This window comes from Schistocerca americana, chromosome 2 (genome assembly GCF_021461395.2).
Source record: "Schistocerca americana isolate TAMUIC-IGC-003095 chromosome 2, iqSchAmer2.1, whole genome shotgun sequence".
In the NCBI taxonomy this organism is placed as follows: Eukaryota; Metazoa; Arthropoda; class Insecta; order Orthoptera; family Acrididae; genus Schistocerca; species Schistocerca americana.
This window is the reverse complement of record NC_060120.1, coordinates 215,698,472-215,986,829: the sequence shown is the minus strand read 5'-3', so window position 1 is coordinate 215,986,829 and position 288,358 is coordinate 215,698,472. Positions and strand designations below refer to the sequence as shown.

The window sequence follows — 288,358 nt, the reverse complement described above, 5'->3', positions numbered from 1 at the left end:
ATCTTTAAATATCAGGGACTATGTGTCTAGCGCGACTGAAAGTAAAACGACAACATAAATCTAATGAAGGAAACGACCGACAGTCACTGGTCCCGCGTATTAGCTGCGAACGAAAGCGGAAACGTCAGGCTTTGTAGTGTGAGTATATGTCAATAATATGTAAAACGGTGAAACATGTTCGAAATTCTGAGACAAAAACGAGTAAGCTATAGGGAAACACGGGTAATGACTATACGTACAAGAACAAGAAGGAATAGTACCAGTGGAAGACCAAGAACAAAGTGCTTGGATTAAACCGCATAGAAGACAAGTATGTAATCTTCCGCGTCTAGCGTTTAATCTATACATGGAAGAAATAATGGCACAAATAAAAGAAAGGGTCAAGAATGGGGTTAAATACAGGGCGAATCATAGAAACATTGCTGTCCTCAGTGAAAGTGAAGATGAATGGAATCAACAGTCTAGTGAGTACAGCATATGGATTGAGAGTAAAGCGAAGGAAGACGAACGTAATGAGGAGGAGCAGAAATGAGATAATCAGTGATAACAAAGCAAAGGAAATTAAGGAATCTGCTTCCTGGAAAGCCAATTAACACATGACGGAAGAACAATGGAGAAATAAACAGCAGATTAGCACAGAGGAAGACAACATTCCTGGCCAAGGTACGGCTGCAGGTATTAAACTTCGGTTCTGATTTGAGGTAGAAGTTTCTGGGAATATACGTGTGGTAATGAGTCATGAAGGAATATCGAAGCGATTAGGGTGCAGTGCTATAGAAGGGTGTTGACAACTAGGTTGACTGGTAACAGAAGGCGAGGAAATTAACGAATGCAAAACATTGACAAGAAGAAGGGAAAGATCAAGGAGAGCAGGGTACAGGTGCTACTCTGTTACGAAGAGGTTGTCACATGAAAGGAATTCGTGGCAGTATCCGACCAGTCAGAATGCTGATCACTCAGAAAAAAAAAGAAAAAGAGAGAGAGAGAACTGTAGGTAAGTGAAATATGGTGAAAAGATTTGTTAGAGAATCCTCAGGGAATATAATTCACGCAGGAAATAAATAGTATACAAGCTCCCGCTAAACCGATTCTCGAGTCCCGGTGGTCATTGTAAGACTATTACCAGCTATGATCATTACAAGACGCGTAGAAAATACAAAGAAGAGCAGCACACTTCGTCATAAGTTCGTTTAGAAAGCGCGAGACACTTGTCCGCGTTCAGCGGTGGATGGTACGATAGAGGCAGTCTGCATCCACATTCTCACCCTGTGGTTTAAACAGTTCACACTTCCGTACATTCACACCCTGTGGTTGACACAGTATACACTCCCGTACACAAAGAAAATCAATCCAGCACAATCTCTGTTCGTCCATCGTGGACGGGGGACATCGGCTGGTTAAGTAATTGTCAATGTCAATGAAATTCACCAACAGCCGTGCGACTTAAGATGTTATTTTGTTTTATTTTGAAGGCTACCAGTTTCAACATTTCACTAAGCCATCTTCAGGGCTCATATGCATCTCCCAAAATATATGAAAGTGTCATTGTTGTTGTTGTTGTCTTCAGTCCAGAGACTGGTTTGATGCAGCTCTCCATGCTACTCTATCCTGGGCAAGCTTCATAATCTCCCAGTACCTACTGCAACCTACATCCTTCTGAATCTGCTTAGTGTATTCATCTCTTGGTCTCCCTCTACGATTTTTACCCTCCACGCTGCCCTCCAATGCTAAATTTGTGATCCCTTGATGCCTCAAAACATGTCCTACCAACCGATCCCTTCTTCTAGTCAAGTTGTGCCACAAACTTCTCTTCTCCCCAATCCTATTCAATACCTCCTCATTAGTTACGTGATCTACCCACCTTATCTTCAGCATTCTTCTGTAGCACCATATTTCGAAAGCTTCTATTCTCTTCTTGTCCAAACTAGTTATCGTCCATGTTTCACTTCCATACATGGCTGCACTCCATACAAATACTTTCAGAAACGACTTCCTTACACTTGCATCTATACTCGATGTTAACAAATTTCTCTTCTTCAGAAACGATTTCCTTGCCATTGCCAGTCTACATTTTATATCCTCTCTACTTCGACCGTCATCAGTTATTTTACTCCCTAAATAGCAAAACTCCTTTACTACTTTAAGTGTCTCATTTCCTAATCTAATTCCCTCAGCATCACCCGATTTAATTAGACTACATTCCATTATCCTCGTTTTGCTTTTGTTGATGTTCATCTTATATCCTCCATTCAAGACACTGTCCATTCCGTTCAACTGCTCTTCCAAGTCCTTTACTGTCTCTGACAGAATTACAATGTCATCGGCGAGCCTCAAAGTTTTTACTTCTTTTCCATGAATTTTAATACCTACTCCGAATTTTTCTTTTGTTTCCCTTACTGCTCGCTGAATATACAGATAGAATAACATCGGGGAGAGGCTACAACCCTGTCTCACTCCTTTCCCAACCACTGCTTCCGTTTCATGCCCCTCGACTCTTATAACTGCCATCTGGTTTCTGTACAAATTGTAAATAGCCTTTCGCTCCCTGTATTTTGCCCCTGCCACTTTCAGAATTTGAAAGAGAGTATTCCAGTTAACATTGTCAAAAGCTTTCTCTAAGTCTACAAATGCTAGAAACGTAGGTTTGCCATTTCTTAATCTAGCTTCTAAGATAAATCGTAAGGTTAGTATTGCCTCACGTGTTCCGACATTTCTACGGAATCCAAACTGATCTCCCCCGAGGTCCGTTTCTACCAGTTTTTCCATTCGTCTGTAAAGAATTCGCGTTAGTATTTTGCAGCTGTGACTTTTTAAACTGATAGTTCGGTAATTTTCACATCTGTCAACACCTGCTTTCTTTGGGATTGGAATTATTATATTCTTCTTGAAGTCTGAGGGTATTTCGCCTGTCTCATACATCTTGCTCACCAGATGGTAGAGTTTTGTGATGACTGGCTCTCCCAAGGCCATCAGTAGTTCTAACGGAATGTTGTCTACTCCCGGGGCCTTGTTTCGACTCAGGTGTCATATAGAGCTGTAAATTTCTGGATCTCGTAAATTGAATCGTTAGACTAGTGTTTCACTCGAAGACTTTATAGTTGGTATCAAGTCCTTCAATGAACCACTAGTGTAGCGATTCACGACATCCAGAGTTTTATGGCTCTATATGACATTTTCGTTTATTTGGAGAGATGGAAGATGGCATAGAGAAATGCTGAAACTGGTAGCCTTCAAAATAAAATAAAATAACATCTTAAGCCACAAGGCTGTTGGTGAATCTCATTGAGATTGGCAATCCAACACACGTCGCACACTCACTTCCGTCTCACGCGCACAAACACGTAAAAATAAACGATAACTAAAATAATAAGTAAATAAAACAATCTCCATGATGGCCATCCTAGATCTCTAGAAGCATCTGCCCCGTAGGAAAGATGGCCAAACGTTGTTACGGCGACAGCGCTACATATAAGCGTCTTAGATCCGAGAAACCGGAACTCCCTAGTGAACTTCATAAACTCGTTACACGCATCATATCTTACGTAGTCGTCAATCAAGCCGAACGCCTGCAAAAACATTATGCTCCTCGTCACATCATCGCCAAGGCTACCTCGAACGAATAAGTATTCTTTCCGTCAGAAACATCGCCAACAAAATACAAGTAAAACTCTATATAACATTTTCGTCAATAGAAAACGAAACTTACATACACTACAGGCCATTAAAATTGGTACAACAAGAAGAAATCCAGATGATAAAAGAGTCTTCTTGGACAAGTATATTATACTAGAACTGACATGTGATTAGATTTTCACGCAATTTGGGTACATAGATCCTGAGAAATCAGTACCCCGAACAACCACCTCTGGCTTGGGCATTGAGTGAAACAGATCTCGGATGGCGTGTACAAGTACAGCAGCCCATGCAGCTTCAACACGATACCACAGTTCATCAAGAGTAGTGACTGGCATATTGTGACAAGCCAGTTGCTCGGCCACCATTGACCAGAAGCTTTCAATTGGTGAGAGATCTGGAGAATGTGCTGGCCAGGCAGCAGTCGAACGTTTTCTGTATCCAGAAAGGCCCGCACAGGACCTGCAACATGCGGTCGTGCATTATCCTTCTGAAATGTAGGGTTTCGCACGGATCGAATGAAGGGTAGAGCCACGGGTCGTAACACACCTGAAATGTAACGTCTACTGTTCAAAGTCCCGTCAATGCGAACAAGAGGTGACCGAAACGTGTAACCAATGCCACCCCATACCATCACGCCGGGTGATACGCCAGTATGACGATAACGAATACACGCTTCCAATGTGCGTTAACCGCGATGCCGCCAAACGCGGATGCGACCATCATGATACTGTAAACAGAACCTAGATTCATCCGAAAAAATGACGTTTTACCATTCGTGGACCCAGGTTTGTCGTTTAGTACACTATCGCTGGTGCTCCTGTGTGTGATGTAGCGTCAAGGGTAACCGCAGCCATGGTCTCTGAGCTGATAGTCCATGCTGCTGCAAACGTCGTCGAACTGTTCGTGCAGATGGTTGTTGTCTTGAAAACGTCCCCATCTGTTGACTCAGGAATCGAGACGTGGCTGCACGATCCGTTACAGCCATGCTGATAAGATGCCTGTCATCTCGGCTTACGAGGCCGTTGGGATCCAGCACGGCGTTCCGTATTACCCTCCTGAAACCACCGATTCCATATTCTGCTAACAGTCATTGGATCTCGACCAACGCGAGCAGCAATGTCGCGATACGATAAACCGCAATCGCGATAGGATACAATCCGATCTTTATTAAAGTCGGAAACGTGATGGTACGCATTTCTCCTCCTTACACGAGGCATCACAACAACGTTTCACCAGGCAACGCCGGTCAACTGCTGTCTGTGTATTAGAAATCGGTTGGAAACTTTCCTCATGTCAGCACGTTGTAGGTGTCGCCACCGGCGCCAGCCTTATATGAATGCTCTGAGAAGCTAATCATTTGTGTATCACAGCATCTTCTTCCTGTCGGTTAAATTTCGCGTCTGTAGCACGTCATCTTAGTTGTGTAGAAATTTTAAAGGCCAGTAGTGTACTATAAAAATGGAGCTTCTCTGAAAGTACTAATACAGAAGGTACTAACAGAAAGTACTTGACGTTTGGGGTACTTTATTTTCGAAGGTTTAGTGCGCAGGCAACAATTTGTTTTCAGAAGGTGCTGAAAGCTGATACGTTGCGCGAGGTTTGTATCAGCTTGCAGTGGGCCTGTGATTCCGTAGTCGGTCCCGCGTCATGTCGTGCTGCCTCACAATTTGGAACCCGCGATAAATGCCGACAAGGCGGCGGAGGGAGTCGTGTTGATAGGGACAGGTACTAAGCAGGCAGGACCTGGCCGGGCAGGACAGGCGTCCTATCAGCGGCGCGCGATGTTCAACTTGTCCGCGTCCATCAGCTGGCCGGCCACACGCGGAGATGCACCGTCAGCACCATGCGTCACTTGCAAAGCCGCGCCAAGCCGCCCACGCCCTGAATCCCTGTTCAGCGTTGAGCTTGTAGTTGGCTGCTTGAGCTACCCTGTGAGACTAGGTGACAGATACATGAGAGGATACAGTGACGGGCCACATTGAACCAGTCAAGAGGTTTACGGTCAAAAGAATACCGTTTAGGACTTCGATGGGAGATGCTTCTAGTACTTTCCACACCGAAACCTTGTTTATAAATGTGGCAGAAATTTCGAAGAATAGTAGTTCGTATGTAAAATGTAACAGCGGAAATCAATACCTTCACTGCGTGATAGCAACGGTAATGTTACCAGCAACAATGCACTACAGCGAAGTACTGAATAGGTTTCCAGGATTGCTTCGCAAAATAAAATGCAGTAAATATTCCAAAATTCCAGTGAAAATCAGCTGCCAATGGGAATAATGTGAATAAATTTGAAGTAGAGAGGCGACTTAAGTCAATAAAGGAAAGCATTCCGGTACAGATTGTATACCAATTATTTTCAGATTACTGTAACGAGACAGCCCAATTTTTAGCTGTCATATACAGCCGCTCGCTCCCTTAAAATTCCTTAACTAAAGACTGGAAAGTTGCACAGGTTATAACAGTAAACAAGAAAGGAAACAGAACTAATCCGGTGACAGTCTGGCACCGCGCGACCATTACGGTCGCAGGTTCGAATCCTGCCTCGAGCATGGATGTGTGTGATGTCAAATGGCTCTGAGCACTATGGGACTTAACATCTGAGGTCATCAGTCCCCTAGAACTTAGAACTGCTTAAACCTAACTAACCTAAGGACATTACACACATCCATGCCCGAGGGAGGATTCGGACCTGCGACCGCAGCGGTGGCGCGGTTCCAGACTGAAGCGCCTAGAACCGCTCGGCCACAGTGGCAGGCTGTTTGATGTCCTTAGGTTAGTTAGGTTTAAGTAGTTCTAAGTTCTAGGGGACTGATGATCTAAGAAGTTAAGTCCCATAGTGCTCAGAGACATTTGAACTAATCCGGTGAATTATAAATCCATATCACTGACATCGATGTGTACCCGAATTTTGCAACATATACCAGAGGCCTTTTGACACTATTCCTTATGAGAGGCGTCTAATTAAATTGGGTACATGTGGATTACCAACTAAGTTGTGCGACTGGACATGTTCGTTGTAATTGATGGGAAGTCGTCAAGCGAAACCGAAGTGGTATCCGAGGTTACCGAAGCACGTATTATACGCCCTGACAGTTCTGAATTTATATAAGGGATAACCTTAGCAGACCTTAAAGATTGTTCGCAGATAATGCTGTTCATTACCGTCTATTAAAGTACATGTGATAAGGTGTGAAAAGTTGCATTTGACCCTAAACAATAAGAACAATTAGGTCCGATACATGAGCACTAAAAAAACTCCATTCGATTACGCGATAAATTACACACATTTAAAGGTTTTACATCAAACTAAATTCTTAGGGATTACAGTTAGAAACAACACATGTTGCAACCATCATATAGAAAATGTTGTGGTGAAGGCGAAACAAAGATTGCGTTTTATTGTCATCAACTGTGGCCCCGTATTTATTGCAGTAAAGAACTCGATGATATTTAGTGAGGTTACCACGGATTCCGTATGTGAATTAATGTGGGTGATGTTAAGGAAAATTTGTGGTAAGGTCTTATGGGACCAAACTGCTGAGGACATCGGTCCCTAAGCTTACACACTACTTAAACTAACTTATGCTAAGAACAACACACACACCCATGCCCGAGAGAGAGAGAGAGAGGAGTCGAAGCCCCGGTGCGGCGACGGGAGGGTGGGGGGGCGAGGAGGGGGCGGGGGGCAATCCGTGATAAGACACCTCAAACCTCGGGGCCACTCCGCGCGGCCGCGTTTTTTGCCCGAACACGTAGAAGATAGAACAAATCAACTAAAGAGACTGTCAGATAAATATGCGACGTTTCATATCACTCTTCTGTGTACCTTTCTTCGTTCATCATGTCCCACACACTTGAGCCGCACAGTTTTTGTATGCAGTCTCTTTTGTAGACAAATTGTAGCTTCCCAGTCTCCCTCCTGATATTTGCTTTATAACTGAGCCTATGAGGTCGTTCCACTTCAAATCCGTACACGTCGTTACTTACAAATATTTGTAATGTACGAATGAATCTAGTTATGGCCCTTCGTTTAATTCTTTATTTGGCTTTCGTCACGTAACAGTCATTAAGCCAGCTAAAGATAAGTAATTGACATACAATGCCAAACATAAATAGATGAGATAATATGAGAATACACAAAAAAGTTAAATAAATGGCTTTTTGACGCTGCTGTTAGTTAACACGAGTGTAAAAATAGAACAGTAGGTTTGGTTAACTGAAACGAGAAGACAGATAACATTAAAATATTATTAACAACATGGTTTTTCTGGCATCAGAAAAGTTAAGAAATAAAGTGAAAACGGACGTAAGATTAGCAACATGAAAGTTCGGTTCTTAAGGGGCTCCGGAACGCCCTACACTTGCAATGTTAAAATAACGCTTATAAATTACATCTTTCCTCACAAAGTATTCGAGGTAGGAAGTTGAACTTTTTACAGATTATTTATTGGAATATGGGCTACAACTTACCACAGGGATTTTACAAAATTTTAGTTCACTTATTAAAGATGATTTTTTTTCAATTGTAATGAAAATTCGCAACATTTTTTTGCAATTTTTTATTTATATATTCAAATATATACAGTTTTTTGGAAAAAGGCTGTGTTAAATTATGCAGAAGGTACTGTGTAACATTTACTGAAAGTTTGAAACAAATATGTTTGGAAGATCCTTAGAAAACATGTAATTAGTATGAAAAATAAAAGTTTTGGGAATCGAGCGACAAAGATTGGATTAACTTTTTAGTGCATTCCAGGTCCATAGGATGGATTATCTTCATCCTCTGCAAACTCCTCCTCCAGCTTCCTCTTGTTCCTCCTCCTGTTTACTCTTGCTTGTATTTCTAGACTCTTTACAGCCCTGTCTGCAGCCCGAAGGCGTTCCTTGTCTAAAGCAAGCATCGCTCGTTGTTGTGATCGTAGATTTTGCTACCATTTTCTTCAGTTGCAGTTACTCCAACACTGTTCCAAAAGATGGTCATGTATGAACACTTATCACATTTCAGTTGTATTTCACTAGCAAGTCCTACGTGCTTTATTATGGAGAGTTCCAGACCAACTTCACTACAATGAATACATCTTACACAGTTTGAAAAAAAATCCTTTGAGAACCGACATATCAAATATTTCATTCACATCCGATTCGCCCATAAAACATTCATAGTTTTCACTCATTGAACCAAGCTTCTTCTGTCAAGTATTTTCTTTCCCACTTTGACTGCTATGGGCAGGTGTACTTGAGAGGTTAGGTTCACTCACTTGGTTATTGTCTTTATTGTTTACAGTAATAACACATACCTTTGGCTTTCCAACATTTCTCCTTTTCTTAAAAGCCTTCAGAGGATTTCTAATAACTTTACTTTTACTCATTATTATACTTCAACAAGACAGAGACTCAAGAAACAGAATTAATTACGAATATTTTCGAGATAACGACAGAGTAAATAAACATGAAACAATCGACAATCACACCAGCGATATATATTGAACCATCACAGGTTAGCCACAACACATACTTTATCTCACATCACTAAAATGTACCTGATGAACACGGACGTTAATAATACCATTTGACTGCAGTTTAACAGCGCCACAGTGGGTCACACCCATGTAAAACACATTTCAAAAAAAATTTAAAAATAGTTGTAGTCTTCAGAATTGAATAAATTATATATCTATTAAAAGCTAATAGTCTGCAGATTCAGAAAACGGAAAACAGTAAAAATTGAACTTTTCATGATTTTGAGCCTTTCCGGAGCCCCTTAAGTTGAAATAACTGTACTTAATATAAAACACGTTTCAACATAAAACGACTGTTAACATGGCTCCCCCCAATGCTTACCACCATTTACGACGTATGCTGTTACGTGAAACACTTCCCGTGCAGCGTATTCGCGCGACGGTGTTATTTTGTCTGCCTTATCCGTCGATTTTGTCTTGACGGGTCGTGCGACCTTTGGCGCGAGCCAACCAATAAGAAACCAAGGCAGCAGAACTTGTTCACACGAGGCCTCCTCGCCGACACAAAAAGACGCTTTCGACTTTCAGCTGTCGTCATGACGACGTGCCAGTCTGATTGGTAGTAAAGTCGCTTTGCCTTGTGATAATGAAATGAAATGAAATACTCGTATGACACTGAAGGCTCGAAGACCTCACCTGAGGAAGTTCGGCCGCCGAGTGGCAAGTTTTAAGTTGCCGCCACATTGGCCAACTTGTCTGTCGATGATAATGATGACAACACCCAGTCACCGGGCGGAGAAAATCTCCAACCCGGCCGGGCATCGAAACCTGGCCCATTGCATGGCAGTGAGACGCGCTGAACACTCATCTAAGGGGGCTTGAAGATCAATACAACATTTTTATTCAGTCATCTAAGGTTACAAATGTCTTACATGACTGATTTTCCACTCATAATATAATGTTTCAGGCAGTAATATTAATACATGGTAATTTTCTTTTGTCTACTGTATCTGGTGCTAAAGTGCGCACACATAGTCCTCTGAATATATCATACTACACTGATAATATCTGTGATTTTTATGAGTTCATTATCGCTTTCCCTGGACTTTATTCAAGTTAACCTTTCATGTGTTCCGTAACTTCACATCACTTTACTCCAGAACCATGTTATCGAAACCAACCACGTTCACTTTAATTGCATTTCAAGCTGTAACGAAACAGCTTGCCTTGCGCAGAACTGCAGTTTTGCTGAACAACTTTTTCAGCTACGCAGTTTGTGCTGCTGTTGAACTTCTACATCTATACTCTGAAAACCACTGTGAAGTGCCTGGCAGAGGGTACGTCGCATTGTAGCAATTATTAGGTTTTTTTCCCGTTCCAATCACGTATGAAACGAGGGAAGAATGGTTGTTTATATCCTTCCGCGCGTCCTGTAATTAATCATATCTTGCTCTCGCGATGCCTACGGGAGCGATACATAGGAAGTTGTAGTATTTTCCGATAGTCATCATTTAAATTCAGTTCTTGAAATTTTATGAGTAGGCTTCCCCGAGACAGGTTACGTCTATCTTCAAGAGTGGGCTAGTTCAGTTTCTTCAGCATCTCTGTAACACTCGCTACGGCTCAAACAACCTGTGACTTTTCACGTCGTCCTTCTCTGTATGCGTTCTATTTGGTACCGATTCCATACACTTGAGCAACAGTCTATGTTGGGCCGCGTGAGTAATTTGTAATTAATCTCCTTTGTAGACTGATTGCATTTCCACAGTATTCTACCAATAAATCGAAGTCTCCTATCTGCTTCACCCACGACTCAGGCTATGTGAGCATTCCATTTTACATCCCTACAAAGTTTGCACCGAAGAATTTATATCAGTTAATAGATTGCAGTAGTGACTCATTGATATAATTAAAGAATACTATGCATAACCCGTGGTCTAGGGGTAGCGTCTTTGATTCATAATCAAAACGTGTAAGGTCTCGGGTTCGATCCCCACCACTGCCTAAATTTTGATAAATAATCGGCATTGGCGGCCGAAGGCTTCCGGCATAAGAAGTCAGCCTCATTCTGCCAACGGCCTTGTCAAAGATGGCGGAGGAGCGGACAGAGATTCTGGGCACTCTATTGCCCTAGGGGTGGGAAATTGCCCCTAAAGGTGGAAGAACCAGCAATGATCAACGACATGAGGATGCAGAAGGCAATGGAAACCACTGCATTAAAGACACGTAACGTGTTTCCACAGGACATGTGGCCTGTATTTGAAGAATCATTATGATCTCTCCATTGGCAAAAGATTCCGGAATAGTCCCCCATTCGGATCTCCGGGAGGGGACTGCCAAGGGGGAGGTTACCATGAGAAAAAGATTGAATAATCTACGAAAGGATAACGTTCTACGAGTCGGGGCGTGGAATGTCAGAAGCTTGAACGTGGTAGGGAAACTAGAAAATCTGAAAAGGGAAATGCAAAGGCTCAATCTAGATATAGTAGGGGTCAGTGAAGTGAAGTGGAAGGAACACAAGGATTTCTGGTCAGATGAGTATCGGACAATATCAACAGCAGCAGAAAACGGTGTAACAGGTGTAGGATTCGTTATGAATAGGAAGGTAGGGCAGAGGGTGTGTTACTGTGAACAGTTCAGTGACTGGGTTGTTCTAATAAGAATCGACAGCAGACCAACACCGGCAACGATAGTTCAGGTATACATGCCGACGCCGCAAGCTGAAGATGAACAGATAAAGTGTATGAGGATATTGAAAGGGTAATGCAGTATGTAAAGGGGGACGAAAATCTAATAGTCATGGCCGACTGGAATGCAGTTGTAGGGGAAGGAGTAGAAGAAAAGGTTACAGGAGAATATGGGCTTGGGACAAGGAATGAAAGAGGAGAAAGACTAACTGAGTTCTGTAACAAGTTTCAGCTAGTAATAGCGAATACCCTGTTCAAGAATCACAAGAGGAGAAGGTATACTTGGGAAAGGCCGGGAGATACGGGAAGATTTCAATTAGATTACATCATGGTCAGACAGAGATTCCGAAATCAGATACTGGATTGTAAGGCGTACCCAGGAGCAGATATAGACTCAGATCACAATATAGTAGTGATGAAGAGTAGGCTGAAGTTCAAGACATTAGTCAGGAAGAATCAATACGCAAAGAAGTGGGATACGGAAGTACTAAGGAATGACGAGATACGTTTGAAGTTCTCTAACGCTATAGATACAGCAATAAGGAATAGCGCAGTAGGCAGTACAGTTGAAGAGGAATGGACATCTCTAAAAAGGGCCATCACAGAAGTTGGGAAGGAAAACATAGGTACAAAGAAGGTAGCTGCGTAGAAACCATGGGTAACAGAAGAAATACTTCAGTTGATTGATGAAAGGATGAAGTACAAACATATTCCGGGAAAATCAGGAATACAGAAATACAAGTCGCTGAGGAATGAAATAAATAGGAAGTGCAGGGAAGCTAAGACGAAATGGCTGCAGGAAAAATGTGAAGACATCGAAAAAGATATGATTGTCGGAAGGACAGATTCAGCATACAGGAAAGTCAAAACAACCTTTGGTGACATTAAAAGCAACGGTGGTAACATTAAGAGTGCAACGGGAATTCCACTGTTAAATGCAGAGGAGAGAGCATATAGGTGGAAAGAATACATTGAAAGCCTCTATGAGGGTGAAGATTTGTCTGATGTGATAGAAGAAGAAACAGGAGTCGATTTAGAAGAGATAGGGGATCCAGTATTAGAATCAGAATTTAAAAGAGCTTTGGGAGGACTTACGGTCAAATAAGGCAGAAGGGATAGATAACATTCCATCAGAATTTATAAAATCATTGAGGGAAGTGGCAACAGAACGACTATTCACGTTGGTGTGTAGAATACATGAGTCTGGCGATATACCATCTGACTTTCGGAAAAGCATCATCCTCACAATTCCGAAGACGGCAAGAGGTGACAAGTGCGAGAATTATCGCACAATCAGCTTAACAGCTCATGCATCGAAGCTGCTTACAAGAATAATATACAGAATGGAAAAGAATGGGAGAATGGGAAAGAAAATTGAGAATGCGCTAGGTGACGATCAGTTTGGCTTTAGGAAAAGTAAAGGGACGAGAGAGGCAATTCTGACGTTACGGCTAATAATGGAAGCAAGGCTAAAGAAAAATCTAGACACTTTCATAGGATCTGTCGACCTGGAAAAACCGTTCGACAATATAAAATGGTGCAAGCTATTCGAGATTCTCAAAAAAGTAGGGGTAAGCTATAGGGAGAGACGGGTCATATACAATATGTACAACAACCAAGAGGGAATAATAAGAGTGGACGATCAAGAACGAAGTGCTCGTATTAAGAAGGGTGTAAGACAAGGCTGTAGCCTTTCGCTCCTACTCTTCAATCTGTACATCGAGGAAGCAATGATGGAAATAAAAGAAAGGTTCATGGGTGGAATTAAAATACAAGGTGAAAGGATATCAATGATACGATTCGCTGATGACATTGCTGTCCTGAGTGGAAGTGAAGAAGAATTAAATGATCTGCTGAACGGAATGAACAGTCTAATGAGTACACAGTATGGTTTGAGAGTAAATCGGAGAAAGACGAAGGTAATGAGAAGTAGTAGAAATGAGAACAGCGAGAAACTTAACATCAGGATTGATGGTCACGAAGTCAATGAAGTTAAGGAATTCTGCTACCTAGGCAGTGAAATAACCAATGACGGACGGAGCAAGGAGGACATCAAAAGCAGACCCACTATGGCAAAAACGGCATTTCTGGCCAAGAGAAGTCTACTAATATCAAATACCGGTCATAATTTGAGGAAGAAATTTCTGTGGATGTACGTCTGGAGTACAGCATTGTATGGTAGTGAAACATGGACTATGGGAAAACCGGAACAGAAGAGAATCGAAACATCTGAGATGTGGTGCTATAGACGAATGTTGAAAATTAGGTGGACTGATAAGGTAAGGAATGAGGAGGTTCTACACAGAATCGGAGAGGAAAGGAATATGTGGAAAACACTGATAAGGAGAAGGGACAGGATGATAGGACATCTGCTAAGACATGAGGGAATGACTTCCATGGTACCAGAGGGAGCTGTAGAGGGCAAAAACTGTAGAGGAAGACAGAGATTGGAATACGTCAAGCAAATAATTGAGGACGTAGGTTGCAAGTGCTACTCTGAGATGAAGAGGTTAGCACAGGAAAGGAATTCGTGGCGGGCCGCATCAAACCAGTCAGTAGACTGATGACAAAAAAAAAAAAAAAAAAAAAAAAATGGTTTTTTCGTATGGTGAAGTGCACAATTTTTTTTTTACTGAACATTTAAAGCAAGTGCCAATCTTTACATCACTTTGAAATGTTATCAGTATCTGAAAGAATACTTGTGCAACTTGTTTCAGACAGTAACTCATTACAGATAACTGCATCACCTGTAAGATGTCTGAAGTTACTACGAGGGTTGAAACTTAAATAGTGGCAACTATTTATTCACAACCGATACGAAAGAGTTACATGATTGCACCTGCTTCAAAGTAGTCACCAACGTTGTGTAGAACCCATTGCCAGCGTTGTGGAAGGCGTAGTATACCGTTAGCAGAGTCGGTTCTGTTGGTGGTGTGAAAGGAGCGGTATAAAATTATGGTGATTCTCGTGTACCTCTGCGATGGTGTTTGCACATAAAACGATGTTACTGTTGTCACCTTCTCCGTTGATAGTGTAACCACAGTGGGAGTTGAATTAATCTTGTGGGGTGAAGGAGCATCGCAGAACGTCCGTGGTTAAATCTCATACGGCACTTGGCAGGCATCAGCCATGTGGTTAGGTGGACACTGTTAAAAGGGGTCTACATAGAATAATAGACTGAAAATAGCGATATCATCTCCCCTTGCATAACCGATATACATTCCATCCTCACACCATTTTTGAAAAGCTTTCCGTGTGGCCAGATGATATAAATCATAGGACGAAAGTTTAAGGACCATTAAAGTTCCAACATTTTTGTGACTTCTTTAACAACAATATCGATTCTTCATTATGAGTTTTTTAACACCAATGAATGATGGCTAAGATGAGGTTGGCTGTTTTGAAATACTACTTCTTACACCTTAGTGATTGTACTATACACTTTTTAGAGTAATGTCATCTAATTCGATTAATGCGATCCTGGCTTCATTTCAGAGTATCACTGAGATCCAGCATCCTCAGTTTTTCGTTGGATATACCTTTACTCCGATCTCTGTCTTCCTCTACTGCTCCGCCTAATATCATGGGAGTTATTGTCTAATTTCCTCATCCTGTACTCTTTTCTTGTCATTGTTTTCCATATTTTTCTGCCCTCTCCTATTCTGCGTAGAACCTTCTCATTTCTCATCGTACCAGTCTACCTACTTTTGAACATCTTTTTATAACACATCTTAAACGCTTCGACTCTCAATTTTCCCTACAGTCCAAGATTCACTTTCATCTAATTCTATGCTGTGCTCCAGACGTATATTATCAGAATTGTCTTCGGGAAATCAAGACTAATGTTTGATACTAGTAGATGTCATCTTGCCTGTACTAATCTGCTTTTTATGACCTATCTGCTTCGTCGGTCATACGTTATTTTGCTTCCAAGGTAGCAGATTTCCTTCACTTTATCTGCTTTGTGATTCCCAATTTTTGTATTAATTTTATCATTAATCTCATGTCTGCTTCTCCTCATCTCTATAGCCTTTCTCCTGTTTACTCACAGCCCATATTCCGTTCCCAGTAGACCGTTTATTTAGTTCAGTACGGTCCGTAATCCGTTTTCGATTTCACTGAGGATAGCAACGTCTTCTACGAATCTTATCGTTGATATTCTTTCCCCCTGAATTTTAATAACACTCCTGAAATTATATTTTCATTTCCGTCATTGCTTTTTCAATGCGCAGACTGAGCCGTAGGATGAAGGGCTGCGTTACATCCTTTTCAATGCGAGCACTTCGTTCTTGGACATCAATTTCTTCCTTCTTGGTTCTTATACATATTGTGTATTACCCAGCTTCCCCTGCAGCTCACATATATTTTTCAGTGAATTTCAAATATCTTACATCTACAAAAATGGTTCAAATGGCTCTGAGCACTATGGGACTTAACATCTGTGGTCATCAGTCCCCTAGAACTTAGAACTACTTAAACCCAACTAACCTAAGGACATCACACACATCCATGCCCGAGGCAGGATTCGAACGTGCGACCGTAGCAGTCGCGCGGTTCCGGACTGCGCGCCTAGAACCGCTAGACCACCGCGGCCGGCTCTTACATCTACATATTACATTGCTGGACACATTTTCTATGTCAGAAAATCGTTCGAAGATGCTCTCTCTTTTCTTTTTTTTCTTTTTGTTCCATTGCCGATGGTAACATTTTAACTGCTCTGTGGTGCTATCATACGTCCTAAAGACAAACTGGTCGTCGTCTTATAGATACTCAGTTTTCTTTTCCACGAGTTATAACTTATTAATGCAGTAGAAGAAGGCTACTACGCTTTTAAATTTCACCGATGTAATGACAAAGTGCATGTTCTGCCATGCATGATTCACCATGTTTACAGGCATTCATCTGCGTCTTGCTGTATGGTTACTTATGCGTCGTAGAGTGGGACGGAAACAAACGCTGATATGAGAGAGATTTATTTGTTTAGAAAAGGCAGCGGAAGGTAGGAGTTTAGGGGAAGACGGCATGTAAATGAGGGGGTAATGGATCTGGACGTGGAGATCGCAGGAAGTGTGGCTCTCCCATGCGGCAGGGCTGCGGGATTTACGGCCGGAGGAGGCGCAGTCACTCCTACTAAACATCCGGCGCTGCCGGCAGTCCGCCGACCAGCACACACACGCTCGCTGCTCTGCCCAGCCGTACGTTACGGAGGCGGAGTATTCCCACGTCTGTCTCTACAACGTCCGTGACTTCTGTGACGGTCGTTCCGAAACAAGAGCCTCCTAATTTGTTCCCGCTGACTTTGACTTTCCGGACCAGATTACAGTGAGGTGGTTGAAGTCATGCGACAGCGATATACTCATACGCAGATGGCGGTAGTATCATGAACACGAGGTATAAAAGGGCAGTGCATTGGCGGAGCTGTCATTTGGCAGAGTAAGATTCGCGTGAGAGATGTCGAAGCGAACGGAGCTACGTACTGCGAAGGGTGTGACAGATCGCCGTCCGGCGGAGCTTTCTACGTCGGCGGCCCCATCTGGCCCCCCACTTATGACGGACCACGCAACGAATGAGGACATGATGGATATCGCTATGGATGCGCTTACAGTTCCGCTTCCGGAGTCGGAAGAAGACGAGCCGTCTGCCGTACCACCACCTCGTCGGCAACCCGGCAAAAGCAGAAGAGAAGACGATACGGCCCCTACCGGCGGGCGCAGCTCCCCGGCTGAGAAGCGATCGAAACGAACGCCTGCTGACGATGCTGACGGATTCACTCGCCCGAAGCGACGCCATACAGCGCGACGACGGGTGCTGTCCACCCACGAGCCGGCATCCACTGCCAACACTTTTGCTGCCCTTGAGGATGCCCCAGAGGAACCACCGCGCCCTTCCACGGCGCCAAGGAGGGATGCGCCACTTCCGCCGATCGTTCTGAAATACGAAGGGACCTTCCGGCAGCTGCAACAGCTTCTCAATAGCTGGACGACGGCATTCTACAATGTGAAGGTCGCCGGAAGAGACATGTACAAGATTACGCTGCGCTCAGCAGACGACTACCGACGCGTGACGCAGGAGGCGTCTGAAAGGGCAATACCTTTCTTCACTCACGCCACCACACCGGACCGCGTCCTGAAGATTGTCATCCGGCATCTGCCCTTCAACATGGAGCCGGATCACATTCAAGAAGAACTCGAAGAGCTCGACTTCAGTGTCAGAACTGTGGTCAAGATGAAGCAGCCCAAATCACGTGACTACATGCCCCTGTTTCTCGTCATCGCAACCGATACAATCGAGAACAGGAAGCTCTACCAGCTCACCCGACTCGCCAACGTCTCGGTGACCACAGAAGACTTGCGCGCCAAGAGAGGCCCTGTTCAGTGCTACCGGTGCCAGGGCATCAACCATGTCGCCCGGCATTGCTCCATGCCTGAAAAATGTGTGAAGTGCGCCGGTGCACACCCAGCGAAGGACTGCCCCATCCCTCGGAAGCAGCAGCCAACGTGCGCTCTCTGTGGGGGCGCTCACGTTGCCAGCTACCGCGGCTGTGAAGCTTGGAGACGCGCCAGTGCTCGTCAGCGAGGCCAGCCAGTCGCCGCGAAACAGAAGAAGTCTGCCAAGGCTGAACCTACAATCTCCCACGCCACGGTTGTCGCCAGAGGACTGGCGCCCCGCCGACCCAACAGCGATGACGCCGACCATGCAGGCCCACAGGCACGTCGCCGCAATGAAGACTCCCACACCCGCGATGTTTTTGAAGACGCAGGGGCACGACATCCACTACTAAACTGCGCCACTCCACCTGTGCAGAATTCGTCGGACCCGGAATCGGGCCCCTCCTCTGCTGCCCTACCCGTGACGTCTGGTGCACGCCCCCAACGCCGCGGCGGCCGGCGCAAGACGGGGGGTCGCACAACCAACGCCCCAGAAGAAGCCACATACAATGGCGAAGAGGTGGCCACTTCCATCGGCGCCAGAGACGATACGGCTCCTGCCGCATCCGCCACGGACATCGCCAGTCTGATTACTCAACTCACCGCCCTTGTGGCGAGCACAACAAAACTGCTTGATGTCCTCACGCAGCATCTGACCGCTGCACAGAAGATTGCCACTCCGGCAGCCACCAGACGCTCCTCCACTACTCATCATGGGAAGTGTTAGAGGACTCACGGTCGTCGCGTGGAACACCCTCTGTCTACGCACACAAGCTGGCGAATTTCGTCAATTTCTTCGTGATGAAGCCGTGGACATCTGTCTACTCAGCGAAACCCGCCTTAAACCAGGCATTGCAGTCAAAGCGCCGAACTACTCCTGTTACCGTGCTGACAGGCCAACTGCCGGCGGAGGAATGGCCATCTACATACGGAATGGGATCCGTCACCACCAGATTCAACTGCCGCCGCTCGTGACTCTGGAGGCGATTGGAGTTGTCGCGCACACGTCAGCGGGAGCCATAACCTTCATTGCCATCTACAAACCACCGTCGCATCCGTGGGTAGATGCGGACTTAGAATCTCTTCTCTCCATCGGAGGCAAGCTGTTCATCGCTGGAGACTATAACTCCAAGCACGTCGCTTGGCGTTCACGACTCACCAACAGAGACGGACGCCGCGTTCTCCGAATCGTGGATCGCAATGACGCCGTGGTAGTGGGTCCCTATGATCCCACCATCTTCCCCGCTAATGGACAACCGGACATCGTCGACTTCGCGGTCGTGAAAGGCATTCCGCACCGCATCCTCGCCTCGACACGGAATGTTCCCTCCTCTGACCATGTGCCAGTTGTTTTTGACGTCGACCTCGACCCACTGCAGTTACCCAGGCGTGGGGTGTCACTCTCTGGAGTCAACTGGGATCTCTTTCGCCACACCCTGACCGAGTCCCTAGCTGTGATGCCACCTGTCGACGACGCGGAAGCTGAAGATTCCCTCCTCCACTTCACGGACGCCGCCCTCGCCGCAGTCAATGAAGCGGCTCCGCCCAGACGCGAGCGCCAGGACCACTCTCGACAGCTGCCCCCCGATCTCCTTGCACAAATTGCCGAGAAGAACAGAGTATACTGCGAATGGCAGCGTACACGGAACCCCGCCACCAAACGGCAACTCAACCGTATGCGGCGCGAAATCACGGTGGCTGTGGACAATCACCGCAACCGGGAGTGGGCCAGCCGTGTGACGACTCTTCAGCTTGACGACGGGTCTGCCTGGAGGACCGCGAAACACTTCCTACGGCGAACGCAGCGTATGCCGCCTCTCCGAACTGCAACCGGAACTGTCTGTGAACCAAACGCGAAGGCTGATGCCCTCGCCGATGTTTTTGAAGAGAACTTCAAGCCTGTAGAGGATCCACTGGACGCAGAACATGAAGAGATGGTCGCTGCCCGGCTCCCTCGCTATCTGGAAACGGAGGGCGATGATGACATCGAGGCCACTACTCCTGAAGAAGTCTCGGCGGCTCTGAAGGCCCTCAATCCAAAGAGAGCTGCAGACCCTGACGACGTCTCCACTGCCATGCTGAAACAACTGCCTGAGGACGCCTCTACTCACCTGGCTGCAATTTTCAACAAGATCTTTCGCACCGGTCACTTTCCCCTGCAGTGGAAGCGTGCTGAGATTGTGGCTATTCCTAAGATGGGAAAAGATCTCCGGCAGCCGAAGAGCTATCGCCCGATTAGTCTGCTGCCTGCCATCTCGAAAGTTTTCGAGCGCATCTACCTGAAGAGGCTACAGCAACACGTCACCGCCGAAGCTCTACTCCCAGATGCCCAGTTCGGCTTCCGTAAGGGCCACTCTACGGAGCACCAACTTCTCCGACTCGTGGAAGAAGCCTTCGATTCCCTGGAGAGGCGCGAATACTTCGGAGCAGTCTTCCTTGATGTCTCGCGCGCTTTTGACAGCGTCTGGCACGATGGGCTGCTCTTCAAACTTCTCGAAATGGGGGTCCCTGGATCCCACATCCGTCTGCTACGGTCCTTCCTCGATGGACGGACTTTTCACGTCCGTGCAGAAACTGGCCTGTCGACAGTGCGTCCCATCAGAGCAGGCGTGCCACAAGGGTCGGTCTTGGGGCCGATCCTGTACACGCTCTACACGGCTGATACGCCGACGGTCCCTCGTGTGCATCTAGCACTGTACGCCGACGACACTGCGCTCTACTCGCGAAGTATGCGCGCGGACACACTTCGCCAGAGGTTGCAGCACGCTGTCGACACCCTAGCCGATTGGGCCGTCAAGTGGAAACTGCAGTTCAATGGCGCCAAGACGCAATTTTTCATTGCAACCCGTCGTGTCATCCCAGCCGCTCTGCCCCCACTCGTCGTTGGAGGCAGTCCTGTCAACTGGCGACCGACAGCGCAGTATCTTGGGGTCACCATAGATCGCCGCCTCACTTGGGGCCCACACGTGAAGGGCGTCGTAAACAAAGCAAGGGGTCGACTTCTCCAGCTCTACCCCCTGCTCAACCCGACGTCGACTCTTCCTCCGCGACTGGGCGTCACGTTGTACAGGGCGCTAATCCGCCCTGTCTTCGATTACGCGGCTGTCGTCTGGGGGAATGCGGCAGACGACCACCTGAAGAAACTACAATCTCTGCAGAACAGGGCTCTCCGCCTCGCGCTGCACCTGCCGCGGGACTTCCCATCTGGACCACTGCACGACCTCGCTGAGGTCCGCAAAGTCAAGGACCACGTCCGTATGGTTGCCCGCCGCTTCTACGAACAGGCGCGGCAATCCGAGAACCGGTACATACGCTCTCTGGGGCAGAAGATACGGCGCAGTGCCAACACACGCTGGCCCCACCTCCTTACGGCATAGGCTGTAACTGAAGAAGAAGACAGAGTGGAAACAACCAGAAGCCAATCACTTCTAGAAGACGCACCACCAGAATAAATAGGAGGCAAAACATGTATATGTTGCGAACTCCGCTTTACTCGAAGACTGAAGTTTCTTCGCGAAGAAGCCACGCAGCTGGAGCTGTCATTTGTACTAAGGTGCTTCATATGGAAAGGTTTCCGACTTGATATTGGTCGCATGACGGGAGTTAGCAAACTTTGAACGCGGAATGGTACACTACTGGCCATTAAAATTGCTACACCACAAAGATGCCGTGCTACAGACGCGAAATTTAACCGACAGGAAGGAGATGCTGTGATATGCAAATGATTAGCTTTTCAGAGCATTCACACAAGGTTGGCGCCGGTGGCGACACCTACAACGTGCTGACATGAGGAAGGTTTCCAACCGATTTCTCATACATAAACAGCAGTTGACCGACGTTGCCTGGTGAAACGTTGTTGTGATGCCTCGTGTAAGGAGGATATATGCGTACCATCACGTTTCCGACTTTGATAAAGGTCGGATTGTAGCCTATCGCGATTACGGTTTATCGTATCGCGACATTGCCGCTCGCGTTGGCCGAGATACAGTGACTGTTAGCAGAATATGGAATAGGTGGGTTCAGGAGGGTAATACCAAACGCCGTGCTGGATCCCAACGGCCTCGTATCACAAGCAGTCGAGATTACAGGCATCTTATCCGCATGGCTGTAACGGATCGTGCAGCCACGTCTCGATCCCTGAGTAAACAGATGGGGACGTTTGCAGGACAACAACCATTTGCACGAACAGTTCGACAACGTGTGCAGCAGCATGGACTATCAGCTCGGAGACCATGGCTGTGGTTACCCTTGAAGCTGTACACAGACAGGAGCGCCTGCAGTGGTGTACTCAACGACGAACCTGGGTGCACGAATGCCAAAACGTCATTTTTCGGATGAATCCAGGTTCTGTTTACACCATCATGATGGTCGCATCCGTGTTTGCGACATCGCGGTGAACGCACATTGGAAGCGCGTATTGGTCATCGCCATAGTCATCGCCATACTGGCGTATCAAACGGCGTGATGGTATGGGGTGCCATTGCTCACACGTATCGGTCACCTCTTGTTCCCATTGACTGGACTTTGAACAGTGGACGTTACATTTCAGATGTGTTATGACCCGTGGCTCTACCCTTCATTCGATCCGTGCGAAACCCTACTTTTCAGCAGGATAATGCACGACCGCATGTTGCAGGTCCTTTGCGGGCTATTCTGGATACAGAATACGTTCGATTGCTGCCCTGGCCAACACATTCTCAAGATCTCTCACCAATTGAAAGCGTCTGGTCAATGGTGGCCGAGCAACTGGCTCGTCACCATACGCCAGTCACTACTCCTGATGAACTGTGGCATCGTATTGAAGCTGCATGGTCAGCTGTACCTGTACACGCCATCCGAGCTCTGTGTTACTCAATGCCCAGGCGTATCAAGGCCGTTATTACGGCCAGAGGTGGTTGTTCTGGGTTCTGATTTCTCAGAATCTATGCAACCAAGTTTCGTGAAAATGTAATCACATGTCAGTTCTAGTGTAATGTATGTGTCCAATGAATACCTGTTTATCAGCTGCATTTCTTCTTGGTGTAGCAATATTAATGGCCGGTGGTCTATTCGGAGTTAAGCGCATGGGGCATTCCATTTCGGAAGTCACAAGAAATCTCAGTATTGCGAGACCCACAGTGTCAAGAGTGTGACGAGAATACCACACTTCAGGCATTACCTCTCACCACGGACAACGCAGTGGCCGACGGCCTTCACTTAACGACCAAGACCAGCGGAGTTTGCGTAGAGATTCACTGCTAACTGACAAGCAACAATGCATGAAATAACGGCAGAAATCCCTGTGGGACGTGCAACGAACGTATCCAGTGGGACAGTGCAGATAAACTTGACCTTAATGGTATGTAGCAGCAGACAATCGACGTGAATGCCTTCGCTAACAGCACGACATCGCCTGTAGCTCCTCCCCTGGACTCATGACCATATCGATAGGATCCCAGACCACTGGGAAACCGTGGCCTGGTCAGATGAATCCCGATTTCAGTTGGAAAGAGCTGATGGTACGCTTCGAGTGTGGCGCAGACCACGCAAATCTATGAAGTTATCAACAACGCACTGAGCAAGCTGGTAGTGGTTCAAATGGCTCTGAGCACTATGGGACTTAACTTCTGAGGTCATCAGTCCCCTAGAACTTAGAATTACTTAAACCTAACTAACCTAAGGACATCATACATATCCATGCCCGAGGCAGGATTCGAACCTGCGACCGTTTCGGTCGCGCGGCTCCAGACTGTAGCGCCTATAACCGCTCGGCCACTCCAGTAATCTGGTAGTGATTCCATATTGGCATGGGCTGTATTTTCATGAAGTGGACTGGGTTATCTAGCACAGCTGAACCAAATGGGACTTCATGTTCCCAAAAAACGATGGAATTTTTATGGATGGCAATGCACCATGTCACTGGTCCACAATTGTTCGCGACTGGGCTGATAACGTTCTTCACAATTCGAGCGAATGATCTGGCCACCCAGGGCGCCCGGCATGAATCTCAACGAACGGTTTTGGGATATAACAGAGAGGTCAGTTCGTAGACAAAATCCTGCACTGGCAATGCTTTAGCAATTATGGACGGCTATAGAGACAGCATGGGTCAATATTTCTGCAGGGGACTTCCAACGACTTGTTGAGTCCTTGCCACGTCGAGTTGCCGAACTACGCCTGCCAAAAAGGACTTTTGTTACCTCAGTGCTTGTTGGTGAGGTACTGGCTTTTGAATCTTCGCTGTTGGTTTCGTTGTCTTACGACAGAGAGCAGGAGCATTGGGGCGTTCCAAAATAGCTTCCGACGTGGAGGTGAGTGTAAAACAAAGGTGTGTCACTCAAATCCTCACTGCTGAACAAATTGCTCCGAATGAAATCTATCAAGGCTTGCTAAAGATGTATGAGGCCAGAAGAACCCCTAAAGACCTAAACACAATGGGAAATGCTTCAAAGGAGTGTCCGCTTTTAACTACTTGGGAGCCCTAATAACTAATGACAACAATGTTGGAAAGGCTATAAGGGAAAGAATACAAGCAGGAAACAGAGCTTACTTTGCAAATGTGCAACTTTTCAGAAATAGCGTTGTTCCGAGAAAAACAACACTGCTAGTATATAAGTCCCTAGTCCACCCAGGTATCACATACGGGTCAGAGGTACAGACTTTTGTAAGTAGGCTGTTTAGGTTTTATATTGGTACCGCCATGTAGCGCTCTGTATGAAAATCACTGGATGTACTGTGTGCAGTCTGTGGCTGGTTGGCATTGTTGTAATATTCGCTATTGTAGTGTTGGGTAGCTGGCTGTTAACAGCGCGTAGCGTTGCGCAGTTGGAGGTGAGCCGCCAGCAGTGGTGGAAGTGGGGAGAAAGATGGCGGAGTTTTGAGAGCGGATGATCTGGACTTGTGTCCATCAGAGACAGTAAATTTGTAAGACTGGATGTCATGAACTGATATATATTATGACTTTTGAACACTGTTAAGGTAAATACATTGTTTGTTCTTTATCAAAATCTTTCATTTGCTAACTATGCCTCTCAGTAGTTAGTGCCTTCAGTAGTTTGAATCTTTTATTTAGCTGGCAGTAGTGGCGCTCGCTGTATTGCAGTAGTTCGAGTAACGAAGATTTTTGTGAGGTAAGTGGTTCATGAAAGGTATAGGGTATTGTTAGTCAGGGCCATTTTTTTGTATGGATTTTTGAAAGTCAGATTGCGTTGCGCTAAAAATATTGTGTGTCAGTTTAGTGTTGATCAGAATAAGTAAAGAGAGTAATGTCTGAGTACGTTCAGTTTTGCTCAGCTGTTTGAAAAGCAAATAATGTAAGAGGTTTATCAGCACAGTCATTCATTAATTTTTCTAAGGGGACGTTTCACGTTGACAGACCATTACAAAATGCACTAAGAACCTTTGAGCGAAAAATACTACACAAAATATATGAGCCAATAAGGAAGGAAGAAGGCTGGAGAATACTCTACAATGCCGAATTACAAGACTTAATATAAGGTAGAGACAGAGTAAAATTTTTGAAATCACACAACGAATACGATGGCTATGACACGTGGAGAGAATGGTAGAGGACAGAATTCTAAAGAAAATGATGCAAGGTTTGATCCGTTCATCTAGGAGAAAAGATGGACTGACACGTAATAGTGGAGTCCGAGGATGGAAAAGAGCAGCAATAACCAAGAAGGGTGGAGGAATATCGCTGAAGAAGCCAAGGCTCACCAAGGGCTGTAGCGCTACTGAAGAAGAGAAGTGTAAACGTGTATCTACTGCTGGCGGAACCTTTAAACAATCTAACTATTACTTACATAGCTTCTTCCGAGGTGATATTTAAAGCTTTATGACTACCATTCATAAAAATTAGAGATAAACTTCTGCAGGCGGTCATTCCGGTTAAACAGTAATGGTAGTATGAAGAAGTCGCATAAATGGGATGAACATGTAAAATCCGTGCTTGAGGAAGCGAGCCAAATAAATTCATCATTTTGAATGGTTTTGGGAAAATACAGTGCACCAGCAAAGGAAACCGTATAATTTGCAAGAGTTTTAAAGGGCTTTTCTAGAGTTATCAGCATTTATCAAGCGGCCATGACAGCAAATACCGAAACAATTGAGAAACGCACTGTTAGAACCGTAACGTGTCGATGGAGCACATTCAAAAGTGTGATAGCAATGCTGAGGGATATCCCGTGGGAATCTGTGGAAGAAAGGGAACGTCCATCCTGAGGAATGAGAGATAGATTTTCCTCTCTTCAAATACGACTAGAACAAAACGAAGTTGCTACTACTGGTACGAAGTATACTCAACCGTCTTCTCTATGGTGGTTTGCAACTGTTCAGTGAACAATGTAGAGATGGATAAGTTGAATAGGTTTAATACCGTCTTTTTCCGCTGTAATGAAAGTTTTATTACAACCACAGATAAAAATCTCCAGGAAATATTTTACTGGACATTATGTACATGTTACCTTCTTTGTTTCTCAGCCCCTTTTTTCGGCAGTTGTAAATAATTCATTACAATTTCAGGGACGGTATATAATCTATACAACTTGTTTATCTGCAATTGTGGAGGCCGAAAAACCCAAAGAAGAGAGATGGGCGTTCGGAAAGACTGGGACAAAAACAAAGCGATGCGTCAGGAAGACTTTGGTAGTGGAAGATGTAATTACAATTGCAATCAAAATGAAATGGATGTGGCAGGGAATTGTAGACAGCCTGGTGGACGGAAGATGAACTCGTAGACAAAAGAGAGACAGAAAAGACGATCTAATGGGATACGACAGTGCAGTGCCTGTGTTATTCGGAGTTACGATACAATGTTCCTTCGGATATGCATGCATGTCTGAAGGCGCAGGCACTGCGGCGACTACAGCCGCTATGAAGTACATGAAACCATCAGCTGCATGATGGAATGACGACAATGTAAATTTGTGCCGGACCGTGACTCGGACCCGGATTTCCCGCTTATTGCCGATGGGTCGCCTTACCATTATTTTTTCTTTGATGATCTCATTTTGTTCTATATAGTTCGTTGTATTTGTTCGGTGCGGACGTCTCATGACACCCGTTGAGGTTCTTCGTTGATCGGTTCACTCAGTTTTATTATTATTATTATTATTATTATTATTACAGAGGGTACCCAACCCTCTGACCGAACACGCTGAGCTACTGTGCCGGCACAACCATTAGGCTATCCGAGCACGCCTCAAGGCCAGACCCAAACTGCCTTATGCCGTGAGCCATATGGCTACAACCTGTACTCGTACATCATTACATGTATTCCTGTACAGTGGCAGGATGGAAGTCTGTTGTGTTTTCTGATGAAAACTGGTTGTGCTTCGGTGCCATCTGCGGACCTGTAATCAACCTGTCTGCGTGCTAGACACACAGAGCCTACATGTAGAGTTTTGGTCTGGGATTCGAGTTCGTACGACAGCAGTAGCACTTTCGTTGTAAACCCATCCACACTGACTGCAAATTGGTACGAAGTCTGGTAATTAGATCTGTTGTGCTGCCATTCATAATCAGCATCCCAGAGGGTGTTTTCCAACATGATAACGCTCGCCAACATACAGCTGTCGTAACCCAACATGCTCTACAGTGTCGAAATGTTGCCTCGGCCTGTTCGATCACCAGATCTGTCTCCAATAGAGCACATAATTAAGACACATCGTCGGACGACAAGTCTAGCGTCATCCACAAACAGCATTAACCGTCCCTGCAATGACCGACCATGTGCAACAAGATGGAACTCCATCTCACTAACATCCATAACCTGTACAAGACAATGCACGCACGTCTGCATGCTTGCACTCAACATTCTTCATTCTATGTTTATGCTCTTCACGGGTATGCTGCCGTATTTGATCGTCTTCACTACACGATACTTCGGCGATCCATCTGGCAGCCATATTTGGTGCGATCGCTGAGTACACAGTCATGCTTCAGTTCCAGCGTGATTGTATACTCAGATATCTCACCTGAAGATGACGGCCAGATGGATCGCCGAAATGTCGTGTAGTGAATACTATCATATCCGGCAGCATATCTGTGAAGAACGTAAACATATAAGACGCCTGGAAAATTTACGGAATCTCATTCTTTACTCTGCATTACTTTTTGGTGTTGCAGAGTAACTCTACTTTACTTTTTGGTGTTGCGGGGAGCAAGGAAGGTGCCTCCACGTGTGCATTTTACTTACATACTACATAGAAGAAAGTAAAATGCCGGCGCTCCCCGGAAACGTTACCCAGTCGGACAACGGCCAAACCTTCCACCACCGGAAACTAATGCAATCAACTGATGATCGTCAGCCTGAACGGCGAGGGATCACCAAGAATAAAGAGGATGTAATATCGCAACTATGCCAATCAGAAAGTGGGACGTACTGTGCCTGCAGGAAACGCACAGAGATGAAACAGCAAACAGACCCAATATCAAAGGAATGCGCTTGGCAGTGGAAGCACCTCACAGAAGGTATGGGAGCGCAATATTTACCAGACCCGCGACGCTGCTCTCTTCCACGAGTGTTAGCCATAGAGAGTGGATCATTTACAATATGCTCCGTATATAAACCCCCCGGCCAGAACTTACACATTTCAACGCCAGAAAGCTTCAACAAACAAAGGACACACTTCGTTGTGGGCGACTTCAACAGCCACAGCACCACCTGGGGCTACGACGAGACAGACGCCAATGGTCAGCTGCTAGAACAATGGGTTGAGGCAAATAACCTCTCACTTCTCCACGACCCCAAGCTCTCTGCTCCTTCAACAGCAAAATTTGGAAGCGGGGTTACAATCCCGATATTTGCTTCGTCAGCCGGAGCATCTACGACACCTGCTGCAAAAGAGTATATGATGCAATCCCACAGACACAACATCGACCTATTGGAATCCAAGTTTACTCAACAATCAAATCAACCAAAATACCTTTCCGTAGGAGATTCAACTTTAAAAAGGCTAGGTGATCAGAACATTCCCAAGCGCTGGATGAGGAATTAGCCAGTCTGACCCCAACATCAAATAATTATCTCATCTTTGTTGAGACTTTGCGAAAGGTATCTAGACGCTATATTCCTAGGGGCTGCAGACAACACTATATCCCAGGGCTCTCAAATGCCTCAAAGGACATCCTGGAGAAGTATCAAGTATTGTTCGCGGAAGACCCATTCAGCGACGAAGCTTTAATGTCAGCCCTCAGCGAGACAGAGACACGCGAGAAGAAGTGGAGCAATCCTAGAAAGAATAGATATATCCCACAGTAGCAAAATAGCCTGGAACCTGATTAAGAAACTGGATGGTGACCCAAGGCTAAGCAAGGCCCCGGCCAACGTAACTCCAAACCTGGTGGCCAACGAACTCCTTCTAAACGACAAGTTCAACACCAAACGTCAGAAAACCAAAATCACACGCCTACTGCCAACGGAAAACACCAACTTCCAGAAACCATTTACCATGAGAGAGTTGAACAATGGCATAAATACCACGAAGAATGGGAAAGCCGCTGGTTTTGATGATATTTGCGTGGAACAGATTAAAAACTTCGGCCTTGGCGCCAGGGACTGGATACCCGGACTTTTTAACGTGTTCCGTGAAACCTTTCAAATCCCGAAACTGTGGAGGAAGTCAAAAATGGTGGCTCTCCTTAAACCCGGGAAGGGCCCAGAGTCTCCGAAGAGCTATCGACCCATAACCCTTCTCTGCCACCTGTTTAAGCTCTATGAAAGATTGACCCCAACAGAATAGAGAAGATCGTTGACTCGAAGCTAATTCCGCTCCAAGCAGGTTTTAGACCTGGAAAGTCCTGTACCAGTCAAATTCTGGCATTGACAGAACATATCGAGGATGGGTTTGAGAATAAACTAATCACCGGGCTGGCACTAGTCGACCTAAGTTCCGCCTATGATACAGTGGATCACCGGACACTACTGCATAAAACCTACGAGACCCTGAAAGACTACCACCTAGTCAAGGTAATCGAATCCCTGCTCCAAAATAGACAGTTCTTCGTAATGCTTGAGGGGAAAAAGAGTCGATGGCGGAATCAGAAAAATGGGCTCGCCCAAGGGAGCGTGTTGGCGCCAGTCCTATTAAACATATATACAAATGACTAACCAACTCCAGACAAAACCAAAACTTTTTTATATGCAGACGACCTGGCAATGACAGTTCAAGGCAACAGGTTTGAAGCCATCGACGAGAAACTAGAAACCGCCATTTCTACAATGTCAACCTACTACAAAAAGAATTCTCTAAAACCCAATCCCTCCAAAACTCAAGTGAGTGCATTACATCTGAACTCGAGGCAGGCAGAGTGCAGGCTCAGTGTTACCTGGGATGGAACGTTACTAGAACACCTACCTTGGCGTCGTGCTGCACGGAACATTGACATACAAATATCATCGCGAAAAAACACGCAAAAAAGTAGAAGCACGAAATTCCCTAATAAGAAGGCTGTCCAATAGCAAATGGGGTGCCAAACCTGGCGTGGTCAGAACTTCAGCCCAAGCTTTGTGCTTCTCAGCTGCCGAATATGCCTGTCCGGTATGGTGCAGATCCGTCCACGCAAAAAAGGTAGATATTAGCTTGAATGAAACATGCAGGATAGTGACAGGCTGCATGAAACCTACCCCCATAGAAAATCTTCACAGGGCCGCAGCTTTCACAAACCCTGACTCACGTAGGAAAGCCCATGAACATACCGAGAAGCTAAAACAAACCTTTGATGCCCGTCACCCAATATTTGGCTCAGAGTGTGGCCCCAGCTGACTCAAATCCAGACGCCGTTTCCTAAGTTGCACCTTAGATGAGCCCCCATCTACACTAAGAGAGGACCCACCAAGCGGCGTTTCTGGTGATTGGAAAACCTGGAGAATGCTTAACCGCATCAGGACTGGGGTGGCTCCTGTGAAATATAATCTGATCAAATGGGGTTTGTTGGACAAAAATGACGACAAATGGGACTGCGGCGCTCGACAGGACAGTGACATCTCTTGCAATGCCCTGACTGCCCCCACAGATGCACCCTCGACGATCTATGGCTGGCTAAAGAAGAAGCATTGGACATTGCCCACTACTGGGCAAACAAATTGTAGTTTCCGGACACGAAAAAGTAAAGTAAGTTTGGTGTTGCGATTTTTTTCCGTCAGTGTATATGGCCTAAGTGGAGCAGAGACGAAAGGAGAATTATTCTAAAGACCTTACGGCACGCGAATGGGTAAATCCAATGGCGTAAGTGACTTCGACCAAGGACAGATTGCTATAGTCCAGAGCCTGCCAGGGCGCATTTTGGAATCTGTGAAGCTTGCCAGATCTTAGCTTGCTGTTGTGAGCATTCGCGGAAAGGGTTGTACGCTTTCAGAAAATGTGGAGGTTGGGGGCTTGCCCTCTCTGTAAAGCGGAATAGCCGGCGGCGATCCGTGAGAGTACAACGCTACAATGACGACGTGGGCGCTAGTGTTTTGGGGCACGCCATTGATGACATATTGTTGAAAATGGGACTCCGCAGAAGACGACCCGTGTTGCCAGATAATTGCAAAACTAAAATAGAAGTGCTGCAACACGACGCGGCATGGACTCAACTAATGATAAAAGTAGTGCTGGAGGGAACTGACACCATGCTTATTGCACGGCTGTCCATAAATCTGTAAGAGTACGAGAGGGTTGCAAGGCATCCCAAGTATACTCAACAACGTTTATGTCTGGGGAGTTTGGTGGGCAGCGGAAGTGTTTAAACTCAGAAGAGTGTTCCTGGAACCACTCTGTAGCAACTCTGGACGTGTGGGGTGTCGCATTGTCTTGTTGGAATTGCCCAAGTGTGTCGAAATGCACAATGGACATTAATGGATGCAGGTAATCAGACAGGATGCTTACGTCCGTGTCACCTGTCAGAGTCGTGTCTAGACTATCAGGGGTCCTACATCACTCCAACTGCACACGCTCCACACAATCACAGAACCTCCACCAGCTCGAACAGTCCCGTACTGATTCATGAGGTTGTCTCCATACCAGTACACGTTCATCCACTCGATACAATTTGAAACGAGATTTGTCCGACAAGGCAACATGTATCTAGTCATCAACAGTCCAATGTCGGTGTCGACGGGCCCAGGCTTGGCGTAAAGCTTTGTGTCGCGTCATCAAGGATACACGAGTGGGCCTTCGGCTCAGAAAGTCCATATCGACACCGTTTCGTTGACTGTTTAGCTCGCTGTCACTTGTTGATGACCCAGCATTGAAATCTGCAGCACTTTGCGGAAGGGTTGGACGATTCTCTTCAGTCGTCGTTAGTCCAGTTCTTGCAGGATCTTTCACCAGCCGTAGCAATGTCGGAGATTTGATGTTTTACCGGACTCCTGATATTCACGGAGCACTCTTGAAATGGTCGAACGAGATAATCTCCACTTCATCAGTACCTCGGAGATGCTGTTTCCCATCACTCGTGCGCCGACTGTAATACCATGTTCAAACTCACTTAAACCTTGATAACATGCCATTGTAGCAGCAGTAACCGATCTAATAACTGTGCCAGACATTTGTTGTCTTATATAGGCGTTCCCGACCGCAGCGTCGTATTCTGCGTGTTTACATATATATATTTGAATACGTATACCTATACCAGTTTCTTTGGTGCTTCAGTATAGTTGGAGATTATAACGCTTGCAAAAATCAAGGTGAGGCCGTTGCCCAGGAATGGATGTCAAAATGTGATGATGATGATGATGACACACTCTTCTTCAGTAAAAGTACCGAATACCTTCCAGTTCTCCCGCCTCCATGATCTAGTGACTAACGTTACTAGCCACTAGTTTCTCAGGTTCGACTACAAGTGGCCATCTCCTTGCCTGCAGAGCTCAACGATGCGATGTCAGATGGATAACTGTTTCAGTAAATAAGCGGCAGGATTTACAGTCAGGAGGCTATGACGCGTAAAATGGGTCGGTTCAGAACATTCTGGGAACCTTATTCCATCAGAAAAGAAGTGGAAACCTACTCGAAGGATTATTTCTGGAATTTATCCTCAGAGGTAGAAGGTGAATTTACCAGTGTCAGGCTCCTTCCGCTTTTATACCCCTTCATTCTCAATATCCGGACGCCCTTCATCGGTAGCTGCCTACCCCCACCCCCTCCCTCCCTCACCACCATACGCCCTCTTCTTGTCACACAGCACTCCATTGTCTCCTCGTTAACACCCTGCTACCCTCCCACTTTCTGAACGCACCTTTTTCTGTCACGCTTTACGTTCTTAACCACCCATCATCAGTCACGAACTTGTTATAGTTAAGTGGACATTTTTTACATTACTAGCTTTTCATTTTATATGAGACCGCAGCATCGTTACGTAGATACTGGACGGTGGAATTCTGACGTACGGGGAGGTGATTTGGAAGCTAAATTGAGGAGAATGGTCCATTTTATTTCAGATTTTCACCCTATTTTCTTTTTAACCTTACATGTAATTTTCAAACATTCGTTCCTAAGAAAAAACATTCCTGACTAGGGTTCATAGAATTTTCCCACAGAGTAATACACATGACAAATATCAATGCTGACTTAAGCTAGTGTGGTAGTGAATACCTGGAAAAATACTTTATTATTTTACAAATTTTTTTAGAAATATTTATTTTAGAAATATTCATAAAGTTTACTCAGCTCCAATCAAAAAAGTATGAACTCCTTGTAGGTTGCAAACTGTAGGACAGTAGGAGTGTTCCTCGCTGAACAATGTGATATGGAATTAATGGCATTAGGTTTCTCGTTGACTTTATTACAATTTTTTGTGAAGATCAGTAAACTGTATTTTTATTTGTCAGTCCGTACTAGGAATCTATTTACTGACTAAGAATCTCACTTACATGCTTGAAACTTTAAGTACACACATTTACAGTACACGGTTATCTAAAAAGTACACTACAATAATATTGTTTCCCACCGAAGTTTTTATTTTAGAAATATTTACTTCTGATAATCAAAATTAAGGTTACTTTTTTATAGTTAATCAGTATGTATTTTCGTTCCGATTGATAGAAGGTTTGTGTATGTAGTGTGCTTCCTTCAAAAGGGTACCCTGAACCATCACACAGAATATCAGACCTCTAACTGAAATCAATTTTTTGTACATAAAGAAAAGTGTCGGAAAATTTAAATCTTAATAAATTCATTTCACATTTGTATTCGATCTACGACTCACCTCCAGCGTTCCTAATACATTACACTTGATTTACATGTTCGTCGTCTTCTCTCTTCCATTTCTTGTTTCTCCTTGTTATTCTGGCGTCCTTAGTTGCCTCAAGGACCCACTTTTCATATTTGATCACTCGTACGGAATCAAGGGCCAACAGTGATTGTCTCATATTAAACACAGAATATTGTCCTAGCAACTGTAGAACTTCGCGCTTATAACTGCCCCATATTAAAACAAATCACAGGCATAATAACTTTCGAGAATGATGAAATAACAGCAGCTTAAAATACAGAACATTTTATAAGCAAAACAATGCTCGAAAGTCAAAGATATAGAAAGGAAACATAAGAGCATAGCAAAACTTTTCCTCTAAAAGGGCAGAGGGCTGTCAACCCGAAATACAGTTGTACAGTACATATTTCTCGAACAGCAGTCTAATGACAAAACTGACGTTTGAAAGCAGTGGGAACACGGGTGTGAACGCACACTTAGAAAGTTGATTTCAAAACAACTTCCTGATGTCCACTTCACTACTTTTAACCACGATTTTGTCCAAAAGAACTCTGAACATCGATTTGAGATGAAAAACAAAAAATCGGGTTTTTAAGCGGCTCCACAGTCATGTTAGTATTCAAGCTGAGGGGAAACATTACTTTTTACTGCGTTCATAAAGACTGCTAATGCCTTGGGGGATGATATTTGTTTGTGGGGGAATGGTAGTAAAACTTCTCCCAAGAGTCAACTTAGTAAAGTTTCCCGCTTGCGCTTGAAGCTTTTCCAGGATGTTACATTCCACTTACGAATTTATGCAAGTAGTGGCGACAGTGTCCCTCAACAACAAGTTTTTAGACAATATATTATGGACAACAGAGTCACTGTTTATATAAGTTCTAAAACTGAAGGAAACATTCAGAAAACTAGTTATGCCGTAATGTGTAGTACAGAAGGAGCGGTTAGAAACTTGAGTTCTTAATCATATCCACTTCCAGGAGGATGGAAAAACTTCTAAGATTTTTGTTTGCAACCTGAGACTACTAATATATGCCTTTACCGCGCTGGAAGGCAACTGAGAAGCATGTAGACTAGATTTAGATAAGATCGACTACATCTACGAGGGTTGCGGAAAAAGTAATGCACCGCATTGTTTTTCTCAGCTAAAACAAAGCTACGAACGCGAAACGTTACTTATGTATTATCTGAAGTCTGCTGAATGATTGCGCCAAGTTTGCGTCACTTCCGACAGATAGTGTAACTGCAAAACAGTTTCAAAATGGCGTCTGTAGGTGAGGTACGTTACAACCAACGTGACGACATTTAAATTCTTACTGCAGAGAAAGAAACTGTGGGGAAGATTCATAAACGCTTGTGCAAAGTCTGTGGAGCATCTGCTGACGACGGAAGTACAGTTAGTTGCTGGGCGCGAAGGGTGAAGTCAGCAAAAGGCGGCTCGGCGAAGCTCCACGATTTGCAGCGGTTGGGGAGACTATCCACGGCTGTCACACCTGACATGTTGCAGCGAGGTGATGTCATTCGCGAGGACAGACGAATTACGACTAGGCAGTTGGTGCTGCATCTGTCAATCAGCATAGGAAGTGTGGATGCAATTATCCGCACTCTTGGATATACAAAAGTGTGTGCAAGAGGGGTCCCGTAGTGTCTAACAGTGGATCCCAAATCGCACAGAAAAAACATTTGTCTTCATTTGTTGCAACGTTTTGGAGTTAAGGTGGAGGCCTTCTTGTCCCGGATTGTGATACGTGATAAAACATGGGTTCACCATTTTGAGCCCGAAACAAAACGACAGTCGATGGAACGGCGCCATTCCCACTCCCCACAGAAGAAAAAATTCAGAGCAACTGCTTCTGCCAGTAATGTCATGATCGCTGTGTTCTGGGACTGTGAAGGTGTGATTCTCATTGATGTGATGCCGAGAGGCGATGCAATTAATTCAGAAGCATATATCAAAACGTTAACGAAACTCAAGAGGCGCTTCCGGCGACTTCGGCGCCACAGCAAGCCAGGAGATGTTTTGCTGCAATACGATAACGCTCGGCCGCGCATAAGTCTGACGACTGCTGAACACATCGCAAAACAAAGTTGGACAGTGTTACCCCATCCACCCTACAGCTCTGACCCAGCTCCCTCCGACTTCCACTTGTTTGCGCCATTTGTGGAAGAAATTTTGAGGACGATTACGAGATGATTGACACAGTGAAACACTGGCTCCGTCACCAGGACAAGGATTGGTACCGACAGGGCATACACGCCCTTGTTTGGCGCTGGAGGAAGACCATAGACCGGGATGGAGATTACGTGGAAAAATAGGATCTGTAAATAAAGCTCCATTCTTTCGTGTGTGTAGTTCTGTTACGTTCAACAAAGAATTGTTGAAGGAAAAAAATGCGGTGCATTACTTTCTGGGCAACCCCCATACGTCAACATCTATATCATTATTCCGCAAGTCACCTTGCAGTGTGCGGCGGAGGATACTTTGTGCACCATTACCTCTCTCCCCCCCCCCCCCCCCTTTTCTGTTCCAAAAAAATGGCTCTGACCACTATGGGACTTAACTTCTGCGGTCATCAGTTTCCTAGAACTTAGAACTACTTAAACCTAAGGACATCACACACATCCATGCTCGAGGCACCGATCGAGGTGGCGCAGTGGTTAGACACTGGACTTGCATTCGGGAGGACGACGGTTCAATCCCGCGTCCGGCCATCCTGACTTAGGTTTTCTGTGATTTCCCTAAATCGCTCCAGGCAAATGCCGGGATGGTTCCTTTCAAAGGGCACGGCCGACTTCCTTCCCCGTCCTTCCCTAATCCGATGAGACCGATGACCTCGCTGTCTGGTCTCCTTCCCCAAACAACCCAACCCAACCCCATGCCCGAGGCAGGATTCGAACCTGCGACCGTAGCGGTCGCGCGGTTCCAGACTGTAGCGCCTAGAACCGCTCGGCCACCCCGGACGACTTCCTGTTCCAGTCACGCATGGTTCGCTGTGGGCTCGAATGTGTCTAATTTTAACTTCTTGTTCTTTTCTCGAGATGTAAGCAGGACGAAGCACTACACTGGCTGACTCTTCTAGGAACGCACGCTGTCGGAACTTTTTAACAGTAAACCATACCGTGATGCAGAACGGCTCCCTTGCAGTGTTTACCACTGTAGTTGACACGACCGCCGTTACTAACTAAACCTCTCACCAACCGCACTGCTCTTCTTAGGATCTGCATTCTTTCGTTTATCAATTCTGTCTTTTATCCATCCCACACTGTCTTGACTGTGATTAGTTTCCTGCGGCCATTCCACTTTAAATTGCTCCGTACACATATTGTGATATTTTAGGGAAGCAACTGCTTCCAGTCATTGTTTTGCAATTGTGTAATCACACTGTGGCGAAACAAGCGTTGTATCATTTGAGAGATACAGAGTTGAGCGACTGCGCCGGGGCTCACCCCAGTTCACTTCTAATAGCGTCACGTCATTATAACACCCCCGTGCGTAGCACGCAAGTATTGTGCTATAATTTAAGAATAAAATTAAAAATTAGAGAAGCTTTTCCAAGCTTTGTCAACATATGCTTCAGTAGACTAATGTTAAACTGTCAGATCTCAGAATGATCAGATGAATATCTTTATCTAAATACATCATTTTAAATTAAAAAAAAAACAAGTGGCCCTAAATAACAAAACTAGAAAACCAAAAATTTGTCAGAATGAGCAAATGTATGTCAAAATCAACTGTTTCATGTTTCATCTTGAACGGAGCAATATTTTGCTCAAAATAAGTGTTTTCACAAAAACATTAAAGGCGATAAAGTTTAGATTTAGAGGTATGAAAAGTTGTATGAAGATTTAGTTCGATAAAAAAACAGTAACTATGTGACTCCATTAAGCTACCTCTAGTAGTTTTCGAGTAATTTACTGAAAAATAAATTTGGAACAAAATGTTCTTATTTGTAGTAGATTAAATATCATTTATTTTAATGATAGAAAGTTTTGATTACAGTACCTGACGAAACCTATTAAATAATAGACCTATAACAAGTTTCAAAACTTTGATGTAAATAACAATCAATACAAGGTCTCTTAAAGTTGTAGTTCAGACGTCATGTTCTACTGTCAGTTTCGTTCTAAAAATTCTAGACGGCAAAGCTCATATCCCCCCACCCCCTCCCAACTCCTCCCGCACAGGCCATGAAGGCCCAAAGGTACTGACCGGACGCCGTGTCATCCTCAGCACACAGGCGTCACTGGATGTAGATATGGAGGGGCATGTGAGCGCACCGCTTTCCCGGCCGTATGTCAGTTTCCGAGACCGGAGCCGCTACTTCTCAGTCAAGTAGCTCCTCAGTTTGCCTCACAATGGCTGAGTGGACCCCGCTTGCCAACAGCGCTCGGCAGACCGGATGGTCACTCATCCAAGTGCTACCCCAGTCCGACAGCGCTTAACTTCGTTGATCTGACGGGAACCGGTGTTACCACTGCGGCAAGGCCGTTGGCAAAACTTATATGCAGGTGAGCTAAAACTTTTTCTGTAATTAAGTCAATTCATATAAAAATTACGAAGATTCTAAATTAACAGACAACAGTGTTGTAAAATGATATGTGTCTGAGAAAGCGGCCTTTTAGATGCTGCTACTTGGTCATAAGAGTGGATGATGGCAGGTGTTTCGTTCGGCCGTCCGCTGCGCCCATAACTTATATAAATACGACGTGAGGGGCAGTGACTTCACTGCACTTCCCATCCAGCTATCAATCGGTCCGCGTCAGTCATACGCAGGCTTAGGCACTGCCTCGGTGACGTCACAGCTACACACTAAATGCGTGTTCGGTAAGAGAAGAAAATGAAATCGCGAGGACTGTACACCGTCCTGGATCGCCTAGATTTCGCTGAAGTAACTGTTTGCGTGCCGCCCGTAATGATACCAAAACTGCATGGCAAATGGTGAGATTATTTTCAACTTTTGTGGCGAGCAATGTACTTAGACTACTGGTAGTCAGAGCGATAGACCATTTATTGAGAACTTACCGCACAGGTCGCCTGTGAACTTCTCATGGAGCATTATTATTATTATCAGGAATGTTACTGTGTTGTGCATGTGAAATATTATTAAATATGATTGAATCAGTTAGAACTCAAAACTATTTATAATTACAGTTCCGGATCCCGCTGAGCCGGTCGTTGTGGCCGAGCGGTTCTAGGCGCTTCAGTCCGAAACCGCGCTGCTGCTACGGTCGCAGGTTCGATTCCTGCCTCGGGCATGGATGTGTGTGATGTCCTTAGGTTAGGTAGGTTTAAGTAGTTCTAAGTCTAGGGGACTGATGACCTCAGATGTTAAGTGCCATAGTGCTCAGAGTCATTTTTTTTTATCCCGCTGAGTAAACAGAGAGTAGAAACATTTCTTTCGGTGAATAAAAAAAGAATGTGGACTCGCAGACTGGAAACTATGGTCAGTATGTTCTCCATCGTTTACTGGCTGACCACAAAAATAGTTTTCCGCGGTTCGTAGAAAACGATGAACACCATTTCTTATTACTAACCCGCCACCCCACAATGCAATAATGAGTCTCTCTGCATATGTATAAGCAGTTCATTACATTTGTTAACAGTGAAGTTTAACTGACATTCCCTGCACCAAACGTGGATCATCTGTAGGTTATCTTGTATTTCGCTACAATTTTCTAGCTTGGCAGCATTTCAGTGTGCAGCAGCATCATCCCCCAAAAGCCTCATGGAACTACCGACGTTGTCTACTAGGTTATTTACGTACATTCACTTGGGATACTCCCGAAATTACTTTCAATTCTGAAGGTTCCTCGTTGCTGAGAATGCCATGCTGTGTTCTGTTTGCTACAGACTCTTCATTCCAGTCACACAGCTGATCTGATATTCTGCACGACAACAGTACGAAACTGTATCGAACGCGTTCGAGAATCAAGGGAGACATCATCTACTTGGGCATCGGTATTACTGCTTGTGGGTCTCGTGGACGAACAGGGAGTTGGTTTTGAAACCATGCTGATCCCTACAGAGGGTTTACTTTGTTTCATAGAATCGTTGTGAAGAAGTCGTCGTGGATATTGAACATGCGACCCAAGTGTAATATAAAAAAAAATTCTACGGAAGAATGAACTGTGGGCATCGCCGCTGGTAGGTTGGCTTGCGTGATTCGGCGATATAGACAGCTGCACCGTGTCTGCAACCACAACGGAGGGACATCTGTTGAGAGGCCAGAGAAACTCGTGGTTCTTGAAGAAGTGCAGCTGCATTTTCAATAGTTGCAGGGGCTATAGTCTGGATCATTGACTGATCTGGCCTTGTAACACCAACGAAAACGGCCTTGCTGTGCTGGTAAATCGAAAGCTGAAAGCAAGGGGAAACTAAAGTCGTAACTTTTTCCCGACGGCATGCAGCTCTCTTGGCTTAAATATTCCGAAGCTAAAATAGCCACCCATTCGGATCTCCAGAGTGAGGACTACTCAGGTGGATGTCGTCACAGGGGAAACAAAACTGGCGTTCTACAGATCGGAGTGTGGAATGTCAGATCCATTAATAGCCAAGGTAGTTTAGAAAATTTGAAAAGGGAGATGCATAGATCAAAGTTCTATATAATGCAAATTAGCGAAGCCCGGTGCAGGAGGAACAGGATTTCTGGTCAGGTGAATACAAGGTTATAAATACAAAATGAAATAGGGGTAATGTAGGATTAGGTTTAATAATGAATAAGAAAATTCACAGTAGTTCATATGACAACTATCTCCGCAGATGATGGAGAGATTGAGGAAATGTATGATGAGTTAAAAGAAATTATTCAGATAATTAAGAAAGACGAAAATTTGCTTGTGATTCGACAGTAGGAAAAGGAAGAGAAGGAAAAATTGTAGCTTAATACGGACTGGAGAACGGATTGCAAGAGGATGCAGCCTGGTAGAATTTTGTAGAATTTTTCACAGAGCATAATTTAAGGTCCCTTTAAAAATCATGAACGAAGGAAGTGTATGTGAAAGAGACCTGCAGACACCGGAAGTTTTAAGACTGACTATATAATGGTAAGACAGACATTTAGAAACTAGATGTTTAGGGGCAGATGTGGATTCTGACCTCAATTTATAGGTTATGAATTGTGGATTAAAACTTAAGAAACTTAGGGAATTAAGGAGATGGGATCTGGATAAGGAGAAAGAGCCAGAGGTTGTTGAGAGTTCCAGAAAAAGCATGAGGCAACGACTGAAAAGAACAGGGGAAAGAAATACAGTAGAAGACGTATGGGTAGCTTTGAGAGACGAAATAGTGAAAGCAGCAGAAAATCGATAGGTTAAAAGACAAGGCCAAATAGAAATCCCTAGCAGAAAGATAGACAGTGCCAACGGGAAAATTAAATAGGCCGTTGAAGATAAGAGAAACAGCTCTATGAATATCAAGAGCTCAGACAGAAAACCATCCTAAGCAAAGAAGGGATAAGTGATAGGTGGAAGGAGTATATAGCAAGCCTATGCACGGGAGATGAGGACAACATTATAGAAGTGGAAGAAGACGTAGTTAAAGATTAGATGGGAGATGTGATACTGCAAGAAGAATTTGACAGAGCACTAAAAGACGTAGATCGAAACAAGGCCCCAGGTGTAGACGACATTCCATCAGAACTATTGATAGCCTTGGGAGAGCCAGCCATGACAAAACTCTTCCACTGGTGTGCAAGATGAATGAGGCAGGCGAAATATACGTCAGACTGCAAGAACAATCTAACAATAAAAATTCCAAAGAAGCAGTTTCTGACAGGTGTGAGTTTTACCGAACTAACAGTTTAGTAGGTCATGACTGCAAGATACTAACATGTAGTCTTTACGCAAGAATGGAAGGACTGGTAGTAGCCGACCTTGATGAAGATCAGTTTGGATTTCGGAGAAATGTAGGAACACGCGAGGTAACACTGATGAGTTCTGTTAGAAAGAAAACCTATGTTTGTAGCATTTGCAGACTTAGAGAAATCTTTTCACAGTTGTGACTGGGATACCCTCTATGAAATTCTGAGGATAGCTGGGGTAAAACACAGGGAGCGAAAGACTATTTAGCTGGTACATAAATCAGACGGTAGTTATAAGAGTCGAGGGGAATGAAAGGAAACCACTGCTGGAGATGCTGTTATAGCGTATAACGGATGTTATTTGATCTGTACGTTGAGCAAGCAGTAAAGGAAACCACAGAAAAATTTGGAGTAGGAACAGTTCAAGAAGAAGAAATAAATATTTTAATGTTTGCCGATGACGTAATTCTGTCAGAGACAGCAATGGACTTGGAAGACCAGTTGAACGGAATGGACGATGTTTTGAAAGGAGGATATATGTAAGATAAACATCAATACAAGCAAAAGAAGGATAATGGAATGTGTTCGAATGATATCAGATGGTGCTGAGGGAATTAGATTAGGAAACGAGACACTTTACCGATGACGTAATCTTGTCAGAGACAGCAATGGACTTGGAAGACCAGTTGAATGGAATGGACGATGTTTTGAAAGGAGAATATATGTACGATAAACATCAATACAAGTCAAACAAGGATAATGGAATGTAATCGAATGATATCAGGTGGTGCTGAGGGAATTAGTGTAGGAAACGAGAAACTTAAATTAGTAGATGAGATTTCTTATTTGGGCAGCGAAATAACTGATGATGACCGAAGTAGTGACGATATTAAATGTAAATTGGCAATGGCAAGAAAAGCGTTTCTGAAAAACAGAAATTTGTTAACATAGAATATAGATTTAAGTATTAGGAACTTTCGCTGAAAGTATTTCTTTGGAGTGTACCAATGTATGGAATTGGAATATGAACGACAAACGGTTTAGACGAGAAGAGAAGCTTTTGAAATGTGGTGCTACAGAAGAATGCTGGAGATTAGATGGGTAGATCATGTAACCAACGAGAAGGTACTGAAGGGACTGTAGAGAAGTAAATGTGTGGCATAATTTGACTAGAAGAAGGGATCGGTTGATGGGACACATTCGAAGACATCAAGGGATCACGAAGTTAGTATTGGAGAGAAATGTAGAAGCTGAAAATAGAAGAGGGAGACCAAGAAATGAATACATTAAGCAGATATCGAAGAATGTAGGTTGCAGTAATTATTCGGAGATGAAGAGGCTTACACAGAACAGAGTGGCGCGGAAAGCTGCATCAAACCAGTCTTCGGACTGAAGACCACTACAATAACAACAACGATAATCCATTTCGGCCCAATCGCACCGTCTTCAGATCTAAAATACGGGAGTTTGGTGGCTGTCACCTGCATCAGAGTCTTCATATTTTAGGACTGAAGTGGACGTGATTCGGTCCAAATTGGCCGTAGCAGTACAAGTAGTGACACCGACTGCACTTTGTTCAAACAATTAAAAAAAATTAGACAACTGTCTGTTACTGTTACTGCTGCCCCTCTGTATACCTGCTACGTAACTAGACCCAGTAAGTGCAGATGGTGTTTTCGTTCTGTCGTTGCAACTACGAGAAAATGCGTGCTTTTTTTCACCAGACGCGTTTCGTTTTATTGAGTATAACATCATCACTGGTCTGTAACTAAAGTTATTTGAATTTGATTTGTTTTTATGATCCGCAACCATTCGTAAAGCGTCTGGTGAACAAAGAAAACACGCATTTTCTTGTAGTTGCAACGACAGAACCAGATTAGTCTCAGGGTTTGTAAAGGAACTACGGCCACACAAATGACAGATTATAAGTTCTTATTAATAACACACGTTCTGATTAGAAACTCATAGATGGATGTAATGAGAAACCTCCCCTGGATTCGAGCTGAATCAAAACGTCTAGCAATGCCATATTTATTGCCTTTGTATTTTTTTTATTTTTTTATTATTTTTTTTTTTAGTCAGTCTATTTCAAAGGTCCGATCTTCCTGGCAGTTAAAACTGTGTGTTGCACAGGGACTCGAACCTGGAACCTTCGCCTTTCGCGAGCAAACGCTCTACCGTCTGGGCTATTTATGCGAGAATCACGATCCACCCCTCCCCCCCCCCCCTCACACACACATACACACACACACACACACACACACACACATTTGTACTTCCGCCAGTACATCTTCTTTCAAAACTCGTCAGACTCGCAATCCCTGCCGTCTAACCTACTTGCAAATTTAACACACGTAACCTGAGGATGTGACGGCTAGGCTACGAAATCCGTCGTTAAATAAATTATTTACAAAAGCAGCCAAGTGGCTATTATTCAAGATGTCTACTTTCAATTGTCACCGTGCCAGGAAGACGGAAACGATGGTTCGACACCGACAGACTACTGTTTCGAATGCGATTTCGTCAAAATGCACTTTTCGAAATCTTTTTCAAGGCGTTACATAGGCAAATATTGTGGTAATGTTACAAATAATAATAAGTTCAATGAAAAATATTGATTATGATGGTGTTTACATCATCGAAATCGTTTGGGTATGATCGTGATAGTGTTACAGAAGCTAAACGTTCTGTTGAAGCAATGAGCACTTCTGTTCTGTAGCCGACTACGGAAGTTAGCCAGACTCCGCACACAGAAGATTCGAGAGCAATCCGACAACTGAACAATACAAAGTGTACCGGAATCAGTGGAACAAAGCGAAACAAAACGTGCGGAACGCCAAAATCAGGTATGCCGGCTCTCTTGTATGCAGCGAGACGAATCCCGCGGCCCCGAAGAAGAAACTCAGTAGCTTCGGCTTGGTAGAAGCAAAAATCTGATGCGCTCTTTCAAGCCTCTGCAGACGAACAGGATCACTTTTTTTTAACAACAGTCAGTCCTCAATTTGTGATAAATAATCAGGTGTAAGATAACACTTCTCGAACGACACGGTTTTTTAAAACCTGTTTCTGCATGCACATTATATTAATCAATAATGAGTATCATTTTTGATGCAGTAGGTAATAATGGAGTGGAGCACATACTATAAAAATGTTTCTGATATTATAATTCGAGATCACACAGACATCTTCAAGCTCTTGCTATTGATACATTAGTGGAAACCAGTATGATACAGGCGTATAGTGTTACCAAAAATATTTACCAGTATTTAACAGGCCAGCTAATTAGGATTCGTAGGAGAAAGTAGGTTTCGGTTGCGACTGAGTGCATTTGGTGCACTAATACGCGATTTTTGTACAAGCCAGACATCGCAAAAAGAACTTCACAATTTAGAAACGCAAACAATTTAAAATTAACTCATAAAAACTAAAGACTCAAACGTTATTTTGAGGAGTTGATGGTTTTCAGATAGAAAAAAACTGTTGAAGAATCATGCTCGCAGACAGCTGTGTTAATTAATTTATTACACATCCTGTTTCAGTTATAAACAGATATTTTTCAGCCATGTTGTGACTTCGTAATCAGATGAATGACTAGCCGTTACTACTATGAAGCATCATGTCCATAACAAACATCTCAGTGTGACTATAAATCAGGAGCACATAAGGCATACAGCAGATACGTGGCGAGGGAAATGACAATACAGCTTTTCCATGTGTTTCGCTAAAGATTTGCTGTACACAGTATGTGCTCCTGATTTATACTTGCACGGAGATCTTTGTTATTAATGCTTGATAGTAGTTATATGTACTCACTCATCTCATTATGATGTCACAAGATTTGTTTATTACTGAAGCTGGTTTGCAATAATCTGGTTAATACATCATCTTGATTTTTTAATTATGCATAAAACTTGAAGTATCTTGGAATAGAAGGGCCTCATTAATGTCTAGCAAATCTCAAGATTAGCAACATTTGGGGTAGCAATAAAACTAAATGTCGCCAGAAGGGATTCTGAAAGAACACCACAAATCAAGATATAAAAAAGGTCAAAATCAGCTATAGCAGTACTATGCCAATGACAGCTAATATGTCACTCCCTAGAATCGCCGTATGTTACTCAGTAGAAAGAAGCTTAGTTCGTCCACTATTCAAGAATAATCACCCAAAATCGCCAGCATATCATCCGCAGTACCTATAGCCTTGGATCACACTGTTACGAACAACTTTCGGGTTAGTTTAAAACTTACGCCATCCATTATAAATATCAGTCATGCTTCCGAAAACACGACTGTACATCACCAGATTTAATCAAACTGCCGGACGTTCAGTGGTAGGATGCTCGCCCGCCACTGACAAGCGTGAGCCAATTGTTTTAACACCGCTTAATTTCAGCAATGTTGTGCCACCGTTTGTGTCGGTATACACTGCCGAAAAAAAATCGCAACACCAAAAAATAATTAGCGTAGGATAACGAAATTTCTGGAATACATTTCTCTAGGAAACATACGTAAGCGAGAACATTGCACGATTACAGGCTAATGTAAGCTCGAGATGAGGCATTGCAAATGTGAAATGCTGGTTGATTACCAGTGTAACAGCCAGAATGTCGAATGCATGAATTGTGTTGTACAGATGCCCGAAGTCAGTTTGTGGGATGGAGTTCTATGTCTGTTGCACTTGGTCTGTCAGTTGCTCGACTGGAAGAACTGGTGACCGCAGGCCAAGGCAACATGTCCACACTCTGTAGGGCATGTTGGGTTACAGCAGCGGTATGGGGGAAGAGTTGTCCTGTTGGAAAACACACGCTGGAATGTTGTTCATGAAGGGCAGCATAACTGGTCCAATCACCAGATTGGCGTACAGATTTGCAGTCGATGTGCTTGGGGTAACCAGGAGACTGCTCCTGCTGTCATACAAAATCGCACCTCAGACCATAGCTCCTGGTACTGAGGCAGAACTGACTAGAGAGCGTTTGGCTCCGAGCTGTCCTTGAAGTTAGCGATATGTAATAGTACGTTGTGTCTCTGTGATGCCAACTGATGCTCAAATTGTAGCTGCGGATGCAGTACCATGCGCCAGAGCCCCATGCCGAACACCATAGTCATCCCTTCCAGCAGCGCCAAGTGGTCGTCCGGAGCCCCCACTTCTAGCGACAGTGCATTCTAGTGACCGCTGCCAGCACTCATGTACAGTGGATTTTTTTTTTTGTCATCAGTCTACTGACTGGTTTGATGCGGCCCGCCACGAATTCCTTTCCTGTGCTAACCTCTTCATTTCAGAGTAGCACTTGCAACCTACGTCCTCAATTATTTGCTTGACGTATTCCAATCTCTGTCTTCCTCTACAGTTTTTGCCCTCTACAGCTTCCTCTAGTACCATGGAAGTCATTCCCTCATGTCTTAGCAGATGTCCTATCGCCCTGTCCCTTCTCCTTATCAGTGTTTTTCACATATTCCTTTCCTCTCCGATTCTGCGTAGAACCTCCTCATTCCTTACCTTGTCAGTCACCTAATTTTCAACATTCGTCTATAGCACCACATCTCAAATGCTTCGATTCTCTTCTGTTCCGGTTTTCCCACAGTCCATGTTTCACTACCACACGATGCTGTACTCCAGACGTACATCCTCAGAAATTTCTTCCTCAAATTAAGGCCGGTATTTGATATTAGTAGACTTCTCTTGGCCAGAAATGCCGTTTTTGCCATAGCGAGTCTGCTTTAGATGTCCTCCTTGCTCCGTCCGTCATTGGTTATTTTACTGCCTAGGTAGCAGAATTCCTTAACTTCATTGACTTCGTGACCATCAATCCTGATGTTAAGTTTCTCGCTGTTTTCATTTCTACTACTTCTCATTACCTTCGTCTTTCTCCTATTTACTCTCAAACCATACTGTGTACTGATTAGACTGTTCATTCCGTTCAGCAGATCATTTAATTCTTCTTCACTTTCACTCAGGATAGCAATGTCATCAGCGAATCGTATCATTGATATCCTTTCACCTTGTATTTTAATTCCACTCCTGAACCTTTCTTTTATTTCCATCATTGCTTCCTTGATGTGCAGATTGAAGAGTAGGGGCGAAAGGCTACAGCCTTGTCTTACACCCTTCTTAATACGAGCACTTCCTTCTTGATCGTCCACTCTTATTATTCCCTCTTGGTTGTTGTACATATTGTATGTGGTGTCACCGCCAGACACCACACTTGCTAGGTGGTAGCTTAAATCGGCCGCGGTCCATTTAGTACATGTCGGACCCGCGTGTCGCCACTGTGTGATCGCAGACCGAGCGCCACCATAAGGCAGGTCTCGAGATACGGAATAGCTCTCGCCCCAGTTGTACGACGACTTTGCTAGCGACTATACGGACGAAGCCTTCCTCTCATTTGCCGAGAGACAGTTAGAATAACCTTCAGCTAAGTCCATGGCTACTACCTAGCAAGGCGCCATTAACCTTACATAGTTTGATAATTATCGTATAAATGTCTCAAGAAGAACGTTGTAAACCAACAAAGAATTAAAGTTAAGTATTCGAGGAGCTGCATACTTTTCTTATTAGAATTCACTACTTATCCTGTTCCAGACTTGACGCCAGTCGGCGTGTGTGTACGCGTGCCTTTCGGCTCCCTTCTCAGTGTGGCGTAGCTAGCTTGTTACGCCACAACATTGTATATGACCCGTCTCTCCCTATAGCTTACCCCTACTTTTTTCAGAATCTCGAACAGCTTGCACCATTTTATATTGTCGAACGCTTTTTCCAGGTGGACAAATCCTATGAAAGTGTCTTGATTTTTCTTTAGCCTTGCTTCCATTATTAGCCGTAACGTCAGAATTGCCTCTCTCGTCCCTTTACTTTTCCTAAAGCCAAACTGATCTTCACCTAGCGCATTCTCAATTTTCTTTTCCATTCTTCTGTATATTATTCTTGTAAGCAGCTTCGATGCATGAGCTGTAAAGCCGATTGTGCGATAATTCTCGCACTTGTCAGCTCTTGCCGTCTTCGGAATTGTGTGGATGATGCTTTTCCGAAAGTCAGATGGTATATCGCCAGACTCATATATTCTACACACCAACGTGAATAGTCGTTTCGTTGCCACTTCCCCCAATGAGTTTTGAAATTCTGATGGAATGTTATCTATCCCTTCTGCCTTATTTGACCGTAAGTCCTCCAAAGCTCTTTTAAATTCCGATTCTAATACTGGATCTCCTATCTCTTCTAAATCGACTCCTGTTTCTTCTTCTATCTCATCAGACAAATCTTCACCCTCATAGGGGCTTTCAATGTATTCTTTCCACCTATCTGCTCTCTCCTCTGCATTTAACAGTGGCATTCCCGTTGCACTCTAGATGTTACCACCGTTGCTTTTAATGTCACCAAAGGTTGTTTTGACTTTCCTGTATGCTGAGTCTGTCCTTCCGACAATCATATCTTTTTCGATGTCTTCACATTTTCCCGGCAGCCATTTCGTCTTAGCTTCCCTGCACTTCCTATTTATTTCATTCCTCAGCGACTTGTATTTCAGTATTCCTGATTTTCCCGGAACTTGTTTGTACTTCCTCCTTTCATCAATCAACTGAAGTATTTCTTCTGTTACCCATGGTTTCTTCGCAACTACCTTCTTTGTACCTATGTTTTCCTTCCCAACTTCTGTGATGGCCCTTTTTAGAGATGTCCATTCCTCTTCAACTGTACTGCCTACTGCGCTATTCCTTATTGCTGTATCTATAGCGTTAGAGAACTTCAAACGTATCTCGTCTTTCCTTAGTACTTCCGTATCCCACTTCTTTGCGTATTGATTCTTCCTGACTGATGTCTTGAACTTCAGCCTGCTCTTCATCACTACTGTATTGTGATCTGAGTCTATATCTGCTCCTGGGTACGCCTTACAATCTAGTATCTGATTCCGGAATCTCTGTCTGACCATGATGTAATCTAATTGAAATCTTCTCGTATCTCCCGGCCTTTTCCAAGTATACCTTCTCCTCTTGTGATTCTTGAACAGGGTATTCGCTATTACTAGCTGAAACTTGTTACAGAACTCAATTAGTCTTTCTCCTCTTTCATTCCTTGTCCCAAGCCCATATTCTCCTGTAACCTTTTCTTCTACTCCTTCCACTTCAACTGCATTCCAGTCGGCCATGACTATTAGATTTTCGTCCCCCTTTACATACTGCATTACCCTTTCAATATCCTCATACACTTTCTCTATTGTTCATCTTCAGCTTGCGACGTCGGCATGTATACCTGAACTATCGTAGTCGGTGTTGGTCTGCTGTCGATTCTGATTAGAACAACCCGGTCACTGAACTGTTCACAGTAACACACCCTCTGCCCTACCTTCCTATTCATAACGAATCCTACACCTGTTATACCATTTTCTGCTGCTGTTGATATTACCCGATACTCATCTGACCAGAAATCCTTGTGTTCCTTCCACTTCACTTCACTGACCCCTACTATATCTAGATTGAGCCTTTGCATTTCCCTTTTCAGATTTTCTAGTTTCCCTACCACGTTCAAGCTTCTGACATTCCACGCCCCGACTTGTAGAACGTTATCCTTTCGTTGAGTATTCAATCTTTTTCTCATGGTAACCTCCCCCTTCGCAGTCCCCTCCCGGAGATCCGAATGGGGGACTATTCCGGAATCTTTTGCCAATGGAGAAATCATCATGACACTTCTTCAATTACGGGCCAAATGTCCTGTGGATACACGGTACGTGTCTTTAATGCAGTGGTTTCCATTTCCTTCTGCATCCTCATGTCGTTGATCATTGCTGATTCTTCCGCCTTTAGGGGCAATTTCCCACCCCTAGGACAAGAGAGTGCCCTGAACCTCTATCCGCTCCTCCGCCCTCTTTGACAAGGCCGTTGGCAGAATGAAGCTGACTTCTTATGCCGGAAGTCTTCGGCCACCAATGCTGATTATTTATCAAAATTTAGGCAGTGGCGGGGATCGAACCCGGGACCGAAGACGTTTAGATTACGAATCAAAGACGCAAACCCTAGACCACGGGCAAAGTCTTTCTGCGGTATAGAAGAAGGAACATCCAGCTTCTTGCTGCACTATTCAACGAGCTCGTTCAAATTCAGTGATGATAAAGACGTCTTTCTCGCCTTAAAAGTATTCTCGACTAACATCAGCTGACCACACGCAATCTCAATGGTAATGAACGCTCACGATCGATAGAGAGTGTATTTAAAACATATTTTATTTGGTTCCTCCTAGTGGTGCTACTAGCGCCATTCTTACGCGACTGGCGCGAATTACTTTCAGCCGTAGAAACACACTTCTAACTTTCATTTATGCCGTACAGCTCCTTCTCGGTGTTGCGCCTTTTTCTGCCGGTATTAATTAATTTGCTAAAAATCAGTGTTTCTGAAAAATAAATGTCCGTAGTAATTAACAAAATAATGCCGGTTATAACAAAGTACTGTTCCCTTCCGCTTTATGTAACTGAGTACAGTTCACTAACTGTGGTGACACAGAATTTGGGCTATATTCTTACACCACTGTGGATTTTCCCCCCCTCCACGATATATGGCAACGTATGTTCTGCACTGAAGAGCCAAAGAAACTGGTACACACTGCCTAATATAATGCAGGGCCTCCGTGAACACGCAGAAGTGCCTCAGCACGACGTGGCATGGACTACACCGATGTCTTTGTGCTGGAGGTAATTGACACCATGAATCCTGCAAGGCTGTCCATAAATCTCTTCTGAAAAACACGTTGCAGGGCATCCCAGATATGCTGAATAATGTTTATGTCTGGGAAGTTTGGTGGCCAGCGGAAGTGTTTAAACTCAGAAGAGTGTTCCTGGAGCCACTCTGTAGCAAATCTGGACGTGTCGGGTGTCGGATTGTCCCGCTGGAATTGCCAAAATCCATGGGAATGATAATCGACATGAATGCATGCAGGTGATCAGACAGGATGCTTCTGTATGCGTCACCTGTCACAGTCACATCTCGACATGTCAGGAGTCCCGTACCACTCCAACTGCACACGCCACACACCATTATACACCCTCTACCAGCTTGAACAATCCCCTGTTGACATGCTGGGTCCATGGAATCATGAGGTTGTCTCCATACCTGTACATCTACATCTACATGATTACCCTGCAATTCACATTTAAGTGCTTGACAGAGGTTTCATCGAACCACAATCATACTATCTCTCTACCATTCCACTCCCGAACAGCGCGCGGGAGAAACGAACTCCTAAACCTTTCTGTTCGAGCTCTGATTTCTCTTATTTTATTTTGATGATCATTCCTACCTATGTAGGCTGGGCTCAACAAAATATTTTCGCATTCGCAAGAGAAAGTTGGTGACTGAAATATCGTAAATAGATCTCGCCGCAACGAAAAACGTCTTTGCTTTAATGACTTCCATCCCAACTCGCGTATCATATCTGCCACACTCTCTCCCCTATTACGTGATAATACAAGACGAGCTGCCCTTTTTTGTACCCTTTCGATGGCCTCCGTCAATCCCACCTGGTAAGGATCCCACACCGCGCAGCAATATTCTAACAGAGGACGAACGAGGGTAGTGTAAGCTGTTTCTTTAGTGGACTTGTTGCATCTTCTAAGCGTCCTGTCAATGAAACATAACCATTGGCTCGCCTTCCCCACAATATTATCTATGTGGTCTTTCCAACTGAAGTTGTTCGTAATTTTAACACCCAGGTACTTAGTTGAATTGACAGCCTTGAGAATTGTACTATTTATCGAGTAATCGAATTCCAACGGATTTCTTTTGGAACTCATGTGGATCACCTAACACTTTTCGTTATTTAGCGTCAAATGCCACCTGCCACACCATATAGCAATCTTTTCTAAATCGCTTTGCAACTGATACTGGTCTTCGGATGACCTTACTAGACGGTAAATTACAGCATCATCTGGGAACAACCTAAGCGAACTGCTCAGATTATCACCCAGGTCCATCCACTCGATACAATTTGAAACGAGACTCGTGGGACCAGGCAACATGTTTCTAGTCATTAGCAGTCCAATGTTGGTTTTTACGGGCGCAGGTGAGGCGTAAGACTTTTTTGTCGTGCAGTCGTCAAGGGTACATGAGTAGGCCTTCGGCTCCTAAAGCCCAAATCGGTGATATTTCGTTGAATGGTTCGCACCTGAGATTTGTTGGTGGCCCAGCATTGAAATCTCCAGCAATTTGCGGAAGGGTTGCACTTCTGTCAAGCTGAACGATTTTCTTGAGTCGTCGTTGGTCCCGTTCTTGCAGGATCTTTTCCCGGCCGTAGCGATGTCGGAGATTTGATGTTTTACCAGATTGTTGATATTCACGGTACACTCATGAAATAGTCCTACGGAAAAATCCCCACTTCATCACATCTCGGAGATGCTGTGACTCATCGCTCCTGCGTCGAATAAAACACCACGTTTAAACTTATTTAAATATTGACAACCTGTCATTGTAGTGGCAGTAACCGTTATAACAACTGCGCCAGGCGCTTGCTGTCTTATACAAGCATTGCCGACCGGAGCGCCGTACTCTATCTGTTTGCATATCTCTGTATTTGAATACGCATGCCGTATCACTTCCTTGGCGCGTCAGTGTATTATAAGTTAGTATTAGTGTTAATGATTTTTGCAGCGCCCACTGTTTAAGATAAAAAACTGCAAAATGTTTTCTTTGTGTTTTCTTTATTGCGGGAGCGACATTGATTGCTTCTCTAGCGGCGTGGCAATTTCACGTCACCGGATGAAATCTTCACCGGTTCGACGACGATGTACTACAAGAAGAAACCCGTGGCCGTCCCACATCTCTTGTGATAATTATTAGTAATAATAAAACAACATGAAATAGAAAATACTGCAATGTTGACGTTAATCCTGTTACCCTTTTTCATTTGGCCTCTACACAGCACACATCTACAGTACTTGAAGTTTTAGATTCGTGGCGTGACCTGTACTCTGTGGTGAGAAATAAACCAGCTTGAAGTATTTGAGAAGATAAAATATTACTGAAGTTGCGAATATTTCTGAACGTACATAGCCGTGAGAATCATTATTTTCATTTGTGCCGTCATGATTATTTAACACGACGATTGCTGACTTTGAAAAAGAAGACGACTTGAACTGAGAATATTAATGAAAGTGCAAAATCACTAATATCATTAACCCACGAAGTAGATCGAAGGTCTTAGCTGAGTAATAATTGTTTGAACAAAAGCAACGCAGCAATGAACAGCTGCATTACGAGAAGTTTCAAACAAATTTCTGACAAGAAGCGTTAATACTTGTACGTTAGTGCCTCTAGTTTTTTTTCTGAAGAATAAAAACCTCCAAACTAATAAACATAAAAATATGTAGCTGTAAACGATGGACGGAAATTTTTAAAAAATATCAATTGGAACGAAGTATATTAACGTTGCGTGACATAAAACGTTGCAGAACTCAGAAAAACTGGTTTTCTTTAACATTTAATGGACCTTCCATTCCAGACAACCTCCGTAAAACTTTGCAGATAAAGAAGCAATATTTGATGTTAAAGAAGGAAACAAAAAGAATACACAGCCGAAGTGTCTGCCAGTAATGATCGTACGTAAGCAAAAAAAAACCACACCAAAAAAATAAATAAAGTAATACGTGGCGAGCAGAGATTATAAACTCGGTATCTACGTCGTGAACACAAGTGCATTCCTGAGTTTCTGTGGAACGGATGTAGGGATTGAGATATGTAGGTGCCAGTTTAACGAGCTCACTAACTGGTTGCAGTCATGAGAAAAACCACTGTGAGAATGCAAAAAGTGCGCGAGCTGCAAGTTCCTTAATCGCGTGTTCTGTCCAGTTTTGCGATCGGCGGTGGAATCTGAGCAAATCGCTGTATGACTCGTGAGTTTTCGCGGCGTCGCCGTAACTACTTTACAGGCGCCGCTTCTTCCAGCAGACTCCAGCGTCACCTGCCGGCCGGCCTGATTTATTTGCTCGCGCGCTAAGGCTCCTGTACGTGTTTCCACGCATGTTCGTACTGTGCACTGCCGGGGCTGTTTTTGCTCTCCCCGCACCTGCGCTGTTAACGCAACGCCGTGTAGTCAAGTCGTAAAGTTTTGTTACACGTCGCAGCTGAAAATAACCGAAGCCAATCTCAGAGAAGTCGCAGATTTCGCAAAGCGCTAAGTACACCAAAAAGGCATACCGGATGACAATGTTACGTAGTTTGACATTTTATACAACCCCTAACATTTTGCTTATTAAGTATCACTCAGTTTTTCTGGAAAACGCAATCTGCTGCACATATTCATAAATTGTAGTTGCTTCAGGCACCTCGTACTTATTTATAACATCTACTGTTACTAATTTCGCTCAAAAGATATCTTTGCTATATTTTAATTAATGATTTACTGACAACTCCGGGACAGTTCCGTCACCAGTGGCCATAATTAAAGTTCCAGTTTTAAAACGCTGTAGAAAAAGAGCCACAGCCGGCCGCTGTGGCCGAGCCGTCCTAGGCACTTCAGGCAGGAACCGCGCTGCTGCTACGCTCGCAGGTTCGAATCCTGTCTCGGACATGGATGTGTGTGATGTCCTTAGGTTAGTTAAGTTTAAGTAGTTGTAAGTCTAGGGGACTGATGACCTCAGATGGTAAGTCCCATAGTGCTTAGAGCCATTTGAACCATTTGAAAGATCCACAGTTCAGAATGACGTCAAATTTGAACGGCTCGTTATGGACGCAGAGCGAACACCAAGGGGAAAAAGCTAACGACAATTTTACCAATAGATGACGCTTAGGTGTCCTAAGGTGAATGAGGTCGGCTACAAATAACAGATGAATCGCAATCGACAGCTATGGTTTAAGTTTCATGATATACCATGCATACTGTTGAATTTGCATGGCTACAAAAGTTTGGAAGTCAACAACTGTGGCACTGTCAGTTAAGTAAGCCCATCCACAACGGCAAGGTCGTACAACATCGCATGGGAAAAATCGTTTCAATTGTATGGTGACCAAAAACTCGATAAAAAGCAAAATGACATCGGTTTTTAATTTCCTGGGGCCAATAGCAGCATAAAAAGCAAAATGACATGGGTTTCTTACTGTCGTGAGACTGGCGCATGTTCAGTATGCTGTCCACCGTTTTCTGTCACAAGCTGAAATGAGCTAACTACACGAGCCAACAAATTTACACTTTCTTTCCGCAATTGATTTGTAAATGAGTGGATATGCCTTTTGTTTCTTTGGTTGCTGAATTGACTGGTAAAATCAGTTTTTCCCTATCACGTCAAATTTTCTAGATACTCAGTAGAATCTAAAACAGTGTTTGCGAACGTTGACTGAACTAAAACCAACAAGAAATACATAATCAGAACTTTACAACTCAATACTATTTGACACGCATATATCGACGCGACGCCATTAGAAGGTCTAAATTAAATTACAACGTAAGTCCTCCTTTGGTATTCATAAAATGTGACAACAATGCTCTTCTTTTGTATGCCATTTCCTCGTTCTCTCCAACAAGACTCCAGAGCAGTAGTGGCCCATCATCGAAAGGTTTCAATGACCCTGATAACGCCGTTCCATCGGATGGATGTCTCGGTGAAAGAGTTCACCCTGCTCTTCGCTTATGGCTCTCAAATTTTCCTGAAAGAAATCAGGGTAGGAATGTAGAAGGTGAATATCAAGTGACATTCTTCACCTCATGTTCTTACAGATGATCTTGATACAATCGATAATAATGGAAACATAGTCTCTTCTATCGCCCAAATAGCCTTTCACAATTGCTTCGAAAGAGGGCCAGCTACTAATTCGATATTTATGAATTTGTTATCAAAAGGTTTGACCTTTCATCAATTTCTTATTTGTGGTCCAACAAATATCCTCTTCCACATCAGCTTCACTGAATTTAGGAAACTTTTCTTTCAAATGATTGACAGCCCGACAGTTACAAAAACTCCAAAATATTACGTGCAAGAACTTTTTGAAAGGTAGGTTAGGATTCTGTACACCAAAATACATACTAATTAAGATATATCACATCCCATACGTGAAATGGCCGTTGAGAAGAGTTATCGGGAGTGACTGGAGAACAGTGCGCTTGAGAAAGCATATGCATGAGTGAAAATTACCTAGCAATTTCTGTTGAGAAATTAGAACACTGAACCGGATTTATACAGTAACATGCAATGTCCACTTCTCGCATACGTAGTCATCACAAACATAGTACCGGTGTGTCTTCCTGAATACAATGATTTCGAAGGGAGCAAAAACACAGCAGAACACAGGTGTACCACAGTTCTTCGTCTTTACCTACTACACCACAGATGCAACATAACTCACTAGGTTCTTTACTACATGTAAGTACAGTTTTCAATCATCGTCATCATAACAAATGCGCAAGCATCCAATGGCTCAGACGCCTCTAGCATCTATCTAGTTTTCTTTTCTCGTTGCTCAGTGAAACATAAATGTACGGCCCTCTCATTTATGTTCATCAACCCAATCAGTTGTTTCTTTTTGTTCCTCACTTTCGCCTCCCTTTCAGCTTCTTCCACGTCCTTTTCACGGGTCTGCGCTCCTCTGAACTGTCAGTGCAACATTACCGGAAGTCTCCTCTTACATACTATCACGATCAGAGTTTATATGTTAAGCAATTATATTCAGAAAGCAAATCCATACAGTGATGCAATAAATTGCCGGTTTTAATAACATAATCAGATAAAAGTGAACTTAGTATTTTATCCATCTTCATTAACTGCAACTGAACATACCAAAATAATCAGCAACCAATTCTTCAGAAGGCTGTACAGGAACTTACACCACAAATAAGCTGAAACTAAATAAGAATATTAAAACTCAGGACGAAAAGTTAAAAAAAGAAATTTAAATTCAAAGATAAGAAATGGTACATACTTATATCTACCGCATTATTTGCCAGTGTCAACAATAAGATACATGCAGTATATTGCTGTCGTACTAAAGAGATACATGAGCAATAAGTAATACAATAATGAATCCATTAATACAAAAAGAGCTCGTAAATGCTAACATGTGATTCGCAGTGCCTGTACAGAAATGGTATAAAGAAGCCAAACAACAAGTGCAACATCATGTCAGAACTGAACTAATCAGCTAATGGCATGCGTACCTTGCAGTTGGTCTCAGGGTGGGGACGAAAGTACGATAAAATAATAAAACAAAACCGTACACTACTATAGTTGTCATAAGGAATAAACAAAAACGTAAGCGCACATAAGCAGCGTAATAAATAATATGAAAGCCTAATGATAAATAAAATAAGTTAATACTAACGACAAGTAGAGCTATTGATGGGAACTTTGGGAACTATTCTCCAAACAGCTGTATTACGTCAGTAGCACGGTAGTAGGGGCCCCCAACGAACACAAAGCACGAAACGCATTATGGAGCTGCAAGCTGTGACTGGAGTAAGTGGAGCGACAATTCTCAATCAGTAACTAGTACACCACTGGCCATTAAAATTGCTACACAACAAAGATGACGTGCTACAGACGCGAAATTTAACCTACACGAAGAAGATGCTGTGATATGCAAATGATCAGCTTTTCAGAGCATTCACACAAGGTTGGCGCCGGTGGCGACACCTACAACGTACTGACACGAGGAAAGTTTCCAACCGATTTCTCATATACAAACAGCAGTTGACCGTCGTTGCCTGGTTAAACGTTGTTGTGATGCCTCGTGTAAGGAGGAGAAATGCGTACCATCACGTTTCCGACTTTGATAAAGGTCGGATTGTAGCCTATCGCGATTGCGGTTTATCGTGTCGCGACATTGCTGCTTGCGTTTGTCGAGATACAATGACTGTTAGCAGAATATGGAATCGGTGGGTTCAGGAGGGTAATACCAAACGCCGTGCTGGATCCCAACGGCCTCGTATCACAAGCAGTCGAGATGACAGGCATCTTATCCGCATGGCTGTAACGGATCGTGCAGCCACGTCTAAATCCCTGAGGCAACAGATGGGGACGTTTGCAAGACAACAACCATCTGCACGAACAGTTCGACGACGTTTGCAGCAGCCTGGACTATCCGCTCGGAGACCATGGCTGCGATTACCCTTGACGCTGTATCACAGACAGGAGCGCATGCGATGGTGTACTCAACAACGAACCTGGGTGCACGAATGACAAAACGTCATTTTTTTTTCAGATGAATCCAGGTTCTGTTTACAGCATCATGATGGTCGCATTCATGTTTGGCGACATCGCGGTGAACGCACATTGGAAGCGTGTATTTGTCATCGCCATACTGGCGTATCACCCGGCGTGATGGTATTGGGTGCCATTGGTTCCACGTTTCGGTCACCTCTTGTTCCCATTGACGGCTCTTTGGACAGTGGACGTTATATTTCAGATGTGTTACGACCCGTGGATTTACCCTTCATTCGATCCCTGCGAAACCTTACATTTCAGCAGGATAGTGCACGACCGCATGTTGCAGGTCTTGTAAGGGCCTTTCTGGATACAGAAAATGTTCGACTGCTGCCCTGGCCAGCACAGTCTCCAGATCTCTCACCAATTGAAAACGTCTGGTCAATGGTGGCCGAGCAACTGGCTCGTCACAATACGCCAGTCACTACTCTTGATGAACTGTGGTATCGTGTTGAAGCTGCATGGGCAGCTGTACCTGTACACGGCATCCAAGCTCTGTTTGACTCAATGTCCAGGCGTAGCAAGACCGTTATTACGGCCAGAGGTGGTTGTTCTGGGTGCTGATTTCTCAGGATCTACGCACCGAAATTGCGTGAAAATGTAATCACATGTCAGTTCTAGTATAATATATTTGTCCATGAATACCTGTTTATCATCTGCATTTCTTCTTGGTGTATCAATTTTAATGGCCAGTAGTGTATCAAGTATCGATAAGTGACCACAGGGGAAAAGAAGCGTGGACACAATTATATTATAGTGAAACAACTAATACGCTTATGATAGGCTTCGCATTTTTTTTTTTTTTTTTTTTTTTTTTTTTTTTTTTTTGTTAATTTACTTTGTCATTGGGTTTTTATATTCGTGCGCTGTTCGTGAAACTGTTTTATGTGAACGGCAGTAATAATAGTGCTGCATTGAGATAGTATGGAAGACTGAAAGGTTAGAGAAGAGGCCCGACGTCAATTAATGGTTTAAAGAAGATGATAATAAAATTCGAAAACACGGATGAGCCTGGTGTGGCACCGGGAAGAGGAAGGGGCATCCTATCCCGGTGGAAGCTATTGACAAGGCTGCCGTTGCTGTAACTGACCACGCAGTACGTGCCCCAGGTAGCGCTAGGGCTCGCGTAGTGTCATGACAATTGTGCTTTCCACGTGAACAATAAAATGGCCCACCAGGAACTGAATGTGAACTTCTGTGAACAAAGAGTCAAACACAACTTCAACCCCAAATACCTTGGCATAACACTAGACCGCTCCCTGACTTACAGAAAAACATCTAGAAAACGTAAACCAAAAGCTAAAGAGTCGCAACAACATCCTGAGAAAATTGGCTGGCTCGACTTGGGGAGCTCAAGCATCCACCTTACGTACTGCCGCAATAGCCCCGGTATATCCTGTTGCCGAATATTGCTCTGCTGTCAGGCATTCGAGCACTCATACTAAGAAAATCGACGTCCAGTTGAACGAGTGTATGAGGATAATAACGGGTACTATTAAATCCACCCCAGTCCATTGGCCGCATACTCTAAGCAATATCCCACCTCCACAATCGAGAAGGCAAGAAGCAGCAGCAAGAGAGTGGTCAAAAATTCATGACTCAGATTACCCACAGAATCTACCAATCCATGATGTTTTGAACGAAATACCATCGACCCGCTTGAAGTCACGGAAGCCTATATGGGTTAATACACAAGAACATCAACCTGACATCAAGGAGCAATGGCGGCACTTTTGGAATGATTCTGGAATTAATAAACAAGGTATCCAAGATCCTGCTCTGGAATTACCGGACTTTGGCCTGAAGAGATGTCCCTGGACTAAATTAAACCGCATCAGAACGGGCCATGCAAGATGCAATGCATATAAGTACAAGTGGGGTCTGTGCGACTCACCAGCCTGTGACTGTGGAGCACCAGAACAGAACGTCCGCCATATTATTGAGGAATGCCCCTTAAGAAGATACGCCGGACCTGTCTCTGAGGTCATATATGTGAAACCCTCTGCTTTGGATTGCCTGTGCAATCTAGATATTGAGCTCTTAATATATGAATGAGTTTCTAGTCAGGCTTACCAAGCTTTTAACGTGTAGTTATTTTGTCTTGAGTGTATGTACTTTATCCTTTTGTCCTATTTCTTGTTTTTTTATACATGTACTGTTTACTCATTGTTTTGTTTTATACTTTTCGTTTACATATTGTTGTACTTACATAAAATATTGTCGCTGTATTGCCAGACGCAAAATAAAATAAAATAAACCATCCCATGATTAACAATACGGAAAGTTTTGTGGTCTATTTTACACTGGTAGTCGTACAAGATACAGACGGTACAGGATCTGAAAGCGTGCGATCCGCAGCACTTCTGTATTTGCCCTTCGGCTTCCCGTAGGGATCGAAGTTGTTAAAATGCGGCCGGGCAATATTCTATGGAGTGACGTGGCACAGTCTGCACTTCCGGGTGCGGCGAATACACAGAACTGGCGAATTTGAGGTACTGTCGAACAGCGTGTTGTTCGCGAAGAGCCATTGCGCTTGGCGTGTGCGACACCTTTATTCTCGGTCCGTTCTTCTTTGAAGAGAATACACCCAGAAGGCCTGTCAGGCGTACCATCACATCTACACGTTATCGAGATCTCCTTGCACAGCATGTGGTTCCATCTTTGGAAGAGCGCCACTGTGTGGAAACCAGTTTTCAAGCAAGATGGGGCAACATCTCATGTCGCTCTCCCAGTGAAAGATCTGCTTAACGTGATGCGTGGACTGCAACATCACCTGATCTGAATCCATGTGACATTTGGCTCTGGGTATATCTAAAAGAGCAGGTTTACCAAGGACACGTACGGTCTCTACCTGATCTCAAGGCCAGTATACAGGAACACGTTGCTCAGATTCCACAGACACTGCTGCGAGCAACTGTTGATCACGTTGATTTACGGATGCAGCATCTTGTCGACGTTTTGGTGCTCATATTGAACAAACTGTGTAAGCTGGAGTTAATAATGCAATCAAGATATGTCTTTCTAAGTTGATTGAACTTTTGTGCCCACGTCCCATCCCTAATCCATTACACGTGGAGGCATTTCTATACGTCTTTCTTGCATTCAATGTGCCAGATTTGCACTTGGTGGCTAAAATTGGAACTAATTTTTTTCCACTGTAAATCGGTTCCGCATTAACGCATTAGCATATGCATCAAGTTTCGCCGCCGTGCAGTAATAATTACAGTCCACACTGGATCTCCCTGAGTAGTGGCACTTTAATTATAACTACCCGGTAAATCGAGTAACATGCTGCCAGAAAGCATGAGATGATGGCTCAAATGGTTCAAATGTCTCTGAGCACTATGGAGCTTAACATCTATGGTCATCAGTCCCCTAGAACTTTACTTAAACCTAACTAACCTAAGGACATCACACAACACCCAGTCATCACGAGATGAGATGATGCACGAACTCTGTAATTATAAAATTGAAAACGAATGTCAACTAATGCAGAAATTAGGTACTACTTCTCCTTCTTTTCATTTACCTAGCACTTATCCTGTACAGTACCGAGTACACTTTTTCAGCATTTGGCAAATTTTATTTTATTATTTAGCTATGTGGCGGGGTACCCTTTATGACGTCACAGTCATCAAGGAAACCTAAGGGAGGAGTCGTGTGCATCATTTGTCCGTGTGTCGTGAAAAGTGTGTTCTGCGTGTCATAGGCCGAATTTGGGAACCAGTCCAGTAGTTTGCCCAAACGAGCGTGGTGAACTAAGGCTGGTGGGTGTACCATACAAACGGTCATTAATCCACCGCGTCGTGAGGAATCGATCCGTCTCTGGGTCACCTCCCTGTCTCGGAATTTAGTGCGCTATGCGCTACGCTATACTTGCAGTTCAAAACTTGGGCACTATAATTTAATTATAAAACCATACAAATTTCGCAGTCCTTTAAAAACAAAAAGGACAAGAATTCAAATGTATGAGGAATACCTTTATGACGTCTTTCAGCATTGACTCCTTGATGCAAACTGGTAAGATGCAGAGCCGTATTTAGGATCTATGCACCACTGGCTACAGGGAAAGACGAGTAATATACAATATGTACAAGAACCGAGAGGGAACAAACTGAGTAAAAGCCCGATGATAAAGTGCACGGATTAAAATGGGTGTAAGTCAGGGATGCAGTGTTTCACTCCCTCTGTTCAATCTATACATCGCAGAAGCAATGACAGAAACAAAAGAAAGGTTCATGCGGTGAGATTAAGATGCGCTGGTGACATTACTGTTCACACTGACAGTGAAGGAGAATTACAGGGTCTGTTGAATGGAGAGGTCTGAGTACAGAATATGAACTTAGAGTAAATCGAAGAACGACGAGAAAGACGAATGAAAGTAATGAGAAGTAGCAGAACTGAGAACAGCGAGAAATTTAACATCAGGATTGGTTATCACGAAGTCTATCAAGTTAATGAGTTCGGCTACCTGGGCAGTATTTAAAATAACCCAAGACAGACGGAACAAGGACGGCTTAAAACGCAGACCAACGCTGGCAAAAAGGGCACTTCTGTCCATGAGACGTTTATTGGTATCAAACATAGGCCTTAATTTGAGGAAGAATTTACTGAGAATGTACGTTTGGAGCACAGTATTGTAAGGCAAACTACAGCCAGGTACTCCATATCAGCGATCTCAGTAGTCATTAGATATCGTGTCAGAGCCGAATGGAACGCTCAGCGGAACTCACGGCCTTCGAACGTGGTCAGATAATGGGGTGTCACTTGTGCCTTACGTCCGTACGGGAGATTTCCACACTCCTAAACATCCCTAGGTACCCTGTTTCCGATGTGATAGTGAAGTGGAAACGTGAAGGGACACATACAGCACAAAAGCGTAAAGGCTGACCTCGACTATTGACTGACAGAGACCGCCGACAGTTGAAGATTGTCGTAATGTGTAATAGGCAGACATCTATCCAGACCATCAGGCAGGAATTCCAAATTGCATCAGGATCCACTGCAAGTACTAGGACAGTTAGGCATGAAGTGAGAAAACTTGGAGTCCATGGTCGAGTGGCTGCTCATAAGCCACACATCACGCCGGTAAATACCAAACGACGCCTCGCTTGGTGTAAGGAGCGTAAACATTTGGACGATTTAACAGTGGAAAAACGTTGCGTGGAGTGACGAATCACGGTACACAATGTGACGATCCGATGACAGGGTGTGGGTATGGCGAATGCCAGGTGACCGTTAACGGCCAGCACGTGCAGTGACAACAGTAAAATTCGGAGGCGATGGTGTTATGGTGTGGTCGTGTTTTTCATGGAGGGGGCTTGCAACCCTTGTTGTTTTGCGTGACACTCTCACAGCACAGGTCTACATTGATGTTTTAAGCACCTTCCTGCTTCCTACTGTTGAAGAGCAATCCGGGGATGACGACTGCATCTTTCAGCACGATTGAGCATGTGTTCATAATGCACGACCTGTGGCGGAGTGGTTATACGACAATAACATCCCTCTAATGGACTGACCTAAATCCTATAGAACACCTTTGGGGTGTTTTGGAACGCCGACTCCGTACCAGGCCTCACCGACCGACATCGATACCTCTCCTCAGTGAAGCACTTCGTGAAGAATGGACTGCCATTCCCCAAGATACCTTCCAGCACCAGATTGAAGCTATGCCTGCGAGAGTGGAAGCTGTCATCAAGGCTAAGGGTGGGCCAACACCATACTGAATTGAAACATTACCGATGGAGGGCGCCATGAATTTGTCCGGATACTTTTGATTACATAGTTTATGGAGAGCACTTACGAGAAGAATGGACAGGATGGTAGGACATCTGCTGAGACTTCACGGAATTACTTCCATGTTACGAGGGGGAACTGAAGAGGGTAAAAACTGTAGAGGAAGACACAGGCTGGAATACATCCAGCAAATAGTTGAGGAGTGCTATACTGAAATTAAGTGTTTGGCACAGAAGAGGAATTCGTGGTGAGCCCATCGAACCAGTCAGATGACTGATGACTAAAAAATACCGGTAGGTAACTGAATTAATACGACGAGCAGATAGTTAAAGCCCTTTATTATTAAGCTATGCAGTAAAGTATGAAGTCTTATGCCACAGAAAAAAGAATGGGAAACGCTGTCCGACCACGAAAACTTATCAGGAGCGTCACAGACATACACGCTCACATAATCTAAGCGCAGCTGAAATTATTTTGCATAGCTAGATGAGGATTTTTCCTCATGTCAATCGTTGACACTGAATTTGAAAGAATAATTAAATCTATACATTCTTGAACCATTATAATCAGAATACAAGTTCAAAACGTAATTTATATCTAATATTGTAATTAAAAAGCTCCTTGTCATCATTTATTCCAATACATATCTCATTTAAATTACAGGTGACTCTAATGAGTTCATAATAAAGCAATCGTCCCTAAAACCAGCCTGCGACATACCTTTTACCATCTGAAACCTAAATGGTTCAAATGGCTCTGAGCACTATGGGACTTAACATCTATGGTCATCAGTCCCCTAGAACTTAGAACTACTTAAACCTAACTAACCTAAGGACAGCACACAACACCCAGCCATCACGAGGCAGAGAAAATCCCCGACCCCGCCGGGAATCGAACCCGGGAACCCGGGCGTGGGAAGCGAGAACGCTACCGCACGACCACGAGATGCGGGCTCTGAAACCTAATTTCATGAAGAAAAATAATATTTATTAAATTAAAAGTTATTTTTAATTGTAAAAACTTTTAACACCTACATCGCATTTTTCGTTATACAATTAAAGCGGAATGACTAGTTTCGGTTGCTTTCTACATTCATCTTCAGAGCGCTAAAATAAAAAAGAGTTTAATGTGAATTGGAAAACATCATCATTAGCTATAGCCATGCAGTGACGTGCATTCGTATTACGGGCCAACAAGACTGCGACAGTATGTAGGTAAAAGATTCATCGTGGGCGAGCCAGGTTGGAAGCCACAGCCTTCAAAATGCAGGTAATAAAGAAGGAAAATGTCACCAACAAATTTCAAATATTCACACACACCTTTTCCCTTACACAAAATAAATACAGTTTCATTTACGGATATCTTACGTCTATTAAGTGTATAGAGGAAGAAGGGTGCGGGTGACATACCAAAATCTTTATTTGCATTTTCGGTAACATGATAAGTTTTGTAGGCGATGATGTCTCTGTCGACGAAGCTTTCAAGTCCTGAGACGTTTGGAACACCTGTCCCACCTCGTACAATGGCTACTGTAAACCATCCATTGCGTATCTGTACTGTCCTCAAATAATTAATTTGGTCTATAAAGCCCATATATATGCTCAAGAAGTAAATACAACTCCTAGGAATGAATATCGAAAGTTCATGATCGCAACACAGTACTTCCAGCAAGACAATAGCTCATTTTAGGATCAGGAACGGATGAAATGTTTGCATCTGCAACATGACAGATTTAAAAGATAATGTTCGCTCCCATAATCAGCTTCCATGTAATAAAAAGTCAGGAATCTATGGCAGGCCGATGTGGCCGAACAGTTCTAGGTGCTCCAGTCTGGAACCGCGCGACTGCTACGGTCGCAGGTTCGCATCCTGCCTCGGGCATGGATGTGTGTGATGTCCTTAGGTTAGTTACGTTTAAGTAGTTCTAAGTTCTAGGGGACTGATGACCTCAGATGTTAAGTCCCATAGTGCTCACAGCCATTCGAACCATTTTTTGAGGAATCTATGCGGTTCAATTTCGACACTCTGAGACATATGCTCGCAAGACTGGATATGGAACAACCTCAAGTTAACTGTGCAGTATTTTTCAACACCCTTCTGAAATAACCTATTCATTTATCTAGTAGCCACTATGGCAAGTAATTGGAAAGATTTCATCTGATTTCTTCACAGATTTAGAAACTGCAAACCAGCTTATTACAAGACCAGACAAAGCCTTCCTCCCACATCAAACAGAACAGAGCTCGAGGACAGCCAGCATCATAATGGCGAACACACATTAAAAACTAGAGCACCTCATGGTCCAAAAACCGCGAAGGCTTCTCATTAACTGGACACCAGAACCGACCTCCAAAGATGCGAAATTCCTCAGTGGACAAAGAAAATGATTGCTCATAAGCTTCTTTCGACTAATGGAGGCTGACAATAGCAGAAACACGCAAAGTTTTGCAATGACAACGTCGCGATTTAAGACAAGCAAAAATATAGGGAGCAAAAATGAAATATAGAAATGAAAAAGCAACTCTCATGACTATCCAAAAAGAGTATTTTGGAGCTGTAAACAATGCTCGTTGCCCTTCCTTTGCTGGCGTACACTGTCGCCAGAACATCGGTCGGCAAAGATGTAGTAAGGAGATCGATAGTAGGCGCAGGGTCAAGCGTGCCAATCAGGAAAGGGGCCAAAGACAGACTCACAAGCAACACGCCGACAACGCCCTCTCGACTGCATGTATTTAGATCGCCGCCGCTGACCGAAGGGCTCAGTCTCAGTTGCTAGCTCACCAGCCTCAGTCACTAGCGCAGTCTATTAGTCACTAGCTCAGTCTCATTCACTAGCACAGTCACTGAGACACTAGCTCAGTCACTGACGCACCAACTCGCCCTCCAGTTTGGTGTCTGTCATTTATCGCATAGCGGGATTTGTACTTCACCAGCAGTGCGGCTAGTGTGGACTATTATGGGAGAGCTAGTACCGCAACACATGGACTCTCTTAAAGATAAGTAGCTTCCTGTTCATGTAAATAAAGAAGCCTGTTAATCCATGTGTGCAGCTGTGTTGTAGAAAGAGGATGCCAGCCACCAAACAACATCCTCTCCCCTGCTTCCCATGGTACAAGACTCTACAGTGTCGACGAGGACACTACACTTCCAGCTACATAATTTTACTTAAGATTTTCTTTGTCTGTCATCAACCATCCTAGTCCATTCTAGTGAAATGTCCAAACAACGAGACTCGTTTTTTGCGTTTGGCGTGTTATGTTCTCTACGTGTTCATATCTCGTCTTCAAGTGTGGCTGTCAACTGCCCAGAGACTGGCGTTCAGCGTGCGATGGGCACACGCCTCATGGATCTTGTTCACCCGAAGACGGTCTCATAATCGTCAGAAATCGGTCGCCATTGAACCAATAACTCTATTTGTAACTGAAGCGGTTTACTGACTGATCCCACGATGCTCAATTCTGTTAACAAAATTCCGGTTTATTTTGCAGGCAATGCCTTGTGCCAATGCCAGGCAGTGCAAATAGAGGTACCTTTTCTGGTTTCGCACTTTGAAGCCTTCCGTGTCGGATTTTCTCCACTCTTTCCACTTTCTTCACGTCGCAGTTACGAAGCAAAAGTGATATTCCATCCCCCTGCCTGACTTCTGTCTTTATCTCAGTGTTTTTGGAGATTTCTCCACAGAAACTAAGCCAAAGAATTTTTTAATTTGAATTGGGTAAGTAGGATATAAACCTATTTTTTTATAATGTTTATGGTTCAATTTAATAAAATAAAACTACACAGCTCGTTATTTAACCAATTAATGACATTCAAAAATTAAAAAAAATTCGTTTGACTCTCCTGCTATTAAATTACTCTTTCATTCTATAGCGTTTAAAAACATACATTACAGTTATGGCTGTGCTCGTCAGCTGCATAGTTTCACGTGCCTACGATGGCGGGTATTGCCACCAAGCCAATTCCGTGTGTCACGCTACAACTATGGATACAACCGTCATAGAGCTGTGTTAAGGGGATTTGTTCGCAGTAGGAAAAAATGTAATTATTATGAACAATTTTTTTCATAATAGCACATTTTTGTTTGAAAAATAACGTATTTGTTAATTGACTTTTGAGTTTCCTTATAAAGCTACCGCAACAGCCACATGGATGTGTTATGAACCAGCACGTAGTTTACAGAACGTTAATTAGAAAATTTATAAACTAAAAATTAAAGAAATAATAACAAATTAAGAAAATTGTGGATTAGTACAAGCAACACATTAGAGAGAAAAGTTCTCAGGTACCACTAGGAATATTTGTAATGGATAGAAGCAGGGTGCGAATGAGACCTTCCAGCTTGGATTTCAATGCCTGAGGTTTGTCGCTCAGTTATTTTCACCTTTCATGGGAGGCTATTAAAATGAAACGTTCTGAATAGTACACTCATTCAGTACAGTGCTTTAGGAAGTGTTGCTAAAGTGTAGATCTTTTACCGTCCTGTGTTCACTGAATGAATGTTGCAGTTCCTTCACTATGAGTCAATATTATAAACAAGAAGTCCCATGATGGAGAATACGTATGTGTATCGACACCAGAGTTAGAATTCTGAAACACCTGAACAACAGCCTACAAGAAGTTTACGAACTGACACTGGATATCAGTCTGACCGTCTTGGTGTGTGCACGGAGTTGTTCTAAATTATAACACAGTGAAAGTAAGCAGAATAAACAAGCCTTTCAGCTTTAGTGTAAGCTACAGTAGATATCATTCTCATAGTGAAGACAACAGAATTCAGTTTCTGCAGAAACTCTTGAAAATTATACTACTACGGACAGTCCTGAGAATTTAAAATGGTTGTCTCCACTGATTTTTTCACCATCTTCGGAGGATAAAATTTCGATTGTGTAAGAGTTTCGTGTCAGAAACTGGATGCACTGAGTTTTATTACATGCTGGTTTTTACCAGTTGTCTGAAAGCCATGTGCTGATATTACCGACTACTGTACAAGCTACGTCATTTATGTTACTAATATTTTCATATAGCTGCAGGTCATATAGTTGTCTCGTAGCGAAATATTTCAAGAGTTTCGCAAGATGGGGTAATATCGGACGGAATTTTAATATTCTTTAAGATAGCTTCGCAAAGATATTAAATTCATGCGACAAAAAGCACAAGATCTTTTGGGATCGCAGTCAAGAATAATATGATTAAAGAACGTGAATCAAAAATATTGTTTAAGAAACCAGATCCTAACAAATAAAACTGTCCTATGTTACTCACATGATGGGGCAATTTCAGACGCTCATTGAATTTTCGTCCAAAGTAACAAAGATCCCTCTAATTGGGTAATTTCCAACACAAACTATCTTTTTAGAAACGCACATTCCTAGAAATTCTTTTTACATACTTAGAAAATATGTTAAACATGATTACAAGATATTTTACACTTGTTCAGAAAACATTTGAAACATTTCTCCTAACTCACTTAAGCACGTTACCATTTAATATTGTGAGACAGCCGAATGCTTAATAATTTAGACACTGTAAGAATGAACACGACCAGTCTGTTTCTGGCATGTTAGAAGAAAAGAGTTTTTCTCTTCGTTCAAATTTGTAGAGATACCCTTTTACTGCATATCATACATCATCAGAGGTAAAAGGAAAACCCCCAAGGAGCAGCCCTTAAAATAAAAATGGGTCAAATGGCTCTGAGCACTATGGGACTTAACATCTATGGTCATCAGTCCTCTAGAACTTAGAACTACTTAAACCTAACTAACCTAAGGACAGCACACAACACCCAGTCATCACGAGGCAGAGAAAATCCCTGACCCCGCAGGGAATCGAACCCGGGCGTGGGAAGCGAGGACACTACCGCACGACCACGAGCAGCGGACAGCCCTTAAAACACCATGGTAAAGTGAGTACTGTTCAGTGCTGCTTAAGATAGGGCTTCCAATCATCCCATGGCTTGCATTATTAACTTTATTATCTAATTATGTTCGTGGTACGTTAAATTTGCTTGATACCTTTCTGTTAGACAGTATTCGTGATCTTATAGCAGCAAGCGCCTTTTTAAGATTTTGACGGTCATAATTGCTCCTCAGAAGAACACCAAGCTCGTTTTGTAAGTCCGCGGCATTGTCCGATATTTCTTCAACTTACTGTATGTAGGTATCTGTAAACAGTTTACTAGATATAGTGGAATTGAGAAAAGCGGAAAAACTACATTCACATTTCGTTCTTGACATTTAAAGAAGTAAATTCTAAGGAAATTATGTTTACCACTTTTTTCTCTTGAAGCACGCTAAACCACTGACGAAAGCATTCGCATGAAAACAGTCTACAATATTTGTACACTTCACAGAAAATTGCTACGCTCCACGGACTTAACTTCCAAGTGCAACAAATGTATGTTCGAATAAGCTTGACAATATGTAATGTGTAAACATCAAAACGTGTCTGTGAAATAACAGCTTGCATTCAATGTTACCAACGTAAAAGAGAAATACACTCTTCCCGTTCGAATTTGCCCCTGTGTCTGATATTTCCCCATTTTACGGTTCAACATATTTACCTCCTGAAGCAATAAAAATCTGGTTTTAAATTTCCAAATGTTGTGAAGCAATAATTAAATATTTTACACACCTCTTGTGGATCACTAACAGTTTTATTCTCACACAAAATAAGTGTAATATCTTGAACACCCACATACCTGCCATGATATATCTTTAACAATTGATAACACAGTTTTAATTTTGTTCTGAGAGGCTACTGTTCTCTTGGATAGGTGCGTTGTTTTAGGCTTTCTGATGACAATCCTCAGACCTTTACAGAATTGTCTGTTGCACAATTCTGTTACCGAGGTCTGAGTGTCCGTTATATTATGACACAGCTCGCGTTTCCTCCCATAGGTACATTAGTTCTCCAGATTGATCACTTATTAGTACTTCATATATGCCTGCTCTTTATTAATGGCTATTAAGGTAAGTGATAAAGACTGGAAGAAATGAGTATTTGTCGTACGAATCGTCTTTAATGTAGACTTCCTTCTAAGTTAACAACTCACCGTAATAACGTTCCTTCCTACCTAACCTATTTGTTAAAGAATTGAACTCCAACATTTATAACCGCATATCTCTTGGACTACGTATCTATAGCCCTTTCAGATACTCTGGCTACTGTGCCTTAACTGCAACACAAGTATTTTTTCCCAATGGAAACCTGAGGTACACATCTGTAAATGTTGCGTGGGGGCTTAATTAAAATGCAATAATTTTAGTAGCTGTGTGTCCGGTTACGAAATCTCGTAACCCATTGGTCCTGAGTAGTATTAGTACGCAATCTGACTGCATAAAATGACAATAAAGAATGACAAAAAATTTCCATTCGCAAAATTGATTAAGTAAGTCCCCTGCAACTATAAAAGCTAGGAAACAACAAAGCACAAGTGTAACTGTTCTGTGTGTGGTAGTACGACAAGATATTTTAAACACCATTTACAATGAAGTAATTGAAAAACCATAAATACTATAACTGCACACAGAAACCAGAATTACAAGTCTAGCACATGAACATGAGCCAGATGCATTTTTGACTGAACCTGTGACCAAGAGGCATTGTCATTAAAGAAATGTGAAATTTTTGTTTTTTACCTTAATATATATTGACGAAAAATACACTGTGATCATTGCAACATCTTCCATCTATACATTACACCAACCAATCAGCATCTACCTTCTCGCCCAACAGAACAACAACTGCACTCGACATCCTCTGAACTAGTACTGCTCTCGACATTCTCTCAACAAGTACTGCCCACAGCAACCTCTGAACTACTACTGCATCAGTGGAGGCGGCAGAATAATAATCTTTGGCGCAATCTCTGGCGCTATGACTCAGTGTAGCCACCTTTCATATGCCCCTCCTCCACGGACTAGAATTTGATGGTATTTTTGCCAGCATTGGTGATGAAAATACCACCAAATTCGTTCAAAAAACACAGACAAAAATAAAAGATGATATTTGTAAGTAGGCTGTTTAGGTTTTCTTATTGGTAACGCCACGTAGCGCTCTGTGTGAGAATCACTGGCTGTGCTGTGTGCAGTCTGTGGCTAGTTTGCATTGTTGTCTGCCATTGTAGTGTTGGGCAGCTGGGCTGTTAACAGCGCGTAGCGTTGCGCAGTTGGAGGTGAGCCGCCAGCAGTGGTGGATGTGGAGAGAGAAATGGCGGAGTTTTGATACTTGTAAGAATGGATGTTATGAGCTCCTATATATATTATGACTTTTGATGATATTAAGGTAAATACATTGTTTGTTCTCTATTAATATCTTTCATTTGCTAACTATCCATATCAGTGGTTAGTCCCTTCCGTAGTTTGAATCTTTTATTTAGCTGGCAGTAGTGGTGCTCGCTGTATTGCAGTAGCTTGAGTAACGAAGATTTTTGTGAGGTAAGTGATTTGTGAAAGGTACAGGTTAATGTTAGTAAGGGCCATTCTTTTGTAGGGATTATTGAAAGTCAGATTGCGTTGCACAAAAAAAAAAAAATTGTGTGTCAGTTTAAGCACAGTCGTGTATAAATTGTTCAAAAGGGACGTTGCGTATTAATAAGTAAATATCACAGAACTAAATAAATTTTGGCATTGCACTGATCCTTCAATAACCTAATATATAAAATACAGTAAGGAATACAAATGTTTGCATAATGTGATTTTACGTAATAGTTTACACAAATATCATTTGTTAGAGTAGTTAAACAGTTCAATCAATGGCACCAGCAATGACGAATACGTGCAGGTAAGAACCTCATAACATTTCATAAAAAGTAAATACACAAAAATTCAGTTTATAGAAATATTCACATAAAATCTTTTCAATAGTTCAATAAACAAGTAGCAGTCCTCATAGTAGTTGACATTTCCAACTGTGGCACCCTGCAATGGTCAACAGGAGCAAATAGCAGTCCCATCAGTGGCACCCTGTATTGTTGACAGGTGCAGACAGCAACAAGTGACATCATTTCAGTAGAAGCAGTTCCATCAGTGGCACCCAGTAATGTCGAACAGGTGCAGACAGCAACAAGTGACATTATCTCAGTAGAAACAGTTCCATCAGTGGCATCCAGTAATGTTGAACAGGTGCAGACAGCAACAAGTGACATCATTTCAGTAGAAGCAGTTCCATCAGTGGCACCCAGTAATGTTGAACAGGTGCAGACAGCAACAAGTGACATTATCTCAGTAGAAACAGTTCCATCAGTGGCACCCAGTAATGTTGAACAGGTGCAGACAGCAACAAGTGACATCATTTCAGTAGAAGCAGTTCCATCAGTGGCACCCAGTAATGTTTGAACAGGTGCAGACAGCAACAAGTGACATTATCTCAATAGAAGCAGTTCCATCAGTGGCACCCAGTAATGTTGAACAGGTGCAGACAGCAAGTGACATTATTTCAGTAGAAGCAGTTCCATCAGTGGCACCCAGCAATGTTGAACAGGTGCAGGTAACAGTCCATAATATTCACCACCAATAATTACACAGTTCATCAGAGTTCCTCAGCAGAAATTAAACATTTCCAAGTGGCACCCACAAATGTTAATAAGTGTAAGCACGAACAACAGTTTGAATGCACACACAATTGCTTTTACAAAATTATTATCAATGCTCTTACACTAAACATACAAATTACAATAAACACACAAATGATATCAGATAATTGTCATATTAACTATTACAAATAAACAAATATCAGTAAGCCTATAATATTTACGGGTGTCAGTGCAAGCCACAACAAACAAGTAAAATAATATTTAGGAGGTAGGTCGGTACCAGTTATTTTGGGATTAGGAAAGGAAAACACACAAAACACACTCACTCATATTTCATCCACATATTAAGTACTACTGTGTAATTGAATAGTGTTAACTGTGCAAATGCAATTCTGTCAAAATTTGATGTTCAACATGTGTATCAAGTAGTAGTGTCAGCAGTGTATAACAGTCAATAATAGTTAGTCAACGCGATAGTCATGAGGTCAAGACCAATGTTTACCAAGCCAAATCAAAACGTACAGTTGCTGAACAACTGTCAGTATGCCAAGATATGCAAATACTTCCTTTCTCCAAAAAAAATTATATACTGCTTATTGATTTAACAAAGTGTGTGTGTAGACAATCTTCCTTCCACTGGAGTGTTCTGGTCTGCCATCTTCATCCTTCTTGTTCCATATAAACCAACAAGAAAAATTTGCTCCTCACTTACTTTACCTCTTATCCACCAAAACTCCAATAATCATAAGCATTACATAATCTCAATACTTCAATAATACCTCTTCAATACGTTGATACATATAAACCTTATCACCAATATCATTTACCTTACCTCTTATCCACCAAAACTCCAATAATCATCAAATCACACAATCTCAATACTTCAATATACCTCTTCAATACGTCGATACATATACCAATATCATTTCACTTCCATAACAACTCTTTCCTCTAGCCAGTCTCCTCGAACAAGTACAGATAAAATCCTAGTGCAAACTTCAGTTCATCATCCCATACAATCCTAAGACACAGTGCCCACACACAACCTCTGTGTAGTCCACCTGAGCCAAATCTTCTACTCAATATGAATTATAAAATACATTTTGGTTACCTTGTCCATCATAAAATAAAAGAAATGCATACATGACCTCGAACAGCTTTCAGTTTGAATAACTTTCAGTAAGTAGGTGCGAGTACGGAGTATGAATGATCACATAAGACTTAGAATGAATAAATCGTAATATTTCACAGTGTATACACCACTTCAAGAATCATGCCAAAACAGAAGCAAACATGTGGAGTGTTTCTTTGTGTCAAGTGTCACTTGCTATTTCAATTGCTCACGAAGAATGCAGTGTAATAACTGTCAATGGTCTAAAGCTAGTGTTGGTATTTCATGTCGTTAGCTTCCTTTCTATTAGCATGAATTTATACAGCTTCCATAAAACCTCCAGTTCATGTAACTTCAGTGAAGTTTCTTGCACCAATGTTTGTAGAATAATAGCAGTTCATTTTCTTATCTTAAAATATAAAGCACTGAGCGTAAGCAAAGCATGCAATAGCGAGTAAATATACCAGTACAGAACAGAATGTCAACAAGTGGATGTAACACAATCCTTACAACGAGGCTCTGCCAAACCAACAATCTACAATTAATACCATAGTGTAACCTAAACTCCATGTTCGTACACAGTATATAATCATTTCTATATACCAAATTAAAGAGTAGTTATGACAACAAAACAGAAATGTGTAAATGTCAATCCACATGCAAAGCAACAAATATATATCTTACATAATAAACAGGTTATTAGCATCATGTCAGCATAAGCAAATAAATGTTCATATGTAATCTCAATAAGTAAACATGAAGGCGCAAGCAGATAAATCACAAAGTATAACTTACATACATAACCATATCAGCACAACTAATCAGGTGACAATTATAATTTAAATAAATAGGCACAGCAGGCACATAATAAAAATTTGACATCAGTGAAAAAGCAGAGCAGCCAAGCGATGCATAATATATATAAGTAACAACCCTGTTCATTAATCAATCATTGTCAAAATCAGTTAACACAAAGTATGAATCACGTAATCGCGAGCAGCAAATCACGTATAAAGTACATACCTAAGTAGAAATATGTTACCTGAGAAATAAACTCAATTAATAGTTACCATTTTAGTTTATTACTTTCTTCTTCGAAATTACATTCTTCCTGAAATTTTCTCGACAGCAAGTCCTCTTAATGTCAGACACACAAAGAATTTACCTGAAGTTCGTAAATATTTTATACAACTATATCCTCAGTATATATTGACGAAAAATACACTGTGATCATTGCAACATCTTCCATCTATACATTACACCAACCGAACAGCATCTTCTCTCTCGCCCAACAGAACAACAACTGCACTCGACATCCTCTGAACTAGTAATGCTCTCGACACCCTCTCAGCAAGTACTGCCCACGGCAACCTCTGAACCACTACTGCACCAGTGGAGGCGGCGGAATAATAATCTTTGGCGCAATCTCTGGCGCTGTGACTCAGTGTAGCCACCTTTCAATGTTTAACCTTACCGTCATGCGCAAGTGCTGCCAACGGTTGGGCATTGCTATGAAAATATCAGCAAGTCAATGTAGCAGTGCACAGGAGTTCGTGACCATCAGAATACACGGATCTGGTTGGTCCGCTATATCCACTGTACCACTGAATAATGTTATTGCTGTAACTCTTCAGGCTTCCCCAGCGAGATCTTGACATGTGGAATAATCGGGTCTACTGCCGGATGTTTGTGTCGCTCTGGCACAATATTTCGGCCACGTAACTCGTTGCCTTCTTCAGGTGCTACCTGAGACTGCTATATTGGATTTTTTTTTACAAAGGATGGGGCCCCTCCACGCCCGCACCAACGTGGTGACCAACACAAAAGTTCTACTGTCACCTCCGTATGCATGTTAGTTTTGAATCAGGCGTCACAGGATGCAGGCTGTGATGTTATCCATGCGTCTGGGTAAGACTACTCATTAACATGGTCCATCAGGAGATAGAATTGGTCGAAAACGATCGAAGGGTAGCGGTTGTAAGAGCAGAGGAAAAAAAGTGCCAAGGCCAGCGCCAAGGGAAAAAAACCTCTGCGACAGTAGGACGGGTAGTAAGAGCAGTAGCGGGTTGCTAGCTGCGACAGAGCATGCAAGGTGAGGGGGGTTAGCGTGAGGTATCGTGCAACGTTACCTATGTACTGCGTGGTCGTTAGCTGGGTCAGTCCGGTGCCGCGGCTGGGCTCCCTCGTTGTCTCCTGGGCCGGCCGCAGTGGCTTACTCCCTGTAACATAAAAGTTCGGCGCGGCAGCGCGGCGACGCTTGCGTGATGAAGACTGCCCTGGCGGTTTTCTTCTTTGCACCTTTCACCTGCGGTGCTGCTGGGGCAACCGCTGGGACAGGCGCGCGAACGTCCTTCTGCGAGGATCTTGTCCAGTATTTATGCCCAGAGGGCGCTAGGCGCTCTCTTTGCCGTCCGCGCCCGCCTGGCGCTGCTTGTAAGGTGTTGTCTCTTCCCCGGCACTCCCTCGGACGTCCGCGCCCGACTTGGGCGCCATCTGTGACGGCTCTCTGAGGCCCGTCCTGTGTCGGGCGTTCCGTTCGCGGTCCGCGCCCGCCTGGCGCTGCTTCTGCGGTGTTACTACTTCTTGAGGAGTGACAGGATATATATATCAAGACGAAAACATTTTCAGATGAATCACCTGAGTACAAATGACAGCTCCGCCAATGTGCTGCCCTTTTATACCTTGCGTACACGATACCACCGACATCTGTGTATGTGCGTATCGCTGTTCTAGAACTTCTGTCACATCGGCATAAAGGGGCTTGCAACACACCATTAAGACACAGACATGTTTGAACCGTGTCTGATACTCGTCGGTTTCCCGACAATCATTTATACACTACTCTGCCAACTGTGTCGGTCCAGTTACATGATGAAGGCACTTCGGACGCTTTTCAAGCCAGTAAACGACCTATTCTGTAGCTGATCTACGGATCTCACCCACAAAAGAGCTCTGTAGACCAACTATAGATACGGTCGTATAGATACGTGAGCTGAGAAACGTCAGCAGTGCCTTCGTCGTGTATCTGGACCAACCCAGATGGCAGTGTGGAGAATTGAGGCGAATGTCACTTCCCAAGTTGGAAAATACAAAACTCACAAATCATTGGGAAAACGAAGCTATGGATAAATGATTCTCAGGAAAAAGATATTTTTATATTGTGGTGCAGGACTCTTTGTGTTTGCGGCCTGTAAAGTTCCAGTGCAGATGCAGCCCTGGTAAGCTGTCCTAAGCTGATCGTGATAATAAGACTTCTGTAACAGCTCTGCGAGAAACTTGCTTCTCATGTGAATAAACTCTGGAATCAGCGAATATTATGCCTTCGAGGGCCAGCTGAAATGACGAGTTAGATTTTTGTCAGTGGACTGGTACGTGGCCAGTGAGAGGCATTGTCGTTTTCTACGTCACAAGCAAGCCTTGAGAGAATCCATATTGTATTAGGTAGTTTGCAGTTAAAGACCCTATTTTATGGATTTTATATTACAACTAACATACTATAAAACGGGCTCCATCGAAGTACCAACTCATTAAGCATTTCTCCAGAACGCGTGGTTTTAGGTACGATTTGTTGTAACAAAATGGATAGGAACTTCCTTTTTGTGGTACAGAATTTTAGTATTTGCCTCTTTCCGTATTCTTACTTCCATAGTATGAAAGTATGCCCTTTCCAAATAACTATGCATTGAATATTTGATACCAAACGCGTTATTCTTTGTTATTATTAAAGGTCAGTTAATGACACGTAGCCGCTTAAAAGCCTGCTGGGTACCATGTCTCAATAGTTCGCTATGGTGTTATGGACATAACCGTGGATTAATGAAGCCAAATATAGCTTGCATGTCCTAGCCCTAAGTATTTTGAATGTTTTCTAAATGATACTGGGACTTTCTTATTAATTCAATAGAAATATGTTCTCGTTATTCGATATACACTAATAGAAAAAGTCGCAACACCAAAAAATAATTTCTATAGAGTAATGAAATTTCGGTAATACGTTTCTCTAGGTACCATATTTAAGTGATTAACACTGCAGGGTTACAGGTTAACGACAGCGCGAGATAAGCCGTTGCAAATGTGAAATACGGATACATTAACAACCGTCGGAATATTAAATGCAAGCATCCAAACGTGCATGCGTTGGTTGTACGGGCGCCGAATGTCTGTTTGTGGGATGGAGTTCCATGCCTGTTGCACGTGGCCGGTCAATTCGAGGACGGTTAATACTGTTTTTAGATGACGCTAGAGTTATCATCAAATTATGTCCCATATGTGATTGAGCGGGCCAAAACAACATCAACGACACTCAGCAGAGCACGCTGGGTTACAACAGTGGCAGTGGCCCAGCGTTATCCTGTTGGAAAACATCCCCTGCAATGCTGTTCATGAATGAGATCGCAACAGGTGGAATCATCAGACTGACGTATAAATTTGCGGTCAGGGTGCACGGAATAATGTCAGACGCAGTGGCATCCCAGACCATAACTCCAGGTGTAGGTTCAGTGTGTCTGGTACACAGACAGGTTGGTCGCAGCCCTCAGCTGGTCTCTGTCTAACGAACATACAATCATCACTGGCACCGAGACAGAAGCGGCTTTCATCATAAAAACAGTACAGACCTCCACCCTGTGCACCACTGTGCTCTCACTTCACACCACTGAAGTCGCAGATGGCGGTACTTCGGGATGAGTCGAATACGCTCAACAGGGCATCTCTCTCGGAGCTTTCCTTGAAGTAACCGATTTGTAACAGTTCTTGGTGCCATTGTGGTGCCAACTTCTGCTCAATACTGTTGCAGATGCAGTAATGTGCTTAATACAGATAAAGTAGCAATTTTACGCGTGAACTGTGTGATTTTCGAGCTAGATACAGCTGACAACTGCCGTTGGGAAGTGCTGCGTCCGCAAATTACGTTGAGGAGCACATTGAGTCTTACGTGTCAGTTCGTTTCTAAGCATGTACCTATGACACTGGAAAGCACGCCTGGTTTGCTTTACGACGGGACGCCAACTCTTGTGAGGATGGCATTAAGCTATCTACGATGTTCGTAAATAGTTTAAGGCCGTGATTGCTCCATGAGGAAGAGTTTCACAAACTGAGCAAGCCAATAATGTGTTGGTTTACATTTGGTCCTTAAGCAAGCAATTTTCCCGCTTTTCATTGATTGACAGAGTTGTTTGACGTCCTTTTGAGGGATACTGAGTCAAATTCTGTCCAACTGACGGGTTACATTGTCAAAATTTCGATGGCCCTGCTCATAATGCTCCAAACGTTCTCGGTTGGAGAAAGATCCAGCGACCTCTCTGGGCAAGGTATGGTCTGTCTAGCATGGAGACAAGCAGTAGACACACTCGTCGTGTGCGGGCGGGCAGTATCTTGTTGAGATGTAAGTCCAGGATGGCTTTCCACGAAGGGCAACAAAACGGCTCGGTAAATATCGTCGATGTACCGTTGTGCTATAATGGTGCCGTTGGTATCCCACCACTGACATGTCTGGAGACGCCCCATGCAGCACTCGGATATCAACCTGATGTCGCCTTCGTCAGTCATGAGTGGTTAGTGTCAGGTGCCGTTCCACTTCACATGAGGACCCCTTTGGTCATCCGCGGCTCCCTTACAATCACATTGCTCCGTGGACCTGTGGACGATATTCCTCACCCCGTTTTGTTACCCTTCACCGAAGGCCATCGTCGGCTTACATTTCATCAAGATAATGCCCACCCGCACACGGCAAGTGTTTCTACTACGTCTTCATGCATGCCAAAGCCTACTTTGGCCAGCAAGGGCGCCGGATCACTCCAGAATCGAGAACGTTTGCAGTATTACGGGCAGGGCCCTCCAAGGAACTCGGGAGTTTGTCGATCTAATGCTACAACCGGGCAGAATTTGGCACGATATCCTTCAGGAGGACATCCAACAGTTCTATTAATCAATGACAAGCGGAATAACTGCCAGAGGTGGACCAGTGAGTTACAGACTTGATTAGTTTGTGAAGCTCTTTCTCTTGAACAAATGGCAGTTGAGTGGTCAGCGTGACGGAATGTCATACCTAACGCCCCGGGTTCGATTCCCGGCTGGACCGGAGATTTTCTCCGCTCAGGGACTGGGTGTTGTGTTGTCCTTATCATCGTCATTTCATCCCCATCGACACGTAAGTCGCCGAAGTAGCGTCAACTTGAAAGACTTGCACCAGGCGAACGGTCTACCCGACGGGAGGCCCTAGCAATACGGCATCATCATCATCCTGAACAAATCAGTCAATTTTCCTGAAACTGTAATAATTTGTTTGTCTGTACACTTAGATCACATCTTCTGATTTACGTCCCATTCGGTTAATTCTTTCGTGTTGCGTCGTTTATTGTTTTAGAGTGTATAAGTAATATGCTAGAACTCTGACGAAAGCACGGAAGTTCAGAAAATATTTAGTCGCAGGCAAAGTGATGCTCGTGTCGTTCTTTGATTAATGTGACGCGTTACTACGTCGTTCCACTATGAAGGGACAATCAGTTACTTCCATTCGACACACTGTAATCTCTTGTACCAGTTTCCACTGCACCGTAAGAAACAAGCGAACCAAATGTTTAATGGAGTTGTCCAGCTGTCAGAGTACCAGTTTTATGAGGCAGATGCAAGCATTGATATATAATGGCTCCAGTTGCTGATAAGTTATCTTTTTTCTGTACCACGGGTTTCTGCTTTTATACTGACGTCATTTTGTAGAGGAATCTGAAAATGACGTTGTAAATGCAACGAATATTTCAATAATTTAATAATGTGAAAGTAGAAGTTTCGGCATCAAAATGTTTACGTTTGCACATATACAGTAAAAGTACAGAAGGAAAAAATGTAGCAGAGGATACCTAACGTCTTTGATAAGGATGTGCTTCCATCACGGAAAACAGTCAGTTCCACAGGATTAGTATTATTAGGGACTTATCAAATGAGCCGTGCTACTCAACGTGAGAAGGTGATTTGAATCACTAGGTACTAAGCAAATTGAAACACCAGTTCCCTCCCTACCTGTGAGTACCAACATAAAACTATTATAAGCCACACTTATACTGGTAATGTAGTACAATGCTAATCAAATACTACATTCACCAAATGCCAAGAATATAAATTAAAAATGAATGAGTACAAAACCTTGATTGTGCAGACAAGGTGTAAGGTGACCGGATGAGGAGGTGAGATCGCGATGCCAGCAATCGGCTTTGACCAGTGACATAGGGAAGATGTGACAAACGTCGTAAACGACAGGGTTACTATCAGTTAACGTTATTATCTTATGCTTACCTGTCTCTATTATTATCGAGAGCATATCACGTTATCGTTCCGTTGGCTACTGAGGATTATATTTTGTCGTTGAAATTCGTGGTGAAAACCTTGAGCTGTCTTTGCACAGTGTTACTAGAGGGAGCCCGTGAAAGTACAAAGCTTGGTCGGCTGATTTAGGGAAGGGGACAAACAGCGAGGTCATCGATCCCATCGGATTTGGGAGGGATGAGGAAGGAAGTCGCCCGCGCCCTTTCAAAGGAACCACCCCGGCATTTTCCTGTAGCGATCTGGGAAACCACGGAAAACCTTAATCAGGATGGCCGGAAGCGGATTTCAACGCTCGTCCTCCCGTATGCGAAACCAGTGTGCTAATCACTGCGCCACCTCGCTCGGTGAAAGTACAAAGGGAATGCAGTGAAATTGCAGAAACTAAGAGTTTAAATGGCCTTACTGTTTACTTGCAATGAAAAATACAGCCAAAAATACATTGATAGAAGATGTTAAAAGTGACCCCCTGAAACATCAACACACAGCGTATCCGGATATATCCGGCGTAAAGTTCGGATATCGATGGCGGCAGCTTCACGGCTGATGTCTTTCAGTTCCTGTATTGTGTGTGGATTTGTTTCTTGGACCTTGCTCTTAAAGTGTCCCCTCAGGAAAAAATCACATATTACCTGATCTGGCGAACGTGGTGGTCATAAATATTTGCTGACAGTTCGTTCCTCAAGGAAAAAATCATGGTCTCATTCCAGGGGTACCTTAGACCTGTTGCTCCATCTTGCTGGTAGAAGCAGTATTGTCTTCCCTATTCAGTGAGTTGAGCACAAAATGTATCTAAAATTTCAATACGCACCCGTGTTTAGGGTAGCGTCAAAGAGTATCTGTCCAAAAAACGGCGATTTTTTCACCATGGTGTTGATGCTGACACACAGTGATAGTGTTCTTCATTGCCCAGTACCTGGTCTGTGAATTCACATGAATGGAAAGATGAAATCGTGCTTCATCACTCATGATGTAATGGAAAGGGTCTAACAAACCACCGTCGATATTATTAACAAGCCACGTGCAGCAGTCATCCTCCCGTGATTGCTGCACAACCATCAAACGATACCGGCTTCGAATTAACACTTTTCAATATCCGCCGCCAACTCCTCCTACGCACAGGCAACTTTTGTCCCAGTTTACGCGTAGATTTCTTTGCTATCTGAATAATTCTTTGGCGAATGTCTGCAATAATTTCTGATACAAGAACCGAACGAATTCCTTGACGTTTTACGTTTTACACAGATTCGTAGGGGCAAAAATTTTATACAGACTCTGTATTTCTCTCTTTGCTGGTAGTACTCTATCAGGATAATTGACCCCAAAAATTTTGGGAGTTTCCTTAATACAACCTGTTTTCTTATATGCTTCCACAACTTCAATTCTTTTTTCTATGGAGAAGGTCATTTTGCAGACGGCAGAGGGACACGTCTAGCTTCACCAATGAAAAAAACTGAAACGGTGACAGAAGAATGCTGAAACCTGGTAGTCAAGGGAAGGCAGGATTGGGTTACGATTGTGGACGGGGCCGTAATCAGTTACTATTGGCTGCCTTTTACAGTTACACACAATTTTTTTAAAACCAGTAATTCCAGACTCAACAATAAATAAAAAATACCACACGTTATTAATGAAGGAATAAATAACTGTGTAAATAATAATGTTTTCGTCCGCAGCTCGTGGTCGTGCGTTAGCGTTCTCGCTTCCCACGCCCGGGTTCCCGGGTTCGATTCCCGGCGGGGTCAGGGATTTTCTCTGCCTCGTGATGACTGAGTGTTGTGTGATGTCCTTAGGTTAGTTAGGTTTAAGTAGTTCTAAGTTCTAGGGGACTGATGACCATAGATGTTGAGTCCCATAGTGCTCAGAGCCATTTGAACCATTTAATAGTGTTTTCAGTGGGTTACAATTTAGCAAATCACCATTAAATACAGATACAGCAGATAATGTTTTAAAATCAAGCCACTGTGATCGGGGCAGAAGGCCTTACACGCCAGGAACGGCAATAATATAAAAAAATTTGAAACCTGCTGTAAAACAGCAAATACAATAGCAATGGTTAATTTAAAAAAAACTGATCACCAAACGGGTGAAATAAGATGATGGTAAACTTTGTAACACAACCCTTAGCACCCACTGAACACTACACTGCTAGATTTATCCCAGAAGGCGACCAGAGCTATTAACTAGACATATACAACCTTTAATATAGGCATTACAAGGTATTGTAATGCATATTACAATAATAAAACACAAGGAACAGTACATGAGTTTCTTAAAGGGTACTGAGGCCGATTATATCCGTAGAAGGCGTGGAGGGGAAGGAGCGTTACACTGAACTATTGCCCATCAGACCTCCTTTTAGAACACACATGTCTTACAAGAACCAAGGGGCCACAGAAAAGTGCTCCAGGAATCGACCTCTGAGAAGGTCCGGCAAGAAACACTTTCGCGAGCGATGAGATAGGCAGCCAAGAGTTGCATTCACTTCACAAGATGGTAACTCAGACTAGTGGCAGTCTAACGAATAACTAATGAAAATCTTGCTGAAGCTACCTGACGTCCGATAAACCAAATGCAACTATGGAACATTACGCCAAAACCGGAACCGGCGGTCTGCACTACGTCCCCAGAATACTGTGTTTAGACCGCCCGGAACGAGAAAGGAATCACTACCACCAGAGTAGAAGAATCACCAACCGGCCTACAATTAAGAAAGCTGTCAAAACTACACACCTCACCGGACAGCAACGGCAAGGCGTTAGCGGCCACCAGGCACGAAAAATACCGCTGGTTGAACTTAAAAAATTGTAATAAGCTGAACGCAGTAAAAAGTAATAAGAAGTCGAGGAAAGTTAATCAGATCCGCTTTCCCTAAGCACTCCACTCGCTGCTCTTCGCCTCGGCCACACTACGAGCGGCAACACGAACCGAAGTTGTCACAATGGTGGAGGTTTCTCTACTTGAAATGCATTCATCTTGAAGCCTGCAGGATCTGGTTTACGACGGGATCGTGCACCCTCGTGAGCACGGCCCTTCCATCCAGCAGTCCACGCGCGCCGCAAGCGGTCCCGGCGCGTTCACCTACTGCGCGGACCTGGCTCCTCCTTAGTCCCCAACCAAACTGTCACACTCACACGACACAGAAAAACAACGACGTCGCCCCAAAGGTAGGGCAACAGTTACTACATATCGATAACCGCCGCTGCTGCCACTAGCAGACAGGCAACAATTGCGAAACGAGTGGCGCCAGTCAATACGAGAAGAAGACAAACAGCCGCAACCATGCCAACTACAGGATACGGTCTGGCCTCCAACAGAGGGTGGAAACCAACAAACAGCACCAACGCGAGCCGCAGCATGGCTCAAATGCTAACAATTGATTACAGCATAAAACTGTCCATAGTTTATTTGTTTACTGTATTTCAGAAGCAGAGATATTGCATTCACATTAAAAAGGGAGGCGGGCTGCTGTTAACTGCCCGGCCTATAGTTTTGGTCATAGACAATTTTCAAGCGTAGCAGGCATAAGTGACAGGAATGCCATGCCATGATGTAAGGGATTATATTACAAGTTGCTGTTGTGGGCCAATCATTGTCAATAAAATGGTCAGTAATATAATAATTGTACAGAGCAGTTTTCACCAGGAGGTTTGTTCCCATCCAAAGTTAAATACTGTGCACAAATTATATCGCTGACTATCTTGCTGACTATGGTTGGCCTGCAACAGTAACTTGTAGTCGTTTATTTCATTGTTTGACATTCGCCGGCCGGTGTGGCCGTGCGGTCTGGGCGCTTCAGTCTGGAACCGCGTGATCGCTACGGTCGCAGGTTCGAATCCTGCCTCGGGCGTGGGTGTGTGTGATGTCCTTAGGTTAGTTAGGTTTAAGTAGTTCTAAGTTCTAGGGGACTGATGACCACAGAAGTTAAGTCCCATAGTGTTCAGAGCCATTCTTTTGTTTGACATTCCTGTCATTTATGTCTGCTAAACTTGAAAATTGTCTAAGACCGAAACTAGTAGAACTGCGCAAAATGAAAGATAGCTGAATGTTTTCACCAAGAATTTCAACCATTACTAAGCAGGTGACTTTTTGCAACTATGTGCGGACATAAAATCATATTTTACACTACCCACCATCGCTCTCAGTAGCTCTTCCAAACATACGCTTCTTGGTACCTGCGTTTATGGGACTTAGCAGAATTTTACCAGTGCTTTCTGTTTGTACAAACATACATACATACTTACCATAGCAGTACAACTTGTAATGATGGAAGTGTGGCTGCCGAATCTCAAGGTGATACATTCAAATGATGCCACTCGCACTTGGTTACCAGACGTTTAAACATGGTGCACCCAAGTGCGTGTTGCATCATTTGAATGCATCGCCGTGAGATTCGGTACCCACACTTCCATCATTACAAGTTACTTTGCTATTGAAGTTTCTCATAATGAGAAACGAGAAGAAGCAACCTGTACCTACTTTACAGAAAATTTCTGTGTCCAAGATTACGTTCAGAACTGTTTCTTATTGACCAGCTTCGACAGGTGAGACTGTCATCTTCAGATCTTTAAATACTTTTTTGGTTGTACGTCATGTTCCATTGTGCGTTCGTGTGAACATGGCATGAGTAATGAAAGCACAATGGTACATGGCGTACAACCAAAAATTTTTTTAAAGATATGAATATGACAGACTTACCTGTCGAAACTGGCCAGTATAAACAGTTTGGGTACAAAAACACTCTTTGTAGTGCTATGGCAAGTACACATGTGTAGTAAGTACTAAAGGAAAACACGGGTAAAACTCTGATAAGACCCGTAAATCGCAGGTACTGGTAAGTATAAATTTTGGAAGAGCTGTCGCGATCGAGCCGGCCGGAGTGGCCGAGCGGTTCTAGGCGCTACAGTCTGGAACCGCGCAACCGCTACGGTCGCAGGTTCGAATCCTGCCTCGGGTATGGATGTGTGTGATGTCCTTAGGTTAGTTACGTTTAAGTAGTTCTAAGTTCTAGGGGACTGATGACCTCAGCAGTTAAGTCCCATGGTGCTCAGAGTCATTTGAACCATTTCTTGTCGCGATCGATGATGGGCACATCTCGATAGAAAGTGAAGGCCTGACAGAAGTGGCATAAAAAGTGAAAGTAGTGTACTGAAGCCAGTATACCTCTGAGCTTAGATTACTCATTTACAAGTTATTTTGTTGTTTAATCTGCTATCAATCTCAACAGTTCTTAAAAGTATTATCCGGTGTCCTCATACTCAAATTTATCCTGCATGTGGTAATCAGAACAGGTAGTAATGAAAACACAGGTAGATGACTATTCCAACTGTACATGTAGCGTTCTTCGGATTGGGGCTATGGGAGTCCCAACTGTAAATACGTGGAAGGGGATATTGCATTTCCGGCATATGCCTTGCAGCCAACGAAAACCTCCCGAAAACCTTGGCCAAAATAGGGGGCGTGGATCAGGAAGACAAATTCGTTGACATTCGTGAACGGTTTGAAACTGGAATGCGCTGACGTAAGACTACGACTGATCTCACTCTCTTATTAATTGGCCCTCTCGTAGCGGTATTGCAAACGAGTAGCTATCAATCACTTTATGAAAGCTTTCACGACCGGATGACATATCTTCTGGTAAACCTTCCGGGATGTAAGGTCGTGGTCCATGAAACTCTTCAGCTCCTAAAGTTTCGTCCAGAGCTGCGCTGGACATCTTCAAGACTCACCGGAGGAGAAACACCCCTCTGAAGATGTCCAGCGCAGCTCTGGACGAAATGTTAGGAGCTGAAGAGTTTCATGGACCACGACCTTACTTACATCCCGGAAGGTTTACCAGAAGATATGTCAATCACTTTGTTGTTTTGATCATAGAATAAAGGACAACGTTCGTGTAACCTTGTTCACTATCTCTCCTCAAAAGCAGTGACTTGGATTAGCACAGCAGCAGCCATCACATCAGCAGCAAGTCGCTGAAGCTGCTCCCGTTAGTACCTGCTGTCGTCGTCGTCGCAGTCAACCACTTGCCATTCACACCCCAAACGCCGTCCAGTGGCGGCCATAGCCCAGCCGCCATTCGTCGTAGTCGTTTCCTTCCTTCGCTCCCAGCGCCAACAGAATCGTCGTTGTGAAGTCTCCACCAACGCTTCCAGCTCCTCCAGTGTCGGTGAAGTACCCACTCCCGCTCCCAGTAAGCTACCGGCCACTACTTTCTTAATACGTAGCTCTTTTGCATCACCTATATTTGCGATGTTTTTGATTGTCATTATTCTTGCTTTAAATTAGTGGAACGTTTTTAACTCTCAAATGCGGCTGAACACAATTGGCATTTGACACTGATTGCAGAACGATTCTACTGCTACCAACACAGATACTGCGTAAGGATTACGACGATAAGAGAAATTCAGGCTCGTCTGGTGGCATATAGACAGTCGTTTTTGTCTAGATCTATTAGCGAGTTGAACAGGGAAGGTAATGACTAGTATAGTGTTACAGTGTACCCACCGCTACGCTTCATACGGTGGCTTTCGGAGTATGTATTGTTGTGGCCACATGTAGTAAGCGTTGCTTCACGCAGTGGAGAATGGCAAAACAGGGGCACGCTAGCGACCGAGGCGTTGCGAAGTAGGCAAGCACAGATAGCCTTGCTGACAGCAGCAGTCTACCAACAGTCTGACGCAAGGACACACACAGACCGAGCGCCGAGCGAAGCCTGGAGAGTGATGAGTAAGGGGAAGTGAGTCCAGCACGCTAAGTTACGCCGCAATATACTGCGGGAGTAATAACCAAAAGCTACCACCGAGGGTAAAAAACGTCCTCCTGCCGGATATAAATAGTGGAGCGCAGGCAGCAACAGACAGAAGCCATTAGGAAGCAGTTCGGATCTGAGGTCGGACGTGGTCTGTGTCTGAATGTTCAATCTTCGTAGGTGACGATTCCGGAAGTCTGTTGCAACTCACAGGAGTCATCCGTTCGCCACCAGATGTCAACTTCGGCTCTGGAGGTCGGCCTGAGCTCGGTCGGCGCCATGGCTGACTAACTACAGTGAGAAGTTCCAGCAGGACCGGGTGCAGGGCGGTCTTGGTCACAGGCGCCGCCGGGGACTGACGCCCGGACTTCACGTCAACCCGGCCCCACGGCGCGTGGTCCGTCCATGACGGGACCTCGCGGACATCGCGACTGACGGCTTCCCAGCCGCCAGTGCAGCAGGCGTCGGCAGCTGACCTCACGGCGACGCGGCTCCGTGGGCGAGCCCGTACTGGGGCGCCGCGCGTCAAGTTCATCTCAACCACAGGGCATCCTGGCTTCAGAGGAGCACTGGTGGCCTGAGGCTCCCAAGAGCGATCAGCGGCGCGCGTTGTGCGCATTGTCGGAGAATCTACACAGCAGCAGCCAGGCGGAGGGATCCTCAGGGCTGGGCAGCGACTACGAGGGAGAATTTGTAAAGAAAGTTCAATAAATAATTGTAAAACTCCACGTCGTCTCAGTCTTTGGCGCAGCCACTGTGTCTGCTGCGAACAAGTGGCGCAGAAGTCGTAACAGTATGTTGATGTAAATGTAGGTGTTGAAAACCCAGGAAATCTGATAACCAACTAGGCTGCGACAGTAGCCTCAGGCAGCTACCTTGGCTTCCATACTTACAAGGGAACCTCCCCATCGCACTCCCCTTAGATTTAGTGATAAGAGGGCCCAGTAGACAGCCTATCAAAAACTCAACACAGATCAAGTATGAAAACAGGAAGGAGGTCTACTGAACTGTGAAAAAAAAAGTAAAATACAAACAGTTAACGGTCCAAGGAGAAGAAGCGCAATATAGAGCAGCATAACTGAGCAACGGCGTCGTGGTTAAGTGGTCAAAAAAATGGTTCAAATGGCTCTGAGCACTATGCGACTTAACTTCTGTGGTCATCAGTCGCCTAGAACTCAGAACTAATTAAACCTAACGAACCTAAGGACATCACACACATCCATGCCCGAGGCAGGATTCGAACCTGCGACCGTAGCGGTCGCTCGGTTCCAGACTGTAGCGCCTAGAACCGCACGGCCACTCCGGCCGGCCTAAGTGGTCACGATGTTGGAATGCCAAGCGGGCGATTCGTGCTCACACTGGTCTCGTGCTAATTTTCTTTTTTCCGCTGTTCGCTGAATTCAAATTTGTCTCTGTGTCGTGGTGTAATGGCCACTTACAACGTAAAGAAGGGACCTATAATGACAGTTGATTCCGCGCAACTAGTCTATTAGCAGCCGAAAGCCAGTAACTTTCGAATGGCAACCGCAAACGTTTGACGACAAGGTGACAACTCAACCGAATCCTCCACCGGAAAACATGTCCGGTGCGTCATACACGGCATTAGTGACAGAACGTGTGTCATTTAATGGGAATCTCTTACCGATGCACCTATTTTGTATGCGTGGTAAGTGATAAGATGTGAAGCTGTGCCTCCTTGCCCGATTTAGGTGTTCGTATGAATGTTTATCGTAAGGACAGGTTAGTCGCCAATGAACGCGGCGTGTTTACTGCAGTAAAAAATTAGATAAAATCTAACGAGGTTATCGGGGATTCCGAATGTGAATTAATCTGGGTGAAACTGAATATCAAACAACGGTAAAAAATGGTGATCGGATGCTTTTATAGACCACCTGGGTCGGGATCTGTAGTTGTAAAGCTCTTCAGACAGAACATGCAGAATGTCATTAGTAATTTTCCTGATCACGCCGTTCTAATCGGGGGTAACTTCAACTTGCCACATATAGATTGGGAGTGTTATGCTATCAAAACTCGTGCCAGAGACAGGGAATCGTGTGGCATTGTTCTGAATGTCTTGTCCAAGAATTACCTTGAACAGATAGTTAGAGAACCAACTCATGTCGGTAACGTCTTAGACCTCCTGGGAACAAAAAGACCTGAACTTATCGAATCAGTTAACGTAGAGGAAGGCATCAGTGATCATAAGGCTGTGGCAGTATCTGCGACGTCGGGTCCTACAAGGAATGTTAAGAAAAGTAGGAAGATATATTTTCTCAGCAAGCGTGAGAGGATACAAATTTCACAGTATCTCAGCAGTCAGCATGAGATATTCGGTGATGAGGAAGGAGATGTGGAGAACAAATGGAAAAAATTCAAAGGCATCGTTCAATATTCCCTAGAGAAGTATGTTCCGAGTAAGGTTTTAAGGGATGGGAAAGATCCACCATGGTTTAACAGCCGTATTAGAAAAGCGCTACGAAAACAAAGAGCACTTCATCTCAGATTCAAGAGAAGTAGAAACCTAGCTGACAATCAAAAGCTGAACAAAACGAAAACGAGCGTAAGGAGAGCAATGAGAGAAGCGTTCAGTGATTTTGAAGGTAAGACGTTGTCAACCGACCTGAGTAAAAACCTTAAGAGGTTTTGGTCTTATGTAAAATCAATAAGTGGGTCAAAATCATCTATTCATTTTCTCAGAGACCACACCGGCATCGAAACGGAAGATAGCGGAGAGATGGGCGAAATACTGAATTCGGTCTTCCGAAGTTGTTTCACCGCGGACGATCGTAACACTGCTCCCTCTTTCAATCTTCGTGCGAGCGTCGAAATGGCACATATTGAGATAGCCGATCGCGGAACTGAAAAGCACCTACAATTGCTCAGTAGTGGAAAGACATCAGGACCAGATGAGATAACTATAAGATTCTAAAAGATTGCCGGCCGGGGTGGCCGAGCGGTTCTAGGCGCTACAGTCTGGAACCGCATTACGCGACCGTTACGGTCGCAGGTTCGAATCCTGACTCGGGCATGGATGTGTGTGATGTCCTTAGGTTAGTAAGGTTTAAGTAGTTCTAAGTTCCAGGGGACTGATGACCTCAGAAGCTAAGTCCCATAGTGCTCAGAGCCATTTTTTTTTCTAAAAGATTATACGAAAGAACTTGCGCCTCTTCTAGCAGTAATTTATTGAATATCGTTTAAGCTACGGAAGGTACCTAACGACTGGAATAAAGCGCAGTTCTTTTCCGTTTTTAAGAAAGGCGATAAGACAGATCCACACAATTATAGACCTATATCGTTGACATCAAATCTGTTGTAGAATTTTAGAACATGTTTTATGCTCAAGAATTATGACGTTTTTGGAAAATGAACATCTCCTCTATAAAAATCAACATGGATTCCGCAGAGATCCTGCGAAACTCAGCTCGCTCTGTTCCTCTATGAGATCCACAGCGCAGTGGACAACGGTGCTGAGGATGATGCCATGTTCCTGATATCAATAAAGTATTTGACACTGTCCCGCATTGCTGTTTAATGAAAAAAAAAACGAGCTTATGGAGTATCGGAGCAGACCCGAGATTGGATTCAAGACTTTCTTGAAGATAGATCTCAACATGTCGCTCTTAACGGAACTAAATCGACAGATGTAATATCCGGAGTACCACAGGGATAGGACAGTTTCTGTTCACATATAAATGATCTAGTAGAAAGCGGCGGACTCTCTTTAAGGCTATTCGCAGATGATGCGGTTGTTTACACCAAAGTACCAACGCCAGAAGATAGTAAGAATTTGCAGAACGACCTCCAGAGAATTGATGTATGGTGCAGACTCTGGTAGTTGATCCTGAACGTAAATGAATGTAACATATTGCATGCATGGCAAAAGAAATCCACTACTGTACAGCCGGAAACAGCGTCTGCCATAAAATATCTTAGCGTAACTATACAGAGTGATCTTGAGTGGATTTACCACATCAAACAGATAGTTGGAAAAGCAGATACCAGACTCAGATTCATTGGAAGAATCTTAAGGAAATGTACTTCATCTACGAAAGAAGTGGCTTATAAGGCGCTTGTTCGCCCGATTCTTGAGTATTGTTCATCTATCTGGGATCCCTATCAGGTAAGACTGATAGAGGAGATAGAGAAGACCCAACGAAGAGCGGCGCGTTTCGTCACGGGATCGTTTAGCTGGCGACAGAGCGTTACGGAGATGCTAAACAAACTCCACTGGCTGACGTTACAAGAGAGGCGTTGTGCATCACGGAGAGATTTACTATTGAAATTTTGGGACAGCACTTTTCAGGAGTAATCAGACAACATATTACTTTCCCCCCACATACATCTCGCGTATTGACCAGGAGGAGAAAATTCGAGAAATTAGAGCCAGTACAGAGGCTTACCGACAATCATTCTTCCCACGCACTATTCGCGAGTGGAACAGGTTTGGAGGTTTGGAGGGATCAGATAGTGGTACCGAATGTACTCTCCGCCACACACCATTAGGTGGCTTGCGGAGTATGGTGTAGATGTAGATGTAGATGAATGTGATAACTCTCAGGGAAATGATGAAAACATAATAGTTTGTGCCACATCAGCTGCAACAAATGGACCCAACAGTTTCACAATCACACAGTTCTTCTGTGCTCTGTCAAAACATATGTTTTAACGATTTTGAAGTTGCATTCCGTTTTGGAAGTTTTGACTCTTGAATTTCTTTGTTGCAAAATAGTTCTCACTCGTTTGTTTGTGAGACGTCTATGTGGTACCTTGTTTGTTCTCACTGTACATCATCTATCGTTGTGACGTTAACGTATTCTTACCACATGGCTCATAATCTATAACCGATGTGTAGTATGACAACAACCAAGATTACAGAAAGAGAACAAAAACTTCAATGACTGGACGGACAGCACATAACGTTGTGAAATAAATAAATAAATAAATGGTACGAGGGAGGTTTGAACACTTCGTCCGCTTTACAATCCAACACTGTGACCACTTAACACGTTTTTCTTCCGCCCCTGGACAGGAAAGGGAAACTACAAAAAAAATCTTGCACCGTCACTTGTGTCCTAACAAAAAAAAAAGAAAAAGAATGTGTACCTCTTCGGGCGTTGGCGCCTATCTACGCCTATTCCAAAACAACTAAACTGTTTTACTCCAGGGGTCTAGAAAAGGAAGAGAGCGGGTGGGGTGGGGGGGGGGGGGGGAAGACCTTAATAAAGTTGCGATGAAAACGAAAGTAGCTGTGTACGGGCTTTTGTTTTGTTTTAGTCTACATGTTTTGGTTTTGCTTTTTTGTATGTATTTTTTTTTATTTTTTATTTTATTTCTTTATTAAATTATTTTATGTACTAGAATTCCAGGAGTCTGATTGGAGTCCGATTGGCGGAACATAAACGTTTCTTTTCGAAATTTTAATAGAGATACCGTTTGTAGAGCATTCAGAGCATCATGTCGGCAGGAAGGCATCAACATTTCGTGGCTTGGACGTTCCAGCTGGAAGGCATGGGAGGGCAAGAGAGGAATACTGAACTTTAAAGAACGTTCCGGTACAGACAAAGGATCCCATCACCATCAACAAATGACGTGCGAGGGTAATCGGAACCGGGAACACATGGGGTATGAGGGAGGCGTGGTAAACATTCACGTATTGCGCTCGCTGTACAATGTCGAGGAATTTAAGCCGGTAGTCCACAAGGCCAGCCCTGATCGTTTGGAGGGGACGTCTACTGTTTGTTGCCACCGAACGACGGAGGTCATTCATAAAGTATATGCCCAAACAGCGGATGCTGGTAGCCACACTTAGAGGAACGACATTCTCTCAAGTAGATCGTCATCAGTGAACAGAGCCTTCGATTTGGAAATGTTAAGAGAACTGCCAGATGCCTCCCCATATGTCGCCACCAAAGTCAGAGCCGCGCGAACATCGTCTTCATTGCGGAGGTAGAGAACTAGATCGTCAGCATAGGCTGTACAACAGAAGCGATGCCCATACAATGTCAGGCCCACCAGGCGTTGGCGAAGCCCCTGGAGTAGGGGCACTAATGCCAAAGCATGCAGTATCGTGGAAAGTGGGCGACCCTGTCGGGCAGAGCACTCGATCGCTAGAGGTGCGGTGAGGCGACTATTACAGGATATTCTCGAAGTTGCGCTGTTCAAGAGCCGCATTATCACTGTTACTATACCCATGTGCTGGAGGACCGATTTAAGAAAGGTGTGGTCGACATGGTCGAATGCCCGACTGAAATCAAGCCATGCTAATGCGCCAGGTAAATGTTGCTACCGCACGAGCGCGATCATTCCCTGTAATGGCAAAGGGCCGTCTGGATGTTGCTGTCATCGCCCAGTGAAGTCTGATCAAGGGAGGTGACGTATCTTGCTGCCTTCTTGAGTCGTGAGACCAACAAACGGGTATAAATTTTCATGTCACCGTTGAGCAGAGTGGTGAGCTGGTAATCACAAATCCGTGGTCGCCCATGTGGCTTGGGGATCAGTTTGATGACCCCATCAGGGAAGGTGGCTAGGATCGTCGTTTGGGTCACATCAGTTCACGACAGTTGGACGTCCAAGTAGGTAACAAAAAATAGCTAAAACACTTGTAAAATTCGAGGGGGAGGCCGTCAGGTCCAGGAGACTTGCTGGCAGCTCCTACCTTGATAGCATCTACGACTTCATTGGGGGTGACTTTTTTCTGAAGTTCTTGAGCCACATCCTCTGGAAAGGTGTTGACAGTCAGTGCTGTCACGTCCTTAATTAAGATCGGGGGATGTGGAACGGCAGCGTACAACCGGCGGAAAAGAGAACAGAAAGCGCGACTAATGGTTCGTTGCGTAGTGCATCGTCTTCCTTCCACTTCGGTGAGGACATGGATGGGAGCTCAACGACGACGTCGCCGTTCTGTTAGGAGGTGGTACATCGATGGCATTTCGTGAGGCATGTAGTCACGGGTGCAGGAGCTGACAAGGATCCCTTCAAAAATGTTCAAATGTGTGTGAAATCTTATCGGACTTAACTGCTAAGATCATCAGTCCCTAAGGTTACACACTACTTAAACTAAATTATCCTAAGGAAAAACACACACACACATGCCCGAGGGAGGACTCGAACCTCCGCCGGGACCAGCTGCACAGTCCATGACTGCAGCGCCTTAGACCGCTCGGCCAACGATCCCTTCCAAGCGTTGTTGCATGAGTGAAGTGATTGCGGTTTAGCACAATGCACTATCGTCTGACAGACAGGAGAGAATGCCATCGAAGTGCAGTCACATAGCATTGCATAATAAAAGTCCATGGTGCTCTCTTGCCAAGCTCTGATTTCTTTGCCATATGCCTGGGTAGTGCTGGTTTCATGCAAGATAGCCACCAGGATAAGGTGGACGTGTATGCTGGGCGACGTCGACGACCGAGGGCCCATACATCCTCAACAATCCGTTGGCAGTCAGGGACAGTCAGGTGGGAAACGCTTAATTTCCACAGGACGTGACTGTGGCACACCTGTTGGCTGGTGAGGACGACATTGCAGATGTAGGGTTCATAGTCAGAGAAAGCCAGAGGCCAACCTTCAGCATGTTGAGTGTCAGCAGCAAGGGAATATGTGAGGTGTATACGATCTAAGCGACTGGACGAATGCGCCATATAATATGTGAAATCTGCATGGGTGCCATGAACCTTTGTCAAAAATGGTTCAAATGGCTCCAAGGACTATGGGAGCATCTGAGGACATCAGTCCCCTAGACTTAGAACTACTTAAACCTAACTAACCTAAGGACATCACACACATCCATGCCTGAGGCAGGATTCGAACCTGTGACCGCAGCAGCAGCGCGGCTCCAGACTGAAGCGCCTTGAACAGCTCGGTCGCAAGGGCTGGTGCCGAACTTTGTTCATGTGTCAACAAGCTGAAGGCTGTCAATGATGATGGAGAAGGCCGCACATGGGGAATGACGTGGAAGTTGGTCATGAGGACCATTTGATACAGGGGACCTCAAAAAGCAGCGTTACCTCATCAGCAAAGAAGGTGTGGTGCCGCGTAGCCAGTCGGCGCGTAGAAATCAGCGACGATCACTTATTGGAGAAGGACAATGTCGACATCAGCAGCATAAATGGTCTTTGTGTGAAGCCCAAGTGGTGGCCAGATTCATCATCGAGATGTGGTAGTTTTGTGGCCGTACTTCCACCGTTGGCACAGAAATTCTGGCAGAGATGTCTGGTTGACGTGTAACATCCGTCGCAGTCAATAAAGCCGCAATCACTGGGTGGAAGTTGGGTGAGGCACATCCAAGGGGCGCTGCCTGATAGGAAAGCAACCATCTCGATCTGCTCCATCGTCGACATCATCAGCCCAGGAGACTGGAACAGGTGGCAAGTGACTGTCGCACTCATCGAGGACGAGATGTGGTGACGCTGCAGTAGTGGGATCCTCGGAATCTCCTTCCATGGGATCCATCATTGTTGGGTGGGATCATTCCTCAGATGGGATATCAGGAGCGGCCACTCCTGTCGTCAGGGCGCTCGAAGAGAGATTAGACTTTTATCCGCTCCACTGCCTGTGATGACACATGAATAAGTGTGTCATCGGATGGTGTTTGACTTCTCTTCTTCCGTTTTCGGGGCGGCCACTCCTTTTGGAGGTGCTGTTCTGTGTCAAAATGTAGACGTTCAGTGTCCGAGGTCGCGCCCTTCTCAAGAAAAGCAGAGGTAGGCACCGCAATCACATGAATGTCCATCGCAGCGGGCGGGCTGGTCATCGAGCTCTGGAGAGTTGGTGGTCTCGTAGCCGTCGGAGGAGATGGTGCCGGTGAGGTCACAGATCATTTCCAGTGGGGAGAGCGGGGGCAGAACAGGCACTTCCCGAAGTGACGCCTCGGGGCTGCGTACAGCTGTGGCATAGCTGTCTGGTAAAGAAGTGACCATCGTTTTGGTAGCTGAGTCACTGGTGGGGACCTGGTGCAAACGTCGGCAGAGACAGTCTGATCGAACATGGCCCTCTAGTCTGCAACCGGCACGTCTGTGGCTGAGTCATCATACATAACGATGGCTCGCACGCCACCCATCAGCAGATAGGATTGTACATGTTTGGAGAGTTCGATCTTGATTTGGCGGACACCATTCATCATGTGGCGTGTCGTGAACGTCTGCCATTTTCCGTGATGTGGGCCACAACATTGCCATAGGGTCGGAAAGCTTCGACGACTACGTCTTGTGACACTTCGAAAGGGAGCTCAAAGACCTGAATTATTCGAAGACCGAAACCAGCGTAATCTACCGTTACCTCTTCAATATTCCCATCAGAATGCTTAAACTTGAGTCCATATGCTTGTTGTCGAACTATCTTAGCACATGCTTCCCCATCGTCATTTTAATACAGGCGATACTGCCAGTGATAGAGAAATGAATACCTTTCAGTTCCTGGGGGGTCCAGATGTAGCTCTTTGCGAATGAATTGTTCAGTTTCATAGCCGGCAGGTGTGGCCGTGCGGTTCTAGGCGCTTCAGTCTGGAACCGCGTGGCCGCTACGGTCGCAGGTTCGAATCCTGCCTCGGGCATGAATGTGTGTGAGGTGCTTAGGTTAGTTAGGCTTAAGTAGTTCTAAGTTCTAGGGGACTGATGACCACAGATGTTAAGTCCCATAGTGCTCAGAGCCTTCTGAACCATTTGAGGTGCAGTATAGTGCATTTAAAATTAGTTGCAACTTTTAACGCTTGGTTCACTGGTGGAGACATGACGCCGTTGCCCAGGTAACACTAATGGTGAGCCGGCTTTCCGTACGAAGCGAACGGCAGCTCGCTTGGTACATCGGCCCTGTTGCCACGCCGTGGACAATCAGTACCACGTGGTGTCGCGCTTTAGAGACACCTATGTTCATTAGGTTCTCGTAATAAAGTCATATTGTCTGGTATTGAAATGTTGTACATTCCTCAGGTATTGCGAACGAGTGTTTCGTGTTGGCGCTGCATTAATAATAAGCGTGCTGGTGGTCTGAACACGAGATTCGCAATAAAAGTGGTCGTCCAAGAACACAGTCATCGGCTGCTAAGATAATGTTCTACTGCAAAGTATTCCTCCGAATTCGACAAAGCAATGGACAATGCGCAATACCATTCGGTTGTGGTGGATAAAGCTCCAACACTGCGGCGGAGGAAAGCAGCCACTTTTCTCTGGGTGCAAAGAAATGTTCGATCGGATAAATTTGAACCTAGCTTGTGCAAGGCGAAGTTAATAGAACTTGTAGTACTGTAGAAGCCAAAAACTCCACGCTACCAGGACGACGAATGGGCTAACGCTAAGGGGCATAGTTTAATCACGCTTCCTCCGTATCATGGTTCAAATGGCTCTGAGCACTATGGGACTTAACATCTCAGGTCATCAGTCCCCTAGAACTTAGAACTACTTAAACCTAACTAAGGACATCACACACATCCATGCCCGAGGTCCTCTGCATCATGTCCATTTAAATCCGACTGAGACTATATTGGCCTAGGTGAAAAGTAATGCGGCAAAAGCAAGAAATTTATGCTCAGTGAGGTTGAAACGCTGACAAAAGAAGTCACTGCAAATTTTACGCCACAGGACTGGTCTCACGTTGTCAGCCATACTGAGAATGTGTTTAAGAAGACATGGATTCATGAAGGACTGTGTCGAGTAATACGTTACTTCTCTTGTTGATGTATTAACAACTGCTTCTTTTACCTAAAGATTGCAGAGTTTACAGATGTACATTTCACTAACAGTCTACCGCAGTTGAAACTGTGACAAAATCTTAAAACAGCGTATTATTAAACTTGCATCGTGAGAAAGCCCATCTCAGTACAAAAATAAATGTGCATCTTCTTCATTTACATTGTTGCAAAACCCACAGCAATTCTCGTTTCACAGGCTACTGATGGTCCTTGAAAATTATATTATTTCATCTAAAAACATTTGTAGTTGCTTGAATATCGCAGTAGATATGGAAGTTTCGCATATTAATCACATGGAAAAATACTCTGCTCTCTGCGTGCTGTCTTTGGCAAAATCTTGTTTCGATATCTCAGACCGTTACGAGATGGAAGGGATTTATGAATATTTCATTCTTTCTTTTTCACTGGCGTGTGCGTTCGTGACAGAGACATTCCATTTTCTGGACACTGGAGATAGTCTTCGAAGTTTAATGAATAATTCAATTTGTTATCTAAATTTTACATGCAGCAACATATGACCTAATACAAACCAAACACAAATTCGGAGCGATCCCTATTTTTGACAACAAACTTTGAATACCGTACTTCTCGCAGTAGTTTAGCTAATACCGAATATCACAATTACTATGACCATCAACGAAATAATAGGAAATTCATCATGAACCTGACGAATGAAGCTGTAAGGTGTGCGAGACTCAGAGTTTATTACCGAGTAGTTTCTCTAACATCGTTTGGGAAAGACTGCAGGTCGGCTGCGAGCTTGGGCGGCTGACAGGTTACGCGCCGGCCAGGCCAGACGTTATCGCCGCCTACTGACACGTTCAGCACACGCTGGCAACTACGCTTCGCTCCGCTCGATTCGCACTGAACTGTCAAAAGTGGCAACTAATTTTAAACGCACTACAGTAATGGAAGCTACACAATACGAAATACCGCGACGCGGAAGCAAACAACTGCACTGCGCTGTTCGGCTCATGAAGCCAATCCGCACGCGACCACGACCGAAAGCCGACTGGCCCTTTAGTGTTATTTTTATCTTTATTGTTATTTTTATAACTGTTACAGGTAGGCCATCAGCGGCATAGTACACCGCTCTTCGGCCACAGAGAAAACGAAAGATACAAATGAAGACAATCATAGAATAAACAGGGAGGATATACAGACGGACACATACACTTTTAAAATTCACGGAGCCGTTCACGGGCCTAGAGTCCAAGATAAAATTGTTCTGGCACGTGGACACACACACAGAGACGATAATTGGCACACGCGAACGTTGGAGCAAAGACGAATAAACACTGGAACACTTGAGCACGAACGACGTCACACACAGAAACACGAGGCGAGGATCTCCGGCGCGCGAAAGTCCACTGAGCGTGTACGAGTCTGGGGACCTGCCAAGAGAGCAGGGAGGGGGTGGGGGAGGGAGAGGGGAGAGCAGAGATGCCAAGGGCAGGGGAGATAGGGGAAGGAGGGGGTAAGGGAAGCCCAGGGGAAGAGGTATGGAAGAAGGGGGGATGGAGGGAAAAGGAGAGAGAAGGAAAAAACACAGGAAGTGGGAGGGAAGGATCAAAGTTGGTAGGAATGGTAAATGGAGGGGAGGAGGGAATCAGCAGGGAGGGGAAGCTGGCGGAAGCCACCTTGGGAGAGGGTAAGGAGGTTGGAGAGATGGAGACAGGGTGGGATGTGGGAATACAGGCGCGGCAGCGGGCGGGGGTGCGAGAGGATGGGTGAGACAAGCGGGTGAGGAGGATTGCGTTTACGGGAGGTGTAGAGGATCCGTATCCCTTCAAGGAAAAGGAGGAGGTGGGGGAAAGGAATGAGGTCGTACAGGATCCGCATGGGGGAGGGGAGACAGATGCGATAGGTGAGGCGGAGAGCATGACGTTAAAGGATCCGAAGGGATTTGTAAACGTTAGGGGGGGGGGGGGGGCGGAGATCCAGGCAGGATGGGCGTAACCCTTTCGTGGTTGTTGGATCATATATGTACCACTAAATTTGAGCGCCAATTCGAGTGTCGGATATACACTCCTGGAAATTGAAATAAGAACACCGTGAATTCATTGTCCCAGGAAGGGGAAACTTTATTGACACATTCCTGGCGTCAGATACATCACATGAACACACTGACAGAACCACAGGCACATAGACACAGGCAACAGAGCATGCACAATGTCGGCACTAGTACAGTGTATATCCACCTTTCGCAGCAATGCAGGCTGCTATTCCCCCATGGAGACGATCGTAGAGATGCTGGACGTAGTCCTGTGGAACGGCTTGCCATGCCATTTCCACCTGGCGCCTCAGTTGGACCAGCGTTCGTGCTGGACGTGCAGACCGCGTGATACGACGCTTCATCCAGTCCCAAACATGCTCAATGGGGGACAGATCCGGAGATCTTGCTGGCCAGGGTAGTTGACTTACACCTTCTAGAGCACGTTGGGTGGCACGGGATACATGCGGACGTGCATTGTCCTGTTGGAACAGCAAGTTCCCTTGCCGGTCTAGGAATGGTAGAACGATGGGTTCGATGACGGTTTGGATGTACCGTGCACTATTCAGTGTCCCCTCGACGATCACCAATGGTGTACGGCCAGTGTAGGAGATCGCTCCCCACACTATGATGCCGGGTGTTGGCCCTGTGTGCCTCGGTCGTATGCAGTCCTGATTGTGGCGCTCACCTGCACGGTGCCAAACACGCATACGACCATCATTGGCACCAAGGCAGAAGCGACTCTCATCGCTGAAGACGACACGTCTCCATTCGTCCCTCCATTCACGCCTGTCGCGACACCACTGGAGGCGGGCTGCACGATGTTGGGGCGTGAGCGGAAGACGGCCTAACGGTGTGCGGGACCGTAGCCCAGCTTCATGGAGACGGTTGCGAATGGTCCTCGCCGATACCCAGGAGCAACAGTGTCCCTAATTTGCTGGGAAGTGGCGGTGCGGTCCCCTACGGCACTGCGTAGGATCCTACGGTCTTGGCGTGCATCCGTGCGTCGCTGCGGTCCGGTCCCAGGTCGACGGGCACGTGCACCTTCCGCCGACCACTGGCGGCAACATCGATGTACTGTGGAGACCTCACGCCCCACGTGTTGAGCAATTCGGCGGTACGTCCACCCGGCCTCCCGCATGCCCACTACACGCCCTCGCTCAAAGTCCGTCAACTGCACATACGGTTCACGTCCACGCTGTCGCGGCATGCTACCAGTGTTAAAAACTGCGATGGAGCTCCGTATGGCACGGCAAACTGGCTGACACTGACGGCGGCGGTGCACAAATGCTGCGCAGCTAGCGCCATTCGACGGCCAACACCGCGGTTCCTGGTGTGTCCGCTGTGCCGTGCGTGTGATCATTGCTTGTACAGCCCTCTCGCAGTGTCCGGAGCAAGTATGGTGGGTCTGACACACCGGTGTCAATGTGTTCTTTTTTCCATTTCCAGGAGTGTATGATATCCAGCGCTGTACGGTGCTGTCATCTAGGGACGACTGTACTGAACGAGAGAAAAAATCGGCAATAGAGAAGGCTGTGACTACTTTTGTTGATTGGTGCGTATATATGGCCGCTGCAACGCCACTGTTTTGCGCCAAATGACAGTTTTCATCATTTCTCACTTTCCAGACATGTCTGAAGTAAGTCATTCATCTTATTATTAATGTAATAATTTTTAGTACAAATACACTGACGAATGTATGTCTCAGTGACTGTATTATTTTATACTCGAAATAAAGTTAGTGGGACGTATTATTCATTTTCATTAATTTGCACTGAAAACAATGCTGTTAAAGTTTGCTATTAATGAATTATCATTACCATTTTGCAGATACTACAAGACAATGAGATCCTCGATTATCTTTTCTCGCGGTCAAATGATCCTCAGGTTTCGGAAGCTGAAGCTGATTATCTTGAAGAGGACAATACTTCCGCTGCAGAGTCATCTAGATGTTCTATGCCACATGAGGTGTCAAAAAATCCAACAGCAGGTGGTAGTTCAGACGTTTCACAAATAACTAATAACATTGACAGTAGAATTGAAAACGTCTTTCCTGATGTTTTTGCTGATGACAACTCTGATGAAATGAAATGATCATATGGCATTGTTGGTCGGGAGGCCCCATGCGGGGAAGTTCGGCCGCCGTATTACAAATCCTTTTCAGTTGACGCCACTTCGGCGACTTGCGAGTCAATGATGATGAAGAACACACAACACCCAGTCATCACGAGGCAGAGAAAATCCCTGACCCCACCGGGAATGAAAAGGCTGGACATAATGCAGCTGTTATAAACACTGAAGAGGTAGGAGATCAAAATGTAAGTGATTCTGACAGTGACTGTTGTGATGATACTACATGTCTTGAAAACAGTGTGATTCTGTGTAAAGAGGCAAAATCGAAAGTAGATGTCAGTGTAACAGATAGTGACTGTGTTTCTTTTGAGAAACTTTTTTGCAGAACCGTTATGGAGCACATATGTTTGCAAACAAATTTATATTTTGCTCAGAAGAACAATGTCAAATGGAAATAAATGTCTGTTCCTGGATTGAGGGTATTCATAGGAATGCCTATAATAATGGGTACCCGTATCCATCAACTATCAGCAGCTGACAATTACTGGAGTTCAGATCCAGTATTGAAAGTGAGTTCAGTTCCAAACGACTTGACAATCTCAAGATACAAGAAAATCTTATAGAACCTGCACTGTAATGACAACAGCGTTATTCTTCCTCCAAAAACAGATCCAAGCTATGACAACCTTTATAAAATTTGACCCATTATTGCAGCACTAAGCAAAAACTATCTGACAGTGTAGGAGCCATCTGCTACATTAGCAGTAGATGAATTGATGGTGGCATTCAAGGGACGCATATCTCTCTAACAGTATACGCCCATGAAGTCAACAAAAAGAGGCTACAAAATTTAGTGTCTTGCAGGCTCTTAAAGCCGTTTTATTTCAAATTTTGAAGCGTACACAGGTAAATCCAGCACCCCAATACAAGACTTCAATAATTACCAGATGTGTGAGTAGTTCTGGAACTGTGTCAACCATTTTTTTTACACAAGCAGAACCATCGTTTTCAATAATTTCTTTACAACCTACATGTTGATGAAAGGACTAAGAAACCATGGCCTCTACAGTTGTGTAACTGGAAGAGGAAACAGGAGAAGGGTACCAGGAATGTTAGTAAACAAAAAAAGTTATCTCAAACATGGAGAGTTTCAGTTTGCTGTAAACTGTGGTGCGGCTGCTGTGAACTGGCAGGACAACAAAACTGTTTATCTTCTTTCTACATACAACAATTCTAAAGATCTCAAATTTATTGGAAGGAAACTGAAAGAGGGCTCTAAGGTAACTGTATCTTGTCCTGAAGTAGTAAGTTATTACAACAACGGAATGGGTGGAGTTAACTGATTTGGTCAACTACATAAAAGATATGACAGGAAGATGATCTATAAAATGGTGGCATCGACTATTATTTTTTTGTTTGTCTGGCTATGTATAATTTGTAGTTATTTTATTCCCTGCAAAAGCCTGTTTATGTCTAAAAAAGAAAATTACAAAATCACTCAGTCAGCAGAAAATGTTGGTCCATGGGGCATATGTGTCCCACATCTTATTGTGAAAAATGGATAACTAAAAAATATTTGGGCGGTGAAAGTATAATAATGGGATTAAAAAGAAACCATTATCACCTTAATATTTTAAAAATCTATAAAAATGACTTTTATCCATGAAAGGGTTAGCCATGACGCAACTGCTGTCGAATTTCACTCAATATTGTACTTGTTAAACTTCGATCGTTCACTGTTTCTATTTTGCTTTCTTTCATAGTTCGGTACGCTATCTTCCTGTTTTCATCCTTGATCTGTGTTCAGTTTTTAATGGGCTATCCACTGGGCCATTTTACCAAGAAATCTGAGGGTGTGCGATGGGTAATTTTCCTAGGTAGCAGAAGTGACCATATTAGAATTTTGAATTTCTCACCAATAGGAAAATCTCCCATCTTGGATTTTTTTAATTTCCCGCCAATTTTAGAATCTACTGTCAATTTATATATGGTGCATCTGGCCCGTGATGCCAGAGGATGTATGGAGCAGTGGATTGATGTGCTGTTGTTGCCACTGTTCCAAGTAGGTGCCAAAGTTGGCAGTACTTTCGCCGTCCGTGATGCCGGAGAGCGGGAAGAAGAATGGGAAGGTGTGATATTGTTGGGACTGTTTCAGCTTTCTGCTGAAGTTGGCAGTGCTGCCACCTGCTGCGACACGAGAGGGTGATGGGAAGCCGGCCGCTGTGACCGTGTGGTTCTAAGCGCTTCAGTCCGGAACCGCGTGACCGCTCCCGTCGCAGGTTCGAATCCTACCTCGGGCATGAATGTGTGTGATGTCCTTAGGTTAGTTAGGTTTAAGTAGTTCTAAGTTCTAGGGGACTGATTACCTCAGATGTTAAGTTCCATAGTGCTCAGAGCCATTCGAACCATTGGGTGATGGGAAGAGTGGGATATTGTTGGCACTGTTCCAAATAGTTGCTAGTGGCCGAAGTTTGCAGTCATTCCACCACCCATGACGCCAGAGGGTGGAGTTCCGAGTAAAGTCTGTGCTATTGTTGACTTTCTTCCAACTAGTTGCCAAAGTTGGCAGCACTTCGGCCACCTGGCGTTAACCAAATCGTCAGCACACGGACTATTCTACTGTGAGGCAGTGAGGTGGAAGTAGGGAGAGTACGGAGCAAGGACGAGTGGGCCCCATGATTAGGCAGCTGACTGTTCTGCCAACAACTTGACTGTCGAGTTGTATTAAATTTGATTGTTGGCAATCTATATATCCATGCCAATACTTTGGTGGGTCTGTGGTACAGAAGAATCCTCATAAGTGGCGCGTTAATCAACCCGAGCTGCTCAAGCTATACGTGTTAACATGTACTGTTATATTTGCTGGGTTCTGCCGTGGATGACAACTACCTTTATTCGGTCCCCTGGCAATCTGTGTTCTTGCGTTTGAAGCACATTCAGTGTTTCTATTGAGTCTGACATCTGTACATGCGTTCGGCTCCCATAATTGACACTCAGTTACTCGGATGTGTGCTGGTATATACACTGTGGCACATTTGCAGTGAACATGCGAAGTACTGAACGGTCTTGATAGTAAGAAAAGTGACTGCCGGTTATTAGTTGTAGTTTGTTACAGGTTTGATTCTTTTGTACACACATCACTTGAATGAATCGATGTGCTAAATGTCTGCCACATGTGGGAACGAGGGCTACACCAGTGGAGCACACACTGGACAGGGGAAGCTAACTTTATTTATGTCCTTACAGTAATATAAATGTACTGTATCTGTTAGAATAGTGTTTGCTTATCTTAGTTGGACATATTGGTAAGATAGGTTCTTATGGTAACCTTAACGTCACGAAACAATTACATTCCTTATGTTTTCTTAATTGTCCTACTGAAGGGAACTATATGATGAATGCCTTTTCCTGTTGCTCATACTCGTACTTTTAATATTCGCTGATTTAAGTTAACCTTTTCCAATTAAGTGATATCTGCCGGCCTATTTAAAAAAAAACTAAAGCGTAACTGTTTCTCAGGTAGTCGTTTCTGGAATAACTGTAGGATATTTTGGCTCCTTTCTTAATTATTATGCGCCAAGCTATTTTACATAACTAAAAGCGTAATTGTTTTCTGAATTACGTGTTGCTGGCAAACCTGTTTGGTTAACTGAATAGTATCTTGCCCAAAGCTGTCTTAATTGACTGTTACTTGCAAAGCTATTGAATAATTAGAGATCAATGTTTCTTAACAGAGTGTTAGTTATGAACTTATTGAAATAACTACAGAATTAATATTTTTAAATAATCACTGTTGTGACTGGAGCTTGGCTGTTTATTAAGTTAACACTTCCTTATCAATTTTATTGTGTTGGATTACGGTCACGTTAGATTTTAATTAGTTTTCGATAAATGTGATTACGCAAAATGTGAAATCCCAACTCAATCAACCCTCCATGCTTTTTAACCTAATGGCTGCTTTCAATAGATAGATCTGTACAGCACCAGAACAGACACTCTAAAAAGCTAGAAAAAAATAACTTTTAGTTGCATAGTCATTGTTATATGACAGTGGTAGTAGTATATAAACAGTACTAACTAAATTACAGTTCCCAGAAAACTGATTTCTTTGAAATAATGATGTAATAATAACACCATGTTTTCGAAAGATGACAATTCACCGAAAATGTAACAACACTTTAATTATTGTTCATTACAAGAAAAGAGACACAGTACACGAAAAACAATGGACCTAGTGGGCTACTTTCCACAAAATAAAAAATAATATTCACTCTAACGATCCCAAACTACACTGTAAAAATAAAAAGAATAGTCGATTTTATTCAGGCAAAAGGAAAAACTTACTACAGAATAAGATATATTACAATAAATTATTTGCATATTCTGTACAGACACTAGTAACATAAGAATAATTTGAATTACCTTTCTGTCTGGGACACCCAGACATTGAATACCTTTTATCTTACTTCAAGTAAATGTATACAGAAGCCTGACAAGAAATAAGGCATTGTCTTATTAGATTGAAGATTTCAGAGGTACAATTTTCATTAAAATTCGTTCGGATGGTGAGAAATTCATAACTGGAAGAGTAATCACTGAAGGACATTCCATATCCCCCAAAATTATACAGGAAGTTTTCAGATCATTAAACTGAGAAACCATTGAAAGAATATGTGCACGATCTCTGTTTTCTGACGACACTGCTACGTTTTCCGCCAATGGAAACAAATTGTAAAAGTAATGTAAGAATACAATGGAACAGTTACGTAGCTAAGCACTGAAATTAGAACAGAACTAATTAGAATAGAACTAAAATAATGTACAGTATGGGCAAAATAAAATTGTCCCAGATAGTACCTCATGCACCGAAAGATAGGTAAACTAAGTTACTACATCCGCAGCGGGAGCGGATGATGTTTGTTGTGTTGCCTATCTTTAGGTGTATTAAGTACTACCAGGGAGAGTTTTATTTTTCCCACCCTATATAACTATTTTATCACAAAGAAAATAACTGACACTATCAATAAATCCATAGAAATAGATGAAGAGTTCTTTATACGAAAGTATTGGCATGATGAACAAGGAAACACATAAATAGAAGAATAAAAGTGGCCTGTAGTTCTTTTGACAAAGTAAAAAGGGTTTTCGAAACAAGGGTTCCGATGTATCTGAGAATGAGAGTTTACAGTCAACTTGTATTACCAGTTGGGAGTTATGGCAAGGAAAATTGGGCTTAACGCGTATACGTTCGAAATGGAGTACTGCTCAGCGAGTAACGTTTGTTGGGAATTGCTAGGATACACAGGAAATTAGTGAATCAGAGAACATAATCGAAAACTGTGATTATAACCGTAACATAAATGAAACGGAGGAAGAAGGGACCAATAAAAATGAACAGTCTAATGATGATACGGTTTGAGCGTAAATCGAAGAAAAAGAAAGGTAGTATGAAGTAGCAGAAATGAGAACATCGAGAAACTTAAGTTGATAATTGATGGGCACGAAGTACCGGGTGATCAAAAACTCAGTATAAACTTGAAAACTAAATAAATCACGGAATAATGTAGATAGGTACAAATCGACACACATGCTTGGAATGATATGGGGTTTTACTAGAACCAAAAAAAAATACAAAGGTTCAAAAAATGTCCGACAGATGGCGCTTCATCTGATCAGAATATCAATAATTAGCATAAAAAAGTAAGACAAAGGAAAGATGATGTTCTTTACAGGAAATGCTCAATATGTCCACCATCATTCCTCAACAATAGCTGTAGTCGAGCAATAATGCGAAGAGCACTGTAAAGCATGTCCAGAGCTATGGTGAGGCATTGGCGTCGGATGTTGTCTTTCAGCATACCTAAAGGTGCCGGTCGATCACAATACACTTGTGACTTCAGGTAACCTCAAAGCCAATAATCGCACGGACTGAGGTCTGGGGACCTGGGAGGGCAAGCACGACGAAAGTGGCGGCTGAGCACACGATCATCACCAAACGACGCACGCAAGAGATCTTTCACGCGTCTAGCAATATGGGGTGAAGCGCCATCCTGCATAAACATCGTACGTTCCAGCAGGTGTTTATCAGCCAGGCTGGGGAGCTGGGGGTGATGCGATTCTGTAACATATCGGCGTACTTCTCACCCGTCACGGTAGCAGTTACAAAACCAGAATCACGCATTTCCGCGAAGAAAAAAGGCCCGATAACGGTAGACGTGGTAAATCCAACCCATACCGTGACTTTCTCGTGGTGCAATGGAGTTTCCACGATAGTTCTAGGATTTTCGGTAGCCCAAATTCTGCAATTGTCGGTGTTGACAGACCCTCGGAGCGTGAAATAAGCTTCGTCGGTCCACAACACGTTACTCAACCAAACGTCATCTTCCGCCATCTTTTGAAACGCCCACAACGCAAATGCCCACCGCTTCACTAAATCGCCAAGTAACAGTTCATGATGCCGATGGATTTTGTACGGATAGCATCGGAGGGTACGCCTCAGTGCCAGCCAAACAGTAGTGTATGGAATGCCGATGCGACGTGCGACTGCACGAGCGCTGACTTCCCCGTGCATAGACGAACTGGCTACAGTCTCCATTTCTTCCTGAACTATCTCAGCAGCATTACGCCTTGTGCTCGGTCGGCCACTACTGGGTCTATCGTCTAAACAACCCGTGGCTTCAAACTTCGACATCATTCTCGCCACAGCTGCATTTGCCAACGGACCTTTACCCGTTCGAATCCCCTTCCTATGGCGATAGGACCGTAACGCTGGACTAGCACATTCCCAATTCTGATAATACAGCTTTACTAAAAGCGCCTTTTCAGGTAACGTCAACATGCTGCGACTGCTGGCGCATCTGAATCTCTCTCTCATTACAGCTCCTTTTATACACGATTGTCATGCGCAGTGACTGACATTTTGCTGTCCAGCGCCATCTGTCGGACATTTTGTGAACTTTGTTTTTTTCCTTTGCTTCTAATAAAACCCCACGTCATTCCAAGCATGTGTGTCAATTTTTACCTCTCTATCTACATTATTCCGTGGTTTATTAAGTTTTCAAATTTATACTGACTTTTTGATCACCCGGTAGATGAAGTTAAGGAATTCTGCTGCCTAGTCAGCAACATAACCCATGACAGACGGAGCAAGGTGGACATAAAAAGCAGATTACCACTGGCAGAAAGGACATTCCTGGCCAAGAGAGGTCTACTAGTATCGAACATAGGCATTAATTTGATGAAGGAATTTCTGAGAATGTATTTTTGGAGCATAGCATTGTATGGTAGTGAAACACGAACTGTGGGAAAAGTGTTTTTTATTCGACATAACTCTCATCGAGGAGTGTGACTAAATGAAATTTAAAATGTTCATTTGACACCACAAACGGTCTTTAAGCCATAGTCATTAAAAAATGAAATTTTTTAAACGTAACATAACTAGTTTCGTCATGCTGAGTCTTCATTTTCAAATGTAATCACAAACCTGGAAAACTGCATCAATAATGACAACGACACTTGTTTCAAGTATTGCGGAAAACACACTAAAACCAGTAAACTGAAACAAAGGCATCATAAACGGGTCACAAGAACCCATGATAATTTCTGGTTGGTCAGTCATTTCACATATTAATGCAGTGTAAATGAAAACTGCATCGGGTGGAAAGATATTATATACTCTTGCATTACGTCTTGCAGTGATATAACCATCATTTTGTATAGGCTCACAATTCGTGATCTTATTAAGTGCAGTAAGGCCAAAATTTGAACATAGCACACATCTGTACTGTGTCCGGCTAATGAAATCCCACAAAGACGTATTAACCAGGCAACTGAAGCGATGTCATGCTTGCAGATTCGTCTTGTGTTAGCCCTAAGCTGCAGTGCACCGTCTTTGTAAGATTTCATTTGCAGAATACAGTACGATTGTGTTTTGTGTTCTAGTTTTGGGATTTCTGCACGTTATAAGATTACGCCGAGTGAGTCTTTGTTCCCAAAATGATCGTTGCATCTCTGCAGGACGTAATGCAAGAGTATGTAATATCTTTCCTCCCAATGCAGTTTTCAACTACACTGCATCAAAGTGTGAAATGACTGATGAGCTAAAAATTATCATGGCGTCTTGTGACTCGTTTATACTGCCTTTCTTTCGGTTTACTGGTTTTAGAGTATTGTTCACAATATTTTAAAGACGTTTCCCAGGTTTGTGGTTACATGTCGCCTATCAAAAATTTCATTGTTTTAGTGACTGTGGCCTGAGGACCGTTTGTGGTGCCAAATAAATATTTTAAATATTTAGAGAAGAACGTTGAAAATTATGTGGGCTGATAAGGTAAGGAATGGGGAGGTTCTGCACAGACTCAAAGAGAAAAAGGATGCATGGAAAGCACCTAGAAGAAGAACGGATAGGATAATAGGACGTCTGTTAAGACACCAGGGAATAACTTCCGTGGTACTAGAGGGAACTGTAAAGGGTGGAAACTGTAGAGGAAGACAGAGATTGGCATACATCCAATAACTGATTGAGGCCGTAGGTTACAAGTGCTACTCTGAGATGAGGAGGTTGGCACAGGAGAGAAATTCGTGGCGGGCCGCATCAAACCAGTCAGAAGACTGGTGACCCAATAAATTAATACTAAATAAACAGGAGGTAGATGAAGATGAAATGGGGATATGATACTGCGTGAAGAGTTTGACAGAGCACTGAAAGACCTAAGTCGAAACAAGGCCCCGGGAGTAGACAACATTCCATTAGAACTACTGACAGCCTTGGGAGAGCCAGTCCTGACAAAACTCTACCATCTGGTGAGCAAGATGTATGAGACTGGCGAAATTCCCTCAGACTTCAAGAAGAATATAATAATTCCAATCTGAAAGAAAGCAGGTGTTGACAGGTATGAAAATTACCGAACTATCAGTTTAATAAGTCACAGCTGCAAAATACTAACGCGAATTCTTTACAGACGAATGAAAAATCTAGCAGAAGCTGACCTCGGGGAAGATCAGTTTGGATTCCGTAGAAATGTTGGAACACGTGAGGCAATACTGACCCTACGGCTTATCTTAGAAATTAGACTAAGGAAAAGCAAACCTACGTTTCTCCCATTTGTAGACTTAGAGAAAGCATTTGACAATGTTGACTGGAATACTCTCTCTGAAATTCTGAAGGTGGCAGGGGTAAAATACAGGGAGCGAAAGGCTATTTACAATTTGTACAGAAACCAGATGGCAGTTATAAAAGTCGAGGGACATGAAAGGGAAGCGGTGGTTGGGAAGGGAGTGAGACAGGGTTGTAGCCTCTCCCCGTTGCTATTCAATCTGTATATTGAGCAAGCAGTAAACGAAACAAAAGAAAAATTCGGAGTAGGTATTAAAATCCATGGAGAAGAAATAAAAACTTTGAGGTTCGTCGATGACAGATACAGCAAAGAACTTGGAAGAGCAGTTGAACGGAATGGACAGTGTCTTGAAAGGAGGGTATAAGATGAACATCAACAAAAGCAAAACGAGGATAATGGAATGTAGTCGAATTATATCGGGTGATTCTGAGGGAATTAGATTAGGAAATGAGACACTTAAAGTAGTAAAGGAGTTTTGTTATTTGGGGAGCAAAATAACTGATGATGGTCGAAGTAGAGAGGATATAAAATGTAGACTGGCAGTGACAAGGAAAGCGTTTCTGAAGAAGAGAAATTTGTTAACATCGAGTATTAATTTAAGTGTCAGGAAGTCGTTTCTGAAATTATTTGTATGGAGTGTACCCATGTATGGAAGTGAAACATGGACGATAAATGGTTCGGAGAAGAAGAGAATAGAAGCTTTCGAAATGTGGTGCTACAGAAGAATGCTGAAGATTAGATGGGTAGATCAAATAACTAATGAGGAGGTATCGAATAGAATTGGGGAGAAGAGGAATTTGTGGCATAACGTGACCAGAAGAAGGGATCGGTTGGTAGAACATGTTCTGAGGCATCAAGGGATCACCAATTTTGTACTGGAGGGCAGCATGGAGGGTAAAAATCGTAGAGGGAGACCAAGAGATGAACACACTAAGCAGATTTAGAAGGATGTAGGCTGCAGTAGGTATTGGGAGATGAAGAGGCTTGCACAGGATAGAGTAGCATGGAGAGCTGCATCAACCCAGTCTCAGTACTGAAGACCACAGCAACCACAAAAAAACATATAAATAAAATAAAATAGACCACGAATGGCTCGGTTCAATGTCCTCAGTACATGGTAAATATCAGTCGTAGTGAAAACAGCATTCTTTCTACATGTCAGTGTATTACGTTGCAACTAAGTAAAATTGTTGGTGCTTGCATGGTGGGTACTTTCGTAACGAAGGTAGTCGAAGTGTTCGGTGCTTCAAGAGGCATCGTACCGAAGATTTATACCGCATACGGGGAAAGGGGAAAAACATCTCCTACTAAGTCGCAGCACGGACGAACGTATGTGTTGAGTGATATTGGCAGACGATCACAGGACTGTAACGAAAAGCAAGAGGATGGTGGCTGTAAAAGTCACTGTGGAACTCAATGTCACACTGGTTTCAGAACTAAAACAATACGAAAGGAGCTCCATAAGCTGAGACCTACAGGGCGAGCCGGAACTCCTCATCACAAAATACGCATAATAGGAAAACGTGGTGCCGAATGTGACATCCCTTCCCTCTTTCTTCACCCGCCGGGAGGAGACGCGACTCGTAGATGTTCGTCCCCGTCGGCGTGACGCGGAACAGCACCTGTAACTCTCGTAAGAACACAACTCCCCGAGTCGTTTGGAAATATTCTGTTATCTGTCCGCAAAAGTATTCTCAGCTTGTGTGAACTGGTAAACTGCAATCGTTTATTTTTATTTTATGCCCGGTTAGTTCCGTGATGAAATAAAATCTTGATTTTTATTTCATCAGTACGGTCGTTTTTCACATCATACATAGCGAGGATGAAATTTTGCTGTCTACTGTTCGGCTGCTACGTCCAGTCATTAACAACGGTCCTATGTAACTCCAGAGATAACTTGTCTTGAAGTAAATGTTTTTTTTTTAATACGCCGTAATACTGGTTTAAACTAATCACTCTTCACTGTCCATTATTCATGTACTCACTTAGTCACTTTATATGTTTAAAGAGTCAATCAACTTGCATTAATACTGTGAGCGTGTGGGTGCTATTCTGTCATTCTGAACAATGGATTAATCTAAGATGTGCCCTTTCCCTGTGGCTCCTGCTAGATGCAATTTCCACCCCCACACTACTACAGAAGTCAGACAGACGCTCCTAACGTTCTAGAGAGAAATGCCTGAAAAACCTTCAGTAATAAATATCTTCTGGAGTCGTCCACTGTAAGGAAATGACACAAAAATTCACAAAATTCCTTATGTAACTAGTGGGATACTTGGGTACTGGAGTAGTGCTTGTTAGTGTAAGAAAAACATGAAACTAACGAAAATTATTACTTATTTTGCAAAAATTCTGAGACATCACAATGGCACTTTTAGTTATGAACTGAACAAGTTATTTCTGGGTTCTTTTCAGAACGTTAAGTTACCTCCTAAGGATAGGATTCGCTAATGAAATTTCTATACAAAGTTTAAGATGGTTATTGACTTGGCAGGATGGCTGAGATCTGTGCCTACTCAACTTGAATAGTTATCCATTAGAATGTTGCTAGGTATGGTCAAGGCTGTCGCATGTGAAACGCAGTGAAGTGTACTGTCATGGAGGAACTATGGGGCTCGCAAGAGCTGTAGCGCACAATACCATAAGCTGCGATGATTGCTGTCTGCGTCGCTCGCTGATGACAAATAAGATAACTCTCGTTCTATCTGGATTGACCTTCGACAATCAAACTCTCTCTACGCCTTGATGAAGTCAAGGACTCCTATTCGCCCCTAGTCTAACTACTGGCGTGGTACACCAGTCAGATAACCAGTCCACCGCGATGCCACTCAAAAATTCGGTTGCAGGCGTTTAACTATAACTCTATCCATTCACACCACACGATAAGTGTGGCGGCCAACACAGTGAACAATGCTTAATTGTAAGGACCCAATACAGAGTCACACTCTGATTCGCTCTCGACAGAGGTGCTCTCCCAGTGAAGTACTGAGCAGAGACTTGTTCCTCGCTCTTTGAGTACACGTACAAGCGCACACACTCTCGTTACGAGTTCTCGCTCCAAGAGGGACAACAGAACGGCCCCTCTCCACGCCAGACATTAAGGGGTATATCTTTCAGTCTCTTCCATTGCTTCTTAAGCTCAAAGCGTCAAGAATATCGTCTGCCAATCAGCATTGCCCTTCTAAAACGGGAGAATGACGTTTCGTTTATGGCGACCAATCTAGAAATCTGTAGCATCGGCGTTTGGCATTTGCTGTCCCCCTGTGAAAACCTCTGAAACTGCGTGCTATGTTTGTAAAGAATGCATAGGCTGGGCGCTCCCACACAATGTAGCGGAATTTATTTTTAAGCCGAACCCAGGGTCATTCTCCCTTTCACTCGGGCAGATGCTGTCTGCTATAAGGGCGGTTGCCGGCCGACGTAGATAGGTTGACTCATCCTCTGAAGGGTCCAGCCCCCCGGCGTGTGGTTTGCCTCTCCCGAACTAAAAGCCCCTGTGACTGTCGTGTCTTGATTGTGTGTGTGTACGCCAGCCTCGAGTATTTCAATCTCGGTGTGCACTTGCAATTTACTAATTATTTGCATATCGTTTACATGAATTCATACAACATTGACTTTATCTTATCGAGTTTGGGTTCGAATGAAGCGTCTTGATGTGTGGAATATGATTTTGAGGGCAGAATATGTAAGCAATGAAGGTCAGGAGACCACAACGTCTGACAATACACATTGTATTGTCCATTTAATGAGTCAGGCGACATTTAAGATTTACCTTTTGAATCGGATTTTAATGTTCTTTCTGCAATTAATTGTTTGTCCCTACAACACACGCACACTGATATGTCATTTAAGATTAACTTCTGTTCAGTTCAGTAATCGTGATACTGACGACAACTTTTAACTAATTGGCGTACTTGTCTTTCTTCGTGTCTTCGTTTTACTGTGTCCTACTCAAGACTATGGATTGTTTTTCTGTCGTTGATCCATTGCTCTCAAGGTTTGTAACTGTTCATCAGTACGAAGGCTAAGTCCGATAAACCAATATCACTCAACTGAAGTCCAACGTTCGTCTTACTATACGGTCGCATTGAGAATGGTAAAGATTAACTTTCTTCAGTCTAATGACTGAGAAATACTTCAATCTCTATATCGCAAATTATCAAACTTCCAAACTGAAACAATCTAATTGCGTTTGCATCCAGACAACTATCGCAAAAGTACTCTAGAGCGACTCAAGAGCAACTTACTGAACATTTCCATATCCGAGTTGCATTGTAGTCGCATTGAATTTCCTTTTCGATGCAGCTACAACTCTCTTTCATGGTAAATGTGATCTTTGACTGAATTACCTTCTTGGATTTAACCTTCGTTCATATGATTTTGAATTTTTTCTATAGATGTTTGATAAAGAATCCATGATATCCTTTCCTTTTATCTCTCCTTTTCGTATGCTATTCTCAGTATTTGAATGATATAGGTGTTAATCAAATTATTACCTTTGTAGATTTTATCGTCAGTAGTTCCCGTCACTGTCAAGATGACTCACTTCCCTGCTTTAAGTTTCCACAAAGATTGTTAATAGGTGTTTTCTGTCCTTGGGGCGTTGCACGAAGGTATAAAATCTGGAGCTATGGAAGAACGTCATTTGGTCGCATGTCTCCTTTCACACTGTTTCCAAACCTCTAGCCGAGTGTTACGCCACAAGAGTGAAAAGTTGCGTGGGTTCGGCGATAATTTGGGCAGTCCGTGGTAACTGTGCAAGGACGCATTACTGCCAAGAATTAAGTGACTATTCTGGCCGATCAGGATCATTGAGTGGTGCAGTGTTTGTTCCCCAGTGGTGGTGCTGTGTTCCAAGGGACACGACCCTGTTCACGCAGCTCTCACCGTCCAGGACTCGTTTCATGAGCACGACGGTGAACTGTCGCTCCTCCCCCAGCCAACTCAGTTACCAGATCTCAACATTATTGAACGTTTGTGGTCTACTTTGGATAGAAGGCTGCGTGATAGCTAACCGACTCCATCATTGTCAGTATTTTGCAGGAGGAATGGTATAAGATTTCCTTGAAAACCATACAAGACCTGTATCCACCCATTCCTAGCCGACTGGAAGCCATTTTTTTTTTTTTAAAGGCCAACTATTGTCTTACTCATACGCTCGTACCTTCGTTAACAGCCAGCAATAGGGCACGGTGTCAAATGTTTTCCGGAAATCTAGAAATATGGAACCTGGCTGTTGCCCTTCACCCATAGTTCGGAGAATTTCATGTGAGAAAAGGGCAAGGCGAGGTTCGCACGAGTGATGCATTCTAAACCCATGCTGATTCGTGGACATAACGTTCTCAGTCTCAAGAAAGTTTATTATATTCTAACTGAGAATAGTTTCAAGGATTCTGCAGCAAACAGAAGTTTCGATTCGTGTTCTCCTTAGGCATGGAAATGTGCTGTGTTTGTGGTGCTGTCAAATTTTTTGTACACCGCCTGTAACAGAGGACAAACACATATGTTCTTTCCACAAACTGGACTTACGAAATGCGATTTTTAACTCTTGGTGGTTGGGCTGTAAGTGCTCAACTATCATACGCACGTGTTTAATGTACAACCGTTACTTACGACTAACTTCCCCTTTTCTGCTACGCTTTTCGTGGGCTTGCCGTCTCCTATAGTTATTGAAAAGGTCATATAGCGTTATCCTTTGGTCAGATCCATTTTCTGTGGGTACATTTCAGGCTATAAAATCACTGTCAATCAGTTTACATCTATTTGGATACACTGCAAATGAGATTTAAGTGTCTGGGCCGCACGGTCTAGGACGTCTTGCCACGATTCGCGTGACTCCGTCCGTCTGAGGTTCGAGTCCTTCCTCGGGCATGGATGTGTGTGTTGTCCTTGGCGTAAGTTGGTTTAAGTTAGATTAAGTAGCGTGTAAGCCTAGGGACCGATGACCTCAGCAGTTTGGTCCCATGGGAACTTACCACAAATTTCCAATTTAAGTTCCTGGCAGAGGATTCATCGAATAACGTTCACAATTCTCTATTATTCCAATCTCGTACAGGGCGGGGAAAGATCTATACCCTTCAGTATGAGCTCTGATTTCACTTACTTTATCATGGAGATTGTTTCTCTCTATGTAGGTCGGCGTAAACAAAATCTTTTTGCATTCGGAGGAGAGAATGGGTGATTAGAAATTCGTGAGAAGGTTTTTCCGCAAATAATAAACACCTTTGTTTAATGATGTCCATCCCAAATCCTGTATCATTTTAGTGACACTCTCTCCCACATTTCGCGATAATACAAAACGTGCTGCCCTGCTTTGAACTTTTTCGATGTATCCCGTCAATCCTATCTGGTAAGGATCCCACTCCACCCAGCAGTATTCAAAACGAATACAGATAAGCGTAGCGTAGGCAGTCTCATAACTAGATCTGTTACATTTTTTATACGTCCTGCCAATAAAACGCAGTCTTTGGTTAGCCTTCCCTACAACATTTTCTATATGTTCTTTCCAAGCTGGCCGCGGTGGTCGAGCGGTTCTAGGCGCTTCAGTCCAGAACCGCGCGACTGCTATGGTCGCAGGTTCGAATCCCGCCTCGGGCATGTATGTGTGTGATGCACTTAGGTTAGTTAGGTTTAAGCAGTTCTAAGTTCTAGGGACTGATGACCTCAGATGTTAAGTCCCATAGTGCTCAGAGCCATTTGAACCACTTGTTCTTTCCAATTTCAGTTGTTCGTAATTGTAATTCTTAGATATTTAGTTGAATTTACGGCCTATAGACTTGGCTGATTTATCGTGTAACCGAAGTTTAACGATTTCCTTTTAGCACTCATGTGGATGACGAGCACTTGTAATTTTCTCGGAGGGCGGCTTACAAGGGAATCTCCCCATCGCACCCCCCTCAGATTTACTTATAAGTTGGCACAGTGGATAGGCCTTGAAAAACTGAACACAGATCAATCGAGAAAACAGGAAGAAGCTGTGTGGAACTATGAAAAAAATAAGCAAAATATACAAACTGAGTAGTGCATGCGCAAGATATGCAACATTAAGGAGAATGTGCGGTCAAGATTGCCGTGTTCCCGTGGTTAGCGCGAGCAGCTGCGGAACGAGAGGTCCTGAGTTCAAGTGTCCCATCAAGTGAAAACTTTACATCCGTTATTTTCGCAAAGTTATGATCTGTCCGTTCGTTCATTGACGTCTCTGTTCGCTGTAATAAGTTTAGTGTCTGTGTTTTGCGACCGCATCGCAAAACCGGGCGATTAGTAGACGAAAGGACGTGCCTCTACAATGGGAAACGAAAACATTTGATCGCAAGGTCATAGCTCAACCGATTCCTCCACAGGAAAACACGTCTGATATATTCTATACGACACTGGTGACGGCATGTGCGTCACATGACAGGAATATGATGTCGACCGATCTAACTTGTACACTTGGCGAATGGGTAAAAAGATTCTTCTACCTTGCCCGATTTAGGATTTCTTGTGGATGTGATAATCACTCCCAAAAGAGTTTGTCACATAAACTGCAACAAATGAATGCAACAGTTTCACAGTCGCACAGTTTTCCCTGTGCTCTGTCAAAACATATGTTTTTAACGTTTTCAAATTTTTCCGTGTGTAGATCGCGAAATCCTGCATATCTCCAAGCAAATCTGAACATGTCCTGGAATTTTGGAGAGCGAAGTTGATTATGTGTGAGTATCTGAACTTTGATAACTGTCTGGAAATAAAAAGTTAAGCTTTTTACTCGAGGGAAGACTTGAACCAAGGACCTCTCATTCTACAGCTGCTCACGCTAACCAAGGGAACACGACGCTCCTCAGCTCACTCTTTCCTTGATGTTGCCTATGTTTCGCATGGACTACTCAGTTTGTATATTTTGCTTATTTTTTTCATAGTTCCACACAACTTCTTCCTGTTTTCTCAATTGATCTGTGTTCAGTTTTTCAAGGCCAACCCACTGTGCCAACTTATAATTAAATCTGAGGGGGGTGCGATGGGGAGGTTCCCTTGTTAGAAGCTAACTGATGTCACTTGACCTTCAGAACATCCTTTCCCAATCACGCCAGCGTCATGAAGCTGTTTGCTTTTGTTTATTTTTAACAGCCAATCGGAGGTTAATTGGTATATAGATCATGTATGTTTAGAATTTATTCCGACGCTTGCTCTTGTCAAATGGTCCAGTATTTTCTGTATCAAATAGCTCATCCTGTTGGAAGGTGTACCACACTAACGACGTAATCCGAAACCTGTCCAGACGGCCAGCTTTCGTGCACATGCTCACGATGCCGGGCACCGACAAGAGTTGAACTGGAGGCGGCGGTTGGGCGTGGACGTCGTTTTGCATCGGGGTCAAGGTGGCGGCCTGCCCGGAGACGTCACCGGCGGCTGTTTTGCGCCTGCAGCAGCCACATGTGGCCGCATAAAACACACAGTCACATCCGGAGAGGAGCGGAGTGGAGACGGGCCTGGCCGCGGTAACACGGTAATGGCGGCGGCATCCGGCCGCTGTGTCATCGTCCCCTGCCCTCTAACGCCACCAGCCTCGGCTACAAGCACAGCCTCGAGATCCTGGCACACGTTTCGTCGTTCTGCCCGGCAGAAAAAAAGTGAAGCGAGAGTAGGAGGAAACGAAACGAAACTTCTTTTTGCTGCAGATTCCCTGAACATATTCTCAGAATATATTAACCTTTCCTCAGACTGAGAAGCCTCGAATCAGCATGGTTGTAGAAAGCATCGTTCGTGCGAAACTCAACTTGCCCTTTTCTCTCGTGATACACTACTGGCCATTAAAATTGCTACACCACGAAGATGACGTGCTACAGACGAGGAATTTAACCGACAGGAAGAAGATACTGTGATACGCAAATGATTAGCTTTTCAGAGCATTCGCACAAGGTTGGCGCCGGTGGCGACACCTACAACGTGCTGACATGAGGAAAGTTTCCAACCGATTTCTCATACACAAACAGCAGTTGACCGGCGCTGCCTCGTGTGTGTGTGTGTGTGTGTGTGTGTGTGTGTGTGTGTGTGTGGTTTGAGGTTTTCGGGCGCTAAACAGCGTGGTCATCAGCGCCCAAACGCATAGAAACAGTAACACATACGGAGAAGGGACGAAGACTGACAGCGAACAAGGAGAACGGCTAAAAGACAAAGACCTGACGCAGTTCCAAATCCTCACATACAGAGGCAAAACAAGAGGAGAAGAAACGCACTAAAAAAGGAAAGGAAGCACGAGGAAAAGAGAACAGAAATCGAAGTGAAACAAGTACGTAATCGTGACTGGTGAACCTCTGACCTAAAACCTGGGTGAGCCAGTCACCCAGCAGCACATTAAAACCCTCTCCCTAAAATCCGAGATAACAAATTTGACAGGACACAAAACCGTAAGACCTTAACCACAGTCGTTGGGTCGTCTTGCAAAATAGAGGGCAAATCCGGTGGTAAAGAAACCACCGCCCTCTGGTCAGAGAATAAAAGACAGTCAAGTAAAATGTGGCGGAGAGTAATCTGGACGCCACAAGCACTGCAGATTGAGGGGTCCTCCCGCCGGAGTAAAAAACCATCCGTTAAGGGACTGTGCCCGATGCGGAGGCGAGTGAGGAGAACCTCATCCCGCCTGCATGACTGGTAGGATGTACGCCATGGCCGCGTAGTGCCCTTGACCAGACGAAGTTTATTTTCACCGACTGCCAGCCATTCCTCTTCCCACTGACGCATAACACGAAAACGCAGGAGGGTGGTAACAGCACGGAGGGGGACGGCACATTCAACAACGTGAGGGAGGGAGCATGCATCTTTGGCAGCCACATCCGCCAGTTCGTTTCCCCTAATACCCATGTGCCCCGGCACCCAGCAGAAAGAAACCTCCGTCCCCTGCCGTTGCAGGTGCAGTAGGGCATCATGGATGTTCTGGACGACCGTATCCGCTGGGTACAAGTGTTGCATGGTCTGAAGGGCACTCAGGGAGTCAGAAAAGATGAGAAACTTAAGACTGGGAACACATCTCATCTGCTCCAATGCCCGCAAGATCGCAAACAATTCGGCATCAAAGATGGTAAACGCCGCAGGAAGCATCTACTTGACGACTCGATCGGAGAAAACAACAGCACAACCAACAGAGTCCCCCTGTTTAGAGCCATCCGTAAATACTGGTACATGGTCGGGATGCTGGTTTAAAATATCGTAAAATAAGGAGGTAAAAACAAACGCAGGAGTGCAGCTCCGCCGGTCTAAAGGGACGCTGGGCCTCTGGAGCAATCAGGGAGGCAGGCGGGTAAAACCCTGGAGTTGGGGTGCCACCCACGCTCCACACTAAGGGACTCTAACAAATGCTTGGCACGAAACCCAAATGGTCTCGTTGCCCTGGGACGACTGGAACAGAGAGACGTTCCATAGGCGGTCGGGCAACGGTAGGGTACGCAGGGGAGTAGGACAGGCAAGGAATTGACACACCCGTCGCACCATGAGGAGTTTCCGCCGGATGGCGAGCGGCGGTTCCCCTGCCTCAGCACACAGGCTGGGGATGGGACTGGTACGGAAGGCACCAGTGGCCAGCCTGATACCCTCATGGGTATAATACTATTAAAATTTCTGGGCTTCGACCGGTGTTTACTTCACACCTTGTAATACACTACTTGCCATTAAAATTGCTACACCACGAAGATGACGTGCTACAGACGCGAAATTTAACCGACTGGAAGAAGATACTGTGATATGCAAATGATTAGCTTTTCAGAGCATTCACACAAGGTTGGCGCCGGTGGCGACACCGACAACGTGCTGACATTAGGAAAGTTTCCAACCGATTTCTCAAACACAAACAGCAGTTGATAGACGTTGCCTAGTGAAACGTTGTTGTGATGCCTCGTGTAAGGAGGAGAAATGCGTACCGTCACGTTTCCGATTTTGATAAAGGTCGGTTTGTAGCCTATCGCGATTGCGGTATATCGTATCGCGACATTGCTGCTCGCGTTGGTCGAAATCCAATGACTGTTAGCAGAAGATGGAATCACTGGGTTCAGGCGGGTAATACGCAACGCCGTGCTGGATCCCAAGGGTCTCGTATCACTAGCAGTCGACATGACAAGCATCTTATCCGCATGGCTGTAACGGGTTGTGCAGCCACGTCTCTATCCCTGAGTCAACAGATGGCGGCGTCTGCAAGACAACAACCATCTGCACCAACAGTTCGACAACGTTTTCAGCAGCATGAACTATCAGCTCGGAGACCGTGGCTGCCGTTACCCTTGACGCTGCGTCACAGACAGGAGCGCCTGCGATAGTGTACTCAACGACGAACCTGGGTGCACGAATGGCAAAACGTCATTTTTTTCGGATGGATCCAGGTTCTGTTTACAGCATCTTGATGGTAGCATCCGTGTTTGGCGACATCGCTGTGAACGCACATTGGAAGCGTGTATTCGCCATGCCACACTGGCTTATCACCCGGCGTGATGGTATGGGGTACCATTGGTTACACGTCTCCGTCACCTCTTGTTCACATTGACAGCACTTTGAACAGTGGGCGTTACATTTCAGATGTGTTACGACCCGTGGCTCTACCCTTCATTCGATCCCTGCAAAACCCTACATTTTAGCAGGATAATGCACGACCGCATGTTGCAGGTCCTGTACGGGCCTTTCTGGATACAGAAAATGTTCGAGTGCTGCCGTGGCCAGCACAATCTACAGATCTCTCACCAATTAAAAACGTCTGGTCAATGGTGGCCGAGCAACTGGCTCGCCACAATACGCCAGTCACTACTCTTGATGAACTGTGGTATCGTGTTGAAACTGCATGGGGAGCAGCTGTACGTGTACACGCCATCCAAGACCACGGGTATCAAGGCCGTTATTACGGCCAGAGGTGTTTGTTCTGGGTACTGATTTCTCAAGATCTATGCACCCAAACTGCGTGAAAATGTAATCACATGTCAGTTCTAGTATAATATATTTGTCCAATGAATACCCGTTTATCATCTGCATTTCTTCTTGGTGTAGCAGATTTAATGGCCAGTAGTGTATACAGTGAACTATGGATGAAGGGCAGCAGGTAGATTTCATATTGCTAGATTTCCGGAAAGCTTTTGACACGGTGCCCCACTGCAGGCTATTAATGAAGGTACGAGCGTATGGAATAAGTTCACAGTTATGTGAGTGGCTCGATGGCTTGTTAAGTTACAGATCACAGCATGTTTGTCATCGACTGCGAGTACTCAACAGCGACAACGGAATCGTCAGGAGTGCTCCATGGAAGAGCGATAGGACCGCTGTTGTTCTCTACACAGAGTGTATCATAATTAAAGGCGAAAACGCTTATAGTTGAAAGTACACGACACTAGAGAAAGCTTACCTTAAGAGCTACGAGCAATTTTTCATCTTCGACATTGTGAAGAATCTTCTACTGCAAGCTCTTCGCTTTCCATATTTTGGGAAGTAGTATGGACCAAAACAAGAAAAAATGTCCAGTAAACATTTGTTCTAAAATGAATAGCTTAAGAGCTATGAGCAATTGTTCATTACATCTACATCTACATCTACATGACTACTCTGCAATTCACATTTAAGTGCTTGGCAGAGGGTTCATCGAACCACTATCATATTATCTCTCTACCATTCCACTCCCGAACAGCGCGCGGCAAAAACGAACACCTAAACCTTACTGTTCGAGCTCTGATTTCTCTTATTTTATTTTGATGATCATTACTACCTAAGTAGGCTGGGCTCAACAAAATATTTTCGCATTCGGAAGAGAAAATTGGTAACTGAAATTTCGTAAATAGATCTCGCCGCGACGAAAAACGTCTTTACTTTAATGACTTCCATCCCAACTCGCGTATCATATCTGCCACACTCTCTCCCCTACTACGTGATAATACAAAACGAGCTGCCCTATTTTGCACCCTTTCGATGTCCTCCGTCAATCCCACCTGGTAAGGATACCACACCCTGCAGCAGTATTCTAACAGAGGACGAACGAGTGTAGTGTAAGCTGTCTCTTTAGTGGACTTGTTGCATCTTCTAAGTGTCCTACCAATGAAACGCATCCTTTGGCTCGCCTTCCCCACAATATTATCCATGTGGTCTTTCCAACTGAATTTGTTCGTAATTTTAACACCCAGGTACTTAGTTGAATTGACAGCCTTGAGAATTGTACTATTTATCGAGTAGTCGAATACCAACGGATTTCTTTTGGAACTCATGTGGATCACTTCACACTTTTCGTTATTTAGCGTCAACTGCCACCTGCCACACAATACAGCAATCTTTTCTAAATCGCTTTGCAACTGATACTGGTCTTCGGATGACCTTACTAGACGGCAAATTGCAGCATCTTCTGCGAACAACCTAAGAGGACTGCTCAAATTGTTAGCCAGGTTATTTATATAGATCAGGAACAGCAGAGGTCCCAGGACGCTTCCCTGGGGAACACCTGATATCACTTCAGTTTTACTCGATGATTTGCCGTCTATTACTACAAACTGCGACCTTCCTGACAGGAAATCACGAATCCAGTCGCACAACTGAGACGATACCCCATAGGCCCGCAGCTTGATTAGAAGTCGCTTGTGAGGAACGGTGTCAAAAGCTTTCCGGAAATCTAGAAATACGGAATCAACTTGAGATCCGCTGTCGACAGCGGCCATTACTGCGTTGCACAAGAAAGATGTTTTCTGAAACCATGCTGATTACGTATCAATAGATCGTTCCCTGCAACCTCACGTGTTATTTTGATGTGACAATACAGTGAACCTATTTTTCGACAGAATAACGCACGTGTCTTTGGCAAGTGTGTGTGTGAGATGCTGCGGTACCCCTTTGGCCAGCAAGATCATAATACCTGTCCCCGATTTAAGGCGTGTGGGACCAGATTAGACGTCAACTGCATTCCAGTACCAATACCCGGGACATCAAAGACCAGTTACCACAGTTGTGGAACAGCTGCCTCAGGTGAGGATACAACGGTTTTATGACTTCATTACCAACGGAATCAGATCACACTTCCAGACAACGTCATAGTGATAAGCAGCCTCATACTGCCAAGTTCATTGTCAACTGCACCCGGTATGGAATGGAAAAAACGACGAAGGTCAGAACAGAATGTCATATCGAACACTTTCCAGCCGTCTAATTTCCAAACTTTTTGATTGGGCTACCAGTTCCGACGATTTACTACGCCACCTTCAAGGCCTCTGACCCACGTACAGGAAGATTCCAGTCTCGGTTCCGGTCGAAATAGGGGCCAGTATTCAAAGACTGGAATCTGTAGATTTGTGCTTGATACAGATGATGGTTGAATACTGGCCCCTATTTTGACCGATTGGCATCTGTATGTTTCTGCTTGATACTGATGATGGTTGAATACCGTCCCTATTTTGACCGAAACCGACGCTGGAATGTTCCTACACGCCAGTCAGATGGCCTGAAGATGGCGTAGTAAATCGCTGAAACTGGTAGGCCAATAAAATAACGGTTTGGAAATTAGACTGCTGAAAGGTCTTTGATTTGACATTCTGTATTGAACAGACGAGTCCCACAATCATCAGTGAAAAGATGGACATGCAGAGGCTCCAGGAAGATCAGTTTGGATTCCGGAGAATGTAGGAACATGCGAGGCAATACTGACCAAACGATGTGTCTTAGAAGATAGGTTAAGGAAAGGCAAACCTGCATTCATAACATTTGTACACTTAGAAAAAAACATTTGACAATGCTGACTGGAGTACTCTCTTTAAAATTCCAAAGACAGCAGGGGTAAAATACAGGGACTGAAAGGCTGTTTGTAAATCGTCCAGAAATCAGACGGCAGATATAAGAGTCGAGGAGCACGAAAGGGAAGCCGTGGTTGAGACGGGAGAGAGACAGGGTTGTAGACTATCCTCGATATTATTCGAAAAGTACAATGAGCAAGCAGTAAAGAAAACCAGACAAAGATTTGGAATAGGAATTAATGTCTAACGAAAAGAAACAAGAACTGTGAGGTTTGCCAGTGACATTGTAATTCTGTCAAAGACAGCAAAGGACTTGGAAGAGCAGTTGAAAGAAATGGATAGTGTCTTGAAAGGAGGATATAAGATGAACACCAACCAAATCAAAACAATGGTAATGGGATATAGTCGAATAAAATCAGGTGATGATTGTGGAATTAGATTAGCAAATTACACACTTCAAGTAGTAGATGAGTTTTGCTATTTGGGGAGCAAAATAACTAATGATGGGCCGGGCGGTGTGGCCGTGCGGTTCTAGGCGCTTCAGTCTGGAACCGCGTGATCGCTACGGTCGCAGGTTCGAATCCTGCCTCGGGCATGGATGTGTGTGATGTCCTTAGGTTAGTTAGGTTTAAGTAGTTCTAAGTTCTAGGGGCTGATGACCACAGATGTTAAGTCTCATAGTGCTCAGAGCCATTTTTTGAACTAATGATGGTCGAAATAGAGAGGATATAAAATGTAGACTAGCAATGGAAAGAAAAGCGTTTCTGAAGAACATAATTTTTTTTTTAATATTGAATACAGATTTAAATGTCAGGAAGTCTTTTCTGAAAGTATTTGTATGGAGTGTAGCCATGTGTGGTAGTGAAACATGGACCATAAGCAATTCAGACAAGAAAAGAATAGAAGCTTTCGAAATGTTGTGCTACAGAAGAATGCTGAAGATTAAATGGATAGATCAGAGTAACTAATGAGGAGGTACTGAATCGAATTGGGGAGAGAAGATATTTGCCGCACAGCCTGAATGGTAGAAGGGACATCAAGGGATTCCAAATTTAGTACTGGAGCGAAGTGTGGAGGTTACAATGGAAGAGGGAGACCAAAAGATGAATACAGTAAGCAGAATCAGAAGGATGTAGGTTTCAATAGCTACTCAGAGATGAAGAGGCTTTCAGCGCATAGAGTACTTTGGAGAGCTGCATCAAGCCAGGCTGCAGATTGAAGACCACAACAAGAACATTGTGATTACTGCATTTACATCAAATACCCTCCCAACCCGTGAAGCTTCTACATCTACATCTACATATATACTCCACAAGCCACCGTACGGTACGTGGCAGACGGTGCACTGTAACACTACTAACCATTCGCTTTCATGTTCCACTCGCAAACAGAGAGAGGGAAAAACGACTATCTATAAGGCTCCATATGAGCCCTAATTTATCGTATAACTTGGTGCATGTTGACGGCAGTAGAATCGTTCGGCAGTCAGGTTCAAATGCCGCTTCTCTAAATTTTCTCAATAGCGTTTCTCGAAAAGAATGTCGCCTTCCATGCAGGAATTCGCATTTGAGTTCCAAAAGCATCCCCGTAATACGCGTGTTGTTCGAACCGACCTGTAACAAACAGTCCGCCTCTGAACTGCTTCGATGCCTACCTTCCAACCGACCTGGTACGGATCCCAAACACTCGAGCAGTAAGAATAGGTTGCACCAGTGTCCTACATGCGGGCTCCTTTACAGGTGAAACATTCTTTCCTAAAATTCAAGCAATAACCCGAAGTCGACCATTCACCTTCCCTAACACAGTTCTCACATGCTCGTTCCATGGATCAAAAACACTCGAGCAGTATTCAAGAATAGGTCGCACCAGTGTCCCATAACGCGGTCTCCTTTACACATAAACAACACTTTTCTAGTGTTCTTACAATAAACCGAAGTCGACCATTCATCTTCCCTACAACAGTTCTCACATGCTGTTTCATCTCGCATCGTGTTGCAACGTTTCTTCCAGATATTTAAACGACTTGACTGTGTCAAGTACGACACTAGTAATACTGTATCCGAACGTTACTTATTTGACCTTCTTACTCATCCACATTGACTTGCATTTTTCCCACATTTAGAGCTAGCTGCCATTCATCACACCCACTGGAAATTTCGTGTATGTCGTCTTGTATCTTTCTACAGCCACTCAACTTCGACGCCTCACCGTACAACACGGCATCTTCAGCAATCAACCGCAGATTGCTCCCCACCCTGTCCGCCAAATCATTTATGCACAAAAATGAAAATGAGCCTTTGGCGTCATTGGCAGGGAGGCTCCTTACGAGGCAGGTCCGGCCGCCTTGGTGCAGGTCTTATTACATTCGACGCCACATTGGGTGACCTGCGCGCCGGATGGGGATGAAGTGGTGATGTAGTCAAAACAACACCCAGTCCAGCAAAGAGTCGAACCCGGGCCTGTAGGACGGCAGTCCATCACGCTGACCACTCCCACTCAGCTATCGGGGCGGACATTTATGTATACAGGGTGTATCATAATTAATGGCGTAAACGCTTGCAGTTGAAAGTACACGATACTAGAAGCAAAAAGATCTCAGTAAACATAGGGTCGAAAATGCATACCTTAAGAGCTACGAGCACTTTTTCATCTTCGATACTGTGAACCAATCTCTTCTACTGCAAGCTCTTCGCTTTCCATATTTTGGGAAGTAGTAGTATGGACCAAAACAAGAAAAAATGTCAATTAAACATGTTCTCTAAAATGCGTACCTTAAGAGCTATGAGCACGTGCTCATCTTCGCTACTTGGAAACACAACTCTTCTAAAGACGCAGTCAATACCTTCGCTGCGCAGTGCTGATGGTACTGTTACCGACGACTGTGCCGCTAAAGCGGAGTCATTGAACGCAGTTTTCCGAAATTCCTTCACCAGGGAAGACGAATGGAATATTCCAGAATTTGAAACACGAACAGCTGCTAGCATGAGATTCCTAGAAGTAGATACCTTAGGGGTTGCGAAGCAACTCAAATCGCTTGATACGGGCAAGTCTTCAGGTCCAGATTGTATACCGATTAGGTTCCTTTCAGATTACGCTGATACAGTAGCTCCCTACTTAGCAATCATATACAACCGCTCGCTCACGGATAGATCTGTACCTACAGATTGGAAAATTGCGCAGGTCGCACCAGTGTTTAAGAAGGGTAGTAGGAGTAATCCATCGAACTACAGAGAAATCGGAGCTCGAACAGAAGGGTTTAGGTGTTCGTTTTTCCCGCGCGCTGTTCGGGAGTGGAATGGTAGAGAGATAGTATGATTGTGGTTCCATGAACCCTCTGCCAAGCACTTAAATGTGAATTGCAGAGTAATCATGTAGACGTAGATGTAGATTTAGATGTAGACATATCTTTCTGCAGTTACCGTTCCCTCCATCACTACCTGCTAAGATCTGAAATCATACTTGATAGTTCCCCACATCAAGACGTCAACAATAATAGAACTTTGGGAGAACGGGACCTCTCCCCAGGTGGCCCCCATACTCGCACCACTCAATACTGGGCCGTTTACGCTGTCGCGTTAACGGCAGCCAACGCATGGGACGGTAACTCCCTAGTCCGGCTGCAGCTAGTCTCTGACTAATGATTCAGGATGACACAGAATGTTGCACGAAGCCCACTGCTTGTTGTCGGATGGCAGGGGCAGAAGTGAAGAGGTTACAAGGTGCCTGGTGTACAATACGGCGGTCCTCCCTCGTGGTGCTCATACGTGGTTGACTGGAACGTTGACGGAGAGTATGCCTGCTCCTACGTTCGCATGCAGTCAAAAATCGGGCTACTATCACACCGGAATGCCCCACAAATCTACATATTCTACGACTCTAACAGCTGCCCAATTTGAGACCCTCAATCAGACCCTTTCCAGAGTCTGTCAGGTGCTGATACCACTGTCTCAGACGATTACACAGCACCATCTCTGTGTTCTTGACAGAGATTACTCCACATCTGACGCTGTCACACCTGTTATATAGGATTCTCAAGGAGGAAGGGTCAATACTCAGGGATACGACAGAATCGATCTGTCGAAGCCTGGCCTTCAAAATGTGTAACTCAAAAGCTACGAATACTTGTCCATCTTTACAACACTGAAACATATCTCTTTTACTGAGCAAGTAGTCATAGATTTTAACGTGTACATTTTAGAAATATGTTTACTAGAGGAGTTTTTCTTGTTTTATGTAATAAAATAGAACACGTACAGCCTCCCTTTCGATGCTGTTTATTATAAGGCTACCAGTTTCGGTGCTTCAGTACACCATCTTCAGGCCTTAACTGACGCTGAGGAGGTTAACGCCAATCGTTTCAAGAGTCCTTCAGTGCCCAACATCGGTGAAGTGGCTTCCGTAACAACGATGTTGCGTCTGAAATCATGTCTCCAGCGTCAGTTAAGGCTTGAAGATGGTGTACTGAAGCACCGAAACTGGTAGCCACATAATAAGCAACATCGAAATGACGGCTGTAGGTGTTTCACTTTATTACGTAAATGAACGGCCGAAGTCCCTCAAACCTTCAATCTGAAGGGTGGACATACAAAACTTTCCTTATTTTGGTTCGAACTACCACCTCTCAAAATATGAATGGCACAGAGCTTGGTGTAGAAGAGAATTGTTTTACAGTACTGAATGGTTATTAATGGTTTTTGCTTCTAATGATCGTTCGGCAGTAACGCACTCTGCTGGCCGTCCTATCTATCTCACGGAATTAAAATTCTTATCATTTACTTACACGTGAAAGCAGGCATTGACACCTAAATACGTCTTCTGGCTGATTCACCTTTTTTCTCAGGCGAGGTCTCTTCAGTAGTGGTAGATGAAGAAATAAGACTCCTGAAGCAACAGTCCATCGCGGATGAAGTTTTGTTTGCAGGTTACACTCCGTGTTCCCTTGGACCACAGTTTCAGTAACTTTAAGCGCAATTCAGTCCTGTAGTGGCGCATAAACAAAAAAAGAGCCTCATTTAAAAAGTTCAAAATGGTCATTAAAGTAGGTCTACAATTTAGGAAGAGATGACCGAAACATACACACATCAAAAAAAGTTTTGCATCAGCCCGGCCTCCAGAAGTCCTGAAGACAGACGTTGACTGTGGATATTGTATCACAGACACAGTCCCTTTGACTGTTCAGAAATGTCACTAAACTCGCCCAAAGACGTAACCACGCATGAGCAGCGCCTGTTAGATGGAGGGGGTCCGACAGCCGATCGGTTCCAGTCATTCCACCAGGAAGGAGGTACACGGCTCGTGTTGTCTGTACTTCAACCATGCCTAGACGGTCAATATCGCGGTTCGATCGCGTCCGCATTGTTACTTTATGCCAGGAAGGGCTCTAAACAAAGGAACTGTCCATGCGTATCGGAGTGAACCACAGCGATGTTGTTTAGACATGGAGGAGATATAGAGAGACAGGGACTGTTGATGACATGCATCGCTCAGGTATCCAAGCATTACTAATGAAGTGGACGATCGCTACCTACCGATTATAGCTCGGTGGAACCCTGACAGCAACACCACAGTGTTGAATAATGCTTTTCGTGCAGCCACAGAACGTCGTGTTACGACTCAAACTGTGATGCGCAACTTCACTGTTGCGATTTCCATCCTTGAATCCACGACACCATGCAGCGCGGTACATATGGGCCCAACAACATGCCAAATGGTCCGCTCAGGATTGGTATTATGTTCTCTTCACCGATGAGTATCGCATATACCTTCAACCAGACAGTCGTCGGAGACGTGTTTGGAGGCAACCCGGTCAGGCTGAACGCCTTAGGCATACTGCCCAGCGAGTGCAGCAAGATGGAGGTTCCCTGCTGTTTTGGGGTGGCATTGTGTGGGGCCGACGTACGCCGCTGGTGGTCACGGAAGGCGCCGTTACGGCTGTACGATACGTGAATGCCATCCTCCGACCGATAGCGCAACCATATCGGCAGCATATTGGCGAGGCATTCGTCTTCATGGACGACAATTCGCGCCCCCCCCCCCCCCCCCCCCCATCGTGCACATCTTGTGAATAACTTCCTTCAGGATGACGACATCGCTCGACTAGAGTGGGCAGCATGTTCTCCAGACATGAACCCTATCGATCATGCCTGGGATAGATTGAAAAGGGCTGTTTATGGACGACGTGAGCCACCAACCACTCTGAGAGAGTACGCTGAATCGCCGTTGAGGAGTAGGACAATGTGGAACGACAGTACCTTGATGAACTTGTGGATAGGATGTCACGACGAATACAGACATGCATCAATGCAAGAGGACGTGGTACTGGGTACTAGAGGTACCGGTGGGTACAGCAATGTAGACCACCACCTCTGAGGGTCTCGCTGTATGGTGGTACAACATGCAAAGTGTGGTTTTCATGAACAATAAAAAGGGCGGAAATGATGTTTATGTTGATCTCTATTCCAATTTTCTGTACACTTCCGGAACTCTAGGAACCGAGATGATACAAAACTTTTTTTTGATGTGTGCAGTTTTGCTTCGAGTTGAGACCTTGGCCGCTAAATATCAGTAACTTCCCAGGACAGTTATTAAGTGACAGCATTAGATTCATCTTGTTCTAAACACTTCGTAGCCGTCTTTGAGCAGTAAGAAGCTTCCTCGCCGGTCCTCTTCCAGCACTGTCGTTGCCGCTAGGTACTTTCTCGTCGATGGCACTTGCTATTATTTTTTTCATCGTCCATTAACACTTAACAGCCAGACGCATCGAGCCAGTCCTAAAGATTTTGTTGCTCACATTCGTCAAATCCTAAAGATTTTTTAATGTCACCTCGCTTCTTTCTGATACTTCCTTGGTTGTACATGAATTTTATAACGAATAAAAATAACATTAAACTGATCGCTACCGTAAGTATTATACATGAATGAACGCTAGAACTTCACCAGCTTCTCAGTGGTGACGTTAATTTTTCGATGGATTCATTGGTTTTCGCGTTATTTGCCTCTTATTCTGTGAAATGGTCAACATTAGCGTTATTTACTAGTATCAGTATTAGTCCTTTTAATTTTAATGGGACTCGAACGTCTAATGCAGTGTATTATCAAACATTGCCGCTATACTTCTTCAGTTCATTTTCCACTACAATGCGTTCACTACCCTCGGAATCAAACATTGCAGCTATAACATAGAATGGGGTGAACAGGAACAATGGGATGAGTACAAACGAAACTTCCAAGAAAGTTCTGTGCAATCGTTTCGAGAGGCAAATATTAATATCATTCTAAGATTTGTTTATGTAGGTTGGTAGTCAACTAGTCTAACAGGGAAACTACGAATTGCAAAGTGGGAGACACTGTCGATGTTTTCTTCACGCCATGACAAATATCGGATGTGGTGCTAAATTTCTTTACTTCGAGCTATATTTGTAAGCACCAGTCTAAACTGTATTGTTTTAACGTAAGAAGATGGTAAGTATTTTCGAAATCCCGTTTCGACAACCAAAAGTTCAGTTTCAAAGCATACTGTAATCGGACGTTTGTTACGGCTGACTGAAATTGTAGGGTTGTGCTTTCGGAATTTGTGCGGTGAATAGAAACAGTAACGGTGAGTTTTTATTCAGAAGTTAAAGAATTTGACTGAAATGAAGAACCGTCTGGCACTGTTCTCAACCCATGATATTATGCTCTGATTAAAGTGTATGGAAAAAGTAAGCAGTCATTTACATCATATGCATGTAAAATTTGTTATTTACAAGGCAAGAGTTGTATTGCTGTTCTTTTGGAAAAAACAAGCGTGATTGAACACGTTTATTTTAACAGATGACGAATCATTTTTTGTGAAAGAGTCTTTGTTCCAAAGCAGTTCGTTATTTCTGGGGTAGGAATTGTCGATTCAAAGGCATCATTCGGATTCCGTACCTCAGCCGGTAAAAACGGATCAGTTATAGGATCACTTTGTCCTTCGTCTCTCTGTATGTCGTCTGTCTGTCCAACTGTTCTAAAGCCTTTTTCTCAGTAACGGGTTGTCGTATCACGTTTATAACGCAGAATAACGTCTACGGTCCCTTTGGTGCAAAAAATGTAAAACTGCTAAGTCAGTGCAAGGTTTCGCATTACAAATATAGGAAAAATTTCCGAAAATTGTTAATTTGTAATTATATCATACGAAAAAAGATTTTGGTCATTAAATTGTTAATTTGTAATTATATCATACGAAAAAAGATTTTGGTCATTTGTTATCAGACTGTCTGTTCGACCGCCTGTTAAGATCCGTTTTTCTCAGGAATGGGTTTACGTATGAAGTTGAGATTTATGTCACATATAGTCACATTCAGTCAATTGGTGGTGTCATAAACATAAGCTTTCAAGTCAATGTGACCAAAAGATAAGGCCATCTACTTCAAGTATTTTGGCACTCCCAACTCACTCATCAAAACCTAATGCGTACTTCCCGTTCGCCTAGAATTATGAAATTTGGCAAGGAGGAAGGTTTCACAGTAGAATTAAAGCGAAAATCCGAAACTGTTAATTTGTATTTATATTGCTTTTGGTTTTTGAGAAAAAGTACCACCACTGTTGTATATTGACAATGTCTTTTTTCTATCACACAGCTAGTTTCGGCAGCAAATTTCCTCCATCCCCAGGCCCCAACAGTGCCATAAGAGTATTTGATTTCATTGGCGTATTTACTGTGGGGCCATGTTACTAGCCCCAATTGGGTATATTTTCTCATGTATATCATCAGCTGAAATCCCACGTCCATGCAATAAAATGGACATCCATAAATTGAAATTAAAACATTCTCTGAAGTCTTGGAATTCCTGGGACCGGCAAAAATCCTTGAAATCTTCAATTTCCAGACTCGATGAACTGCCTATATACATAATTAAGTACGTACTTAATCCCAGTGCGCGAGGTCCACTCGCAGATGCTCCGCAATTTTTTATTGCTTTTTAAACGTAATGTGACTTAATGTACTAACACTCAAACCAAGTTCATCCATTTTATGTTACAGTAAAGAAAATTATACCTTCAATTTAATGTTACAGTAAAGTAATTATGCCTTCCGTCCCTACCTATTATGCTAACAGCAAAGGCTGAAGCATTGTCTACTAGTCCTAGTCAGACAGACGGCTTCTCACCTACACTACATGATCAAAAGTATCCGGACACCCCCAAAAACATACGTTTTTCGTATTAGGCGCATTTCGCTGCCACCTGCTGCCAGGTGTTCCATGTCAGCGAACTCAGTAGTCGTTAGACATCGTGAGAGAGCAGAACGGGGTGCTCCGCGGAACTCATGGACTTCGTACGTGGTCAGGTGATCGGGTGTCACATGCCTGATACGTCTGTACGTGAGATTTACACACTCCTAAACATCCCTAGGTCCACAGTTTCCGGTGTGATAGTGAAGTGGAACCGTGAAGGGAACGTAGAGCACAAAAGCGTACAGGCCGACCTCCTCTGTTGACTGACAGAGACCGCCGACAGTTGAAGAGAGTCGTAACGTGTAATAGGCACACATCTATCCAGACCATCACACAGGAATTCCAAACTGCATCAGGATCAACCGCAAGTACTATGACAGTTAGGTAGGAGGTTAGAAAACTTGGATTTCATGGTCGATCGGCTGCTCACAAGCCACACATTACGCCGGTAAATGCCAAACGACGCCTCGCTTGGTGTAACGAGCGTAAACATTGGACGATTGAACAGTGGAAAAAAGTGGTGTGTAGTGAAGAATCGCCGTACACTGGTGTTATGGTGTGATAGTGTTGTTCACGGAGGGGGCTTGCACCCATTGTTCTTTAGCGTGGCACCATCACAGCACAGGCCTACATTGACGTTTTAAGCACCTTCTTGCTTCCTACTGTAGAAAAGCAATTTGGGGATGACGGTTGCATCTTTCAACACGATCGAGCACCTGTTCATGATACACAACGTGTGGCGGAGTGCTTACACGACAATAACATCACTGTAATGGTTTGGCCTGCAGAGAGTCCTGACCTGAATCCTGTAGAACACGTTTGAGACATTTTGGAACTCCGAGTTCGTGCAAGGCCTCACCGACCGACATCGATATCTCTCCTCAGTGCAGCACTCCGTGAAGAATGGGCTGCAATTCCCCAAGAAACCTTCCAGCACCTGATTGAACGTATAACTGCGAAAGTGGAAGCTATCATCAAGGCTACGGCTGTGCCAACACCAGATTGAATTCCAGCATTACCGATGGAGGGCGCCAAGGAACTTTGAAGTTACATAGTGTACCGCCTCAGGAGCTATGCTCGCCTATGTCGGCAATCAGACAGCGTCACCTTTCAAACCAGAGCGTATCTAACAGTGCCCGTGTGTCATCACACACACCATCTAATGTTTGAAGCCGGAGTTTCATACAGCTTTGGAAGATCAAATAACGTAAAAGGCGTAGACAATACTCATTCGGAATGTGTAAAATTGTTTGGAGTAAGTGGTCGAAGATTGTCGTTGATTTGCAGAATCAGTGAATGGATCTGGAGATATACCAATCAGACTCTCGGAAAAATATCATCCACACAGTCCCGAAGATCACAAGGGCAGATAAGTGCCGGAGCTATCGCACAGTCAACTTAACAGCTCATGCATCCAAGTTGCTGGCTAGAACAATACACAGAAGAATGGAAAAGAAAATTGAGAATCTGTTACACGAAGATTAGTTTGGCCTTAGGAATGGTAAAGGTACCAGAAAGGCAGTTCTGAAATGGCGCTTGATAACGGAAGCAGGAAGTCAGAGAAGTGAAGATACGTTCATAGGATTTGTGGACCTAGCAAAGACGTACGGCGATGTAAAATGGTGCAAGATGTTCGAGATTGTCAGGAAAATAGGTGGCACGCTATAGATAAAGACGGGGAATATACAATATGCGCAAAAACCAGGAGGAAAAGTAAGAATGGGCGACCATGCACGACGTGCTGGAACTAGAAAAGCAGTAAGACACGGATGTAATCTTTCGCCCTTACTGTTGAATCTGTACATCGACGAAGCAGTGATAGAAACAAAGAAATGTTTTAGCAGCTTCTTTAAAATGCAGGATGAAAGGATATCAAGACTGGCTGATGCCGTTGTTATCCTCACTCAAAAGAGGGAAGAATTGCAGGACCTACAGAACCTATTCACTGGAATGAACAGATAAAGATCAGCGGCCATGGGTTGAGGGCAAACCGAAAAAATACGAAGGTAATGTGGATTTTTATAATGAATTATTCCAGGCAAGCTACAGATAGTTTAATTAGAAGTGCTTCTCCCTTACTACATCTCCATCTACATCTATACTCTGGAATTCTCCGAAAACCACCGTGATGTGTATGGCAGAGGGTACGTCCCATTGCACTAGTTATTACGGTTCTTTTCCCGTTCCATTCAGGTATGGGACGTGGGAAGAACGATCGTTTGAACGCCTCTGTGCGCGCAGTAATTGTTCTAATCTTATCCTCAAGATACATGTGTGAGTGATACGTAAAGGGTTGTAATATATTCCTAGAGTCACCATTTAAAGCGGCTTTTGAAACTTTCTTAACAGACCTTCTCGGGATTGTTTACGTCCGTCTACAAGAGTCTTCCAGGTCAGTTCCTTCCGTATCTCTGAGACACTCTCCTACGGATCAAACAAACCTGTGACCATTCGTGCAGCCCTTCTCTGTATACGTTCAGTATCACCTGTTAGTCCTATTTGGTACGGTTCCCACACACTTCAGAAATATTCTAGAGTGACTTAATGTACTAACACACATACCAAATTCATCAATTTAATGCTACAGTAAAGTAATTATACTTTGCGTCCCTATCTATTCCACAAACAGCGGAAGTTCACTGAGGCTTTTTGCGGATGATGCTGTGGTATATCGAGAGGTTGTAACAATGGAAAATTGTACTGAAATGCAGGAGGATCTGCAACGAATTGACGCGTGGTGCAGGGAATGGCAATTGAATTTCAATGTAGACAAATGTAATGTGCTGCGAATACATAGAAAGTAAGATCCTTTATCATTTAGCTACAATATAGCAAGTCAGCAACTGGAAGCAGTTAATTCAATAAATTATCTGGGAGTAGGCACTAGGAGTTATTTAAAATGGAATGACCATATGAAGTTGATGGTCGGTAAAGCAGATGCCAGACTGAGATTCATTAGAAGAATCCTAAGGAAATGCAATCCGAAAACAAACGAAGTAGGTTACAGTACACTTGTTCGCCCACTGCTTGAATATTGCTCACCAGTGTGGGATCCGTACCAGATAGGGTTGGTAGAAGAGATAGAGAAGATCCAACGGAGAGCAGCGCGCTTCGTTACAGGATCATTTAGTAATCGCGAAAGCGTTACGGTGATGATAGATAAACTCCAGTGGAAGACTCTGCAGGAGAGACGCTCAGTAGCTCGGTACAGTCTTTTGTTGAAGTTTCGAGAACATACCTGCCCCGAGGAGTCAAGCAGTATATTGCTCCCTCCAACGTATATCTCGCGAAGAGACCATGAGGGTAAAATCAGAGAGATTAGAACCCACACAGAGGCATACCGATAATCTTTCTTTCCACGAACAATACGAGACTGGAATAGAAGGGAGAACCGATAGAGATACTCAAAGTTTCCTCCGCCACACACCGTCAGGTGGCTTGCGGAGTATGGACGTAGATGTGGATATAGAACCGATCGCACGAGTGACTTGTAATCAATCTCATTTGTACACCGATTGCCCTTTCCCAGTATTCTTTCAATAAACCTAAGTCTGCCACCTGCTTTACCCACGACTGAGCTTACATCATCGTTCCATTTCATATCCCTACAGCGTGTTACTCCCAGCTATTTGTATAAGTCGGCCGATTCCAACGGTGAATCGTAGATTTTGCAGTCATAGGATACTACGTTTTTTCTTTGTGTGGAGTGTACAATTATACATTTCTGAACATTTAAAGCAAATTGCCAATTTTTTACACACTCTGAAAACTTATCACGGCCCGAATGAATATTTATGCAGCTTCTTTCAAGGCAGTACTTCATTACAGATAACTGCATCACCTGCAAAAAGCCTGATGTTACTGTTAATATTGTCTGCCAGGTCATTAACATACAACATGAATAGCAAGGGTCCCAAAACACTTCTCTGGGACACACCTGGAGCTACTTCTGCATCTGACGATGACTCTCCATCCAAGATAACATGCTGTGTCCTCCCTACCAAAAAGTCCTCTATCCAGTCCAAATTTCACTTGATATCCCATACGATTGTACTTTTGACATAAGCATAGTTGCGGTACTGAGTCAAATCCTTTTCGGAGTCAAGAAATACCGCATCTATATGACTGCCTTGATGCACAGCTTTCAGTATCTCACATGAGAAAAGTGCGAGTTGGGTGTCACATGATCGATGTTATGGGACATTGTTGCTTGGACTGTACCGCCGTTCTCAAGTAAACCTGTAGATGTTACACTTGATTACTCTACTTACTTTTATAAAAGTTGTACTTAAAGGTCAGTTTACATGTATAATTACTGACTGTCTATTTGTTGCTAGAATGTTGTAAGTCATGCAATTTCTAATTGTGTAGATTTGTTTCCCTTGAAATATTTTCGACATCTAGACTGACAGTTTATTCTTGTTGATGCTCTTTGTTTGCCGTGTAATCTTTGCTAGTCTGTAATGTTAGTTGTGTTTCACTAATGCTGTAGTTTTGTTAGGATTCGTATCAATGTAACATAACTAACATGACTGACTAGCAAAGATTGTTACTGCAAACATAAAGATTCAACGAGAATAAACTGTCAACCTAGCTGTCAAAAGTATTTCTCAGAATAAAATTCAGCACAAGTAGAAATTACGTGACTTATAACAGTCTAGCAACAGACAGCCGACCGTTTACTCACTGATACCATATAGGCGTCTACTCCAACTAGACGTAAGTTTATAACGTAAGAAGACTCGCCAACCGTAACATCCACAGGTTTCCTTGATAATGGCGTTATAGTCGAAACAAGCTTGTAGTAGGGAAGAAGCGCTAATAATTAAACTATTTGCAGCTTGCCTGAAATAATTTACTATAATGCATCATATTATGACGTTTTCTATTCTAAGGGCCAGATCGATAAGAAAAAAAAAATGAGGAGTGACAGAAACATAACCATCAAAAAACTGGTGACGATGAAGTACACGAAGTAAAGGAATTCTGCTACTTTAGAAGAAAAAAGTCACATTACGGACGAAGCAACGTCGACATAAAAAGCAGACAAGCACAGGCGAATGGGGCTTTTCTGGCCAAAATATTTCTGCTAAAGAAACACGACCGTAGTTTGAGGAAGAAATTTCTGATAATGTGTGTTTCGAGCATAGCACTGAATAAAAGGGAATCATAGCCGTTCTGAAAACCGCCAAAGGAGAGAATCGAAGCGTTTGAGACGTGGTGCTACAGAAGAATGTTGAAAGTTACGTGTACTGATAACATTAGGAATGAGAAGGTTTTCTGCATAATCAGCGAGGAGAGGAACATATTGAAATTATTTACAGGAGGAAGGAACATGACAAGACATGTGATAAGAAGTCAGGGAATAACTTGGATGGTATCAGAGGGAGCTGTGAAAGATAAAAGGTATAGGGGAAGACAGAGATTGGAATATGTCCAACAAATAATTGAGGTCGTTGATGCAAGAGCTATTTTGAGGTGAAGAGGTTAGCGGAGGAGAGGAATTCGTGGCTGACCGCATCAAAGCTTTTAGAAGAATAATGTATAGAAAAGGAAACAAACATTACTTTCTTTTAATTTAAGTGCAAGCGTTACAGTATGCACGAAGCTCAGTAACACATTCACATCTTCATGTACACTCCCCAATACACCTTATGGTGTGATAGGTATCATTTCCTACTTTTACTGCTTCTAAACGAGGTTGGATAAACCGGATACTGTATGAGCGACGAGGAATTCAGCAGTTGCCACATTGCAACGATGTAACACAACTGCGCCATAAAGCCACATAGGGCGTCGGCAACCCTGTTGAAAATGAACGTAACTACTGCATGAAGGCTGGATTGGCCGTTAATCAAAAAGTCATGCTTCAAGAATATAGTGACTTTATTTCTCGTAATATGACGCTTTTTGGACACAGCCATCTTCAGATATCTAACAGCTGCACGTAGATATAAAGGTTAGAAGATTTTTACCTAATAGGCATAAACAGACTCGGGTGCGTAGAACATATCAACCAATAACAGCATTTTCACTAAACTAAATCAACGAGTAAATACATTTTTCAAAGAGTAAATATTTTTCCCTAGTTCGAATAATAATTTTCAAACATATAAATATCTCGTTCTACACACTTTTTGGACTGTGCGGCTGGTCCCGGCGGAGGTTCAAGTCCTCCCTCGGGCATGGGTGTGTGTGTGTTTGTCCTTAGGATCATTTAGGTTAAGTAGTGTGTAAGTTTAGGGACTGATGACCTTAGCAGTTAATTCCCATAAGATTTCACACAGATTTGAATATACACACTTTTCTAAAATAGCCTATGTTATTCCTCGGGATTCAAGTTACCTCCATACTAAACTCCATAGGAACCGATTCAGAGGTTCGGTCGTGAAAGCGTAACAGACAGAATTACATTCGAATTTTAGATATTAGTGGAGCTTCTTATGTCAGGGCTATTACACTGGAACGTGTTATCGGTTTTTATCCTGATGTAGCAAAGAATTTTTAAATCTTTGTTTTCTGCAACTGCGAGGAGGTCGTGTCTGTAATATGGAGGAAATTTTCTCATCAGCTGACTGTGCTGTGGATTACTTTGGCAACTTCATCATCATTTCCAAATATTACGAGGGTGCCAAAATCTGATATTAGTAAGTAATACGGTCTCCTTTTGATCGCCGTTTTATTGTTACTGTTCTTATGATCATAACTGAAATTGGTATTGCGAGATGCTTTCAACAATTTGCACTACGAAATCTGGCAGAAAACCCAAAGAGATTCTGGTCATAGATAAAGCACACCAGTGACAAGACGGAATCAATACCTTCACTGCGCTATAACACCGGTGAAGTCATTGATGACAGTGCCACTAGAGCAGAACTAGTAAACACGATTTTCCGGAACTACACTCCTGGAAATGGAAAAAAGAACACATTGACACCGGTGTGTCAGACCCACCATACTTGCTCCGGACACTGCGAGAGGGCTGTACAAGCAATGATCACACGCACGGCACAGCGGACACACCAGGAACCGCGGTGTTGGCCGTCGAATGGCGCTAGCTGCGCAGCATTTGTGCACCGCCGCCGTCAGTGTCAGCCAGTTTGCCGTGGCATACGGAGCTCCATCGCAGTCTTTAACACTGGTAGCATGCCGCGACAGCGTGGACGTGAACCGTATGTGCAGTTGACGGACTTTGAGCGAGGGCGTATAGTGGGCATGCGGGAGGCCGGGTGGACGTACCGCCGAATTGCTCAACACGTGGGGCGTGAGGTCTCCACAGTACATCGATGTTGTCGCCAGTGGTCGGCGGAAGGTGCACGTGCCCGTCGACCTGGGACCGGACCGCAGCGACGCACGGATGCACGCCAAGACCGTAGGATCCTACGCAGTGCCGTAGGGGACCGCACCGCCACTTCCCAGCAAATTAGGGACACTGTTGCTCCTGGTGTATCGGCGAGGACCATTCGCAACCGTCTCCATGAAGCTGGGCTACGGTCCCGCACACCGTTAGGCCGTCTTCCGCTCACGCCCCAACATCGTGCAGCCCGCCTCCAGTGGTGTCGCGACAGGCGTGAATGGAGGGACGAATGGAGACGTGTCGTCTTCAGCGATGAGAGTCGCTTCTGCCTTGGTGCCAATGATGGTCGTATGCGTGTTTGGCGCCGTGCAGGTGAGCGCCACAATCAGGTTGGTTGGTTGGTTTGGGGAAGGAGACCAGACAGCGTGGTCATCGGTCTCATCGGATTAGGGAAGGATGGGGAAGGAAGTCGGCCGTGCCCTTTCAGAGGAACCATCCCGGCATTTGCCTGGAGTGATTTAGGGAAATCACGGAAAACCTAAATCAGGATGGCCGGACGCGGGATTGAACCGTCGTCCTTCCGAATGCGAGTCCAGTGTCGAACCACTGCGCCACCTCGCTCGGTGCCACAATCAGGACTGCATACGACCGAGGCACACAGGGCCAACACCCGGCATCATGGTGTGGGGAGCGATCTCCTACACTGGCCGTACACCACTGGTGATCGTCGAGGGGACACTGAATAGTGCACGGTACATCCAAACCGTCATCGAACCCATCGTTCTACCATTCCTAGACCGGCAAGGGAACTTGCTGTTCCAACAGGACAATGCACGTCCGCATGTATCCCGTGCCACCCAACGTGCTCTAGAAGGTGTAAGTCAACTACCCAGGCCAGCAAGATCTCCGGATCTGTCCCCCATTGAGCATGTTTGGGACTGGATGAAGCGTCGTCTCACATGGTCTGCACGTCCAGCACGAACGCTGGTCCAACTGAGGCGCCAGGTGGAAATGGCATGGCAAGCCGTTCCACAGGACTACATCCAGCATCTCTACGATCGTCTCCATGGGAGAATAGCAGCCTGCATTGCTGCGAAAGGTGGATATACACTGTACTAGTGCCGACATTGTGCATGCTCTGTTGCCTGTGTCTATGTGCTTGTGGTTCTGTCAGTGTGATCATGTGATGTATCTGACCCCAGGAATGTGTCAATAAAGTTTCCCCTTCCTGGGACAATGAATTCACGGTGTTCTTATTTCAATTTCCAGGAGTGTACTTCACCAAAGAAAACGAAGTAAATATTCCTGAATTCCAATCAAGAACAACTGTCAAGATGAGAAACATAGAAATAGATATCCTCGGTGTCAAAAAGCAGCTTAAATCACTTAATAAAAGAAAGGCTACCGGTCCAAATTGTATTCCAGTGAGGTTCCCCTCAGAGTATGCTGATAAAATAGCTCTATATTTGGCAATTATATACAACCGCTCGCTCACACAAAGATCCGTACCTAAAGCCTGGAAAATTACTCAAGTCACACCAATACCCAAAAAGGGAAGTAGGAGTAATCTGTTGAATTACAGGCCCATATCACTAACGTCGATTTGCACTAGGGTATTGGAACATATAGCATATCCCAACATTATGAAGTACCTCGAAGAAAACGATTTATTGACACGTACTCAGCACGGATTCAGAAAATATTGTTCTTGCGAAACACAACTAGCTCTTTATACTCATGAAGTAATGAGTGCTATCGACAGGGGATGTCAAACTGATTCCATATTTTTAGATTTCCAGAAGACTTTCGACACCGTTCCTCACCAGCGTCTTCTAACCAAACTGCGTCCCTATGGAATATCGCCTCAGTTGTGCAACTGGATTGGTGATTTCCTGTCAGAAAGGTCACAGTTCATAGGAATAGACGGAAAGTCATCGAGTAAAACAGAAATAATATCCGGCGTTCCCCAAGGAAGTGTTATAGGCCCTCTGTTGTTCCTGATCTATATTAACGACATAGGACAAAATCTCAGTAGCCGTCAAAGATTGTTTGCAGATGACGCTGTCATTTACCGTCTTGTAAAGTCATCAGATGACCAAACCGAATTTGAAAGTGACTTAGATAAGATATCTTTATGGTGCGAAAAGTGGAAATTGACCCTGAATAAAGAAAATTCTGAAGTACTTCACATGAGCATTAAAAAAAATCCGCTAAATTCGATAACGCGATAAGTCACACAAATCTGAAGGCTGTAAATTCAACTAAATACTTAGGGATTACAATTACAAATACCCTAAATTGGAACGATCACAGAGATAATGTTGTGGGTAGAGCCAACCAAAGACTGCGATTCATTGGCAGAACACTTAGAAGGTGGAACACGACTACTAAAGAGACTACTTACACCACGCTTGTTTTCCCTATTCTGGAGTATTGCTGTGGCTTGTGGGAACCGCATCAGGTGTGACTGACGGATGACATCGAATAAGTTCAGAGAAGGGCATCTCGTTTTGTATTATCTCGATGTAGGGGAGGTAGTGCCACAAACATGATACGTGAATTGGAGTGTCAAACAAAGGCGTTTTTCGTTGCGACGGCATCTTCTCATGAAATTTCAATCAGCAGTTTTCTCCTCCGATTGCGAAAACATTGTTGGCACCCACCTACACAGGGAGAAATGATCATCACGATAAAATAAGAGAAATCAGGGCTCGAACAGAAAAATTTAAGTGCTCATTTTTCCCGGGCGCCGTTCGATAGTCGAACGGTAGAGAGACAGCTTGAAGGTGGTTCATTGAACCCTCTGCCAGGCACTTTATTGTGAATTGCAGAGTAATCACTTACATGTAGATTGCTATTATTAGCTGCAGCAGCAGTTTCATTAGTAGTAGTAGTACTAGTAATAATAGCAGTAGTTGTAATACCCTCAATTGTAATGTTACTAGTTTTTAGCCAGAGCTGTTATTCATATTGTCATTAGGTATACTCATCTCTAATATTATAAACAAATTTTTACTATTGTTAATTGTCGTTTTATAAATATTTTTTTAAATTTTGTTATCTTTTTAAGTAACTATGATGTAAAAATCAGGTAACATATGTCAAACCCTGGTATTATGTAAAGGAGAGCCTGGAAACCCTAGTTTGATCAGGTTAAATAAATAAATATTACCATACTTTTCTCAATAAGGGGTGGTATGGTACTGAGTCGAAAACATTAGTCAAGATACAAATCAATAAATGTCATGCGGCTTCCAGTCTGCCCCCACGCTATCGATTGTTCTGCAGCTCGCGAGTCAGTGTCACTGGTTAGACATTCGCGCTTCTTCTCATTTTGCTCACGGGACTTGCCACCGCTCCTGATCACCTCACCTCAAATAAACTGCTGCCAACACAGCAGCCACTTTGGAGAAACTGGGTCCTGGTATTGCTACCAAATTTGTCTTTCTGCTGAGCTTCCGGGAGCTGTAAACTGTCAGAGCCAAATTACATAGGAAGACTCCCGAATCTGCAAGGCAAATTCAGAGTGTCAGCCATTGCTCTTACGAGAACAGGGTTTTCGATTAAGCAGTAGATACGGAGAATGTCCTTTCTAGCGATAAATTTCCGTAATTAAAACTTCATAATTCTCTTTATGTCGCCTGATGCACACCGTAAACGTGGAAATATCACGCATCCGCATCGTGTCTCCGCGGTCACGGTCCTAGCCGTCAGGCCAGCAACCGAGCACCGAAGATACCTGTTTCACGGGTTCGCCACCTGTTGTCCGCTTCACAGAGCAGTCTCGTCTGTTAACTGCTGCTGTACACGCCATGTTTCTAGTTATGGTCTCTAAAGATGACGAACAAGGTTCTCGAGAATTACATAACGTAGTTTTAGCGAACAGAATTATTGAAGCCGCTCCTTTAAAACTTTATATCTCAGAGATATCTCACCTTTGCATCAAATTTTATCGCAGAAGATATGAGTTCCATATCAGTCCTTTTACTACCAGCCTTTCGATAACTGAAGCGGACGCGTGAATAACACTGTCTGAGGTATGGAGTTGATCTGTTATTCTGCACAACGGATTAATCTTAGATGTACCCTTTACCCTGTGGCTCCTGTAAGATGCAATTTCCACATCCACACTACTACAGAAGTCAGACAGACGCTCCTAAAGTTCTAAAGAGAAATGCCTGAAAAACTTTCAGCAATAAATATCTTCTGGAGTCGTCCGCTGTAAGGAAATGACACAAAAATTCACAAAATTTCTTACGTAACTAGTGGGATACTTGGGTACTGGAGTAGTGCTAGTTAGTGTAAGAAAAACATGAAACTAACGAAAATTATTATTTATTTTGCAAAAATTCTGAGAAATCACAATGGCACTTTTAGTTATGAACTGAACAAGTTATATCCTAGTTCTTTTCGGAATGTAAAGTTACCTCTCAAGGATAGGATTCGCTAATGAAATTTCTATACAAAGTTTAAGATGGTTGTTGACTTGACAGAATGACTGAGAGGCGCGCCTACTCAACTTTTTGAATTATGCTTTAGAATGTTGCTAGGTACGGACGAGCCTGTCGCGTGTGAAATGCAGTGAAGTGCACTGTTGTGGAGGAAATATGGGGCTCGCAATAGCTGTAGCGCACAATACCGTAAGCTGCGATGACTGCTGTCTGCGCCGCTCGCTGCTGACAAATAAGATAACGCTCGTTCTATCTGAATTGACTTTCGCCAATCAAACTCTCCCTATGCCTTGATGAAGTCAAGGATTCCTATTCGCCCCTAGTCTAACTATTGGCGTGGTGCACCGGTCAGATAACCAGTCCTCCGCGATGCCACTCAAAATCCGCTCGCAGACGATTAAATATAACTTTGTCCGTTCACACAACACAATAAGTGTGTCGGCCAACACAGTGAACAACGATTAATCGCAAGGACTCAATATAGAGTCGCCCTTAGATTTGCTCTCAACAGAGGTGCTCTCCCAGTGAAGTACTGAGAAGAGACTTGTTCCTCACTCCAAGAGCAACAACAGAACGGCCTCTCCATGCCAGATGAGGAGTGGTATATCTTTCAGTCTCTTCCATTATTCCTTCAGCTCAAGGCGTCAGAAATATCGTCTGCCAATCAATATTGCTCTTCTAAAACGGAAGAATGACGTTTCGTCTAAGGCGACCAATCCGGAAACCTGTAGCATTGGCGTTTGGCGTTTGCTGTCTCCCTGTGAAAATCTCTGAAACTGCATGCTATGTGTAAAGAATGCATAGGCTGCCCGCTCCCACACAATGTAGTGGAATTTGCTTTTAAGCCGAACATGAGGTTGTTTCCCCATTTCACTTGGGCCCATGCTGTCAGCTACATGGGCGGTCACCGGCCGACATGTGCTGGGTCGTCTTCTGAAGGGACCGGCGTCCTGTTGTGCGGTTTCTCTCCTGAACTGAAAGCTTCTGTGACCGTCGTGTCTGGAATGTATATATGTACGCCAGCCTCGAGTATTTCAACCACAGTGCGCTTACTTGTTAATTGCATATCGTTTACATGAATTCATACAACATTGACTTTATATTATCGAGTTTGGGTTTGAATGAAGCGTCTTGACGTGCAGAATATGATTGTGAGGGTGGAATATGTAAGCAATGAAGGTCAGGAGACCACGACGTCTCACAACTGTATAGGACATCTTGTCGTATGTTGAGTTGGAAGATTACAAGCCATCTAAACTCATGCTCATAAATTGAGGATAATGCTGATACATGGTGAAACAACGCTCTAATGGGCGGTTTGTGGGTTTAAATCACCTCGGGGTTTGACCATGCGGTGCATTTGACCTACCCCTCCCCGTCGGGCAGACCGTTCGCCAGTCCCTGGGAGGGGAAAATTCCCTGACCTAGCCGGGAATCGAACCCAAACCAAGAGGATTGACAATCCGTCACGCTGACCATTCAGCTACCGTGGGTTGACTTAACAAACTAAGAGAGCCAGGAATAAAGAGAGCAGCAATAGTGAACTTCAGAACGAGATCGAGACAGAAGGCCAAGAACATGGAGCCCGGTCTAACAAAACACAATTCCACTGGGAACGGCCAACTCGTGAAGTCTTGGTGCCATGTCCCACCATACCGGAGGAAATACACTGTGCTCCGCCCAACTGAAACATAAATCATCTACAACAGCACACTTGCGATTACACATTCAAATTACATAAAAGAATGAAACATAACATTGAAACAGGAAGCCTCGTCAATTTCTTTTTAAACTCTACCCTTTAGAATTAATTTAAACACTGAAATACACGCGCAGATAAGATTGTACCTTGAAACGTAACAGCAACAGCTGAGTATTACCTTAAACGGGCAAGAGCCCACCAGAACTACACTTCCATGGAATAGTCTTTAGTTACTCGTTCATTAAGGTGCAAATTTTGGTACTTAATCACCAAGGTTACCACAATTTTAGATATACCATCACTCAATAATGAGGAGCTCACTGGGTTTCCTTATGTCTAGCTGCAGATGCGTCATCAAGTGGTAGGAAACTAAGATCGAAAGCCCAAGCCCCGTTATCATGTAACGTGTGACATAACTTTCACATATCAGACTCGTCACTGAAGAAAACATTAGTTAACCATTAACAAACATATGTAAGCACACAATTGCACCTGTTTAAACGAACACACCATATGCCCAGGCGCACGGTTAATGCCAGGCGACACTCCAGCAAGCTCTTCTTTTCCAGGCCAAAACACCACGCCTCATGCCGGAACCCATACCCTTTGCGCCGTCTCCGGCCCCACCACTCCAGTAAATTCACGCGCAGTGAGCATGCGCTCCAAGTCTCCCGACCGTGTTGTAGCTGCAACCAACGGACCACACAGTGCGAGCTACTGCTTCGACGCTGCAGACATAAGTAGCTCAAACCGCCTACTCGCAGCCGGCCATAGCGAAATCTATGGCAATGATGGCACTAGAAGGAAGGGGTACTGGCGCCAGCCGCGCGACGTATCACCATGTTAACCACATATGGGTACTTGGAATAAGCATTCACGACAATTATTCGCAAAGAGCCCAGAAACAGACCAGAGAAGTCCGGCTGAATGTAGTCCCAGAGATGATGGGGAGCGGTGCAGGGGACAAAAGACTGAGTCGGAGCAGCCTGGTGTTGGGCACATGCAAAACGCTTGTGCACCATGGTCTACATGTCTTTGTTCAGTTCTGGGAAGTTAGCATGTCGCCTAACAAGGGCTTCCATCTGCGACATGCCCACAGCGGAGGAGTTCCAAGAGATGGAGGTGTAAGGTAGTTGGGATGACAACTCATGCGTTCCTGTCTCTGCATCCAGAAGGAGAATATCGTAGACAACAGACAAACGGTGAGAGAATCAAGCCCAGGTCCGGAGTTCTGGATCTGCAGTTTTAAAAAATAAGGGTGCCACCCGTGTAGCACTTAGTGTGTGGCAAGCCATAAGACAGGGTCGCTGCGTGTGTGTGCAGTCATGTGAGTAGCAGTAATGGGAAACCCATCCAAGGTCCGTGGTTATTCTATATTAGCGTGGAAACAGGCGATCGCCTGTTGTTCAAATGCCAGGTATGGTCCTGGGAATATACGAAAGAATGCATCTGCGTCTGCATGCTGTGCAGTGGGCTTGTAGTTAATGGAGTAATTGTAAGAACTAAGGAAAAGAGCCAAATGCTGGAGCCTTTGAGCTGCCCACACTGGAAGTCGAGAGTGTGACTGAAAAAGTGTTACCAACGATTTATGGTCAGTAATGAGGGTAAATGTGGTCCCAACGAGATACTCACCGAATTTCATAACGGCAGATATGATCACCAAAGCTTCTTTCCCGATCTGTGAGTAGTTTCTTTGAGTGAGCATTAGTGTCATTGATGCACAGACGATGTGTTTCTCAGTACCATCATCGTTACTGTATGCCAGCACCTCACCAATACAATAGGGGGTAGCGTCAGCAGTGAAAACAAAACGATGTGATGGAGAAAAGAGCGTCAGTCAGGGCACCAAGCGTAACATGTCCTTAGCTTTGTGAAAGCTTGCTCATAATATCCGCTTCTTGCAGAAGTGATTTAGAATAGTAACTCCTGTAGGTTTTGGGGGACGTATGAGAGAGTCAATGACTGGAAAGTTGTGGTCATATGGCTGATTCCACCTTTCCTGAGCAATCTTTGCTGAGGAGGTGCCCAAATTACTTCACTTGCTCCTAAAATACTGGCGAGTGTGTCGGTGGCACTTGTGCCCTGTATCACACAGCGTAGCCAAGGTTGCGCAGATGGTCCTGGCACATAGCACCCGTCAAGTCATCCAGATAATCGGTACAAGCTGGAAGACTGCCGGAGGGGAAGAGATACCAAAGGAGAAACATTCGTATTTGTACCAGAAAAAGGTTGTATTGATGGCCACAATGTGTTGCTGTTCCTCATCTAGTGTGATCTATAAATCAGCTCTGTCAAGGTCTACGTTCGATATGTATTCACGGCTAACAAGCTTTGTGAGGCGTTCTTCCGGATTTTGTATAGGATAGGCTTCAACATACGTCTGGACATTGATTGTTGACGCAAAATTCCCACAGAGCCAGAGGGACCCTTTCGGTTTCTTAACCAAGGTCGTGGCCAAAGCACTTGTTTTAATAGGTGAAACAGACACCAAGTGGAATCCGAAGCTGTGGTAGATTATAAGTAAATTGAAGGTGGAGTGGGCAGAAAGGAAAGGAAAGGCAAGGGACTATTGATGTCAGTTGCATCGGGTCTTTACACGGAACCAGCGGCGACGATGAAAATGTGTACTGGACTGGGATTCGAACCGGGGATCTCATGCTTACTAGGTGCGTTAACCACTTCCCCATTCAGGACAAGCCTCGTGATGACTGGGTGTTGTGTGCTGTCCTTCGGTTAGTTAGGTTTAAGTAGTTCTAAGTTCTAGGGGACTGATGACCATAGATGTTAAGTCCCATAGTGCTCAGAGCCATTTGAACCATTTGAAGTTAGGTTTAAGTAGTTCTAAGTTCTAGGGGACTGATGACCATTCAGGATAAAGTGTTGTTGTAACCGCGTGGACTATCTCCGTATGCCTCCCTGTCGACCCACATTCCCACGAGCACCACATATTCGCAGTCCCTGTCCATTTCCTCCATGGTCGCTACTCTGACATTCCCACATGAGGTCGCACATACTTGTGGATCCACACTAAAAATGTGGCTCCATTGCCCGTCTAGGCGAATCAATTATATGAATGCCAGGTGCCTGTTCTTCTGGACATGTCCAAAAAAACAGACACCATCTGGAATCCGCAGCTGTGATATATGTAAACGAAAAGTGGAGGGGGGAGAAAGGAAAGGAAAGGGAATAGATTACTGACGTCAGTTTCATCAGAACATCATGGGGAATCAGCAGCGACAAGTGAAACTGTGTACCGGACTGGGATTCAAACTCGGATTCTCCTGCTTACCACTGCGCCATCTGGGACACAGCATTAGCGCAAGTGGGCAGACTATCTCGGCACACCTCACAGTCGACCCACATTCCTGCTGAGTGCCACCTATCCGCAGTCTCTGTCCATTTGCTCAGTGCTCACTGCTCTGAGATTCCCACAGGTGCTCGGACGTACTTGCACATCAACAGGAAGAAGGTGGATCCATTGCGTATGTCTTAAAGAATAGACACCATGTGGTACCCACAGCTGTGATTCATTATATGTAAATTGAAGGTAAAGGGGGAAAAAAGGAAAGGAAAGGAAAGGAAAGGGGTTAGTGATGTCAGCCACATCGGGACATTACGCGGAATCAGCTAAAAATAGTAAGTGAGAAAACTGTAGCCGTGAATGTGTTGAATTTGATAGCCAATAGCGAAGATTTCCTGAAGAGAAGGGCAGCTAGGCCATCTGCTGGACAGTGGATAAAGGACCCCAATGCACGTGCAGCGCCTGTCGCTCCTCCCGCGTGCTGCCGATTCCACCGGGCTGCCTCAGCGCCCTCTGTCGGTTAGCTACAAATCGAAAAGGCATGTGGTCATTCTCGATGCTGCTATCTGCATATTTAAGTCATCTCCAAAGCCTAAGGGATAGTCCTTCTCACCATCTCCTCAGCCCACGGCCCTCCTCCTGCCCCACACCCTGCTGCCCCTCCGAAGTCCATCGATGACTACTGCTGCGCCGACTGGGATGCCTACTGGGAATCCATTGCTTCACAGGTCGAACACCACCCCTTACCTTTCGCCATCCCACTGACGTCACCTGTGACTCTTCCCTCATCTGGAAAATCATCACTATCGCCGTGCAGGCTCGTGTTCCAATCAAACTCATCCACCCTCACTGCCCTACTCTTCCTCCACAGGACCTCCTTCTTCTCCATGAATCCTGCAACTGTACCACTCCGTCTTCTGCATCCGTGACTGGGATACACTCCTCAGCCATTGGTAATTACAGTGTCACATCCGAAACCTCCTCACAGCAAAGAAACACTGGGACTGGCACCAGACATGTACATGCCTCAACACTGCCCTCCCTGTCAACTCCACCAAGTACTGGCCTGCCTTCCACCACCTTACTAATAGCCATCACACCCCACATTACCCTCCTCTCCATGAAACTGTCCCTTCTCTGACAACCTCAGTATGGCTAACCATTTTGCCTCCCACCTCTCCAACGTATTCTCCAATCCTGATGATCCCCACTTTGATTACACACCAGTATCTCTCCTGCCACTCGTCCCCAGTTTCCAATACTTGATTCAGACATAAACACTCCCATCACTGCACACTACATCACACTCATCCTCTGCTCCGAACGCAATGCAATGCTTCCCCTGGTCACGACAGTGTCACCTGCTGCCATCTCATGGTATCCCCTCCCTCTTTCCTGGCAGCCCTTGCTACCCTGCGTAATGTCCTCCTCTCCACTGGCTTTTACCCTGACCTGTGAAAGACTTCCCATGTCCTTCCCTAAACCCAACAAACCTCCCTCTGACACCTCTTCCTATCGTCCCATCTGGAAACATCCCCCAGGCTGTGGCTAAGCCATGTCTCCGCAATATCCTTTCTTTCGGGAGTGCTAGTTCTGCAAGGATCGCAGGAGAGCTTCTGTAAAGTTTGGAAGGTAGGAGACGAGATACTGGCAGAAGTAAAGCTGTGAGACCGGGCATGAGTCGTGCTTCGGTAGCTCAGATGGTAGAGCACTTGCCCGCGAAAGGCAAAGGTCCCGAGTTCGAGTCTCGGGTGGGCACACAGTTTTAATCTGCCAGGAAGTTTCATATCAGCGCACACTCCGCTGCAGAGTGAAAATCTCATTCTGATAATAGTAGTACTGTCTGCTTGCTGATTGTTCAGTGGAAGGTCATTAAGTGGGAATTGGAGTGGAGCCTAAATTGAACTCTGTGGGACTTTTTTTGTAATTTGTTCCCAGTCACAAAAATGTTCTATCCTTCCAACGTTGTTTGAAATATTCAGCACAACTTTTTGCGTTCTATCTGTGAAGTATAATTCACCTTACCGACATCTTCATGTTCGACGAACCCACTGCTGAGGTATTGCTGCAGCCTGGTAACATAATCCATTGCCACGGCAGATATTGCTGATGCTTATTGGCGAGAAGCTGGAAGGAGAATTAGCAGATTTGTTCCACCACGTCACAACTATTTTGTACAGAGTGACGGTGTCGCAATGGTTGATGCCTTATTGCCCATCGTGGCTAATCGTGTTATGGAAGATTTGGAGGAGAGAGCACTGTAGTCGGGGGAGCTAAAACGTACCTGTTTTCGGTGATACGCAGATGACATCTTTGTAATGCAACTCCGCGGCTCTGCATCGCTGAATGTATATCTATAACGTGTCAAGTCTCTTCGCCCTAGTGTCAAGTTTAGAATGGAGATGGACAAGAAAGCCAAACTACGGTTCCTGTGCGTGTTGGTATGGACAAAATGTGACGGCACTTTGGGCCGTGCTGCATATCGGAATCGATACACAACGACATAGAGGCCACCCTGGAAATGGTGTGCTTCGCACGAGCCACATCAGATTCCGACAGCTTATCTGATTAGCTTCGCCGCAAGCGATCTGCGCTTTTCTAAAATCGATACTCCGAACGCACAATATGAGGAGCTGCAAGAAAATAAAAACAGAGGACATTTGTCGTTTTACCATACGTCGACGGTGTTTCCTCAAAAATGTGAACGTCACTAAAGAAATAGAGTGTTAAATGTGCCTTCCGTTTGCTAACGAACCTCAGCGTTCTTCTTGTTGTTGTTGTGGTCTTCAGTCCTGAGACTGATTTGATGCACCTCTCCATGCTACCCTATCCTGTGCAAGTTTCTTCACCTCCCAGTACTTACTGCAACCAACATCCTTCTGAATCTGTTTAGTGTATTCATCTCTTGCTCTCCCTCTACGATTTTTACCCTCCACGCTGCCCTCCAATGCTAAATTAGTGATCCCTTGATGCCTCAGAACATGTCCTACCAACCGGTCCCTTCTTCTCGTCACGTTGTGCCACAAACTCCTCTTCTCCCCAATTCTATTCAGTACCTCCTCATTAGTTATGTGATCTACCCATCCAATCTTCGGGCATTCTTCATTTCGAAACCTTCTATTCTCTTCCTGTTCAAACTATTTATTGTCTATGTTTCACTTCCATACATGGCTACACTCCATACAAATACTTTCAGAAACGACTTCCTGACACTTAAATCTATACTCGATGTTAACAAATTTCTCTTCTTCAGAAACGCTTTCCTTGCCATTGCCAGTCTACATATTATAACCTCTCTACTTCGACCATCATCAGTTATTTTGCTCCCCAAATAGCAAAACTCCTTTACTACTTTAAGTGTCTCATTTCCTAATCTAATTCCCTCAGGGTCACCCGACTTAATTCGACTACATTCCATGATCCTCGTTTTGCTTTTGTTGATGTTCATCTTATACACTCCTTTCAAGACACTGTCCATTCCGTTCAACTGCTCTTCCAAGTCCTTTGCTGTCTCTGACAGAATTACAATGTCATCGGCGAACCTCAAAGTTTTTATTTCTTCTCCTTTGATTTTAAAACCTACTCCGAATTTTTCTTTTGTTTCCTTTACTGCTTGCTCAAAATACAGATAGAATAACATCGAGGAGAGGCTACAACCCTGTCTCACTCCCTTCCCAACCACTGCTTCCCTTTCATGCCCCTCGACTCTTATAACTGCTATCTGGTTTCTGTACAAATTGTAAATAGCCTTTCGCTTCCTGTATTTTACCCCTGCCACCTTTAGAATTTGAAAGAGAGTATTCCAGTCAACATTGTCAAAAGCTTTCTCTAAGTCTACAAAAGCTAGAAACGTAGGTTTGCCTTTCCTTAATCTTCCTTCTAAGATAAGTCGTAGGGTCAGTATTGCCTCACGTGTTCCAACATTTCTACGGAATCCAAACTGATCTTCCCCGACGTCGGCTTCTACGAGTTTTTCCATTCGTTTGTAAATAATTCGTGTTAGTATTTTGCAGCTGTGACTTATTAAACTGATAGTTCGGTAATGTTCACATCTGTCAACACCTGCTTTCTTTGGGATTGGAATTATTATATTCCTCTTGAAGTCTGAGGGTGTTACGCCTGTATCGTACATCTTGCTCACCAGATGGTAGAATTTTGTCAGGACTGGCTCTCCCAAGGCTGTTGGTAGTTCTAATGGAATGTTGTCTACTCCCGGGGCCATGTTTCGACTCAGGCCTTTCAGTGCTCTGTCAAACTCTTCACGCGGTATCGTATCTCCCATTTCATCTTCATCTACATATGAGTCATTTTAAATTGTATAAAGGGTAAACAAAAGAAAAAAAGTACCTTCACACGAGAATTTAGTTGTATTAAATGTCCAGAAATCAAAGAGTATGAAAGATAAAAAAACACACAGATAAAACTTTTAACTTGTACTTATCTCAGTTAGATAATTAAAACAAATTTTGTAGGAAGGTAAAAGGATATTACGAAGAAAAGACAGGAAAGTAACAACTAAAGTAACTCTTCTGCAAACGAAATGTGTTCTGTCGGAAGAGTAGAAATCAAGGAGGAAGACAGAGATCAGCATGTGGATAGTTCAACGAAATAGTAGTAGATTCTCTGTTAAAGAAGTAGTGTAAAGGAGAAGGAAGTCGATTTTTGTGGACGAAGGGAAGTAAAGAATTAGGAAGGAAATAAAGAATTAGGTAAGAAGGAGATAGTCATCTCTAATTGGTTCCGTCGAGGACGGTGAACAAATAATAGAGGAGATATTTTGGAGGAATATGAGAAGCATATATGATTTGAGGAAGGTACCACAAACTGATATTTAAATAAAAATATGAGGGAAATAAATATAAGATGTTGGGAGGTAATAATTAGGAAAGAGAATTGGACTATTAAGCTAAGCAAGAAACATGTTATTCCATGGAAGGAGGTAAGCCGTAGGAAGTAAGATTAACCCAGAAAAGATTTCAATAAGGTGTGATGGGGAAAGGAAGTAACATTAAAGTTCACTATCGAGAAAAAGGAGAAAGGGGATAACTGAAGAAAAGTTTTAAGCTTTAAAACAATGCAATAGAACAATAGAGAACATTTTTGAAAAGGAAAGGAAAAGAAGAGAGATGTATATTTTGAAGTTCTTTTACAGCTAATGCCAAAAAGACGAGATTGTAGAGAAAAAAAAAAGCGGAAGTCAGAGTCAAGGTGCGAATTTTTCGAAACTTAAATACTTGTAGTTAGAATAACAAACTAAGGTGGTAGAAGGAATTCACTAACTTACTAACCGTCATCACGATCAATTTCATAATGAAGATGAGGAAACCATGACCTGTATATTAAGAAAATCAAGTAGAATGGAGAGAAAAGACGAGTAACTAAAAACAGTGACAAGAAAAACATTTCTATAGAGTAAATGATAACGTTTGTAAAGTTTAATAAAAATTTTAATGTTTGTAATGTTGTAGCGTAATTTAAGAGAGTAAGTGTTAGAATAAAATGGATAATGATATCATGTGAAATAGAGAATAGGTGAGGATATAAGAGGAGTAAGATAAGCAAATCAGGGACAAACGTTGTATTAGATATGAAGTCAGCAGACAAGGTGCAGCATCATTGCGGCCAGATCGACGGCACGACTGAGGACAGCGGCTAGGCGTGAGAGGAAGGGACACTGAGTGTGAGTCCCTGGTACGTCATCTTACGAGATGACGAAAGAAGAGGCGTTGATGGAAGCAACGGTCCAAGAGGATACCACCTCTGAGGGAAAAGTCTGGAGAGCTACAACGCATCCTGGATACAATCAACATGTATCCTGACGTGAGCTTTATTCATGCGAAAGGCACATACAAGCGTTATAAAAATGGTTGGCCTAAGCGTTAGATAATTGACACTTCTAACGCGAACTTTTTAAAGCAGCATATGGAGAGATGATGGATGTCCACCGAACCGGAACGGAGGCGGAAATATTACAGCAAGGACGAGCGGGTGTTTAAATTTACCACAGGAAGAAGAAGAGACGCGTTTCTGTAATTCATGGTGCAGAGTAGGTGAAACTGTTATCGGACCATACGGGATTCAACAAGTATTATGGAGAGTTCATAACGACATCCGACGTTTCGCCCAAGAACAATTTCTACAATGTTTCACGTGACAGAAAAATACAGAGGTCATTCTCAATGGAGAGAAGTCTTCCGAAGTAAGAGTGATTTCGGGTGTGCCGCAGGGGAGTGTCGTGGGACCGTTGCTATTTACAATATACATAAATGACCTTGTGGATGACATCGGAAGTTCACTGAGGCATTTTGCGGATGATGCTGTGGTATATCGAGAGGTTGTAACAATGAAAAAAATTGTACTGAAATGCAGGAGGATCTGCAGCGAATTGACGCATGGTGCAGGGAATGGCAATTGAATCTCAATGTAGACAAGTGTAATGTGCTGCGAATACATAGAAAGAAAGATCCCATGTCATTTAGCTACAATATAGCAGGTCAGCAACTGGAAGCAGTTAATTCCATAAATTATCTGGGAGTACGCATTAGGAGTAATTTAAAATGGAATGATCATATGAAGTTGATCGTCGGTAAAGCAGATGCCAGACTGAGATTCATTGGAATAATCCTAAGGAAATGAAATTCGAAAACAAAGGAAGTAGGTAACAGTACGCTTGTTCGCCCACTGCTTGAATACTGCTCACCAGTGTGGGATCCGTACCAGGTAGGGTTGATAGAAGAGATAGAGAAGATCCAACGGAGAGCAGCAGCTTTCGTTACAGGATCATTAAGTAATTGCGAAAGCGTTACGGAGATGACAGATAAACTCCAGTGGTAGACTCTGCAAGAGAGACGCTCAGTAGCTCGGTACGGGCTTTTGTCAAAGTTTCGAGAACATACCTTCACAGAGGAGTCAAGCAGTATATTGCTCCCTCCTACGTATATCTCGCGAAGAGACCATGAGGATAAAATCAGAGAGATTAGAGCCCACACAAAGGCATACCGACAATCCTTCTTTCCACTAAGAATACGAGACTGGAATAGAACGGAGAACCGATAGAGGTACTCAAGGTACCCTCCGCCACACACCGTCAGGTGGCTTGCGAAGTATGGATATAGATGTAGATATTCAGTGATCAAAAAACATGTGGTCAAGCTGCTACCCAATAAAAAGCAGTAGAAAATGTATTTTCGCTGTTCTGTATAATTGTCCCAAGACCGTTACGGCAGTTAATGTTATAGTCAAAGGATTACTGTGTACTTATGCAGATGAAGCTGTAATAGCTGATTAAGTCGCTCGCCCTAAACGGGATGATAATTGCATTGTTGGAGGCTGAAGTACAGCTTTGAGACTGGTTAAGATTACGTTGCCAAGAAAAAAGGGTCACCAAAATGGGCAAGACAACCCTAATGGGGAAGCCGGTTGAGAGCAGCGGCGCAGGGCACGGCTCGTGAGGAGAGAGATGGCGAGAAACTACCACCTGTGTGCGCGGGCAGAACATCCAAGTTTGTTACCAGCAATTACAGGCCTGCCACTGTGCTCTGTGGATGCTTCGCAGTGATAGAGGAAAATGCTCGCCCGCCGAGATTTCCAGATAGCCGCACATAACGACATGGCGAAACATCTTTTCGGCGCTACAGGCTGAGATAGCCCCGCTCCAGAGAATAGTGCGGAGCGTAATTGCTGTAGTTTGGTGTCCGGTACGTCTCTACCTGCGGCGTGGCGCCCTGCCAGCATGCTTGCACGATGTCGCCGATAGTGGAGCAACATGTGAGAATGCCGGCGGTAGCGTACAGTTTTCCTGATTGCTAGTCAGTGCGCTAAGTCCACCTCAAACGACCCGCCTCTCTGCAGCGGCACGTTATCTTGCTAATGTCGATTGCAGCTTAAGATGAAGACGTTAAAGTAAGAGCGCACCCGGTGACTGTATATGCTGAAATTGGTGTTTTCAATGTGTGACCTACAGGGATTACGCACAAATATGGAAACATCGCGAGAAACGCATGATTGAACATACACTGAAGAGCCAAAGAAACTGGTACAGCTGCTTAAATCGTATAGGGCCCCCGCTAGCACGCAAAAGTACCGCAACACGACGTGGCATAGACTCGACTAATGTCTGAAGTAGCGCCGGATTGGAAAAGGGCACAGGTCATAGCCGTTTTCAAGAAGGGACGTCGAACAGATGTGCAGAACTATAGACCTATATCCCTAACGTCTATCAGTTGTAGAATTTTGGAACACGTATTATGTTCGAGTATAATGACTTTTCTCGAGACTACAAATCTACTCTGTAGGAATCAGCATGGGTTTCGAAAAAGACGATCGTGTGAAACCCAGCTCGCGCTATTCGTCCACGAGACTCAGAGGGCCATAGACACGGGTTCCCAGGTAGATGCCGTGTTTCTTGACTTCCGCAAGGCGTTCGATACAGTTCCCCACAGTCGTTTAATGAACAAAGTAAGAGCATATTGACTATCAGACCAGTTGTGTGATTGGATTGAAGAGTTCCTAGATAACAGAACACGGCCTGTCATTCACAATGGAGAGAAGTCTTCCGAAGTAGAAGTGATTTCAGGTGTGCCGCGGGGGAGTGTCGTAGGACCGTTGCTATTCACAATATACGTAAATGACCTTGTGGATGACATCTGAAGTTCACTGAGGCTTTTTGCAGATGATGCTGTGGTATATAGAGCGGTTGAAACAATGGAAAACTGTACTGAAATGCAGGAGGATCTGCAGCGAATTGACGCATGGTTCAGGCAATGGCAATTGAATCTCAGTGTAGACAAGTGTAATGTGCTGAAAATACATAGAAAGAAAGATCCCTTATCATTTAGCTACAATATAGCAGGTCAGCAACTGGAAGCAGTTAATTCCATAAATTATCTGGGAGTACGCATTAGGAGTGATTTAAAATGGAATGATCATATAAAGTTGGTCGTCGGTATAGCAGATGCCAGACTGAGATTCATCGGAAGAATCCTAAGCAAATGTAATCCGAAAACAAAGGAAGTAGGTTACAGTACGCTTGTTCGCCCACTGCCTGAATACTGCTCACCAGTGTGGGATCCGTACCAGATAGGATTGATAGAAGAGTTAGAGAAGATCCAACGGAGAGCAGCGCGCTTCGTTACAGGATCATTTAGTAATCGTGAAAGCGTTACGGAGATGATAGATAAACTCCAGTGGAAGACTCTGCAGGAGAGACGCTCAGTACCTCGGTACGGGCTTTTGTTGAAGTTTCGAGAACATACCTTCACCGAGGAGTCAAGTAGTATATTGCTCCCTCCTACGTATATCTCGCTAAGAGACCATGAGGATAAAATCAGAGAGATTAGAGCCCACACAGAGGCATACCGACAATCCTTCTTTCCACGAACAATACGAGACTGGAATAGAACGGAGAACCGATAGAGGTACTCAAGGTATCCTCCGCCACACACCGTCAGGTGGCTTGCGGAGTGTGGATGTAGATGTAGATGTAGTTGTAGAAATGAAAAAATGAATCCTGCAAAGCTGTCTATAAATCCGTAAGAGTACAAGGGGTGGAGATTCCTTGTGAACAGAACAGCACATTGCAAGGCATCCCAGATACGATCACGTCTGGGAAGTTTGGTGGCCACCGGAAGTTTTTATACAGAAGAGTTTTTCTGGAGCCATTCCGTTGCAACTCTGGACCTGTGGGGTGTCGCATAGTGCTGCTGGAATTGCCCAAGTCCGTAGACATGGACGATGGACAAGAATGGATGCAGGTGATCAGACATGATGCTTATGTACGTGTCACCTATCAGAGTCGTATCTAGATGATCAGGGGCTCCATATTACTCGAATTGCACACGCCCCACACCATTACAGAGCCTCCAGCGGCTTGAACAGTCCCCTGCTGACATGCAGGTTCCATGGATTCATGATGTTGTCTCCATACCCGTACACGTCCATCCTATCGATACAGTCCGGACGACGAGGCAACATGTTTCCAGTCATCAACAATACAATGTCGGCGTTGACGGGCCCAGGCGAGCTGTAAAGCTTTGTTTCGTGCCGCCATCAAGGGTACGTGTGTGGGCCTTCAGCTCCGAGCCCTGATCGATGATGCTTCGGTGAATGGTTCGCACGCTGACACTTGTTGATGACCCAGCAATGAAATCCGCTGCAGTTTGCAGAAGGGTTGCCCTTCTGTAACGTTGAACAATTTTCTTCAGCCGCCGGCGTGGTATCCGTAAGGGCTAGGGCCCCATACCACACGGTTCGCGCGGCTCACCCCGTTGGATGTTCGAGTCCTCCCTCGGGCATGTGTGTTGTCGTTAGCGTAAGTTAGCTGAAGTTTGATTAAGTAGTGTGTAAGCCCAGGGACCGATGACCTCAGCAGTTTGGTCCCCCCTCTTCAGTCGTCGTAGGTCCTGTTCTTGCAGGATCTCTTCTGGCTGCAGCGGTGTCGGAGATCTGGTGTTTTACCGGGTTCCTACTATTCACGGTACAACGGTGAAATGGTCGTACGGGAAAATAACCACTTCATCGCTACCTCGGAGATGCTGTGTCCCATCGTTCGTGCGCCGACTATAACACCAAGTTCAAACTCACTTAAATCTTGATAACCTGCCGTTGTAGCAGAAGTAACCGATCTAACAACTGCACCAGACACTTGTTGTCTTATATAGGCGTTTCCGACCGCAGCGCTTTATTTTGCCTGTTTACATTTCTCTGTATTTGAATAGGCACACCTATACCAGTTTCTTTGGCGCATCATTGTAAATGCAGACGCTGGCCTTCCCTGCGGGTTGCGCTGTTGCACGGGTGTTTCACCACGAACGGCACCAGTGCAATGTCCTCAACAACTTTAAAGTGCCAGCCGTGGCTATAAGTGTTCTGTGTAGTAGTGAACAGATCATGTAGGAGCTAAGTGAGTTCGAACCTGAGTAAACTGTTCGTGCTCTTATGGAGAGTGCTTCTGTAACCAAAGCAACCGACGTTTCTAGAGTTTCAAGAGGCACAGTGTCGAAGCTTTACAGTGCATTCAGGGAAAGCGGAAAATCACAACACTTGTGTGTTGAGTGATAGTGACAGAAGAGCTCTGAAGAGGATTGTGACGAAAAATAAGAGGACAATAGCTGCAAAAGTCACTGCAGAACTGAATGTCGCACTGGCGAACCCTGTCAGAGCCAAAACAAAACGAAGGGAGCTGCGTATACTGGGAATTCCAGGGTAAAATGGAAATCCAAAACCACTCATCAGTGACGAAACTGCCCGTAACAGGAAAACGTGATGCTGGTGTACTGGATGTTGTGTTGTTCTTATCATCATTTCATCCTCATCACCGGCGCGCAAGGTGCCCAATGTAGGGTCGATTGAAATGAAACTTGCACTTGGCGGCCGAACTTCCCCGGACGGGGCCTCCCGGCCAGCGATGCCGTACTGTATTAGGCATAATAACGCGTTGTATTTTGGTGTTGTCCACTTCCTGTAATTATTTCGCATGACTTGGGATGTTTGGGGGATCGGTCATCCACAATCGTTTTAAAATCCTTTACATTACTCACGGAACTAATCCTTAAACCGCCGGCCGCGGTGGCCGTGCGGTTCTAGGCGCTTCAGTCCGGAACCGCGTGACTGCTACGGTCGCAGGTTCGAATCCTGCCACGGGCATGGATGTGTGTGATGTCCTTAGGTTACTTAGGTTTAAGTAGTTCTAAGTTCTAGGGGACTGATGACCTCAGATGTTAAGTCCCATAGTGCTCAGAGCCACTAATCCTTAAACCACTTTTTAACAAATAAGAAAATCAGTGAAGTATAAATGTACACAAATAAAAATCAACTGTCGCACTTATGAAAGATCATCACTTGTGCACGGCTCCACCGATTTGGCTTTTTTTTTTTTTTTCGTAATTATCAGGACAAGGTTTGTGGGAAGGAAAAGTTTTGGAAAATCGACCGGAAAAGTCGGATCTTGATGGTACTTTGTATGAAAATTTCGATGAAAGAAACGTGAGTGTCGATTTGACAGTTCTGCTGTCACACAAAAGTATACTGCAAAGATTGAGTTGATGTCGGTTCGTGGTTATATGGTGTGTTGCAAACATTCAATTGAATTCCGTTCGTGGTTTATTTCTTTGGAAAAGGTATCACCAGTGAGGCGTCGAAGGATCTGTCGCGTACGCCCAACGATGACAACAACATGATCGTCGAGTCAATGAGACTGAAGAAAAGCGTAGGCAGCGTTTGGACGCATATCGAATAAGAACTTCTCAAGCGCAATGTATTATGATGCCGGAACAATGAATGCCGATGTATTCTTATAATATGAACTCATCATATTACCGAAAATTGTATTATTTCAGTTCATACAAATTCAGGATATATTCGGTTCCATGTGTCCCATCTCTCGACCAACACCTTGCTAACCCTTTTGTGTCCCCAGTCACACAAACTTATTGAAAACCTAACTAAGTAACTGATTACAGAGTCATGTTGTAGAATAAACACTTTCTGTTTAGCCGCTGCAAGAAAGAACATGCCATGCTTCGAAAATGTGTGGTTTCGTTTTCCTTTATCGCACTCCTTTTTAGCACAAAGTAGGAATGTTGTGTTTATGGTTACCTTTGCAATCCTGCCTGTTCGTAGATTAAAACCATGCGAAGTGCTGTCATTAAAGCTACTATCCTCACAGATCTAGCTGAAAGGGCACGGCCGATTTCCTTCCCCATCCTTCCCTAACCCGAGCTTGCACTCCGTCTCTAATGACCTCGTTGTCGACGGGACGTTAAAACAACACTAACCTAACCTCACAGATCTAGCAACTGGAAAGATGTCTCTCATGCATCGTGTACTCACGATTCCAACCGATTTACCCAATCACTTTCACTCCTATTCCCACTCAAGGTTCCGTCTGTAATACGATAAAAAAGGTCAGAGAGAGGGAGGGGAGGAAGAGACTGACGGTGAAGATGATACAAGGGAAGGGAAGGGTGATATGAACGGAAGGTGAAGGAGGAGATGGATGGAGATAGTGTGGGATAAAAGATGGACAAGTAGGGTGGGGGCGGGGGGGGGGGGGCGGTGGAGAAGAAGGTAAAGGACACAGATAGATAAGAGGAGTAGAATATAGACAAAGGGAGGGGGAGGAGGAGAAGGATAGCTGTGGGCTGAAGGAGATTTGGACATATGTCCAATTTCCATACATTTTTAGCAATTGCGAAGCATTCCGGGTTCGCTAGTTATAAATAATGAGATAACGACAGGCTACACCGCGAAGGAATAATGATATTCATGGGAACAGTTTTGCATGTTTTAAACTACGTAAATACTTATGAACTATAATACAGACGTATGAGAATGATGTCTCAAATGGATTCCAAATTCAAACAAAGAAAAACAAAAAATAATTAAATATACAGTTGCGTAGTATGTAGTGTAAAGTGTGCAGTGTGAGAGAGCATTGTACACAGAAACAGATGGTAGCGAAGTCCGTTTAACTTGCTAAAAAATATTCGTGGGGCCTTCCCAAAACGAGAAAATTCAATCAATTTGTTTATGGGATTTTAGACAGCTCTGAACTGTGATTCCTTGGTGCAGCTAATATTAATATTGATTTTTTAAGGCCTGAAGATGAGAATTAAGTGTATCGAAACTGGTTGTCCCAACCAAAGAAATGTTTATGCGATCTTGGCTTTGAAATTATTTCAGCCCATGAACAAAATTAAAGTGATTACAGTCGCCCAAATCCGGTCACAGATATTCTACTTGGCAAGAACAGTTAAGGCCCGTAACTTCTGCTCATGGTTCAAATGGTTCAAATGGCTCTGAGCACTATGGGACTTAACATCTCAGGTCATCAGTCCCCTAGAACAGAGAACTACTTAAACCTAACTAACCTAAGGACATCATACACATCCATGCCCGAGGCAGGATTCGAACCTGCGACCGTAGCGGTCGCGCGGTTCCAGACTGAAGCGTCTAGAACCACTCGGCCACCAGCGGCCGGTTTTTTGCTCATGAAATTATTCAAAGTCCACTCATGTATTAATTTATGACCTGAAAAAGACCCTGCGTGGCTATTCACTCGCCCGTAAATGATCTCTGTGATGTTACACGCTACTGAATCCGCAAATTATGTACTTTCATATATACCCCGATTAAATTTAAAGATAATTACTTATAGATACATGATACCATAGGACAGAGAAAATCGTTGTCGTGACAATGTGGTCTCTTATTAAAATAGCCACACAGTATAAACAAGTTATTAACAAAGTTCACGAGTGCATGATCTAGTTTTGTAATGTGACAGAACTTACACAACATTATAAACATGAAACAACCGATTGTGTTTAAGCACCCACTAGGAACATTAGGTAAGGATCAGGAAAACTTACGCTGCCTTTATATTTTGTGTAACTGTAGAGGTTTAATAATATTGGCATACTTGCATATCATATACACTTTTAGCAAATTAGTCTAAAATTATTTGCTCGAACACCTTATTTGAAATGCAGATTATTGAGGCGTTCACTGACGTCATGAACTTTAATGTGACGCGTCCTAAGCGCAGTTAGGTACAGCATTTTACATTGAACTCTGTAAAATTCGGCTACAAGAAGCTCTACTTAGAGTTGTTGAGAAGTCAGCAATGGCAAGATTACGTAAAGTGGTGTGAGATTTCGATGACAGATGGTTTGTTCGGTACGGGTATCGTGACAAAGACAGTCTCTGCGATTGGCTGCTTAATTCAGAAGTTCCGCGCCAAAATGATAATCTTCTGTTATTAATATTACGAGGGTTGTCCAGGAAGTAACGCGCCACATTTTTTTCTTCAACAATTTTGTATGGGACAGAATGAGAATACTCACACGAAAGAATGGTGTTTTATCTACACTCTCCATTTTTCCATGTAATCTCCATCCCGTTCTATGGCCTTCCTCCAGCGCGATACAAGGGCAAGTATGAGCTGTAGACGCGTCCTAAGCGCAGTTAGGTACAGCATTTTACATTGAACTCTGTAAAATTCGGCTACAAGAAGCTCTACTTAGAGTTGTTGAGAAGTCAGCAATGGCAAGATTACGTAAAGTGGTGTGAGATTTCGATGACAGATGGTTTGTTCGGTACGGGTATCGTGACAAAGACAGTCTCTGCGATTGGCTGCTTAATTCAGAAGTTCCGCGCCAAAATGATAATCTTCTGTTATTAATATTACGAGGGTTGTCCAGGAAGTAACGCGCCACATTTTTTTCTTCAACAATTTTGTATGGGACAGAATGAGAATACTCACACGAAAGAATGGTGTTTTATCTACACTCTCCATTTTTCCATGTAATCTCCATCCCGTTCTATGGCCTTCCTCCAGCGCGATACAAGGGCAAGTATGAGCTGTCGGTAACAATCCTTGTCCGTTTAGCGGAGCCGGTGCTTCACTGTGTGAATCATCTCCTCATCGTCCTCAAAATTGCATCCTGTAATGGCCCAAACAAGTGGAAGTGTGTGTGATGTGTGAAATCTTACGGGTGTGACAGCCGTGGATGGTCTCCCTGACCGCTCCAAATTGTGGAGTTCCACCGTACTGCCTTCTGATGACCTCACCCTCCACGTCCAGCGACTAACTGTACTTCTGTCGATGCTCCATAGAGTTAGCATAAGCGTTTGTGAATATTCCCCACAGTTTCCTTCTCTGCAGTGACAAATTCAATGAGGGTACTTTGCTTTTCACCTACAGACGCCGTTTTGAAACTGTCCTGAAGCTACGCTCTCTGCGGAAGTGAAGGAAACTTGGCTCGCTTACTCAGGAGACTGCAAGTAGCACGTACGTAACGTTTCGCATTCGTAGCATTATTTTCGGCTGAGAAAAAAAAGTGGTGCATTTCTTCCTGGGTAAGCCTCGTAGAAAAACTAAACTGTGTATTTACTTGCATTTCATGAAAAAATATCTCTAAATAGCAGGCCATCATTACATTATTTCAAAAGTGTTAATTACTAGTAGCACAGTAAACAGTTGCTAAAAAAAAAAAAAAGGCCGACGAAGCACTTCGGATCGCGCCTAACTTAAATGGCGGACGAAATGGTTCGGCTGTAAGATGAGAACTGGTTCGGTAACCTTGGAAAACAGACATGTTACCTGCAGCGGTCGGTGTCAGTTAAGACTTTATTAGCATTTCTGGTTATGTGGATACGTAATTGAGAACAATTTGAAAGTTATTACGCAAATAGGCAGTTCATTTGTGACTCATAAAGTGGAATATAATTGTGCGGTTTCTCGTATTCCGCTAATATAAAGCGAGTGTCACACCACATAGACAAACTATTTGGAAACTGAACTATTTATAAAATATTGATTCCTCGCTAATAGATTATTGCAGCCTAAAGATAACGGATTCACGGCCTACGTGCTGTTTTTTGCTCAGGGGGCAACATCTATAAAGACTACATGTTGGTGAACATTAATTAACGCATTCCACTCACGGCGGTGGAAGCAAATAGGCACCTCTCTTGTACTGAAATCTTAGTACAAATGAGATCGGTGACACGTCATCTGTGGTAGCAGAGAGGAGGTATGAAGGAGAGAAATTTTTGGGGGAAGGGGTTTATCGTATACACGTATATACATCTGCCTCTCAACCACTCTCTTTTTCAACTTGCCGTAACTTTCATACGACACACTCTAAAATCTGTCAAATTAAACACCTTTCAGCCGTCAATTTTCAACCTTATTTTATTTGGCAACCAGTTTTAGCGTCATACTACGCCATCTTCAGGCCCTGTATACAGACAAAAATGGTACCAGTATGAAATAGATAACCAAAAAAGGGAGCGTGGTGCAAGTCTTATATACAGTGGTAATACGTAATAACCTAACAGTAACTGTATCAACCGGTACCGGAGGTTACATACTGTTACGGAGAAATTAAGCAGTAAAACAGGAGAACAGTGCGCACCATATTAACTTAAACTAGTGAGCAAAGTGTATAGCCATATAATCGTAAAAATGAATCTACTAAACGGAGGTAAATATTTCATGTTATGCATAGATAATCACGGTATAATGCTAATGCGATGGCCGTGAAACAACTGCAGTAAAATAATGTAGTCATACACTGAAGATATCAGACTGAACATAAAACGTTTGATTACATGGCGCCATATGCTAGTAAAACTTGCACCACTTACTGGAGGTCAATTCCATAACTATTTGTATCATCATCAACTACTAATAACTAATAATAGGAGAGTAAAATTACATCAGTGTGATTCATCGATATGCAAGGTATTTAATAAAACATTTCTAGTGAATCAAACTATGAATCTAATGTAATGTACCGTAACTAATTCTCACTAAGCGGTAAGTATTGATATATGGAAAAGATAAAACCACGTTATCAAGAAAATTTTAAGTGTGTCAGTAACAGGCGTGTGGCTAGGTGAGTTACTAAATCATAAGTTATGGAATAAGCGTAAAAGAAAAGTACTGCAGTGCATACGCAGTATACCAGAAAGACACTAATTATAATCAGAACGACCAAAGGCGTTTTCCTCTACATATCATGTAGCCCTTAAACAAGGGAAGAGAAAACATACTATGACATGGGAAACTAAGCCCCTGTATTTCAAGTAGATTAATCCTAAAAGGAAAAAGAAAGACCGTTTTGCACAAGGCATCGACCATGGTTATGGTATAAAACCCCTTATGTGTGTTATTCAGGTTGCTCACCTGAACATCTGTTACCCTGATAGTAGCCGACAGTGTTCCGGTATATACCTTGATATCCACGTTCTCAAATAACCAGAAAATCACAAAAGTTCTAACTGACAAGTGACACATTGTATGGTATACCTCGACACGTATTCTGGTGGTTTTTCCGTCGTATGTCATACTATCTTTTATCTTCCCTTGCTTAAGGGCTACATGATATGTAGAGGAAAACACCTTTAGTCGTTCTGATTATAATTAGTGTCTTTCTGATATACTGCGTATGCACTGCAGTACTTTCCTTTTACGCTTATTCCATAACTTATGATTTAGTATCTCACCTAGCCACACGCCTGTTACTGACACACTTAAAACTTTCGTGATAACGTGGTTTTATCTTTTCCACATTTCAATACTTACCGCTTAGTGGGAATTCGTTACGGTATATTACATTAAATTCAGAGTTTGATTCAATACAAACGTTTTATTAAATACCTTGCATATTATGATGAATCGCACTGATGTTGTTTTATTCTCCTTTTATTAGTTATTAGTAGTTGATTATGATACAGATAGTTATGGAATTGACCTCCAGTAAGTGGTATAGGTTGTACTAGTATATGACGGCATGTAATCAAACGTTTTATGTTCAGTCTGATCTCTTCCGAGTATGACTACATTATTTTACTCCAGTTGTTTCACGGTCATTGCATTAGCAATATACCGTGATTATCTATGCGTAACATGAAATATTTAGCTCCGTTTCGTAGATTCCTTTTTACAAGTATATGACGTATACACTTTGCTCACTTATTTAAATTAATTTGGTGTGCACTGTTCTCCGTAACTGTATGTAACTTTCTGTACTGCTTGATATTGTTACTGTTATGTTACTACGCATTGTTGTTGTTGTTGTTGTGGTCTTCAGTCCTGAGACTGGTTTGATGCAGCTCTCCATGCTACTCTATCCTGTGCAAGCTTCTTCATCTCCCAGTACTTACTGCAACCTACATCCTTCTGAATCTGTTTAGTGTATTCATCTCTTGGTCTCCCTCTACGATTTTTACCCTCCACGCTGCCCTCCAATACTAAATTTGTGATCCCTTGATGCCTCAGAACATGCCCTACCAACCGGTCCCTTCTTCTTGTCAAGTTGTGCCACAAACTCCTCCTCTCCCCAATTCTATTCAATACCTCCTCTTGTGATCTACCCGTCTAATCTTCAGCTTCTTCTGTAGCACCACATTTCGAAAGCTTCTATTCTCTTCTTGTCCAAACTATTTATTGTCCATGTTTCACTTCCATAGATGGCTACACTCCATACAAATACTTTCAGAAACGACTTCCTGACACTTAAATCTACACTCGATGTTAACAAATTTCTCTTCTTCAGAAATGCTATCATTCCCATTGCCAGTCTACATTTTATATCCTCTCTACTTCGACCATCATCAGTTATTTTGCTCCCCAAATAGCAAAACTCCTTTACTACTGTAAGTGTCTCATTTCCTAATCTAATTCTCTCAGCATCACCCGACTTAATTCGACTACATTCCACTATCCTAGTTTTGCTTTTGTTTATGTTCATCCTGTCTCCTCCTTTCAACTGCTCTTCCAAGTCCTTTGCTGTCCCTGACAGAACTACAATGTCATCGGCGAACCTCATAGTTTTTATTTCTTCTCCATGGATTTTAATACCTACTCCGAATTTTTCTTTTGTTTCCTTTCTGCTTGCTCAATATACAGATTGAATAACATTGGGGAGAGGCTACAACCCTGTCTCACTCCCTTCCCAACCACTGCTTCCCTTTCGTGCCCCTCGACTCTTATAACTGCCTCCTGGTTTCTGCACAAATTGTAAATAGCCTTTCGCTCCCTGTATTTTACCCCTGCCACCTTTAGAATTTGAAAGAGAGTATTCCAGTTAACATTGTCAAAAGCTTTCTCTAAGTCTACAAATGCTAGAAACGTAGGTTTGCCTTTCCTTAATCTTTCTTCTAAGATAAGTCGTAGGGTCAGTATTGCTTCACGTGCTCCAATATTTCTACGGAATCCAAACTGATCTTCCCCGAGGTCGGCTTCTACCAGTTTTTCCATTCGTCTGTAAAGAATTCGTGTTATTATTTTGCAGCTGGGACTTATTAAACTGATAGTTCGGTAATTTTCACGTCTGTCAACACCTGCTTTCTTTGGGATTGGAATTATTATATTCTTCTTGAAGTCTGAGGGTCTTTCGCCTGTCTCATACATCTTGCTCACCAGATGTTAGAGTTTTGTCAGGACTGGCTGTCCCAAGGCCGTCAGTAGTTCTAATGGAATGTTGTCTACTCCAGGGGCCATGTTTCGACTCAAGTCTTTCAGTGCTCTGTCAAACTCTTCACGCAGTATCGTATCTCCCATTTCATCTTCATCTACGTCCTCTTCCATTTCCATAATATTGTCCTCAAGTACATAACCCTTGTATAGACCCTCTATATACTCCTTCCACCTTTCTGCTTTCCCTTCTTTGCTTAGAACTGGGTTTCCATCTGAGCTCTTGATATTCATACAAGTGGCTCTCTTTTTTCCAAAGGTCTCTTTAATTTTCCTGTAGGCAGTACCTATCTACCCCTCTTGAGATAAGCCTCTACATCCTTACATTTCTCGTCTAGTTATCCCTGCTTAGCCATTTTGCACTTCCTGTCGATCTCATTTTTGAGACGTTTTTTTCCTGCTTCATTTACTGCGTTTTTATATTTTCTCCTTTCATCAATTAAATTCAATATTTCTTCTGTTACCCAAGGATTTCTACTAGCCCTCGTCTTTTTACCTACTTGATCCTCTGCTGCCTTCACTTCTTCTTCCCTCAGAGCTACCCATTCCTCTTCTACTGTATTTCTTTCCCTCATTCCTTTCAATTGTTCCATTATGCTGTCCCTGAAACTCTGTACAACCTCTGGTTCAGTCAATTTATCCAGGTCCCATCTTCTTAAATTCCCACCTTTTTGCAGTTTCTTCGGTTTTAATCTACAGTTCATAACCAATAGATTGTGGTCAGAGTCCACATCTGCCGCTGGAAATGTCTTACAATTTAAAAGCTGGTCCCTAAATCTCTGTCTTACCATTATATAATCTATCTGATACCTTCTAGTATCTCCAGGATTCTTCCGTGTATACAACCTTCTTTTATGATTCTTGAACCAAGTGTTAGCTATGATTAAGTTATGCTCTGTGCAAAATTCTACCAAGCGGCTTCCTCTTTCATTTCTCTGCCCCAATCCGTATTCACCTACTATGTTTCCTTCTCTTCCTTTTCCTACTCTCGAATTCCAGTCACCCATGACTATTAAATTGTCGTCTCTCTTCACTACCTGAATAATTTCTTGTATCTCATCATACATTTCATCAATTTCTTCATCATCTGCAGAGCTAGTTGGCATATAAACTTGTACTACTGTAGTAGGCATGGGCTTCGTGTCTATCTTGGCCACAATAATGCGTTCACTATTCTGTTTGTAGTAGCTTACCCGCATACCTATTTTTTTATTCATTATTATACCTACTCCTGCACTAGCCGTATTTGATTTTTATTTATAACCCTGTATTCACCTGACCAAAAGTCTTGTTCCTCGTGCCACCGTACTTCGCTAATTCCCACTATATCTAACTTTAACTTATCCATTTCCCTTTTTAAATTTTCTAACCCATCTGCCCGATTAAGGGATCTGACATTCCACGCTCCGATCCGTAGAATGCCAGTTTACTTTCTCCTGATAACGACGTCCTCCAGAGTAGTCCCCGCCCGGAGATCCGAATGGGGGACTATTTTACTTCCGGAATATTTTACCCAAGAGGACGCCATCATCATTTAACCATACAGTAAAGCTGCATGCCCTCGGGAATAATTACGGCTGTAGTTTCCGCTTGCTTTCAGCTGTTCGCGGTACCAGCACAGCAAGGCCGTTTTGGTAAGTGTTACAAGGCCAAATCAGTCAATCATCCAGACTGTTGCCCCTGCAACTACTGAAAAGGCTGCTGCCCCTCTTCAGGAACCACACGTTTGTCTGGCCTCTCAACAGATACCCCTCCGTTGTGGTTGCACCTACGGTACGGCCACCTGTATCGCTGAGGGACGCAAGCCTCCCCACCAACGGCACTGTATATAAGACTTGCACGGCGCCCCCTTTTTTGATTATCTATTTCGTACTGGTACCACTGTTGTCTGTATACTGGGCCTGAAGATGTTGTAGTAAAACGCTGACACTGGGTGCCACATAAAATAAAGTTGAAAATTGCCTGCTGAAAAGGTTTAATTTGACATCCCCTAACGAACAGCCGAGTACCGCAATCATCACAAAAAAGATTAACATACAGACAGATTACAAAAGCAGTTTGCTGCAGTAGTTTAATATGAATTTTACAATATGCTGTAATTAAAATCAATATTAACTTTTATAATAACAGTACTAGAGTCAAGATTAAAGTTTCAGTGAGGTCGTCTCGTCACTACGATTTTCCCAGAACTTAGCTTCGTGCATCGTCTTCGCAGGGCTTGTAATGTATTGTTAAAATATATCTATTTCTCCTTTCGTTTCATCCATCTTAGCTGTCATCGCTTCCTCTCCACCCCAATTCAACCAGCGTGAACTCCAGTCCTCGGGAGAAAATGGCTGCTGGAGCTCAGCCACAAGCTCCAAGCAAGCCTCCTTGCTTGTTCCGCTCGAGTAGCCCACCTCGATGGGCTGGCCGTGAAATAATCAGTCATGTAAACGGTCAAGCAGCCCAACAAATTTCTTTTTTCCCTTGTTCAGTGAAATACCCCTCCAAAATTCAGCGTGTTCCGCAGCATAACATTTGACTAGCTTCTTTTCTCTTCTTATATGACCTGTTTATCGCAATCGTTTCACTTCTGTGCAATAATACACTTTAATTCCCTTTCTTAACTTCTCCTTGATTTCTTTTATAGAGATAGAAATATGTGACACTCTTTCTCAACAACAGCTTTCTTTCCAATTTCGACTTTTGTATTATTGCACTGTGGTTTCTATTGTACTTGCAAACACCCTTCGTTCCTATATTTCATTCCCGTTACCTTCACAATTTCAGAGAGTATATTTCAGTGAATAAAGTCAAAGAGAGTTCTCTAAATCCACAAATGCAATAACCGAACGATTTCCTTTCTTCGAAACATCTCCTAAAATGCACTATCTGAGTAAAAATACCTATCAGTCGACGTTAATATGGGATACTTCCACCTTTCACCTTGATAATGGCTTGAACTCTGCTGGGGACATTTTCAATGATGTGTGTAAACGCCTGTGAAGAATCGCATTCCATTTGTCCTCAAGACCTGAAACCAGAGAAGGTAGAGAAGTGGACATGGCCAATGGAGCGAAGTTCGTGTGGTCCCATTGGATTCAGGTCGGGACTCTGGAAATGGCAAACCACTTTAGGAATGTTATTGTCCACAGACGCTGTATGTGTTCAGTCATGCTGATACAGCCTTCCTCTCCGAACTGCTGCTCAGCTGCACTAAGTACACAATGCTGTAACAATGTTGATATCCTTCCGCATTTGGCGTTTCCTTAAGCGCAATAAGGAGAGCAACACACACTAACTGCGGAGATCTCCGTCACACCGCTAGACAGCCTCCACCGCACTTCGCTGTGGATTACAGGCAGGTAGCGTTCTTCAGGCATTCGCCAAACCCAAGCCCTTCCATCGGATTACGCGATTCATGAAATAATTCTTTTTTTGTCATCAGTTCTCTAATGGTGGCGCTCCTTATACCACCTCAAGCGTAACTTCGAAAGGAGTACAGAAATGTACGGCTTATGATGACCTGCTCGGACACTCTACCCAATTCTCCCTGACTACCTACGCACAGTCACGGCTGTAGCTGGAATGCTGAAGCAACTTGGAACTGTCGAGTGATTCTTCCTGCTGATTTCAGGTGATTTTTTATAACCAACCTCCGCAGTGCTGTCTGCTCTTTGTTTAGGTGTGGTTGTTCCTTCGCGTTTCCACTTCGCATTCAGATCACCAACAGTCGACTTGCAGCTTTAGAAAGATTGAAATGTGCTTGAGGACATTCTTTTGAGTCATCAATCTTCTGACTGGTTTGTAAGACATATATATTTCTATTGTCTATCATCAAATCACAATTTATGAAAGATGTTTATATTTTATTAATAGGATTAAGTAGGAATAATTAATATTTGTCATGTTAGAAATAATTGTGGTAGCAGGGAATATCTGCACCAAAGTATTGTTGATATAATTTTAAAAAGGGCGGGAGAGACCGCGTATGGATACATTTTAAGAAAGACCGCGCACTGATACGTTTTGCAATGGTAGCAGGGATTGTCTGCACCAGAAAGCATTGTTGGCGGGAGAGCCCGCACTTAAGCGTTCATAGGAAGTCAGTAGTAAGCGAGAAGTGAAGCGAGTCAGTATCAGGCCTGAAGCGAGAGGCTGAGAGGAGCGGTGTGCCTGCCAGCCACTAGCTATGATTTACAAGAGATTATAAACGGATGTACAGAGACATCAGCTAACTATTATCAGAAGAGGAACTAATATTATTGAATTAATTTTTTGAGAAACTCAAGACTACTGAAGGTATGTTTGCGCATTGCTAGTTGTAAGATTATTGTAAAAAGTAAGACTCATTTGAACGTCAGTAAAATCATTTCATTCAGAATATAATTAACTTTTGTCAGCAATATTTCATTTCTAATTATAATCCATCCCAAAAACCATCAACGTAAAACTTTGCAAAATTTTATTGTTGTCAAGAAAAAGTTCAACTATGAATTATGTAATTTCAGTCAAATTAATTATAGAATAACGTCAGCTTTGGTAATAAATACAGCCGCTTATTATGAAAGCCCACCAGCAGCTAATAGAGTCTAGTAAATCAGAGTAAGTATATTCATGTCGCAGTTTGATGTAGCAGTCAGATCGCGAACCAGTAACAATAAAAAAGGTAAGGAACAGTTTTTGGTTATTGCAGATAACGACTGAGGGCCACGTAGACGACACATTCTATGTTTCGTCGAAATAATCAGAAAATCACTTTTAATAAGAAGCAATTAAATTTGTATACAAAGATAGAGAAAGAGAATAAATTTCAAAGGGAAGATTTCATTTGTTATTATTAAGCAAGAGATAGAAATCCTAAGAAAAGGCTGCATAGTTTGTTGTAAAAGGGAAGGTTATCAATAACACAATTGGTACAGAGGAAACGGGAAGGTTTCAGGTTTGATGCGGCCCCCCACGAACTTTTTCCTGAGGTAACCCCTTCATCTCACAGTAGCACTTGCAGCTGATGTCTTCAGTTATTTGCTGGATGTATTCCAATGTCTGTCTTCTTCTACAGCTTTTACCCTCTACAACGCCCTCTAGTACCATGGAAGTTATTGTATGATGTCTTAATAGATGTCCTATTATCCTGCCCCTCTTCTCCTTGTCAGTGTTTTCCATATCTTCCTTCCTCATTCTTTACTTTATCAGTCCACCTATTTTCAACATTCGTCTGTAGCACCACACCTCAAATGCATAGATTCTCTTCTGTTCCGCTTTTCCCACAGTCCATGTTTCACTACCATAGAATGCTCTGCTCCGCACGTACATTCTCCGAAATTTCTTCCTCAAATTAAGGCCTATGTAGTAGACTTCTCTTGGTCAGGAATGCCCTTTTTGAAAGTGCTAGTCTGCCTTTTATGTCCACCTTGCCCCGTTCGTCATGGGTTATTTTATTGCGTAGGAAGCAGAATTCCTTAACTTCATCTACTTTCTGGTCACGAATTCTGATGTTTAATTTCTCACTGTTCTCATTCCTCCTACTTCTCATTACTTTTGCCTTTCTTCGATTTACTATCATTCCATATTCTCTACTTATTAGACTGGTCTTTCCATTCAGCAGATCATGTAATTCTTCTTCACTTTCACTCACGGCAGCAAAGTCATCAGCCAAACGAATCACTGATATCCTTTCACCTTGACTTTTAATTCTACACCTGGACCTCTCTATTATTTCCGTTATTGTTTCTGCGGTTCAGGACTGCGGCGAGGACTATATCCCTGTCTGACACACTTTTTAATCCGACACTTCGTTCTTGGTCGTCCACTCCTGGCTCTTGTACATATTGTATACTACCCGTTTCTCCCTATAGTTTACCCCCATTTTTCTTAGGATTTCGAACATATTGCACCATTTGACACTTTTGATCGCTTTTTAGTGGTCGACAAATGCTATGAACATGTCTTGATTTTTCTTCAGTCCTTCTTCCATTATCAAGCGCAGCGTCAGAACTGTTTCTCTGGTGGCTTTACTTTTCCTTAAACCAAACTGATCGGTGTCTAACAGGTATTCTGCGTACATGTCAAGTTCCGTAGGACCAAATTGAGGAGCAAATCTCCAAGGTCATGGAACGTGTCAGTACATGAACTTACAACATAAAAGTAATAGCAGATAAAAATAAATGTTCATGAACCTGAAAGAAAATCAGTCCATAAGTTTAAGCAAACGCTATCAGCAATACAATGAGCATCAGCTTAATTTTTCAAGGAACTCCTCGGCAGAATAGAAGGAGTGACCCATGAGGAAACTCTTCAGTTTCGATTTGAAAGCGCGTGGATTACTGCTAAGATTTTTGAATTCGAGTGGCAGCTTATTGAAAATGGATGCAGCAGTATACTGCACACCTTTTTGCACAAGAGTTAAGGAAGTCCGATCCAAATGGAGGTTTTATTTCTGCCGAGTATTAACCGAGTGAAAGCTGCTTACTGTTGGAAATAAACTAATATTGGTAACAAGAAACGACAGTAGGGAATATACATATTGAGAGGCCAATGTCAAAATACCCAGACTCGTGAACAGAGGTCGACAAGAGGTTCGTGAACTCACACCTGAACCGCCCGTTTCTGAGCTAAAAATATCCTTCTAGAATGGGAAGGGTTCCCCCAAAACATAATACCATACGACATAAGTGAATGAAAATAAGCAAAGTAGACTAATTTACGTGTCGAAGTATCACTCACTTTCGATACCGTCCGAATAGTGAAAATGGCAGTATTAAGTCTTTGAACAAGATCCTGAACGCGGCTTTCCACGACAGCTTACTATCTGTCTGAACACCTAGGAATTTGAACTGTTCAGTTTCACTAATCATATGCCCGTTCTGTGAGATTAAAACATCAGGTTTTGTTGAATTGTGTGTTAGAAACTGTAAAAACTGACTCTTACTGTGATTTAACGTTAGTTTATTTTCTACAAGCCATGAACTGAGGTCATGTACTGCACTACTTGAAACCGAGTCAGTGTTGCACACAACATCCTTTACTACCAAGCTACTGTCATCAGCAAACAGAAATATTTTAGAGTTACCCATAACACTAGAGGGCATACCATTTACATAAATAAGGAACAGGAGCGGCCCCAACACTGATCCCTGGGACACCCCCCACTTGACAGTACCCCACTCACATCCCACATCACAGCCGATATCAACATTGTTAATAATGGCCTTTTGCTGCCTGTTGCTAAAGTAAGAGGTGAACCAATTGTGAGCTACTCCCCTTATTCCGTAATGGTCCAACTTCTGGAGCAATATTGTGAGATCAACACTATCAAATGCCTTTGTTAAATCAAAAAATACGCCAAGCGTTCGAAACTTTTTGTTTAGCCCATCCAGTACCTCACAGAGAAATGAGAATATAACATTTTCAGTTGTCAAACGACTTCTAAAGCCGAACTGTACATTTGATAGCAAATCGTGTGATATAAAATGATCAATTAACCTTACGTACACAGCCTTTTCGATAACTTTTGCAAACACTGTTGGCATAGAAATAGGTCTAGAATTATCTACATTATCCCTTTCTCCCTTTTTATAAAGCAGCTTTACTACTGAGTAATCGCTCAGGAAACTGACCATTCCATTGTATGGATGACGTTTTTCCGAAAGTCTGATGGATTTGTTACTCAGGTGATATTCACTCACTGGTATGCGTTTGAAGTCAGTGAGTTGTCCTGCTGGCAACACAATACTCCTTCCCTCCACTTACACTGGCAGCTCCGCGTCTCGTCACGTCAAGTGGTCAATTCTGCATTACATAGGGGCGTTCGGATTTTTTTGGTCCGATAGTGCAAATTATAGGCTCCATATTCCCCCAAGTGTGTTCCTATATTTCTGCAGATCTTTAATTGTAGAGCTGACTCGTTCGACATGATAACGGAGGAGATATCGCTCTTGCGATCCACGGAACGCGAATTACTATGAGAACTTTTAGAAAAGTGTAATCGGCGAGCAGTTGCTCAAGTGAGGCGTAACCGGACGAGGCCAAGGCTATAGCAGCTTCCGGGGAGTGCCTGGGCTCGGCGCGCATCTCTGGCGCGCATCTCTGCAGCCGCATCGCGTGTGGGCAGAAGCAGCGGCAGCAGCAGCAGGAGCCCCGATAGCAGTGCAGCCGGCGTTTGCTTTGAGGTGGCGGCTGATAGCTCCGTGGCTCACCGGCACATGGGGTAGTCGCCGCCGGCAGCGCCTGATAGCCTCCCTCCTGCCAGACCCAACATTTAATTACCTTATCGCCGACAATCTGCTTCTGGAACCTTCTATAGACCCCGCGCCGACCTCAGGCTAGCAGCGAAGACGCAACGAACAAGGTAAACATCTGGCCTCGGAGCATCAAGTTCAAGATTCCTCAGCTTCACTCCCCATCTGACTGCAGCTATGTATTTAAGTAATTCTGAAAAAGCAGTAAACGATTTCATGAAAAGTTAAAATGCTGGTAAGTTGTTACGGTGTTCTTACACGTCACAGCATATCGATATCTACAGTCAGTTCCGCAAGAAATTGTACGCTGTTATCTGTATGAAGTAGAAGACACTATTATAAATAAATGCTCACATGAAAATACGTGTTATTTCTAATTCCACAACTATCTAATAGTTAATGCAATCGCCGCCACTATCGATTACACACTGAACTAGCAAAGAAACTGGTATATGCATGCGTATTCAAATACAGAGATGTAAACAGGCGGAATAGAGTATATTGCGCAGTTGTTGTATTGGTTACTGCTGCTACAAAGGGAAGTTGTCAGGATTTAAGTGAGTTTTGGCGTCCTGCTATAGTCGGCGTACGAACATCTCCGAGGTAGCGATGAAGTGGAGATTTTCCCATACGACCATTTCAAAAGAATACAGTGAGTATCAGGAATCCGGTAAAACATCAAGTCTCCGACATCGCTACGACCGGAAAAAGATCCTGCAAGAACGGGACCAACGATGAGTGAAGAGAATCGTTCAACGTGACAGAACTGCAACACTTGCAAGTTGTTGCAGATTTCAATGCTGGGACGTCAACAAGTGTCAGCGTGCGAACCACTCAACGAAATATTATCGATATGGGCTTTCGGGGCCGAAGGCCCACTCGTGTATCCTTCATGACTGCGCAACACAAAGCCTTACGCCTCGGCTGGGCCTATCAACAGCGACACTGGACTGTTGATGACCGGAAACATATTCCCTGGTCGGACGAGTCTCGTTTCAAATTGTATCGAGCGTATGGACGTGTACGGGTATTTCGACAACCTCATGAATCCAGGGACCCTGCATGACAACAGGGGACTGTTCAACTTGGTGGAAGCTCTGTAATGGTGCGGAACGTCTGCAGTTGGACTGATATGGGACCTCTTATACGTCTAGATACGACTCTGACAGGCGATACGTACGTAAGTACCCTGTCTGATCACTTGCTTCCACTCGCGTACGTTGTGCTTTCCGACGGACATGGGTAATCACAGCAGGACAAGGCGACACCCCCACAGGTCCAGATTTGCTACAGAGTGGCTACAGGAATACTCTTCTGAGTTTAAACACTTCCGCTGGCCACCAAACTCCCCAGACATGAACATTGTTGAGCATGTCTGGGGTGTCTTGCAACGTGCTGTTCAGAACTCCCTTGTACTCTTATGATTTATAGTCAGCCCTGCAGGATTCATGGTGTCATTTCCCTCCATCACTGCTTCAGACATTAGTCGAGTCCATGCCACGTTTCTTTGACTCTTCAGTGTAGCGTGGCATCTTTTTGGGATGCTTTCCACGAGATTTTCTGCATAATCTCTCGGTAACGATCTCCATATCGTCCTGATTTTATATGACAGCTCCTTCAAAGTATATGTGTAATGTCTTTCCTTTAAGCTTCATCTTAATATACGACCAAACATTTCTATCGGATTTGCATCCGGAGACATTGCAGACCAATCCATCGTGGACGACCCATTGTCTTGTCCCCCGCTGTAGAGAGACGGATTATTATCTTGAAGCACCCAGTTTGCCTCGTTCGAAGCAAATAGCTTCTTAACGAACCTCATTGTACTAAGTTTTTATCGTCTCGCACGTTATCCCTCTCTCCGGTAAATCATCCACTTTAGCAACCTCTAAATATCGTCTGACCCACTTCGAAACGTATGTCCTTGACATTCTAAGAATTTTAGCAACAGCCCCATGTCAAAGTTTTGGTCCCTTCGGATGATTTACAAGGAACACTGTATCGTTACACTTCCCATATTTTGCTCTAATTTTGAACTGCAGCCGACAAAACAAAACATTCAACTCCCACACTCTTTATCTATACACTATACAAAACCGCATTGAGTACAGATTCGAGATCACCACCAGAGGTATCGCTGCGGACGTTACACTTAAAGTTATGGCGTACACTTTGTTGTGGAACTGACTGCAGAGATACAGGTATACCTTAGGGTGATGCTTATTCTACAAGTTTGATCTTTTTCTTTATGCTAATCTCTGATTTGGGACTCTACATTTGAAAAAAAAAGAAAACAACGATAAATCGCATTTGGTGATAGACGCAGCCTAACCACAAATAGCTCCAGTGTGTTTAAATAATTTATTGTAGCTCTCCACCAACTTGTTGCCACGCTCAACTGGATCATTTACAACATCTATTAAGTAAATGTTGAGCGCGTATGAAATTTTCATGCCACGATTAAGGATCGACTTCAGTAAATCTGTCCTAGACTCAAGCCTGCTAAAAAATACCCTTATTTCATTAGATAAACCGTCCATTAACAGTATTAAAATTTCTGGGCTTCGACCGGTGTTAGCTCGACACTTTGTAATACACTACTGGCCATTAAAATTGCTACACCACGAAGATGACGTGCTACAGACGCGAAATTTAAACGACTGGAAGAAGATGCTGTGATATGCAAATGATTAACTTTTCAGAGAATTCAGACAAGGTTGGCGCCGGTGGCGACACTTACAACGTGCTGACATGAGGAATGTTTCCAACCGATTTCTCATACACCAACAGCAGTTGACCGTCGTTGCCTGGTGAAACGTTGTTGTGATGCCTCGTGTAAGGAGGAGAAATGCGTACCATCACGTTTCCGACTTTGATAAAGGTCGGATTGTAGCCTATCGCGATTGTAGTTTATCGTATCGCGACATTGCTGCTCGCATTGGTCGAGATCCAATGGCTGTTAGCAGAATATGGAATCGGTGGGTTCAGGAGGGTACTACGGAACGCCGTGCTGGACCCCAACGGCCTCGTATCACTAGCAGTCGAGATTACAGGCATCTTATCCGCTTGGCTGTAACGGATCGAGCAGCCACGTCTCGATCCCTGAGTCAACAGATGGGGACGTTTGCAACCATCTGCACGAGCAGTTCGACGACGTTTGCAGCAGCATGGACTATCAGCTCGGAGAGCATGGCTGCGGTTACCCTTAACGCTGCATCACAGATAGGAGCGCCTGCGATGGCGTACTCAACGACGAATCTGGGTGCACCAATGACAAAACGTCATTTTTTCGGATGAATCCAGGTTCTGTTTACAGCATCATGATGGTCGCATCCGTGTTTGGCGACATCGCGGTGAACGCACATTGGAAGCGTGTATTCGTCATCGCCATACTGGCGTATTCCCCGGCGTGATGGTATTGGGTGCCATTGGTTACACGTCTCGGCAACCTCTTCTTCGCATTGACGGCACTTTGAACAGTGGACGTTAGATTTCAGATGTGTTACGACCCGTAGCTCTACCCTTCATTCGATCCCTGCGAAACCCAACATTTCAGGAAGATAACGCACGACCGCATGCTGCAGGTCCTGTACGGACCTTTCTGGATACAGAAAATGTTCGACTGCTGCCCTGGCCAGCACATTCTCCAGATCTCTCACCAATTGAAAACGTCTGGTAAATGGTGGCCGAGCAACTGGCTCGTCACAATAAGCCAGTCACTACTGTGGATGAACTGTGGTATCGTGTTGAAGCTGCATGGACAGCTGTACCTGTACACGCCATCCAAGCTCTGCTTGACTCTACGCCCAGGCGTGTCACGGCCGTTATTACGGCCAGAGATGGTTGTTCTGGGTACTGATTTCTCAGTATCTATGCACCAAAATTGGGTGAAAATGTTATGCCATGTCAGTTCTAGTATAATATATTTGCCCAATGAATACCCGTTTATCATCTGCATTTCTTCTCGGTGTAGCAATGGCCAATAGTGTATTTTCGTCCGACGATTGGGCGCCACGATTAAATACAGAGACCATTTTAATTTTTAATTCACGAACGCCAAGGCTACAGATTAAGGAGACAGGTATCATACTACTTTTTTCCTTTTTGTAAGTCCATACGGAAGACACCACGATTCGCAATCTGGTACTGATAATGTTTTGCAAATGCAACAATATTTGAAGACAAAGAACCAGAGCTGGTCTGGAGTGACCTTGCCACCTTCAAACACGCCCCTGTGACGTCCTTTGATGTAGAGAGCAGCTGTTCGGGATGCAATACTATCCTCAGCGACAACCGTATTTCTTTGAAAATGGAAAATCTATAAATGCACCTTGTTATCCAGGGCAGCTCTGCAAAATTTAAAGGTTGATAAGACGTGTTAACTAATATGGAATACTTTAAACAAGAGTGTGCAGTAGTAAAAATATGGTTTTATTTTTTGGATAGGTGTTATTGTTGCCACTGTACTTTGTGTTTTTTTTTCAGAAACATGTAGACATTTCAAAAGAAAATGGTAGTTACTTTCAAACACTGCAAGAAGTGTGTGATTTTTGTATTACATGCTATACAAAAAAATCAACAAGAATGTTTTAAATAACCTTACATAAAGCCAAATTTTACTTTTAAGGTCTTGTTTATGTAAGTATTAAGTCATAAACGCTGGCGTATTTTGTTGTTTTTCGGTCATTAAAGCCCGGGCCCTGATTATATCGCTACACGACTCTCAGTTCAGGAGATATGATGTCATAAACATTAAGATGTGTGAGAAATTTACTCTCTATATACATATTTGACATTTATCATTAATCTATGGACGAACAATCCGAATAAAATAAAACCAATATAGCTAAGGTTTTGCGTCTTCAACAATCGAGGCTTCATATACTTAACGCCAAATATTCAGCATGTTAATTCATTTGTAAAGTAATCAGTTGTTTGAGGCTGTTTTGTACATGGGAATTGGAGTCTTTAAGGAACCGATTTTGGTGTTACTGGTAGTTCTCAAAATATGCTCGTAGTTTCTTTTGGGTTAGTCATTTCTTTCAGAAAAAAAGTATAAAAATTTTTCAGAGAAATTCCAAATAACTGCGACTGTCAGACAATTTTTGTGTGAAATTTTATAATAGGAGATTTAGTTTAAGTAAATACGAAAAAAATTAGATTTCGAATTTCGCTCAGAGGTGAATCAAATGGAAGAGATTGGGAAAAACAAAACTGTCAGGTTTCCATCTGGAGAAGTAAAATGATTTGACTTTCGACTTTGTTTTGCAGATTGCCATTACATCAGCGAATGAGAAAATGAGAAATATTGTTTGAAGAAAAAGTTATTCAGTTTCTCTCTAAGTTGAACGACAACTCAAGGATGACGCCGACCAGCCTCCCCTTTACGGTACAATAGAGCCGGAGAGAGCTTGAATCGAGTAATGCGAAGGAGGTGAGCGCCGACGTTCTTGCGAAAATCAGGGCACGTCGCACCGCGCGATAAATCTTGCATGTGGCCGAAGCTACAGTGACAGCGTACCGATCGCTGAGTAGCGGGACTGATTCCGTAGTTTCTGCGCGTAGGGCGCTTTTCCCATAGACAACGAAGCCGTGGCACAGCAAAGCGACAAACGCACAGAAACACGTCTGGAGACGCCGGCAGAAAGACAAACAACGCTGACCTGCCCCTCGTCGAGACGCAGTAACTCTCAAATGTTCCTGTACAGTCCAGAGAAAGATGTCAGCACTGTCACCAATGAGGGGCCTCCTAATGGGAAGTACGTTCAGCGTATGGGAAAGCAAGACCAGGTTTCGACGTCCCGTCGACGACTAAGACGTTAGAGACCACTTTGAAATATTTTTTTTTATTTAGTTATTTTAGAGTCGTCAGTCTTCTGACTGGTTTGACGCGGTCCACCACGAATTCCTCCGCCGTGCCAACCTTTTCATCTCACAGAAACACTTGCAACCTATGTCCTCAAATGTTTGCTGGATGTATTCCAATCTTTCTTCTTTTTCAGATTTTAGCCTCTACAGCTCGCTCTAGTACCATTGAAGTTATTTCCTGGTGTCTTAATAGTCTCGTATCGTCCTGTTCCTTGTTCTTGTCAGTGTATTCCGTGCATTCCATTCCTCGCCGACTCTGCATTCTTCTATAGCACCGCACCTAAAATGTTTCTACTCTTTCCCGCAGTCCATATCTCGCTGCCATACAGTGCAGTGCTCAAAACGTACGCTCTCAGAAATTCTTGGCCAGGAATGCCCTTTTTGCCAGTGCTAGTCCACTATTGATGTCCTCCTTGCTCCGTCCGTCATGGGTTATTTTGCTGCCTCTGTAACAGAATTCCTCAACTTCATCTACTTTGTGATCACCAATCCTGATGTTAAGTTTGTCGCTGTTCTCGTTGCTGCTACTTCTCATTGCTGCTACATCTCATTAATTTCGTCTTTTTTCGATTTATTTTCAATCGATAATCTGTTCTTCTTAGACTGTTCATTCCATTCAACAGATCCTGTATTTCTTCTTGGCTTATCATTGATATTCTTTTAAGCTGAATTTCAATTTCACTTTTGAACCTTTCTTTCATTTCTGCTTTTACTTCTTGGATGTACAGATAGAACAGTTGAGGCGAAAGACTAAATTCTTGTCTGACAAACTTTTTGATTCTAGCGGTTCATTATTGATCTTCCACTCTTATTGTTCCCTATTGGTTCTTGTACATATTACATATATTCTGTGTTCTCCGGCAGCTTACCCTCATTTTTCTCAGAATTTCGAATATCTTGACGAATGCTTTTTCCAGGTCGATAAATTTTATGAACGTGTCTTGATTATTCTAAAGTATTGCTTCCATTATCAAATGCAACATCAGAACTGCCTCTCATTGGTGCTTTTACTTTCCTAAAGCCAAACTGATCGTCGCGCGCCATAACCTCAATTTTATTTTCCATACTTCCGTGTATTATTCTTGCCAGCAGCGTAGATGAATGAGCTGTAAAGCTGATTGTGCGATAATGTTTGCAGTTATCTGTGCTTGCCGTCTTCAGGATTGTGTGGATGATGCTTTTCCGAGAGTCTGATGGTGTTTCTCCAGTCTCACGTCACGCCAACTAGAGTAGTCGTATGGTTGCTGGTCCATAAAGGGCTTTAGAAGTTTCGAAACGTATCTAGGCCTTCCTCCTTATATTACGACAAATCATTCAAAGATGTGTCAAACACAGATTATAATACTGGGCTTATGAACTGCCATTTCTTCTTCTCTCACATGAGGTAACTCATCCCCCTCAGAGGCATTTTAATGTACTCTTTCTACCTATGCGTTCTGTCTCCTCTATGTCTAACATGGAATTCCCGATGCTCTCTTAGTATTGCCGCTCTTGAAAGGCAATCATTGTTTGAAATTTAATTGTGACTTAGTCATTTTTAATACAAAAACTCGAATATATGTTCATATATTCTTCTGCACATTTTTGCCCCAGTATTACGATATTATGTTAGTTATACAAAATTTTGATGTAGTTGGGTTTGAGGACCCTAGGGCGAAATACTACAAAAGACAGCAAATACAGAAAACTGTTAGACACGAGCTGAAAGGAAAGAAAAATGAGTGACAGAGCGGAAATTCGAACAAAGATGACGATTTTAATCTTGAGTGTTACAAAGCAGGATAGTGTATAGTGTAATCCCTAAACTTTATTTACTCTTCACTCCGACCACAGATTTCAAGTTGGATGATACTCGAGGTCAAGTTTTGAGAACCCACTGTTTCCCACCATGTTTACTCTATTCTGAGATATTTTATCATTCAAAGAAATTTTTTTAAATTTTTGTGTAATTAAATCATTACTGCCCCTTTCATTGCTGTCAAAAATCTCATTTCAGATGCCTGTTTTTTATTTATTTTTTACTAATTTCATTCACACACATATCTGTGTTGGTACACCCATAGTTTTCTGAAACTTAACCTGAATCTCCTTTAGTACTTTGTCAGTGTCCGTGGAATTGTTCTGTACTTATGTTGATGTATATGAAGTTTCTTTTTTATTTCGTTGTCGTCATTAAGAGATAGTTCACAATATATGTAAATAAAAATACAAGATTTTTCTTTGAGTTGATTATCTGAATTCTAAACGGTTATTTCCTTTGCTAATCGTAATATTTGTTTTTCTCCCTAGTTATCTGTAGATTGTTATTTCTACTAATAATATTTTAATACACAGAACTAGAACTCCACCGGTAAGGATTCTGAGGGGGTAGTATGGACTGAAACAAGAAAAAAGTCCAGCAAACATGGGCTCAAAAATGCATACCGTAAGAGCTACGACCACTTGTTCATCCCCGCTACCGTGAAACACTTCTCTTCCACTGTACAAGTGTTCACAGCACTTAAGGTACGCATCTGTAGCCCATGTTAACTAGACATTTTTTTATGTTTCGGTCCACACTACCTCCACGGAAAGTTTGTCGGGGCAGTCCTGCTTCACCCAGTATACAATGACCTTGCGAACAACATCGTGTTCATGTGTGTTGTTCAGTTTTATTCCAGGATGAACATATTCATTCCATTTTCTGACTACTTGTGCACGTGTACGTCTAAGAGCGTTGCAGAGAGGTTGCAACTTTGATGCACATCTTGATTAATTAGAATTATATACAGGGTGTTACAAAAAGGTACGGCCAAACTTTCAGGAAACATTCCTCACACACAATAAAGAAAAGATGTTATTTGGACATGTGTCCGGAAACGCTTAATTTCCATGTTAGAGTTCATTTTAGTTTCGTCAGTATGTACTGTACTTCCTCGATTCACCGCCAGTTGGTCCAATTGAAGGAAGGTAATGTTGACCTCGATGCTTGTGTTGACATGCGACTCATTGCTCTACAGTACTAGCATCAAGCACATCAGTACGTAGCATCAACACGTTAGTGTTCATCACGAACGTGGTTTCGAAGTCAGTGCAATGTTTACAAATGCGGAGTTGGCAGATGCCCATTTGATGTATGGATTAGCACGGGGCAATAGCTGTGGCGCGGTACGTTTGTATCGAGACAGATTTCCAGAACGAAGGTGTCCCGACAGGAAGACGTTCGAAGCAATTGATCGGCGTCTTAGGGAGCACGGAACATTACAGCTTATGACTCGCGACTGGGGAAGACCTAGAACGAGGACACCTGCAATGGACGAGGCAATTCTTCGTCCAGTTGATGATAACCCTAATGTCAGCGTCAGAGAAGTTGCTGCTGTACAAGGTAACGTTGACCACGTCACTGTATGGAGAGTGCTACGGGAGAACCAGTTGTTTCCGTACCATGTACAGCGTGTACAGGCACTATCAGCAGCTGATTGGCCTCGACGGGTACACTTCTGCGAATGGTTCATCCAACAATGTGTCAATCCTCATTTCAGTGCAAATGTTCTCTTTACGGATGAGGCTTCATTCCAACGTGATCAAATTGTAAATGTTCACAATCAACATGTGTGGGCTGACGAGAATACGCACGCAATTGTGCAATCACGTCATCAACACAGATTTTCTGTGAACGTTTGGGCAGGCATTGTTGGTGATGTCTTGATTGGGCCCCATGTTCTTCCACCTACGCTCAATGGAGCGGAATAGAGAGTGTCCCGAAATGTCAGGCCAATAGATGTTGAATGTGGTGGCCATCATTTGCTGCACACAATTGCAATCTCTGGCGTAATGAATGTCGTACACGCCGCAGTACATCTGGTGTAATGTCGCCGCAGGCTGCCACAATACGTTGTTTCATATCCTCTGGGGTTGTAGGCACATCACGGTACACATTCTCCTTTAACGTACTCCACAGAAAGAAGTCCAGAGGTGTAAGATCAGGAGAACGGGCTGGCCAATTTATGCGTCCTCCACGTGCTATGAAACGCCCGTCGAACATCCTGTCAAGGGTCAGCCTGGTGTTAATTGCGGAATGTGCAGGTGCACCATCATGCTGATACCACATACGTCGACGCGTTTCCAGTCGGACATTTTCGAGCAACGTTGGCATATCATTCTGTAGAAACGCGATGTATGTTGCAGCTGTTTGGGCCCCTGCAATGAAGTGAGGACCAATGAGGTGGTCGCCAATGATTCCGCACCATACATTTACAGTCCACGGTCGCTGTCGCTCTACCTGTCTGAGCCAGCGAGGATTGTCCACGGACCAGTAATGCATGTTCCGTAGATTCACTGCCCCGTGGTTTGTGAAACCCGCTTCATCGGTAAACAGGTAGAACTGCAACGCATTCTCCGTTATTGCCCATTGACAGAATTTCACTCGATGATTAAAGTCATCACCATGTAATTGCTGATGTAGCGATACATGAAACAGGTGAAAGCGGTGACGATGCAGTATACGCATGACACTACTTTGACTCAGTCCACCGGCTCTCGCAATGTCCCGTGTACTCATGTGTGGGTTCATGGCAGCAGCTGCTAACACACCAACTGCACCCGCTTCTCCTGTGACGGGCCTGTTACGGACCCGTTTGCGTGCTACGACCATACCTGTTGCATACAGTTGGCGGTAGATGTTTTGCAATGTGCGGCACGTTGGATGCTCTCTGTCCGGGTACCGTTCTGCATACACCCTGCAGGCTTCAGCTGCATTTCGTCGACACTCGCCATAGATGAGTATCGTCTCCGTCTTTTCAGAGTTCGAATACACCGTGGTCACAGTTCCTACAACACTACACTATCACAGACGTCTGGTAACACGGCGTACTACAGTTGGTGTGCGTGCGGAGACGAATACAGAATAACAATAGCAGCAAGCGTTACATGCGGACACAGCGACAGCTAGACCAAACCACAACAGTGCACTACAGCCACACTCGTAAACACGGTCGTCATCGTAAACATGTCCCTGCAGATGCGGCTCGCCGACCGTGGCCCGTGTTTGTTACAACACGCAACTGAACGTCGGAGGTTTCAAGCGTCAACTTTAGGTTACAATATCTCCGGATGTAATTAACATTTCACAATGCAACAAACGGCTCTGATTACGTATTTGTTTATATTTTCAGATGTGCTAACAAAACTAACGTGGTTCCATTTAAAAAAACATAGGTTTGTGTTAAAAAACATACTTCCGTGCATTTTTGTATGGTTTGTATTAAACAGTTATACTAGCCCATCTCCTCACGTTCGGTCTGTGGAATCGGTTCGTCAGCATTTGATGTGGTTTACGAAATACATCCAGCGGTAACGTTAGGTGACTCACCCTGTATATGCTTCGCATCCTTATAATGCTACCCGTATGATAGTCGATTAATACCAATGTATTTTGAAGATAGCACTAAGTCGTCTTTTCTTAAGATACTCACAAAACCAAAATATGTTTTATTTGCTGTTGCTGGTCCTATGTAAAAGCGCTAAGTGGGTCTGAGCCTTCCATTCAGTCCCCTGTTGACAAGTTTGGTGTGGTAGTTGAAGATAGCAAAACGAAAGCCGAAGTTCACGACATCGTTCAGACAGGAGAATCGTGCAAACATACCATCATTTAATCATGGGACAGATTCCCGTGTGGATGACATTGTAATAAGCATCCCAGCCATAGAGAAACAAGTGAAAGATTTGAAAGCAAATAAATCACGCCACTGGCCCCTTACCTAGCCTGCATTTATCGTGAATCTCTCACCCAGCACAAAGTTCCAAGTGACTGGAAAAAAGAGCAGGTGATTCCAGCGTATAAAGAGTAAAAGAACGGACCCACAAAATTACACACTAATACCCAAACTTCCGGTTTGCTGCAGAATCCTTGGTAATATTCTCAGTTCGAATACATTAAACTTTCTTGAGACTGGAAGCTTATATCCACGAATCAGCATGGTTTCAGAAACCATCGCTTGTGCGAAACTGAGCTTCCCCCCTTTCTCACATGATGTGCTCCAACCTATGGATGAAGAGCAACAGGCATATTCCTCATTTCTAGATTACAGGAAAGCATTTGACACGGTGCCCCATTACAAGTTGTTACTGAAGGTACGAGAATATGGAATAAGTTTTCAGACATGTGAGTGTCTCGAAGAGTTCTTAAGTAATAGGGAACCCAGGAGATTGTCCTAGACGGCGAGTGTACATCAAAGATAAGGATAAAGTCAGGAGTGCCCCACGGAAGTGTGATAGGACCGTTCTTGATCTCTCTATACATAAGTGATTTGGCAGACAGGGAGGGGAGCAATCTGCGACTGTTTGCTGATGACGATGATGTGGTGTATAGTAAGGTATCGAAGCTCAGGTACTGTAGGAAGATACAAGACGAATGAGACAAAATTTCTAGTTGGTGTGATGAATGGCAACTAGCTCTGAATGTAGAAAAATGTAAGTTAATGCGGATGAGTAGGAAGAACAAACCTGTAATGTTCGGATACAGTATTAATAGTGTCCTGCTTGACACAGTCAATTTGTTTAAATATCTGGGTGTAATGTTGCAAAGCGATACGAAATGAGAAGAGTATGTGAAAACTGTGGTAGGGAAGGCGAATGGTCGACTTCGGTTTATTGGGAGAATTGTAGGAAGGAGTGGTTCACCCGTAAAGGAGATCGCATATAGGACGCAGGTGTGTGACCTATTCTCGAGTACTGCTCGAGTGTTTGGAATCCGTACGAGGTCGGACAGAAGGAATACATCGAAGCAATTGTAAGTGAGATTTGTTACCGATAGATCTGAGCAGGACGTAGGTGTTAAGGAGATGCTTAAGGAACTCAATTCGTAATCCGTGGAGGGAAGGAAACGTTATTTTAGGAAAAACTGTTGAGAAAATTTAGAGCGCTGGCATTGAAGCAACTGCCACACGATTCTACTGTCGTCCACAAACATTGCGCCTGAGACCACGAAGACAAGGTAGGAGAAATTAGTGCTGATACGGAGGCATGCAGGCAGCCGTTTTCACCTCGCTCTATTTGGAAGTGGAACAGGGAAGGAAATTACTAGTAGTGGTGCAGGGTACCCCCCGCCACACACCAAATGGTAGCTTGCAGAATATCTATGACGATGTAGATATATTCGTCCTATTACTTTTAACCGCAGATTCTGTTTAAGTATCTGAAATGGCCAACCGTCGTGAAGGTGAATCTACGTACGTTGGAACTTAAATAGTGGCAACACAGCTGTGGAGGCACTATGCAATGGAATGTACTACTGTCGTTGATACCACATGTTGTTGACATACCTACCTTATCTCCGAGCAAATGGACTCGCCCGTTCCACGTCACCGGCGTGCGCACAATCGAGGGAAACACAGTCATTTATGAGCGAGCTGTCTAACGTAACGGTGTCACTATGTTTTCGAAACAGAAACAACTGAGTTGGATCAAGATTGAATGTGTCAGAGGTCGTAAGGCACGACAGTGTCATCTAGGTCTTCAAGAGGCGTGCGAGGAATCGGCATTACCGTACAGAACAGTGCCACGTTGGGTAAAAGCCTTCAACGAAGGTCGGCAAACTGTGGCAGACAAAGAAAGGGGAAGGTCGTCCTAGCGTCTCTGAAGAAGACGTGCTCTCTGTTGCCGCGTTAGTGGACAGTGATCAACGATTCGTGAGTTCGCCCACAAAACCGGATTAGCGCATACGACTGTGCTTCGCATCCTGGAGGAACGACCGGGCATACGAAAAATTGCATCACGATGGGTTCCGCATTACTTGACGGAAATGCGGAAATGGATGCGTTACGACGCTGTTCAGACACACTCTCGGAGCGCTATGAGCGCGAAGGAGAGGCTCTCTTACTCCGTATCGTAACACTGGATGAGGCATGGGCCACATCATACGAGCCAAAACTGAAACGCCAATCCAGCGAATGGCGTAATTATGGGTCGCCGTGAAAGTCGAAAGTGCGTCAGAGGCCCCAGTATGGTGTAAGTTGCGGTGATTCTAGTGTACGACTGTGATGGTGTTATCCTAGCGCATTACGTTCCTCCATAGCAGACCGTCAATGCACAGTATTGCTGTTCATTTTTGGAGCATCACCTGCGACCAGCTTACCGAAAGAAGCGGCGACACTTTCTGCGCAACCCACCCATCATTTTGCACGACAATGCTCGGGCGCATACAGCGCAAGCTGTGGCTGCTCTGTTCGGTCGATGGGACTGGGAAGTACTGTACCATCCACCATACTCCCCGGACTTAAGTCCTTTTGACTGTTGATTCCGAAGATGAAGAAACCACTTCGTGGCATTCGCTCCAGAACTGTTCCAGAGATTCGACAGGCAGTAGGCCGCTCTATTCGCACCATCAACAGAACAGGCTCTGCTAATGGTGTCCTATGCCTTCCACATCGCTGGCAACTGGGTCTACACAAAGCTGGTGACTGCCTTGAAGGACAGTAACAGGTGCAAACATGTAACTCTTTTGTATCGGTTGTGAATAAATAGTTCCCACTATTTAAGTTCCAACCCTAGTATTTACAGACAAAGATGCATCACTTCGGATTTTCTTACCTACTATCAGCTGGTTCCTAGTTGTGTAATGCTGGCTGTATATGTCACAGGACACTGAAACGTCTTAGATATGTACATTAGTCGGTGCGCTCGTGGTGTGCGCTGGAAAAAAATGATAGTTCTGCTTTCTGCCACGGTGTGACGCTGTAAAAAGTTAATATTTCGTGTTTCAACGTCAGTATGATGTCTGTCGCTTCTTTTGTGAAGTTGTTGCTGATGTAAAGGATTAAGGAGGTTGGAGTTTTCCGTACGAAACGCAATGGCTGTTGAAAAGGAAGACTTTGTGCACTGTTGGTAAAGTTGTTTTATCAAGCGACAGCAATAGCAGCCCTGCATTGCGGGAACGTCGCTGGCAGAAGCAGCAGCGAAGAGACACCATGTCAATAAATGGGCTACAGAATATGATCAAGAAATTTGAGGAAACAGGTGAATTAGGTGATGCAGAAGGGAAATGGAGGTGGCTCATTCTCAGGGTAGTTGTTGATTGTGTTACCGGAGCTATACTTCACCGTGCAGCACATGTCTTAAACTCTGCAGCCAGTGAATATTCAGAATGTGCTACAAATGAAGCCCCAAGATAGGCTACAACGCCGTACGGAAACGAAGACATGTGGCCAGTGAATACTCTGAGCGGACGAGACGCATTTTACTGGTAGTGGTAAGTTCCTATGGGATCAAACTGCTCAGGTTATCGGTCCCTAGGCTTACACACTACTTAATCTAACTTAAACTAACTGATGCTAAGGACCACACACGCTCACACCCATGCCAGAGGGAGGACTTGATCCTCCGACGGGGGCAGCCGCGCGAACAGTGGCAAGGCGCCCGAGATCGCGAGGCGCATGTTATTCTGCACGGTGCTGTGAATGTACAGATCTGCCACATGTGGTGTTCTACTCCGCCGAATGTTGTGCAGTAACATCCATCGCACTCAGCTTATGTGATCGTGGGGTGTGGTTTTGTGTGCTGTGGTTTCACAAGCTCCTTCATTCTCGATCCTCGAAGGCCTGTTAGGTACACACTGGCATCTGCGCTTTACAAGGACCTCCTTGTGCAACATGTGATTCCAGTTTTACAAGATCGCAACGGTGTCCACACCACTATTTTCATACAAGATGGGGCGACACGACATGTCGCTTCGAGAAACCCTCGGTAACAACCATATCATCTCTAGGCAATTTCAGGATGTGTGTCCCTCCGATTCCCCCGACCTACAGTCATCTGACTTCTGGTTGTAGGGTTACCTATGAGGAGTGTATCCAGACTCTTCTCGATCTGAAGGATAGCATATGACGACAAATCGCTTTGATTACACTGGATATGCTGACAGGAATTGTCAACTATGCCGTGTTACGGCTGCAGCATGAGTCGGCAGGCCATAATGAACACCTGTTGTTCAAATGGTTCAAATGGCTCTGAGCACTGTAAGACTTAACTTCTGAGGTCATCAGTCCCCTAGAACTTAGAACTGCTTAAACCTAACCAACCTAAGGACATCACACACATCAATGCCCGAGGCAGGATTCGAACCTGCGACCGTAGCGGTCGCACGGTTCCAGACTGTAGCGCCTAGAACCGCTGGGCCACTTCGGCCGGCAAACACCTGTTGTACTTCTGAACATATCTTAATAACGTGTCAGAACCACCATTATCATATGTTTGGTCGTTCCTCACATTTTCTTGCACAATCACCACATCTGTCTACATCTACATAGATACTCCGCTAGCCAACGTAAGCTGCGTGGCGGAGGATACCCTGTACCACTTACTAGTCATTACCTTCCCTATTCCACTCGCAAATAGAGAAAGGGAAAAACGACTGTCTATACGCCTCCGTATGAGCCCTAAGGTATCGAAACTTATCTTTGTGGTCCTTACACGAAATGTACGTTAGCGGCAGTAGAATCGTGTGGCAATCAGCTTCAAATGCCGGTTCTCTAAATTTTCTCAATATTATTTCTCGAAAAGAATGTCGCCTTCCGTCCAGGGATTCCCATTTCAGTGCCGGCCGCGGTGGCCATACGGTTCTAGGCACTGCAGTCTGGAACCGCGGGACTGCTACGGTCGCAGGTTCGAATCCTGCCTCGGGCATGGATGTGTGTGATGTCCTTAGGTTAGTTAGGTTTAAGTAGTTCTAAGTTCTAGGGGACTGATGACCTAAGTTGTTAAGTCCCATAGTGCTCAGAGCCAGAGCCCATTTCAGTTACCGAAGCATCTGCGTAACACTTACATGTTTTTCGAACCTACCAGTAACAAATCTAACCGCCCGCCTCTGAATTGCTTCGATGTCTTCCTTCAATTCGATCTGATTCTGATCCCAAACACTCGACAATTACTCAATAATAGGTCGCACCAGCGTCCTATATGCGGTCTCCTACACAGTTGAATCACTCTTTCCTCAAATTCGCCCAAAAAACGATAGCCGACCATTCGTCATCCCTACCACATTTCTCACACGCTCGTTTCGTTTCATATTGCTTTGCAACATTACGCCCAGATATTTAAACGATTTGACGGGATCACACAGGACACTAGTAATCTTGTACCCGAACATCAGAATTTTGTTCTTCCTACCCATCCGCATTAACTTACATTTTACAACACATCGCTGGAAATCACACAGCTTGGAAATTTTGTCTAATTCGTGTTGTATCTTCACTGAACTTCGACGCCTTACCGTGCACCCCAGCATCATCAGTAAACAACCGCAAATTGCTGCCCACCCTATCAACCAAATCATTCAGACTGCTGAGAGCGCCGTATTTTCACCTGGTGGCGCATAGTGGAACTGTTACTTTCTCCTGCATGCTCTGCCAGCGCGCCGATCAGTGAACATACAGTACCTACGATGTTTCAATGGCCTGCGATGCGTGCAGCCCACGCTGAAATACTAGAACACCGTCAGTTTAATTATAACCAACCGGTACTTAGCAATGCTACATCATCTGCGGGGCAAATCTAATAACGTTCGTCCCCTGCTGTTGAATCCGTTGTGGATTAGTTTTAGAAAATTCTCTGTCGTTCTAAGACGACGCTAAATAAAATAAGTGAAACAGCGTCCCCTTGTCTCATTCCATTGCACACCTCAAAACTATCAGTTACTCGTACAGGTGTCTGTGTACTACATGAAGTTTCGTCTGTACACATACACGTCAGATCAGTTAAAATTGAATCCGCTAAAAATGTTGAGCTGAGGACAAGAAACTTTGGCACAACCAAACGGTTAACATGGTCATCCGGTCACCACTTTCGACTTCCAGGTTGCCTATCTAATAGCTTCCTGGAACAACAAAAATTTGACTTTCATTGTTTCATATAATTACTAACCGATTGCAAAAATTTAAAATCCTGTCATAATCTACTCGTTAAGAGGTATAAACGTAGTAAGTCAAGTATTAAAATGAGAAACATTTTGTACGCCTTCAGCCAGCGTCTCTCATGGCCCGGAAATTACCCAGACTATATTCGTCCAGCATCGGAGAATGAGAACACTTAACAACTTGCAACGAACCCTACACATGATTTCTTTGAAGTATCGCGGTGGATGTTTCTGGTTACTACTGTTCGACAATCACACCTGTGTAATCAGCGGCTCCTAAATGTCACTGCGGAGAATACGAACAGCTATAACGATAAAATGAGCTACAATGCTTTGTTTTTATCGCCTTCATTGAACTGACCATTAAGCTGCGCAACATCTTTACTAAATATCACACTGGCATGAGAAGTAATTAGCAATGTATTCAGTATTCAGTATTACTACTGTTCGACAATCACATCTCTGTAATTAGTGGCTCCTAAATGTCATTGCGGAGAATATGAACAGCTATGACAATAAAACGAGCTATAATGCTTTGTTTTTATGGCCGACATTGAACTGGCCATAAAGCTGCGCAACATCTTTACTAAGTCACATTGGCAGAAGTAATTAGCAATGTATTCAGTCGCGCAGCCACACATGTGTGTTGCATTAGTGATGCAAATTACAGAATTTTCTGGTTAAAATGTCTATGAATACCGGAAGACAGAATATCTTGAATCAGATAATTCGAATTTTCTAAAGATATTAGGCTATGTTCAACATTAAACGTATAAAGATACTTTCCTATGGTCTACGCACTAGTATGTACAGCCAGAAATTCCACTGTATTAAATATTCTCCGTACGATGTGCAACCCGCGAATCTGGACAGAGACCCCTCCCTTTCCGAAGTATTTGCTTTACTGGGTGCCCAATAGAAATTAAAAGAAATATTTTTTCAGAAACCGCGGAACAACGACACCATCTTGATGTATGAACTATAAGAGTGTGAGTTATGAAGAGAACGAATGGATTTTACTCTGATGAGTATTTTTATATTCAATATATTCTAGAATTGTGGCAGGTGTAGATGCTCTGACGGAGCTGATATTTTGACGGTAGGAAAGACGCAGCCTGTATCTCAGTCGGAAAGTCTACATCTACATCTACATCCATACTCCGCAAGACAGCGGACGGTATGTGGCGGAGTACCTCTATCTGTTCTCCCTTCTATTCCAGTCTCGTATTGTTCGTGGAAAGAAAGATTGTCGGAATGCCTCTGTGTGGCCTCCAATCTCTCTGATTTTGTCCTCATGATCTCTTCGCGAGATATACGTAGGAGGTAGCAATATACTGCTTGACTCCTCGGTGAAGGTATGTTCTCGAAACTTCAACAAAAGCCCGTACCGAGCTACTGAGCGTCTCTCTTGCAGAGTCTTCCACTGGAGTTTATCTTTCATCTCCGTAACGCTTTCGCGATTACTAAATGATCCTGTAACGAAGCGCGCTGCTCTCCGTTGGATCTTCTCTATCTCTTCTATCAACCTTATCTGGTACGGATCCCACACTGCTGAGCAGTATTCAAGCAGTGGGCGAACAAGTGTACTGTAACCTACTTATTTGTTTTCGGACTGCATTTCCTTAGGATGCTTCCAATGAATCTCAGTCTGGGACCTGTTTTACCGACGATTAATTTTATACGGTCATTTCATTTTAAACCACTCCTAATGTCTACTCCCAGATAATTTATGGAATTAACTGCTTTCAGTTGCTGACCTACTATATTATAGCTAAATGACATGGGATCTTTCTTTCTATGTATTCACAGCACATTACACTCGTCCTGCATTTCAGTACAATTTTCCATTGTTACAACCTCTCGATATACTACGGCATCATGCGCAAAAAGCCTCAGTGAACTTCCGATGTCATCCACAAGGTCATTTATGTATATTGTGAATAGCAACGGTCCTACGACACTCCCCTGCGGCACACCTGAAATCACTCTTTCTTCGGAAGACTTCTCTCCATTGAGAATGACATGCTGCGTTCTGTTGTGTAGGAACTCTTCAATCCAATCACACAATTGGTCTGATAGTCCACATGCTCTTACTATGTTCATTAAACGACTGTGGGGAACTGTATCAAACGCCTTGTGGAAGTCAAGAAACACGGCATCTACCTGGGAACCCGTGTCTATGGCCCTCTGAGTCCCGTGGACGAATAGCGCGAGCTGGGTATCACACGAACTTCTGTTTCGAAACCCATGCTGATTCCTACAGAGTAGATTTCTAGTCTCCAGATAAGTCATTATACTCGAACATAATTCGTGTTTCAAAATTCTGCAAGAGATCGACGTTAGAGATACAGGTCTATAGTTCTTCACATCTGTTCGTCGTCCCTTCTTGAAAACGGGCATGACCTGTGCCCTTTTGCAATCTTTTGGAACGCTACGCTGTTCTAGACACCTACGGTACACCGCTTCAGCATATGTAGAAGTAACGTCAGGGGTTCCCCGGGGAAGTGTGTTGGGATCGTTACTGTTAATGTTGTATAGTAATGGCCAAGCAGACAATATTAATAGTTACCTCATACTTTTGTAGATTGTACACTAGTACTATCGAAAACAGCTGCAGTCACTAAGAATGCAATGTGGTACAAGTACTGACCGCTTAATTTAAACGTCCAGAAGTGTATGTGGTTACACTGGTTCCCGTGGGATCACCGAAGTTAGGCGCTGTCGGGCGTGGTCGGCACTTGGATGGGTGACCATCCCGGCCGCCATGCGCTGTTGCGATTTTTCGGGGTGCACTCAGCCTCGTCATACGAATTGAGGAGCTACTCGACCGAATAGTAGCGGCTTCGGTCAAGAATACCATCATAACGACCAGGAGAGTGGTGTGCTGACCCCACGCCCCTCATATCGGCATCCTCCACTGAGGATGACACGGCGGTCGTAAGGTACCGGTAGGCCACTCGTGGCCTGAAGACAGAGTGCTTATTTTTCTTCGTATGATTACATTACCAGTGAGTCGCTATTGGAATTAATGGACTTATACAACTACCTAGTTGTATCAATTCGTGGTGGTATCACAAGATACCTGGCTACTGAAATGAATTCGCAGTTACGAATACAAAGAACCACCAGCTGTACACTAAGATGACGAAACTCCTAGAATACCTCCCAATATCGTGTCAGACCTCATTTTGCCCGGCGTAGTGCAGCAGCTCCACGTGGCATGGACTCCACAAGTCGTTGGAAGTCCTCTGCAGAAATATTGAGCCATGCTGCTACAAAAGCGGTCCGTAACTGCGGAAGTGTTGTCGGTGCAGGATACTGTGCACGAACTAACCTCTCGATTACGTCCCATGTCGCGCTAGCTGGGTGGCCAAATCGTCCGCTCGAACTGTCCAGTATGTCCTTCAAACCTGAAATTTGGTAGTGTCGACACGCTCTCGACACTGTGGATCTCGTAATATTGAATTCTCTAACGATTACCGACATGAAATATCCCATGCGTCTAGCTCCAGTTATCATTCCGCTGGACTCGAACTCGTATTTCCCGCTTTACGTGAGCTATTACATTAATCGCTTTGGCTATCCGTGTACGAGTCACGGCCAGACCCAAACTCCCACATGTCGCCGTGCCTGCGTCAACACCTGTACTCGTACATGCATGTTAGATGGAACTTTGCATCGTTATGGCCGGCCGCAGTGGTCAAGCGGTTCTAGGCGGTTCAGTCTGGGACCGCGCGACCGCTACGATCGCAGCTTCGAATCCTGCCTCGGGCATGGATGTGTGTGTTGTCCTTAGGTTAGTTAGGTTTAAGTAGTTCTAAGTTCTATGGGACTGATGACCTCAGATGTTGAGTCCCATAGTGCTCAGGGCCATTTTTTTTTTGCATCATTATCCTTAACAACATACTTACTGCATTATCTGCACTAAAATTGGCAATGAATAGTATAAGGTCATCCACATCAGTACTAAAATGAATACGTTAAATTTCGATTTCTCGATAAATCCCTCTAATGTAAATGCTGTAAATTCCATTAAATACCTAGCGCTTACAATTACGAACAGCCTAAATTAGAACGATCACTCGATAATGTCGTGGGGAAGGCGAACCAAAGACTGCGTTTTATTGGCAGAACACTTAGAAGATGCAACAAATCCACTAAAGAGACTGTCTACACTACACTTGTCTGTCCTCTGCTAGAGTACTGCTGTACGATATAGGATACTTGCCAGATAGGACTGACTGAGAATATCAAGGAAGTTTAAAGGAGGGAAGCTCATTTTGATTTGTCAAGAAATATGGGAGAGATTATGACGCGTACGAAAAGCGAATCTGGGTGGCAGTCATTAAAACAAGGACGTTTTTACTTGCGGCGAGATCTTTTCACGAAATTACAGTCATCAGTTCCCTCCTGCGAATGCGAGAATATCTGTCGACGCCTCCCCACATAGCAAGAAATGATCATCCTAGTAAAAGAAGAGAAATCAGAGTTCGCGCGGACATATTCATGAGTTCGTTTTCCCCGAGGGCTTTTCGATAATAGAACGGTAGAGAATTAATGTGAAGGTGGATCGATGAAAACTATGTCAGGCACTGAAGTGTTAACGTCAGAGTAGTCATATAGATACAGAAATGAAATGGAGTGGTCACGTAGGATATATTACAGCGCCATCTATCACAAAGCGAAAAAAGTCGTCCAACTAAAACATTCATATTTCTTTACGTACTACACGAATATGTAATAAAAAATGGGGGTTCATATTTTAAAAAACGCAGTTGATATCCGTTTGACCTATGGCAGCGCCATCTAGCGGGCCAACCATAGCGCCATCTGGTTTCCCCCTTCAAGCTAGACGAGTTTCGTTCTTTGTAGTTTTTTTCGTTTGATGCTTATTTTGTGAGATATTTGGCCCGGTCACTATCTATGGATCACCATGTATAATTACGCTAACTACCCGAGAATACTTGTAAATAAATTAAGGGGTACGACTGGCTGCGTCATACAACTATCAATAGTTGTACCCTTTACAAGCTGCTCTTTAACAGGTTGCTTAAAATGTAGAGATATCTCTATGTCCACCAATCCCGCCGTCTCTACCGTGCCTTCCTCCGCACGCGTGACCCGGACACACTACGACGCCACCGGCAACTCCAGCAACACGTTCGTAATTTGCTCGCGGCTAAGAAACGCCGGGACTGGCGACAGACATGCACCCATTTAAATGCTACCCTACCTATCAACTCGTCCAAGTTCTGGTCAGCCTTCCGTCGCCTTACCGGAACTAAACCCTTCCCCTACTATCCTCTTCTCCATGATGATCACCCCTTCCCTGATGCCTTTAGTAAGGCCAATCACTTTGCCTCCTACCTGTCCGATGTGTTTTCCATCCCCGATGATCCCCAGTTCGATTACTCCCTCTTCCCGGATATCCGCGATCGCACTGACACCTCTGTCCCTCCCCTCGCTCCTGGTTTCCAGTACTTGGACAACATTGCACACACAGAACTCAATGCCCCTATCACTACACAGGATCTCATTGCTACACTCCGCACAAAACGCAACACTGCTCCTGGTCACGATCGTGTCAGCTACCGTCACCTTGGTGAAGCTCCTGTCTCTTTCCTCTCCATCCTGGCCAGGCTCTACAATGTAGTCCTGTCCACCGGTTACTACCCTGACCTGTGGAAAACCTCCCGTATCCTGATGTTCCTTAAACCTGGCAAACCGCCGTCCGCCGTCTCCTCCTACCGTCCCATCAGCCTTACCTCGGTCTTCAGCAAGGTCCTGGAATCTATCCTCACCCGCCGTATCCACCAGCATCTTCGCCAGCACCGCCTCCTCCCCGTTACCCAGTGTGGCTTTCGGCTGTCCTTCTCTTCCGACGATCTTCTCCTTCACCTCACTCATCTCCTTTCCGACCAGCTTAATTCCCATCGCTCTGCAATCTTCCTCTCCCTGGACCTTGAACGTGCTTATGACCGCGTATGGCATTCCGGTCTCCTCTTCAAGCTCCAAACCTTCGCCCTTCCCATTAACTACATCCGTCTGATCGGCTCCTTTCTCTCCCACCGTCCTTCCTATGTCACCCTCCATAACGCCGACTCCTACACCTTTTTCCCCTCCGCCGGTGTGCCCCAAGGCTCCGTCCTCTCCCCCCTTCTGTGCCTTTTGTATACGGCGGACATGCCGTCGCCGTCACCCCCCGTCCACCTCCTCCAGTTTGCCGATGACACCGCCTTCCTTGCCCTTGCCCCCACCCTGCAGCGCTCCCAACACCTTCCCCAATCCCATCTTGACCAGTTCACCGCTTGGTGCAACCAGTGGTTGCTCAAGGTCAATCCCTCCAAAACCCAGGCGATCATTGTAGGCAAAACCACCCCTTCCTTCCGCCTCCTTGATTTCTATCTCACCATCTATGGCCGTCCTATCGCCCTCACTCCCACCCTTAAGTACCTTGGCGTCACCCTCGACCGTTGCCTCTCCTGGACTCCCCATCTCCGGACAATCCAAGCTAAGGCACGCTCCCGACTCTGTCTCCTCAAACTCCTTTCTGGCCGTACGTGGGGTCTGGACCCCTCCACCATCCTCCACACCTATAAATCCCTCATCCGCCCTATCCTTTGTTACGCCCATCCAGCCTGGATCTCCGCCCCCCCCCCCTACCTTTTACAAATCCCTCCAAATCCTTGAACGCCATGCTCTCCGCCTCGCCTATCGCATCCGTCTCCCCTCCTCCACGCTGATCCTGTATGATCTCATCCCCTACCCCACCTCCTCCTCTTCCTTGAAAGGATACGGATCCTGTACACCTCCCGCAAACTCGATCTTCCTCATCCGCTTGTCTCACCCATCCTCTCCCACCCCCACCCGCTGCCGCGCCTGTATTCCCACGTCCCACCCGGTCTCCATCTCTCCATCCTCCACACCCTCTCCCAAGGTGGCTTCCGCCAGCTCCCCTTCCCTGATGATGTCCTCCTCCCCTCCATCTACCCCTCCTATCAACTTTGATCCTCCCCCCCTCTTCCTGTGTCTTTTCCTTTAGGCACCTCCCTCCCTTCTCTTTCCTTTTCCCCAATCCCCTCCCTCCTACCCTCATCCCCCGGGCTTCCCCTCCACCTTCCTCCATTCCCCCTATCTCCCCTGCCCGTGGCATCTGCTCTCCCCTCTCCTTCTCCCACCCCCCCTCCTCCTCTCTTGGCAGGTCCCCGGACTCGTACACGGTTAGTGAACATTAGCGCGCCGGAGATCAACGCCTCGTGTTCTGTGTGTGCCGTCGTTTTGTGCTTAAGTGCTTCAGTGTTATTCGTTTTGTGCACCTACGTTCACATGTGACACTTTTCGTCTCTGTCTGTGTCCAAGTGTATGAACAATTTTATCTTGGACTCTACGTCCGTGAACGGCACTTCGTATTTTAAAAAGTGTTTGTCTCCGTTTATATGTCCACCATGTTTATTCTCGAAATGTCTTCATTTGTCTATTTGTGTTTCTCTGCGGCCCAAGAGCGGCGTAGTGTGCTGCTGCAGGCCTGCCTGTAATACAGGTTTCAAAATGACAATAAAGGAAAAAAAAAACTCTATGTCCACTTGTGCCTCCTTTCAGTGTCTCTGTGCTCCCTCCTGCCCTGCTTCCCTCTTACTCTCCAGCCCCACATGTCTCCTGCCTCTTAGTGTACCCGCTGATGCCCCTACTCTCTTCATCCCGCCGCTTCCCCTGCTGCACCTTGCTCTCCCCTCCTTTTCCATCCTCTCTGCCCTTTCCCTCGGCAGGTCCCGCCTGGCAGTTTTATTCTTCATCATGTATGTTCCAAGAGGGTTTTAAGTGTGTTGTTCCAGAGTGTTCTTAAGACTGTGGCCGACTTATAACCCGTGCATGCGCATTCAGTGTCTTTTCTGTGTTTTAAGAATCGCGAACTGTGGTTTTTTTTAACTTTCTGGTGACTTTTTAACTGTCCCCCATGAATGTCTCCAAGTCAGTGTATTTTTACCTCAATTTTCTCCCCTTACTCTGTTTTATGCTCCCCTTTTTTATCTCCTTATGTATGTATCATTTTATTCTTGTTTTAGTTGTCGTGTCACTCGGCTGAAGAGCGGCAGATTGCGCTGCTAACAGCCCTCCCCTGCCCATATGAGGCAGGGGAATGAAATCACAATAAAGAAAAAAAAACTCTATGTCCACTATTCCCCCCCCCCCCCCCCCCCAATCTTCCCTTGACTAGGGAGTGTCATCTTTGTGCCGACATTTTACAATGAGTGTTCAGTGTTGTGTGTCTTTTGGGAAGTGTTGCGAACGGAGATCATACTGTCGCTGGGTGTGATTTTTTATCTCTTGCGAACAGAAACCAGACTGTTGCCATGTTTTTTAATTGTGTGTCTACTATGTTACCTTTATGATTCCTATGTATTTTATTAGTATTGCCAACCCCTTCGCTTTATGTTTTAACTTTCCACAATTTTCCGCCGTTTTACAATTTAAGTCACCGTTTTATCGCCTGCTTTTATTGTTTCTTTTCTTCTTACGTTTTAAAAAAGTCTGTCGGCTGTAGAGCTGCATACTAAGCTGGTGCAAGACCGCCCCCTTCGGGGGGGGGGGGGGGGGGGGAATCGAGATTCAATAAATAAAAAAAAATATGTCCACTACACAGAAAAAGGCTGCTTAAAAGAGGAAGCAGCGAAGCAGTCCTCAGCAAGAGTCTCTCAACAATTAATCAAACGCGCTCCTAAGAGCCCTACAGCAGTCTAATATCCTCACACAAATTGGTCACAAGTTTGGAAACATCTTAAGGCAAATATTTTACCCGAAAATATTAGAGGTATGTGGCTGCTGTGTCATCAGTGAATCCTACTCAGCTCTTGACAGATAAAATAATCCCCTCAGGCTCATGTGAAATGTGCGATATTGAAGCGAACATGGAGCACATATATCTACATAATAAAACGATTAATGTTTGGAACTTGTTAAGAAAAAAAGCTATCTATTATCACTAGATTCGGTTTAGATAAGACAAACGTCTACCAACTGTACCTGGCTTCTTGGTCACGTGACATTCTTCCTCGCCAAGCTGAAGAGTACTGATATGCAGACATTTACCAACTGTTTTTCATTGTAACACCGAGGCCCTAAATCTCATCTTGGCACCAGATATGGTACATCAGTACACAGTTACCATAGTGTGACTCTCGATAAAGGTTAAGAAACAAAAATGAGGATGAAGAGTACGCAGTGACAATAACACGGTCACCCGATGGGATAAGTCATTGGAGAAAATCGTTTCAATTTGCAAAGAAAGAACTTGACACACAGACTGTGTTGAGACCTCATTTGACAACGCAACAAAAACAAAACATTATTTGATGTAATTCGTGTTTTTTATTATTATTCTTATTATTTAAAGCGTAAGGGGAGAAAGTGACGCGTTTTGCAGATCCATAAACAAGCATGAGAATTTAAAAACCCTTGCAATTCTTATTTCAGTCCAATGAAATATGAAATTTAAAAAAAGTTATTATCGTTATAAGTAGGCTGTTCAGGTTTTTATGTTGGTAACGCCACGTAGCGCTCTGTATGAAAATCCCTGGCTGTGCTGTGTGCAGTCTGTGGCTGGTTGGCATTGTTGGAGTATTCTCTATTGTAGTGTTGGGCATTTGGATGTGAACAGCGCGTAGCGTTGGGCAGTTGGAGGTGAGCCGCCAGCAGTAGTGGATGTGGGGAGAGAGATGGCAGAGTTTTGAGAGCGGGCGATCTGGACGTGTGTCCATCAGAAAAAGGAAATTTGTAAGACTGGATGTCATGAACTGATTAGTAGTTAGTGCCTTCAGTAGTTAGAATCTTTTATTCAGCTGGCAGTATTGGCGCTCGCTGTATTGCAGTAGTTCGAGTAACGAAGATTTTTGTGAGGTAAGGGATTCGTGAAAGGTATAGGTTATTGTTAGTCAGGGCCATTCTTTTTTAGGGATTATTGAAAGTCAGACTGCGTTGCGCTAAAAATATAGTGTGTCAGTTAAGTGTTGATGAGAATAAGTAAAGAGAGAAATGTCTGAATACAGTCAGTTTTGCTCAGCTGTTTGAAAATCAAATAACGTAGAGGTTTTCCAGCACTGTCATTTATAAATTTTTCTAAGGGAATGTTTCATCGTTGCGAGGTTTCCGCAGACACATTCTTGGATATTCGTATCGGCGCTGGTTTCTATCCGCAGAGTCACTATTACTGTGAATACCACATGCTGTATCTTTATTCATGATGATGTATCTTGCTTTGTGCACAGTTAATCGATCTGTTTTTCCTTTCTTTCCAAAGGCTTGCGGATACCACATGCTGTATCTTTATTGATGATGGTATATCTGGCTTTGCACGCAATTAATAGAACTGTTTTCTTCTTTTTTTCCAAAGACAACGTTATAGGGCGTTTACTGAGCACTGTTCAACAAATTTTCTGAATAGTTCATTTATTGTTCCTTATGCTGTTACACCTCTATTGGGTTTGATTGTGATGTTTGCATCGTCAGAAAAGAGCACTATTCTACTTTATCTGGATGACATGATGGGTTATTTACATCCCGTAAAAACAGAAGTGGTTCCAGTAATGAACCTTCTGGAACACCGGTAGCAGTTTGTCCTCACTCAAAAGACTCGTTAAGAAAATATCATGTTATAGACAGTAAACTGAAACCATGAGATAATATCGTAACTATCTAATCAGAGTGTCGCGAGGAACGCTGAAAATTAAGAAAATCTGTAACGTTGACACACGCCCGCCGCACGTATAGGCTATCAGCAGGACTACAGGCTATCAGCAGGACTACGGTCTACCTGCCGACAGCGCGGGAACCCCAGCAGCATGTAAATCACGGCAAACGGGCCCGCGATATCGGCCCGACCCATCCCATCCAGTCGCAGATCTCAGATAAACATCCCGCGCCCGTTTACCTATCTTATCCCCCGCTCACACAAAGAAGATACGTGATTACACGGCCCGATCTGCATAAAAGGTCCGCGTTAATACCACGGACGCGATATCTGATGAACGAGGCGCCGACAGCTTCGGGTTTTATGTTACCATAAAAAGGCTGCTGCGGATGAGAGACGCGTAGTGATGACGGGAACACAATCTCAGGCGCTCGTATTGATCACCGCTGTTTACTGTCCAGTAGTGTGCACTTTAGTCCCGGTAATAACAGATTACAGCCAGGCGAATACATTTCTAGTGCTTTATTTCTGCAGAGCGAGAAGGGCTTGTTGCAGTGTACGTTACCGAACATGGAACTACTTCTGCCCAGTTTAAAACCATATTGACTATTAATCGACAGGGACTGTTCCAAAAATATGAAATTTTTTCAGAGGTTCTACATCAACATCTACACAGATACTCCGCAAATCACTCGTAAGTGCCTGACAGAGGGTTCATCGAGTCACCTTCACAATAGTCCTCTATTATTTCAATCTCGAACAGCGCGCGGGAAAAACCGAGCACTTATACCTTTCCGTACGAACTCTGATTTCCCTTATTTTATTACGATGACCGTTTCTCCCTACGTAGGTTGGCGACAGCAAAATATTTTCACATTCGGAGGAGAAATTTGGTGACTGAAATTTCGTGAGAAGATTCCGCCACAACGAAAAACGTCTTTGCTTTGAATATGTCCACCCCAAGTCCCGCATAGTTTCAGTGACACTGTCGCCTATTTCGCGATAATAGAAAACGTGCTGCCCTTCTTTGAACTTTCTCTATGTTCTCCGTTAATCCTATCTGATTAGGATCCCACACAGCACAGCAATACTCCAAAAGAAGACGGACAAGTGTACTAGGCAGTTTCTTTAGTACATCTGTTACATTTTCTAATGTTACATTTTCCAAGTGTTCTGACAATAAAACACAAAACATTTTCTAAGCGTTCTTTCCGATTTGAGTTGTTCGATATTGTAATTCCTGGGTATTTACATAAATATACGGCCTTTAGATTTGGTTGATTTATCGTGTAACAGAAGTTTAACGAATTCCTTTTACCAGTCATGTGGATGACTTCACACTTTTCATTATTTAGGATCAGTTGCCAATTTTCGCACCATACAGACGTCCTTGCTAAATCGTTTTGCAATCTGTTTTAATCTTTTGATGATTTTACTAAACGATGAACGACAGCGTCATCTACAAAAAAAAACCTAAGACGGCTGCACTGATTGTCTCCAAAATCGTTTATATACACAAGGAACAGCAAAGGGCATATAACACTACCTTGGGTAACGCCAGAAATCACTTCTGTTTTACTCGATGACTTCCCGTCAGTTACTACGAAGTTAAGAATTCACGAATCCAGTCACATAACTGAGATGATATTCCATAAGCAGGGAATTTCACTATAAGCTACTTTGTTTTGTACAGTGCAAAATCTTTCTAAAAATCCAGAAATACGGAATCAATTTGTAATCCCTCGCTAATAGCACTCAACACTTAGTTTGTGTACAGAGCTAATTGTGTTTCACAGGAACGATGTTTTCTAAATCCGTGTTGACTGCGTGTCAATAGACCGTTCTCTTCGAGGTCATTCATGATGTTGGAAGATAACATATGCTCAAAAATCCAGTTGTATATCGACGTTAATGATATGGCCCTGTAATTTAGTGGATTACTCCTACTTCCTTTCTTTAATACCAGTCTTTTGTTAAGGATATTTCGTAGAGCGAGCGGTAGTATCTGATTGTTAAGTATGGAGCTATTGCATCAGCATAGTGTGAAAGGAACCTAATTGATATACAGTGTGGACCGGAATACTTGCTTTTATTAAGTGATTTAAGTTGCTACACTGCTACGAGGATATCTACTTCTAAGTTACTCATGTTGGCTGCTGTTTTTGGTTCGAATTCTGGTATATTTACTTCATCTTCTTCGGTGAAGGAATTTCGGCAGGCTGTGTTTAGTAAATCTGCTTTGGCAGCACTGTCGTTGATAGTATTTTCATTGCTATCGCGCAGAGCAGGCATTGATTATGTCTTGCCGCTAGCGTACTCTACACACGGCCAGAATTTCCTTGGATTTTCTGCCATGTGTCGAGACAAAGTTTCGTTCTGGAGACTATTACTAGCATCTCGCATTGAAGTCCGTGTTAAATTTCGAGCTTCTGTAAAAGATCGCCAATCTTGGATTGCCACCAATCACAAAATTTTGTTAATTGCTTAAAAAATTTAGTGAAGCAACATGTTTCGAGGTATAAAGCTTGTCTTCAGGCTACAGTGGCAATACAAACAAGAATTAATAAAAGGACACATAGATATTAAAGCTGCTCTTTACAGTCTTCCAATGTTTTGTAGCCACCCTCATTCAAATGAAATGCTGTGTTCTTGCGCTGTGTCACGTACCTCCATTGGCTCTTGTTAATCACTGTCCATAAACCTGTGACTCTTTGGATATCTTTGATCATTGTTAGTAAAAGAGCCATAGCAACGGAGGTAAGTGAACATAGCGCAAGAAGATAGCCATTTCACATGAACAAAGATGGGCGCAGCAAATGCCAAGAGTATAGAGAACAAATTTAATATCTGTGTGTACTTTTGTTGTATGGTTTTGTATTGGCATTGAAAACTGAAGATAATGCTGCACCTCGAAAGATGATACTTCATTAAATAATTTATGTAAGACAACACAATTTTATGACTACTAGCTGTCTCTATAATAACTTTTCGTATTTTTATCCAGTTCGTAGACAGGGCGAAGCACCTGGCTTTTTCACTTCAAATAACCTCTGACTTTTTAACACATTTTTTAATCTCAGTCTTGGTTTGGCTTGCACCACCGACCCTCGTCTTTTCTTAGAAATTTTATTAATTGTCCTTGCTTCCTGTTGCTTCCAGCCACTAAATTGTTTTTGTAGTTTTTCTTCAGTGTATCACCTTTCTTGGTCATGTAGCTGTAAATACTATACTACTGGCCATTAAAATTGCTATACCATGTATATGACGTGCTACAGACTCGAAATTTAACAGACAGGAAGAAGATGCTGTGATATGCAAATGATCAGCTTTTCAGAGCATTCACACAACGTTGGCACCGGTGGTGACACCTACATCGTGCTGCGTGAGGAAAGTTTCCAACCGATTTCTCATACACAAACAGCGGTATACCGGCGTTGTTGTCAGGAGAAATGCGTACCATCACGTTTCCGACTTTGATAATGGTCGGACTGTAGCCTATCGCGATTGCGGTCTATCGTATCGCGACATTGCCGCTCGAGTTGGACGAGATCCAACGACTGTTAGCAGAATATGGAATCCGTGGGTTCAGGTGGGTAATACGGAACGCCGTGATGGAACCCAACGGCCTCGTATCACTAGCAGTCGAGATGACAGGCATCTTATCGGTATGGCTGTAACCGATCGTGCACCCACGTCTCGATCCCTGAGTCAACAGATGGGGACGTTTGCAAAACAACAACCATCTGCTTGAACAGTTCGACGACGTTTGCAGCACCTTAGACTATCAGCTCGGAGACCGTGGCTGCGGTTACCCTTGACGCTGCATCACAGACAGGAGCGCCTGCGATGGTGTACTCAGCGACGAACTTGGGTGCACGAATATGGAAACGTCATTTTTTCGGATGAATCCAGGTTCTGTTTACAGCATCATGATGGTCGCATCCGTGTTTAGCGACATCGCGGTGAACGCACATTGGAAGCGTGTATTCGTCATCGCCATACTGGCGTATCACCCGGCGTGATGGTATGGGGTGCCATTGGTTACTCATGTCGGTCACCTCTTGTTCGCATTGACGGCGCTTTGAACAGTGGACGTTACATTTCAGATGTGTTAACAACCCGTGGCTCTACCATTCATTCGATCCCTGCGAAACCCTGCTTTTCAGCAGGATAATGCATGACCGCATGTTTCCTGGATACAGAAAATATTCGACTGCTGCTCTAGCCAGCACATTCTCCAGATCTCTCACCAATTGAAAACGTCTGGTCAATGGTGGCCGAGCAACTGGCTCGTCACAGTACACCAGTCACTACTCTTGATGAAATGTGGTATCGTGTTGAAGCTGCATGGGCAGCTGTACCTGTACACGCCATCCAAGCTCTGTTTGACTCAATGCCCAGGCGTATCAAGGGCGTTATTACGGCCAGAGGCGGTTGTTCTGGGTACTGATTTCTCAGGATCTATGCACCCAAATTGCGTTAAAATGTAATGGCATGTCACTTCTAGTATAATATATTTGTTCAATGAATACCCGTTTATCATCTGCATTTCTTCTTGGTGTAGCAATTTTAATGGCCAATAGTGTACATAAGTAACAACGAAAAAATCATAAATTTTCACAAATATTATATTCACCTTATTTACTGACAAATAAAAGAATACTGTAGGTTTCATTTTAACTCCGTTTCTCATACTGGTAACTCGTTCTACATTCAACTATTTCCTGAAAACATTATGAACTGGAATATTTATCGTTAACTAAGTTAAAGGTCAAGTAAATCATAAGACTTAAACAAATGAAAGTTATTGAAAATCTGCTTCAAACTTTTCTTAGCAGGACAGGCTTTGGTGAACTCAAGTTTTGGCAGTTTTATTTAACTTTGCACCCGCATGCTTCTCCGCAAACATCAGTGTTGTGTGCGCCCCTCGTCGATGAGTTGTGTAAACTTTTTCTGTTTGTAATCGTATTTTAACAGATTTTCTAACCCATTATCTGAAGCGGAAAGTGGGGATTAGTCCAGCATTTGCCTAAACGAGCGTGGAAAACAGCCTAAAAACTATGGCCGCTGTGCCTGCCTCTTGCGGCTTCCAGAGAATTGGTTGCTGATTGCTAACCTTCATGATCATAAGAACAGCAGCGAGACCCATGAGAAAGACAGACCGTGGCGTGTACGTCACAGCACGTGACACAACAGGTCTTGCGAGTGCCGGGAGCCGTCTCCGACGGAAAGCGAGTAGCTGTTTCAGACGAATTTAATAATTCTGAACTGCGGCTTAAATGCTTGGGAGTTCTCGACAGCTCACGACAAAATTAAGACCTTCATTGGGCATTTTTTCATTTAAATATTGATTTCCCGTGGGCTGTGCAGGAATCCGAGTGTTCACGAAGTGTGGCGCACAAGCCGACTAGTGTCATATCACAATTTCGTTGCAGAACCCGTGCATCTCGTTAGCCCTGAACGCAGGAAGTCTACAACAGCGCCATCTGATGACTTGGTCTGCAAAGAGCTCTACTGACATTTAAGATATCCTCTTAGATTCATGTCTTACCACACTCTCGGATAACACAACTTATTCAGAAATAAACAGCCAAATACTCGAGGCAAGTGAGAATATGAATCTTATTGCTGCTCATTTCACTCAAAATAAATCCTAGCTTCCTGGCTAACCACACCGTCGAAGGTCGCAACATATTAGGAAAAACAGCCAAATATTTGTGACAAGCCAGAATACAAAAGCCATTGCTAGTCGTTTCACTCGCATCTATATTATTTTTCGTTTTTTAATCAGAAGTTACGAAATCAACGAAACTCATCCCTAAGAGGCGTGCTCTCATCTTTAAATGACATCGAATATTACAGAACATACATGTATTACATTAATGGGAATGGGGCAGAATCTGTTGCAACTGCGAAGACAAAAAATTAATAAAAAGCATAGATTAGGATCAGAACCTACTTCCATCTACTTTAGAACTTCATAAATCGCTGCCTTACGTCATTATGCTACCGCGAACACATGCTGACTCTGAAGTTGTTTTCATCTTACGATGTCCTGACCACTTTTGTTACCAGTATGTCACTGAGTGATAATTAATCATTAGACATCGTACCACGAGTGACGTGTTTGTGATAAATCTTCAGCGCGACATTACCTTGAAACAGCATACGAGTACTGTTATAACACACAACTTATAACATGAACACAGTTAAACACGACGAAAACAATACGACAGCCGACCGCTGTAGTTTCGTGGCCGCTTGAAATGCAGTACGACGTCTTGAACGTTAGCCAAACAGCAAACCCAATTCCTTGGGGTCCTCGAGATGCAGTACCCCGGTGTATCAACAGTCGCGGTTGCTAATCTGTCCAGAGGCGTCGATCCGGGACTGGCTTACCTGCCCGTCCTACAAGCTTGCGCGCAGAGCGTTACACCGTACAGGCAAGTTAGTAGTGATCGCAGCACAAAAAGGGATAGCATGTTAGAATGAGGTTCTTTCTTTAGGCATCCACTCTTTTAACGGCTTCACTGTAAAAAATACTACAGTATAACATAAATCTTCATTCGCCGTAAAGGTCAAGGATAATAAAATAATATCAGTGCTATTAGTAACGCTCACCAGAATATTTCTTACTGATCTCCGTACACAAAATGGCGACTTCAGCGCTCTTAACAAATATCAGCGTCTTGCTAGCCTAACCTCTCAAGATACTGTGATGTTGATTTTTATCTTCCGCTATGAGATCGAAGTCAGCGAGCAAATGCATAAAATTTGAATTAGCCGTGCTGACATAGACTGCAACACCAGAGACACAATTTCCTTTCTCTTAAAATGTCGTATTTTAAATGTTGCTTAATTGAGACAGTAAACGAAACAGAAACCAACATTGTTTTGCAACTTTATTGATCAGCGAGGTAAACTTCTCTTAATACATTCCAGTTTTTGTGCCACAATATCGGACGAGTATGAGAAAAATTCGGCGACGTATTAGCTGGCAAAAGGAAAACGAAGATCTACCTCAGGTGTTTACGTCTTGGAAACAGAGACTGTAGGCAGTTCCAGCGTACACGCCAGTAGTCTTACAACTGGAGCACTGTCACACACTATACGTACATACGCTCCAATGCTCTGCACAGCACACTGATTAAACATTATGCAGCTAAATTTTATAAAACTGAAAAATGGTAAAAACTGAAAATGGTAATAAATCTGCAGTTAAACTGAAAAACTGTCACCACAAGATAATTATAATAATGATGCTACATCTTTATGTAGCTACAGATACATTTTCGACAAATGCTGCCTTGGCACTTACAATTGTTCCACTTGTATCTGTTTAGTCACCAGCAAATAATTTTCTTTGTATTTATACAGTGATCTCCAACAATATAAACATGTGCATGAATGTATAAACACCCGAGGATGGGCACAAGCCCGAAACTGGTGGTGTGACGAATAAATAATCTTTTATTGTGACTGGTAGCGGAAATTTTTCTAAACCCTATAAAGGAACAGGCACGGAGTTCAACAGCATCCACTATGGACAAAATTCACCTAAACATTGAACGTTTGTTTTGTGTGACTGAACGCCATCACAGCGACAGTACTTAACACGGTGTAAGACGTAAGAGTCTACGTTTCATCTTGATATACGGTTCGCTCGTTTATTGCCGAGTATTCGCCAGAATGTAATATTGTGGACCTTTTCTTGTGACTCAGCACATCAGGAACCGTTATTGTGATACGTTTTATAATTAAATACCGCAAACAGAATAATATTCCTCAAGTTTTCCTTGCTAACCCAGACGTCTAGTTCTGTGCGTCAAAAACTGTGAAATTTTAGCAAAGTTCGTATTTCTCTGTATAGTTCATACACTGCAGCAACTGCTGTCTAATAATGCAACTATCCGTATGGTAAATGGGATATTGATTCTGAGCATTTTACTTATTCTGCTTTTGAGAAGGTACCTGAATCTCACTCCGCTCAGTATTTTGTCCCTTCTGCCGTAATTTGTTCGCCATCGTCTTACTCAATTTTTACTTTTTAACTATGTCTGTCACACAGATAGGAGTAAATTTTTCTTTTGCAAGTGAATTTCCAGCAAACGTATTCGCTAGGGTCCATCAGTGATTATTGTTTTTCTATTCTTTTCGTGTATCCATCGGTTCTTCTGTAGTCACTACATCTACACGGTACAGATTTTCAAGTGATGATTTGTCACACTTATACATTGCACATAACTCTTCCTGTGGCACACTGCACGTGATTCTGCTTACTTGCTGTAACTCCAGCAACAGTCATGAGATCAGAAGCCACTATACAGAGGAAGTTATAAAAGCCAAACCCACACCTTCCACCTTGTGAAGATCCTCTTCCTCCACCATACTCCACGCGTAAAAACATTCGCTGCGCCCTATACAACGCAGGTCTCAAGTGGATTTTATTTCCTCAGTCAGTCATATTTCAGTAGAATTGTGTGAAAGACTGCATTAAGTACTTGTGAAGCGTAATATTGCATTAAGCGTGTGTTGTTACGACTAAGTATGGAAGCAGAACCATGCAAGGACATTCCACGTCATAAAAACTCATCTCAGCAGTAAACAGTTCGAACTTTGCCTCAGGTTTGATTTATTTTTCACACCACATGTCTCGGAAGATTTTGTAACGTCCCCTTAGAAAAATTAATGAATTACTGTACTGATAAACCTCTTACATTATTTGATTTTCAAACAGCTGAGCAAAACTAAACGTACTCAGGCATTACTCTCTTTACTTATTCTGATCAACACTAAACTGATATACAATATTTTTAGGACAACGCAATCTGACTTTCAAAAATCCCTACAAAAGAATGGCCCTGACTAACATTAACCTATACGTTTCACAAATCACTTACCCCACAAAAATCTTCGTTACTCTAACTACTGCAATACAGCGAGCGCCACTACTGCCAGCTAAATAAAAGATTCAAACTACTGAAGGCACTAACTACTGATAGGGATACTTAGCAAATGAAAGATTTTGATAGAGAACAAACAATGTATTTACCTTAATAGTGTTCAAAAGTCATAATATATTTAGCAGTTCATGACATCCATTCTTACAAATGTACTGTTTCTGATGGACACACGTCCAGATCATCCGCTCTCAAAAATCCGCCATCTCACTTCCCCACATCCACCACTGCTGGCAGCTCACCTCCAACTGCACAACGCTACGCACTGTTAACAGCCAACTGCCCAACACTACAATGGCAAATTCCAACAATGCCGACCAGCCTCAGACTGCACACAACACAGTCAGTGATTTTCATATAGAGCGCTACGTGGTGTTACCAATAAAAAAAACCTACACAGCCTACTTACAATTTCTTCCATCTTCTGGTATGCTTAGGTGAAATATATAGACTAAAAATTTTAGAAGATACCTTAAGAACCATGTAGTACGAAGAGTAAATCAACTCAGATGCGAAAGTCGACAATTTATTGCTGCTTATTCAGGATGCCACAATCGTTGCCATTCCATTTACAGGGGTATAATCACAGCAACCATGCACAAACTTTACAGTTCTCTAATCCAGGAAGCAAAACAAACAATACATGCAAATGGAACATATCTGAATATCTTATCTATTTATAATGAAATAGTATCATTTTCCTCTAGCATAAATTACCTCATCAGTTAATGCAAAAACATAACAGAATAAATTTTCAAGCAGCCCTTAAAATAACTTAGAGCCACACCCATAACGTACTATCATCACATGAAAAAGAAAACTGTAAAATCATCAACTGAGATACACAGCTAGTCGATGAGTTTTTCTATTGAGGGTAGTTGAGACATCGACTGAATGAGCTGAGAGAAAAATGGACAGAAAACAACAATCTCAGTTTCGGTATACTAACCGATGATTTCAATGTATCTGAAACGAAAACGTTACAATCAGTTAGCAATTATAATTTCCTGCATTGAGACATGGAATATTAGGGGAAAACCCTTCAACCTCTGAGGACCGATTAGCGAGCAATGAACAAAGCATGTTAGAAATTCCCGAGAGAGATAAAAGAAATGCATCAGGGTACAAACTAAAATAGATGACATAATTAACACTGTTGTAAGAAAGAAATCGAAGGGGGCAGGACGTGTATCAAGGCGAACAGACAGATTAAGTTGTTGACTGAGTGAGTTGATGATATCAGTAAACACGTAGGATGGATACCACTGAAGACCGTAATATATAAGAGAGTCTAGTGGTGCTTTATTTTAGCACTGTGTGGCAAATGGCTGATGATGGGGTTGTTGCTGTTGCTGCTGCTGCTGCTGATGATGATGATGATGGAATTTAAGGAAAGGAAAATGTGAAAACTTATCGCCACCAAATAGCGTACTCGTTTAGAATGCCATACAAAATCAAATGGTTCAAATGGCTCTTAGCACTATGGGACTTAACAACTTAGGTCATCAGTCCCCTAGAACTTAGAACTACTTAAACCTAACTAACCTAAGGACATCACACACATCCGTGCCCGAGGCAGGATTCGAACCTGCGACCGTAGCAGTCCCGCGGTTCCGGACTGCAGCGCCAGAACCGCACGGCCTCCGCGGCCGGCGAATGCCATACAGGAGGCTAGTCAGTTATCGCTTGTTTCCTACGAACCGGTCACCATCAGTTGCTCCATCAGAAACTGCTGTGGGGCCTAATTTGGTAACTGACACGCAAACATCATCCCTCTTCCCCACGCCGATCAAAACTTGGCGGTGCAAACTTCTTCCGGTTACAACAGCTGCATCTACATAATTACTCCGTAATCCGCACTTAAATTTCTGGAAGAGGCTTCGTAGAACCACTTTCATACAATTTCTCTATCGTTTCACCATCAAGTAGCACTCGGGGAGAAAATGAAAACTTGCCGCGCGAAATCTAATTTCTGTTATTTTGTTGCGATGACCATTTATTTCTACGTAGATGGGATTCAATAATCTTTTCATTCAAAGGAGAGAGGAGGTGACTGAAATTCCGTGAAAAGGTCTCGCCACTACGAAAAACGCCTTTGTTTTAGTAATTGGTATCCCAAATCGCTTACGATATCCGTCACACTCTCTTAGCTATTTCGCGATAATTCAAAACGATCCACTCTTCTTCGAAGGTTTTTAACGTCTTCTATGCATCCCATCTTGCAATGATCCCACACCACGCAGAGGACGGTCAAGAGTAGAGGATGCGGTCTCTTTAGTACACCTGTTGCGTCTTCTAAATGTTCTGCCAAAGGAACGCAGTCCTTGATTCGCCTCCCCACAAAATTTTCTATATGATAGTCTCAAATGAAGTTTTTCGTAGATGTAAGCGTAGATATTTAGTTGAATTGATTTATCGTGTAACCGAAATTTAACGGGTTTTTTTTGTGTACTTATACGGAATACCTCACACTTTACATTTCTCGTGGTCAATCGCCATGTACAAACGTCTAAACCATTCTGAAATTCGTTTTGATCTTCTGGCGATTTTACTGACCGGTAAACGGTAGCAGTATTTGCAATATAAGAGGGCTGCTCAGATTTTCTCCTAAATCGTTTATATACATTGAAAACAGCAGAGAGCTTGTAAGACTTCCTTCGGGGACCGCAGACATCACAGCGGTTCCACCAGATGACTTCCCGTTAATTATTACGCCCCGTGACCTTTGTCACAGGAAATTGAGTCCAGTCGCACAACTGAGACGATGAAAATTCCTGTAAGATTAAAACTGTGTCTCAGTCCGGCACACAGTTTTAATCTACTAGGAAGTTTCATATCAGCGCACACTCCACTGCAGAGTGAATATCTCATTCTGGGAACTGAGACGATGCTCCATAGGCACACAATCTGATTAAAGAAGTAATATCAAAAATATAGGAGGCTGATAATGCTCAGGCGATAATTACCTTGGAGTTGGCACAATTATTGACACAGAACAATTATGTTGACGGAAAATCGAGCATTTCACCTCAGTCATTTTGGCAGCCGTTCTTGATTCGAAATCTGGATATTTACTGCATCTTCTTAAGTCAATTAGCCCAACACTCTGGGACTGAGCGTAGAGAAGTATGTACACGAATCTTGCATCGCAGTTCTAGTGGAGGAGGTTGGCCGTTGGTTTCCTCTGGGTTGTACCTGTGTCGTGTGGATGACTAGGATTGGGGAAGCATTGGGCTTGTTATTAGTGATGAAGGGCTGGCAGAGGGTGAAACCCAGTACTAGGTCATAGCCTACTCCTCTTGACTAGCATCATGGGGGCCCCGTGCTTAACGTACGCATCCGATAGACGGATCACCATCAAATGCTCTCACTTCGCGAGAGACTGCGAAGAAGTTTGGAATTTTAATCCTGAACATCGGTGCAAACGCTGATGGTCAGGAACATTATGCCACCACATCTTGATTTCTCGTCCAAATACTGAGAGTGAAAATTTTCAATCACCAAGAATCGAGCCGGCTGGTGTGGCCGTGCGGTTCTAGGCGCTTCAGTCTGGAACCGCGTGACCGCTACTGACGACCACAGATGTTAAGTCCCATAGTGCTCAGAGCCATTTTTTTTTAACCAAGAATCGAACTAGCATATCTCCGAGTTGAGAGTAACTGCACAAGAGTGTGTTAGCTACCTCGGCTACCTTCTTTGGTGACGTAATTTTAGAAAACTCGCTTTAAGGGCGCTGTTGTTGGTAGCACTACTTTTCCCACCACGAAACAAGGGTGATGTGTCTCGTCGTTCGAATAGTTTACATTATGAATTGCCAGTCGCCTGACTGCTATGATGCGGTCCGCCACAAATTCCTCACCCTTGCCGAACTTTTCATCTAAAAGTAGCACTTGCAACATACGTCAACTACTTGCTGGATGTATCCCTCCAGTACCATTGAAGTTATTCCCTGATGTCTTAACAAATGTCTTACCATACTGTCCCTTCTTCTTGTCAATGTTTGTTATGCATTCCTTTCCTCGGCGATTCTCCGGGGAACCTCCTCATTCCTTACAGTCCACCTCATTTTCAACATTCGTCTCAAGTGCTTCGATTCCATTCTTTCCAGGTTTTGCCACAGTCGACGTTTCACTATCATACGATGCTGTGCTCCAAACGCGCATTCTTAGTTCTCAGAAATATCTTCCTCAAATTAAGGCCTATGTTTGATACTAGCAGACATTACTTGACCAGGAATGCCTTTTTTGCCAGTGCTAGTCTACTTTTGACGTCCTTCTTGCTCCGTCTGTCATAGGTTATTTTGTTGCCTAGGTAGTAGAATTCCTTAACTTTATCTACCTCTGTAGCACCACATATCAAATTCTTAAATTCTCTTCTGTTCTGTAAGAATTTTGTCTATGATACAATGCTTTTCTCCAAACGTACATTCACAGAAATTTCTTCCTCAAATTAAGGTCTATGTTTGATGCTAGTAGACTTGTTTTCCCCGGGAATGTCCTCTTTGCCAGTATTACTCTGCTTTTTATGTCCTCCTTGCCCCGTCCGTCATAGGTTATTTCGCTGCCTAGGTGACAGAATTACTTAACATAATCTACTTCGTGACAGCCAGGTTTAATGTTAAGTTTCTCGCTGTTCTTATTTCTGCTGCTTGTCATTATCTTTGTCTTTCTTCGATTTACTCTTAATCCATATTCTGTACTCATTAGACCGTTAATTCCATTAACAGATCTTGTAATTCTTCTTCAACTTTCACAGACGAGAACAATGTTATCAGCAAAACTTGTCATTCATTCTGAATTTTAATTCCACTCTTGAATCTTTCTTTTATTTCATTCACTGCTTCTTCGATGTATAGATTTAATAGCAGCGGCGAAAGACTAAATCTCTGTCTTACACACTTTTTCATGCAAGCATTTTGTTCTTGGTCTTCCACTCTTATTGTTTCCTCTTGCTTCTTGTATATGTTGAATATTACCCAACTTTACCTAAAGCTTACAGATATTTTTCTCAGAATCTCGAATACCTTGTACCACTTGACACAGTCAAACGCTTTTTCCAAGCCGACAAATCCTATGACTATGTCTTGATTTTTCTTCTGTCCTGCTTTCATTATCATTAACCGCAAAGGTCAGAAATGCCTCTCTGACGGCTTTACCTTCCCTAAAGCCAAACTGATCGTCATCTAACACATACTCAATTTTCCTTCCATTCTTCTGTATTTTATTCTTGTCAGGAAATTAGATGCATGGGCTGTTAAGCTCACTGTGCAGAAAAATTCTCGCATTTGTCGGGACTTGTGGTCCACTGAAATGTGTGAATGACGTTTCCCAGAAACTCAGATGATATATCGGCAGACTCGTATATTCCACAAGTCGTATGGTTGCCATTTCCCCCAATGATTTTAGAAATTATAATGGCAAGTTATCCGTCCCTTTTGCCTTATTCGATCGTAAGTCTTCCACAGCTCTTGTAAATTCTGATACTGGATCCTTGTCTCTTCTATAGTACCACGTGTTCCTTCTTCTATTACGTCATCAGACAAGTTTCCTCTTCATAGAGGCCTTTAATGTACTCTTTTCATGTGTCGGATCTCTCCTCTGCATTTAACAGTGGAATTCCCATTGCGATCTTAATGTTATCATCCTTGCATTCAATTTCACTGAAGGTTGTTTTGATTTTTCTGTATGCTGAATCAATCTCTGCGAAAACCATTTCTTTTTCAATTTCTTCAGTTTTCTTGTGGTCATTTCGCCTTAGCTTCTTTGTACGTCCAATTTATTTACTTCCCAAGTGACTTGTGTTACCGTAATGTTGAATTTCCCAGGACATTTTTGACGTTTCTTCTTTCGTCGATAACTAAAGTATTTCTTCTATCACCCATGGCCTGTTCACAGTTACCTTCTTTGTACCCACGTTTTTCTTTCCAACTTCTGTGATTGCCCTTTTCAGAGATGTCCATTCCTCTTCAACCATACTGTCTACTGCACTCTTCCTTATTGCTGTACGTATAGCCTTAGAGAACTTCAGGCGTATCTCGTCATTCCCTAGTACTTCCGTATCCCACTTCTTTGTGTATTGATACTTCCTGACTAATATTTTAAACTTCAGCCTACTCTTGATCACTACTACATTTTGATCTGAGTCTATATTTTGTCCTGGGTACGTATCACAATCCAATATCTGATTTCGGAGTCTCTTTCTCAGCATGATGTAATCTTAATGAAAGCTTCCCGTATCTCCCAGTCTTTTCCAAGTATACCTCCCCCTGTTGCGGTTCCTGAACAGAGCATTCGGTATTACTCGTACTAGCTGAAATTTATTGCAGAACTCAATTAGTCTTTCTCCTCTGTGATTTCTAATGCCAAGCCCATATTCTCCCGTACCACTTTCTTCTACTCCTTCCCCGACAACTGCATTCAAGCCCCCTACAGCTACTAGATTTTCAACTCGATTTATGTACTGAATCACCCATTCAATATCCTCATATATTTTCTCTGTCTCTTCATCTGTTAGTGACGTCGGCAAGTATACATACGACCAAAGTATCCAGATTTTCTTCCAGATTTCGAGACAGGGTTCCATTGTGGATACTATTAATAGCGTTTGTCACTGAAGCCCACGCCAAGTTTTGAGCATATGTAAACCGTTGCCTTTCTTGGACTCTGGACATGTTGTATGTTGCCTATATAAATGTCTGCATCACCCTCTCTACCGCTGCACCAGGAATTCTGTCATCCGCCACAGTAACGATTGCGATCAAGAAGACCAGCAAGTGTTACTGCAGGACAACTCATCGCGGATGGTTTTGATCTAAATGAAAGCTGGAAACATGAATTGACAACGAAAACATTGGGAACAAGAGCCCATTACCTTGATCTCACAAAGAAGCCAAAAGGTTTTGGCCTACCGAGGAACCTCTGGTGCCGCCTCAACAGGTTGAGGACTGGACATGGTTGTTGTAGCTACTTCAGGTACAAATGGGGCTGGATCAGTACACCACTATGTGAATGTAATCAAGAAGAGCAGACAATTGAACATTTAGTCCAACGCTGTCCACTTCATTCATACCCTGGAATTCCCGACGACTTGTTCACTCTCACACCCAGCTTAATTAATTGGTTGAAAAACACGGACTTAAAGGTTTAATCTTGTCTTATACCATATGTATATTGAATAAAATCACTTGCCTTGTATCAACTGTATATTGTATAAAATCACCATACGATTAAATAAATAAATAATTCTTGGACTCGGTATTTTAAACCTGGCATCACCAGCACTCGAACCGGCTACGTCAAGAACACTGCTAGCAAACGTTGACGACTACGGCTGCAGAGGAAGGGGATTACAGGGCTTCCGATACAAAGCCGACGCCGCGTATTTTCGATCACTGGTGCGTACGGCTCTCGAGCGTTGATTGCGTCCTCGGTATTAATTACAATTAGTGACGAGTGGTACCTGGCGCTGTCACCGGGCCTGCATCCGCCTGTCCTTTGTCACAGAGAACGCGTTCCCAGAACTGGCGACCGCGACAGAGATGGAGCTGCTCGAGCGCATCGGACGCGGCACAGGTTCCTCGAAGTATCGCCGGTGACGCCTTCACGTTCAATCACCCGCCATTCAAAGCACGCGTCACCGCGCCGCGCCGCTGACAGCAAACTGCGCCGCCTGCCATTACGACGGGTCATCAGCGGAGCTGCGCCGCGGGTCAAAGCCACTGTCCTCGTGGGCGCGCGCTTGTTCGTGGGCGCAGCCGGCAGGGCCTTGATGCGACAGTAATAAGGGGCCGAATTACGAAACGTGATACGGCGCATTTTCACTTCCAGGGTGCGATCACTTTCGCTCAATACGTTATTGACGCCGTGAAACGGCGGTCAAGGCCAATGGAGGCCTCAGATTGTCTCTTGCGAACCTGGCGCAGAGTAATACCTATGTATATTCTATTAACGTAAAATGGCTCGGATCCTGGTAATAATCAGGATGGTTGGTTGCTTGGTTGGTTGGGGGGCGGGGGTGGGGGGGGGGGGGGGGACGGCCAAACAGTGAGGTCATCGGATAAGGAAAGGATGGGAATGGAAGTCGGCCGTGCCCTTTCAAAGGAACCATCCCGGCATTTGCCTGAAGCGATTTAGGGAAATCACGGAAAACATTAAACAGGATGGCCGGCCGCGGGTTTGAACCGTCGTCCTCCCGAATGAGAGTCCAGCGTGCTAACAACTGCGCCATCTCGCTCGGTAATGATCAAGCGATAATTACTTTGCAGATGATGGAATTATTGACTTAGGACAGTTCTGCTGACAGAAAGTCAGTGCAGACGGATGAATACTGAGAATAAATCAACATTCACGTCAAACAAAAAAAGCCGGCCGGAGTGGCCGTGCTGTTCTGGGCGCTATAGTCTGGAGCCGAGCGACCGCTACGGTCGCAGGTTCGAATCCTGCCTCGGGCATGGATGTGTGTGATATCCTTAGGTTAGTTTGGTTTAATTAGTTCAAAGTTCTAGGCGACTGATGACAGAAGTCAAGTCGCATAGTGCTCAAAGCCATTTGAACCATTTAAAAATATAGTCATATTTCCGAATTTCAGTTGCTTTACTGAACAGTCTTGCGAGGTAGCTCTTCTCCCCAGCGAGAACCTACTCATTGCCGAACTTTGTTATGCCGTCGGCCCCACACAGCGCGTGCTCCTCCACGGCCTGTATCACCATTTGAGCCCCCCTTGCAATATCGTTCACGGTAGATCATCTTAGCATTAGTGAGCCATAAGGTCATTCCTACATAGAGTCTACCACACGTCTACGGTATGCCGTACACTCCTGAGACAGCAAGTAGCTCCTTTCTGTCTTTTGTCAATTTGAGACTCGTGAAACTTGTCTGTTAAACTGCACCTTTCAACATTCACTATTACTCGTCGTGTGGGTAGCCGCTCGCTCTTAGACGTCTTGCTCCCCCCGTCGGAGGTTCGAGTCCTCCCTCGGGCATGGGTGTGTTTGTTGTCTTTAGCGTAAGTTGGTTTAAGTTAGATTAAGTCGTGTGTAACCCTAGGGACCGATGACCTCAGCATTTTGGTTCCACAGGAACTTACCACCGCTATTACTCTCCCCATATTTCAATTACTCCACGTACTAGTAGTCTACAGGTGGTGCCTTTGATTAATAATCGAAACGGTGTCGGTCCCACGTTCGAGCAACACCACTTCTTAAATTCTGAATAAGAATCATAAGCAATGGCGACAGAAGACTTCCTGCATAAGAAGTCACCCTCATTCTGGCAACGGTCTTGTGAAAGAGGGTGGAGGAATGGACAGATGTTCAGGGCACCCTCTTGCCCTTGCGGAGGGAAACTGCCCCTAAAGGCGGAATAATCAGCAGTGATCAACGGCTTGAGGTGCAGAAGGCAATGGAAACCAGAGCATTAGACACACAATGTGTATCCATAAAACATGTGATCTGTAAGTGAAAAAGTGGCATGATGATCTCTCCATTGGCAAAAGATTCCGGAATAGTTCCCTATTCGGATCTCCCGGAGGGGTCTGCTCAGCGGAAGGCGAGCATGAGAAAAAGATTGAATGACGAACGAAAGGATAATGTTCTACGAGTCAGGACGTGGAATGTCAGGAGTTTGAAAGTGGTAGGGAAGCTAAATAATCTGAAAATGGAAATGCAATCTATAGGAGTTCAAAATGGTTCAAATGGCTCTGAGCACTATGGGACTCAACATCTTAGGTCATCAGTCCCCTAGAACTTAGAACTACTTAAACCTAACTAACCTAAGGACATCACACAACACCCAGCCATCACGAGGCAGAGAAAATCCCTGACCCCGCCGGGAATCGAACCCGGGAACCCGGGCGTGGGAAGCGAGAACGCTACCGCACGACCACGAGATGCGGGCTCTATAGGAGTAGTCTGTGAAGTGAAATGGAAAGAAGACAAGGATTTCTGGTCAGACGAGTATGGGGTAATATCAACAGCGGCGGAAGTAGGACTAGTAATGAATAGGAAGGGATGGCAGAGAATGGATTAGTGTGAACGCTTCAGTGATAGGGTTGTACTCATTAGAATCGATAGAAAACCAACACTGACAACACTAGTTCAGGTGTAACTGCCGACGCCGCAGACAGAAGATGAAGAGACAGAGAAAATATATGAGGAAATTGGATAATTCAGTACTTAAAGGGAGATGAAAATCTAATAGTCATGGTGGATTGGAATGTGGATGTTGGGGAAGGAGTAGAACAAAGGGTTACGGGAGAATATTTGGTACTAGACTAATTCAATTCTGCAGTAAAAATTTCAGCTAGTAATTGCGAATAATCTGTTTATGAATCACGAGGAGGAGCTATACTTGGAAGAGGCCAGGAGGTACGGAAGATTTCAGTTAGATTACATCATGGTCAGGCAGAGATTCCGAAATCAAATACTGGATTGTAAGGGGTATCCATGAGCAGATATAAACTCAGATTGCAATTTAGTTGTGATGAAGACTAGGTGAAGTTTAAGACATCAGTCAGGAAGAATCAATATGCAAGGAAGTAGGATGCGTGAGTACTAAGGAATGAAGAGATATGCTTGAAGTTCTCTGAAGCTACAGATACTGCGATAAGGAATAGCTCAGTACGCAATTCAGTTGAAGAGGAATGGACATCTGTAATAAAGAGCAGTCAGAGTAATGGGAAAGAAAAATATATGTACAAAGAACGTAACGGCGAAGAAACCATAGGCAACAGAAGAAATACTTCAATTGATCGGTCAAAGAAGAAAGTACAAAAATGTACAATGAAATTCAGGGATACAGAAAGAGAACTAAGTTACGAATGAAATAAATAGGAAGTGCAGGAAAGCTAAGACGAAATGGCTGCATGGAAGATGTGAAGGAATCGAAAAAGAAACTACTGTCGGAAGGCCTGACACAGCATACAGAAAAGTCAAAACAATCTTCGGTGAAATTAAAAACGAGGGTGATAACATTAACCCTTTAATGACCATTGTCGGAAATTCGCATCGCACCACTGTGGTGCTTGTATGTGGAAGAATAAATGTTTTCGAGCAGTAGTGCCGGTTGAAGCAGATTCTACAAGAACGAATCTAGTGCGTATAGTAAGTGCTGTTATCTATTGAGCGTTGTTTGTAGTTGTACAACAACCTTCATTTATCGTGTGCGTGTTGCGAAGTATGTTTCAATGCAATTTTGTTTGATTACACTTCACTACTGGGGTGCTGCGGAAGTTCTAATGAATTTTTGCCACTACACGGCTTTTTTTTTTTTTTTTTTTTTTTTGTAGCTATGGTTCCGAAGCTCTTTTGTGCGAAGTAAATGGACATTTGAAGAACCGTGTGCCACCATGTCACGTCTTCGCCAGAGAACATACAACAGCAAGTATTCAAAAGCAAGCCCTAGTGTATCTAACTAGTGGGCAAAACTTGCATTAATTAATTCATCAGACAGTGCAAAGTGTGCTTCCCGTAAGGCTACAGAGATTGACCTCCAAAGATAACAAGAATTTGTTCGACACTGGATACAGAATCATCTTTATAGTAATCCTTTGATAATTTTTTTAAAAGTCATCAGTCTTCTGGCTAGTTTAATGCAGTCCACCACGAACTCCTCTCCTGTGCCAATCTCTTCATCCGAGAGTAGCACTTGCAACCTACGTCTTCAATTACTTGCTGGATGTATTCCAGCCTCTGTCTTCCCCTACAATTTTTACCCTCTACAGCTCCCTCTATTACCATTGAAATTACCCACGATGTCCTAATAGATGTCCTACCATCTTGCCCCTTTTTCTTGTCAATGTTTTTCAGGATCTGCGTGCCGCTTATTTCTGTGATCCTGGTGTTGATTGATCGCCCAGTCATTCCAACATAAACTTTTACGCATGTGCATGGTATGCAGTTCATTCCCATCATTGCAAGTGGGCCCTTTTCTCCTTCCCTTTTCGGGAATATACAGCATATCATGCAAATGCGGAAAATTTTATGTTGGAATGACTGGACGATCAATCAACGCCACGATCACAGAACACAAGCGGAATGGCAGGTTAGGGCAAGTCCCGAAACCGGCCGTGGCAGAGCACGTGCTGTTTGAGGCCGACCATAGAGTAAAATTCGCTGACATTGAAGTTCTGCTTCCAGAGAAGAGCTATCACACCTGCTTGTTCAGAGGAGCTGTAGAAAGACGCAGACATGAGAATAGCTCGCTGTGAGCGAAAGGAAATACGAGATGCGTTACTAGGTAGTGCAACACTTCTTTTACTTGGCCAAGTTCGGTTTATAAAATGCGGAATTTGTTGAAGGGTATCGTGGAATATTCTCACTTCAGCCCCTCTAGCTTCATGAAGTTCCGATAGGTTGCGACGGTATACGTAGCCTTCAAAATGGCGTCTGTAAAGGAGGTGCGTTCCAAGAAGAGAGCTTTCAATGAGTTCCCTACGGCGGAAAGCCAGAGCATCGCAGATACCCGTGGACACTTGCAGAAGTCTACGAGACCGGGCAGTGAACAAAAGCACGGTGAACCGTTGGGTGACGCACCTGTCATCATAACAATGAAGTCGCACAGACCTCTCTGAACTTCCGCGTGCCGGCCGGCCACACACAGTTCTGACTCCTAGCGTGTTGGAACAAGCGGGCGCTCACATTCGAGATGACTGATGGATCACAATGAAACACATTGGTGCACAACTGAACATCTCTGTTGGTGGTGCTGAAACACTCTTCCGTCAGCTGGGATGCTCAAAGGTGTGTGCCTGGTGGGTTCCTCGCCGCCTAATAGGAGAAGACCGTAACGAGCAACGAAGGGCCTTCTGTGTGGTTTTGTTTGCACATAACGAAGCTGACATTGACTTTTTCTTGTCGAGCATCGTCACAGGCGATGAACATGTGTAGTGTATGGCGTCAGAATGTGGCGTATTAAAACTCGTCCGAGCTCTTCAAATGATTTATTCGTTTCCAGTACAGAGCTTCGTTCACCTTGGCCCGCGTCACAGGCCCCGCACTGCTGAGGCCACTGCCCCAGCGACCTGTGTAATGCAACGCTGTGTCGTGCCGGCTTAGTCCGCCAGCTTTAGAGTCAGCGGCCACCGTCCCCGTTGACTGCGTGCTGCTCTGTCGGGAGCCGTAGGATGGCCCTGCTGCTGCTTCGTCCTCGGCTGGGCTGGCGTAGCTGGGAACGTGGCGGCAACGACCGCCGCCATTCCGGCGTCCGAACCTGCGGCCCTCGCCTTGTAAGTCTCCCTGTGTTGGGAGACGAGACGACTGCCCACAGTAGTGGGCTGGCTGCAGACCCCGCGTCGGCCTCAGAGGGTCGAACCAACGACCCGCCGTGGACTGGGACGCTGGCGCCCCATATGCTGCCGTATGTCGTCGGTAGTGTGACATGCCCCGCCGTCCAGGAGAGCTGCCACACTAGAATGAATCTCGTTAGAAAACAAGACCTATTTATACTCGGCTGCGCGCCTCTGTTTCGCTAACGCATCGCTCCGAGTCAAATACGCCCCACACCCAGGTTGCGTCAGTGGGCCCCTTCTGCCTATAGCTTGCGACATACGAACTGCTGCGTTTACTCTTTTCAATGGGTCAATGGCACTCTGGCCTCGATTCCATTTCGCAACCGCTGGTCAGCCTAACTTACTGCAATCCGGCCCACACCTGGCAGTAGCTTGTGCTCAGAACTTCGCACAAAACTATATTTCCCCATCCTAAACGGTGGTGCCACTATGTATGGGTTCATAACTTCTAACTGGAAACAAAACAGCTATCCATGGAGTGGCGCCACACTACCTCTTCTCGGAGAAGAGAAAATAATTTGGGTGAAGGTCACGGTTAAAGCAGGCTCAGACGTGGTAATTGGATGTCTCTATAGGCCCCCTGGCTCAGCAGCTGTTGTGGCTGAGCACCTGAAGTATAATTTGGAAAATATTTGAAGTAGATTTCCCCACCATGTTATAGTTCGGGGTGGAGATTTTAATTTGCCGGATATAGACTAGGAGACTCAAACGTTCATAACGGGTGGCAGGGACAAAGAATCAAGTGAAATTTTTTTAAGTGCTTTATCTGAAAACTACCTTGAGCAGTTAAACAGAGAACCGACTCGTTGTGATAACATATTAGACCTTCTGGTGACAAACAGACCCGAAATATTTGAAACAGTTAACGCAGAACAGGGAATCAGCGATCATAAAGCAGTTACTCCATCGATGATTTCAAACGTAAATAGAAATACACTCCTGGAAATGGAAAAAAGAACACATTGACACCGGTGTGTCAGACCCACCATACTTGCTCCGGACACTGCGAGAGGGCTGTACAAGCAATGATCACACGCACGGCACAGCGGACACACCAGGAACCGCGGTGTTGGCCGTCGAATGGCGCTAGCTGCGCAGCATTTGTGCACCGCCGCCGTCAGTGTCAGCCAGTTTGCCGTGGCATACGGAGCTCCATCGCAGTCTTTAACACTGGTAGCATGCCGCGACAGCGTGGACGTGAACCGTATGTGCAGTTGACGGACGTTGAGCGAGGGCGTATAGTGGGCATGCGGGAGGCCGGGTGGACGTACCGCCGAATTGCTCAACACGTGGGGCGTGAGGTCTCCACAGTACATCGATGTTGTCGCCAGTGGTCGGCGGAAGGTGCACGTGCCCGTCGACCTGGGACCGGACCGCAGCGACGCACGGATGCACGCCAAGACCGTAGGATCCTACGCAGTGCCGTAGGGGACCGCACCGCCACTTCCCAGCAAATTAGGGACACTGTTGTTCCTGGGGTATCGGCGAGGACCATTCGCAACCGTCTCCATGAAGCTGGGCTACGGTCCCGCACACCGTTAGGCCGTCTTCCGCTCACGCCCCAACATCGTGCAGCCCGCCTCCAGTGGTGTCGCGACAGGCGTGAATGGAGGGACGAATGGAGACGTGTCGTCTTCAGCGATGAGAGTCGCTTCTGCCTTGGTGCCAATGATGGTCGTATGCGTGTTTGGCGCCGTGCAGGTGAGCGCCACAATCAGGACTGCATACGACCGAGGCACACAGAGCCAACACCCGGCGTCATGGTGTGGGGAGCGATCTCCTACACTGGCCGTACACCACTGGCGATCGTCGAGGGGACACTGAATAGTGCACGGTACATCCAAACCGTCATCGAACCCATCGTTCTACCGTTCCTAGACCGGCAAGGGAACTTGCTGTTCCAACAGGACAATGCACGTCCGCATGTATCCCGTGCCACCCAACGTGCTCTAGAAGGTGTAAGTCAACTACCCTGGCCAGCAAGATCTCCGGATCTGTCCCCCATTGAGCATGTTTGGGACTGGATGAAGCGTCGTCTCACGCGGTCTGCACGTCCAGCACGAACGCTGGTCCAACTGAGGCGCCAGGTGGAAATGGCATGGCAAGCCGTTCCACAGGACTACGTCCAGCATCTCTACGATCGTCTCCATGGGAGAATAGCAGCCTGCATTGCTGCGAAAGGTGGATATACACTGCACTAGTGCCGACATTGTGCATGCTCTGTTGCCTGTGTCTATGTGCCTGTGGTTCTGTCAGTGTGATCATGTGATGTATCTGACCCCAGGAATGTGTCAATAAAGTTTCCCCTTCCTGGGACAATGAATTCACGGTGTTCTTATTTCAATTTCCAGGAGTGTATTAAAAAAGGTAGGAAGATTTTTCTGTTTAGCAAAAGTGACAAAAAGCAGATTTCAGAGTACTTGATGGCTCAACACAAAAGTTTTGTCTCAAGTACAGATAGTGTTGAGGATTAGTGGACAAAGTTCAAAACCATCATACAATATGCGTTAGATGAGTATGGGCCAAGCAAGATCGTAAGAGATGGAAAAGAGCCACCGTGGTACAATAACCGAGTTAGAAAACTGCTGCGGAAGCAAAGGGAACTTCGCAGCAAACATAAACATAGCCAAAGCCTTGCAGACAAACAAAAATTACGCGAAACGAAATGTAGCGTGAGGAGGGCTATGCGAGAGGCGTTCAATGAATTCGAAAGTAAAGTTCTATGTATTGACCTAGCAGAAAATCCTAAAAATATTCGTCTTATGTCAAAGCGGTAGGGGGATCAAAACAAAATGTCCAGACACTCTGTGACCAAAATGGTACTGAAACAGAGGATGACAGACTTAAGGCCGAAATACTAAATTACTTTTTCGAAAGCAGTTTCACAGAGGAAGACTGCACTGTAGTTCCTTCTCTAGATTGTCGCACAGATGACAAAATGGTAGATATCGAAATACACGACAGAGGGATAGAGAAACAATTAAAATCGCTCAAAAGAGGAAAAGCCGCTGGACCTGTTGGGATACCAGTTCGATTTTACACAGAATACGTGAAGGAACTTGCCCCCCTCCTTGCAGAGATGTACCGTAGGTCTCTAGAAGAGCGTAGCGTTCCAAAGGATTGGAAAAGGGCTCAGGTCATCCCCGTTTTCAAGAAGGGACGTCGAACAGATGTGCAGAACTATAGACCTATATCTCTACCGTCGATCAGTTGTAGAATTTTGGAACACGTATTATGTTCGAGTATAATGACTTTTCTGGAGACTAGAAATCTACTCTGTAGGAATCAGCATGGGTTTCTAAAAAGACGATCGTGTGAAACCCAGCTCGCGCTACTCGTCCACGAGATTCAGAGGGCCATAGACACGGGTTCCCAGGTAGATGCCGTGTTTCTTGACTTCCACAAGGCTTTCGATATAGTTCCCCACAGTCGCTTAATGAACAAAGTAAGAGCATATGGACTATAAGACCAATTGTGTGATTGGATTGAAGAGTTCCTACACAACAGAACGCTGCATGTCATTCTCAATGGAGAGAAGTCTTCCGAAGAAAGAGTGATGTCAGGTGTGCCGCAGGGGAGTGTCGTAGGACCGTTGCTATTCACAATATACATAAATGACCTTGTGGATGACATCGGAAGTTCACTGAGGCTTTTTGCGGATGATGCTATAGTACATCGAGCGGTTGTAACAATGGAAAATTGTACTGAAATGCATGAGAATCTGCAGCGAATTGACGCATGGTGCAGCGAATGGCAATTAAATCTCAATGTAGACAAGTGTAATGTGCTGCGAATACATTGAAAGTAAGATCCCTTATGATTTAGCTACAATATAGCAGGTCAGCAACTTGAAGCAGTTAATTCCATAAATTATCTGGGAGTACGCGTTAGGAGTGATTTAAAATGGAATGATCATATAAAGTTAATCGTTGGTAAAGCAGATGCCAGACTGAGATTCATTGGAAGAATCCTAAGGAAATGCAATCCGAAAACAAAGGAAGTAGGTTATAGTACGCTTGTTCGCCCACTGCTTGAATACTGCTCAGCAGTGTGGGATCCGTACCAGATAGAGTTGATCGAAGAGATAGAGAAGATCCAACGGAGAGCAGCGCGCTTCGTTACAGGATCATTTAGTAATCGCGAAAGCGTTACGGAAACGATAGATAAACTCCAGTGGAAGACTCTGCAGGAGAGACGGTCAGTAGCTCGGCACGGGCTTTTGTTGAAGCTTCGAGAACATACCTTCACCGAGGAGTGAAGCAGTATATTGCTCCCTCCTACGTATATCTCGCGAAGAGACCATGAAGATAAAATCAGAGAGATTAGAGCCCACACAGAGGCATACCGACAATCCTTCTTTCCACGAATAATACGAGACTGGAACAGAAGGGAGAACCGATAGAGGTACTCAAGGTACCCTCCGCCACACACCGTCAGGTGGCTTGCGGAGTATGGATGTAGATGTAGATGTAGAAAAAGTTCACACCCGCGCCCTCAGACGGTAAAGCCATGGCGACGCTCTTCTGGGGCTCTGAATGGGTTACGTCGTCTGATGCCATCCCTCAAAGTGCATCGATCAATTTCAAAGTGTATCGTGCTACCCTCAGGAAACTGAAGAAACTACAGCGTGTTCGTTGCCACGAAAAGGCAAACGAAGTTCTCCGCTAGAATGCAAGACCTCACACAAGTTTTCGCACCCGAGAGGTGCTCGCAGAACTACAGTGGACTGTTCGTCATCCAACCTACAGAGCGGATCTCGCACCTTCCGACATTTATCTGTCTGGTCCAATGAAGGAAGCACTCTGTGAGAAACAGTACGTGGATGATGGGGACATAACTGATTCAGCAAGACGTTGGCTGCGACTTCGACCAGCAGAGTGGTACTATGCGAGCGTACACTCTCCAGGTAAGATAACGTAAGGCCGTCACATTAAACGGAGATTATGTTGAAAAGTAGTGTTTTGTAGCCAAAACATTGGGATACAATATGGTGTTAGGGAACCCTGAATAAAATCATCCTGCTTGCTCAGTAGAAGTATTGCATTACTTCCTAAACGCTTCTCGCCAGACACGCATAGCGTCGATGTTTGTATTGATGTGCACTGTTTCCAATATAATACATATACAAAGCTAATAGGGGAAGAAACGAAACTAAATGCAACAACTCTGTATCGAGCCCCCGGGAACAGGGGTGCCTCATGCCAAAATACTCATAAAGGGTTACGGAACAACCTCTGAAAGTTTGTCGGTAGAGTTCTTGTTCACCCTGTATGCAGTGACTAGACTGTAATACAATTGAAAATTAAGCTACAGAATTATTCATGCGATTTTAACCAACAATATTACACAGGGCATCCCATGAGGAATGGTCAATATTATGGATATGACAGGAACGATCATTTGAAGCAAAGAGATCTCGTAAACAGGGCCTCCAAAAGGCATACCGTAATAGCTATGAGCACTTCCCTATCTTTGGTACTATGAAACAAATCTCTTCTAATTCAAGCTCTTTGCTTTACACATTTTGGGAGAACGATTTTGTGGACCAAAACGAGAAAAAAGGTCTAATAGACATGGGCTACAAAACGAATGCGTTAAGAGCTATGGGCAGTTGTTAAATCTTAGAGACATGTTTCACAGTAGCGAAGATGAGCAAGGGCTCATAGCTCTTAAGCTATACACTTCAGAGGAATATCTACTGAATTTTTTTCTTGTTCTGGTCCAGACTACCACCTCTCAAAATGTTGAATGCAAAGAAATTGCAACGGAAGAGATTTGTGTCACAGTATACTGCTAATAGGTCTTGTGATACACATTATAGAACCAATGTTTACTGGTTTTTATTTTCTTTGAATGATCGTTCCTGACATATCCCTTAATTTGGCACCTTGTACAGTGACGATGCTATTTCCATATGATCAGCTTGTAATCTCGAACAGTGAAAACTGACTACAAAGAACTGCCTGTGAAATACACAAAATATATTAGATATACAGGGAGAATCACCTAAAACGTATACCGCAAATATCGCGGAAGTGGAAACTGCAATTGATGTGCGGGTTCCACAGAATGGACTGTTAGTCAGGGGCTTGTAATTATAGCCAATCAACAGTCTGTAATAATACTTAGAAAGTGTATTTTCTGGGCAAACACAATTTTTAAATGGTGCAATACCTACTGACATTAACAAACTAAAAGTAGGGTAAATTGGAATGTCAGTGGTATTTGTCGCAGGATTATAGAGTGAATCGTTTAAGAGGTATCGTATTTTGAAAAGTTTCCATATCAGTACTTGTTTGTGCCATTCAACCTGCGTGGTTCAAAAATGGCTCTGAGCACTATGGGACTTAACTGCTGTGGTCATCAGTCCCCTAGGACTTAGAACTACTTAAACCTAACTAACCTAAGGACGTCACACACATCCATGGCCGAGGCAGGATTCGAACCTGCGACCGTAGCGGTCGCGTAATGCGGTTCCAGAGTGTTGCGCCTAGAACCGCTCGGCCACCCCGGCCGGCCAACCTGCGTAGTTGCTAGGCACGATGTTGTTATGTTTTGTTACAGTGTGCTTGTGTGTTCCTCGCTAGTCAATGTGTAACACTCCAAATAGCCGTTCGTGAGTGGACGATGGGATTTACCAAAACAGAAAAAGCCGACATGGTCGTGGTGTGCAGAGCGTGTAGGATGAATGCAGTTTGTTTTTGTACGGTGTGTGTTGCAATATATCCCAATAGATGTCACCCATCTCGGAATTTATTTGTAAACCTCTTCAACCACTTACGTGAAAGTGGTAGCGTAACATCTAGAAAAGGTAGCAGGAGCAAACAAGTAATGATAGAAGCAGGGGAAATGAATGTTATTGCTGCTGTTGCAGCTGATCCGCATTTCAACTCCCGCGCAATCGCACGAGGAAGTAGCGTGAGCCAGGTACGAGTCCCACGCATTCTCCATCGACATAGGTTCCATCCCTACCACACCTCTCTCCATCAAGAGTTGCATAGAAACGGTTATGATAATAGTATTCAGTACTGTACATGGGCATTAAGGCAGGATACTCCAGATGTATCATGTATCTTGTTTAGTGATGAAGCCACATTTACCAGTAATGGCCAGGTAAACTGTCGGAATTTGCACCATTGGTCTGTTGACAAACCCCCTTGGCTTCGTCAGGTGAAACATCAGCGCCTATGGAGTGTAAATGTGTGGTATGAGATAGTGAACCATCAGCTAGTACGCCCGTTTTTCATAGACGGACACTGAACGCGCACTGATACCCCAGCCTCCTAACAGACCATCTTGCACGGATGCTAGAACACATTCCTCTGTAGACTAGGAGGAACCTGCGCTACCACCACGATGACTGTTCAGCCCAAAGTACACAAACTACTACAGCATATCTTCAGCTATTGTTTCCAAATCATTTGATCAGAGGACCTGTACCTTAGCTGGCCATTTCCCCGGATTTGATGCTTGTAGCCTTTTTTCTGCGGGGTAAACTGAAACATGCTGTCTACAGTACCAAATACCCCGGATGATATCAATGACGTATTATTGCAGCCTGTCCGGCCATCTGCGCAGAAATACTAGCACGTGTGCAGTAGTCGTTCCATACCAGGTTGAAAGCGTGTATTCTCGCTGCCGATGGTCATTTTGAACACAACAAGCGATGATTAACTGTCACATTATTAGAATAAAATTTTCACTCTACAGCGGAGTGTGCGCTGATATGAAACTTCCTGGCACATTAAAACTGTTTGCTGGACCGAGACTCGAACTCGGGACCATTGACTTTCGCGGGCAAGTGCTCTACCAACTGAGCTACCCAAGCACGACCCACGCCTCCTCCTCACAGCCTTAAATCCGCCAGTCCGGAGTTCGAGTCTTGGTCCGGCACACAGTTTTAATCTGCCAGGAAGTTTCATATCAGCGTACACTCCGCTGTAAAGTGAAAATTTCATTCTAGAAACAACCCCCAGACTGTGGCTAAGCCATGTCTGCGCAATATCCTTTCTTCCAGGAGTGCTAGTTCTGCATGGTTCACAGGAGAGCTTCTGTGAAGTTCGGGAGGTAGGAGACGAGGTACTGGCGGATTTAAGGCTGTGAGCACGGAGCGTGGGTCGTGCTTGGGTAGCTCAGTTGGTAGAGCACTTGCCCGCGAAAGGCAAAGGTCCCGAGTTCGAGTCTCGGTCCGGCACACAGTTTTAGTCTTTCAGGCAGTTGTCACATTATTGCTCAAATATACATAACTAGTGTATGCACTTGTCTTGTTCCTCAGTATGCCCTACGACAGGTTGGTACAAGTGTCGGTGTGAGAACTTTCCAGAATACGATACACCGTATACGACTCGCTCTGTAATCCTGTAACACCACTGACATTCGAATTTACCATATTTTTAGTTTGTTAAGGTCAACAGACGTTCTCTCTTTCAAAAAGTAGAAGTTCGCACAAAAAATACACTTTGTAAGTACGGTTGCAATCTTCCGATTGGCTAACAGCACGAGCCACTGACTACCAGTCCATTCTGTGAAAACCGTGCATCAATTTCCATTTCCGCAATATCTGCGGTGCAAGTTCAAGGTGGTTCACTGTAACAAATGGAAGCCATTACTTTTTGTGGGAAAAACGCCGTAAGAACGCAAACAGTGGTAAAATGGCTCTGAGCACTATGGGACTCAACTGCTGTGGTTATAAGTCCCCTAGAACTTAGAACTACTTAAACTTAACTAACCTAAGGACATCACACACATCCATGCCCGAGGCAGGATTCGAACCTGCGACCGTAGCGGTCGTGCGGTTCCAGACTGCAGCGCCTTTAACCGCTCGACCACTCCGGCCGGCAAACAGTGGTAAAAAACAAGAACATAGAGCAAGTACACAAATTTAAATTTTTAGAGGCGATGGTACGGTGAGAATTGATCTAGATTGAAACGAATTGACAAGTTCAGTTACGTAAACGGTACTATTGGAAGATCTGTCCCAAATAAAGTAAGAACAGAAACTTGCCTTAAATATTATAAAGTTTTGTCGGTACGAATACTGTCACGAGGAAGTGAACCTGCGGTAATGGTAAAAATGGCTCTGAGGGTTCCATAAAAACTTAACTATGTATAGATTGATCGTCCAAATCGGAAATCGGGAATCTCAATAATTTTTGCCTGCTATCGACAATGACGTTAACATCGAGTATAGGTTTAAGTGTCAGGAAGTCGTTTCTGAAAGTATTTGTATGGAGTGTAGCCATGTATGGAAGTGAAACATGGACGATAAATAGTTTGGACAAGAAGAGAACAGAAGCTTTCGAAATGTGGTGCTACAGAAGAATGCTGAATATTAGATGGGTAGATCACATAACTAATGAGGAGGTATTGAATAGAATTGGGGAGGAGAGAAATTTGTGGCACAAGTTGACAAGAAGAAGGGACCGGTTGGTAGGACATGTTCTGAGGCATCAGGGGATCACAAATTTAGCATTGGAGGGCAGCATGGAGGGTAAAAATCGTAGAGGGAGACCAATAGATGAATACACTAAGCAGATTCGGAAGGATTTAGGTTGCAGTAAGTACTGGGAGATGAAGAAGCTTGCACAGGATAGAGTAGCATGGAGAGCTGCATCAAACCAGTCTCAGGACTGAAGACCACAACAACAACATCGACAATGATTTCGGCAAGCTGTCGATCCCGGGAAATCCTAACCATTAAAGAATGATTTAATTTTGAGCTTGAAGTCGGATAAGAACGACAAAATATATGTTTCCGTGTGACTGGTTTGATGCAGCTCTCCATGGTACTCTATCCTGTGCAAGCTCCTTCATCTTCCAGTACCTACTGCAGCCTACATTCTTCTGAATCTGCATAGTGTATTCATCTCTTGGTCTCCCTCTACGATTCTTACCCTCCACGCTTCCCTCCAATGCTAAATTTGTTATCCCTTGGTGCCTCAGGACATGTCCTACCAGCCGATCCCTTCTTCTAGTCAAGTTGTGCCACAAACTTCTCTTCTCCCCGATCCTATTCAGTACCTCCTCATTAGTTACGTGATCTACCTACCTAATCTTCAATATTCTTCTGTAGCACCACATTTCGAAAGCTTCTATTCTCTTCTTGTCCAAACTATTCATTGTCCATGTTTCACTTCCATACATGGCTACACTCCATACAAATTCTTTCTGAAAGACTTCCTGACACTTAAATCTATACTCGATGTTAACAAATTTCTCTTCTTCAGAAACGCTTTCCTTGCCATTGCCAGTCTACATTTTATATCCTCTTTACTTCGACCATCATCAGTTATTTTGCTCCCCAAATAGCAAAACTCCTTCACTACTTTAAATGTCTCATTTCGTAATCTAATTCCCTCAGCGTCACCCGACTTAATTCGACTACATTCCATTATCCTTGTTTTGCTTTTGTTGATGTTCATCTTATATCCTCCTTTCAAGACACTGTCCATTCCATTCAACTGTTCTTCCAAGTCCTTTCCTGTCTCCGACAGAATTACAATGTCATCGGCGAACCTCAAAGTTTTTATTTCTTCTCCCTGGGTTTTAATACCTACTCCGAATTTTTCTTTTGTTTCCTTTACTGCTTGCTCAATATACAGATTGAATAACATCGGGGAGAGGCTACAACCCTGTCTCACTCCCTTCCCAACCATTGCTTCCCTTTCATGCCCCTCAACTCTTATAACTGCCATCTGCTTTCTGTACAAATTGTAAATAGCCTTTCGCTCCCTGTATTTTACCCCTGCCACCCTTAGAATTTGAAAGAGAGTATTCCAGTCAGCATTGTCAAAAGCTTTCTCTAAGTCTACAAATGCTAGAAACGTAGTTTTGCCTTTCCTTAATCTTTCTTCTAAGATAAGTCTTAAGGTCAGTATTGCCTCACGTGTTCCAACTATTCTATGGAATCCAAACTGATCTTCTCCGAGGTCGGCTTCTATCAGTTTTTCCATTCGCCTGTAAATAATTCGTGTTAGTATTTTGCAGCTGTGACTTATTAAACTGATAGATCTCAGTATGACACATTAATTTCAACTTGGTACGTTTACCCGATCCTCAATGGGTTTTTTAACAGTCGGACTGTGAGATAGGCAGATATACAGACGGACAACAAAGTGATGATATAATGGTTCCCTTTTAACCGAGTAACGTACGGAAGCATAAATGGATAATGCTGGAACTTCCCCTTTGAATGAAAAGAATGACTGTTCTGGTAAAACTTCTATGTTACTTGATTTTCAAACTCCTGAGTGAAACTGAACGTACTGAGACGGTTTTCTCTTTACTTATTCTGGTCATTTCTAAACTGACACACAATATTTTAGCGCAACGCAATCTGACTTTCAATAATCCCTACAAAAGAATAGCCCTGACTGACAATAACCTATACCATTCATGATTCACTTACATCACAAAAATCTTCATTACTTGAACTACTGCAACACAGCGAGCGCCAATACTGCCAGCTAAGTAAAAGATTGTAACTACTGAAAGCACTAACAACTGATAGGTATATAGCTAGCAAATGAAAGATTTATGTAGAGAACAAACAATGTAATTACCTTAATAATGTTCAAAGGTCATAATATACACTACTGGCCATTAAAATTGCTACACCACGATGATGACGTGCTACGGAGGCGAAATTTAACCTACAGGAAGAAGATTCTGCGATATGCAAATGATTAGCTTTTCAGAGCATTCATACAAGGTTTGCGCCGATGGCGACATCTACAACGTTCTGATATGAGGAAAGTTTCCAACCGATTTCTCATACACAAACAGCAGTTGACCGGCGTTGCTGGTGAAACGTTGTTGTGATGCCTCGTGTAAGGAGGAGAAATGCGTACCATAACGTTTCCGACTTTGATAAAGGTCTGAATGAAGGCTATCGCGATTGGGGTTCATCGTATCGCGACATTGCTGCTCGCGTTGTTCGAGATCCAGTGACTGTTAGCAGAATATGGAATCCGTGGGTTCAGGAGGGTAACTTGGAACGCCGTGCTGGATCTCAACGGCCTCGTATCAGTAGCAGTCGAGATGACAGCATTTTATCCGCATGACTGTAACGGATCGTGAAGCCACGTCTCGATCCCTGAGTCAACAGATGGGGACATTTGCAAGACAACAACCATCTGCACCAACAGTTCGATGACGTTTGCAGCAGCATGGACTATCAGCTCGAAGACCGTGGCTGCGGTTACCCATGACGCTGCATCACAGATAGGAGCGCCTGCGATGGTGTACTCAACGACTAACCTGGGTACACGAATGGCAAAACGTAATTTTTTCGGATGAATCCAGGTTCTGTTTACAGCATGATGATGGTCGCATCCGTGTTTGACGACATCGCGCTGAACGTACATTGGAAGCGTGTATTCGTCATCGCCATACTGGCGTATCACCCGGCGTGATGGTATGGAGTGCCATTGGTTACACGTCTCGGTCACCTCTTGTTCGCATTGACGGCACTTTGAACAGTGGACGTGACATTTCAGATGTGTTACGATCTGTGGCTCTACCCTTCATTCGATCCCTGCGAAACCCTACATTTCAGCAGGTTAATGCACGACCGCATGTTGCAGGTCCCACGACCGCATGTTGCAGATCCTCTACGGGCCTTTCTGGATACAGAAAATGCACGACTGCTGTCCTGGCCAGCACATTCTCCAGATCTCTCACCAACGTAAAACGTCTGGTCAATGGTGGCCAAGCAACTGGCTCGTCACAATACGCCAGTCACTATTCTTGATGAACTGTGGTATCGTGTTGAAGCTGCATGGGCAGCAGTACCTGTACACGTCATCCAAGCTCTGTTTGGCTCAATGCCCAGGCGTATCAAGGCCGTTATTACGGCCAGAGGTGGTTGTTTTGTTCTGGGTACTGATTGCGTGAAAATGTGATCACATGTCAGTTCTAGTATAATATATTTGTTCAATGAATACTCATTTGTCATCTTGGTGTAGCAATTTTAATGGCCGGTAGTATATACATCCAGTTTAACAAATTTCCTTTTTCTGACGGATACACGTCCAGATCGTCCGCTCATATTAAAATCTCAGAACTCTGGCATCTCTATCCCCACATCCACCTCCGCTGGCGGCTCACCTCCAACTGCCCAACGTTGCGGGCTGTTCAAATCCAACTTCTCAATACTACACTAGCGAAAAAGTTCCAACAATGGGTCCAACCAGCCACAGATTGCACACAGTGCAGTCATCGATTTTAATAGAGAGCGCTACGTGACATTACCAACATAAAAACCTAAACAGCCTACTAACAATACAAAAGTACAGGCCAACGACACAAAATTTCTCAGGAACAGGATACACAAAATTAGATCACAAAAGAAATGGAGATACTGGTAAGAAATTGAAAATGTTTGCTGTAAACTAAATATTTGGAAAACAAAGGGATAAATGGATTTCTCGCCTGTTTTGAATGGAGGAGTCAAGATTACCACTGTTTTCGGCAATACAAGCCGCAAGGTTAAAGAATCAATGCAAGAGCAGCAAAATAAAGTAAGGACCAATGGTGCTACAACTGGCCGATCGAGGCCTAACGCAAGACAGAAAAAGGAGATCGTGTTAAATTCGCCACGGTCATGTTCGGTGCACTGGTCCAGCACTGGCTCTCTCATCTTCTGTTTCCCAGCACATAGAAACCGGCTTGTTTTTGCTCCTGTCCTTATCGGATATCTCGTTACCGTTACACCGTACAGCCCAGACTGAAGCTTGGAAATTTACCGGAAATTTTCGGGCACCCTCCAGGCGGTAGAATCGCTCCCCAGTCCACATAAATCACGACGCCCATTCGTCAGAGCAGGCAGTCGGACTGTACAAACGCTGCGAGCCGCCGACGGCTGCCTTCGTATCATTATTTGGGTGGATCGCACCCCACTATAATGGGAGCAGAGTTAACACCTTAGGTGTGACTGCGGAAGGAGTCCGCACCGTGGTATTAACGCCGGGGCCGGGAATCGAGCAGTGCGCCCGGGGGGCGTCCAGCAATTGGGCCCGGATTGATGGTTCCGCCGCGTCGAGTCTTTACAGCCGCGGGGAGCGCTGCTAGCGAGCAGTTCTCTCACAGACAGTGCCGATAGCATCGGCCTTGTTTGAATTGCTTCCCCGGCCGCACCGAGCAGCGCTCTGTCACTTTTTCTGGGGCTAATGAATAATGACGGGAAGTCGGCGTTATAGAAAGATAACGAGTCTTATACGCCGTCCGGCGGGCCGCTCGTGATAAAGTGTTCCCGTGCGGCCGCGCCGGAGAGCAGTGGAGTGGTGGGAGGGGCCGCGAGGTGCGGACAAGGTGACGGCCAATCAATAGGGGCGCTGCACGGCCAGAACCGGTCGCCGCGCCGCGCGCGTTAACAGTCGCGGCACGCAGGTAATCGTTTAACTCGGATGATATCGGCGCGCTCGGCAATGTGCGGCCGCCGTGCGGAGGGTCCCACGGTGTACTGGTATCTTGGAAGGTGAACACGTCCCGGAAATAACTGGAAGATCGCGGTTCATATCCCGCGAGGCAATTTTTTCCTCAGCACTGAACATCAGCATCAGTTACATGCTCACACCCGCATCTACGTCTACACCGCGCAAGGCACCTTTTGGAGTCTGTTGGAGAGTACTTCTGGTTCCAGTACCTCTTCTCACACACGAACAAAGCAAGCGAAGAATGGTTGTCGGTAAAGCTCTGTATGACATACGAGGGTAATCCCAAAAGTAAGGTCTCCCATTTTTTTAATAAGTACATAGACATGTTCATTTCTATAATGGTTTACATCAGTTTGAGAGGTTCTATGCCCACTTTTGCATGTCGCCTCTGATTTTCATCAATTTTATTAATGGTTCAAATGGCTCTGAGCACTATGGGACTCAACTGCTGAGGTCATTAGTCCCCTAGAACTTAGAACTAGTTAAACCTAACTAACCTAAGGACATCACACACATCCATGCCCGAGGCAGGATTCGAACCTGCGACCGTAGCGGTCTCGCGGTTCCAGACTGCAGCGCCAGAACCGCGCGGCCACTTCGGCCGGCAATTTTATTAATGTTCTATGTCATTGCACGGTAGTAACAGACCGAATAAGGTTATTGTAATGAGAGTATTTGTACTGAAAGTTCAAAAAATACTTTTCACTCGATTCCTAAACACGTTGTTTTACTCCCTTGGATGGCTTGTGCGAGGCGAGCATCGGAGGACGCTGCACTCTGCGTTTCCGGTTGGGGGCTGCACTTCCCTGAATTCTGAGGGGTTCGTACAATAGGCTTAAACGCCTGGCGGAACGACTGACGGCGGTCGAGTTTCGGCTATTGTATGCAGGTCGAAAAGACGTGCGATACGTCTGAGTGTCGCCGCAGTTTATGTGTTTACCGTTCCGGCGCGTCTGGAACGAAGGTTCCTGGCACCAACTGACTGCATTGTCCTCTTGATTCGGAGAAAACTTGTGGACTTGCCCCGCTGAGTGCGACTGTCTGGCACCGGATGGCCGGTGGCCTAGCCAGGTTGTTTTCGTAGCCTGTCAAACGGCAAGTTAAGTGCCCTCAGCTGAATAGCAGAGGCATGATTGGTGAACTTAAACTGAGGCTAGTTGACGTCATAAAGCCCTGCTCGAAATTGGAGGGAACGGTCGCTATCGGCGCGAATGATGTTCTGAGACATTGTGGGGGAATTTTGGAAACAGAACTGAATGCTGATTCGCAGTTTTTCGAGGAGAGTAGGGAGTAGAGCAATGTTGGCTTCGCTCTTGCGTTGCGCGGGTTGTGGATTCGGGATCTGATCTTCCTCGGAGTCGGACGGTCTTGCGACTTGGTCGCTCGTTTTCGGAAGAACTCAGAATTCTCGGACAGCCTTTGCGGCCAGGGGTTGACACAGAGTTGCTGCACGGCAGAAGTTGGTGCCTACATCGCCAGGACGCTGCCTACCGACGACGTGCTGCAGATTTCAGTACTGGTACAGTATTTTGAGACTCCAGCATTGTAGGACCTTATCAATTTTATACTGAATCCCTCAGCAGCACGCACATTCGCTTTGCTACAAGTCCACCTTGCTTGTTTCTCCATGTGATCCCATTTGAGCTCTCATTACTAACTATGATACTGCTGTATAGTCAGGAGATTAATATTTGAGTCATTAGGACCTCCAGTTACCATCGTCAATCGTTTGCATCACAGAGAGTAGGAGCCCCTTGTTCTTGAGCCAACTCTTATTCTCATAATATTTCACTATACCCTGTCCTATAACTCACTGTTTGTGTCGATAATCATGAACATTTATGTTCTGATGTATAATAAATCTCATTGTTATATTTAATCCGCCTATCATTTCGTAGATATATGCAGAATCCCATTTCCTATTGTTTATTATGATAAAGTCTGTAACCTCCCCACAGAAATGAAAGAAAATATTTAATTAAATGTAAATGGACATCGTGCTAAGTGTAACCTCCCCGTAATTATTTTTAAATGTAAAGAATTGCAAATAGTGCCAAATGTTAGCTTCCCACAGTAATAAAAGTCAATGATAATAAAAATGTGCAAAAATGTTAAGTCCCCACAAAATTAACGTTAAGATCAACCTGATAAATTTTATAAGGGCAGCTGCGCTGACCTTAGGCCCTGTGCAATAATTAATCTGGTAAATTGATTCTGGGAGGAAAAGCATAGGAAATATTGTTTCAATTGGAATAATTCTTTTTTTAAAAACGATTGCTTTGAAAACAAAATTATTATTGGGGAATTTCTTGAACAAATTAATTACAATTAAGATACATTATATTATCAGATGTGCGCAATGCTGCTTCATTACCTTATTTAACAATATACCTCTTCCCGAACCTTGACCAGAGACCCATGTCGACGCCCGCCGACTCCTCACACACAACTCCGACTCGTAACTGCTAACTACATGCTCTCGCGACTCCCTACGTACAACTACTTTCTCGCAACTGCTAACTCGCAACTGAACACTCGCGCGGTCAAGCGCAGACTAGCAACGATAAACAACTCTCTGGTCAGAGATTCTGTCATGCCTCGCCATCGCTGCTACTGAATACATACGTGTTTCAAGTTCTCTTTTTTTCTGAGTAGATTACGATTTTTATTAAATTATTGTGAGTGTGCACTCCTTATTTTACCAACTAGCAGGGTCCACCATTATTTTCTTCCGTTACCATTGCGCACATAATGAATTAGGTGGTATGTAAGGAGGGGGTGGAGTGCATGTCCAGTTCTCATGTAAAATTCGTCTGAATTAAAGAGGTACAAACTCTTCCCCACCCTGGCACCTCGCATAATATGGCGACCCTTGCCTCGGTTCCTTCCTGTGACTGCTGATACGCTGCCAGGACTTGATCGATAACTTTTATGATTAAAGAAAACCATCATAATTAATTGTCTTTGCTGTAATTAGATTTAGCGATAGAAATATTTTGCGGCGCATATGTAATAGCCATTGATTTTGTTAATTTATTTAGTTGTTTTATTTTGTGTGTGTCGGTTGATGTGTGTGGGTTCTGTACCACTTCACATTCCGTTGAAACTGTCAGCGTTTTATCAGCGTTGAAATTATTTTGGAGGGGTTGTTTTATCGACATTTGTGCTTGTGGGTTAAATTCTTTTTCTTTGTTTTTTTGGTAGCAGGAGTCGATTAGTGCAATTTTTGTGTCAAGTGTTATATGGGATTTTCGCTTTTATATTTTTCTTGTTGTTGATGTTCGGTGAATGAATGTTCACTCGTAGCAGGGCGCAACTGTTGGCACCTCGCAAGTTTGCAGCTTGAACATGTAGCTATTTTGCGACATAATCACCATTTCTGTGGATGTATTTTTGTAGACGCTGTGGCAGTTTTGTATGCCCATGTCATACTAGCTCGCCTCCGTGCTGTTCAGAAAGTTATGAACCTCTTCTTTCATCTCGTCGTCGGAACTGAAACGCTTTCCGGCCAAATGTTCTCCTCACCCGTGACAATTGAGTCCAGAAAGTTGACTTGTTCAGCTGCAAGGCGGAGAAGAAATGCGCGGGAAGCATCAACTCCTTGCCGCATGTGGTCTTCAGTCAGCATGCGTGGCACCCATTTTGCGAGCGGTGCTTCGGAAAACCTCAGGAACAAACGTGCAGAGAAGATCCAGGGTGATCCGCCGATCTTCACGCATGCTTTGCTCAACCTTCAACACTGTCTCCTCAGAAATTGACGGTCTCCCGCTCCTTTGTTTGTCGTGAATTTCGGTCCGACCAGCTGAAAACTTTCTACACCACTTACGAACATTTTTGACGTCCATGCACGCCTCAACATACACTTCCGTCAATTGGCGATGGATTTCAATAATAGGTGCAGTGCCCTCTGCGTTCAAAAATCGAATAACTGCGCGTAATTCGCACTTGGCGGTAACATCCAACGGGACCACCATTCTCAACGGCTGCCAAGCCAAGACTGAGCGCCTCAGCGCGGCGTGCGCATATTTACACACAGCGCGTGAAGCACTCTTCATAACAATGCGACCAACTGCCACACAAAGAGAGTTCTGTAGTTATAAAAAAAAATAGAAGACCTTTCTTTTGGGATTAACCTTGTCTTATTTCGCGAGACGTACGCGGGGAGAAATAATACGAAGGGCGTTCAATAAGTAATGCAACACATTTGTTTTCTGGAAGCAGGTAGATTTTACTCAGGATTCCAAAAAATGGTTCAAATGGCTCTGAGCACTATGGGACTTAACTGCTGAGGTCATCAGTCCCCTAGAACTTAGAACTACTTAAGCCTAACTAACCTAAGGACGTCACACACATCCATACCCTAGGCAGGATACAAACCTGCGACCGTACCGGCCGCGCGGTTCCAGACTGTAGCGCCTAGAACCGCTCGGCCACCCCGGCCGGCTCGGGCTTCCAATACACCGTTCTACTCCCCTTTCTTTTTTGCTACATAACTCTGTTTTTCAACATAATCTCTGTTCAATGAGACGGCCTTACACCACTTTATTCGGAGAGACTGTATGCCCGAATGGTACCGCTCTATTGGTCGACGTCGGCGCCAACGTCTTGCCCTATAAATAACCTCCTCCTCATCCAACAACTGCTTCCCTCGGGGTGAATCCTTCATTCGCCCAAACAGATGGAACAGAAGTAGCGAGAACCGGGCTGAGGAGTGGATGAGAGAGAACAGTCTAATGAAGTTTGGTGAGATCCCCTCGGTGCGCAGGCTTTGTGGGCTTGCGTTGTCATGGAAAAGGACATGTTTTGTGGCCGCGAACACGCTGAAGTCTTCTCTTCGGTGGCATTGTGAGGGAGGACATCAAGCTGAATAATCCCTTCAGAGTCCCAGAAGATCGTCGCCATGACTTTACCAGCTGAGGAAACGGCTTTGAACTTCTTCTTCGGACAAGAGGTTGTGTGGCACTGCTCCACGGATAGCCGTTTTATTTCCCGTTCGAACACATGTTTCATCCCCTGTGACGATATTTCATAAAAAGAAACTGTCAGCTTCGTAATGCGCAAGCCATTCCGCTAAGACGGTCCTTCGTTGTTGTTTACGTTCGTACACTACTGGCCATTAAAATTGCTACACTAAGAGGAAACGCAGATGATAAACGGGTATTCATTGGACAAATATATTATACTAGAACTGACATGTGATTACATTTTCACGCAATTTGGGTGCATAGAACCTGAGAAATCTGTACCCAGAACAACCAACTCTGCCCGTAATAACGGCCCTGATACGCCTGGGCAGTGATTCAAACAGAGCTTGGATGGCGTGTGCAGGTACAGCTACCCATGCAGCTTCAACACGATACCACAGTTCATCAAGAGTAGTGACTGACGTATTGTGACGAGCCAGTTACTCGGCCACCATTGACCAGACGTTTTCAATTGGTGAGAGACCTGGAGAATGTGCTGGGCAAGGCGGCAGTCGAACAATTTCTGTGTCGAGAAAGACCATTACAGGACCTGCAACATGCGATCCTGCATTATCCTGCTGAAATATAGGGTTTCGCAGGGATCGAATGAAGGGTAGAGCCACGGGTCGTAACACATCTGAAATATAACGTACACTGTTCAAAGTGCCGTTAATGCGAACAAGAGGTGACCGAGACGTGTAACCAATGGCACCCCATACCACCACGCCAGGTGATACGCCAGTATGGTGAAGACGAATACACGCTTCCAATGTGCTTTCACCGCGATGTCGTCAAACACGGATGCGACCATCATGATGCTGTAAACATAACCTGGATTCATCCGAAAAATTGACGTTTTGCCATTCGTGCACCCAGGTTCGTCATTGGGGCAGGCGCTCCTCTCTGTGATGCAGCGTCAAGTGTAACCACAGCCATGGTCTCCGAGCTGACAGTCCATGCTGCTGCAAACGTCGTCGAATTGTTCGTGCAGATGGTTGTTGTCTTGCAAACGTCCCCACAGTTGACTCAGGGATCGAGACGTCGCTCTACGATCCGTTACAGCCATGCGGATAAGATGCCTGTCATGTCGACTGCTAGTGATACGAGGCCGTTGGGATCCAGCACGGCGTTCCGTATTACCCTACTGAACCCACTGATTCCATATTCTGCTAACAGTCACTGGATCTCGAACAACGCGAGCAGCAATGTCGCGATACGATAAACCGCAATCGCGATAGCCTTCATTCAGACCTTTATCAAAGTCGGAAACGTTATGGTACGCATTTCTCCTCCTTACACGAGGCATCACAACAACGTTTCACCAGGCAACTCCGGTCAACTGTAGTTTTTGTATGAGAAACTTTCCTCACGTCAACACGTTGTAGGTGTCGCCACCGGCGCCAACCTTGTGTGAATGCTCTGAAAAGCTAATCATTTGCATATCACAGCATCTTCTTCCTGTCGGTTAAATTTCGCGTCTGTAGCACGTTATCTTCATGGTGTAGCAATTTTAATGACCAGTAGTGTATGTTAGAAGGCGACGAAACCAGTGGGCACACACCTTTGAGCACTGCAAGTGGAGGACGAGTGCGTCAGCACTGCAAACAGAGACGTCCAGTTGAGTAGCGGGGTGTTTCGTTGTGATCCGTCGATCACCTCGAATGAGAGTGTCTGCACGTTCCAACATAGCAGAAGTCACAGCTGCGTGTGCCCAACCACTGTGCGGTGACCTCGTTGCGATGATGACGGGCTCCTCCCCAAGGACTCACCGCGTTTGTGTTCACTGCCAGATCTCCGTAGACAGTCTGCAATCGCCTATGAACATATGTGATGTTCTGGTTTTCCGCCAAAAGAAACTCAATGACAGCTGTCTCTGGAACCCACCTCCGCCACAGACGGCATTTTAAAAGCTACATATATAGCCGCCACCCTTAGGAACTTTGTGACACTACAGGAGGTGAAGCGGAAATATTCCACGATGACCCACAACAAATTCCGCATTTTTCAACCGAATCTGGCCGAAAATATACTGCATTATTTATTGAAGTCCCCGTATGTTTCCTGACTCTTCTTCAAACGTAAGATCTCGAAATTTCAATAATATAGCCCTCTCTGGGCACAATGCCTCTCCTGCAGCGTGTGCCACTACTAGTGTTGTCGAGTGTATATGTAACACTCTCCTGTCGAGGTGGCGCAGTGGGTAACACACTGCACTCGCATTCGGGAGGACGAAAGTTCAAACTAGCGTCCGGTCCTTCTCATTTTTTTTCCCCGTGATTTACATATCCTTAAGTGTTTTCCAACAAATCTGTCTGGTATTTGCTTTTCTTAAGATTTGTTTTATGTGGTCACTCCAGATGGTTACTCTTACGTATTTTACTGAGGCCACGGTGTGTACTCATTCGCTATCAGCAGTGTGACCACACACTATTGGGCCTCTTCGGCTGTTTATCTGCAGTACGTTACACTTATTTACATTCAGAACAAGGGATGGGTCAAGCCGACCGGTTAAAGCCGACACCGGTATTTTAGTTTTGAATAATCGGTAATTTTTGGAATTTGGTTGGCCTCGGGTATAACAGGTGCTCTTATATTTTAACTAATAACTGTGTAAAAAATAAGAAATATCAGTTAGCCATGCAGCAGTTCTAAAATTTGGTTTTTAAGTAGACCTTTTTTTTAAGAAAAACCGAGTTATTTTTACTAGTAAAATTCCCATTCATTTGAAATGTAGCCTTATATTTTAATTACAGTACCGACAGAAACGAGCAACAAACACACGGCATAAGAATTGGTACAGCATTGCTGGGGCAGTAACTTACCTATTACCATGTGCCGTGGCCTGTTAAAGGGTAGGCCGGCCGCTGTGGCAGAGCGGTTATATGCGCTTCAGATCGGAACAGCGCTGCTACGGTCGCAGGTTCGAATCGTGCCTCGGGCATGGTTGTGTGTCATGTCCTTATGTTAGTTAGGTTTAAGTAATTCTAAGTCTAGGCGACTGATGACCTCAGATGTTAAGTCTCATAGTGCTTATAGCCATCTGAACCCTTTTTGTTAGAGGGTACACGTGGACATGCAGAGAGCAAAACCTGCCCCCGTCTGGTCTGAATAGTTGTTTCTAGGAGTCGTCGTAGAACGTCATTTATATTACTCGACGGCACCATCTCTCATGTGGAACTATTTTACGAGGAACGGAATCAATGAAGCACAATGCTCCATTTGCTTTATAGTATTAAAAAACCGAACGGATCACAGCGAACTTATGACATCATATGAAGAGAAAACTTAAAACTTTGCAATTCATTAGTGGTTTGTGATAAAAGCTGATCTGCTGGCCGTGTCTACATAAATGTCTTTATCTGCTTGTAGCCCCAGAAAACGGACAAAAATAACCCGAAAAACGAGTTCCTCAACCTCAGCTTTCAGCCTTTAGCACACATTAACATAAACTTTGGCATCCACAAAATCTGCTTTAAACTACCACTCAGAAAGGAGTTACCGTTGCCAGTATCACGTACATATCTGCCACTTCTCATACTGTAACAACCTTTCAGCTCGCTACAAGTGTCCGTAGTTAATGTTCACCGGATACAGGGCTTGGCCAGAGTTAAAGTGAACCCAGAGCTACTACCACACACTAACGTCATATTAAAGTTAAGTAATGTTATGAGTCTATTAATAAAGTATTGTTAACTGTTGCTAATCTGTGTTCCCATCATTTCGCACTAGATATTGCCTAACACTGTTTGGCCTCGTGACGAGGCTGTTCAGTTGTTGCGTGCAAGGCAAGCCACCTCACAACAGGTGGTAGGGGATTCTCTTCCTGCCACATATTGACACCAAATACATTTGGTGAATACAACACAGGTATTTCACTGTCCCACTGTTTTTCTTTCTTTTTAAACAATCATCCGTTAATAACTTGTGAAGAAGTCGAAACCAATCATTATACAATTGGTACGGCCCGAGGCGGAAAACAGAATAAAATAATTTTTTATTCCGGTGTGTTTAAAATCCTAATATGCACACCGAACGGTGGCGTGAAGAATGTTGTCGAACACTCTAAGCTACAGTGAGAGAACAAGTGGTGGAGAAACATGTCCCGCGCTTGATGGTTTGTCAACAGCCAGCACCGACCGTTGGATGGAAGACGTGTTGGCAGATCATCCACCAGCGATGTTGCCGCCTCCATCTGCCCAGGCTGGGAGAGCAGCTCAGGGAACAGGTGGTAGGGCGAGTCCTTGGGCCTAAGAGCTGTATAAGACGCACGCGATTCGCCTCGGCGAACCAGCTTACACTTGTATCACGAGCCGTTCAGACTCACTCTCAACAGCCGTGGCGCAGCTGCTACTTTAGTATGTGGTTCCCTACATAGCTGTAATTTCATTTTCTAAGTGATGCCATCTCTTAAGCAAATGGCTTAACTTATTCCCCGTAAACCTGTAATCCCCTGGTATAGACAAATCACCTTATAGCAACCCAAGAGTGACCCAAATAGCACATCTATTATCGCATTCTCTCGTCGATAAGAGAAAAGAATTACACGAGCTTCACAGAGCCGTATAAAATTCGTAAAGGAAAGATATCGGACATACTATAAGAATGTGAACATGAAAACGAAATCAAATGGTTCAAATGGCTCTGAGCACTATGGGACTTAACTTCTGAGGTCCTAGAACTTAGAACTACTTAAACCTAACTAACCTAAGGACATCACACCCATCCACGCACGAGGCAGGATTCGAACCTGCGACCGTACCGGTCGCGCGGTTCCAGACTGTAGCGCCTAGAACCGCTCGGCCACTCCGGCCGGCGAAAAAGAAATCACGAGATCCTAATAATAAAGTACTTTAGTGAACATCTTACAGTTATTCACTGTGTGGACTCACAAAACAGTATTCCTAATCCCCAAACACGAACACGTAATGACTGTTAACGGTGACTGAACAACTATACATTTCAAAAGATTTGAATATGCATGGTTAGTCAGTTCGTACTAAGCATCTGGTGATAATAGTCTGTTTGAAATACATTGTCAGAGATGAGTAAATACACTTTAGTAGAATCGAATACAACGCCACCGCCGGCCGCTGTGGCCGAGCGATTGTAGGCGCTTCAGTCCGGAACCGCGCTGCTGCTACGGTCGCAGGTTCGAATCCTGCCTCGGGCATGGATGTGTGTGATGTCCTTAGGTTAGTTAGGTTTAATTAATTCTAAGTCTAGGGGACTGATGACCTCAGATGTAAGCGGATCTAAATCCCCTATTCAGTCACTCGTTGAACACGATGGCACCGAAACAGAGGACGACCGAAGAAAGGCAGAAATACTGAATTCAGTGTTCCGAAACTGTTTCACTGCGGAAAATCGTAACACGGTCCCTGACTTCAGCCGTCGCACGGACGCCAAAATGGAAAATATTGAAATAAACGATATCGGAATTGAAAAACAACTGCTATCACTTAGTAGCGGAAAAGCATCCGGACCAGACGAGATACCCTTAAGATTCTACAGTGATTATGCTAAAGAACTTGCCCCCTTTCTATCAGCAATTTATCGTAGATCGCTGGAAGAACGTAAAGTACCTAGCGACTGGAAGAAAGCGCAGGTCGTTCCCATTTTCAAGAAGGGTCATAAATCAGATGCGAATAATTATAGGCCTATTTCGCTTACGTCAATCTGTTGTAGAATAATGGAACATGTTTTGTGTTCTCGTATTATGGCGTTCTTAGATAATACAAATCTCCTTCATCATAACCAACATGGATTCTGCAAACAGAGATCATGTGAAACTCAGCTCGCCCTATTTGCCCAAGAAATTCACAGTGCCGTAGACACTGGCGAGCAGATTGATGCCGTATTCCTGGACTTCAGGAAGGCATTTGATACGGTTCCGCACGTACGTTTAGTGAAAAAAATACGAGCTTACGGAATATCGGACCAGGTTTGTGATTGGATTCAGGATTTCCTAGAAGAAAGAACACAACATGTCATTCTTAACGGTTCAAAATCTGCAGATGTAGAGGTAATTTCGGGAGTACCGCAGGGAAGCGTGATAGGACCTTTATTGTTTACAATATACATAAATGACTTAGTTGACAACATCGGTAGCTCCGTGAGGCTATTTGCAGATGACACGGTTGTCTACAAGAAAGTAGCAACATCAGAAGACTCGTACGTACTCCAGGAGGACCTGCAGAGGATTAATGCATGGTGCGACAGCTGGCAGCTTTCCCTAAACGTAGATAAATGTAATATAATGCGCATACATAGGGGCAGAAATCCATTCCAGTACGATTATGCCATAGGTGGTAAATCATTGGAAGCGGTAACGACCGTAAAATACTTAGGAGTTACTATCCGGAGCGATCTGAAGTGGAATGATCACATAAAACAAATAGTGGGAAAAGCAGGCGCCAGGTTGAGATTCATAGGAAGAATTCTAAGAAAATGTGACTCATCGACGAAAGAAGTAGCTTACAAAACGCTTGTTCGTCCGATTCTTGAGTATTGCTCATCAGTATGGGACCCTTACCAGGTTGGATTAATAGAAGAGATAGACATGATCCAGCGAAAAGCAGCGCGATTCGTCATGGGGACATTTAGTCAGCGCGAGAGCGTTACGGAGATGCTGAACAAGCTCCAGTGGCGGACACTTCAAGAAAGGCGTTACGCAATACGGAGAGGTTTATTATCGAAATTACGAGAGAGCACATTCCGGGAAGAGATGGGCAACATATTACTACCGCCCACATATATCTCGCGTAATGATCACAACGAAAAGATCCGAGAAATTAGAGCAAATACGGAGACTTACAAGCAGTCGTTCTTCCCACGCACAATTCGTGAATGGAACAGGGAAGGGGGGATCAGATAGTGGTACAATAAGTACCCTCCGCCACACACCGTAAGGTGGCTCGCGGAGTATAGATGTAGATGTAGATGTAGATGTTAAGTCCCATAGTGCTTAGAGCCATTTGAACAATGCCACTCCAAATAGCATCCGTCGTCAGAACTGTGTGAATTATAACAGGATATTTATTACTAAATATGGCAGATTTTATTTGAATAATAGATATTCACAGATAATCATCAATTGTAGTACTAACCTGAGGAGAATATTGCGTCTTACAACACGCGATCACGGAATGGCGGTGGACAAAAGATCGTGCCAGTTTACATTTCAGTATTCAGTAAATGATTTGGGAAAGTAGAAACTAAATGTAATGTTGTGACCTAATGTAAACTGTATAACTGGCCCAAAATAATATGAACGTCGAAACATAATTATGAGTCCCTAACGTCTCAAAGCCACTGACTCGACAAGTCGAATAAAATACCAACACATGAAATAGATTTCGTAAATGACTCGAAATAAATTATTAAATAACCTAAACTGAGAGAAAAAATAATTGACAGGCTTGAATAATATTTAGGATTAAGCAACAAAAGTACTATTTTGTAACAAGAATCGCATCTACTGACGCACCAAGACACTAAATGATAGCGACCACGCCTGTATGAATACACACTTGCTTCCGCAGTTGATAGCAACTTTAGTAGGTCCACTGAAAATCTACACATAGCATACGAGCATCTCACAAATAATTTAATACTATGCCTTTGCATATGAACTGTCTGCTCGAATGACGCAGTAAATGGAATAACCTCACCAAGAAAACTGCAAGCTCCCGGTGATCGTATTTAACACCATCTGAATGTAATTATGAGGCTGCTGAAAGCAATGTGGCAGAGTGTGTTCCAACCGCCTCAGCGCTGATTGGCCATTTCCTCGGATATGTGTGGCCAGAGGTCCCCCAATCATCACAGACAGAGACCCCAAAGATCTTGAGTGTATCTTACGCTGGTTATATAAACATCTGCTCAGCGAGATAAACAACAAAATACAATGTGTACATTATGCAACAAGTAGTGTATACGTATTGGTTAGACATAATGAAGACTGTATAAGCATTATGCTTATTACTTTGATTCATGTCATGTAGCACATAGCATCGAAGAAAAGAATTTTCAGGAGTATGATAAAAATCAAAAGTCAAAGAGTAAAAAAGCTTTTTCAAGTAAAAACATGTTCTGAAACTTTCTGGTAGATTAAAACTCGCGACCCGAGTTCGAGTCTCGCTCCGGCACACAGTTTTAAATTGCCAGGAAGTTTCATATCAGCACACACTCTGCTGCAGAGTGGAGATCCCATTCTGAAAAAAAACTTTTTTCCCCAATTCGCGTAATATTGTTCAAAACCTTATGAACCCTGTACAACACACTTTCTAAAGTAGCCTATGTTCTTCCTCAGGATTCAAGCTATCCCCTTATCAAATTTCATCGAAATCAGTCAAGTGAGTTAGTCGTGAAAAACGTAACAGACAGAGTTAGCATTTATTATATTTGTATGGAGTAAACTTTCATTTACTGTATATAGTTTTTTCCGTGACAGATTTTGATGAAATAAGGCCTATACGGTGCTTAAACTATGCTCAAGTTACCCTTGAAAGCCCCATGAAAATTAGTCTAGTAGTGTTGGAGGAGAGTTTTCAGATAGACGTGACAGTTTCATAGATTTATTATTAGTACTAGCCGAGTACCTGGATTTGACCGATTACGTATTTATTTCAGTTCTAGTCATCCATCTCCTCCTTCCACACCTCTCTGTGTTCATCTCCTCCTGCCCCCCCCCTCTCTCTCTCTCTCTCTCTCTCTCTCTCTCTCTGTGTGTGTGTGTGTGTGTGTGTGTGTGTGTCATACAGTTATATAATTTTGTAGATACAAGGGCGAGTCAATTGAAAACCTTAAATATTTTTTAAATATTATTTATAGTGCAGAAGTGATACAGCTTTGTACCACTTTTCAACATAATCTCCCCCACGCTCAATACAAGTCCTCCAGCGCCTACAAAATGCATAAATTCCTTTAGAAAAAAATTCTTTTGTTAGTCTGCGCAACCACTCATGCCTCATGTGGCGTACCTCTCCATCAGAACGGAACTTCTTTCCTCCCATTGCGTCTTTGAGTGGTCCAAACATATGTAAATCACTTGTTCTGTTCGAAACTTCTTTGGTTTTGGTAATGAGGAGTGGCACCATTCCTTGCTCGCTCTCTTCGTTTCCGGTTGGTGGAAGTGAACCCAGTTTCGTCCCCAGTAACGATTCTTGCAAAGAAGCCATTAACTTCTCGTTCGTAGCGCCGAAGAAGTTGTTCATGAGCACCAACACCTCGTTCTCTCATTTCAGGAGTCAGCTGTCATGGCACCAATCTTGCAGACACTTTGTCAAACTGGAGCACATGATGCGCAATGTGGTGTGCTGAGCCATGACTAATCTGTAAACATACTGCAGTGTCATTTAGTGTCACTCGGCGATTTTCTTCACTATGGCTTCAACTGCTGCAATGTTCTGTGGAATCACAACTCGTTGTGTCTGACCTGGACGAGGAGCATCTTCCACTGAAGTCACACCATTTGCGAACTTCCTACTCCATTCGTACACTTGCTGCTGTGACAAACATGCATCACCGTGCTGAACCTTCATTCGTCGATGAATTTCAATAGGTTTCACACCTTCACCACGCAAAAACCGAATAACAGAACGCTGTTCTTCCCTGGTGCAAGTCGCTAGTGGGGCGGCCATCTTTATACTGATACTGCGACGGTATGTGTGCATCTGCACTATGCTGCCACCTACAGGCCATTCTGCACGCTGTTTGTATCACGCTTACCAACTTAAAGGATAATTGTGCGAAATTTCGATTTGTTATTACAAATTTAAGGTTTTCATTTGACTCACTCTCGTACATTCAGCGATATATGTGGATACTGTCTGCAAAATGTGTTACTAATAGAGTTAGTAGCAAAGAAGTCAAATTTAAACATCATGGTGTAATGCCTGATGCATCAGTTTTACTTCAGTTTGAGAGGTGGCATGAGCCCCCTCTCATATTTCTATCTTACGATTCTCCTCTCTAATTGCATGCGGTTGAAAGTTGCTATTCCTTCACACGCGGACTTCCCACGCAGCGTCTCTCGTCACCCAGGTGGTCCGGTGACAGGCGGGCACCTCTGATCTCGAGAGGGTTAAGCCGACGTGTGTGAGGCAGTCGAGCGAATGCTTTCCAGACGCCGACATTGTCAAGAGACACGCCCGCCGGGGCCTGAAGTAGCGGCTGGGCTAGAGGTTCCGTTACTTCGCAGAAACTTAGCGGAACACTTTCTGGCGGGCTACCAGCGAGGCGTGGGAATGACTTGTGTACCCAGGCAGTTGTGGCGGGAAAATTCCCGCGCTTTCTGCAAAATAGTAACTGTGATTGGCTTGCTCAGGGCATAGCTCCCTGACGTAGCAAAATCAGCGCAGAAATTGGCGCCAAGAATGTCCATTGGTGGAATGGTAGTGCTCCGGCAATGGGGTGGAATTTTCCGCCGGTTTTCGAGTTGCTGATTGGAACGTTTAACCACGGCCACTGTCGTGGGGACGGGAATGTTCGGTGTTCGGCCTGTACGGGCGCTCTTGTGGGTAGTCGGCTCTCGCCTTTCGGTTGAGGACGTCGAAGCAACCAGCCATCGCCTACGGTACGCCAGATCATGTTCTGGCAGTTAAGAAGACAGTTTGGTAATGTATGTCCGCAGCACCGGCAGATAGGGATTTTCCTAGGTGATAATCAGAGCTCAGCAGAGCGCGCCTGTTCGTCTTTTTCTAACTTTGTTCTGTCTTGAGTACCAGCAATTAATGTTGGGTTAGTTGTGTGTCTCTTTTATGATCTGAGTAGCAAGGAATTGGCTCCACATACCACTTCGTCTTAAACCTCACAATCTAGTTTAGGGACAACTTCACCTTTACAGTGTTTGTATGAGTATCCAATTTGAGCCAATTTGATGTATTGTAAATGTTTCATGTGTTTTGGTTTAGTGTTTTGTGTTTAGTCTTAATAAATCGTATTGTTATTTTGGACAGAACTTTCATTTGTTAATCGGTAGAGCAAACCTATCATTCCTCACTATGTTAATGAAACCTTCGTTTATTTAACTTATTTATCAAATTAAATTATTGCAGGTGCCAAACTCTTTTCTACTCCACTTGCAGGGTTGATTACAGTCAGTTCGTGTATATTTTTTAATCCTTGTGCAACAGCAAAAGTCGGAGTTAGAATAGGGGGGGGGGGGGGGGGGGGTTTAGAGCTTCATTTACGTATGTAGATTCTAGAATTTAGTGTTAAATACACTGCTAGCCCCGGCACCTCGCAAGTTTAACTATATGTACAGCGAAAATGTAGCAAGTGATAAACTTTTTCCTTTCACCTTTTGTGCAGGTTGTAGGCGAAAAAAAGTTTCGTTTAAGTTTGTAATTATGTGCAAAGTTTATTACAAGTCACTAAGTGCTCTCGTTCTCAAATACTGGATAGCACGCATAGTAGCTATAGATTACGCAACGTATACACATAGCATGTGTCGACCAATAAAATCATTTTCACAGAGATGATTAAGATCAAAAGTCAGAGAGTAAGTAGCCTTTTCGAAGAATGGGTATTTTTCCCTACTTCGCCCAATATTGTCCATTTCAGTACGTACCTTGTACTACACACTTTCTAAAGTAGCCTATGTTCTTCCTCAGGGTCCATGTAATCTCGTCACCAAATTTCGTCGAAATCGTGTCAGAGGATTAGTAGTAACAAATTTAAATGTCATGCATGATGCAGCAATATGCCAAGCAACTCATGTCATGGTTTATGACGCCATGTATCCTGAACTATGTGCCGTACGATAATATAATATTGCAGGTACGTTCATTGATACATGTAAACACTGTGAAGGGTTTCTGCATGCACCTCTTCATGATCTTGGCATACCACACAGTTTCATTTGTTTGCCTCTGGCACCTCAGTTGTTGGTGCAAACGGTCTATTACCCTAGATGTAAAGAAGGAAAGGGAAAAGACTGAGCAGCTGAGAGTGTTTGTGGTGGCCACAGTATATTATCCATATTTCGTTCTAACATTTCATTAGGTTATTGATACTTGTCGGAGCCCCACACGCATGTTTGATACATTTGAGTGCCATATTTCAATGTATCTATTCTTTCTTCTTCTTGTCCGATTACTTGAATTTATGAATGAGAGTTTGCAAGGATTTCTTTGTGTAGATCCGTGGGAGTGTACTAGTCTGCCACTGTGTCAGAACAGCCATCTGTAGGAAACACGTACCAGGTAGCAAAGAGGTTTCTGTTTGCCTTGGACGAGCCTTTTGTATAAGTTGGCACCACAGTAGGAGTTCCTCTCGCCACTTCCGTAGATAAGGGGAGCGGTTTTGGTTGGAGAGCGAATGCTCGTGTAGTGTTCCGTGGGACGTTAGACGGGTGAGATCTACTGGCAGTAAGTGTGACTTTTCGATGAGAAGTTAATGTTGTGTTTAACGTACATTTTACAAAGCTAGTCAGGTGGCGCAGTGGTTAGCACACTGGACTCGCATTCGGGAGGACGACGGTTCAATCCCGTCTCCGGCCATCCTGATTTAGGTTTTCCGTGATTTCCCTAAATCGTTTCAGGCAAATGCCGGGATGGTTCCTTTGAAAGGGCACGGCCGATTTCCTTCCCAATCCTTCCATAACCCGAGCTTGCGCTCCGTCTCTAATGACCTCGTTGTCGACGGGACGTTAAACACTAACCACCACCACCACAAAGCTAGTCAAAGTAAGTAATTCCTGTCACTGTTCATAGTTTATTATCGTGTGTGACAAATTTTACTTGCTAATTCGCTATTGTTAAATACGTTAAAATCCAGGGACGGTGGACGCTACTGTTCAGTTGAACACATGGAGGCGTGTTGAGTTTATTGTGATTCAGTTCATTTTGTTTACTATCGCTTTCGCGAGAACATGTATATTGCGTATGATTTCCTTCACTCTATGACTGAATTTTGTGCAATTCGCCTCACTTGGTAACTTTCTTTGTGCACACTTTTGTTTGTGAGGACCTCGTGGTCGTGATCTAATGAGAAAGTCTACAGTGCCAAGGCCACAGTGATATTCCGCAGTAGAATATCCGAATTAATTGTGATTCTTATTTATGCTTCATTTTTATAGCAATTCACTTTAATAGAAATTTTATTCACTTATCCCGCATGTTAAAATCAAGGGAACAGTCCCTCTTGCTACCCACGTGCGCTATGGTGAAGATTTTTAGTTCTTTTCCTTCCTGTTAGCCTCTGAAGTCCGTGTGAATGTAAGTGTTCGTGATTAAACCATGCCTTGATCATTCCTCTTCCATAGATCATAGACCTTGCAGGGGACTTTGAAGTAAAGTTACAGGTTTAATTAATATGCTATGAAATAGACTGTAGGCAAAGCAACCATCACACTACTCACTGTACATATTCATGTGTGCAATTAAATTTACCGATCTAATAAATGTTCTTTTGCAAGAATTTTTGTTTCATTCTCACTGCCAAAATTCCACTCCATGTTTGATCCAGCTCTGACATACGGCACATCCTACTGCATTCCGTTTGGGCGACAGTTGTTTTGAGGCCATACTTTACCCCTCATATTCAGATTAATTGTAAAGATACCTTTCAGCTGTCTCCCAAATGTGTTGAAAAATACAGTTAGTAATAAAGAAATAATGCCTGATGCGAAAATGAACAGAGAGAAACGTAGTAAGCGGCAAACATTTTTCCTATTATCATTTTGCGGGAGGTGTCAAAGAGAAAAGGTTTCGTAAGGTTTTTAAATTATGTGTAAAGAGTGTTGCAAGTCTCTAAGGGCTCTCATTGTCAAATGCTGGATGAATAAAATCTGAGTATTCGATCGTCGTGGCCTATACTTCTTTTTCACCCTCACCCCAACCTCCTTGAGAGGTGAGTGGTTCTTACAACCACAGCGATTCTTTCCAGGCAGTAAGTGACATAATGGATAGTAGTTGAATTAAATCAGGTCATGCTGAGGGAATCAGATTAGGAAATGAGATACGTTCAACATTGCAGCACAGTCAGCAATCGTAATAATCTAATATATAAGAAACTGTCAGCCTCGATTGCGGCAATGAAACAAACCTTCCATTACCGCACTCAAGGCTGCTAGTTTCTTATATACTAACTTAAAGTAGTAGATGAGTTTTGCTATTTGGGGAGCAAAATAACTGATGATGGTCGAAGTAGAAAGGGTATAAAATGTAAATTAGCAATCGCAAGAAAAGAAGAGAAAAGAAGAGAAATTTGTTAAAATCGAACTCGTAGATTTAAGTGACAGGAAGTATTTTCTGAGAGTATTTCTATTTAGTGTAGTGTACACGACTAATCTGCAATTCACATTTAAGTGCTTGGCAGAGGGTTCGTCGAATCACAATCATACTATCTCTCTACCATTCCACTCCCGAACAGCGCGCGGGAAAAACGAACACCTAAACATTTCTGTTCGAGGTCTGATTTCTCTTATTTTATTTTGATGATCATTCTTACCTATGTAGGTTGGGCTCAACAAAATATTCTCGCATTCGGAAGAGAAAGTTGGTGACTGAAATTTCGTAAGTACATCTCGCTGCCACGAGAAACTTCTTTGCTTTAATGACTTTCATCCCAATTCGCGTATCATATCTGCCACACTCTCTCCCCTACTACGTGATAATACCAAACGAGCTGCCCTTTTTTGCACCCTTTCGATGTCCTCCGTCAATCCCACCTGGTAAGGATCCCACACCGCGGAGCAATATTCTAACAGAGGACGAACGAGTGTAGTGTAAGCTGTCTCTTTAGTGGACTTGTTGCATCTTCTAAGTGTCCTGCCAATGAAACGCAACCTTTGGCTCGCCTTCCCCACATTATTATCTATGTGGTCTTTCCATGTGAAGTTGTTCGTAATTTTAACACCCAGGTACTTAGTTGAACTGACAGCCTTGAGATTTGTACTATTTATCGAGTAATCGAATTCCAACGGATTTCTTGTGGAACTCTTGTGAATCACCTCACACTTTTCGTTATTTAGCGTCAACTGCCACCTGCCACACCATACAGCAATCTTTTCTAAATCGCTTTGCAACTGATACTGGTCTTCGGATGACCTTACTAGACGGTAAATTACAGCATCATCTGCGAACGACCTAAGAGAACTGCTCAGATTGTCACCCAGGTCACTTATATACACTCCTGGAAATTGAAATAAGAACACCGTGAATTCATTGTCCCAGGAAGGGGAAACTTTATTGACACATTCCTGGGGTCAGATACATCACATGATCACACTGACAGAACCACAGGCACATGTACACAGGCAACAGAGCATGCACAATGTCGGCACTAGTACAGTGTATATCCACCTTTCGCAGCAATGCAGGCTGCTATTCTCCCATGGAGACGATCGTAGAGATGCTGGATGTAGTCCTGTGGAACGGCTTGCCATGCCCTTTCCACCTGGCGCCTCAGTTGGACCAGCGTTCGTGCTGGACGTGCAGACCGCGTGAGACGACGCTTCATCCAGTCCCAAACATGCTCAATGGGGGACAGATCCGGAGATCTTGCTGGCCAAGGTAGTTGACTTACACCTTCTAGAGCACGTTGGGTGGCACGGGATACATGCGGACGTGCATTGTCCTGTTGGAACAGCAAGTTCCCTTGCCGGTCTAGGAATGGTAGAACGATGGGTTCGATGACGGTTTGGATGTACCGTGCACTATTCAGTGTCCCCTCGACGATCACCAGTGGTGTACGGCCAGTGTAGGAGATCGCTCCCCACACCATGATGCCGGGTGTTGGCCCTGTGTGCCTCGGTCGTATGCAGTCCTGATTGTGGCGCTCACCTGCACGGCGCCAAACACGCATACGACCATCATTGGCACCAAGGCAGAAGCGACTCTCATCGCTGAAGACGACACGTCTCCATTCGTCCCTCCATTCACGCCTGTCGCGACACCACTGGAGGCGGGCTGCACGATGTTGGGGCGTGAGCGGAAGACGGCCTAACAGTGTGCGGGACCGCAGCCCAGCTTCATGGAGACGGTTGCGAATGGTCCTCGCCGATACCCAGGAGTAACAGTGTCCCTAATTTGCTGGGAAGTGGCGGTGCGGTCCCCTACGGCACTGCGTAGGATCCTACGGTCTTGGCGTGCATCCGTGCGTCGCTGCGGTCCGGTCCCAGGTCGACGGGCACGTGCACCTTCCGCCGACCACTGGCGACAACATCGATGTACTGTGGAGACCTCACGCCCTACGTGTTGAGCAATGCGGCGGTACGTCCACCCGGCCTCCCACATGCTCACTATACGCCCTCGCTCAAAGTCCGTCAACTGCACATACGGTTCACGTCCACGCTGTCGCGGCATGCTACCAGTGTTAAAGACTGCGATGGAGCTCCGTATGCCACGGCAAACTGGCAGACACTGACGGTGGCGGTGCACAAATGCTGCGCAGCTAGCGCCATTCGACGGCCAACACCGCGGTTCCTGGTGTGTCCGCTGTGCCGTGCGTGTGATCATTGCTTGTACAGCCCTCTCGCAGTGTCCGGAGCAAGTATGATGGGTCTGACACACCGGTGTCAATGTGTTCTTTTTTCCACTTCCAGGAGTGTAGATCAGGAAGAGCAGAGGTCCCGGGACGCTTCCCTGGGGGACACCTGATATCACTTCAGTTTTACTCGATGTTTTGGCGTCTATTACTACGAGCTGCGACCTTCCTGACAGGAAATCACGAATCCAGTCGCACAACTGAGACGATACCCCATAGGCCCGCAGCTTGATTAGAAGTCGCTTGTGAGGAACGGTGTCAAAAGCTTTCCGGAAATCTAGAAATACGGAATCAACTTGAGATCCTCTGTCGATAACGGCCATTACTTCGTGCGAATAAAGAGCTAGCTGCGTTGCACAAAAACGATGTTTTCTGAAACCATGCTGATTACGTATCAATAGATCGTTCCCTTCGAGATGATTCATATTGTTTGAATACAGTATATGGTTCAAAACCCTACTGCAAACCGACGTCAATGATATAGGTCTGTAGTTAGATGGATTACTCCTACTACCCTTCTTAAACACTGGTGCGACCTGCGCAATTTTCCAATCTGTAGGTACAGATCTATCGGTGAGCGAGCGGTTGTATATGAGTGCTAAGTAGGGAGCTATTGTATCAGCGTAATCTGAAAGGAACCTAATCGGTATACAATCTGGACCTGAAGACTTGCCCGTATCAAGCGATTTGAGTTGCTTCGAAACCCCTAAGGTATCTACTTCGAAGAAACTCATGCTAGCAGCTGTTCGTGTTTCAAATTCTGGAATATTCCATTCATCTTCCCTGGTGAAGGTATTTCGGAAAACTGCGTTCAGTAACTCCGCTTTAGCGGCACAGTCGTCGGTAACAGTACCATCAGCACTGCGCAGCGAAGGTATTGACTGTGTCTTGCTGCTTGTGTACTTTACATGCGACCAGAAACAAGAGAATAAAAGCTTTCAAAATGTGGTGCTACAGAAGAACGCTGAAGGTTAGATGGATAGATCACGTAACTAATGAGGAGGTATTGGGGGGAGGAGGAATTTGTGGCAGAATTTGACTAGAAGAAAAGATCGGTTCGTAGGACAAGTTCTGAGGCATCAAGGGAGCACCAATTTAGTATTGGAGGGAAGCGTGGAGGGTAAAAATCGTAGAGGAATACACTAAGCAGATTCAGAAGGATGTAGGTTGCAGTAGTTATTCAGAGATCAAGAGGCTTGCACAGGATAGAGTAGCATGGAGAGCTGCATCCAACCAGTCTCTGGACTGAAGACCACAACAACAACAAGTGACATGGTTCTAATGTGTCCAATGGTTTCGGATGGTTTATAGTATGTATGAACATCTTTTTTGTGGTCCAATTTTGATGAAATAAATCATATAGGTGCCCAGAGCTTGTAATGACACAATTATCTTTACGACTCTGTATACCATAATATTTCAGTCACACAAATTTTATTGCAATAGTTTCAATACAACTGTTGGCAACGCATAAGCATCTGTCTGCTGACAAGTGTTGGAGGCAGCAGAGCGTGACTTAGAGTAAGCCATGCCATCCAGCGGCAGTTGTAAAAAACCAGCATAGTACAGCTAGCAGCGCCTTAAGCTGCCACTGAAGAGTGCTGCTACCAAGTGAATAACTGTGCGGTGTTTCACGTTTGTGAATCACGCACCCGGCTGCGGTGGCCGAGCTGTTCTAGGTGCTTCAGTCCGGAACCGAGTGACTGCTACGGTCGCAGGTTCGAATCCTGCCTCGGGCATGGATGTCTGTGATGTCCTTAGGTTAGTTAGGTTTAATTAGTTCTAAGTCTAGGGGACTGATAACCTCATATGTTAAATCACATTGTACTTAGAGCCATTTGAGCCATTTGAATCACGCTGTTTAAATAATTGTTTGAGTATTGGTTGGTTCAAATGGCTCTGAGCACTATGGGACTTAACATCTGTGGTCATCAGTCCCCTAGAACTTAGAACTACTTAAACCTCACTAACCTAAGGACCTCACACACATCCATGCCCGAGGCAGGATTCGAACCTGCGACCGTAGCAGTCACTCGGTCCCAGACTGAAGCGCCTGGAACCGCACGGCCACACCGGCCGGCGTTTGAGTATTGTTTTACATATTTCTTTAGAGAGATTGTGTTACTTGAGATATTAAAAAGCTATGTAAATATTTATGTACAAGGTTATGGCTTTAGTATTAAGTCAAAATCTTTAGGTGCATCCCCGCGGATGTGTTGAGGCGACACTGTCGCCGTTTTTCATGCCATGAGCCCGTTCTGGAAGAAGTCTCTGTACAGAGTCCTCTGCAGTTTTTTTTAGTAAGGAACACGTCTAGTAGTACTTGATGCGATTCTGAGCTTATTAGCAAGAATATCTTCAGGTGGACGAGATATAAATGATACTGTATTTCCACAGTTTATTTAAGCAGCGATAACACACGGAAGAAGAGGTGGCTATAACTAATTGCCAGTACTAAGCTAGTGTATGCTGGGCAACCTTACATCAAGATACGTTACACTGGCTACGAAATACCACTGAAGTAACGACGTTGCCTCAGATATAAGCTGCTAATTCTTCGTCTTGTGACATTCCTCAGTACAGGCTTGAAGATAGCTCACCACCATTGCAAAAGACGAAAGTATATTTTCTGTTTGTGCAATCAGTGCAATGTAGACTTCGAAGCAGTAAGACACTGATCTGCCAAAACGTTATGACCACTGCATACCACTGCGTCGGATGCCGCCTGCTGGCGTTGCGGGCACGTGACGCAGTAATAAAAGTAATTACGCGGAGCAGTTATGGAGGGGGGATCACCCTAGCGAAAATATATGGGCTGAAAATGGGGAAATCCATTGAGATAAGCGAATTTGACAAAGGGCAGACCATTATAACGCAGAACCTGTGAACGAGTATCTCGAAAACGGCGAAGCTGGTCGAATGCTCACGTGCTACTGTCGTGAGCGTCTAAGGAAATTAGACAGAAGTACAGTGAAACTACGACTGGACGCTAATTGGTTGGATGTTCACAACTCTTCAGAGGACGTGGGTCTGTGTAAAGTAGGGTAGTTGATGATCTGTGGCATTTCTGCTGAAAGAACACAATACTGTTGCGCGCGGAAGTGTTTCGGAGCATATCTTTCATCGCACATTGTTGAACATGGAGCTCCGCAGCAGACCACCATTACGTGTTCACGTGTTGACTCAGCGACATCGTCAATTACGATTGCAGTGGGAACGGGACCATTGGGATTCGACCGTCAATCAATGGAAACGTGTCGTCTCTTCGGGTAAATCACATTTTTGGTCGCCGCCACAACCACCATGGATGCAGGCTGGCGAGAGCAGTATTGTGCTGTGGGAGACATTCTCCTGCGCTTGTACGGGACCTGTGGTAGTAACCGCAGACACGCTGACAGCTGCGAACCACCTACATCTCTTCACGCTTGATGTCTTCCACGTCGGCGATGTCATCTCTCTGCAGTATAAGTGTCCGTGTCTCGGGGCCAGAACTGTGCTACAGCGGTCTGAGGAGCATTATAGTGAACTCACGTTGATGTCACGGCGACCAAATTCGCCTGATGTAAATCCCACGGAACTTATCTGAGCTATCGGGCGCCATCACCGCATACGCAAATCAGTGGCCCGCTGTTTACGAGAATTACATGACTTGTGTGTAGACTTCTAACAACACATACCTCCACAAACCTACCAACAAACTGTCCCATCCCTGATATGCAGAATCAGTTATGTATTTCGTTCCAAAGACAAACAAACAAGCTATTAAGTAGATGGCCATAATGTTTTGGCTCATCAGTGTGTTGTTCTGTAAAACCATGACCTAAGTGCTGTGCACAGGTTAGATAATATTCATGTGATTATAGTTTCAAGCAAAAGCTTTCAGTCATGTGTGTCTGTTTACATATTTAGTAGAATTGTCTTTCCTGACAAACCTCTATCATAAAACTTACAAGTTTTGGGTGAATAAAGCTGGTATACTATTTCGTAATATAAATCATTGCTAATAAAGAATATGAAGGCAACCTTGTACAACCAACCATAAATATTTGTCAGCTAAATCTTTTAAAAAGAACAGTAATGTGTACCACATGCTGGTCACCGGGAGAAGACGACGAAAGGTATTATGACTTTCTGTTATTCTCAACAGCCAATATTTGGTGGATTTCAGTCTACACAGTTTCATGATTCATATTGCTTGTGACAACAGTAATTTTCTGTTCACTTAAAGTAGAAGATAAAGTGTTATTTTGCCTTGAAAATGTACTTTTTGAGAAAGTGGTACGTCTTTTAGAAAGTGCAACATCCGTTTTAATATTGAGAAATGCTGTAAATGCAACCAGTCTTTTACTTGAGTGTAATGCAACTGCCAAGGATACGCAGATGACATTGTCATAGTAATACTTGGCAAATTCAATGACACAGTCAGGAATATGGCACAAGGAGGATTGGACATTGTGCAAAAATGGTGCATTAAACAGGATCTGAGAGTTAATCCTAAGAAGACTGTTGTGGTGCCATTTACGAAGAGACATATTCAGCACGCAAGTTGGAATCTAAAGCTCTTGGATGAAACTCTGCCCGTGAAGGGGATAGTGAAATATCTAGGGGTAACTTTGGATGGGAAGCTAACTTGGGCCCCTCACATTAAGAGCATCTGCTCCAGGGCAAAAAGTACTCTAGTGAGTACTAGAAGGGCTTGTGGCAAAAACTGGGGCCTAAGCCCCAGGGGTACGCACTGGATATACACCACAGTGGTTAGACCTAGGATTTCCTATGGAGCCGTAGTGTGGTGGAAGAAGGTAGAACAGCGGGTTGCTGCTAAGGAGCTTGCTAAGGTGCAGGGATTGGCCTGATTAGCCATAACGGGAGGAATTAGCAGCACACCAGCCGCTGGAATGAAAGCCATGCTGGATATGCCTCCACTTCACCTTTGGGTTAAGATGGAGGCAGCAGCTTGGGCACACAGACTTAAAACTGGCTAAAACCGGGTCTCATTCGGATATCCAGAATCACACACTAACATAGTGAGTGAGGTAAATATAGGAATGGCTGGGGAAATGCCTGTCGCCTATATAACAACTCCTAACTGATTCGACAAGCCTTACGATATAATAATAATTGGAAGTAGGGAGCAGTGGGAAAAAACAGTTCGACACCGTACGGGGGACATCGTTTGGTTCACCGATGGGTAGAAAACAGACTATGGCGTTGGGGCGAGGGCATACGGGGTTCAGCCAAGACTGGAGAGAATCATCTCTCTAGGGAAACTGGCCTCGGTATTCCAAGCTGAAATTACTGCAATCACGGCATGTGAGGAGGAGAATTAGCGTAGGTGCTACAATGACCGTAGCATCTACATCTATTCAGACAGCCAGGCAGCCCTGAAATCATTGGCAGCTCCTGCAACAAGATCTAAGATTGTTGCAGATTGCCACAGGGCTCTGGTGGAGTTAGGGGGAAGCAATAGGGTAAACATAGTGTGGGTTCCTGGCCACTCAGGGATCTGTGGCAATGAACAAGCCGATAGATTGGCTAGAATAGGGACAACAACTGAATTTATTGGACCGGAATCTGTCCTGACAATCACCAAGGCTATGATCAAATTAGAACAATGGAACTGGCTTAGGAAACAGTACGTAGGATATTGGACCAAGGTCCATAAACAAACACGTGGTAAGATAATGATGCCCAAGCCATGTTTTAAAAGAAGCTCTGTAATCCTGGGATTGAACAGGAAATAGATCAAACTCATGACTGGACTGATGGCCGGCCATGGGAATTTCACTACACACTATGGGTATAACGGAAGAGGACCGTAAATGTAGGATCTGTGATGAGGGTGGAAAAACTGCATCACGCCTAATCTTCGAATGCATGGCATTGGAGACTAAAACTTACAGAATCTTCGGGACAACTAGACCTGAAGAAACTATGTCTAACGAAAAACTGGTAGAGGGACTACTTGCACTATTTAAGGGCACTGGTTGGCTTTACTAGATATACAGGGAGCGATACCGCACAATAAACCTAGTTTCGGTGCGGGCTGTGGCGGGTCAGACTTAAGCTGTTTTAGCTTCCCTGTTAAAATCAATCAATCAAGTAATGCAGATTTAGTGTTTATAGATACACATTTAAAAAGCAACCACCACAGCAGCAATGTTTAGCAGGTTTTGTTACTATAGTATATTCCTGAATGAGATATTTTGTTGGGGTATAATGGCTAATATTTCTGCTAGGCAATCATGTCTATGTGTTGTCCTTGTTACTCCGTAAAGTTACGTAACGGTCACCTCAAAGTGCCGAGCGGATACAGTGTTCCGCCTCTTTACACAACAGTAACTATTTTATTTATTCAAAATTCCTTTCACGTGGATGTGTGCATGCTCTGTATACCAGAGAGCGATAAGCAATGGATTCGCTGAGCGCCTACTGCACGCGAATGTCCGCCCAAATTAAGCGAATCCGAATGCCGGTTTCCGCATCTGTAGCAATTAGGATAAATCCGGGTGCGATATGGCCAACTAAACTCACCTATGAAAACGCCATGAAAAAATCGTCTAGTTGTTTTGTAGATCGGCATGTTCAAACAGACAAGAAAATTTTAATAAAACTTTAAATTACGATATCTTTTTTTTCGTGATCCGTTTTTAGTAAGACAAAGTATACATGTTGCTCCAGGCTACACTGAAGTTACAAGTGAAACCAGTATAGTAGTTTTGGAGATTATCTTGTTCAAAGACGGAAGTGATGGTATATAATTTTAGTAACAGAACATGTGTTGTGTTTATATGAAAGTTCCTACTGATGTTTGCCGGCCGTTGTGGCCGACCGGTTCTAGGCGCTTAAGTCTGGAACCGCGCTGCTGCTACAGTCGCAGATTCGAATCCTGCCTCGGGCATGGATGTGTGTGATGTCCTTAGGTTAGTTAGGTTCAAGTAGTTCTAAGTCTAGGGGACTGATGACCTCAGATGTTAAGTCCCATAGTGCTCAGAGCCAGCCATTTTGCTACTGATGTTTACAATTCTTATTGGGTGAGTACATTCTGAGTTAGCTGACATTTATGGGGGAGGCACGATGCAAGAGTCGAGCAGTAAGGGGACCGTAAGCGGAACGATTTCCAGGGAGGAGGTTACCAAATCATGTGACATTTCAAAGACATGATGGGCATCTTGGGTGGGAACAGGATCTCCTAGACCACACTGAGTGTACGGTAGACCTCGCAATGTGCGAATTGCGCAGTTTGAGGAAGCTGTGTTACAGCGAAATGAGGGCAGCCTCGGTACTAGCACACGATCCATAGCCAGGGAACTAAACGTCTCCAACATCAGTGTATAGAGCGTCCTGCACGAGACGGGCATGGATGCATTGAGCAATGCAGCTGGTACAACATCTATCTGCTGATGACTTTCCCCAGCCCAAGGGATTCTGCCAGTGGTATCTACACCAAATTTTAAACATCCGTGACTTCCAGAACTGTGTTTTGTTTATTGACAAGTCTGTCTTCGGTTGTACAACAGCGACGATAGCCATGTCTGGGATTTGGAAAAGTCCTGTGTTCCATCATCAACAGAGATTTACCATAAATGAGTGAGCTTGTATCCTACTATTATTCACATCTTCTGACTTTTTTCTGGGATTTATTGTCATGTAACTAAATTAATATACACTATCTATAGGAGTAAAATAATATATAGGGTGATTTTTTCCACACCTCTAGGGATTGATTGGTGAGAGGATACGAAACAAAAAAGTCTAATGAGCTTATGTTAGGAAATGGATGGTTTCCATGCTACAGACCTTTACTCAATCATACATTGTGAAAGTCGCGAGCTGTATATATTCTTATCTCGAGTTTTCTACTGAAAATATCATGCTTGTACTCTTGTTAACTTTACTATTACAGAGATCGCCTAAACTCTTATTTTATTTTTATTGGTCCTGTGCGCAACAAATAACTTACTTGGTCTTTCTGCTGTCACTGCTTGATCTGCTGCATTCCATTATTTAACAAAAACATAAAAAAAACATATTATTCATGCTGAGTGCAATGCATGTTCTGTATGGCGGCTCTTGCTGTTGCTGCGGCTGCTGCTGCTTACTACAACTACATATAATTCAAGAGAAAGGGTTTGGTCAAATCTAAACTCGATAAATGATAATCCAAACAAAAAACTATATTCTGAAAGCGATTCTTTCTCATTCAATTAACAAAACGCTAGAAGCTATTTGAACAATCGCTTCGTTTGTAAATCTGCCTCCAGTGGCATTAAAGCAATATTACAAATTAATCAAACTCTTGAGACAGACTGAAATACTTCTCAATTGAAGACATAGTGAAACAATTTCCTGACAATTACAAAAGAAATCAATGACAAAAATCAATACTTAATCTAACAATGGTTGCCCTTAAGAATTCAACTCCTATCATTATCAAAATTACCGTCTGCTGCTACGCACATACACAAACCCTTTTCTTTAAAAAGCACGCTGCAAATTATAAAAAATATCAACTCAATACCAAACCCTGTGTCGCTGCTGGCGGACACGGCAGCACGGCAGCTCGGCGACGACCCCTCGCCCACCACACGTGCGCACCACAGCAGGCGGGCTCCTACACTGGCCTCCAAATTGCTACTAGTTAATCCGTGCGCTGCGAGGCGCAACAACAATATCTTAGATTCCAGAGCTTGTGTATGCACGCTGTAGCCAACCTTTACATCCTAAGAGAGTATTGCCAACTCTCAATTGTTACAGAGTTTGCAGTCTAACACACGCTGTACCATGCAGCCATATGGTTTCCATGTGCCTCCACGCATGCGCGTTCGTACCGCAGCATGTTCTGTCTCACTCCTTTACATCGGCCAGGCTGCATCTGGACAGTATCAAAGGCAGCAGTCTCTCTACATCTGGAATGGCCTCTGCTTACATGATACTTCTGAGATGGTCCCATAACCAGAAATCGCACGGGTTGAGATCCGGTGAACGAACAGGCCATGCAACTGTGATCCTCCGTCCGATCCATCGACCAGGAAAGACTCGACATTACCAATGACTGCGGCAGGAGAGGGCGCTAGGGAATGACGTATTATGAACAGCGCCACCCTCTAGGAGGAAACCATGTACACTGTAACTGTGACTGTATGGTACACCGCGTATTAGACCGCAGTCTCTATAAGGAAGCACGAATGAATGGTCTCTAGCATGGAAACCATACATTCCCGGATACGTTCATTGGACCTTTTTCATTCCATATGCCTAGAGTCTGCGCACGGTAGAAAAAAAATCACTAATCTAATGAACTTATATTCGGAAATGCATAGTTTGCACACACACACACACACACGGATATATATATATATATATATATATATATATATATATATATATATATATATATATATATACAGGGCTATTACAAATGACTGAAGCGATTTCATAAATTCACTGTAGCTCTATTCATTGACATATGGTCACGACACACTACAGATACGTAGAAAAACTCATGAAGTTTAGTTCGGCTGAAGCCGCACTTCAGGTTTCTGCCGCCAGAGCGCTCGAGAGCGCAGTGAGACAAAATGGCGACAGGAGCCAAGAAAGCGTATGTCGTGCTTGAAATGCACTCACATCAGTCAGTCATAACAGTGTAACGACACTTCAGGACGAAGTTCAACAAAGATCCACCAACTGCTAACTCCATTCGGCGATGGTATGCGCAGTTTAAAGCTTCTGGATGCCACTGTAAGGGGAAATCAACGGGTCGGCCTACATATGTCTGCTTGTGTCTGTATATGTGTGGATGGATATGTGCGTGTGTGTGCGAGTGTATACCCGTCCTTTTTTCCCCCTAAGGTAAGTCTTTCCTCTCCCGGGATTGGAATGACTCCTTACCCTCTCCCTTAAAACCCACATCCTTTCGTCTTTCCCTCACCATCCCTCTTTCCTGATGAGGCAACAGTTTGTTGCGAAAGCTTGAATTCTGTGTGTATGTTTGTGTTCGTTTGTGTGTCTGTCGACCTGCCAGCACTTTCATTTGGTAAGTCACATCATCTTTGTTTTTAGATACATTTTTCCTACGTGGAATGTTTCTCTCTATTGTGTATATATATATATATATATATATATATATATATATATATATATATATATATATATATATATGGTGAGCACAAAGTCTTGCCCTGATTATAGCCGGCCGAAGTGGCCGTGCGGTTAAAGGCGCTGCAGTCTGGAACCGCAAGACCGCTACGGTCGCAGGTTCGAATCCTGCCTTGGGCATGGATGTTTGTGATGTTCTTAGGTTAGTTAGGTTTAACTAGTTCTAAGTTCTAGGGGACTAATGACCTCAGCAGTTGAGTCCCATAGTGCTCAGAGCCATTTTGAACCCTGATTATAAAAATTTATAACAGAATAACCGTTTGACATAATAAGTTACTTTTAGTACATACGTTAGTGTTACTAGTTGTGACCAATAGATGGCGCTAGTGCTCTACAACACCGACGCAATCTCTTAGGTCACGTTAGTTGCTCGGGAATTGGCGTCGAAGCAGGAGAAAGCGCAATGTGTACTTTGGTTTCCGAAACGAAATCATCCATCAGTGTTCAGCTTAAATTTAGGCCTTCTTGTGGACGCAGCCCTCCTGACGACAATAAAGCGAAGGTAAGCAAAGTTGAACGAAACAGGCAGCATTGAAGATCGTCCTCCAAGTGGCAGGCCTCGTGTGAGTGATGCAACTGTTGATCGTGCTCGGCAAGCGTTTCAATGGAGTCCGTCTAAATCAACTCGTCAAGCATCACGCGAACTTCAAAAACCGCAAGCAAGTGTGGTGACGATTCTTCATGAAAGGCTTAGGTTGCATGCTTACAAAATGCAAATAGTGCAGGTCTTGCAACCGGATGATTTGCTGACACTTGTTGAATTTGCAACTGAGATTCTCAACAGGATTGATGGTGTTAACGGTTACTTAAATCGCATATGCTTTACCGATGAATCTACCTTTCATATCAGTGGAATGGTAAATAGGTATAATGTCCGTATATGGGGTTCAGAGTCTCCACATGCTACTGTACAGTTACAGCGAGACAGCGAAAAAGTGAATGTTTGGTGCGGCCTCATGCATAACAAGGTTTTTCGACCGTTTTTCTTCGCGGAAAAATCAATTACCTCTAACATTTTCTTAGACGTTTGGCAACATTTCATTGCCCCACAGAAGAATATCAACCATGGATACTTTTCCAGCAAGATGGAGCGCCCCCCTCCCCCCACCTCCCCCCCCTTCCCCCTCCCCCCTCCCCCCGCCCACTGGATTTCGATGTGGGTGATTTCCTGGATGAAACATTTCCGGAGCGGTAGATTGGAAGGTTCGGTCCAAAACCCTGGCCACCCCCTTGACTTTTTTTTCTGGGCTATATGAAGGACAGAGTCTTCGTCACACCAGTTGCTGACGTCGACGAATTGAAGGCTAGGATACAAGCTGCTGTGGGTACTGCGACAGAACACATGTTACGAAACACCTGGTGGGAACTGGAATACCGTCTCGTCATACTCCGAGCTACCAAGGAAGCACACGCTGAGGTTTACTAACGTAACGTGTATATATATATACCCGGGTGGGTTGCTGTTCCCGTACTGGGAGCCTCGCCCGGTGGCGGAAAGGGGAACGCCCAACAGATATGAAGGGTGCCAAAGAAATAAAATACTCGGGGAGGGCCAAAAATAACACAGCAAATGCAGGTGCGACGGCATCCAGAGCGGGCAATTTCCTGGTAAGCCTCTGTCCACCCAGAGGATGCGGCTGCAAATGAATGCTCCAGGAACTAACAATCCCTTTTTCTAACCTCCCGGTGGATACATTGAACCAACAATATTACAGCAACCATGACTCGGGCGAGGAATAACAAAAATACCTCAGGTGGTAACAAATCCCCCCGTCAACAGACGGCAACCAGGAACTCGGATTCTGGGGAACCTGGATTTACACGATCACAGTGAAAGTCAGAGTTCTCTGACAAACTTCCACACAAAACATTTACACTTCTTTGGTTCTTTAACATAAACACACTGATCCAACCATGAAATGTGCACAACCTAACATTAGTGCTCAGCAAACAGAAGATAATGATACAATCACACTTGTCCTGCAGGAAATCCGCAGGACAGACGATGACACAATGGATTATGGAGACTACCGTATCTTCAAGTGCAAGACAAACGAGTCGCCAACAGTGCTCCGCCTCTTAGCATGGTTTTAATGGTACGTCAGAAGATAATCAATTCAATTAGAGAAGTGAATCCAATAAACAACAGGTTAATGACAATGCGCTTACAGTGTGCAAACAAGAAATACACCATGACAAATGTACATACCTCCGCACAAACGGGGATAACAGGAAAGACCCCATATCAACAGAGAAATTCCGGGCAACACTAGAGGCAGTGATGGCCAAGATCCTCAAAGACGTTCGCCTGCTTAACTGAGGGGTAAAGTGCTCGCCTCTCAGGCAAGCCGGCCCAGGTTCGATTCCCGGCCCGGTTGGAGACTGGGTGCTGTGTTGCCCTCATAATCATTGGCGCGCACGTTGTCCAGTATGCCGTTGAAAGAAATAAGAACTACACTTGCGGCCGAGTTTCCCCGAATAGGGGCCTCCCGGCCATTGATGCCATACGCCCATTTTATTTTTCCCCAGAGACGATAAAAAAATTTGTTAGGTGATTTCAACGCGCAAATTGGCAGAGTAAAACGTCATCAAATAACTGTGGGAAAGTTTCCGGAGCACAAATACACAAACAGAAACGGCCTGAGACTCATCGAACTATGCCAGCAAAAAAATGGTTCAAATGGCTCTGAGCACTATGGGACTTAATTTCTGAGGTCATCAGTCCCAGAGAGCTTAGAACTACCTAAACCTAACTAACCTAGGGACATCACACACCTCCATGCCCGAGGCAGGAATCGAACCTGCGACCGTAGCGGTCGCGCAGTTCCAGACTGAAGCGCCTAGAACCGGTTGGCCACACCGGCCGGCCTATGCCAGCAGAATAACCTAAAAGTTATGTCAGTGACCCTCAGGAAATCTCCACGAAAACAGGAAACATGGTGGTCACCTATAGAGGAGATGGGAGAATTGATTCAGACCACTATCTAACTCGAGTCAGAACTAACACCGAAGAAAATCCATCAGAAAACAACGCACATAGAAAAGTTTGACACCAATATGATCGTGGAATCCAATGTAAAACAGGAATAGGAAAAACGACCAACGAACACATGGGAAGAATTCCACAGAAAGATCATACAAAAAGCTAAAGAACTAATACCTCGGAAAAAGGACACTAAACACCCTTGATGGTATTCAGTGTGTGAAAAGGCACTAGAAATACGTAAACAAGCTTTTCAGGACTATAGTACTAAAAAATCCCCAAAAAGCCTATGTTGTTTCCAAGAATCAAGAAAACAGGCTGCAAAACTTACTAGGCAAACGAAGCGAAAGTATATGAAGAAGCAACTGGATGTTATAGAGGTAAACTTCCGCAACCACAACACGAGGGAATTCTACAGGACCTTCTGATGGAAGATCTGCGGGTACACACCTATAAATCTGTGCTTCAGGCAAACAGGTGGAAAACTAGCACTGACTAACCAAGCGAATTGTCAAGAACTGGCACGTTATTTCCCCGATCTCCTTAACTGCCCTGAATCTGTAACAAGATTTTCAATACAGAACTGTATCTCCACCCAAACAGAATCACTTCCACCAACATGTGAAGAGATCAATAAACACACACTTAAACTAAAAAAAGACAACAGGGCATCTGATGAAGATGGACCAAAGTTATCTCTACCATCTGGCAAACCGAAAAACTTCCTGACGGTTAGAAATGTGCGCTTATCCATCCACTGCTCAAGACAGCAGATAGGACGAATGTGAGCGACTACAGAGGAATTTCCCTGCTACAAGTCACCTACAAAATTTTCTCAGAATGCTTACTCCAGAGAACACAAGAACAGTTACAACACAAAATTGGTGAATATCAGGCAGGCTTTCGCCCCGGTCGTTCATGCGCAGAACAAATCCTCAATCTGAAAATAATTCTAAAATACAAGGCCACCAGGAATGCGCCAATCTTTTGCACCTTCATAGATTTCAAGAATGCGTATGATTCTGTTGGCCGACAATTCTTGTTCTACGTCTGAGAAGAACAGGGACTCGATCCAAAAAAACTACGATTAATCACACAGACATTAGCTGACACAACATCGAAAGTTAAATTCATGGGTGTAATCTCTGTTGCCTTCATGATCAAAACTGAAGTGTGCCAAGGCGACGGATTATCCCCACTATTATTCAACCTATTTCTGGACAAAGTAATGAGGGAATGCGTAAAAGAACTGAAAACTCAACGACACTGGAAATCAACACAACTAGGAAGATGCCAGGACAAAATAGAAATGTCAAACCTAGCTTTCGCAGACGACCTGGCCATATTATCAGACAATGAAACAACAGCAACCAAACAAACGGAGGTATTAAAAGAAAGAGCGGAGAAAGTAGGGCTGCAAATCTCTTTCGAGAGGGCTGAATTTTTCTGCTCAAAATTAAACATAACAAAATTAGAAACAAAATATGGCAAAATAAACAGAGCTGCACACTTCAAGCATCAAGGTGAAATCCCTGAACCTACAGGAAGGTAAAAGATCGTACAGAGCACTCGACTACAAAAAATGAAGAGAGCGTTCGGCAAGACACGGCACGTATATAATAAAAAATGCATGTCCATTCACACAAAAATCAAGCCTGAAATACTGTATGCAAGTGAGGCGCTAAAACTCCATACGAAAAGTGACATAGGAAGCACACTGAAGGAAGAAAGGAAAATCATGAGGAAAATTCTCGGCTCGAAGCTGACAGAAGGGGGATACAAATTACACTGTAGGAAAACTACAGAGAAGATGTCAAACATAGCAGCAGATGTCAGAAAAAAAAGGATGAAGTTCTATGGGCACATCAATAGGCCGTCACCAAAACGACTCACCAAGAGAATTCTAACATACATATTAGGGGTCAAATCAAAAATACACAAGTCAAACTGGACCTAGAAACAGCAAAACTCGATCCAATTGAAACTGAAGGCAGAAATGTATACAGGGACAAGATACACAAGTGGAATGTGAAGTCAGAGAATGAAGTCCCAAAGAAACCAGGGACAAAGTGGACTGAAGATAGAAAGAGGCTCCATGGAGAAAAAAGAGAGAATCGTGGAAGGTCAGGAAGAACGCTCAAATCAGGCAGAATGGTTTGCATGATCCTACAGGGTCTCGACGCAAATAATAATAATAATAATAATGTAGAACTGTAGAGCACAGCCAACCAGCTGCCATTAAAATCTCCGCTCACATCGTGGTGCGCGTGCGGAAAGAGACAGTGTACTGCGTAGAATTACAGAGGGAGCACATAATGAGCATTTGTGAAGCTGTGTAAAGAACTTAATGAGTTATAGTACACAATGAAATGTCTGTTTGGTTTTAGGCTTCTCTTTCGCAGTCGCTATCTATTGCGACAGAGCCGGCCGCGGTGGCCGTGCGGTTCTAGGGGCTTCAGTCCGGAACCGCGCGACTGCTACGGTCGCAGGTTCGAATCCTGCCTCGGGCATGAATGTGTGTGACGTCCTTAGGTTAGTTAGGTTTAAGTAGTTCTAAGATCTAGGGGACTAATGGCCTCAGATGTTGAGTCCCATAGTGCTCAGAGCCATTTGAACCATTTGATTAACCGAGCGGTCTAAGGGCGCTGCAGTCTTGGACTGTGCCGCTGGTCCCGGTGGAGGTTCGAGTCCTCCCTCGCGCATGGGTGTGTGTGTTTGGCCTTAGGATAATTTAGTTTAATTAGTGTGTAAGATTAGGGACTGATGACCTTAGCAGTTAAGTCCCATAAGATTTCACACACATTTGAACATTTGATTTATTGCGACAGACCATACGCGTTTCGCTTTGTGTTAAGGTATCATCACTGGTTAGTTTTTTGTAACCTACTTCATTGCTTATGTTCTCCTGCACATGGGCGTTCGATTTTTGTGTATTGCACTTCACTGACACGGAGTATATTTTCGTTTTCATGTTGTATAGTCGACATTACATGAAAACGAAAATACATTCTTTCTCAGAGGAGTGCAATGCACAAAAATCGGAGATCCATGTTTAGGAGAACGTTAGGAACGAAGTAGGATGCGAAAAAAAAAAACTGACCGCTGAAGATGCTTTGAACTAAAGCGATACACGAACGGTTAAATAAGACGTTTATTACAGACGGAAAAGAGAGTGTATAACCTACACTACTTGAATAAAATAATATTGGTATTTTGTGCATCAGTTGCGTGTTGGGTGTGTATTATAACTTTTTGGAAGTCAGGCAACGATGTGGAATAAACCGTTACTTCTCGTCACTGTATACTCGATTGCCACCGACGGACCGGACAAGGCACTACGAAATTTCAGTCACATGACAGGCAGCAATACGTCCATAAGGACGATGGCGCTCTCTAACCGAGGCAAAAGCGCTATCGTACTGAGTCAAATGGCTCTGAGCACTATGGGACTCAACTGCTGAGGTCATTAGTCCCCTAGAACTTAGAACTAGTTAAACCTAACTAAGCTAAAGACATCACAAACATCCATGCCCGAGGCAGGATTCGAACCTGCGACCGTAGCGGTCTTGCGGTTCCAGACTGCAGCGCCTTTAACCGCACGGCCACTTCGGCCGGCCCGTACTGAGTCGCTTATGTGTGCGCAAACACCATGTTTCTGTCAATAAGAGATGCAAGCTGTGGGACGTACTGGTGTGGAAAGCTTTTCGCCCTGTTGCGCACCAGTCATATGGCAAAAGTTTCTTTCGTTAACACAGAGCGATAATGAAACATTACGGATATCTGTGCCTCAAGTATTCATTCGCAACACTCCCTGAAAAGAGACGAAGAGAAGCGTCAAGTAGTTGGTCATTAGTTAATTAGAAAACGCCACTGTTCCTTAAGAAATTTCCGCCACTTGACTGCTAATTGTTCATTTATTTCACACAGTCATGATTTCGGCTTTATAGCCGTTCTCAAGAGCATGTTGAAATGTTAGAATATGTCAGACCAATCTGTGACATTTCATAGTTGAAGAAACATATTTCGATGATGACGTGTCGCCGATAGGTCAGACATATTCTAACATTTCAACATGCTCTTGAGAACGGCTGTAAAGCCGTAATCATGACTGTGAAACAAGTGAACAATTAACAGTCAAATGGCGGAAATTCTTTTCAAACAGTTCTATATGACTGTCCCCCATGAAGGAAACATCATTAGGCACTATTTCTCCATGACTGTCGTTGCACTGTAATCTATACCAAATGACTGCTCTGAATCTTAAATTATTTCAGTTAATAATGCATACCTAAACAATGCCTAGCTCTTCGCACCGCTGCTCTCAGACAAATTATTTCGTTGCCTGGTATCTTTCTCGTAGAGACTTCCGAATCAGTGACTTCACAAATGATGTCCACACATTGTACGGCTTACAGAAATGTGAAGACTATTACTCGTTATGTTTCACCAGCCACTGCGAACGAATTGCGATCTACAGCCTTGGCACCTCGTTTCTTTCTTTGACCATTAACGCAAACAGAACATTGTGGAAAAATAAGACGAGCTCTAGCGTACGCTATCCGCCGTAAAAGCGGAATGCGCCATTTGCTTTCATCAGCCTCTCTGTATTCCGGCAGTAAAAAGCCGTAAATGCGAATAAGTTAACGTTTACGACTTTGTTCCAATGTGTGTTGCTGTTTGTGGACTTTAAAAAAAGAAAAAAAGTTCTCATCTCTTGGATTAGAAGATGGCTGCCACAATCAAGCCTCGTTAAGCGCTACACGAGGGAGTGTTACAGCCCGTCACATGCAGAATCAGAAGTGCGTGAACGACGCAAATCGCAGGCGAGGTTAACGTGGGCGGATCCACTCGCTGCGCACGCATGAGACCAGTCCAGCCATTCACACTTCCCGTAGCAACTGCGGAGACAGGAAACATCTCTCACGTTTGTGTATAATTTTGCAACATTTAAATTCAGAACTACGTCTGTGTGTGTGTGTGTGTGTGTGTGTGTGTGCAGCGTACCTCTGGAACGCATACGCCAAATTGCTACATATTTGTACCAAGAGATACCATTGCGTTGGTAGTAAAAGAAGATGGTGTTGCTTTACAGTTACACATAAATTGGCTTCTGCCTGCAAGGATGGCTTTTTAATTTCGATTGTGTAAGTATCAGTCCCAGCTTAACAATATCTCTTCAAATAAAAAAAATTCCAAAAATTACATTACGGCAGTGCAAATACGACATAACATCTTTACTCGTCTACTGTATGTTACATGTTGTCAGACCTCCAGCGATCATGAAATCGGATTAAAGTCCTTATAGTTTAGTCAGATTACAAATTAAATTAACAATTACTTACAGCTTTTACGCCCTTTCTCCAAAATGTATGTCGTGTATCGACGATGTATCAGTACCGCTCTCGGGTGAATAATTGGTACGTATATCGGTAAGAAAATGGTTCTTAACACCCTTTCATGGTATAATCATGCAAATTTACATCACTGTTATGTTGAAAAGTTCATTTGTCTCAGGGATCAGCGGGTTCGTCGGACAGCTTCGGCGGAAGCGAGGTGTAATACAGGGTGATTCAAATAGAATACCACAACTTTAAAAATGTGTATTTAATGAAAGAAACATAATATAACCTTCTGTTATACATCATTACAAAAGAGTATTTAAAAAGGTTTTTTTTCACTCAAAAACAAGTTCAGAGATGTTCAATATGGCCCCCTCCAGACACTTGAGCAATATCAACCCGATACTCCAACTCGTTCCACACTCTCTGTAGCATATCAGGCGTAACAGTTTGGATAGCTGCAGTTATTTCTCGTTTCAAATCATCAATGATGGCTGGGAGAGGTGGCCGAAACACCATTTCCTTGACATACCCCCACAAGAAAAAATCGCTGGGGGTAAGATCAGGGCTTCTTGGAGGCCAGTGATGAAGTGCTCTGTCACGGGCTGCCTGGCGGCCGATCCATCGCCTCGGGTAGTTGACGTTCAGCTAGTTACTCCCCATACAGTTGATTGTAGAATTTGCTGCTCTCTGCTAGCTCTGCGAGTCGATTTTCTTGGGCTGCGAACAAATGCTTGCTGGATGCGTGCTACATTTTCATCACTCGTTCTCGGCCGTCTAGAA

General features: G+C 44.0%; 1 pseudogene; it reads right to left on the bottom strand.

The window, feature by feature from the left end:
• Positions 1 to 38,759: 38,759 nt before the first annotated feature.
• LOC124596782 lies at positions 38,760 to 38,877 on the bottom strand (annotated as a pseudogene).
• Between the last annotated feature and the right edge of the window lie 249,481 nt (positions 38,878 to 288,358).